Below are 212,416 nucleotides of genomic sequence, written 5' to 3' on the forward strand. Positions count from 1 at the left end.
GGAACATTAACATTCAGATGGATCTGGGTGTGCAGGTCCACAGTTCCCTAAAAGCGGCAACATAGGTAGCCAAAGTGATTAAGAAAGCATATGGCATGCTTGCCTTCCTCAGCTGGGGCACGGAGTATAAGAGTTGGCAAAACATGTTGTAGCTATGTAAAACCCCTTGTTAGGCTGCATTTGGAGTATGTTGTGCAGTTTTGGTCGCCACATTGCCGGAGGGACATGGAAAGTTTTGCAGAGAGTACAGAGAAGGTTCAGCAGGATGCTGCCTGGTCTCAAGGGCATTGACAATGAAGAAAAGGTTAAAAAGACTAGGATCATTTTCACTGGAAAGACAGCTGCTGAGAGGAAACCTGATAGAGGTCTACAAAATTATGAGAGGCACAGATAGGGTGGATAATCAAAGGCATTTTCCCAGGGTTGAAGTTTCAGTTACAAGGGGGCACAGGTTCAAGGTGAGAAAGCAGACGTTGAAGGGAGATGTGCGAGGAATGTTTCTCATGCAGGCAATGGTAGAAGCCTGGAATGCAGTGCCAGAGGAGGTGGTGAAGCAGGCACGTTGGCAACATGTCATGGGAAAACAAGGTGAGGTGGTGCCATTGGGCACAAATTGTAATGATAACAGACTTGATGCATTTGAGCGTCGGGAATTGAGAGATAGTGCACAAGTTCCCTATGTATGCTTGGAAGCAGCCAGTTGCTTAAACATTTAGTACAGTTCTCCCCTTGATGGCTGCTGGGATAGGATGGCCACTCACTCCATATTGCAGATTTGACTCCAACAGTTTCCGTCATTCTGTGCTGATGTACCAGGACATCCTCACTGTACCTTTTTCATTGGAGGAACAGCATCAACCATAATAAATTCTCGGATTGCTGTACCTCCCGCATGTCCTGTAGGGATCTTCATATGCTGGCTGTTAGCAGTTGCTAGAGCTTGCTGCTGGACTTAGACTTGCTGACACATTTTCTCCTCAATTTCTCTGTATCTTCACAGCACCACAGCTATAGTGATGCTAACCCCTTGCTGTGGCTGGATCCATTGGTCATCGTTTCAATGCACCTGTGTGGGGAATACCTGAAACAGAACAGCACCTCAGTAATGTGAGCAGTCAACATTCACAATGCTCACAAATAATGGTTTCACACAGTCCTCCATACATGGAGCCTGAAGGGCTCCGAAAAAGAGGTCCACAGAATGCCTCGACATGGCCCTTTGACAGAGAAGACTTTACTCCAATGCATGCAGCACAAGCCATGCCATGCAAATACAGTAGGAAGCTGTAAGTGCAGTAGAAATATTGATAGCTGTCCTCCCACTCCAACTCCATATTACACAAAGTAAAGGCAGCATTGCGTACAACAGCATGTTGGTGAATACTTACAATTCAGAAGAAATTAGCTCCATATCCTGTGCTGCCGGTTGAGATCTTGGATTTTTATGAACTCTGGCCCACAAGTACCACTCTAAGGTCACCTTTGATTACTTCTGTTTGACAGAGATGAATTTGCAATGTCAAGATTGCTTGTGACCAGGATGTGTATTACACACATATTGCATGCAAGGTACGATGATATCAGATGTATAAAAAGCTGTACAAGTGCCTGATTAATACTGTTACCCCTTGAAAGGTTTCATATTGCTCATGAATGGAGCCTATGTGCAAAACACAAAATACTCCTGTGCTGCGACCCTCCTGGTGTGGTTCCAGCTATTTCTAGTCCCATTGTACATTTACAGTTCAGAGGAGGACGGAAGTCAAAGCAGATTGTGCTTGGTAGAGTGGGCTACAGACTCGGTCATCAAAGTACCACACTTAACCTCACTGTTCCTTTCTTCCATGCACCCCATGTTGATCCCATCAGAACTGAGCTTCCTCAAGCTTCCCAACTCTTTCATTTATGTCATCATCTCCCAAAATTATACCTTAAGATCTGACTTACAACCATCTAATCATCATGGTAGGCTGTGTCCCCATCAAAGCCAGGGTGCTTGTGACTATCAGTGTTTCCAGCTCCCACAGTAACCCATGTGTTTCACTGCACTATCATGTCTCACCATTACATGTTGAATCACCACCTCCCCAACTCTGTTTGCAATTACTGTCCCCTTTGCATCCCATCATGCTGCCTCCAGTAACTGACTTCTCCAGTGCCCTTCAGACAGCGCCCACCCGTACAATATTCATTAAGCTGTGACAGCAGGACTGACCATGTCCCACACCCCTGACTGAATTTGACAGGCAATCTTGAATGGTCAGTGATTTGACTCCTGACTGATGTCTGCAGCTGACAGACTGACCAAATCCATGGATTGGTTGCACTGAACCTTTAGGACTGACTGTTGCCCACTCCCTGAACTGTGGTAATACAGAATCCCAGACCCTGACTGCTCAAGTGGCCAACAGGCCGTGTCCAAGCCCCTGGACAGAGAGCAGACACTGTCTTTGAGTAATTGTAGCGATGCCCACTGACTGACGAGACTTGAACAAGGACCTGAAGACATGGATATTTGGTTGAAACACCTGCAGTGCATTTGCTGTGTAAGCTACTGGCACATGGTGGAGGTGTGAGATTGATGTGGCACTCTGCCACACAGCAACATGTCCACCTCCTTGACTGATCACTGCTGCTAGCCTTTAGACTACACTAAACAGCAAGGCAGGGTAGACGTGCTGGGAGCCTTTAAGTTCTAAATGAGGTGGTATTTCAAAATGGCAGAGATGCTGTGAAGACCTAATCAGGCACAAAGTAATTGAATACTAAGAGACCAAGTGAAGAGCCCAGGATGTATTCTGGTCCGCTCCATGAGGTAGGTCCTTGTCCCTGAGCAAGAAGTGTTCCATTACAATGAGAGTCCTGGTGTGCTCCAAGGTGCAGCATTGAAGGGGAGAACTGTATTTTAAGTGGGTTGCGGATGTGCCATGAAGATGTGGTGAGGTTGATAAGTGTCTGACGCCCAACTCTGTGGCTAGGGTGCAGATAGTCACTATACATGGAGCCTAACCTGAGACACTGGGGACTGCTGTCCAAGACGGCAGCAAGAGATGTGGTAGAGCCACCAGGTACCAACCCTAACTGTCATGTCAGGAATTGCCAACATTTATCTGGGAGAATACAAAACTGCAAAACAATGAGGTGAGATTAGGTAATAATAGATGCAAATACATGCAAATAGGTTTTCTGCTCATTAGTGTGATTCTCATTCTGTACTTTAAACTTGGCTGTAGAATCAAACATCGTTTTCTCAAGTCAAGAATCTAATTTTTCCAATCTTGCCATGTTTTCACAACTGACTTACATCATACGCCAACATCGTTCAAGGGCAGCAAAGATTCCACCCAAGATCTCTGGTAGTCATTAACCTAACTGGAAGGGTAACTCAGCTGAACAAGAATTGAGAATCCTACCATTGTGTACAGTCACCTGCACAGATTCAGGATATACAGCTGCAAATGTGACGTTTCCCAACTGTAAATCTTTAAATTGGGGCTTAAGCCCCTGCATTCAATAACCTTCACACATGAAAAAACTTCACACACACGTGGCATCAGATGGCAAGTGTCCTCTCCTTTGAGGGACTGCTGATGAATAAATAAATCATATTGTTAAATAGAATATTTGTCAAGTGCAAATTCCATATCAGATAAATAGAAACTTTACTGAATTTCTGAAGAAGGGTTCCGACCTGAAACATCAACTTCCCTGCTCGTCTGATGCTGCCTGGCCTCCTGTGTTCTTCCAGCTCCACACTGTGCTGTCTCAGACTCCAGCATCAGCAGTTATTGCTACCTCTGAGAGATTTACTTTTAGATGTTTTTCTTGACCCTTGCTTTCAAGTCAGGAAGATTTTCGAGTCGGAGCAAGAGAATTGCAGATGCTGGAAGTTTAAATCCCCACCAGGATCCCTTTCAATAGTGAGATTTGAATGGTTGGATCTGATGTGTGGCCTTATTCTCTCTGAATGGTTGGGAGCCTGGAAAGGACAGGGCTGAGTTTAAAGTCCACAGCAAAGCCCTTTATACTCTCTTGGTTCCTGACCGGCTGGCAGTGTCCTCTGTTGCAAATGAGTCGAAAGGTTAAATTACTGCTCTCAAGTCTGAGGACATTTCTATTATCTCCTATATGCCAAATCTGGCCAAGAACTTCATAATCATAATATTCTGCCCTTTCACTTTAAATAACTTCCATTAGATTTTCATGCTTCATTTCTTTTAAATAAACGTAAGGTTTGTTGGTAAGACTGTTAGGTTGGATAGAACTTGATTGGATGTGGATCGCTTATGAAAAGCTTGGTTTCGAATGACTTGGAGCAGCTTGAAGAATCCAGTTAATCCTTAATATCAGCAAACAAAGAAAAAGAAGGATGAAAGCTCGAAGGAGGTAGTTTCGTTAGAAATGTGTAATTATTAATGAAGCTACTCTTGATGAGTCAAATAATGGAATTTTTGGTTCCACAGAAGGCAGTTCTTTAGTTTGCTGTTAGCAAATCATTAGGTTTGATTAATGACAAGGTTAATGATATATACAAGGAATGGTGTTCTATCCAAATTAATGCAGCTTTCAACAAGGACTCTATACATCTCCACTACACATCAGGCTGGTACCTAACTGACCCCAGGGTTTGTATCTTCATGTACTTCCCAAACTGTCACTCCATATATTCTTCCATTTTTTTGCATGACAAGTAATTAGTCATCTGTAATCAGTCCTTAATTTGTCTCTTCTTCATTTGGTCTTGTTTTCCTCCATTGTTCAATTCATATGAAATTGTATTATGGATCTACCTTTCAACTATTCATTAATAATTACAGCTTTCTAACAAAACTACCTCCTTCAAGCTTTCATCCTTCTTTTTCTTTTGTTTGCTGATATTAAGGATTAACTGGATTCTTTAAGCCGCTCCATGTCATTCGAAACCAAGCTTTTCATAATTGATCCACACCCCATAAAGTTCTATCCAACGTAACAGCCTTACCAACAAACCTTACATTTATTTGCTTGTCTCATGCATATTATAATAGATTTGTCACTTCCTTTCAAGGAAGTGGTGTAAAACATTTGCAAGTTTCCTCTCCTGACTAAATCTTCTCACTGTGAGGATCTTGTGTTGTGGCTCCATCCTGCATGGACTCCATGCTTAAATGCTTCATTTGTTTCTTCATATCCAGAATGGGGCATCATCACACCCAGGGCATGCTCTCACCTCAGCTAATTTCAGTTACGCACCCTTTTGTCCTACTGCTCGCTGTTCCACAGGGAGCAAACATATAAACATTGATTTGAGATAGTAGGAACTGCCAATACCCTGAGATAACAAGGTGCAGAGCTGGATGAACACAGCAGGCCAAGCAGGAGCAGAGGAGCAGGAAAGCTGGTGTTTCGGGTCTGGACCCTTCTTCAGAAATGGGGTAGGGGAAGGGGATTCTGACATAAATCATGGGAGGGGGGTGAATTGGATGGAAGATGGAGAAAGGAGCAGATAGGTTGACAGGAGATGGGAGGTCAAGGAGGCGGGGTTGGAGCCAGTAAAGGTGAGCGTAGGTGGGGAGTTAGGATGGGGGTTGGTCAGTCAAGGGAAGACAGACAGGTCAAGGAGGCGGGGATGAGGCTGGTAGGTACGAGGTGGGGGTGCGGGTTGAGGTGGGAGGACTGGATAGGTGGGAGAATGGGCAGACAGGTCAGGGAGGCAGGGACGAGCTGGGCTGGTTTTGTAATGCGGCTGGGTGAGGGGAGATTTTGAAGCTTGTGATGTCCACATTGATAGCACTGGGCTGCAGGGTTCCCAAGGAAGATATGAGACGCTGTTCCTGCAACCTTCAGGTGGCATCATTGTGGCACTGCAGGAGGCCCAGGATGGACATGTCGTAGGAGTGGAAGGGGAAGTTGAAATGGTTTGCGACTGGGAGGTGCAGTCATTTGGTGTGAACCAAGCGTAGGTGATCTACATAGCCATCTCCAAGCCTCTGCTTGGTTTCCCTGATACAGAGGAGGCCTCATCGGGAACAGCGGATACAGTATACCACATTAGCAGATGTGCAGATGAACATCGGTTTAATGTGGAAGGTTTTCTTGGGGCCTGAGATGGGGGTGAGGGGAGAGGTGTAGGGACAGGTGTAGCACTTCCTGCGGCTGCAGGGAAAAATGCTAGGGGTGGAGAATGTGGAGTGGAAAGGGAGTCACAGAGGCAGCGGTCCGTCCGGAAGGCAGATAAGGGTGGGGAGGGAAAAATGTCCTTGCTGGTGGGGTCAGATTGCAGGTGATGGAAATGCTAGAGGATGATGCATTAGATCCAGAGGTTGGTGGGGTGACATGTGAGGGTGAGGAGGATTCTGTTTCTGTTTTTGTGGGGATGGGGTGTGAGGGATGAGTTGATCTGACGTTATTTTACTCCATTACATTCCTCTTTATAAATAATACAAAAGACGAAGACTGCAGACTCTAGAGTTCTGAAATTAAACTTGACAATGCTAAAAAAACACTCAGCAAGTCAGGCAATATCGCAGGCAACGTTTATTGTGAGAGAAGCTGAATTCACTTTCCAGGTTGGTGACCTTTAATCAGATTGGATAATGTTACGGGATGTAGCAGTTTAATTGAGAAATAGGATAGTGGGGTAAAAGAGAATAGAACCAAGGTTATTGTCACATGTGAAAAGTTTACAAGTAGCCACATATGATGTTATAGGAGGGAATGTCTGAGAATTATGGCAGAAGATAGTTTTTTTTTAAGAAGTGTGAGACAAAACGAGGTGATAATGGGACAACAATCAAAGAAATGATAAGTCCAATAACAGAATCAAAACCAATAACTGTCACAAGAAAATAATGAGATACGATGTTACAGTCTGTCATGATAACAAATCATAACCCCAAATTACTTATAATTGTATTGAATCCGAAAGTAAGACATTTTCTTTTGTTAAAAGACAAAACAAAAGACATAAATACCAAAGTTGGCCGGGAGTGTAACTTCTCAGAACATAATTCAGCGATTGGAGCATCTCATCGTGAATTATACTCAGTCCCAATGGAGACCATGGAATATCACACTGAGAAGATGTCAAGAAACTTCAGAAAGAAATACTTCAAAAGTAGAGATGCAAAACAAAACATGAACAATAATCTCTGGCAGTTGCAATGATAATGGAGGTTGAAGTTATTTCCTGTGAGTTAGATCCCGGGCTGTGTTCATGTTGTGATGTAAAACAGTTCTGGGTAAAAGACATATTTGTGTCCTCCCCCTCCAGCAATGCCCAAAGTAAAGGGTCTGCAACCTGGGTCCTGGCGTGCTAGTCTGGTGTTCTACTTCAATAGTGCTGTGTATGCTTAAAAGATCAAAACAGTGAGACATCCACCAGGTACTTTCAGTTAAAAGAAAATCTCTCTCTCGCATTGATTGCTGACCGTGTGTTGCAAATCAGCAAAGCAACAGCCAAAAGAAAAATAGAACAATTTCCTTCAGATAACTTGCAGAATCAGGAATCAACAGACTAATTCCTCAGCTGCCAAGGTCAGTGAGACTGGAAACATCCAACTTAATGGTTGCAGCAATCTACCATCTATTCATAGACAAGCCAAGAGCGATTCATGCATCTTCTTCCTACCTGCTTATGTGTACCCTCAGTTCTAATTTCTATTCTGTGTGGATGCATGTTGCAGTTTATTATTTTCTGTACGATTTAGTAACTAATAAAGTCCCTCTTTCTTCACTAAAGGAAGCCTTGTTAAATTGGAGCCTGTTAAAACATAACAATAACTGGAATTGGGAAAGATATCCATGACAGAAAGGATCAGTTGTGTTAACTTAACTTTTTTTCAACCAACTGAGGAGAGGAGGCATTGAAGAAATAAGGGGAGCCAGTACCTTGCTTATCATCTGAGAGTACAATAATTTGGGTGAGTTCTGTCCAAAAGGATATGAATTAGGGATCCTCATTCGAGACCAGTTATGACAATTCTGAAATTGCCAAACTGAATGGTGACTCCAGAAAGGTGTCAAGTGCCTAAGTGAAAGTGAGGAAATTGGGACTGTCATTGGAATAGTGGGAGATGGAGGGGAGATTGGGGGTGAGGGAGCAGGGTGTTGGTTATGCTGAGTCCCTTGGTCCTGATGAGATCCAGTCCCTCGCTTGACTAAAGAAAATGGGAAATCCCATCCCAAGTTGTTAATGGAAAACAACAAACAATAGTGGTTCCCAATGCTATTCCCTCAGAAACCATTCTCTGCTCTTGATCCATACCAACATAACTTCTTTCATTTCTTTCTACCCTTTCATCATGGGAAGTAACATTAAAGATAAGTCAGGCCTGATCTTCCCTATTTAAATCCACGTTGGTTTCTGGTGAATAAGTTACTATTATAGAGATATTCCTTAACTTTACTCCTTAGAATTGACTTAATTTGTTTCCCCAACACTGAAGTAAGTCAAATGTACCTGTGGGTCATGATTCTCCACTCCCTGGAACTTGTGAGAGAAATGGGAAGAAAGGAAAATATTTGGGTAAGTTTTACCAGGAGAAAAATTCACTCCCTTTTCAACATCTCTGCAGCTAAGTGCCAAAAAGGTTCAGGGGTGTTGTTTCCAATTCGCCAGCAATTAAAGCCCTTCAGCGCTCAATTAATGGCTCAATATGGGCCTTAACTCACCACCTTTTCACCCGCCGCCTCTGTACTGGGCAAGAGATATAGATAGTTTCTCAACTTGGGCCAGGCAAACTACCTGCCAAGTTGATGAATGGCCTGCAATTGCCCCAATCTGTGAGCCAAAAGAAACACAGGTAGGTCTGCCCTCAACCCCACTATTCCCTTTCTCCACATGACACACATGTATATTAGTTTTAAGATAATAAGGTGTAGAGCTGGATGAACACGACAGGCCAAGCAGCATCATAGGAGCAGGAAAGCTGACGTTTTGGGCCTAGACTCTTTTTTCCTGCTTCTCTGATGCTGCTTGGCCCGCTGTGTTCATCCAGCTTTACACCTTGTTATCTCAGATTCTCCAGCATCTGCAGTTCCCACTATCTCTGTATATTAGTTTTAATGCTTCTGGCTTTTATTGTCTTTATGTCTGGAAATTTATAATTTGTTCCGGTTAAATTGATAATAGTTTATGTTTAGCCTTCTTTAAGAACAATGGTTTTTTTAAAAATTCCTAACGTCAGTAAACTTTTTGAACAGTATATCCATACGCTTTATTTTTCATTTTAGGTCATATTTTATCTTTGACACAAATGTAAACTTATATTACTCCATACTGAACTAATGCATCTCATAGTAATTCACAAAATGAATTACAAATCAAATACAATGATTATTTCAGTGTAATCCAAACGCTCTTTTTTTTTTAAGAGACCTTCAAGTGTGCAGCTTTGATTAATATTTCAGGAGAAGTCAAATTGTCTGTGCAGACAGATTCTCAGGAAATGAACACATGGGATCAACAAAGACAAGTCTCAGAGAAACCTGGTAATAAGATAGTTTCTATGGTAAATTCATAGTCTGACAAACTGTTGATAAATTAAGCTGACTGTTAGCTAAGGGTATTTACATCTTAAAACATGAGTGATCTTCAATTATGGTGACCTTTTTACTGTATACTATTCTCGTACCTTATGGCATATTGCTGCAGTGTGCCAAATTGTAAAGCAATACAACTACTCGGGTGTAAGTGGTCATGTCCTCGCCTTGACAGGTTACAGATTTGTGTCAACAGAAAGTTAAGTGTTTCAAGGTTAGGATTTCAGAAGTGAACATGTAATTGAATGAAAGAACAAGTATTTCTCATCAAATCTTTGGAAATAGTTACAAATGCCGCAATGTCTGCCTATATAAATACACGTACCATGTCACAATGAAACATGAACTTTGTTAGAGACTAATGCTGTGACACCACTTAAAGCACAAATATCTTATAATCTTCATACTCTACAAATACCTTGGAAATTTTTTTTAACATGCAAACATTCCACAACAAAAAGTATCTTGCATAAATCATTTTTGAATTTTAAAATATTTCAGCAGACAGACATTTTGTTCTGGGGCTGGAAAATTTATGTGAAATTCAGATGACCAAAGCTGGAACTTTTGAACCTTAACATAAATAAATTATTATTATTTTGTAGTAATAACTGAAGACATGTAAGAATCGTAAAGCCAATTGTTACAATGTTTTTAGTATAACAACTAGCATGTTGCAGCTTAAAGTCTGCACTTTGATTGGAAGCATGCCATAGATGTATGAGCTGCCAGTTCTCTGTGCTGATATATATTAACACTGACTTGGATGTACTTACATATTGTCATTGCTATATTTATTTGCATCTGTCAGGAAGAATCTTACATCAATAATGCTTCTAATCCCATGTGTCCTTGCTGTGTCTAGTATATTTATAAAATTCATCAACGGACATAAATATTTTCTTGGATTATTCCTGTTAAAATTGAATGTAGATCCACTCCAGTCTTGGCTTACAGTAAAATATAACAAATAATGTCAGTGTGCATTGCTGCATAACCACAACAGGTACACTGCAGGCACGAGGAACACTGCAGGCAGCACATTACACTACTTCTCAATTACAGGCAAAAAGTGTTTTGCAGGATTGTGGCATGAATAGCGAAAAAAATACCACTTTCATTTGATCACATTGACATTTACCAAACGTTATGAGACAAAGATTTTTTTGAAACACCTGTGTGCTAGCCAATAAGAACACAACCAATCCTACGTTCATTTTTTAAAAAAAACCAACAGAACTGCAGATGTTGTAAATCAGGAAACAAAACACAAGTTGCTGGAAAAGCTCAGCAGGTCTGGCAGGAACAAAACAGAATTAACGTTTTGGGTCCGGTGACCCTTCCCCAGATCATATTGGTTAGTCCATTTATGTCTTCCATTAAAATATTAAGTTCTTTGAGCTTTATCTAGGCATTTATTGAACTGTCTCCAAAGCCTTAGCATAAATTGGGTTTCTGCTGGGGAGCATCTGGGGGAATGTCTCTTTCTCATCAACTCCGTAACCAGCAAAAACTTTATTTCACAATGACCTTTCTCAACCATTATATTGCCCCATTATATTTCTAGATTTAGGCTGTCTGCACTAGAAGGAATTTTGGGTTTGGTTAATATCATGAAATGTGAAGACAACTAAAATACATTGAAATTCAACATTGAAACAAAACAAACCTCCAGATTAAACATGCAAATTCATAGTACTTTATCAATCCGAGACAATGACTGAAGAATGGGATTAGAAATTTCCAGAGAGGTTTGCACCTTTGTGCTAAATTTAATGCTGGTGGCGATGGCTCCTGCCAAGGCAGGAACAGGATACTGATTGTGGATGATCAGCCATGATCATAATGAATGGTGGTGCTGGCTTGAAGGGCTGAATGGCCTACTCCCGCACCTATTGTCTATTGCCTATTGTCTGTTTCCAGGATGACACACCTCCCACCCACCCTCGTAACCACCCCACCCCAGCCCACATGGTTTTAAACCCATCAGGCAATTTATTGCTAGGCATTGGGGCTCCAGTCCATTTAAGGCCCTAAAAACTTGCCAGTCAATCACAGGGCTAGCAGCTCTTCAGTCCCAGCAGGACCTATGAGAGCAGTGGCTGTTGCTGGGATTGCAACCAACCGAGGCCAATGAGATAGAACAGGCCCTGAGGATCAGACAAGGTTTATCAAGCTCTCAGGGACCTATTGGGCAACTCCAGTGAGGGCAAAATTTTGTTGGTGAAGAAGCTTTTCCAAGGAGCCCTCTTGCTGCCATGGGGTTCTCTCCATTAGCCCCAGGATACCTGAAAGGGGTCTCCATCAGCCAGGCCTACAGGTTGGCCATCACCTTTTATTGTGCTTTTTTGCCACATAGCCACCAGAACAGTCCATTAGATGGTCCCTAATTAGTTACTAAAGGGCCTAAATTGTCCACTGTGTGGAAAGGTAATTTTCAACCTTTGCAGCTCCAGAGTCAATCAGATGATTCAGGAAGTTATGGCTAGTTCTGCAGCACCTATCTTCAGTATTTTTGTCAGAGTGTTGTAAGGCCGTGTAGCCTTTTCAGTATCCAGTGGCAGCTGGAGTGAACCCAAATTCAATGTAGACTGACATGTGTGATGCTGGGGACGTGGAGAGAAAACTGAGGTGGTCTGCAGTCTCATAGTGCATTTGGATACTTTTGAGAATCTTATTAATTAGGACTTTCTAAAAAAAAAACTTCCTTCTACTAACAGAATGTGTTTACACAAATGGTGGGAGATGTTTGGAATTGTCTTCCACTAATGGCAGTGGATGCTGGATCAAGTTGTTAATTTTAACTCCGAGATAGATAAATTTTTGTTCAGCAAAGTTGTTAAGGAATACTGGCCAAAGGCAGATATATGGAGTTAGTCCACATTTCAGCCATGATCTCATTGAATGGAGGAACAGGTTCAAGGGGCTGAATGGCCTACTGCTTGTCCTCAGTCCTTATGTAATATCATAATTCAACATTTCCAGCTTTGATCTGCATCTGTCACCTATTTGTCCACATGGTTTTCCTTTCCCTGTCCTCCTGCACTCCCCTTCACAATCCACCATGTCCAGTCATAAACATAACTATCAGTTCTCCTCTGTCAATATCCACATCATTTATAGAAATGGAAACAAATGATCCCAACAACTTCCTGGTGCACAGTATTGATCATGTCACTGCAAGGTTATCAATTTGTTCTCTATTCAAAACAACATCTTACAGACACATTTTACCGCCTTGTGTTCTTATTTAGCACTTCACAATATTACTGTACAATATTAATTGTACAATGTTAAATGCATCCCTTTAATAATGCATATTTCCGTAAAAATCGCAATAATTTAATCAACATACAATCTTTTATAAATCCACGCAAATTAGCTCCACATTTTGAGCAATAATTTCATCACATCTTGCACATGCAAGAACAAAGCTTCCCATTTTGAGGCTAAAAAATTGTCATCGTGTCAGAATGTGAGTCAGTTAGGAGGTTAGAGCCGTAACAGTGGATTGCTATTTAAACTGCAGGGTTTTTAAGTAAAAATTACTTAATTTTTCAATAGCTCTGAAAGATCAGTCAGTTAGGTCACACCCACCATTGGAAAAAAACAAAGAACTCAAGGTTAACACTTGTCCAAGCTCCGTGGCAGCCATTATTATGTAATTCACAAGCCCAAAGTCTCACCTGGAGTCATGATCCAAAGTTTCAGATGCTCCGTGCTTGAATATTAATACACACAGTAGAAGTAACTGACCTATGATATCCTAGCTGGCTTGACCTTTATCCCGAACAAGGCTGTAAGATCGCCATCCTCCAATACTTGAGCACAATTTCCATTTCCAAAGGTTTCCTGGGGATTATAAATTTGTTACCTCTTCCTGCAACTTAGTCAGTATTCTGGGTTGAAATTGAAGCCTGTCTGTTGGTTTTTCTACTTCTGGTCTGATTTTTAAATATAGTTCCCGTTTATATATTTAGCTTCAGGATTAGCCTTTATACATTCTCATCGGTTGCTATAAAGTTCTGCTTCCTCTGTGTACACTGAGGTTAAATCTTCATTAGCGTCGCTGTCATTGCCTCACTCTGATGAAATTGGCAGCACCTTGCCGTTCTGTGGTCTCATGCCTTCTTTACCTTGCCTTCTGTGTCTCGTATATGAGTAGATGTGACTTAATGGTGATCCTGGCTGCTGATCAAGGCCAATAGGAGAAAAATGATCATTTTGGATTTATCCTCTTTTTTGGAGAGCAAAAAATTTCTACAGTCAAGTAAATACCAGTGTCACTGCTGCACTAGAGTGAGGAGGCAAAGCAAATGCTTAGAAAGTATGATATTTCCTGCCTAGCATATATACTGTGTGCCAGATTTTCATGGAGGGGTTAGGAAACTTGAGTTGGTAAACTTCCTGTCTGTCTCCATCAAAAAGTTCCGCCCACTATACTTCTGTGTCAGGACTGAAGGGGAATAGGAAAGCATCAAGTCCACTGCCTTCAGAGGCAGGCCTAAAGCAGCAAGACAAAAAGGCAGATATGCCCTCTCATCTTATGTCCACTCACATTCCCCAAGCGCTCAACATGCCCTTCTCCAAGCGTCACATTCTCCATGCCCTCTCCATATTGCCTCACATACTCATGTTCCCTCTTGCCTCATGTAGCCATTCACCAAGTACCTACAATTAGACTGGATCCATGACCAGGATTTTTAGTACACTGGGGTTTGCTTTCTTGCTACTCAAAGAGTCAGCAAGGAACACAACCTGGCTGCCAATTGCCTGGAAATGGGGTTAGTGACCCTCACTCACCAGGAAGTCCCATTGCAGACAGCAGCTGGCCACTTTGATTGGTTGACAGCTCTGTAGACCCAAAGTACCAGAGATACAGTGAACAGAGCTGGGGTGCAGACCCCAGAGCCTAAGTCCCAGAGACAAGAACCATTAAAATCTAGCGATCTCATGGTAGCCCAGGGAGGAATGACCCAAGATGAAACAGTAAGTGGAAGTGGAGCGGTGGGCTGTTGGTGAAGAGGATGGGGTTAGGATTAGGTTGGCGAAGTTCTCATCCTTTCTACCATAAATAGTGGTTAGGTTTTTGTGAGCAGGACTCAGTAGGTTGTGCAACTGTCAGATTTTATGGGCTCACCCACTTCCAATTCTGTCAGTGGGGGGCATGTAAAATTTTTCTCTACATTTTTGAAATGAAGATGATAAAACTCTCATGGAGATCAAACATTCTTCTCACTAAACAAAATGCATGAAATTTCATGCATAAAACCCAAAAGATGTAAACCCTTCAAGTGGTTAATTTATTGTAAAACCAAGTAGGTTTTGTTTATTAGCCACAGCAAAGGGCTTTAAATAGCCTCTTGAAGTTGTTAGTCAAAATGTGAACACATCTGCTGTTGCACTAAATGGCTTTGAATCTTTTAAACCCCTGTCAAGAATTCATATTGATGCCAGATATAATAACAAACCCTGGTGGGGCGGGGGAGAAATGTAATCAATGGATTCTACTGAAGCTGAGAGAAAAAAAAATTTCCTTTTCTAAGCTATACCAGGTTTTCAGTTGAGCAAAGCAACCCAGGAGTGGGTTTATTTTGTGAAGACTTCTCAAGGTCCTTTTTATCATTGTATAAAGTGACTCTAACATTTAAATCATTAGACACCTTAAGTAGTGCTTTCTTCATTTTGAATGTATGAAAGCACTTTCCCAAGTTCAACTAGGTCAATTCACTTTGACTGAGGGTAAAGATAGAAGGGCATTTACCTTAATCCAGGCTGTTAATGGAAATGATCAAGATGCTTGGGTTACAGATACAACTCGGACACATGGATTCGTAGTTTTTTATATGGGTGTCTTGCCCAACTTGGGCATGTACCTACAGCAAGATCATCCAGACTAAAATTGCCTGTCTCTTGTTCTATCACAATGTACAACGTATCTGAGTGGTCTATCCATTATGTTTTTTAATTATAGTGCCTTAGACTGAGCATTTAGATGTGAATGGTTCATTCAGCTACTTCAGGGGGGATTGTGGGGTCTCAATCTTTTAGGGTGGACCAGAATTTTGTTAATAGAAAACTTAGTGGGAAAGTTTCTTTCAAATATAACAGAACCAATTGAAACGTGTGACAACAAGGTGTGGAGCTGGATGAACACAGCAGGCAAGCTTGTTATCTCAGATTCTCCAGCATCTGCAGTTCCTACTATCTCTGAAACAATTGAAAAGTGTCCCGTGATAACCTCATGGTGGTCCTCGACAAGCTGCTACATCTATTCAAAGTTTCAAGGTGTTAAACAGCGGGATTACAAAAATCCGTAACCCTGTAGTATGTAGAGTGTTAAAACAGGCAGATTAGTTTTGAATAGATGAAAGTATCATTTAAAATAAATGCGATAAAGAACCAGCACTAGAAATACTCTGGGGGGGGGGGGGCAAAATAACTTAGGTTAATTCGTAATCTTTTGGATCGATGAGGTTCAAACGGATGGATACCGCAGGAGGAACAGCGCAGTTTTAGGCAGTGTGCAATAACTGGTGCACACTTGCAGGTTGGTCCGGGAGGCGGGGCCGGAACTGGGAGGAGGAGCCGGCAGCTGGGATGAGTCCAGACCGTCAGCTGAAAAGGCTCAGAGTGAAGTGGTCTCCTGGAGTAGAGTTGGGGGGCTGTCCGAGTGTCCGGCAATGGCCGTGGGGCTGGCGAGTTTGTTGCAGGGGATAGTAGCGATGTTGAGCAGCGTGTGGACAGTGTTGCCGTTGGCGTTGGCAGTCGCCTTCAGCACCTGGCTGTGGTTTCAGAGAGGCAAGAACCAGAAGCCATTGGAGAGCCCGGAGGGAGTTGGGCCAAAGAGCACTTCCCCGGAGGGCAGTGACCGCAGCCTGGGGGAGAGCAGCTCTGAGAACGGAGAGAGAGAGGGCTGTCAGCAGGACGCTGCTGGTAAAGATTAACTAGCTGTTTGCATTTGGAGCTGTGGGTTGGGGTGTGCGCGCGCGCGTGTGTGTGGTTCCTCTCTTGGAGGTCGCTACACGCAGACCAACCTGGGTTCAGTACGGGCGGCCTTTCCGGAGACTCGTACCTGGAGAATTGCCACACCCCCTTCTCTATAGACTGTGTGTGGGTGGGAGCGGCGTGTTTATTGCTGCGTTTTCTTCTGTAGTTCTGTCAGTGCAGGTTCATGCTGATGCTCCTTAGCTACACATGGTGTGTATGCAGTTGAATATATCCAACTAGCAGATGACAGCCACTCTGGGGGAATGTTGGGGGGGCGGGGATCATGCTGTGGAAGTGCCAATGTTGGACTGAGGTGGACAAAGTCATGAGTGACACGATACCCAGGTTTTCGTCCAACCGGCTTATATCAAATAGCCAGCGTTCTGAGCACCGTTCCTTTTATCAGGGATCCGGGTGGCGTTGGGGGTGTGAGAGAGATGATCAGGCGTACAAATCCATAACTGCGTATTTTCTAGTCACATCAAATAAAAGCCAAACACCGCGAATATGGGATATCTGAAACAGACGGGGGGGCGGAGAAACTCCTCAAAAACCAGCATTCTGTGTTTGTTTGCAAGTACTTCATCCTGATTATTATCGTAAGAAGTTCTCTTCCCCCTTCTCCCCCCCCCCCAAAAAAAAACTGAACCTGACGGGACGGTAACTTTATTTTGCTGGTAATGTGAAGTGAGGATTAAACCTGGTTCTGATATCGGGAATCCGCTGGAAAGACTGAACTGAACTCTGAGCCAGTCGGTGAAGTGGCCGGACAGTCCGGGGGTGGGGTTAGGTTCGTGGTTTGAGGGAGGTGTGGGCTGCGCTGGAGTTTGGCGGGAGGGAGGGCTGTCCTCCTGAGCAGGCCGGGGGGTCTGTGTTGCTTCGCGCTTGCACTGACGAGAGACGCGCGTTCTCTCTCTCCCCACACACACACACACTCTCTGCCCACCCCCCACCTTTCCCCGGCCCGCATTGCACCAAATGAACACTGCACCTTTTTGGACCAGTGAGTGTCCTTGCATTAACCGCCAGACCCCAAACTCTGACAGTACACTAACCTGTTGTCTGCAGCACGCACTGTTCGGTCTGAAACGGATTTTTGTGGTGACTTGTCTTTTTAAAACTGTCCAGCTGGTGCTAACTGCTGTGTTGGGCTGTGAATACAGTAGTTAATGACGGTTTAAACCGAACCCCCAACCACCTCTTTTTCTTGTAACATTTTTTTGGAAGAAGCATACCGAGGTTGGAGCAGACATTAGCAGTTTTGCAGTGAACGATTCCGACTTGTGAAACCCCAGTAATGGCACAGCATAGACGAGATGGTGGGTTCATAGATTCATGGCTGTGCTGCAACTCCTGGTGGAAGAAGTGGAAAGTTGGAGGGATGCTTTGTAGCTGCAGTTCCTCCTCCAGACCATCTTCAGACTGGGATACTGACCCCAGTTCCAGGAGTCAGGCCCCGAGGACTTGGATGTGTGAAACAGGGGAGGCTGTTACCCTGCGCCCTTTTCAAGGTCAGTGTAGGCCCCTGCAAATGTCCTACCATCCCTGCTGTTTAAATCACTTAAACCCCGCCGTCCTCCAAGAATTTGCACCAGTCAGTACTTGTGCCTGATGTTAATATACGTGACTGCATCCTGATGTACTTCTGCGATCAGAAATGATTAATCGTCATGTGCAACTCTTCCCTGCATCACTCTGAAAGTCTGTGGTCTTCTACCTGCCAAAGTGCGCTGCATCCGCACATCGGCCGACACAAAAATGATGGATTGTTCAATTTTTGCCTAGGAAAATCATTTGGTTTATAAATTTCCAGCTCCAAACATGCGTTGGGGTCACTTTAAATTTAGAGTAAATGGATAGTATGATCATGTAACAGGGAATGTTGGAAGTGAGACTGTAATTGGGGATGTATTAACGAGTTTTGAGAAGATTTGTAGCTCAGGTTGAGGTTCTGGATGTGAGTTTGCTCGCCGAGCTGGAAGGTTAGGATGTATTTATCTTAATTCAGATCTTGAACAATCTGGACAGAATTGTGTAGATTGCTGCCTTTTTTCCCTGCGCTGCTTCTGTGAGAGGGGTGTGGCGAGCTTCAGGCTCTCCATCATAGTGCCACGTGCTTCATGACTGCCAGACGAGTCCAGGCAGTAGACGCATTGTTTCAACGTACCAATGGCTTGAAGCTTGCAATTCACGTGGCAGATTTGCCTTCGTTCCTATGTATATATGCACAGGTTTTTTGAGGCTCCTGAGCAGCAGGTTAGTCCTTCTATTTTATAGCAATCACCCACTAGGTTTATTGTAATTTTATCAAACGTAGAGAGGACTTCTTGGAGTTTTGATCAAAAAGTAGGCACTGACCGTAATAGCCGAGCATGTAATGGATCTTTGATTAGCATGTACTCTGGGGCAGAGGATCACCTTCTATGATGTAATACACTGACAATGAGGGAGTGACATTCTGTATGCAGAATGTAGGATTTGACACTGGCTTCAAGCAGTGGCATCATGCCTACAAGGAAGTGTGAACACATAACCATGCTTGCATTCTAGTCACAGAAGCAATCTACTCGGCTCTCACTGAATAGTGTCAATGACTTACCACAACCATAGATTGCAAACTGAGAAATGTTGCCATAATCTCCAGCTTTATTCTGCAAGCAACCAGATATGAGGAAAAATCATGGCTATGATCACTTTTGTCACTGATTTTTATGGTCCAGCTATTCAAATTGCAGTTATAGCACATCATTTGCTAAATTTCAAAGGCATTTTTACTTCTTAAGGTAAGGATCTCTGTTCCTCTTGAAGTTCAGTTTGGAGAATTGCTTCTCTCATACATTAAGCAGCTTGTCCTACTCTGTGGCCTCTTTCTTTCATTCTCCAGGTCCATCCTATCTCGTGCATCTAGTTTCCTTGAGCATCTATCACACCAATTTTTGTTGAATTTAGCAGCCTTTTTTTTAAAAAAAAAAGTAACAGTCAGTAGAAATACCTAGCAACAAGCCTGCAAGTAATTCTCTTAAAATCTGCTGGATTCCCACTGCTGAAAGTCCTCCTTGACTTGAGGTGAAGACTGGAGTACTGAGCTCTTGAAATGGTGCCACAGGCTTCAGATTATACTGATTTGATGTCATGACTTGCATGCTTTCAGCATCAGTTTGTGTTCATCAATACCCTCCATGTAACATCCAGTGTGATCTGCCCTTGAAGTGTACTGCAGAAACTACTTTGGGCACCTGTCATATTCAAACTACTAATGTAAAAAGTTTGGGCCAACATATCACAGTTCAGGTCAGGATGACTTTTCTTGTTTACCAGAAATTGTTACAGGTCACTCCATGTACACGGTTAGAAACTTAGTAACTTGTGCTGTACTTCTAAAGCTTCCAACTGAAATTATTTGACAACTTTTAGTGGTACCATCTGAGAACTCCATGAATGGAGGAGGCCAAGCTTAAAAAAAAATTAGCATAGCATTTCTATCCCTGTTCCAGTTGATTTATCATGCTAGAAAACTTAAACTTGCTTGTTGGGGGGCAGAATATATTTCTCATATCATTGCATTCTCATACAAATGTTGGGCATGATTTCTTTTTATCTATTTAGAAAGAGCTTCTTAATTGATACTTGAGTCATGCAGGGGTTTGCCTGGAAAGTGACGTCATTGTATTTTCACATTCACTTCTTGACAAATTGAGAATTTTACCTGTGGTTGTATCATCAGCATGTTCACACCTGCTATGACCCACTTCCAGAGCATGTAACATCTGGGTTCAAAGCTATAGACAATATCACTCTCATAAAACCTTGTGACTGTACTGTTCTATTTTAAGATTAGTTGATTGTATACTTGAACATAACCTAATCCCTTTAGTTTTAAATGGAGTTTGGCAAACATACACCAGTCAACAAAATTTTTAACGTTGTTACTGTTTGGGCAAAAGGCTTCCCTAACACATCTATTTGTCACCTTTTTTTTGTTTTAACAGATAAAATTACAGTTTCTGAAAGTGACAATATGCCAGAGATAAAGACAACAACAGAATTGAAAGTTAGTATTCAGCAGTCTCCAGTTGAACAAAAAACTGTGGCTCAAGATATTCCTGATGCAGTGGTCAAGATTCAGGACCAAAATTTCTCAAATAACCAGGCAAAAAATAACTCAGTGGTTGGGCAAGTTATTGTTCATAATGCAAGCACGGCTGAAGACTGTAATTTCAGCAAAGAAGAGATATATGTTTGTGAATCTAAGTGCACAGACAAAATTGGAAACATGTATGAAGAATTTGACCATAAAGATGAAGCTTCTGATCAATTGTTGAAACCAGATAAAATCAATGGAACAGGCTATCTAAAAGAAGCACCTGATACTAATATCTGTGAAGATGACATTGAGTTGGAATGTCTTAAAACTGAAGAAGAAAAAGATAAGAAAAAATTCTTCCAAGAGCATGTTAATGCTGAGTCAGAAAGAATGAATGCAAGTTCGGAGCCTGAAAACATTGCTAGGAAAGTTGCTGCAGTATCTCCTTTGCCTCTCAACAATGTCTCTGTAAACTTTAATGTTCACTATATTACTTATTTAGATTCTCAGATCCTTGCAGTGACAGGAAACCATGAGTGTCTGGGGCAATGGGAAAGGTATGTACCGTTAAAACCAAACAAGGATGGATTCTGGTCCAGTTCCATTTTGCTCCCAGTGAATTCCAAGATTGAATGGAAATTTGTGGTAGTGGAAGATGGAAAGATCTGCAGGTGGGAGGAGTGTTTCAATAGGATGCTTGAGACTGGTCATGAAGACTTTGAAGTATATCAGTGCTGGGGTTACCATTAATTATGCAGATGTTGGAGTAATGTAATATTTGTGTGAGTGCGCTATTTAGTAATGTGGAATGATGGAGTTCCAGATTTTGAGTACATTTAACTGCTTCCAAAAAGGGAATTGAATGTCAGTGATTTATGTAACTTTTGTTTTCACTGGATGTTAATGACTTTTTTGCATTTTTTTTAACAAATGCTCTTTCTTCGTCTCCCTATTTTTGTGCTTTGACTTCAGCTGCCTGAATTTTTTTTGCTGTGCTGGTTTGTCTGTGCATAATAATTCATTTGCTGCTAAAATGTGCTTTACACAATAACCTTAAATATCATCTCCTCTTCCAGAGGACAGTAAATCAGTGACACAAGGCTAAAAATTCCAGCACTTACTGTAAATGTAATTATTCAAGAATTACTGCATGCATATAATCAGACTTGCTGTCATGTGGCACCTGTGGAAAAATGCTTAATATCAATATCTAATATTTTCAAACAAGAATACTAAATTTTTTTGCATGAAGATATTGAAGTGTAGCAATGCCCCTCCATCCCCAAACAACTTGTATGAGAGCATCACTATTTAAGTATATTTTAAAATCTAATGTTGCATTTCACAAGAATTAAAATCAGTAGTATTGAAATTCTTGCCATTACATTATAAACTATTCAAATTACTGTTCAGATGTTTTGCCTTTTTTCTAACAGGTAATTGTTTGGGGACAGATGGGTTTAAAGATACTGAAACTTTTTGGCTTAAGACTCTTTTTTTGTTTTGCTTTTACATGTTGTGAATCTGTTTGTTTGTTTAGCCTTAACTACTAAATTTTTAAATTTGTGGCATGTGAATGCTACCTTTTTTGGTAGGGTAATAAAAATGGTATTCATGTACTTTGGTAATCTGCTTGCTGAATTTAAATCCTGAAAAGGACAAAATGTGCTGCTGATTATAAAACCAATAGTCTACACTAAAATTGTTTTGAAATTAATTTTTGTCTTTAGGTCTTGCATGGAAATAATGTTGAACAGCCTCTTCTGATGCTAGTGCCTAAGTCTGACCTATAAGAGATTGGATTTCATCCAAACACTAAGTTTGTTTGAAATGGGAGTAGATTTACTTTAAACCTAAAAGTTATTTACAGTCTCGGATCCTGGAAACACAGAAATGATTCCCTATTTAGCACATGTTAAATGTTTGATTTTTAACTTAAACACTCAGCATGCTAATAAACTTGCTGTGATTGAACAAACCAATTTAATTTATTGTTTAATTTGAACTTGCCTTCATAAATCAGGCATTTAAATTGTGATTGCTACTTTTTTTAATCTGTCAAGAGGACTGAAGTTTGGGGGGTGGCGGGGGAGAAAAACCTGTGTTTACCGTAATTTTTGTAAACATTACAAGGCTGAAAGATTTCCTTTACTAAACCTTTTAAGAATTGTCCCTTCCATCCTGAATCTTAAGGCAAGTTCTCTGGTTTTCAAGTTCATAATGCCTTAATTTTTTTTTAAAGATCTTGATTATAGATTGCTAATATTTTTAGACAGTAAGCAACACCATTCTGCCACACTGAAGTTAGTTTAGATCATTTCAAACTTGACTTAAGCACATGTCTACAAACAGTAGGCCCTGAATATTATGATACTGAGTCTCTGCGTGCAGTTTTAAATTTCTAGGAGGTGCTGTTTCTAAGGCAACTTTTGGGAATCCTTGCCTTACTCTATTGATGCTGAAACCCTCAATTCAATTTCCACCTATCAAAGTGACTTATGAAACATAAACTAGAAGTTGCACAATTTTTTTTTTCCTCATTCCTTTTTTAAATACTTTGGGAAGCCATTCTAATCTTCTCGGATGTTGCTTATTACTGATACTCCTGTTTATATATCATTCTCTATTTTTATTTGGAAAGTACAAGTCAGAGTGGGCTAGAGAAACATATTCAATTTTGCCATAGGTTTTAAGACACTTTTTTTGTGTAGTACCATCTGGCCAAGAATTGAATTTGTAATATACTTTCAACCGAAGAAAAACTGACTTGTATTTTAAAACAATCTGAAGATTTTTAAAAAAAATCTGCCTTTCATGCAAGATGAAATCATAATCATGCTCCTTAAATGGGGGTGGTTGGGAGACTAAATACACAATTGGACAGTAGTAATGTAAAGACTACAACACAATTGTTTTGCATCTTGGAAATAATGAATCTGTTCATAGGTCAACAGTCTTGGTTTTTTTAATCATGGTAGACAAATTGCTTTCTGCAATTAATACTTCTGTGTAACAACACTTTAACTGCAGTGTGGAGAGAGGATCAATACCAGTAAGCTTACACAAATGCACGCTCTCCCTTATTTCATTGTACAAATGAGCATGAAGTAACACGAGTATTTTGGCTACAACAGATTCAAGAGTGAGTAATCGCCAGTATATATTTCAATTATCTTTAATTACATACGGATAGATTGAACAGAATGGGTTTCACAAGGTATTAAATAGCAGCAGATTTTTATTTTGTGTACTGCAGCAAGTCAAAAGAATAAAATGCAGAAACGTGGACTTCACTTTTTGAGCATTTTCTCTCTGTCTTTTACTCTTTTTATCCTCTTCTCTTGGTTTCTGATCATGGAGGACATTTCTGTAAATCAAATATTTTGGATTTAGTAAAAGTTCTGAAGTATTAATGAACAAAATTGTCAAACTAGGTTAAATTAAACATGTGATAATGGGAACTGCAGATGCTGGAGAATCCAAGATAATAAAATGAGAGGCTGGATGAACACAGCAGGCCCTGCAGCATCTCAGGAGCACAAAAGCTGACGTTTCAGGCCTGGACCCTTCATCAGAGAGGGGGATGGGGTGAGGGTTCTGGAATAAATAGGGAGAGAGGGGGAGGCGGACCAGAGGTGGAGAGGAGAGTATACGTAGGGAGGGGATAGGTCCTATCTCCTCCCTACCTATCTTCTCTCCATCTTTGGTCCACCTCCCCCTCTCTCCCTATTTATTCCAGAACCCTCCCCCCATCCCCCTCTCTGATGGGTCCAGGCCTGAAACGTCAGCTTTTGTGCTCCTGAGATGCTGCTGGGCCTGCTGTGTTCATCCAGCCTCTCATTTTATTATCTTAAATTAAACATTGGTTGTTTTTGTAATGTTATAAATGGAGGGGTGTAACAGAATAACTGTCAAGGTTTCACTCAAGCACTTGAAGTTTTATTTCTAACTAGCTTTCAAGTGTACACCAAAACCTAACAAATTTTATCTTTTTTAAAACTACAATACCGTGATTCTTCAGCTGAAGATCTTCCACTAAGTTTTGCAGACCATCCAGCTTGTTCTGCAGTTTCTTGCAGGCCTGCCCTGCGACATCTATCTGGTCAGTATCTGAGAGAGAAAATTGAAATGAGGTATGAAGGGAAACACCAGCTGCTATATCTCCTAACGTGTAACAGTTTTTTTCACAACTGTGAAGCAGTAGATATTGATGGGCAAAATAGAAGGGTGTCTCTTGTTTTTTGAAGATGCAAGTCTGATTGGGGATAGAGAAACAAAGGGAGTGCAGAGGTCACACTTTTTTTAATGAAATTTGAACCATAGGTTAGGAATGCAACTTTTTAAGTCAAGTATTGGGTGTTATTTCTAAATTGGGCTTCACTAATTCTTCAATTGTGCTAGGCACATACAAAATTCTTACACACATGTTGGTGCAGTTCTGTTCGTGTTATGAAAAGTTAGAGGCACTGGAAAGTTTGCAGAAATCAGCACAGTTAGAAATGAGTATACAAAACAGCAAAGATCAACACACTTAAATTTGGTTATCTTTGTTTTGAAAACAAAGGGTGACCTAACAGAGGCGTTTTTAAAAACTAGTCTAGATTTGACAGAGGGGACATAAGCTGTTTCACAAGGGACAAAAGATTCACTAACTAGAGGCAATCGATACAAATTATAGCTTTCTTGGTGATTAAGAGAATTTGGAATGCTAAAGCGAAGTGTTTTGTGAAACTTTGCTGCAGGGAATTGAAGTGAATTCATATACATTTAAAGAGAAATGAGGCCAGCTTATAAGGACTGGGAGGTTGGTGTTCAAGTCCCACCTGCTCCAGAGGGGTGTGATAACATTCTGAACAAACTGATTAGAAAAATTAATGTACAAGGATCAACTGAGATGACCAAAGTTGGGAGGAGGCTTGAATGCAGCATTAACATCTATTTGTTGGCTGAACAGTGTTTCAGTAACCCATATCTTACATAATTCTATGTACGTAGGGGAAAAATGATTTGACTAACTTGGTTCAGGTTGGGTTTTTAAATTATAACTTGAAGTTGCCATTTTTGTGGGTAATTATTTTTGGCAATTTGGGCACTGATTTCAAAACTTTTTTGAAATCTTGTGAACTATACTGATAGCTGATGTGATGTTTGAGCCAATAATCCAGCAAGATAACCAAGTAATATGCATGTCATATACTTTTCTCCATTTATTTAACTGCAAATGCTAGCATTGTTAAAACTGAATCCTTCAAAGCAAACCAAAAAGTCAAACACCCTGCCAAGTCAACAAAAAGACAACTCAATAAATGTTTAGTGGCTCCTGTTTCACTCAAGTTACAATCAGATCTTACTGTTATTTTGGAAGTGAAGTTCATTTTCCAAATATGGTGATGACATGTAGCTGGTCCTTGAAGAGCATAGGTCGTTAACAACCGAGTTTTCCCTTCTGTATTCGCACAGTGAACCAGTTAGCAAGGAAGATACTGGTGATCTTTCTGGACTCTGATGCTTGGGGGAGGAGGTGTGGCACAGACCACTCATCTGTAATGAATGGTTTGCTGTACAGGGGCGGGGAGGGGGGGGGGGGGGTGGAGAGAGAGAGAGAGAGAGAGGAACAAAAACATTATCTTTAGCCAAATATGACTAGGGAAATTGAAATATACAGTTGTTACATTAGCTGCATCACAGGTTGTTGTCATGAGATCAAAACAACTGATCCTGAATCAAATTAAGTCACGATTTGAATATCTGTCATGGGTTCAGGCCTGTTTGGTCTGAGTTGGTCAACAAGTTTTTTTTGCAGAGGTTTCGTTTTGAATATTACTTGGGTGTAAGCAAATGATGACAACAAGGCCTTCACAGTTGGGAAGCACTGTGGGACTAAAGTATAAATTAAAATAACAACTTGATCTTGTGAGAGATAATGGGAACTGCAGATGCTGGAGAATTTCAAGACAATAAAATGAGGCTGGATGAACACAGCAGGCCAAGCAGCATCTCGGGAGCACAAAAGCTGACGTTTCGGGCTTAGACCCTTCATCAGAGAGGGGGGAATGGGGAGAGTGAACTGGAATAAATAGGGAGAGAGGGGGAGGCGGACCGAAGATGGAGAGTAAAGAAGATAGGGAGGGATAGGTCAGTCCAGGGAAGACGGACAGGTCCAGGAGGTGGGATGTGGTTAGTAGGTAGATGGGGGTGCGGCTTGGGGAGGGAGGAAGGGATGGGTGAGAGGAAGAACCAGTTAGGGAGGCAGAGACAGGTTGGACTGGTTTTGGGATGCAGTGGGTGGCGGGGGAGGGGGGGAGAGCTGGGCTGGTTGTGTGGTGCAGTGGGGGGAGGGGACGAACTGGGCTGGTTTAGGGATGCAGTAGGAGAAGGGGAGATTTTGAAACTGGTGAAGTCCACCTTGATACCATTAGGCTGCAGGGTTCCCAGGCGGAATATGAGTTGCTGTTCCTGCAACCTTCGGGTGGCATCATTGTGGCAGTGCAGGAGGCCCATGATGGACATGTCATCTAGAGAATGGGAGGGGGAGTGGAAATGGTTTGCGACTAGGAGGTGCAGTTGTTTGTTGCGAACTGAGCGGAGGTGTTCTGCAAAGCGGTCTCCAAGCCTCCGCTTGGTTTCCCCAATGTAGAGGAAGCCGCACCGGGTACAGTGGATGCAGTATACCACATTGGCAGATGTGCAGGTGAACCTCTGCTTAATGTGGAATGTCATCTTGGGGCCTGGGATAGGGGCGAGGGAGGAGGTGTGGGGGCAAGTGTAGCATTTCCTGCGGTTGCAGGGGAAGGTGCCGGGTGTGGTGGGGTTGGAGGGCAGTGTGGAGCGAACAAGGGAGTCACGGAGAGAGTGGTCTCTCCGGAAAGCAGACAGGGGTGGGGATGGAAAAATGTCTTGGGTGGTGGGGTCGGATTGTAAATGGTGGAAGTGTCGGATGATGATGCGTTGTATCCGGAGGTTGGTAGGGTGGTGTGTGAGAACGAGGGGGATCCCCTTAGGGCGGTTGTGGCGGGGGCGGGGTGTGAGGGATGTGTTGCGGGAAATACGGGAGACGCGGTCAAGGGCGTTCTCGATCACTGTGGGGGGAAAAGTTGCGGTCCTTGAAGAACTTGGACATCTGGGATGTGCGGGAGTGGAATGTCTTATCGTGGGAGCAGATGCGGCGGAGGCGGAGGAATTGGGAATAGGGGATGGAATTTTTGCAGGAGGGTGGGTGGGAGGAGGTGTATTCTAGGTAGCTGTGGGAGTCGGTGGGCTTGAAATGGACATCAGTTACAAGCTGGTTGCCTGAGATGGAGACTGAGAGGTCCAGGAAGGCGAGGGATGTGCTGGAGATGGCCCAGGTGAACTGAAGGTGGGGGTGGAAGGATCTTGTGATATTTTTCTCGCTCTCGCAATCTTGTGCAAGTATGACAGACATTAACTATCCCTCCTGATGAGCTGCCTGCAGACTTTAGCATGTTGACCAAACCACCAGTCTCTTTCAGATTTTCATGAGGTGTATTTAAATTTTATTAGCTATCGTTCTGGAGTTTGATGTATTGAATACATGGGTCCAGTTTAGACCACTAGGCTAGCAATATTAGTTCTACCTCCACAACACACCATTACCCTCCAATTTACAGACTTTTTAAAAAAATGAATCTGTTTGTGGATGTTACTACACACCTATGGACCAGCTGTGACCTGGTCTCCTGGCTCAGAGGTAAGGACAACAGCATAACACTTGAAGTTCCATTCTCTACAATCTATTCATAATTGCAAAATCTACTTCAATTGCTTCTTTCTGCCCCAGTGCTGCTAACTGGTGTCTCCTAAGGATATGTCCATAGTCCCTGCTTTCTAATCCAGATAATGCCATGGAAATTGTCTTTTTTTTAAAAAAAAATTCAGTTTTTCTATGTCAACAAAGTGCTAGAGCAACCTGGCAGATCTGGCAGCAGAGGTTATGACAAAGGGTCACAACTTAGTGTTCACTCATGAAAGAGAATTAGTATTTCAAGTTCAGTCCCTAACTTCTACTGTCAGACTTGCTGCGTTTCTCCAGCACTTAACCTGTAGCTCCTGGCAAACTATTATCTGTTTCCACATGTATGCTTATTGCATCAATTTTTTTTACCTAATCTTTATTTCTCTCAACAATTTTAGTGTCTCGATTGTCAGACTGCTGGTCAAGCAATCCAGTAATGCACAAACAGAAATTCCCTCAAATTGAGGGAAAACTGATGCTATTGGTTTTGGCCTACATCACAAACTCCATTCTCTCAGCACTGGCACTGACTCTGTTTGGCAACTTTCTACTGCTGAGCTCTTGATTCTGAAATGGGCTTCCAACCAATCATCTGTGCTATTGGAAAGGCTATCTATTTCCACCACCGGTTCAATTCAGCTGTTGATGAAACTTTCTTCCATGCTTTTATAAACCTTGGGCGTGGCTATTGCAATGCACTCCTGTTTGGAGTCCTGGTTTTTTTTTTAAACTTCAGGCCTTTCAGAACTCTGCTAGCCAAGTCCTAACTCAAACCAATCTTGTGCACAATGAGAGATAATGGGAACTGCAGATGCTGGAGAATCCAAGATAACAGTGTGGAGCTGGATGAAGACAACACGCCCAGCAGCATCTTTAAGAGCAGAAAAGTTTTGTGCTCCTTGTGCACGATGACCTAATTTGCCTCATAGTTGAGTACAAGCTTGGTTTTAAGATTTCCTTCATTTTCTAATCCTTCCAAGGTTCAGTCAGAAATCGTACAACACCAGGTTATAGTCCGGGAGCCTCACTCACTCCTTCGGGTGTTAGCCATACAACCTATTGCTGAGGGTTGCCGTAGTGGAAATTGGAGGATTTAAGAACCTTTAAAGGCCAGCACAGTTTAAAAATGTAGCAACAAAGAGAAACCAACATGCTTTTTATCTCTTCTGGTTTCTTCATCTCTTTTTAATTGAACCACTGGCTGTGCTTGGAGATACTGATGTTTCAAGTGCAGAAGTTCCCTCCCTAATTTATCGTTTCCTTTTGAGATCCCCTGTAGGTTAAGTACATTATATGAACATCAAAGTATTTCTAACACATAATCTAATTCACAAAACAATCATTTAGTAATCAGCCTTACTATGTCCCTCTGTGATTTTGTTTCACCCTTTTGAAATGGTTGCAGGGTGGTTTCACTGCCAGCTTTTTGTAAAGCTAACACCTGTATTCAGGGTTGAATTTCCAGGGAAAAATCTACGGGAGTATTTAATCCACTTGCAAAGTGAATGGATGGTACAACAAACACTAGTAGGATAACTTATTTCCAAAGGAATTACAGTCCTTTGATTCATTGCTTGAGGAAAGGTAAGACTCGTTCTTGTTCTTCAGTGTGCTGAATATAGAAAATTACCATTTTCATCTTGCAAGAATCTGGCCTTGATTGCATTACACAATATTACACAACTACAGACATCTGTGGAACAGTTCATTGTAGTTAATTCACTAGAACTGACCCATATAAACTTCAAGGACAAGAGAATGCAAGACAGAGAATGCGGTTTGTAACACCTTTTTCTGGCATGAGAAGGTGGGGCTGGGTGAAGGAAAGGTGTTTTTAAAAAGCCCAACATGTGTATTGAATGTAGAATTTCAAATTGAGAGAACTTGGTTTTACTATGTTCCTAAATAGTTGCTGGAGTAGAATGGAGCTCATACTACTTCATACATAACAAAAGCTGAAGTAAACTGATTTTTCTCTCCTAGCAGGCAAGGTAGATAAGCTCTGTCATAAAGGTGCCTCAGTATGGTATTGAAAGCCAGAGCTGCTTTGTCCCGTTGTGCAAAATAAACTATTGGGGGCTATAGAGGACATTTTGATAAATACCTGATCAAAAACAAGAAAGGGAACAACAGAAAACAGTGAATGTGAACAAGCTAAAAGAGAGGAGTAAAACTTGACAGTGGCCATTCCTGGGAGGGAATGACAGAATTAAACACAAATACACTAAGATACTGTAGATCTGATTCAGTACTGAAAATATTCAGCTTAAGGTATTAGCAGAGATCTGTAGCTCAGCTCAGGTTGTGGATGAGGTTGTTGATTTATCTCGGTCTCTTGATTAACAGTCCAGCGAGAATAACACTAAGCCATTACTTCCCCAATTACATTACCATATCCTAGTTAAATATCAGGGCATGATTCATAAATTTGCAGATAATACAAAAAAGCATGATCATTGGGCACATGATCAACAGAAGGAAATAGTATTGGTGGTAAATGGCAGTGAATAGTGAGGGGGGGGGGGAAATGGAAATCTGTTGCTAAATATAAGGTTGAGGACTCGCTCGCCGAGCTGATTTTGATTTTGTTCAGATGTTTTGTCACCATGCTAGGTGACATCATTGGTGGAGACTCCGATTTGAAGCGGTTATTCTACTTATTCTACTCTGCTTGGAATTTATACTGTCCAGTCCATTAGGGTGAGTAGTGTCATTTCCAGTTTCACTCTGGGTTTGTAAATGGGTCCAATGCTATGTTTGATTGCATTATGGGTGGAGAACCATAGCTCTAAGAATTCCTGTGCATGTCTGTTTTGGTTACTTTTTGTCCCAGTTAAACTGATGGCCTTCACTGTCTGAAGGCACTGATATTAAGGAGAGTTTGTTGTCATTTTGCTGCTAGTTGTTGCTGTGTATTCTGATGGCTGGTTTCCTTCCTGTCTGTCCAATTTTGTAATGTTTTGTGGCAGTTGTTGCATGGTATTTTGTAAACCACGTTGGTTCTGCATGTTGTGGGAATGGGCTCTTTTTTTAATCCTTGAGTGTTTGTCGCAGAGTGGCTGTGGGCTACCATGATCCCTAGTTGTCTTAGGAGTCTTGTTGTCAGTTCCAGTATGTTCCTGATGTGTGGCCAGTGTGTTGGGGCGTACTGTGCCCTCCTGTTGCCTGTTTTAGTAGGCATCTGTGGATGAAGTTGCAGGGATATCTGTTTTTAGGGTGAGCATCTTTGTATAAGTGTTCTTCTTCCTGGTGTAATTCTGGAGAGTTGCAGTGTGTCCTAATGCAGCTTTGTTTGTGGACATTGGGGTGGTTGCTGTTGAAGTTGAGGATTTAATCAATATGGGTTCCTTTTTCTGTATACTAAGGTTCGGAATGCCCCATTTTACTTTTAACTTCCAGAAGCAGAAGTTGATTGGTTTCTTTTTCCCTTGTGAACTTAATCCCTATGAATACTGTCGATAAGGTGGGGGTCTTTCCTTTTATTTACATCAATTGACATCCCCACCAGTCAAAAACAGTGTCCACATTACTAGAGGAAACAGCAATGCAGACCAGCAACTCCATCAGCAGGGACAACATACTTCAATTACTAGACTTCTGCCTCACCACACACTTCGTCTTTTAATGGTCAAATATACAAACAGATCGACGGTACACCAACGGGGTCACCCATCTCTGGACTCCTCGCAAAAGCAGTCATACAAAGACTAGAACACGCCACCCTCCCCTGCATTCAACATGAACTATGGATCCGGTATGTAAACGACACATTCGTCATTATTGAATGCAACAAATTAGAAGAGACCCACCACCTCAATAGCACATTCAACAGTATCTGAGATTTCCTTTTATTTTTTCCACTGTTCACTGTCATTTACCACCATTACAAATTCCTTCTGTTGATCGTGTGCCTGATGATCGTGCAATTTTGTTATCAGCAAGTTTTTGAATCATGCCCCCTGATACTTAACAAGGATATGGTAATGTATTTGGGGAGGCTAGCCTAGTGGTGTTATTGCTGGACTGTTAATCCAGAGACCTGGATGATGTTCTGGGTACCCGGGTTTGAATCCTGCCATGGCAGATGGTGGAATCTGAATTCAACAAATATCTGAAGTTAAGAATCTAATGATGATCATGAATCCGGTGTCAATTGTTGGGAAAAACCCATCTGGTTCCCTAATGTCCTTTTTTAGGGAAGGAAACTACCATCGTTACCTGGTCTGGCCTACATGTGACACCAGATTTGTAGCAACATGGTTGACTCTGAACTGCCTTCTGGACAATAAATGCTGCCTAACCAGCAATGCCCTCGACCCGTTTAAAATTAAAAAACTTAAATAAAAGCATTCATTATTGGATGAGAAAACTACACACAGCTGGCCTATTGACCCTGTGACCTAATTTCAGGATTCATCACAACAGCTAGGGTGTTTAAATTCAGTTAATCGTGTAAAGAGAAATTGTGATAGTTTTTCCAGTTTTAACTAAGAGTCAGGATGGGTCAGTTGTCAGCTATTCCCACCAGAATAGAAAATCCAATAGCGGGATGCCTGTGATAAATGTAAGTTCCTGATGCCTCTGAATGAGAGGAAACTTGTACTGGGACCACAATAAGCAATCTGAGTTAGGTCACACACATTCCAGAATCCCAGGCAAGTCATGATTCAACACTGATCTCGCAAGACCTGTGACAAACCTGAAAGTGGTGCTGACTAGAGAAAGGCTGTAGGTGATAGGGCACAGGAAAACCTGTGATGCAAAGCAGAAAGTGGAAATTACTAAGGAGTGGAAGATTCACCGAGTTTGCCAGCTACTCCGAAGCATGAGGTGGATATCTTTCAACAATTCGATAGGATGAGAAAGGAAGATCTGGCGAGATGATGGTCCAAGACAACTCGGGCAGAGAATGTTCCCGTTTCCAGTTCAACCCTGCAGGTTAAGTGAGTTGCCCTGACAAAGACGTGGAATGAGAGCACGTTTACTTGCAGCAATGTGACCGCTAGACCGATTTAAGGTAAAGAACAGTCTTCTGCACGCTAAGCTGTGAAGGTGTAACAAATACAGCAGCAATGGCAGATGATTGGCTGAAAACGGTTTCAATTAGGTCCCAACAAATGTGGAAAGCGTTTTTAATGCATTTGAAGCAGAATTTACCGTTATTTGCCAGATGGGCTGTTTTAATGATGAAACATGTGCTGGTAGAAAGTGAAGTATGGAACATGTCATTGCTACAGTCTGTGCTAACATGGGAGATGGCACTGAAAGGATGCCACTTCTGGTGGGTAAATCCATGAAGCTACATTGCATCTTGACATTCACAAAACTGAGGTTAACAGACTGCCTGAGGTATTGATCAAGTAAGGGGGCTAAATGTATCAACAGCAGAAAAGGAAGATTATCATCTTTACAGACTATAACATCACTCAAATCACCACGCTGACCTTCTTGCTTCTCTACACCACAATCAAACTCCAGGCAATGGACTGGAGTGATTAGGAACCTAAAACCCAACTATTAATGGCAGTTGACCTGTCACAGTCTAGAGATTTGTTGATTTTTTTTTTTAAATGAAGCAGATGTACAACCCAAGTGACTGGAAGCCTTGTTCACAAAGGGTGAGGAAAATCTGACCAATGAGACTCTTTCCCTTGTTTTGTGGAAAGCCAGAGTGGAAATTCTAAAAGAGACAACCGTGGAAACAGATGCTAAGGTGAATAACATTGTACACTACAGAATAGAATGGAGAGATGGGGCAATTGTAAATATAGAACACTTTTCAACTGAGAATGAACTACACACTTGTTTCCCTAGCTGAAACCTTAAGGGCTGTAGAGGTGGCAACAAGTAGTGCACTGGCTGTGGTCCAGTGACCAATTACTAGTGGCAAAAGTGTTTTGGCCTGTAAGTGCTTTTATGTGATAGGTACTTTTAGGTATCTGGACTGTCTCTGAGGGTGAACAAGACAGAAGTGCCTTCAGACCACCAGTAACTCAGGTGCTCTATCTATTCTCTGCAGAAAAAGCCACTTTTAACTGTTAAAGAAAATCGGTTCATCTTTCTTTTTAGCAGTTGCTGTGAGCTGCAATTTCTGGTTGATAAGCCAGAGGCCTTTTTATAAGCGAACCAGCCACTCTGTGCCTCTTAGAAACCAAAGGAAGCATCTGGTGATGAATAAGAAGCAATGTGCTGAGCAGCACAGAATGTAGGAATCAATTCAACAACTCTTTGATTTAATAACTGAACTCCATTTAGGCATGTGTCCAGAAGACTAGTATCACAAGGACCTTTTGCATACTGTTTATGGAACAGAGAACAGGCCTTCAGCCTACAACCTTTTTCTGTTTCCCCCCTCCCCCACCGCGCCAACCAATGTTTATACCATCATTCATATGCCTGGCTAATAGCTGCTTAAATGCCCCTAATGAGGCAGACTCCACTATCCTCTCTAGGAATATATTCCACACCCCTACCACTCTGAGTAAAGAACCTACATCTGATATCTCCCCTATATCTACCTCCACTCACTTTTTAAAACTATGCCCCTCTCTTGTAATGGCTACCTCCACCCTAGAAAAAGTCTCTGGCTATCCACTCTATCTATACCTCTGATCATTTTGTACACCTCTCGTCCCTCGTCATTCCAAAGAGAAAAGCCCTAGCGCTCTCAGCCTTTCCGCATAAGACCTTCCTTCCATTCCAGGCAACATCCTGGTAAATCTCCTCTTCACCTTTTCTGACACTTCCACATCTTTTAACATCTGTGATGACTTCTGCTATAGGGGGGGATGGATTTCCAGCGTGCTACCCCAGTAACTACATGGATGTGCCGACTATAGTTGGAGAAGTGCTGGCAGCGTTGATAGTTAGTTGTTAGAATAGTTTGGGGATAGCGCTAGGAGTTTTGGATGGAGGTGGACTATGTAATGTTAGGTATAAATGCTGAGTGCTATGGTGCACTGTTGGTAGTGTGCATATGTTATACCATATGGATACTTTCACTCACTAGAACACTGAGGGCAGAAGGACGTGTACTGCACTGTAATGTTGTGCGAATCTGTGAAACCAATCTGAATCCCATCTAACCTACACTATTCCACTATCATTCATATGTTTATCAATATAACAATTTTAAGTGCTCTTTAAAGTTGGCGAGTCGACTACTGTTGTAGGCAGGGTATTCCATGCTCTCACTACTGAGTAAAGAACCTACCGCTGACATCTGTCCTGTATCTATCACCCGTCAATTTAAAGCTATGTCCCCTCATGTTAGCCATCACCATCCGATGAAAAAGGCTCCCACTGTCCACCCTATCTGATCATCTTTGTCTCTATTAAGTCACCTCTTAACCTTCTTCTCTCTAATGAAAACAGCCTCAAGTCCCTCAGCCTTTCCTCGTAAGACCTTCCCTCCATACCAGGCAACATCCTGGTAAATCTCCTCTACACCCTTTCTGATGTTTCCACATCCTTCCTATAAATGCAGCGACCAGAAGTACGCAATACTCCAAGTGCGGCCACACCAGAGTTTTGTACAGCTGCAACATGACCTCATGGCTCTGAAACTCAATCCCTTTACCAATAAAACTTAACACACCGTATGCCGCCTTAACAACCCTATCAACCTGGGTGGAAACTTTCAAAGATCTATGCACACGGACACAGATCTCTGCTCATCCATGCTCCCAAGAATCTTACCATTAGCTCAGTACTCTGTATTCCTGTTACTCCCTCCAAAGTGAATTACCTCACACTTTTCCTCATTAAACTCCATTTGCCACCTCTCAGCCCATCTCTGCAGCTTATCTATGTCCCTCTGAAACCTGCAACATCCTTCTGCACTATCCACAACTCCACCGACTTAAGTGTCACCTGCAAATTTACTAACCCATCCTTCTATGCCCTTATCCAGGTCACTTAAAAATGACAAACAGCAGTGGCCCCAAAACAGATCCTTGCGATACACCACTAGTAACTGAACTCCAGGATGAACATTTCCCATCAACTACCACCCTCCTGTCTTCTTACAGCTAGCTAATTTCTGATCCAAACCGTTAAATCACCCTCAATCCCATGCCTCTATCTTCTGCAATAGCCTACTGTGGGGAATCTTATCAAACGATTTACTAAAATCCATATACACCACATCAGCCACTTTACCCTCATCCATCTGTTTGGTCACCTTCTCAAAGAACTCAATAAGGTTTGTGAGGCACGACCTACCCTTCACAAAACCATGTTGACTATCCCTAATCAATTTTATTCCTTTCTAGGTGATTATAAATCCTATCTCTTTATAATCCTCTTCAACACTTTACCCACAACCAAAGTTAGGCTCACTGGTCTCTACTCCCCTTCTTGAACAAGAGGGCGACATTTGCTATCCTCCAGTCTTCGACATTATTCCTGTAGACAATGGTGGCATAAAGATCAAAGCCAAAGGCTCTGCAATCTCCTCCCTAGCTTCCCAGAGAATCTAAGGATAAATCCTATCCGGCCCAGGGGACTTACCTATTTTCACACTTTCCAGAATTGCTAACACCTCTTCCTTATGAACTTCAATCCCATCTAGTCTAATAGCCTGTATCTCAGTATTCTCCTCGACAACATTGTCTTTTTCCTGTGTGAATACTGACACAAAATATTCATTTAGTGCCTCTCCTATCAATTCAGACTCCACGCACAACCTCCCACCACTGTCCTTGACTGGCCCTAATCTTATTCTAGACATTCTTTTATTCCTGATATACCTATAGAAAGCTTTAGGGTTTTCCTTGATCCTACCTGCTGAAGATTTCTCATGTCCCCTCCTGGCTTTTTTTCCCGCTCTCTTTAGGTCCTTCTTGGCTAACTTGCAACTCTCAAGTGCCCTAACTGAACCTTCATGCCTCATCTTTACATAAGCGTCCTTCTTCCTCTTGACAAGAGATTCAACTTCTTTAGTAAACCACTGTTCCCTCGCTCGACCACTTCCTCCCTGCCTGACAAGTACATACTTATCAAGGACACACAGCTGTTCTTTCACAAGCTCCACATTTCAATTGTGCCCAGCCTCTGCAGTTTCCTTCCCCATCCTATACATCCTAAATCTTGCCTAATTGCCTTTCCCCAGCTATAACTCTTGCCCTGCGGTATATACCTATCCCTTTCCATTGCTAAAGTATACGTAAGTGAATTGTGGTCACTATCACCAAAGTGCTCACCTACCTCCAAATCTAACACCTGGCCTGGTTCATTACCCAGTACCAAATCCAATGTTGCCTTGCCTTTTGTGGACCTATCTACATACTGTGTCAGGAAATCCTCCTGCACACATTGAACAAAAACTGACCCATCTAAAGTACTCAAACTACAGTGTTCCAGATGATATTTGGAAAGTTAAAGTCCCCCATAACAACTACCCTGTTACTTTCGCTCCTATCCAGAATCATCTTCCCATCTCTGGAACTTTTCGGAGGCCTATAGGAAACTCCCAATGGGGTGACCTCCTTTCCTGTTTCTAACCTCAGTCCATATGATCTCAGTGGACGAGTCCTCATCAAACGTCCTTTCTGTCACCGTAATACTGTCCTTGGTTAACAATACCACACCCCACCCAATTTTACCACCTTCCCTGATCTTACTGAAATATCTAAACCCTGGAACCTGTAACAACCATTCCTGTCCCTGCTCCATCCATGTCTCCGAAATGGCCACAACATGGAAGTCCCAGAGACCAACCCATGCTGCAAGTTCACCACCTTATTCCAGATGCTCCTGGCGTTGAAGTAGACACACTTCAACCATCTTCCTGCCTGCCAGTACACAGTTTCAATGTTATTGTATTTTGTTTTCCTACATTGTTACTACTTCCATGGCATCAGACCCCAGGAATTCACCAGTCAAGCAAATATATTCATTTTCTCACTTCAGGCTGTTTATAGTGGGTTTCTTTCGCTCTCAGAATCTGAGTGACCACAGCACCTAATGTTGTATCACGTATCCAGACAGCTTCCTTTTACCTGCTGCAATATCCTTCCAATGCTTAACATGATTTCCCATTCAGCTATGATTACAGCCCTTTAACAGGCAGAGCATCCTTTAAAAAGAGCAGGCAGCCTGCAGCAATTGAACATGAAACAATGCTGCTGTGAAAGCCGGAAGAAGGTGAACCTTCAGCCTTCTCAGTACCAGAGCTACCCAAGCCGATGTCTTCCCGTAGCATTTGACAAACATTATGTTCAGTCCAAATAACAGTGTGGAGCTGGAGGATTACAGCAAGCCAGACAGCATCAGAGGAGCAGGAAAGCTGACTTTTTTTTTCCTGTAGAAGGGTCTCAACCCGAAACATCTGCTTTCCTGCTCCTCTGCTGCCCTGCCTGCTATGTTCATCCAGCTCCACACTTTGTTATCTCTGACTCTGGCGTTGGTAGTTCTCACTATCTCACTATGTTCAGTCAACCTTGGTTTGAACAAAGGCAAACGGGTCAGTCCCCACACCCAAAAAACAGCAGGCCGGATTCAAGCCTATAGTTTGCTACTACTGCACAATACAGTCATATATTCTGTCAAAATATGAAGAAATTCGAAGCAACTTCAGTCAGAAAAGATAATTTTTGAAGTACACACAAGGGCCAGGCTGATTTAAGTTAATGATTAGAAGTTCTGATGTGTGATTTTTTTTTTACAATCTAACTGCTGCCAGAACAGCTGTGCTGCATATTAAACGGTAAATTTTACTCCTTGGAAAACACAGAAGGAAATGTTTATATTAATTTTAAAATATTCCACTGGGGCCTTAGGGGAGCATGAGGTATTATGGTTTATACATAGCCCTTTTGATTCTGGCAACTGGTTTAAATCTAGCCAAACTAACGCGATCACTGCTAAAGAAAAACTGAAAGAACTGCGGGCACCGTAAATCACAAACAAAACCAAATGTCAGTTTGTATGCAGAAAAAAGGGGAGGGAGATGGCGTAGTGAGTAAACGATATGATACAGCCGAAAGAGAGAGAAGAGCAGTTGGACAGACAAAGGAGTTGCTAACGATCAGGCTGGGAGGGCAAATAGTTGTTAATGGGGACTGTTAGCCTGCCACGACACACCCCCTGTTGTTAGTGACTATGTGATAATGATAACAAGGCCAGGTGTGTGGGGTGGGGGACTGGGACATGAAAGAGTTTAGGCCCTAAAACTATTGAACTTTATATTGAGTCCAGGGGGCTGCAGGGTCCCCAAGTTCTTCCAGCTTGTGTTGAGCATCGCTAGAACACTGCAGCAAGCCAGGGAACAGGGTGGTGCATTAAAGTGTCTGGTAACAGGTAGTTCAGGGTCTCTTTTGCAAGCAGAATGATGTTTACGCTCTATCCTATCGTTTACTCACTACCCCATCTCCCACCCTATTTTCTGCAATATAAACTGACGTTTTCCCAGCCACTATCAGTTCTGAGGAAGGGTCGCCAGACCCAAAATATTAAAATGTGAGGCTGGATGAACACAGCAGGCCAAGCAGCATCTCAGGAGCACAAAAGCTGACGTTTCGGGCCTAGACCCTTCATCAGAGAGGGGGATGGGGAGAGGGAACTGGAATAAATAGGGAGAGAGGGGGAGGCGGACCGAAGATGGAGAGTAAAGAAGATAGGTGGAGAGGGTGTAGGTGGGGAGGTAGGGAGGGGATAGGTCAGTCCAGGGAAGACGGACAGGTCAAGGAGGTGGGATGAGGTTAGTAGGTAGCTGGGGGTGCGGCTTGGGGTGGGAGGAAGGGATGGGTGAGAGGAAGAACCGGTTAGGGAGGCAGAGACAGGTTGGACTGGTTTTGGGATGCAGTGGGTGGGGGGGAAGAGCTGGGCTGGTTGTGTGGTGCAGTGGGGGGAGGGGACGAACTGGGCTGGTTTAGGGATGCAGTAGGGGAAGGGGAGATTTTGAAACTGGTGAAGTCCACATTGATACCATATGGCTGCAGGGTTCCCAGGCGGAATATGAGTTGCTGTTCCTTCAACCTTCGGGTGGCATCATTGTGGCAGTGCAGGAGGCCCATGATGGACATGTCATCTAGAGAATGGGAGGGGGAGTGGAAATGGTTTGCGACTGGGAGGTGCAGTTGTTTGTTGCGAACTGAGCGGAGGTGTTCTGCAAAGCGGTCCCCAAACCTCCGCTTTGTTTCCCCAATGTAGAGGAAGCCACACTGGGTACAGTGGATGCAGTATACCACATTGGCAGATGTGCAGGTGAACCTCTGCTTAATGTGGAATGTCATCTTGGGGCCTGGGATGGGGGTGAGGGAGGAGGTGTGGGGACAGGTGTAGCATTTCCTGCGGTTGCAGGGGAAGGTGCCAGGTGTGGTGGGGTTGGAGGGCAGTGTGGAGCGAACAAGGGAGTCACGGAGAGTCTACAAACAACTGCACCTCCCAGTCGCAAACCATTTCCACTCCCCCCCCTCCCATTCTCTAGATGACATGTCCATCATGGGCCTCCTGCAGTGCCACAATGATGCCACCCGAAGGTTGCAGGAACAGCAACTCGTATTCCGCCTGGGAACCCTGCAGCCATATGGTATCAATGTGGACTTCACCAGTTTCAAAATCTCCCCTTCCCCTACTGCATTCCTAAACCAGCCCAGTTCGTCCCCTCCCCCCACTGCACCACTCAACCAGCCCAGCTCTTCCCCCCCCCACCCACTGCATCCCAAAACCAGTCCAACCTGTCTCTGCCTCCCTAACCGGTTCTTCCTCTCACCCATCCCTTCCTCCCACCCCAAGCCGCACCCCCAGCTACCTACTAACCTCATCCCACCTCCTTGACCTGTCCCTCTTCCCTGGACTGACCTATCCCCTCCCTACCTCCCCACCTACACTCTCTCCACCTATCTTCTTTACTCTCCATCTTCGGTCCGCCTCCCCCTCTCTCCCTATTTATTCCAGTTCCCTCTCCCCATCCCCCCCTCTCTGATGAAGGGTCTAGGCCCGAAACGTCAGCTTTTGTGCTCCTGAGATGCTGCTTGGCCTGCTGTGTTCATCCAGCCTCACATTTTATTATCTTGGAATTCTCCAGCATCTGCAGTTCCCATTATCTCCAAAATATTAACTCTTTTTCTTTCACAGATGCTACCAGACCTGCTGAGCTTTTCCAGCAACTTTGTTTTTTACGTGTGGTAATGCGATAACTCTTTTCTGTCTATCTCCGTGATGAGGTTCTATGCTTTTTAGTGTCCATCCAATTTCAAGGGAAAACAAGTTAAAACAAAGAACTAGCTCAGAATTAGCACAATTTATTAAACTTAGTTAAACTAAAATGTCACAGGATGCTTGAGAAATGGAAAAGCAACAGGTAGCATACTAGGATGTGCTTTTGAGGTTGAACTAAATTATGTGGTTGAAGTGAAGTGCAGCGAACTTCACCATCTGGCAGCTGATTACACTACACTGAATATGCAGAGTGGTGAGCTGTTATTTTCAGGATCTGCTCCCTCCCCAACCTTCTCCGCCATCACCACTAGCCCCACCTGTTAGATGACTGCACAGAAAAGCTCGAATTAAATAATAATGAGAGGCTTGAAGATGGTGAATTTATTTTTCTCAACACTGGTAAAATATTTTTGTTGCACTAACAAGATCATTCCTCCCATAGATTTTACTGTATGGATTCTCATACAAATTTCAGCTTGTTTTAGTATAACATTTTTCACAACAGCCTATATTGTTGATAAATTCAACAAAGGGATAGCAACTCTTAGCAACTCTGGCATGCTGTCGATGTTAAACTCACCAGTGCAAGCAAAATGGTCAGATTTGAAGGTTTCTTTTGCATCCTGAGTACACAATCGATCCCTGCAGGAAAAGACGTGCAGATAGCATTCCAAATTGCTAGCAACATGCACAGATTTAGTAACACAAAGCTTGAAGGTTAAATGCAGCAAGCATGCAAACCAAGCATTGTAAATGGGAGAACAAAGGCATCTCATGGGAGAACTGCCTGATCTAACAACAAACAGAACACAAAACATGCAAGCATATTAATCTAGTTGAATTCAAAAGCTGCTGTATAGAAAAAGAGGATTTAATTTTCATCTAAATGTTGTTTGGAAGTTTAATTTTCCAAAAACAGTAGTCGAATAAAGTAATCCAATAGAAAAAGTGAAAGCAGAAGTGACTCCTGTCAGGAAGTGTGCGCGTGTATATGGCAGATGAGGAAAATAGGATCATATTTGTGATGCTTCCCAAGATCCAAACATTTCACCATATTGTCTGAATTTAAGCACAGATGAGATATTGCAAGTAGCTTGCTTCTGTGAAACTATAATCAAGCAACGTAAGTTATTACTCTTTTTAAATAGGGAATGAGAACTGAGCTCGACTTCCTTGACATGAGTCAGTTAACACAAAATGAAGGCTAGTATAACCCAACACATTTAATGAGCTTTACATTAGTTGAACAGGTGAAAAAGGAGAAGGAATGAGAACACACTTATCCAAAAATGTACATTTATTGCATGCTCTGCTGTTAAACAGAAGTCTTAACTCCCCCTCACTCAGATAACTGGTTTGCAAACAAGCCAGTGTAATATTGTGTGAATTTCAGAACAATGTTTTATTATTCAAAATTCACTTAGTTAATAGTAAAAAGTTGTTTTTTTAAGTACAATTCATAAAAAGCGAAATTTGGTGAGTTTGACTTCATTTAATTTTGGTACCACTACTTACAGCAGAAAACAATGACCACTATTCTCAGTTAATGTTCTAACAATGTATAAAAGGAACTGCATTTGAAAGCAAACGTATTAAACCAAATTGAAAAACGCTCAAACCTGAAGCAGGCATCATGTGTTCCACTTTCCATACAAATGTCTGTATTCAAATCATCCCTAAAAATTAAACATGGTATAAAAGTAATGTACTTAAATTCATGTAACTTTCTATTACTTTTTTTTGCTGAAGCAAATTTGGAATTGATCATGAATAGATCATTTTCCTATTTTTAAGTTTTCTGAATTCTAAGTATGAAAAATAGGTTCACTACCCAGAGATCCAGTATTGTTTTCCAAACCTGCATTCCCTTCATTCAAATTTCCACTGGGTTCATGTTTGGTAAGCTTTCCATTTTGAGAACTCAGTGGTAGGACACCAGGCAAAAAGGAAACCAAAATTAAAGTAAAGGTTAACAAGGGGAATCAAGGTATACAGATCGGAAAAATAATAGAAAAGTTAATTGAGACCATTAATATATTTTATAGCTATAATGGAAATGAGAAGGCAATTGCTTCCATTTGTTTAAAGGAAAAATGCAATTCAAAAGAAGTGATACTGTTAATGATCGAACTAGATTTAGAGTAATTTGGGAAGGATGTTTTTGCTCAAACAAAAGAAAAAAAGGTGTCTCTCTGAAGGGTCTAGGCCCGAAACGTCAGCTTTTGTGCTCCTGAGATGCTGCTTGGCCTGCTGTATTTATCCAGCTCCACACTTTGTTATAAAGAAAAAAGGTGATTTTTTTTTCCAGTTCATGAGACCCCAAAATAGTGTCTAATGAACTGAAGTTACGAGGAAAGGAATGAGTAGATTGTTGAAAAAGAGCTTCACTGGTAATTTAATGGCAGACATTGTGATTTCAAAGGTTGTTCATAAGAAACAATCAAATTGTATATAATAAAAAACAGGGAAAATGATATTAAAAATCTGAAAACCTGAGATTAAAGTGATGGGTTTCTGTTTCCAGTATCATGGTGATGAATTTCCATCAATTGTGCCCACATATTGGGGCTCTTAAAATTGTTTGCCTTTTCTCAGCAGAAAGGCACAACTAAGGACCAAAAAGGAGTTGAATATTTTTCTTTAAAACTGCTGAAAAAAACAGACAACAATTAATCTAGTCAATGGTTCTTTATAACTTTTTAAACCTGTAAAGCTTTTTCAGCTGTAGAAATAAAAGTAATCAGGTTGCCAATCTTAAATATTTATCTTTAAATGTTTTCCAATGCAAAAAAAATGGTTTTGAACATTACATATTTAAATTCATAAAATTTTATGTTTAGCAATAGATAAATTAGATTATATTTGTTAGATCTCAGTAAAGTATTGTATACAGTTGTTGGCATCACATTATAGGAAAGTTGTGAATCCATTCTAAAGAGGGCAGAAGCAATTTACTGAGAAACTTCAGTTATGAAGACAAATCGAAGAAGGTAAGACTGTTCTCCCTACAGAAAAGAAAGTTGAGAAGTTTCTAGTGTCATGCAAGTGTTGTAAGCTCTCATGCAATTCAGTAAAATATTTGACTAGGACATGAGGAAAACCTAGAAACATTCTAATATGAGAGTAATGGGCAGTGGAAAAGATCAACTAATGTCAACAGTAAGGACAACAATAAGTAAATTAAACAACATGTAAAAGAGGGGTCTGAAAAGGCTACCACCAAACCAAATCTATTTGTAATACAATGTATGAGGAATATAATTTTGCTGATATTTAGGCAACTAGTGGAAGTAGCATTTGAACAACCTTAGCAACAGCGGACTGTTATATATAAATCCAGAATTTTTGAGATTCTCACAACTAGGATCCATAGACAAAGGAAGAAACAAACTAGAATTGTTACTTGACATCACTACATTTGAGAATATTATATAATCCTGTTTAAATTAAATAAAATTTGTACTTTCCAAAAAAAACTTGGTAAATTACATCTAGAAATAAAACATTAAAATGTTTACACTGAATTTTAAAAAAAAAATACTGATTTTTGAGTTATCTAAGCTGATGTTAATGAACATCTAAAAAGGCAGCTTGGTTACAAAGATTAAAATTTACAAAAATGAATGGATTAGTTATGTAAATAGTACAGGATTGACTATTTTCTTCCTTCAACGAGGGGGCAAAAAATAATTCCTCAGCATGTCATGGTACCCTTAAGAAGGTTCTTCCTCCTTTGATAAACAGGGTCACAGATACTGAATTAGATCTGCATGATTTGTACCTGTGATGTAATGTGAATTTATCCAATGTGATTGAATGATAATGCTCAACCCCAATAAGAATGCCTGTTTCTACAAATTATAAGAGATGACAATAAAGTCAACAGAAATCTGGAAAGCATGCTTTGATAATTATTCACTGCCCAGAAAAGTAAATATGAATTAGGTTTTTCCAAGCACACTTGAAATTGGAATTGTAGTAAACTTAAGCCACTTTAACACATTTAATGGTACTAGATCATGATCATACAGTGAACATAGCAAGTATCTGATTCTTACACCGCATGCATATTTCGTGATGTTCTTTCTCCTTCACATTCAGTGTAATTTATGCTATTTGATCTGTTACACCCATCACAGGCTGTACTCTTAAGATCCATTAGAAGATTTTTTAAATCAGGGTTCAACTCCTCTTGAAGACAACTGGTCTTGGACACAGCCTAGAATTTATAAATAGAAAAGACATTATACTTGGAATACATTTCTGGAATGAATTAAAAGGTTAAGATGATTATTAATATGAAGCTTGAATTTGCATTAGACTTTTGGAGGAGGGGGAGTGACAAAGGTAATTTTCATCTTCTTTTAGTAAATAGGTGGGATGGATTCACAGCCCGTTTAAGCAATCACTTGATTTTCATTTCCATTGATTCCAATAAAAATGAAAATCAATAAAGTTCTAGAATGGGCAAATAGTCCTGTCCTGAGTTTACCACTCAAGTGAAGAGATAAAATGACACCACATATCCTGAGAATTGTCAGCCTTTTCAAAAGCTCATCACACAGTTGTATTTGCTTGTAACACTTCAAAACTTGAAGTTATTACTTGATATTGTCTGAAATATCCTGTTTACAGTGACAATTTTTATGAATTGTTAATATAAGTTTAACTACAATGACTACAAAGCATCTATTCATCTATTGCCACAACACAGCACCTACTCCATGATTTGGTACACATCTCTGCAATAATAACATTAACATCTGCTTCTTGGACTCTTACAGTTCTCAGCTCTGAATGTTAGATATGTTTGGTCATTATTGATAATGAACAATTATTTCAATTTTCCTGTATGAATTTGTCAACAAGATGGAAACTCCTCACTCCTCAAGTGATTTACCTACCACATGATCTATGTTTGTCGACTGTTAATGTCCTCAAATAAATCAAGCCTGCAATGGAGTGAAATAGAAATATATACCCAAGAATTTTCTATGACTGACACATTTACATAGACAGCAGTAATTTGTCATTGTCATTCATACCTTTGAAAGGTAACCCGTGAAAACATTTGGGTATCTTTAGTAGCAGATTGGAAACTAACAATACTGGAAAAACACAAACATAAACATAAGTTGCATACTAAGAACATAAGAAACAGGAGCAGAAGACAGCCATACCATTCAATGATCTTGGTTCACCATTTCATAAGGTTATGACTGATCTTCTACAATAATTTCACTTTATGGTCCTATTGTCATAAACCCCAATTTACTCTGTGTTAATGCCCAATAAAAACACAGAAAAGTTACAACATAAGAGACTATTTGGCTCACTATACTTGCGTCAGCTTAAGAAGACTTTTCAAACTTACTTCCACTTTTAGATCTTGGTCTGCAGCCCCATGAATTATAGAACTTTGGAGTACACATCTGTTCTAAAGAAGACGCGGTATCTGCTTCCAATGTTCTTTCAGGCAATGAGCTTCACAGCCGTGCTGTTTTCTTTGTGAAAATTATCATCAATCCCCTTCTAATCTCTCCAGCCATTACTTTAAATTTATACCTCCTTGTTACTGGTCTCCCTGGTTACTGGCAGGTCCTTCCTTTCCAGACCATTCAGAATTGCATGCATCTGAACTAAATCTACCCTCAGTCTCCAAAATACCACAGAAAACAATCCCAGCTTATTTCCTCATAGATAAAATGTTCCCTGTCCTGAGAACATCCTCTTGGATCTGCTGTGCACCCATTCTAGTGTATTCAGATCAATCCACTTAATGTGGTGAACAGAATGGTACATTATGGCCTCAGTGGTGTTTTACACTAGTTCTAGAAGAAACTCCTTTACTCTTGTTTTCTATGCATTGGCTGATAAAGGAAGGTATCTTGTGTATGCTTTCCTAACTACCTTATTTACTTGTTCTCCTACCTCCAGGATTCTGTGGAAATGTATTCCAATGTTCCTCTGCTCTTTTGCCCTACCACTTTTAGTCTCCTCCCTTGTCTTGTTTGCCTTCCCTAAATGGATCATTTCATATTTCTTCAGACTGAATTCCATTCATGATTTATTTGCCCACCTAGGCAATCCATTGATATCTTCATGTGGTCTGCTGGCTTTGTTTTTCTTAATCTACTGCAGTCAATTTTTGCACAATCTGCAAATGTTATCAAATGTCCCCAATATTTAAATCTATATCAATCAAACATATCCCAAAAAGTCAGAAACCTATTGCTGATCACAGAAAAGAAAGCTCAAAATATCAGAAGCCATTTGTAAATACGGGAAGTGTCAGGGCAGGAGGGTCTTTTAAAAATAAATTAGGAAAGTGAAGAGGGGGCATGGCAACCACTGGTGGGCAAAAAGAAGGAAAATTCAAAAGTATTTGGTCAATATATGAGGGACTAAATGATAACCAGGGAAACAGGGAAACCTATTATGGGTCTAAGTGAAAACTGTGGGTGGAGACTGAATACGTGAGGCTTTAAGTCAGTACTTCACATCTGTATTCGGAGTGGGGAAGAAACACGTAGGAATGGAAATCAGGGAAGAGGCCTGTGATATGGTTTAACAAATTAAATAAAAACTGATAGAACTGTGGATGCCGTAAATCAGAAACAAAAACAGAACTTACTGGAAAAGCTCAATGGGTTTGGCAGTACCTGTGAACAGAAATCAGAGTTAATGTTTCAGGTCTGGTGACTCTTCCTCAGAACTGAACAAATTAAATTTGGGTAAGTACCCAGACTGAGATGAGATAAATCATGGGTACTGTGAGGGGAAAGGTAAGTGATGGTAGGGGCATTGACAGCAAAATTTTAATTCCTCCATGGACACAAAAGAGGGGCCAGAGCATTGGAGTATAGTTAATGTGGTACCATCATTCAAGAACGGTGGCTGGAATAAACCAAGGAAGTTTTAGGAAAATCCTGAGGGATAAGAATTAATCTCCACTTGCAGAGTGAAGAATTAATCAAAAATAGTCATCATGGCTTTCTCAGTAAGAGATCACATTTGACAGGTTTAATTGAGTTTTTTCTAGAAACAGAAGAAATAGCAAGAGCAGGCCTTTTGGCCCTTTGAGCCAGCTCCACCAATCAACATGACACAGATCATCATCCAGCTCAGTACCTTGATCCCACTTTCTTCCCATAGACTTTGATCCCTTTAGTCTTGAAATCTATATCAAACTCCTTTTTAAAAACTTTCAATACTTAGGCCTCAACTGCTTCTGCAGTAGAGAATTTCACAGGCTCTGGGTGAGGAAATTTCTCCTGAACCTAACACTGAGACTAATTCTAAACTCCCTACCCAGATGGAACAACCTCTCAACACTCATCATGGAAGGTCTCTAAGAATTTTGTACATTTGCATGAAATCTCCTGTCTCATAAAACAAGCCCTCTCATCCCAGGAATTTGTCTAGTAGACATAGTTTACATCCCCTCTAAGTCAAATGAGACCAAAACTATGCATAGTACAGGTACTCGGGTGTGTTCTCACCAAAGCCTATTTAATTGCAGCAAAACTTGCTTATTTTTATATACCAATGTACTTGTAATAAAGGGAATCAGGCCATTTCTTTCCCTAACTGCTTGTTGGACCCACATGTTAACTTTCTGTGGTTCACGTGCAAGGATTTCTAAATACGAACATTTATCAGCCCCTCGTCTTTTAAAAACATTGCACTTTTCCATTCTTCCTGAACATTTTTACACTTCCCTACGTTATAGTCATCTGCCACCTTCTTGTTCAATCACTTAGCCAATCCTTATCCCTTCACAGTCTATTTATGTCCTCTACGTAGTTTGTTTTTCTACTAGTTTCGTGTCATGAGCATATTTCGTTATTTCACATTTGGCCCATCATCCAAATCATTGAAACAGATTGTAAGTAGCTGAGGCCTGAGCACCAATGCTTCCATTAGATACACCTGAAATCAAAATCGGTCAGGACCTATTTCCTTCTTATTCTTCTTAAGTTAGGCAATACTACCATCAATACCTTGCTCTGAAAACTGCTGCAAGAATTAAACACTGATGAACAAACTAAGACCATAAGACATAGAAATAACCATTCAGTTCAGTGAGTCTGCTTTGCTATTCAACAAAATCATGGCTGCTCCATTCCACTATCCCGCCTTTGCTCAAAACCCTCGATTCCATTACAGATTAAAAATTTGTTGACATCAGCCTCAAGTATAGCTAATGATCCAGCCATGATGGCCATCTACAGTAAAGAATCCAACCGATTCACTACTCTGAGAAGAAATAATTCATTCTCATCTCGATCTTAAAATTTTATTCAGAGATTATGCCGTTTGGTCCTAGGTTCTCCCACATGGGGACATAATCATTCCTTAATTTGATATTTGAATTAACAAAGAAACAAGGAAACCTACAGCACAGGAACAGGCCCTTTGGCATTCCAAGCCTGCGCCAATCAAGATCCTCTGTTTAACCTGTCATCTATTTTCTAAGGGTCTGTGTCCATTTACTCCCCGCCCATCCATGTCCAAATATTTCTTAAAAGATGCTAACGTGTCTGCGTCTACCACCTCCGCTGGCCACGCGTTCCAGGCACCCACCACCCTCTGTGTAAAGAACTTTCCATGCATATCTCCCTTAAACTTTCTTCCTCTCACTTTGAACTCATGGCCCCTAGTAACTGAGTCCCCCACTCTGGGAAAAAGCTTTTTGCTATCCACCCTGTCTATACCCCTCACGATTTTGTAGATCTCAATCAGGTTCCCCCTCAATCTCAGTCTTTCTAATGAAAATAATCCTAATCTACTCAACCTCTCTTCATAGCTAGCACCCTCCATACCAGGCAACATCCTGGTAAACCTCCTCTGCACCCTCTCCAAAGCATCCACATCCTTTTGGTAATGTGGCAACCAGAACTGCACACAGTACTCCAAATGTGGCCGAACCAACGTACTATACAACTGCAACATGACCTGCCAACTCTTGTACTCAATACCCCATCCAATGAAGGAAAGCATGCCATATGCCTTTTTGACCACCCTATTGACCTGCGTTGTTACCTTCAGGGAACAATGGACCTGAACACCCAGATCTCTCTGTTCATCAATTTTCCCTAGGACTTTTCCATTTAACTGTATAGTTCGCCCTTGAATTTGATCTTCCAAAATGCATCACCTCGCATTTGCCCGGATTGAACTCCATCTGCCATTTATCTGCCCAACTCTCCAGTCTATCTATATTCTGCTGTAATCTCTGACAGTCCCCTTCACTATCAGCTACTCCACCAATCTTAGTGTCATCTGCAAACTTGCTGATCAGACCACCTACACCTTCCTCCCGATCATTTACATATATCACAAACAACAGTGGTCCCAGCACAGATCTTTGTGGAACACTACTGGTCACAGGTCCCCAATTTGAGAAACTCCCTTCTACTACTACCCTCTGTCTCCTGTTGCCTAGCCAGTTTTTTATCCATCTAGCTAGGACACCCTGGACCCATGTGACTTCACTTTCTCCGTCGGCCTGCCATGGGGAACCTTATCAAACGCCTTACTGAAGTCCATGTATATGACATCTATCGCCTTTCCCTCATCAATCAACATTGTCACGTCCTCAAATAATTCTATTAAGTTGGTAAGACATGACCTTCCCTGCACAAAACCATGTTGCCTATCACTGATAAGCCCATTTTCTTCCAAATGGGAATAGATCCTATTCCTCAGTATCTTCCCCACCGCTGACGTCAGGCTCACCGGTCGATAATTACCTGGATTATCCTTGCTGCCCTTCTTAAACAAGGGGACAACATTAGCAAGTCTACAGTCCTCTGGGACCTCACCCGCGTCTAAGGACGCTGCAAAGATATCTGTTAAGGCCCCGGCTATTTCCTCTCTTGCTTCCCTCACAAACCTGGGATAGATCCCATCCGGACCAGGGGACTTGTCCACCTTAATGTCTTTTAGGATACCTAACACTTCCTCCTTCCTTGTGTCAACTTGACCTAGAGTAAGCAAACATCTATCCCTAACCTCAACATCCATCATGTCCCTCTCCTTGGTAAATACCGATGCAAACTACTCGTTAAGAATGTCACCCATTTCCTCTGACTCAGCGCATAACTTTCCTTCTTTGTCTTTAAGTGGGCCAATCCTTTCTCTAGTTACCCTCTTGCTCTTTTTATATGAATAAAAGGCTTTGGGATTTTCCTTAACCATGTTTGCCAGCGATATCTCATGCCCTCTCTTAGCCCTCTTAATCCCTCGTTTCAGATTCACTCTACATTCCCGATATTCTTGCAAAGCTTCCTCTGTCTTCAGTCACCTAGACCTCATGTATGCTTCCTTTTTTCTCTTGGCTAGTCTCACAATTTCACCTGTCATCCATGGTTCCCTAATCTTGCCTTTTCTATTCCTCGTTTTCACAGGAACACGTCTCTCCTGCACGCTAATCAACCTCTCCTTAAAAGCCTCCCACATATCAAATGTGGATTTACCTTCAAACAGTTTCTCCCAATCTATATTCCTCAGATCCTGCCGAATCTTGGTATAGTCGGTCTTCCCCCAGTTTAGTACTCTTCCTTTAGGACCACTCCTATCCTTGTCCATGAGTATTGTAAAACTTAAGGAATTGTGGTCGGAATTAGTTACACTTCCTCATATATTGATACAGGATTTGCTGTGATGATTACATTGACAACAAACTCCATAAGTTGGCCTGTTGTGGACCTCAGCATCATCCTCCAGTGGTGTACTTACACAAACATTTGCCAAATAACTTATTAGTATAAATCATAGTGTACTCAGGCGTGAGCAAAAGCAAGGCAGTCATCAGCCAAAGTGAAAGTTCACAGAGGAGAAGATACTCAATTACCAAGGTACTTAAAACAGATAAAAGCAAAATAATACAGATGCTGGAAATCTGAACTAAAAACTGAAAATATTTGAGACACTTAACAGGTCTGGTAACATCTGCAGATAGAGAAACAGAGTTAATATTTTGAGTCCAAGATGGCACTTCTTCAGAACTCAGTCATGTCAGACTTGAGAAGTTAACTTTGTTTCTCACAAATGCTGCCAGAAACCCCTATAAATGTAAACTGAAAGATAATTTGCTTTTATTCTTGCTTTTATATCTAATAGTTTAATTCATTACATAAAGCTGTAATCCTACTTTCCCACTGTGATTGTATAAACAATACAGAAACATGAGGCCTGTAGTGTTCAGCTGTTTGAAAAACATGTAAACAATTTTTCCACTTTGATACTAGTGGACATTGGACACAGGCTTTTAAAACATCCTGCTCAGAAGAGACAGAACTCCTTGGAACACTTCCAGTTTAGGATACTATATACACAGCCCATGATACAGTTTCCTTTACAGCGGAGAGAGTGAACATAGATCATGTGACCACTTTGCAGATTGTCTCTGTTCAGTTCACAAGTGCAACCCTGAGCTTCTGGTTGTCGATTATTTTAACTCTGTCCAACTTGCTCTCTAACCCTTTATCCCAGTCTCCCACACATTGTTCCAGTGAAACTCAGTATAAGCTGGAGGAACAGAATTTTATTTTTTGTCCAGACATTTTACAACCTTTCATACTCAACAGATGTTTCAACAAATTCAGATCATAAAATCTGCCTTTCTTTTTTCGGACAATAATTGTTATTGATGTCCCTGCTGTTTCCGTCTGTGCCTTCACTGGACTGATGTGCCCCAGTACTATTTCCTTTGGTCTTGCGCCATCACCCTTTTCCTCCAGTCCCTCAGCTGAAACATCTATTCTGTATCTTTCTCCACAGATGCATCCAGATCTGCTGAGTATTTATAGCATTTTCTGATTTATTCCATTGCATTCTCACTTGACAGAAGATATGTTTTGACCAGGCCTGCTTGCACATAAATTTGGCCAAAATGGGCAAACTAAGATTTGGACAGTAATTGCTTTGTTTTGTTCAACTTTTAAGCGAAACAAATGCTGGCTTTTCAAGTATTCATATTTTAAGACACAGCAGGTAAGTAGGCTGTTAGTTTCTTGTCTGAATAGATAACTTGTTCATTCCAGTGGCCCTCAGACTGTGCGGAAGTTCCGTGAGGAAAATCACAGCTACAGAGTGCATTTCAAGTGTTGATGGTGAACGTTCAATATGATCCAATTTAATTGTTACATTGTTCATTGGTTTAAACCATCCAGTGTTTTAATCTACTTTTCACTTCGGTTTGGATTCCCTCAATGGTCAACTGCATCACTGTTGATCACTTTTCGGCCAAACTTTTCGGTCAACGTAATTGCATGGCAGAACAGGAATACATCATGAGAAAATGGTATTGTTCATGGCCTGCCATACTATCCTACTGCCACCACATGAACAAAAGAGAAAGGTGACAGATCTGCTGGGGAAAATCTGAGTTTCTCAACCCTTGAATTTTTAAGTTGCTACTCTGACAGGACCAGTACAGCATGAGCTCTAGGTAACCCTATAATGGATAAAATAAGTCATTTGCAGCAAAATTATGGTCCTGGAAAATAAAAATGCATTTAGTAAATGGATTATGAAAGATGAACGCTTACAGAAGAGAGGTATCCTGATGATGGCCGGGAAGATGTTGGATTAACACAAACTGGAGGGGAATAGACTCGTGTATTTGAACATTGACCAGTATTAAAACCTGGACCTTGTAGCTCCTTTAAAACAAAGATATTATACAAAAATTATAATAGATTAGCAGTATATACCTGTTAAAAAGTAAAAGTATATAGAAACATATTGCAAACAGTTAAAGTTTGACTCATCCGAAGAGCAATGCAAATGAATCTACCCCACATGAAATGCCCTTACTATCAGCCTCTCAAGGATAATTAGAGATTGACAATAACTGCCAGCAATGCCCAGATTTTATGAACAAATAAACCAAACAATATTTTACTACCTTAATTAAGGTTAGGTCAATTGCCAACTCAAATAGGTATTGTGAAACAGTGCTCTGGACTTAAAACACAACATTAGGAATTCAATTTAATTCAGTTCAGAATTGACAGCATAATCTGTATCAATTTGACAAGCAATATTAGTATTCTGTTTGGAGGATTATAGTCTTTTAACCTGTTGGTCCTTCAAAGCTCATCTACAAAAGAAGAGATAACAGTCACACTCCTCTGATTTGAAGCTACATCCTGGTTACATGGAGATATCTTCCAATTTCATAGCAGTTTAACTAGTTAATTTCAGTTCCATCATTAGCCAACCACCACCTCACACATACAACTTTGCTGTTTTCTAATTTCAAGCACTTTGAATGTACTTGCATTGTACAACTTTAACTGTCCCAACTGCTGCACTGTACTGCAACAATTTAAACTCATTCACAGACTTCTGCTCAAACTCCAAGCAAATTACAACACAGCTTTCTTTTTTAATTAAACCAGATTAAAATATTAATTTAGTAAATATGAAAAACATTATTCCACCTGTCAAAACTTCTAATAGATTACTTAGTTAAATTGCCATGGCAATTTTCTAGTTAAATGAATTACTTGAGGAACATCAATACACTCACTCCTTGTTATCCATTGACTTGCTGTCCATGGATCCATGGACTTTGGGGATTGATCCCAGACCCCATGTTTTTTCTTCATTGACTCATCATGTCTGATCGTGCAATACTTTGCAATAGGTAAGAAATTCACATATAAGCAGTATCCACACTTTTTGTTATTCACAGCAAGTCCATGACCCTATCCCCTCTGGATAATGAGGATTTGGTGTAATATGTAAAATTACAATGTACTAATTGAGCATGGCAAATCTATATTTTCCACCTGAACTCAGTGTATCTCAGTTATTTCAATGACCTTGGCAGGATTGGAATTACGATACTGTATGCAGTCTATGTCTATTTTTATCCTCATAGCTTTCAATCTCAATTCAGAAATTGTTCATCAACACAGATTAATTGCATTCAATACAAGATTATTCCCTCTCAACTCCATTGCAGCATTAGTAATATTCTCATGTGACTTGCGTAAAACCTTGCTTGCAATTGTAATTTAGGGATAAATAGATAAACAGCAAAGAAAACAATCGTTGTTTAATATTAATAACATGTGGATTGACTTCTTTTTAGTCAGTATGGTGCACAACCAAAATTGTGCATAAGAACACTTTTCCAATGCTATTACAACAACCAAATAGAGGAAAATTCCAGCCCACCGACTCCCACAGCTACCTAGAATACACCCCCTCCCACCCACCCTCCTGCAAAAATTCCATCCCCTATTCCCAATTCCTCCGCCTCCGCCGCATCTGCTCCCACGATAAGACATTCCACTCCCGCACATCCCAGATGTCCAAGTTCTTTAAGGACCGCAACTTTCCCCCCACGGTGATTGAGAACGCCCTTGACCGCGTCTCCCGCATTTCCCGCGACACATCCCTCACACCCCGCCCCCGCCACAACCGCCCCAAGAGGATCCCCCTCGTTCTCACACACCACCCTACCAACCTCCGGATACAACGCATTATCCTCCGACACTTCCGCCATTTACAATCCGACCCCACCACCCAAAACATTTTTCCATCCCCTCCCCTGTCTACTTTCCGGAGAGACCACTCTCTCCGTGACTCCCTTGTTCACTCCACACTGCCCTCCAACCCCACCACACCCGGCACCTTCCCCTGCAATCGCAGGAAATGCTACACTTGTCCCCACACCTCCTCCCTCACCCCCATCCCAGGCCCCAAGATGACATTCCACATTAAGCAGAGGTTCACCTGCACATCTGCCAATGTGGTATACTGCATCCACTGTACCCGGTGCGGCTTCCTCTACATTGGGGAAACCAAGCGGAGGCTTGGGGACCGCTTTGCAGAACACCTCCGCTCAGTTCGCAACAAACAACTGCACCTCCTAGTCGCAAACCATTTCCACTCCCCCTCCCATTCTCTAGATGACATGTCCATCATGGGCCTCCTGCAGTGCCACAATGATGCCACCTGAAGGTTGCAGGAACAGCAACTCATATTCCGCCTGGGAACCCTGCAGCCATATGGTATCAATGTGGACTTCACCAGTTTCAAAATCTCCCCTTCCCCTACTGCATCCCTAAACCAGCCCAGTTCATCCCCTCCCCCCACTGCACCACACAACCAGCCCAGCTCTTCCCCCCCACCCACTGCATCCCAAAACCAGTCCAACCTGTCTCTGCCTCCCTAACCGGTTCTTCCTCTCACCCATCCCTTCCTCCCACCCCAAGCCGCACCCCCAGCTACCTACCAACCTCATCCCACCTCCTTGACCTGTCCGTCTTCCCTGGACTGACCTATCCCCTCCCTACCTCCCCACCTACACCCTCTCCACCTATCTTCTTTACTCTCCATCTTCGGTCCGCCTCCCCCTCTCTCCCTATTTATTCCAGTTCCCTCCCCCCATCCCCCTCTCTGAAGAAGGGTCTAGGCCCGAAACGTCAGCTTTTGTGCTCCTGAGATGCTGCTTGGCCTGCTGTGTTCATCCAGCCTCACATTTTATTATTACAGAGGAAAATTCTTTTGTGTGTGGATTACCAGGCTTTTAGTATTGATGTTCTGTGTGAAATACTAACTTTAGAAGATGTCTTGGATTATTTAGTACTGGTTTACAGTTGATATTAAGATCATAAGAATAGGAATATGTCATTTAGTCTGTGGGCAATAAAAACACAAAGAATCGTCAATGGACCCGAAATGTTAAATCTGCTTTCTCTCACAGATGTTGCCAGTCCCCTGAATTTCTGTTTTTGATTTAGTCTCTGGGACTTATTCTGGCATTCAATTACAAAGTGGTTGATATGGTACTGTTATAAAGCAGAGGTTGATCCCCCTACCCTCCCGACAACTAAAACTGAAACACCCAGAGAGGCTCTCGCTGCTCTATGCTCTGTCAAAAGAAGTATACAAAGTGATTTTAACCTGACTCTTACCCTCAAGCTCTCCTAGTCTAGAAAAAGCGCATCATCTTATAAAGGGGATGGATACTTCCTCCTACCATTTTACAAGCAAATTCTAACATCCCACCTTCCAGTTCACAAGTACTGTACCCTACTTAGCAACAGTACCCAATTCCAATTTTGCCCCATATCACTCAACACCTTTGGTTAACAAAAACTAAAACTAACAATTTAAACAGTAACAGCAATCACTTGCAGATCTCAGTTTTTAAATTTCTACCATCCTTTCCATGTACTTTTTATGAAGTGTTTCTTAATTTCAGCATTTAAGGATCTGATCCTAATACTTAGGCAATGCTCCTTATTTTTGTTAATTTTCTGTTTTGATTCATTCATGGGATGTGAGCATCACGAGCTAGGTCAGCATTTATTGCCCATCTCTAATTGCCTGGAGGACATTTAAGGGTCAATTACATTGCCATGGGTCTGGAATCAGATTTAAAGCAGACCAGGTTAGGATGGCAGTTTCCATCATCTGACTAAAGGTACAGCGGCATTCTTAGCTGATATTCCTGACACCAACTAAGGACATCAGTGAGCAAAAGGGTTTTCTGATGATCTGCAATTGTTTCCTGGTCATCATTAGACTCTTAATTCCAGATATTTATTAAATTCACATTCCACTATCTGCCATGGCAGGGTTCAAACCAGAATCCCAGAAATTTACTTGGTCTCTAGATTAATTGTCTAGTGGTAATACCACTGAGCTATCACCTTCCCTTAATCTAAATTTCCAAATATTTAAAGGGAACTGATAGTTTCTGCCAGACTAACCTATTTCTGCCAGTTGGGGAATTTGGAATTGGGGAAGTGATGGCCTCGACTACTAATACAGTAATTTAGCTTATCTTCTGGGGACTGGGGTTCAATCCCACCACAGATAGTGGAACAGTTCTTTCTATGAAAATACAGTATGGAATTAAGAATCTAATGATGATCCATGAAACCACTGTCAGAAAAACCCATCTCCTTCACAGATGTTAGCAACTGGTTTGGCCTACATGTGACTCCAGACTAACAGCAATGTTGTTGACTCTCAACTGCCCTCTGGAATGACCTATTAGTTAATCACAATGAAACCTCAACAAAGAAATGAAACTGGATGGATCACCTGGCATCAACCCAGGCACCAGAATGACAGTGGCAGAAACAGCCCTGTTGTCTCTGAAAAGTCCTCCTTACTAACATCTGGAGTTGTGCCCAAAATTTTAAGCTGTATCACAAACTAGTCCACAGACTTACATAATCATATTCATGGAAACATACCTTACATTCAACGTAACCACCATCACCATCCCAGGATATGTCTTAACCCACCTGCAGGACATATTCAGAGGTGGCAGCACAGTGGCACATAATCAGGAGGGAGTTGCCCTGCGAGGCCAGAACATTGACTCTGCTCTGCGTGCAGTCTCATAGCATTGGGTCAAGCATGGGCAAGACAACCTCCTGTTGATTACCATGTACTGTCCACCCTCAGCTGATGAGTCAGTGCTCCTCCAATACTTGGAGGAAGCACTGAAGGTGGCAAGGGTGCCAAATGCATCCTAGGTTAGGGATTTCAATGTCCACCACTAAGACTGGCTCAGCAGCAGTACTGTTTGAGCTGGTCGGGTCCTAAAGGACAGAGCTGCTAGACTGGCTCTGCTGCAGGTGGTGAAGGAACCAACAAGGAGGAAAAACATTTCTTGACCTCATCCATACCAATCTGCTGGCTATAGATGCAGCTATCCTTTTGAAGACATAGTCCCACCTTCAGATTAGGAAAAGCTTCTACTGTGTTGTGTGGCTCTATTACCATGCTAAATAAGGCAGACTTTGAACAGATCTAGTAATTCAAGACTGGGCATCCGTGAGACATTGAGGGCCATCAACAGCAACAGAACTGTACTCCAGCACAATCTATAACCTCATGGCTCAGCATATTCCCCCACTCAACCATTACCATCAAGCCAGGAGTTCAAACCTGGTTCAATGGAATGTAGGAGGGCATTCCAGAAGCAGCACCAGGCTTACCTGAAAATAAGGTGTCGACCTGGTGAAGCTAGCAAACTGGACTACTGTCTAGCTAAACACCATAAGCAGCAAGCAATAGACAGAGCTAAGTAATCAACGGATCAAATCTAAGCTCAGCAATCCTGCCACAACTTCAGCTAATTTTATTCACACCACATGCTATCTGGAGACAATTGGAGGCTCTGGATACTGCAAAGGCTCTAACAATATACAGGCAATAGTACTGAAGACTTATGTTTCGGAACTTGCGCACTCCTAGCCATGTTTACCAGTACAGTTACTGCACTGACATCTACCTGACAATGTGCAAAATTACCCAGGTATGTCCCGTACACAAACAGCAGGACAAATCCAAACCAGCGAACTAGCTCCATCAGTCTACTCTCAACTATCAATAGTGCTGGAAGGTGTCATCAATGTTGCTATCAAGGTCAGCAATAACCCGCTCAGTGATGCTCAATTTGGGTTTTACCAGGGCCACTCAGCTCCTGACCTTATTACAACCTCAGTGCAAACATAGACAAAAGAGCTGAATTCCAGAGGTGAGGTGAGAGTGTCAGCCCTTGATATCGAAACTCCAACTGAATGTGGCATTAAAGAGCCCTGGAATCAATGGGTATTGGGGACAAACTCTCTGGTAGTTGGAATCACATCTGGCACAAAGGAAGATGGTTGTATTTGCTGAAGGTCAGTTATTTCAGCTCCAAGACATCTCTGCAAACATTCCTCAGGGTTGTGCCCTAGGACCAACCATCTTCAATTGCTTCATCAATGGCCTTCCTTCCATCATATAGTCTGAAACAGGGACGTTCACCAATGACTGCATAATGTTCAGCAGCATTCACAGACTGCTTCAGTATCTGAAGGGTTATGTTCAAATGCAACAAGACCTGAACAATTTCTAAGAGATAACACAGTGTGGAGTTGGAGGAACACAGCAGGCCAGGCAACATCAGAGGAGCAGGAAAGTTGATGTTTCGGGTCAGGATTCTTCTTCAGAAAATCTATCTCTGGACAATATCAAAACTTGGGCTGACAGGTAGCAGGTAGCAGGTAGCACGTGCACCCACAAATGGCAGGCAATGAACGTCTCCAATAAGAGACAATCTAATCATTGTCCTTTGATATTCATGGGTGTTACCATCACTGAATCCCCCATTATCAACATTCTGGGTTACCACTGACCAGAAACTCAACTGGACTCAGCACCATATGAATGCAATAGCTACAAGAGGAGGTCAAAAGCTAGAAATATTTCAGTGAGTAACTCACCACCTGATACACACATTCCCCCCACCCCTCCCTAAAGCCTTTCCACCATCTACAAAGCACACGTCAGGTATGTGAAGGAATCCTCCTCGCCTACCTGGATGAGTGCAGCTCCAACAACACTCAGGAAGCTTGATACCATCCAGGACAGAGCAGCCTGCTTGACTGGCACCATATCCACAAGCATCTGATCCCTCCACCACCGATGTCCAAAAGCAGCTTTGTGTAACTATCTACAAGACGCACTGCAGAAATCGCCCAAGATCCTTAAATAGCACCTTCCAAACCGACAATCACTTTCAGCTAGGAGAAGATCAGCAGATACATGGGATCACCACCAACTGCAAGTTCCCTTCCAAGTCATTCACTATACTGACTTGAAAATATATCACTATTCCATCACTGTCACCAAAACAAAATCATGGAATTCCCTCTCTAATGGCGTTATGGGTCTACTTGCAGAACATGGACTGCCACAGTTTCAGAATACAGCTCACCATCACCATCTCGACAGCTTCTAGGGACAGGCAATAATATAACCCACCACTAATATCCACATCCGATCAGCAAATTTTAAAAAACTATCCCACTTCTGGAATACAACCATGATTTGTGTAATTGCTCTCTGTGATTTCGCTTTTGGAGTCCAGATGCCATTCTAGTGAATCTACGTTTTGTCTCCTCAAAGATCAATGTATTTTCCCTAAGGCACAGTGTCCAGACTGAACAGAGTACTTTCTCCTGGTGTGGCCTATCCATAGCTTCATATATGCCTTTGTACTTTAGATCCTTAGATATAAAAGCCAGCACTGAATTAGCTTTTTTTAAACAGATCCAGTGCCAAAATGTTAACTTTGCTTTCTCCCTATAGATGCTGGAAGACCTGCTGAGTTTTTTCTACTAATTCTGTTTTTGTTTCTGATTTACATCATTGGCAATTCTATGGCGTTCTTTTGCCTTACACTGGAACCCATTTGCCAATTTTACTCTGTATTTATAAACATCACTTTGTAATTATATACACTCATCTACTCTACTTACTGTTTTTGTGTAGTTTTCAAATTTGGATACGTGGTTCTCCATCCTATCAACTAAGTTGTTAAAAAATGGCATAAATATCTGTACCCTAAAATCAGTGGTACCCTACTGGTCACATCCTGACAATTAGACTAACCGCCAAATAAAAACTAAAAGAACTGCAGATGCTGTAAATCAGGAACAAAAACGAAGTTGCTGGAAAAGCTCAGCAGGTCGGGCAGCATCTGCGGAGGAGAAAACAGAGTTAACGTTTCAGGTCCAGTAACCCTTCCTCAGTACAAATAACTGCCAATGTCGCCTACTATGAATTCATCAATAATTTGCTGTTGATTTATGAGCTTAAACTTTAACTGCTGATTTCTTTAGAGAGACTCTATTAAATGCTTCTAGAAGTTTACATCAATAATGTCGATCAGCATTTTAAAAGTCTTACATGCTCAAAATAGTTGTACTTGATTGAGCATTTGACTAAGCATGGCATCAAGGCGTGTTAGTAACGTTGAAGTCAATAGGAATCGGGGGGAAGTTCTCCACTGGGTGGGATCATGCCTTTTAGGAATATAGAGGGTTGTAGCTGTTAGCTGTCAATCATCTCAATGCAGGGTCTGGTTGAAGTTCCTCAAGGTATTGCAAAGCTCCAGTCAGTTACAGAACACTCCTCACTTGCCTGGATGACTGCAGCTTCAACGACATTCAAGAAGCTCAATGTCATCAAGCAGTCCCCAGGATCGGCACCATATCCACCAATTCACATTCATTGTTGCCATCACTGATACACAATCGCAGGAGTGTGTACTAACTAAAAAGTGCACTAGAGTCACCAAAGATCCTCCAACAGCACCTTCTAAACCCACAAACTCTACAACCAAGAAGGAAAAGAACTGTACACTCATGGAAACACCAACATTTGCAAGTTCCCATACCTTCACTTGGAGCTATATGGAAGTCCATTTCCTGATTTGAGATTGAAATCTTGGAACTTCCTTCCCAGCAAGACTGTATGTGTACCTGCAGCAAATGGACTACAGCAGTTGAAGAAGAAAGTTCATCACCTTCAAAGCATTTGGGAATGGCAACAAAAATTAGCCTTGCCAGTGCTGTATGCATCCTGTGATAGAGTTAATAAAGTTCTACTGTTTGTTACTTTAGTAACTGCTTCAAGAACATTTAATCAGTCTCAACAAACACAAGGTAATCCATGTGGGTCTCTTCCATGTCAGCTCAAACATTTCCATGTTGTTCAAATCAATCTTATTCTTAATTATAGACCCTAGTAATTTTATACAGCAGATTCCCTTTCAACTTTCTCAAACAGCGGAGTAATACGGTCAATTTTTTAACCTTGATGAACAGCTAAGCTACAGAACTTTTGGAAATTCAAAGTTAGAGCATTAACAATGATCTCATTTATTTCCTTTAAAAGTCTATGATGGATAACATTTGAGGTCTTGGTGTTTTGCCATTCTTTAGTGCCATTATTTCTTTCATTTGTTGAGTTTTGTTTATGTAAATTTGCTTATGTTTGGTGAGTCTCTGGCTCATCTGATACAATTTCAGTTCCCTTGTGATGATCGCCATATCATCCTCTTTTTATATTGCAAATAATGATGGAAAGCAATTATTTAATAAGTCTACCATTTCCTTATTTTCATTAACATCACTGCTATTAGTTTTCAAGGAGCACACATTGACCTTATCCACCCGTTTCCTCTTAATATTACAATAATTGTCTTAATTTTGACATTCTTTAGATATTTCATTTCATGCACCTTTTTGTATGCTCGATCTATTTTGTCATCTTTAATGTTCCTTGTAGCTTTTCTTTTTGCTGGAGTCTGTGCTACTTCTTGCATCCTTTCAGCTTTTTCTGTTAAACTTACCTTGTCCAAAGGCTTGTTCCCCATCACCACACTCCAATCCCACCCAAAATGTCCAGAACTCTCATTACATGGAAGCATAAACTGGTTCCATACCCTGTTAAATTCATTTTTGGAAATGTCCCACTGATATTATGTAATATTATCCCCATTAAGACTTGAGGAGTTTGCTGTGGACAGTCTCTGTCTTGGTCCATTGAGGCTGGCCTTTACTTAATCTAAATTTTTATAAGTTGATTCATATGAAGCGCGACAGTCAATACAATGATATTATGGTCACTAAATGTTCACATTCTATTAGGTTGTTACTAAATCAGACCCATTACTCATTATTAAATCTAATATGGCAAGTCGCCTTTATTCTAGGTCATACTGTCGCAGAAAACTGCAAAAAGTTTCTATCTTTCAAACATGAACTTACCTGCTTATCTCAATCTACGCAAAAACTAAAATTCTCTTTTGAAATCACAGTCTTTACTACATGCTCGTTTAGTTTTTGCATTCTGCAGTTTCACAACTACTAGCATGCAAGCTAATCACAAACCCCAAACAGTCTTAAGTCCTTTTCTCTTCCTTAATTCTACCCTTTGCCTCTCTCCTGCCTGTTTACCTTACATTATATCATTGCATATCATAGAAGTAGTTTAATTCATAAGTCAGCCTGTCTCTGAAATATTGCTGTTTCTTCAGTGTATCTGGGACAAAATACTGGAACTTTGTCCTAACAGCACAGTGGAGTACCTACTCCGAATGGATTACAGAAGTGCAAGCAGGCAGCTTACTCCATCTTCTCAAATGCCACACATTGTGATTCAGCCAGGAATGCCTATATTCCATAAACCAATAAACTAAAAAATTGCGGATAATGGTACTTCCCTCCCTAGATTAGATTTACTTTCTCTCCAGTAGGCTTTTTAAAACTGTATTCTCTCATGCAGTGCTGTATGTTGCGTTTGTTAGCAGACTTCACCGACGATTTGACTACGTGATGAGCGGATGTAAACAATCACCTGGTGATGTGTTTGGAGACAGGGAGACATTTATGTGTGTGGGATGGTGCATATTATGGAAGACGGTCTGAAACAATACCAAGGAAAACCAGGTTTCTAAACTAACAAGTAGGCATATTTTACATGGTACCTATAAGGCAATTTGCTGACGAACCAGAAGTGTGGCCATGGTGATGCCATTTTAGCCGTACCTGCTGACTTTAGTAGAAAGAATCTAACATGTAATGTGTACCTCATTTGCAGTGAGATATGTACAACTTTAGTTGTGAAACTCTGCCATGTTTGCCTTTTATCAAAGTTTGGAATTCTGACATGAATACATCAGATACAATGCTTTTTACTGCAGTCTCTGGCTTAATCTCTGTGACAATAAATAAAATCTAATCTTTTGTCTGTCATTTATGAGTGATAATTTGACTTTATCAGAGTGACTACAGAGAATGCCGCCTCACTGAGATGCATCAGACCCACCCCTGCTCTCCATCAACATAGATGAATACGTCTTGCCCTTGGCCATATTGTGCACTGTTGGAACTGTTTCTTTTTGTGGGTTTCAATCCTATTGTCCCAAATTGATTTTTCAAATTGGTTGAACAGATGATATGATTTCTCCCCTCTCTGTGTAACGCTGCAAGTGAGGTCACAGTGCCTCAGTTTTTAAAAAAATTGTGATACATGTCATATTAGAAAAAATAATACTTTACCAATAAATATGCACAAAGCTTTTACTACAAATGTATAACCATACAAATACATTTACTTTACTTATTGTATATACATATTGTTCAGATGTTAAAATCAATTATCCACCTAATGTATTTAGTGCATTAATGTGTGGTGTAATTAGGTACAAGCAGCTGGTGGCTAATATAGAAGGCAACACTGGTATATGTGAATGAACAGAATTAGGATAGAGGGGAAATTCAGTTGGGTGCGGAGTAAAAGGTGAGAAAAATTATGAGTATTATTGTAAAATGAAGAAAAACATGAGAAAAGAGAATTACAGAAAGACAGAAACTTAAAAATAAATATTTTTCTTAGTTCTCCACTATGGCTTCCTCGTTTATTGATGGGCATTCTGTTCACTTTCTTCACTAATGTACGTGTATCAGTTCTCCCCAGCCAATTTCCTTTGCACAGGAACAGTAATGGGCCATTGAAGCACTCTGGCCTTTTCTGCCATTAATGTGTAACCTAACTCAACGTACGTGCCATTGTGGCGTGTCCTTTAATCTCTCTGGCTAACAAAAAATATCAAGTGATGTCACAGTGCTTCAGCTTTAAAAACATGTGATACTCAGCATCTTACAGAAAAACAAAACGTTACCAAGAAATATGGACAAAGCATCAGTGCAGGAGGAACCAAGAACAATACAGCACAGGAACTGGCCTTTTGGTGCTGCAAATCTGGGCTGCCACATTTTGTCCTTCTTTTCAAAAACTGTCTTCATTGACAGGATCCGTATTTCTCTATTCCCTTCCTATTCGTAAATTCATCCAGGTGTTTCTTGAATGCTGCTATTGTGTCTGTTTCCACCACCTCCTCTGGCAGTGTGTTCCAGATACTCACCACTTTTGTGTGAAAAACTTGACTCGCACATCTCTTTCCAACTTCTCTTGCACCTTGAACCCGCATCCCAAAGTAATTGATGCTTCCAAACTGGGAAAAAGCCTTATACTTTCCGCTCTATCCATGCCGTTCATAATCTTATAAACCCCTATTGGGTCACCCCTCAACCTCCTGCATTCCAGTGAAGACAAACACAGTTTATCCAACCTTTCTTCATAGCTAAAAATCCCCCATACCAGGTAACATCCTGGTAAACGTTTTCTGTGCACTCTCCAGAACATCCACATCCTTCTGGTACTGTGGTGACCAGAACTGTACTCAATATTCCAAGTGTGACGTAACTCAAGTTCTATAAAGCGGCAACATAACTAGTATATCCTTATACTCAATGTAAGTTTTTGAACAGTAAAGGAATTAAGGGTGGGCAGGTACTTTGATCCTGCCTTATCTACTTACGCTGACACTTTCAGCAATCTGTTGACCTGCACATCCAGCTCTCTCTGCATATCAATACTCCAAAGGGTTCTGCCATTCACTGTATAATTTCCACCTGGGCTTGACATTCCAAAATGCATCACTACATGTTTGTATGGATTAAACTCCATCTGCCATTTTTCTGCTCATGCCCCCAACTGATCTGCATCCCGACAATCCTCTTCACTATCCACAGCTCCACCAATCTTTGTATCGTCTGCAAACTTACTAATTAGACCAACTAAGTTTTCTGCCAAATCATTTATGTCGATTATGAACAGCAGAGGTCTTAGCACCTGGTGGAATACCACTAGTCACAGCCCTCCACTCCAAAAAACGTCCTTTCACTGCTCCCCTCTGTCTCCTATGACTAAGCCAGTTCTGCATTCATCTTGCCAGCATCTCATTTTCTGCTCGTCAAGTACAACAGTTTTAGGGCTGGAGGTATGTTCTCTCATGTCCTTACCCCAACCCTTCACACACCAGGCCTTGTTATCACAGGGTCTGCTATTACACACAACCCATTGTTTGCCACTAACAGTCCCCACTGGCAACTATTCATTCTCCTAGGCTGCCAGTTATCCACCCTTTCCCTGTCAAACTGTTCTTCCTTGTCTTTGGGCTCTACCTCCACAGATTGTTTACTCCTTGCTCTTACCTCCCACCCTATCTTCTGCATATAAACTGACATTTTGCCAGCCACCATCAGTTCTGAGGAAGGGTCATTGGACCCGAAACTTTAACTCTATTTCTCTCCTCGGATGGTGTCAGGCCTGCTAAGCTTTTCCAGCCATTTCTGTTTTTGTTTCTGATTTCCTGCATCTGCAATTCTTTCATTTTTTAAAAAAAAGGTCAACCTCATTTGAAACTTAACTATTGATCCAGTAGCAACAGCTCTTTGCTGAAAAGCTTTCCAAACTTCACCAATCTTGCAACTCCTTGAAAGGCCTGGCTATAATTTTTTGGGTCTGCCTCAGTTCTAGACACCTCAAACAGTGGAAGCATTTTTCTCATGTATTCATAATATCCTGAAAACTTCCAACAAATCACCACTTCACCTTCTAGATTCCAGGGAACACAAACCTAATTTTTTTTTCTCTCTTCCTGGCTTAACTCTTGGAATTTAATTATTAGTCTAGTAAGCATGTCTTGTATTTCCTCCAAGACCAACAACTTCCCCCCAAGATGCAGTAGCAGAGTAAATCTTCGTACTCTGTGATCTTCAGGGCTGTATATAACTGAAGCATGACTTTTTAAAAATTATTTTCTGTCGCTGTTCGTGATATTTTCATGATCCATGAATCTCAACCATAAAGTATATTTGGTATAAAGTATTTCTGGTTTTGAACTTTTCACCCTTTAGAAAATACTTGATTTTGATCCAAAACGGGTGAACTCACATTTTGTCCACATTGAAATCCATTTGTCACAGTTTTGCCCATTCACTTTATAGAAGAACATACGAACTAGGTGCAAGAGTTGGCCATCCAACCCCGCAAGCCTGCCCCGCCATTCAATAAGAACATGGCTGATCTTACTGAGACTCAGCTCCACTTACCCGCCCACACACCATAACCCTTAATTCCCTTACTGTTCAAAAATGTATCTAGCCTTGCCTTAAACACACTCAGTGAGGAAGCTTCAATCGCTTCACTGGGCAGGGAATTCCACAGATTCACAACCCTTTGGGTGAAGAAGTTCCTCCTGACCTCAGTCCTACATCTGCTTCCCTTTATTTTGAGGCAACACCCCCTAGTCCTAGTTTCACCGGCTAGTGGGAACAACCTCCCTGCCTCCACCCTATCTATTCCCTTCATAATCTTATGTTTCTATAAAATCTCCCCTCATTCTTCTGAATTCCAATGAGTATAATCCCAGTCTACTCAGTGTCTCCTCATAATCCAACCCTCTCAATTTTGGAATCAACTGAGTGAATCTCCTCTGCACCCCCTCCAGTTTTAGTATATCCCTTCTCAAGTACGGAGGCCAAAACTGCACACAGTACTCCAGGTGTGGCCTCAGCAGGACCCTATACAGCTGCAGCATAACATCCCTGTTTTTTAAACTCCATCCCTCTAGCAATGACAGACAAAATTCCATTTGCCTTTTTAATTACCTGCTGTGCCTGCAACAATTCTTGCACTAGGACACCCAAGTCCCTCTGCACAGCAGCGTGCTGCGATTTTTTACCATTTAAAACATTGTCCATTTTGCTGTTATTCTGACCAAAATGGATGACCTCACACTTATCAACATTGTACTCCATCTGCCAGACCTTTGCCCATTCACTTAGATTATCTATATCCCTCCGTAGACTTTCAGTGTCTTCTGCACACTTTGCTCTACCACTCATCTTAGTGTCATCTTTATCAATCAATGTCTCTTTGTAATTATATGCTTCCATCTAAACTGCTTACAATACTGCCAACATTGTCTCATTAGCAAACTTAGGCAAGTAGTTAGCCATCCTGTTACCCAAGTTGTTAATAAATACTGTGAAAAGCTGAGGCCCCAACACAGGTCCCCGTGGGCATCACTGGCCATGTGATTAAGTGTCCATTGTCCTCACTCTGTGTCTCTTTTCACAGTGCCAATTTCCAAACCAGATGAATAATTCTCCTTCAATCCCAACATCTTCAAAACTAACAGTCTCTTGGACAGGATTTTATTAAATGCCTTCTGGAAGTCCACAGAAATAACAAATTTGCCCTGTCCACTACTTTTACCACTGAAGCTAATACAGAGAGTGCCTCATGAGCTGAGTCAGGCCACATCCATGAGACAGAGAATCAAACATGTTCCAATAACGGGGAGTGTTGATGTGGTGAGCTGGGGGGGAGGGGGAGGGAGGAACCAGCCTGCATGGGTGTCCTTGGCCAGCAGCAAGGCCGTCCATTGAACATGCACAGCCTGACTAAGGCCTGCATCCTAACTCTCGGCTACAATGGTTGGTTCAAACCACACAACCCCTGCATCAGTGTCAGCAAGGTGAGTTTCTTAATTGGCCTCTTAAAGACCTCAACAGACCTAGAAAGAGGAAAGTTAACCATGATCTATTCTATCTCTGGCTTAATTGACGGGGTGACATGGTGGTTGTAAAGGTGTCATTCACCCCTCCCTACCCTATGCCTGTAATCAACTGGGGAGTGGGACCATTAAATTCTACCCTGTATGCCTGGTTTTGCCCAGGCTTAAAACAGACACAATATATGGAAATGATTTTAAATAATTAGACAGTTGACAATTATTAGGATTTTAAAAAAACCCTGCCCATTCAACAAGATAAATAATAGGCAATATTTAGGGGTAGCGACAGCCTACTGGTATTATTGTTTGACTGTTAATCCAGAGACCCAGATAACGTTATGGGAATCCAGGTTTGAATCTTGCCATGGTAGTTGGTGGAATTTGAATTCAATAAATATCTGGAATTAAGAATTTAATGTTGACCATGAATCCATTGTCAATTGTCAGAAAAAACCATCTGATTCACTAATGTCCTTTAGGAAAGGAAACTGCCATTCTTATCTGGTCTGGATGACAAGTGACTCCAGGCCCACTGCAATGTGGTTGATTCTAACTTCCCTCTGGGCAATTAGGGATGGGCAATAAATGCTGACCAAACAGCAACGCCCTCGTCCCATGAAAGAATGAAAAAAAGACCATAATAAACATCAATGCCCAATATATAAAACTAAATAGTTTTTTAAGGGTCTTCCTGGAGGGTAATCTGGAAGACATTCAAATTTAAGTTCTAACTCATTGTAAACAATAAGTCAAAAATATTGAACCAGTGGAATCATTGCTTTGCAAACTGAATCCAGCCTTTAGACCTACACGTTCTTATGAATAAAAACAAATCCTTCCAGATTATATGGGTCTCAGTTCCAACATATTCTAGTTATCAAGGCAGGTGCAAAAGCACCCAAAACTGTTTATCCAGGCCAAAAAATCAAGCACCAATCACACAGATTGAAACTAAGATTTTAAAAGACACCATGAAATAACAAAGTATCAACAATGCTATGTAAAAACAATTGAGAAATTCATACCTTTACTTCCAAGGCATGCTGCAGCTTTAAGCGCATGAAGTCCTGTTCCTGACGCTGAATAACTGACTGACAATCAGAAAATCTAAGACAGGCCTGTTTCACATGGAAATTACAAACAAGGCAAACTCATCAGCCAAGGTAAAGTGCTCTCTTAGCAGTTTTTACTGAAAACATTACTATATCACTACACTTCTTACCAACATACATATACAATTAATGTTTGATGATTTTCAACTGGAAGACAATGCAACATTTCCATGTTTTGTAGGAGGGGTATCCACCCTGTAGCCCCAGAGTCAAGTGATTTAGTTACCTTTCAAACTTAACGTTTGATGTTTTTGTAACTCAGACCCATTTGTATTCAGGTTTCATTTGCTTATTTGTCAGTATAAACTCTGTAAATTTAGACATTTGAGAAGGATTGCTGCTAGCATTCATTCATTGATAATTGTTCGGACTTAAAAAAACCCTGTCCATTCATCACGATAAATAGGAGCTGGTTTTGTAACATAAGCTGAAACCTGTATAAATTGGCACACCAAGAGATATCTGCAAAAAATGGACATTTCCTGGCAGTCCTAAATAGCTTACACTGCAAACACTCGTTACCAAATAAAGTTACAGTGGATTAACAGGAAAGCCAAAACAATAGCCTAAGGATAGCCTTCAATGCACAGTTTTTCTATAACTTAAAATATTGGACACAATAAGTGCTCATTACAACAGGTAAAGAAACTATTTTTGTGAGCGTGTCCAATGTGCACAGTGGCACAGAACCAATTTGACCTCTCGGACTGAATACTTCCAAGGCTCTATGATAAGGTATGGGAATTTCTCCTATGCTATGGATGGTAAGGAAGTCTGGGGAAACCAGAAAATATAGCCTTAAGAGAATGAAGGTTGAAAACAATGGGAGTTGGGGGCTCAGGGAGGGGGCAGGGGAACTTAGTGGTGCTAGAGAGGGGCAGAATATTCTTTATTGCTTTGCCCCACCCTTGCTTTTGTTTTTTGCCCACTCTCAGGTGGCTTCCTGGTTCTTGAAAACCCCTCATAAAACATTTGGGTGCAAAACCATTGACAGAAATGATCAACTACAGGGGACCTTTGATCTCTTTAGTAAAGATCTTAGAGTGCTGATTCTTTGGAAGCATTTAAAAAGGGTTTACTTGACTGATTCATAGAATGAAGGGATTGTCTTCCGAGGAAATGTTCTGAAGGAGGGTCTAGGCCCGAAACATCAGCCTTCCTGCTCCTCTGATGCTGCTTGGCCAGCTGTGTTCATCCAGCCCCACGCCTTGACACCTCGTACAAGTCCCTTAGTTACTTCTAATTTACAGATATAAAACATCTGACTGCAAAATGTGGGAACAAAAATTTTGTTTCACAAAGCAAGTATCAAAAGACCAGGCAATGTTAACTGTTTGAAACACTGTCCATAAAAACAAAAAAAACTCGAAATATCAACAGCTGATGAAAGTACACTTTGAAGCAAAAAGCTCGTAAAATAGGCATGTTTGGAAAGGCCAACTAGTCTGATGGCAGAGCATTACTTAACAGAATTAATGAGAAATAATTCCACAGAGGCCAGTAGCCCATCACCAAGTCACCCTTTGTTTACAGTGATCTTGACAGTGATCTAGCTCCTTCAGAGGCAGCTCTTAGAGCGTCAGGATGTTTAACACTCTTCTTTTTATCTGTCAGCCAGGTCTCCCCGATTCGGGCAGATTAACTGCCCCAATCAGGGAACTCCTATTCTATGATATCCACCTGGCTGACCTCGTTAAAATCTCTACACGATGGGAACACCTTTAGGAAAAGAATAGTGATGACAACAGATCTTTTAGATAATGTGAAAGGAAGATCATCAGAAAAATCTCATAATGGGACAGATATTTCATTTATTTCCCCTCTCCAATTAATAGCTTGTGGCTTATCAAATAGTTTCCATTTCCATATACTTAACAGTGGAGCATAAAACAAGTGGTGCTGTGGGCTAGCACCCTAACATCACCTGGATTCAATTCCAGTCCAGTCTACACAGTAGCAAGGTGTGCTTTACCCGTCCACTCGTGTATGCTGAGTTGTCTCAACTCAAATCAGATGCAAGCATTAAAAGCAAAGTTTATTTAAGGTAAATTAATCCCCAGCACTGCCATTATCTGAGGTGATAAATACAAGAGATGTCTCAAATAATTAATGAAAAATTAAAATTAGTACAGCTACCTTCTCTAATGCTGACTCCAGTCTAACTAGTTTTTCCTTCAAACATTTTTCTTGAGATTTTAGGGTATCAAGCTCTCCAGCAATTTTATTTCTTTCCGATACTATACAGGCAAGTTCCTTAGTTAGGCGAACCTTCTCTTCTTTTAGGTAGCATTTCTCCTACAAAACATAAAAAGGATTAAACAACTGAATTTGTTAATTTCCGTTGGAGGACACAGAAGATGGAAGCAGTGAGGGGCAAGCTAATTGTGTAAATTGGATCAAAGGTTCGTCTTACTCCTTCCAATGTTCACGCTGATTGCTCAAAGACAGTAACAAGATTTCTAAAACCAGAACAATCAATTTTTTTTAGAAACAAGGTACACTGGATACAAGTTAGAAGAGCAAAATCTAAACTTTAATGAAATATCTTACTCGTTTATTTCTAGGATTATCCTCATCCTCAACGTGAATGAATTTCTGGAAGTACAAAGGGTAATGATGCGGCACAAGTACCTATTTATGAGTGAAAAATCTTAAGTGTTTAAAACACTTTTGGCAATTTAAAGTGTGCAGACACTGTGGTTTACAAATAAAAATGAAACATGGTATTTTGGTGGTTGGAATTTCTGCAAGGGGAGTAATTTATCCTCGTTCTTCAAATCTGTTCAGCTGAAAAGCAGGGAAACTGGTGAGCTATAGGACTCCCAACCAGGTTACAGGTTGAATACCTTTCCTTGTTATTTGTTCCTTCAAAATCCTTTACAGTTTTGAAGACCTCCATGAAGCCAACCTTTAACCTTCTCTGTACCTAGGAGAACAATTCCAGCGTTCCTTGTCTCTCCACAAAATTATCCTCTCATAGATCACAGAATCCCTACAGTGTGTAAACAGGCCCTTCGGCCTAACAAGTCCACACCAACCCTCAAAGCATCCCAGATCCATCCACCTAATCTATATATCTCTGAACACTACCGGCAATTTAGTATGACCAATCCACCTAGCCTGCACATCTTTGGAGTATGGGGGGAAACCAGAGCACATGGAGGAAACCCACACAGACACAGGGGGTATGTGCAAACTCCACACAGACAGTCGCCTGATGGTGGAATCGAAACCGGATTCCTGTTGTCGTGAGGCAGCAGTGCTAACCACTGAGCCACCGTGCTGCCTTGTAACATGGCAGACAACAATCTTTCCTAACATGTGCATTTTGATGCTCAATTTTATCTCATGCCTTTTTTTCTTAAAAAAAAGTTCACAATTAACATCATCCTTGCAAATCTCCTGTGCACTCTCACGAAGACCGTGATATATTTCCTGAAATGCAGTTCAGAGGATTGGCTGCAATACTTGGACCACAAGATGTAGGAGCAGGTGCATGAATCTTCTCTGCCCTTCCCTCAATGCCAGTATATTGTTCCTTAGATATGGGGCCCAGAACTATTCACAGCATCCCAACTGCAGTCTTAGCAAGATCACTTTATTTTAATACTCCCTTTGAAATAAAGCACCTCATATTCCATCTCAGGAGCCTCCAGCCCAATGGCCTAAACATGAGTTTTCCCAGTTTCAAATTTTGAAACTGGGCTTACCCACAGCCTCATCTCATGTTCAACCCTCCCTCTCATCCTTGCCTCCTTGACCTGACACAACCTGACCATCTTCTCTCCCAACTAGCCTCCTCACTGACCAATCCCCACTGTTCCCTACCTGCATTCACTGTCCACCATCCCACCTACCTTCCCTAGTCCCATGCTTTCTCTCTCTATATATTTCTGAACTCCCCTCCTCCTCCCCATTTCTGAAGAAGGGTCCCAACCCAAAATGTCAACTTTCCTGCTACTCTGAAGCTGTCTGGCCTGCTGTGTTCCTCCAGTTCAGAGTGTTATCTCTGACTCCAGCATCGGCAGTTCTTACTATTTCGAAGTGACTGAAGTTTCTGGGATTGGGGGTCATGGACGGGGTATATAGAAAGCAGCTGATCCCCTTATTTGAAGGGTCAGTAACAGCAGTGTATAATTTTATGGTGAAAGGCTTGAGGTTTAGACGAGATTTAAGGAAGAATATTTTCACCCAGCAGATGGTGGCATGTTGGAAAACATTGCATGGAGTGATAGTTCATGTCAGAAACCATATATTCTTTAAAAAGTACCATATATACTCAAGTAAAAAGTTGATCTCATGTAAAAATCGACCCCCTATTTTTAGCCAAAAAAATGAGGATTTTCCATATATCTCATGTAAAGGTTGACCGCAGTTCTTCAGACAACAGATCAACATTTGTGAGTAATTTTTCCTATACATAAATGTTACGCTGAGGAAATGAACTCTTTTTTGCGTTTTTATGTGTTTTGAAATTTCTTCATCATTTTGTGCAAAAATGCCCCCCAGAAAAAAACAAAAATATACAGCAGCATTTAAACTGAAAGTTATTGAAGTTGTAGAGAACAAAAATAACGGTGAAAATTTTATGTTTCAGAGAAAGTTGTGACAGACTGGGGAAAGATATTGAACCAACTTCAGACAATACCAAAACAAAATTGTGTCAGAGGTAGACATAGCAAGCGGCCACAATTGGAGATAAAAGTTGCTGAGTAGGTACTTGAAAATCATGAAAATGGAAAATGTGTTAGTCGTGTAGCCATCTAAATCCGCGCACAAAACAAAGAAAGATGGAATTTCGGATTTTAAGGCATGTGCTGGATGGTGCACAAGGTTCATGAGAAGGCATGACTTCACACTTTGGCACAGAACTAAGATTGTGCAAAACCGCCTGCTGAAGTAGAAGATAAGATATTACAGTAATTACCGTAATTCATTGTATTTTTTCTTTGTTCGTTTAGAAATCAATTGGGTTTCTGCTAACGATATTTTGGACTGTGGCATGAACTTCAGCCCCTCAAAAGTAGTATATATGTAACAGTCGACCCCATAAATTTCATCTTATAAAGCAGTTTAAAATAATCGATTTTTACACAAATATATATAGTACTTGGATGAGTACATGAAATGTCGTAATAGGGTGGTGAAGAAGGCATTTGACACACTTGCCTTCATTGGTTAGTGCATTGAATACAGGAGTTGAGATTTCATGTTGCAGCTATACAGGACAGTGATAAGACCACTTTTAGAATACTGCATTCACTCGTGGTCTCCCTGCTATAAGAAGGACGTTGTTAAACTTGAAAGGGTTCAGAAAAGATTTACAAGGATGTTGCCAAGGTTAGAGGGTCTGATCAGTAGGAAGAAGCTGAATAGGCTGGGGCTCTTGACTCTGGAGCATCAGACGTTGAGGAGTGACCTTATAGAGGTTTAAAAGATCATGAGAGGCCTGGATAGAGGGTGGCAAATGTTACTTCCTTGTTCAATAAGGGAATAGGGATAACCCTGGAATTACAAACCAGTCAGTGTTACTTCTGTGATGGGCAAATTATTGGAGGAGGATTCTGAGAGACAGTATGTATGATAATTTGGGAAAACAGAGTTTGATTAGAGATAGTCAGTATGGCTTTGTGAGGGACAGATCAGGCCTCATAAGGCTTATTGAATTCTTTGAGGATGTGACAAAACATATTGATGAAGGCAGACAAGTGGATATGATGTATATGGAGTTAAAGCAAGGCATTTGATAAGGTTTCCCACAGTAGGCTTATTCAGAAATTAAGGAGGCATGTGATTCATGGAAATTTGGCTGAAAGGATACAGAATTGGCTGCCTAATAGAAGACAAAGGGTGGTAGCAGATAGAAAGTATTCGGCCTGGAGGTTGGTAACCAGTCGTGTTCTGCAGGGATCTGTTCTGGGACCTCTGCTCTTTGTGATCTTTATAGATGACTTGGATGAGGAAGCAGAAGGGTGAGTTAGTAAGTCTGCCGATGACATGAAGGCTGGTGGAGTCGTGGATTGTGTGGAGGGCTGTTGTAGGTTGCAATGGGATATTGACAAAATGTGAAGATGGCCAAAGAAGGCAGATGGAATTCAACCCAGGAAAGTCTGAAGTGATTCATTTTGGAAGGTCGAATTTGAAAGCAGAATACAGGGTTAATGGTAGGATTCTTGGCAATGTGGAGGAACAGAGGGACCTTGGGGTCCACGTCCATAGATCCCTCAAAGTTGCCACCCAAGTTGATAGGGTTGTTAAGAAGGTGTATGGTGTGTTGGCTTTCATTGGCAGGGGGATTGAGTTTAAGAGCTGCGAGGTTATGCTGCAGCTCTATAAAACCCTAGTTAGGCCACACTTCGAATATTCTGTTCAGTTCTGGTTGCCTCATCATAGGAAAGATGTAGAAGCTTTAGAGACAATGCAGAGGAAATTTACCAGGATGTTGCCTAGACTGGAAGGCAGGTCTAATGAGGAAAGATTGAGGGAACTAGGGCTTTTCTCAGTGGAGCGAAGAAGGATGAGAGGTGACTTGATAGAGATGTACGAGATTATGAGAGGCATAGATAGAGTGGACAGCCAGAGACCTTTTCCCAGGGTGGAGATGGCTATCACAAGGCAGCATAATTTTAAAGTGAGTGGAGGAAGGTATAGGGGAGATGTCAGAGGTAGGTTCTTTACACAGAGAGTGGTGGGTGTGTGGAATGCACTGCCAGTGGTGGTAGTGGAGTCAGATACATTAGGGACATTTCAGCGACTCTTGGGTATGCACATGGATGAAAGTAAAATGTAGAGTATGCAGGTTAGTTTGATCTTAGAGTAGAATAATAAGTCGGCACAACATCGTGGGCCGAAGGGTCTGTACTGTGGTGTACTGTTCTATATTCCATGTTCTATGATAGGATGAATAGCTCAGGTCATTTTTCCCAGGGTAAGGGAGTCCAAAACTAGAGGGCATAGGTTTTAGGTGAGAGGGGAAAGATTTAAAAGGTACATAAGGGACAACATTTTCATACAGAGGATGGTACACGTATGGAATGAGCTGCAGAGGAAGTATTGGAATGGGTACAGTTACAACTTTAAAAAGCATCTGGATGAGTACATGAATAGGAAGGGTTTAGGGGAAATAAGGCCTAAAGGCTGACAAATAGGACTTGATCAGTTTAGGATATCTGGTTGGCCTGGACAACTTGGGCCAAAGGGTCTGTTTCTGTGCTGTGTCGCTCTATGACTGTTTGTAAATATGCAGAGCATAATGTGTAAGGTTGAGTAGTTAGACACAGATTGTAATGTGGAATTATGATATTGTAACAGTGACGAAGATCTGGTTCAAGGAAGGGCAAGACTGGGTGTCAAATATTCCTGCTATATAGGTTCTTGTTAGTACTTGGATGAGCACTTGAAATATCATACCAGTCAAGGCAATGGGCCAAGTGCTGGAAAGTGGGAATAATGTAGATTTAGAGTAGTTTTTGTCAGTCAGATTCAGGGCTGAAAAGCTTTTTCTGACTCATATGATTCTATGATTCTAGGATCTCAGATTTCTAATGTTCTTTCAGGAGTAGAAATGTTAAAGATGTGCCAGATTTCTCATTTTGTGCTGTATATCCATTGTAGTTAGTTAATTGCTCATGAAGCATTTTGACTATTCAGAAAAGTCTGAATTACGAATCTACAGTATAGAATAGTAAATATTAAAGTCTAATTGAAAGTAGAAATTATATCTTCAAGTTAGTACTTGATTTGTATAACAATCTCGGTGTGGCTGATTCAGATTCACTCCTTTTAGGGCTATTATGGGAGTCAGCTAAATTTAACTAAATTTGACGTTCTGCCAAAAGCAGCTGGCAGGAAGACTTAAAACTCTACAACAGTACACAGCTATAAACGTCTGTGAGAGAGGAATGAAAGATTTCACCAATGAGGCTGTTGACTTGCTCGCCGAGCTGGCTGTACCATACAGACGTTTCATCACCATGCGAGGTAACATCATCAGTGCAGCCTCCGATGAGGCAATGTTGTTCTACTCCACCTGGTATTTATATGATCCGCTCAGGTGAAGCTGGATTGTGTCATTTCTGGTTCTGTTCTGCGTGGGTTTCTATATATTGTGTAATTCCGCATGTTTGTTAAATGCATTACAGAAGGACCAGACCATTATTGACCAGAAGGAAACTAGCCATCAGGATACACAAACACTGGTGAGCAGCAAAACAACATTATGAACTTTCCCTCATCCAGTGCACCCAGCCAGTGAAGGCCATCAATTTAACTGGGACAATGAGACCATCCTAGCTCAAGCCAACCACTGACATGCGTGGAAATTCCTAGAGGCCTGGTTTTCAACGTGTAATGCAATTAACAAACATATGGAATTAGACCCCCATATACAAACCCATGCAGAACAGAACTGGAAATGACACAACCCAACTTAACAGACTGGATCATAAAAATTCCAGATGGAGTAGAACAACATCACTTCGTTGGAGGCGCACTGATGATATTACCTAGCATGGTGATGAAATGTTTGTACAATAACCATCCAGCTCAGTGAGCAAGCCAACAACTTCATCCACAACCTGAGCTACAAATCTTCACAGGAAACTTAAAGATTTTACCAATAATCTCCACGAGATAAAATGTAAAGTATGCCATCATATATTCATTCAATTAAGTCCTCAGAAAGCAATTTACACAACATAAAAATATAACAGGGACAGCAATTTTGGAAAGCTGTTCCTGCAGAACTTCCAAATGCTCATCTTGATATAGTCTGTGAGGAAAGGTAAAGAAAAACACACTTTCTCCATGTATGACACAGGATGGGGGAGTGTTCTACTAGTCATGGGGCTACACGATGGAGCTAAGAGAGTTAAGGATAAAATTACAGGCTCTGTTTTCGCACTTATTTAGCATTCAAAACAAACCTGATGAAGTGAGAGCACAAATGGAAATGAGCAAGTATGATCTGGAAGCCACTATCGAGACATAAATATAAGATGGTATACTTCGATACCTGAATCTTGAAAGTACAAGGCACTTAAGAATGACATAAAAATTGAAAAGGTAGAATAGAGGTTGTGTTAGTTAATGATGATATTAGCACAATACAACTACTTCTCACATCCATGTTGTGCTCCTCTTGCTCAATGTGGGAGCTCACGGACAGGTCTGATACCCCTGACTCCTTCCCGTGCAGGAAGTGTGTCCAGCTGCAGCTCTTGTTAGACCGCATGATGGCTCTGGAGCCGTGGATGGACTCACTTTGGAGCATACGCAATGCTGAGGGGGTCGTGGATAGTACGTTTAGCAAGTTGGTCACACCGCAGATTAGGATTGCTGAGGGAGATAGCGAATGGGTGACCAAAAGCAGAGGAAGAGCAGGAAGGCAGTGCAGGTGTCCCCTGCAGTCATCTCCCTCCAAAACAGGTATTCCGTTTTGGATACTGTTGGGGTAGATGGCTCACCAGGGGAAGGCAGCAGTAGCCAGGTTCATGGCACCGTGGCTGGCTCTGCTGTACAGAAGGGCGGGAAAAAGAGTGGAAGGGCAATAGTCATTGGGGATTCAATTGTAAGGGGAGTAGATAGGCGGTTCTGCGGTCGAAAACAGGACTCCTGAATGGTATGTTGCCTCCCAGGTGCACGGGTCAGGGATGTCTCCGATCAGCTGCAGAACATTCTGAAGGGGGACGGTGAACAGCCAGTTGTCGTGGTGCATATAGGCACCAATGATATAGGCAGAAAATGGGATGAGGTCCTACAAGCAGAATTTAGGGAGTTAGGAGCCAAGTTAAAAAGTAGGACCTCAGAGGTAGTTATCTCAGCATTGCTACCAGTGCCACGTGCTGGTCAGTGCAGAAATGAAAGAATAGCCAGGATGAATGTGTGGCTTGAGAGATGGTGTAGGAGGGAGGGGTTCAGATTTTTGGGACATTGGAACCGGTCTGGGGAAGGTGGGACTATTACAAATTGGACGGTCTACACCTGAGCCGGACAGGAACCAATGTCCTTGGGGGTGCTTTTGCTAATGCTGTGGGGGAGGGTTTAAACTAATGTGGCAGGGCGATGGGAACCAAATATTGGACAAAAAAGAGGTCGTAACAAAAGCCTGTAGGGAACTAGATAATGGAGTCAGTGTGACTAAAGGGAATAGTAGTCGGGGAGCAGATGATGAACACAAAGGGACAGGTGGTCTGAGATGCATTTGTTTTAATGTGAGAAGTGTAGTAGATAAGGCAGATGAGCTTAGGGCTTGGATCAGTACCTGGAAGTATGATGTTATTGCTATTACTGAGACTTGTTTGAGGGAAGGGCATGATTGGCAACTAGTTGTCCCAGGATATCGATGCTTCAGGCGGGATAGAGAGGGAAGTAAAAGGGGTGGAGGAGTTGCAGTAATGGTCAAAGACGATATCACAGCCGTACTGAAGGAGGGCCCCATGGAGCACTCAAGCAAAGAGACAATATGGGCAGAACTCAGAAATAGGAAGGATGCAGTAACAATGTTGGGGCTGTACTACAGGCCTCCCAACAGCAAGTGTGAGATAGAGGTACAAATATGTAAACAGATAATGGAAAGGTGTAGGAGAAACAGGGTGGTGGTGATGGGAGATTTTAATTCTCCCAACATTGACGGGGGTCAAGACGGAGCAGAATTTGTAAGGTGGGTCCAGGAGGGTTTTCTAGAGCAGTATGTATGTAGTCCAACTCAGGAAAGAGCCATACTGGACCTGGTGCTGGGGAATGAACCCAGCCAGATGGGTGATATGACAGCACGGAACTACTTTGGAAATAGCGACCACAATTCCGTACGTTTCACAATATTCATGGACAAGGATGGGAGTGGTCCTAAAGGAAGAGTACTAAACTGGGGGAAGGCTGACTATACCAAGATTCAGCAGGATCTGAGGAATGTAGATTGGGGGAAACTGTTTGAGGGTAAATCCACATTTGATATGTGGGAGGCTTTTAAGGAGGTTGATTAGCGTGCAGGAGAGACGTGTTCCTGTGAAAACGAGGAATAGAAATGGCAAGATTAAGGAACCATGGAAGACAGGTGAAATTGTGAGACTAGCCAAGAGAAAAAAGGAAGCATACATGGGGTCTAGGTGACTGAAGACAGATGAAGCTTTGCAAGAATATCGGGAATGTAGAGTAAATCTGAAACGAGGGATTAAGAGGGCTAAGAGAGGGCACGAGATATTGCTGGGAAACATGGTTAAGGAAAATCCCAAAGCCTTTTATTCATATAAAAAGAGCAAGAGGGTAACTAGAGAAAGGATTGGCCCACTTAAGGACAAAGAAGGAAAGTTATGCGCTGAGTCAGAGAAAATGGGTGACATTCTTAATGAGTACTTTGCATCGGTATTCGCCAAGGAGAGGGACATGACAGATATTGAGGTTAGGGATAGATGTTTGCTTACTCTAGGTCAAGTTGACATAAGGAAGGAGGAAGTGTTGGGTATCCTAAAAGACATTAAGGTGGACAAGTCCCCAGGTCCAGATGGTTACTGAGGGAAGCGAGAGAGGAAATAGCCGGGGCCTTAACAGATATCTTTGCAGCATCCTTAGACACGGGTGAGGTCCTGGAGGACTGGAGACTTGCTAATGTTGTCCCCTTGTTTAAGAAGGGCAGCAAGGATAATCCAGGTAATTATCGACCGGTGAGCCTGACGTCAGTGGTAGGGAAGCTACTGGAGAAGATACTGAGGAATAGGATCTATTTCCATTTGGAAGAAAATGGGCTTATCAGGGATAGGCAACATGGTTTTGTGCAGGGAAGGTCGTGTCTTACCAACTTAATAGAATTCATTGAGGACATGACGAAGTTGATTGATGAGGGAAAGGCTATATATGTCATATACATGGGCTTCAGTAAGGCGTTTGATAAGGTTCCACATGGCAGGCTCATGGAGAAAGTCAAGTCACATGGGGTCCAGGGTGTGGTAGCTAGATGGATAAAAAAACTGGCTAGGCAACAGGAGACAGAGAGTAGTAGTAGAAGGGAGTTTCTCAAATTGGAGACCTATGACCAGTGGTGTTCCACAGGGATCTGTGCTGGGACCACTGTTGTTTGTGATATATGTAAATGATCTGGAGGATGGTGTAGGTGGTCTGATCAGCAAGTTTGCAGATGACACTAAGATTGGTGGAGTAGCAGATAGTGAAGGGGACTGTCAGTGATTATAGCAGAATATAGATAGACTGGAGAGTTGGGCAGATAAATGGCAGATGGAGTTCAATCCGGGCAAATGCGAGGTGATGCATTTTGGAAGATCAAATTCAAGTGCGAACTATACAGTAAATGGAAAAGTCCTAGGGAAAATTGATGAACAGAGAGAGCTGGGTGTTCAGGTCCATTGTTCCCTGAAGATGACAACGCAGGTCAATAGGGTGGTCAAAAAGGCATATGGCATGCTTTCCTTCATTGGATGGGGTATTGAGTACAAGAGTTGGCAGGTCATGTTGCAGTTGTATAGGACTTTGGTTCGGCCACATTTGGAGTACGGTGTACAGTTCTGGTCGCCACATTACCAAAAGGAAGTGGATGCTTTGGAGAGGGTGCAGAGGAGGTTCACCAGGATGTTGCCTGGTATGGAGGGTGCTAGCTATGAAGAGAGGTTGAGTAGATTAGGATTATTTTCATTAGAAAGACGGAGATTGAGGGGGAACCTGATTGAGGTCTACAAAATCATGAGGGATATAGACAGGGTGGATAGCAAAAAGCTTTCTCCCCCCCGAGTGGAGGACTCAGTTACTAGGGGTCATGAGTTCAAAGTGAGAGGAGGAAAGTTTAAGGGAGATATGCATGGAAAGTTCTTTACACAGAGGGTGGTGGCTGCCTGGAATGCATTGCCAGTGAAGGTCTTAAACGCAGACACGTTAGTGTCTTTTAAGATATATTTGGACAGGTACATGGATGGGCGGGGATCAAATGGACACAGGCCATTAGAAAATAGATGACAGGTTAGACAGAGGATCTTGATCGGCGCAGGCTTGGAGGGCCAAAGGGCCTGTTCTTGTGCTGTAATTTTCTTTGTTCTTTGTTCATCCACAGGTGCCTACTAGATAGGGAACGCCAAGAGGACACAGTAAGCCCCAAAACACTGGCCATACTACCCTATATCAGGAGCATATCAGAACTGGCAATGAGCCTCCTACGATCACAAGGAATCATGGTAGGATATGAACCCACAGCCACAATATGACAAACACTCGCATAATTTCATAAGTTCAGGAAACCAAGAAGTGGAAACAATTTGGGTAGAAATGAGAAATGATAAAGGCAAGAAGTCACTTGTCGGTGCCATTTACAGGCCCCCTAACAGTAACCACATTGTAGGGCCAATAATTAAGTAAGAAACAATAGATTGTCAGAAAAGCTCAGCGATAATCATGGAAGATTTCATCTACATTTCAACTGTAAAAGTCAGGCAGGGAAAAAAATTTAGATGAGGATTTCATTGAATGTTTTCTGGAAAGTTTCTTAGAGCAGCATATTCTGGAACTGACCAGAGAGCAAACTTTACCTGGTATTATGCAATAAGATAAGATTTTAAAAATAATGATCCCATAGCAAAGGTGCCCAGTAACAGCGACCACAATATGATTAAAATTTATATTTAGTTTGAGGCAGAGAGGCCTGAGACATTTTCTTAAAATTTAAAGAATAACATGAGAACAGAGCTGGCTAAAGTGAATTGGCAAATTAAGTTAAAGGATCGGTCTATATGGATGCAGTGGCAGACACTTAAAGAGATGTTTCAGAATGTGTAGAATAGATACATTCCAACGAGAATGCGTGGAATGAACTGTCAGATAAAGTGGTGGATGCAGGCACAGTTACAACATTTAAAAGACATTTTTAAATAAGAAAGGTTTGGAGGAACATGGGCCAAGCACAGGCTAGTTGGACTAGTTTAGTTTGGGAACATGGTCGGCGTGGACCTATTGGACTGAAGGGTCTGATTCCGTGCTGTGTGACTCTATGGCTCTATAACGAAAATTCTAAAGAAAGGACACATCATCAATGGACAACTAAAAAGTTTAAAGGAAGTATCAAGAGAGAAGTTAAAGCATGGATTCGTGGCTTGTACTAAAATTGGGTGTGAACATATAAAACAGTAAAGATTGATCAAAAAGTTAATAAACAGATAAACCTAGAGTACGAGAGAACACCAGCAAAAATATAAAACACTTGATATGAGTTTCTATGAATACTGAAACATGTAAACAGTTAACAAAGTGAGCACTGGTCCTATAAAAGTTGAGAATGGAGAACTAACAATAGAAGCTAAGGAAATAACAGCTGAATTGAACAGGTATTTTGTATCAGTCTAAATGAAAGAGAATTAAAGTAAGCAGTGTTATATCAGGAAACAGAAGTAAGGGAGGAACTCAGGAAAATGGCAATCCCGAGAGAAGTGGTACTGAGTAAATTGTTGGACCTTCAGGCTGACATGGGCCTAGGTCCTGACAGACTTCATCCCAGAGTCTTAAAAGTAGTGACTAGTGAGAGCATCTGCAGTTCTTATTATCTCTGAGATAATTGACATATTGGTTTTAATTTTCCAAAACTCCCCTGATTTGGGGGTGGTCTCATTGGACACAAAGATAGCAATACTTTCATTCAAAAAGGGAGACAGAAAGGAAAATACAGCCCAGTTAGCTCAATAATTAGCACAGGGAAAAAGTTCAAAGTAATCAGGCAGAGTCAACAAGATTTGTGAAAGAGAAATCTATTGGAGTTTGGCCAATCTAATGGAATTATTTGAAGACGTAACATACACTGCAGATAAAGGGGAACTAGTGGATGCATTGTACTTGATTTCCATAAGGCTTTTGATACATTGCCACAACAAAGCTCATTTAGGAAAATAAAGGCTTTTGGTATATGGGCAACATACTGGCTGACAGGAAAGCAAAGAGTAGGCTTAAATCTCTTTTTCAAGTTGGAAATATGTAATAAGTGGCATGCCATAGGGATTGGCACAGGGGCTTTAACTGCTTACAAGTTATTGAAATTATTTAGATGAAGGGACAGAAGTTATGGTTACCAAAATTGCTGTTGAAGACAAATAGGTAGGGAAGTAATTTGTGAAGATATAGGAAAGTTACAAAAATATACAGATAGATCAAGTGAGTGGGCAAATATGTGGCAAATGGTATTTTACATGGGAAAATATGAAATTGTCCAATGTGGCAGGAAGAATAATAAAGAAACTTATTATGTAAATGGTGACAGATTGCAGACCTTTGAGATGCAGAGGGAACTGGATGCCCTGATGCATGATTTGCAAAGGATTACCTTGCAGGTACAGCAAGTAATTAGAAATTCTAACGAAATGTTATCACTCTAGTGGGGAACTGAATACACAAGTAGGGAGGCAATGCTTCAGTCATATAGGGCACTGGTGAGGCTACAATTGAAGTAGTCTGCACAACATTGATCATTTTATTTGAGGACGGATGTAAAAGCATTGGAGGCAGTTCAAAAAAGGTTTACTACACTAATACCTGGAACTGGAGATTGTTCTACAAGGCAGCACAGTGGTTAGTTAGCACTGCTACCTCACAGCGCCAGGGACGTGGGTTCAATTCCAACCTCGGGCAACTGTTCGTGTGGAGTTTGCGCATTCTCCCCGTGCCTGCGTGAGTTTCCTCCAGGTGCTCCGGTTTCCTCTCAATGTACAAAGACGTGCAGGCTGGTGGATTGGTCAAGTTAAATTGCTGAGGGCTCCAATAGGCTAAACTGATGTGTAGGTTAGGCGCATTAGCAATGGGAAACATAGGGTTATAGAGATAGGGAAGGGGGATGGGTCTGAGTGGGATTCTTTTCAGAGGGTCAGTATGAACTTGTTTGGCTGAATGGCCTGTTTCCATACTGTAGGGATTTTATGAAAGATTGGGTAAGCTAGCCTTGTATCTAGTGGAATTTAGAAGAGGTGGAGATTTAATTGAAGAACGAAAGGCTCTGAGGAGTCCTGACAAGGTAAATGTAGGGAATATACTTTCTTTTTTGGGAGATTCTAGAACTAGGGTTCACGTTGCCCATGTAAAATGGGAATAAGGCAATTTATTTTATTTTAAATGGTCATGAATATTTGGAACCCTCTTCCTGAAAAGTGTGGCGGAAGTACAGTTCTTAAGTATTTTTCAGGCAGAGGTGGATATGTTCTTATTAAGCAAGGGGGTGAGAGATTATCAGGGGAGAAAGAAATGTGGTTTTGAGATTTTACAATCAGATCTGGCATGATCTTATTAAATGATGAAGCAGATTTGAGGGGCTAAATGGCTTACTCGTGCTCCAAATTCGTATGGTTGTAAGGTAACAAATGAAAAATAAAGTGAATAAGATATAGGGGAGAACAAACAATATGTAAATAAACTGTGGTTGCTTTCACAGGTTCCAAAAATGTTACTCTATGGAGCTTGACTCCTTAGCAATGTTTCAAATGTGCATTAGAATGAAGGACAGAATGGAAGTTACAAATAAGACAGTATGTCAATAATAAAGAAAATACACAGAGTTGTAGGTCCAAACACAAACTGGGATTTCTTCAACTCCTGCAAGTTCAAAAATCTGAATTCTGCTCTGGGCTTTTTCTCAAAATGAAATATCATAAGTTGATCTACATCTCTGTTTCCTTCCACCTATCCATCAACCATTTGAAGAATTTTGTTACATGTTCAGAAAGCCATCATCCTTCCAGTAGATGAAGAGGTGCTACATTTCTTGGCTTCAGCCAAGAACTTGTTTGAGGACTTCAGCTTCAGCCATGCAATGAGTCAGGAGTATTTGAGGGCCTGTAAGGATCAGAAACAGAAATTGCTGGAAAAATTGCAGATCTGGCAGCATTTGTGGAGAGAAATCAGAGTTAACATTTCAGGTTGAGTGACCCAACATGTTAACCTCTGATTTCCCTCCACAGACGCTGCCAAACCTTCTAAGCTTTTCCAGGAATTTATGTTTTTGTTTCTGATTTACAGCATCTGCAGTTTTCACTGTGAGAATCAGTGTTGAGGGCTCCAATAGGCTGAAGCTTATAGCAAGCTTTTCATTCGTGGAAATCTTGAGAAATTAGCCACAACGTATGGGTGTGTTACCCAAAGAATACATGATGTTCAATGTAAGTCTGAAATTCAGAATACCGCATCAACTGGAACTGAAGCAATTCCACGATAGATCACTCTGCTTGAAGCTGGAGTCAATTTAAGTAACATACTAGAAAAAACAAGCATTGGTGACTATGGACAATGGAACTTAACAAGTAAAATTTTAAAATTGGCTACAAGTCTGTAGAAAATTATAATAATTACTTCACTTATAACACTAAATTGGCATGGATATATTTTTGTTCTGTTTGCACAATGAAAGCCATCAAAAAATGCCAACATTTGATAGTAGACAAACTAGAGTGTAGTTTGAAACAAAATCTCCAGCTAAAAGAGATTAGGGGAATTAGGAAGCATAAGGTAATGATGACTCAATACAGTACAAAGTACTAAAAGAAAAATGTATGTTGGAGTGTGTTCCCCACCATCATTGGATGAAGAGATATCATTATTAATTAGGTGATCAATGAAATAAATTGTTTCTAATCAACAGTTTGAGTAAGATAAAAAAAATGAAGTACTGCATACCCTTTCAGAATTCTGTAAGGCTTCTTCTAGATACTGGATCTTGCTCTGAAGTGCGTCTATCTGTCCACGCTTCGCTGTGATCTGCTTTTGCATTCCTACAGCAACTTTCATCGCTGTAGGGCACAGAATTTAACATTTAAAATTGCATTAGGGCAATACATCAATAACAAGGCAGCAAAGGTATAACTATAAAGCCATAAATTCCTCTGGTAAACAAACAAATACGGCAGAAGAGTAGAGGTAACAAGGTGCTGGGGTGGATGAACACAGCAGGCCAAGCAGCATCAGAGGAGCAGGAAGGCTGACATTCCAAGAAGGGTCTAGGCCCAAAACGTCAGCATTCCTGGTCCTCTGACGCTGCTTGGCCTGCTGTGTTCATCCACCTCCGCACCTTGTTATCTCTTATGGCAGAAGAGTAGAGGTGTACCAACAAAGTTTCACTGGTGTTCAATAGAATGCTTTTCTACAGATTCTTCAAAGTATAACAGAAATCAATTCCTTGCCATATCTTCTGTGTAAAATTATGGGACTTTCTTAGTGTAAATGAGCCTTTTCAATCATGTCTTTTAGGGTGACTGCTATTTTCCACCAACGTTATTGCGACAATTACATTTAAAAAACCTTACTCTATTCATAAAAATTTAGAAGCATAAAATATCAAAATTAAAAATTTGAAATGAAATTAGAAAACACTAGAAACAAGAGATCATATCAAGCAATGTCTGGCTGCGACCTGTCATCTGAAGCCTTCTAGGTGCAAACTGACCATTATGAATTCCAGAATTTTCTGTAATTCACTGTTCCCACTGAGCTTTTCCTCTCAGAGATACATAAAGGTTTGTAATTATATCTCTGTAGTGCTGTATATTGCATGAGCATTAAAATTTAAAGGGATGTGGAACACTTGATGAATATGGTCAGAGTAATGCCACATGTCTCTTGCTACTGTGAATTTCACAAAGACAAAACTACTAAAAAGTTTTTTCAAGATGTCTCTGGTAATTTTGCTTATTTGATTAACTAATTGCCTGAAGGAAAATTACTTTAATATACGTGATCTTCAACAGTCAAAAGGTCAAATGTTTAATCATGTCTAAATTGACTATTCCTGAAAATCCCTGTTGAAGTTTTCATTTTTGCAAGCATTGGGGCAGAATGAATTCAATGGCAATGCCATGACAAATCAAAATCACCTTATAAACCAATCAGCAGCCTTTTCTCATGCATAATAACTTGTTGTGGCTTGTGAAATTTGACATTCTTGCATCTGTCTTAATGAGTGCAAAAGCTTTGATAAGCATGTCTCTGCTGACAGCAATACTGAAGTTCTGTACTATCACGTGACCATTCATACAGAATTTTTAAAATCCAGTACAGACACACTATACAATTAAAAGTAAATTTCAGGGAAAATAGGCATAGGACAAAGCAGCTTGCATATACAATAGTCTGGTAAATACAGACTGAAAATAAGTACCGTGGGTATCTGCTCCTTCGAGTATTTTCATCGCCTCCCTGGTTTGCTCAAGATCATTTTGGGTTGATTTCAGCTGAGTTTTAAGTTTGTTTGTAGCCCAATCATATTCTTCAGTTTTGCATGTGTACGTCCTCTGCAAATTTTCATACTCCTCTATGATCAACAAGTAAAGAGCTAAACCATAATCTCAGGCAAATGGATAAAATAACAACACTAAGAATTCAAACATAATTATTTAACATATCTAACATTTATACAAGCACAGAATCAAAACGTCTTAAAACAATAACAGATCATTTGGCCTAGCTGGTACATTTTTCATATTTCTCTCCTGATGCCACCTGCTTCAAGTATCTTTCACTATTTTTCCTATAAACAAACTGATTACCTTCTCAGACAATCTATGGATAGTGCATTTTCAGTGGCTTGTTGTAGAAAATTCTATATTTCCAATTAGTCTCTGTGGAAATATGATTTCTCTAATCTCTGCCTTTTTAAAAAAATTATTTCAAATTATGCCAACTGCCAAGCAGTGGAAGCAGTCAATCACTAGCATAATTCTGTTATCTTTCCTATGGTGTAAAAAAAACCAACTCAATTATCTCACCTATGCTCTACATTTCCTGTTGTTCTATATCATTCCTTCAGCAAGACATCTCAGAAATGGGATTCAACGATCACCGTAGATCTTGTGAAAGTTCAACAATAATGCCTTGGGCAGACCTTGTCAGATGGTGTTTTTTCACATGCCACCACCTAAAGAGTTGGTGAGGGAACGCATCCCAGCAGATACCAGCTGCCAATTCCTGACATGAAAGTTAGAGCTGCTACCCAGTGGCTGCAGCTCTCTGGTAACTTCACTGGGCGCTCACCTTGGGCAGCAATCCCCAACATTTTAGGGCACATTCCATGGGGAGTGATTCCTTACATCATCCACCCACATAGGCTACACCAGCAAAACATGAACCTCACCACGTCACTATACATCTCCAACACTATACACCTTCCAGCTGTTTTGTATGCAGAGACAGGCACTATTTCATGAATCAGAACAGAGTGCATCTCAGTCTCTTCACACTCTCTTAGCATTCATTTACTTTATGCTCACTTGGACCACCACAGAATCTCTGCCTTGCCTTGCCATTTTGCTTTCATTTGGAATTTGCAGGTTCACAGCAGTTCTGTCTTGCCATGCTTTTTATCACAGACACAGATCCAGGCAGCTTTTCCTGTTTCCCAGCAATGATCCAATTTTATCTACAACACCCACAATCTCCTACTGAATGTGTGACACATGGTTTGTGCAGCATATCTCTAAATCATGTCTATTATGTAACAAGTTCAATGTAGAGGCATCTCAGTGCCCTGTTTGTCAGGGGCTTCCACTCCCCAATATTTGCAAGCCAATGGTTAAATTTCGTTTTTGCGTGCTGTAACCAGTAACTGATCATATCACTGAGGGGCTGCTTCATTTCTGATTTTCCTTACATATGCTCAGTGGAACAGTCAACGACGGATCTTTCATTAAATAATAATTTCCACTCAGTAATCTGTGTTTTCCTCTAGAAGCTGTAACTTCAATATTCATAATTTTCCTTGCGGTAAAGCACTTATTTACCATCTCACCATCCCTTTATTCTCTACAAATTCGTCTATTTCATCTCGTTGTGGTCCTAATCCTAGTTATTACTACAAGTATCTCCATAGAAAACCTTTTCATTACACATTTTAGGAGGGTGCTTTCTCTCATACTTTCCTTAATTTCTATAATTTCTATAATTTCATTTTATGGCTTTCCTTTATTCCTTATTGCCTTAGCTTTAGATTTTATTCATTGCCTTGAGGGCAATAAATCACCTCCTTAGTATCAAATTTGCTCGAAAATCCCTATTTATTCATAGCGTTTACTTAATTTTATATATTTTTTAATTTCCTGTTCATGTTTCCTGCTCCTGTTCTCTTGGTTTGTTCACATTTTATCCCATCCATCTAACCTGGAGAAAGCTCCTTTTTAAAATCTCATCATACTATGTTTCTTTATTCCAGTCCTTTTCTTCAGTCAATCCTAACTGCACTGTAGTTATTATTTCCTAAACTTTTCCCCATTTGCTTGGTTAATCAAGAAATACAAGCTTCTTTGGGGCAGCAGGAGGTGAGGAAATAGATGCATACACATGGCAATGGAAGTTCTCCCTTCTGGTTGCAAACATTTTTCTCATTTCAAGATATATTTTTGGGTAATAAAAATCCTCTGAAATTGTTAGAGTGTTAATAAATATTTAACTAAATCACCTAAGGGCTTCATTCTTAATTTGCTTTCCATTAATTAGCAGTCTACAATATGCTATCAAATTAGTCCTCAGCTCAGTCTGAAAGCAGTTGACTTGTGCTAAGTATCTATTTAGATATTTGCAAGCTGCAGTGCATTGGTAGAAGCTGTAATCAATGCAGTTACCCCATCTCTCTTACCATTCTTTAAAGCTTTATATCAGAAATATTTAACAAACAGTTCTCAATATGCTCTAATCCTAATGATGATTCAGATGGAGAATAATGACATGATAAAAGTAAATAAAGTACCATAATTTTACAATGTGTGACTCTTGCTCCATAATTCTGGTTCTTACACTCACTACATGGGCACCTGTACAATTTAGTTTGAACTGCTTTGGATTCACAATTTTTCTTTATATTACCATCCGGATTTTTCACTTGGTGTGTTAATCTGCTTAAAATCTTTTAATGGCTCTACCTCATTCTCTACACCACAAATTTCCTTTCCGTTCCAAGGTCCCGATTCTTCCCACATATCTTCTTTCTTGTATTTCCTTCCCTACTCAGTTCTCTCACCCAAACTCCAGTTCATTTCAGTGCAAGAATCTTGGTATCAGCTCTACTCAAATGTACACTATCTTAAATAACTTAGTCTCTCGAACAGTCCAAGCAGATTGGAAATCAGCAATATAACTCTCCTATTTATGAAAAGATAGCCAGTGAAAACAGAGATTTAAAGGCTAGTCTGTAACCAGTACAGACACCAGAATTTGCTGGAATTAAAGAAGTCTTAACAATGCATTTAAAATGCAAATATGATCAAAGTCAATAGTGTTTTGTGAAAAGGGGATTTCATGTTTGACATTAGAGCTTTGTGAGGATGTAATCTATAGGATAGGTAAAGGAAACCAAGTCTACATCCAAAAGGAATAATGGCATACAGATGGTTAACACAAGATGAGAGCTCATGATGTTGAGGATAAGTGATATACCAGCATGATACAGAATTGGTTAAAAAAAACACAAAGAAAGGGACAAATGGTGGATTTTAAAGTTAGTAGGCTGAGACTAATGAGGTGCCATAAGGATCAGTTTTGGGCCTCATCTATTCAAAACTGTTATTAGAGACAATGAATAATCTATGCACTAATAATACAAAGCTAGGTGAGAATGTAAGCTGTGAAATGAATAGTAAGAGGCCACAGAAAGATATAGGTTGATTAAATAAGTGAGCAAGAAGGAGAAGATAAAGTAAAATCTGGGGAAATTAGAGGTTAAACACTTGGATAAAAGAAATAGAAAAACGCATTTTTAAAAAGGTATGAAACATATTGAAGGAACAATATACTTGCATTTTAGTACAGTGATAGTTCACTAGATTGATTTTTGGGGTGACAGGTTTGTCCTATGAGTAAAGGCTGAGCAAATTGGGCCTGTGCACTCTGCAGTTTCAGGTGATTTCATTGAAACATTCAAGATGAAGGAATTGCTCTGTTGATCTGAGGGGGACAATTTGATATTATAGACAGCAAGGGGTTGTTTCCTTTGCTGGGAAACCTACAACACCAACATCCAATCTCAGAAAAAGATGAGAAAGAAGGTGAGAATGAGCTCAGCCAGACAGAGGGGGTCGCGGTGGTGGGTATGGTTCAGGCTTTTTTTCCAGGAAGAAACAGAGAGCCCTGAGACCATCCTGCTGGGGAAAGAACATGTAAAGGGACTGCATGTCCCTGTTAAAGATGAGGCAGCTGGAGCCCACAAACTGGAAATTCTGAAATTGACTTAAAACACCAGAGGAATCGCAGATATATGTGGAAACAGACCAGACAAGGGAGAAAAAAATCAGGTGAGGTAGGATGAGATGAATTCTATGGGGCAGGATCAGTCCTGTTTGTAGATTCTGGAAAGTGAGCTATGCAGGGTTGTGGGTCTATCAGCTTGGAGGCAATGGTGGGGGGGGGGGGGGGGGGGGGGGGTGGTAGAGATCACCAGGTGAGCAAATCTAATATAGCCTACTTCTGGTTGGTTCCAAAATGTGCCATGCCAAGAAACTATCTCAAAAACAGACTAAGAATTCCTCATCCATGACACTACTGACAATCTGAGTTTTTTCAATTTATATGTAGATTAAACTGATCGTTGGTGCCCCTTTATCCTGAGCTCCCAATATTTCTTCATGTATGCTTGGTTTCACATTGTGGTCACTGATAATGGGCCTTTAGACCACTCTCATGAGTGACATCTTTCCCCTACATTTCCTCATCTCCAGCTAAATAATTCAGTATCTGATCTCTAACTATTGCACAAATGCCATCCTTGATCAACAGAGCAATTCCTTCATCTTTATCTGGTTTCTATTTTTTTAAAATGTCACACCGGCCTCAATATTCACTCCTTGTCATCCTGAAGCCAATTCCCTGAAATGGCTATCAGATAGAATTTATTTACTTCATTGTGCACGATTGATTTTTTTACCATGTGATGAATGCTACATGTATTCAAACATAGAGCCTCTTCTTTAGTGTTTTTATTATCTTCATAAAACCTACTCTTGGCCTGCTGTACTGCTAGCTTATTTTTCTCTGTTGCATCTTGTAATTTTCTGGGCTTCTTCATTTCTCACATAACTATTTTTCTCTCTGAGCTTTTCTCCATTTTTCTCTTCATCATTTTTCACAGTGGAACACAGTTGACCCTAGTATTTCATCTAACACTTCCTGCACTTCCCTAGGTGATTATTAAAAAGCGTAATTCATGACACTTGGGAATTGTTGGCAGGTCAGCATTTATTGTCCATCCCTAGTTGACTATCAAAAGGTGTTGATCAGCTGCCTTTCAGAACTGTTGTAGCCTACTTGGTGTCAGTGAATCCACAATGCTACTAAGGAGGGAGCTCTAGGGATTTGACCCGGTGATGCATAAATCATTTCTAATATCCATCACTGCAAGATTTGGACAACAGCAACTCCTACCACTTAACCTTTTGAAAGTTCTACCTTCCTTTTGCAATACATTATGAAATTCTTAAGGAGGAGTTCTTATCACTTTAAAAATATGATTGAATTCCGTTGTGTTAATTCTCCAACACTTTTATTTTGACAAGTATACAACAGTTAACACAACATCCAATTATGCAGGGATAGTAGGAACTGCTGATGCTGGAATCTGAGAATACAAGGTGTAGAGCTGGATGAACACAGCAGGCCAGGCAGCATCAGAGGAGCAAAAGAAGGGTCTAGGCCCGAAACATCAGGTTTCTTGCTCCTCTGATGCTGCCTGGCCTGCTGTGTTCATCCAGCTCTACACCTTGTTATCCAATGATGCATTTTCTGTTCCACTGGTAGCAATTAGCTAGCATGATCAAATAACTCACCAACAGAACTATTTTGCAAATAAATATTGAGGCTTCACATTAAATTAACATAGAGTTTTGTTTACAGGGTTGGGAAGGTGAACAGTTCATAATAATACTGGGAAAACAGAAAGAGCACAATCAACACCCCAAAACTTTGTTGGCAGACTATCTCATACCTTTCAGTTCAGCCATTTGACTCTGGATAACATTTAATTCATTTGCAAGCACTTCCTTTTCCTGTAACAAGTCTCTCAATTCAGACATTTGCTGAGTTGCAGAATTTACCAATTTAATTTTCTCCTTTTCCACCTCAGAGAGATGTGCCTTTAGTTCTTGCATCTGAGTATCTTTGTGTTCCAATTCAATCTAACAGAAAACAATGTTATTAGCACCAGATTCAATTATTACAAGGTGACAAATCATAAAAGTGCAAATGTATAAACAGATTTGTACCTATAGTCCACTACAGTAAAAACAGCACATCAGCATTTATACCATACCTCCAATAACTGACTGCTTTTATCAACCTTGCTTGTGAGCTAATCACAGCAGTTCCTGCAATTGACTCAAATGCTGATTTCTTTCATCCAATCACTCAGAAGCAAATTGTTGTAATAATAACTGTTTCACTAACGTTACAATTTTAGTGGTCTGCACAGGGTTGTCTCAGAACAGGTGCATCAGAATCAGAATGCAAAGATTTAGTGGAAATGGAAACCCCTGTTAAGCAGTGGAGGGTATGTGCAGCTGAACTAAAATTTAAGTTAACTTTTTGCATCTGACTTGGAACTTTAAATACTCTAGTTCTTCCAAGTCTTTTGCAACATGCTTGCTGCTGTATTACCTCTGACTCTTTCCACTGCCCCCACCACTGTCACTAGCCATTGCCCAGTTACCTTCTCCACTGCTTCACTTGATGATCCCTACCCTGGATTTTGCCCTGGTGCTCTGTCCACACTTTTTGCCTCCCAACTCCCTCCACCATTTTGCAACCTAACTAAATTTCTGCAAGAGATGAAAATATTCTCTCACAACTTCTCATTATCTCTAAATTTAACTTCCAGCTCTGCTAATTGACTGTAATGACTTTCTACTTGATCCTCCCTCAGCTGATCTGTTCAATTTCCAATTGTGACAGCAAGTTCAATTTTTTTTTCCTCTCCTTTTCATTTTCTCCCCAGCTTTATCTATTCCTCTCCATATTTTTATTTCAATAATTGCATATTTGATACCATCCCCATTTATTTCTAAACAATTCAAACTTCACTTGTGGGATGTGGGCATTTATTGTCCATTCCTGGTTGCCCTTGAAAAGTTGGTGATGAGCTGCCTTCTTAAACTGCTTCAATCCACTTGCTGTAGGTTGACGTCAAGTGCCCTTAGGTAGGGGATTCCAGGATTTTGACCCAGTGACAGTGAAGAAATGGCAAATATGTCCTAGTCAAATTGGTGAGTGCCTTGGAGGGGAATTGCAGAGGGTGATATTCCCATGTATCTGTTGCCGTTATCCTTCTAGATAGCAGTGGTCGTTAGTCTGAAATGTGTTGTCTAAGGTTCTGTGGAGGGAGTGGATGCTTGTGGTTGTGGTGCCAATCAAGCCGGCTGTTTTGCACTGGATGGTTGCAGGCTTCTTGAGTGTAGAGGTTGCAGCATCAATTCAGGCATGTGGGGAGTATTCCATCACACTCCTGACTTGTGTTTGTAAGTAGTGGAAAGGATTTGGGGAGTTCGGAGAGGAGGTATTTGTCAAAGTGTTTATGTGATGAGTTCAGTTGAATCTCTGGTCAATGGTAACCCCAAGGATGTAGATATTGGGGGATCCAGTGATGGTAACACTCCTGAATGTCAAGTAGGACTAGCTAGATTGTCTCCTATTGCAGAAGGCCATTGTCTGGTATTTGTGTGGTGTGAACGTTGCTTGCCATTTATAGTGCAAAACTTGTTACTATCCAGATCTTGTTGCATTTGAACATGGAGTACTTCAGTATCTGAGAAGTCGCCAATGGTGTGAACATTTTGCTAACATCGGTGAACATCACCACATCTGAGCTCATGAAGGACAGATGGTCATTGATGAAGCTGCTTAAGATGGTTCGACCTACAACACTACCCTGAGGAGCTCCTGTACAGATGTCCTGGAACCAAGATGACTGACCTCCAACAACCATAACAACCTTCCAATGTGCCAGGTATAACTCCAACCAGAGGAGTATTTGTCCCTGAAACCCATTGATGCCACACTCTGTCAAATGCAGCTTTGATGTCAAGGGTTGTCACTCTCACTGCATCTCTGGAATTCAGCTCTTTTGTCTGTATTTGAACCAAGGCTGTAATGAGGTCAGGAGCTGATGGCCCTGGCAGAACCCAAACTGGGCATCACTGAGCAGATTATTGTTGAGCAGGTGCTGCTTGATAGCACTGTTGATGATACTTCCATCACTTTACTGCTGATAGAGAATAGACTGATGGGGTGGTAATTGGCCAGGTTGGATTTGTCCTATTTTTTTGTGACCAGGACATACCTGGGCAGTTTTCCACATTGTTAAGTGGATGCCAGTGGTGTAACTGTACTTGAAGAACTTGGCTATGGGAGTTCTGCAGTACACGTCTTCAGTACTATTGCTGGAATGTTATCAGGCCCCAGAGCCTTTGCAGTATCCAGTGCCTCCAATCATTTCTCGATCTCACGCGGAGTGAATAACATTGGTTAAAGACTGTTATTTGTAACTTATCTTTATTGAATCAATTTTTTGCACTTAATAATTCTAAAGGGCAAAATTTACCTCATTTATTGGTACAATGTTCCCAGGCACTTGCCAGCTGTCTTTAGATCCACCATATAACTGTATATTTTCCTCAAGGTTGCTGTTTCAGCTTCCATGCAATTTCCCTTCTAGTCCATGACTGACTCAACAATCACCTGGCTATGCTGTTACAATTTGTACTTTGGGATCTGGCTTATTTTATCTCATCTATTCTCAAATTTTCTCTCTCTGCCTTTCTTATTTCTTTTTTCAGTTCTGTCTTGTTTGCAGGCAGCTTGAGAACTATGAACCTGCCATTTTCTAAATTTCTGTTTCCTGTTTAATTTTAATCTTCATATCTTCATTCATCCATTAATTTCCTGTTTTGGATGTTCTTTTTCTCCCCACTGTATTGCGAGAATGTGTCTAATCTCTACCCAAAGAATCTCCTAGTTTGCAGCTTTCTTTTGCTCATTGCTATTTTACCTGCCAATCTTTGATAACAAACTACTTGGGCCAAATCTGTTTTCGACTTAGAAATCTATCCCTCCTTCAGCTCAGTATTTTTGTAATTCAAGTTTCGTTGTCCATTTCTATAACTACCCAAAAGCCAATGACACTAAGATCACTATTTCCCAACTATTCTCCCACTGAAATATATCCTTTTTCATTACCAAACCTAGGTCTAGATTTACTTCCTTGATAATGGGAACTGCAGACGCGGTCAAGGGCGTTCTCGACCACTGTGGGGGGGAAGTTGCGGTCCTTGAAGAACTTGGACATCCCACCCACAGCCTCCCACCTCATTGTTCCCCAACCCCGCAAGGCCCGTTTTTATCTCCTTCCCAAAATCCACAAACCTGCCTGCCCTGGTCGACCCATTGTCTCAGCCTGTTCCTGCCCCACCCAACTCATCTCCATCTATCTGGACTCCATTTTCTCCCCTTTGGTCCAGGAACTCCCTACCTACGTCTGTGACACCACCCATGCCCTCCACCTCCTCCAGGACTTCCTATTCCCTGGCCCCCAACACCTCATTTTCACCATGGACGTCCAGTCCCTATACACCTGTATTCCGCATGCAGATGGCCCCAAGGCCCTCCGCTTCTTCCTGTCCCGCAGGCCCGACCAGTCCCCCTCCACCGACACCCTCATCCGCCTAGACGAACCCATCCTCACCCTCAACAACTTCTCTTTCGATTCCGCCCACTTCCTACAGACAAAGGGGGTGGCCATGGGCACCCGCGTGGGTCCCAGCTATGCCTGCCTCTTTGTAGGTTACGTGGAACAGTCCCTCTTCCACACCTACACAGGCCTCAAACCCCACCTCTTCCTCCGTTACATTGATGACAGTATCAGCACCGCATCTTGCTCCCCAGAGGAGCTCGAACAGTTCATCCACTTCACCAACACCTTCCACCCCAGCCTTGAGTTCACCTGGGCCATCTCCAGCACATCCCTCACCTTCCTGGACCTCTCAGTCTCCATCTCAGGCAACCAGCTTGAAACTTTCAAGCCCACCGACTCCCACAGCTACCTAGAATACACCTCCTCCCACCCACACTCCTGCAAAAATTCCATCCCCTATTCCCAATTTCTCCGCCTCCGCCGCATCTGCTCCCACGATGAGGCATTCCACTCCCGCACATCCCAGATGTCCAAGTTCTTCAAGGACCGCAACGTTCCCCCCAGTGGTCGAGAACGCCCTTGACCGCGTCTCCTGCATTTCCCGCAACACATCCCTCATACACCGCCCCCGTCACAACCGCCCAAAGAGGATCCCCCTCGTTCTCACACACCACCCCACCAACCTCCGGATACGACACATCATCCTCCGACACTTCCGCCATCTACAATCCGACCCCACCACCCAAGACATTTTTCCATCCCCACCCTTGTCTGCTTTCCGGAGAGACCACTCTCTCCGTGACTCCCTTGTTCGCTCCACACAGCCCTCCAACCCCACCACACCCGGCACCTTCCCCTGCAACCGCAGGAAATGCTACACTTGCCCCCACACCGCCTCCCTCACCCCTATCCCAGGCCCCAAGATGACTTTCCATATTAAGCAGAGTTTCACCTGCACATCTGCCAATGTGGTATACTGCATCCATTGTACACGGTGTGGCTTCCTCTACATTGGGGAAACCAAGCGGAGGCTTGGGGACTGCTTTGCAGAACACCTCCGCTCGGTTCGCAATAAACAACTGCACCTCCCAGTCGCAAACCATTTCCACTCCCCCTCCCATTCTTTAGATGACATGTCCATCATGGGCCTCCTGCAGTGCCACAATGATGCCACCCGAAGGTTGCAGGAACAGCAACTCATATTCCGCTTGGGAACCCTGCAGCCCAATGGTATCAATGTGGACTTCACCAGCTTCAAAATCTCCCCTTCCCCCACCGCATCCCAATACCAGCCCAGTTCGTCCCCTCCCCCCACTGCACCATACAACCAGCCCAGCTCTTCCCCTCCACCCACTGCATCCCAAAACCAGTCCAACCTGTCTCTGCCTCCCTAACCTGTTCTTCCTCTCACCCATCCCTTCCTCCCACCCCAAGCCGCACCTCCGTCTCCTACCTACTAACCTCATCCCACCTCCTTGACCTGTCCGTCTTCCCTGGACTGACCTATCCCCTCCCTACCTCCCCACCTGTACTCTCCTCTCCACCTATCTTCTTTTCTCTCCATCTTTGGTCCGCCTCCCCCTCTCTCCCTATTTATTCCAGAACCCTCACCCCATCCCCCTCTCTGATGAAGGGTCCAGGCCCGAAACGTCAGCTTTTGTGCTCCTGAGATGCTGCTTGGCCTGCTGTGTTCATCCAGCCTCACAGATTTACTTTCTTCCTTGCTGGGCTGGGAAGATACTTCTTCAGAAAATTCTCCTGTATTCCATGTACATTTCAAAAATTCCTCAACCTCTTGCTTTAATACATTATTACTATCCCAGTCTACATCAGGACAATCAAAGACGTCATTGACAATATTCTACTGTTCTTGTAGCTTTGTGCAGTTGGTGTCAAAATGTGCTCCTCTATCTCCTCCCTGCATTTGACGGCCAATAATCTGGGTCAGAATTTTTAACTTTTCAGAATTGTCTTTACAGGCCAGGGCAGGGAGGGGTTTATAGGGAAAGGGTGGTGGTGGTCCTGTAAAATTTTCACCTGCCCTCAACCTGTCTGAAATTTTATAAAGGGCAGTAATTGGCTACTTCAGAGTTATTGGTACCTGGCGTCTATTTTAAAGCTTATGGAGGAATTCAAGGACAAGGATAAAGGCAGATCACCCTGTTTGGGCAGCAGAGAGTGGGGGAGCCGGAAGGGGGGGGGCAATAATTATACTGCACTTGTGGTGTTATGCACGGTTCTGGTTGCCATACTACCAAAAAGATATACAGATATTGGAGATGGTGCAAACTTATTCATAAGAAACTAATCCCTATCAAAATATATGAAGAGGCTTGACTTCTTTTATTGACAATAGCAAAGACTGAGAGATGACCTGATATAGAGACTGAATCATTGTGAAAGGTTTTAAGGCAGATGTAGAGAAAATATTTCCAACTGTGGAATGTCAAACTTAGAGACAAAAATTTTTAAAACTAACAGACCAATTAAGGAAGTCAGGAGGAACATTTTAACACAGAGGGAAATTGGGATATAGAGCCCACTACACCCGGACACGTTGTGATAAATTGCATTGACGTACTTAAAAAGAAGCTTATATAAATGAGGGAGAAAAAGAATAGGAAGTTATGGTGAGAAGATTTGATAAAGGGAAGTAGGATAAATCTTGTCTGATGCATAAACAATTCTACTGTAGTGACTTATTTCTGACCATTTATTCATTATCTGACCTTTAACTCTTGAATCTTCTGGTTTTGACAATCTACTTCGGACTGAAGTTGTTTTCTTTCTCGCTCTAGTGCCTCAGATGCGCAACTCTGTTGTGATGTCATTTCAGAAATGCTTTCCATTTCTTGTCGCAAAGTAGCAAGCATCTTGTTTTTCTCATTCAACTCCATTTTCAGTGAATCATTATCACACTGCATTTTCTTTAAGTGGGTAACTGCTTCTTCAAACTGATCACAAATGGTCTCTTCTGCTATTTTCATCCTATGAATTTTTTGACACTTTTCATCAATTTCATGTTGCAGTTTACCTTTTTCTGCAATTTCATTTTCCAGACATCTGTCTTTTTCTTTTATTTTCTCCCCCAACTGACAGATGGTTATTTCTGTTTTTTCAAGTTGCTGTTTCTTCTTATTAAGCTCCTCTCCAGTTTTACAAAGCTGTTCTTTACAGTTCTCGTACTGTTTGACTAAGTTCTTGATTTTTTCTTGGTCATCATTTCTTTGTTCCTCTAATGATGCCTTAGTTTGAACAAAGAAAATACACGTTACAAGTATCTAAGAGAATGTTTTATTCTAAAAGTATCTAATATGATTTGTATCTTATATTACAGTCTTTTCCTAATTTGTCAATATCCTGGCACTATTCAACAACATTACAATACATTCCATCTTTGACAATATTGGTGGCAAAGCTAAAAAACAACATTACAATACATTCCATCTTTGACAATATTGGTGGCAAAGCTAAAAAACAACTGCCGTGCTGTGGAAGAGACTGGTCACTGGTAAAGAGATTCAAAATTCTGCCCAATCACAAAATTGATCCTTTGTATGTATTACTCTCTGCAATGTTTCTGCTTTGAGATTTAGACTTCCAATCCTACACTTTCAGAATATCTTGCAATTAGAGGAAATACTTTTCAACTTTTAAGTCTTTCATCAAAACAATCTTGGGAATAACAGAGGGGGAAAAAAAATTACACTCTTCTATTTTTGAAGGAACAAATAAAGGAACATTCAAAGAAAAACAGAATGCATAAAATTTCAACAAGGACATGTAGTTGACTACTTAATTAAAGCGAAACAACAATAAAACACTTTCAGGCTTCTGCTGTGGTTCGATTGGCAAGACAGGCTGACATCTGTATTTCACTAAAATTTCTTGGTGATGAAATTGGAAATAATGCAATGACAATCTGATAATATGTGCTTTTCTGTAAAGTTTGATTGAGGATAGATATTGGCCAGGACACTGGGAACATCTCCCCTGTTCTTTTTTGTATTCTTTGAATTTGGGAATGGCATGGTAGCTAAGTTGCTGGCACCACTGCCCCACAGTCCCAGAGACCCAGGTTCAATTCCACCCTTGGGCAACTGTTTGTGTGGAGTTTGAACCTTCTCCCCATGTCTGCATGGGTTTCCTCCCACAGTCCAAAGATATGCAGGTTAGATGGATTGGCAATGCTGAATTGCCTGTGGTGTTCAGGGTGAGAAATGCAGGAATAGGGTAGATCTAGGTCTAGGTCGGATGCTCTTCGGAGGGTTGGTGTGGACTCAATGGGCCGAATGCCTGCTTCTATGTATTCATATAATGGAAAGTTTTTATATCTCATCACAATGATATTAGGCAAGAAATTGTACAAGTGACTGCAGTAAATTCAATTTCTTGGCTTGGTCCTTTGCCATATATTACCAAAAAAACCTGATACAAACTCAACTGGCTGCTTCACAAATGATTTTCTCTCTGTTATAAGGTCAGAAATGGGGGTATTCACAGACGATGACACAGCATTCAGTTCGATTCATAATGCATCAGGTATGAAGTAGTCTGCCTATTCACAGCAAAAGTTGGATAACATTCAAACTTGGGTTGACAGGACAAAAGAAAATTCATGTTGTACAAGTGCTCAGCAATGACCATCTCTGTTAATTGTTTCATGACAGTCAACAGTATTACCATTACTAAACCCACCATCTTCGATAATTTGGCAATCACTGCTAACCTAACAAGCTACATAATAAAAGCAGGTCAGTGTCACCATCTACAAGGCACAGGTCAGAGTTCTGCTGGGATATTCTGCACTTGCCTGTATAAGTGCAGCTCCAACAATACTCAAAAAACTTGACACCATCCCCAGTAAAGAAGTCTGCTTGATTCGCACCAATCCGCTACTTTAATAATGTAGTTCACTACTGGATCAGCATGTCAGCAGTGTGTACTATCTACAAGATACACCGCAGCAGTTTGAAAAGGCTCCTTCAATAACATATTCCAAATTCCTTACAGTCTAGAAGGATAAGGGCAGCAGGGAAATTCTAAGGTTGGCTGTCTCACTTTGAAGGGGAGTGGCATGGAAAAACACTGAGATCGGCAGATATACCTGCTTTTACCAAGGCTTTGTAAGGTTAACTCAGCCTTGAATAAGAAAAGGGATTTTTTTTAATATTACACTCAAAAAAAGTGTGACAAAATACAGTACAATTTTGTCTGAGAATTCTGAGTATTTTACAGTACCATCATTTAGCTGAGGTGGGAAGTCTGTAATTACTATTCACTCGAAAAGAGCTGTCTCACTCAAAAAACTAACCTGACACTGCAACTGATGCTGGTACTGCTCCTTCAGAGAGTTTATCACACCGTCAAGCCGCAGAATTTCTTGATTTTTGCATTCCAATTCCTGCTCCAAGTTTTCAACAGACAGACTATTACTTGTGCCACGTTCCCACAGCTTTTGGTTTTGTTCTTTTGCCACTTTGAGATCCTCTTCCATTTTACAATAGTCAGCCTGAAAATCAAACACATGAAACTAACTTGAAATTGAAAAACTTATGTCTGCCAACACCGAAGAACTGGCTGGTTTATTGGAGTTTGGGAAATAGAAGGGGCTAAGAGCATCTATAGTTTATCGTGCATGAAATATCAGTCAGCAGGATCTCATGAACATGTGACAGATACATGAATGCCATACCTTTTTTTTCATCTCCCCTCCCATTTACTCGCCTTGCCTGAGAGATCAAGCTTGTCAGTCAGACCCTGTTCCCGTTTGTCTAATAGAAGTTAAAATTGATGCAAGGGGTGAGTTTTGCAGAATTGGAAAGGCACATCAAAAAATAGACACAAAGACTATCTCCCTAGATCTCTAGAGGCTGATATGATGAGAGAGAAGAGTAGCACTGGTTATGGGGTGGGCGGGGCAAAAAGTACACCAGGAAAGCAATAATCGCTCTTATTTTCTGTTCAAATTGGTTTACTTGGAAATAAGCTAAAGAACATTTTCTACAGTAGACCTCAATTATCCACCAATATATGGCTTATTATAAACCATTCAAGTTTATGTATAAGTGCTGCAAGCAGCAACGAAGAGGCAGTGCAGGTGTTTAGCTGCTGTTTTGCCCAAGCTGCGCTTGTCAATTACCTATTCAGCCATTCAATTTTCACAAGTACTCAATCTCCACAGGTTGGTGACATGATTATTTTGACAAGGAGACTAGGGAGGCCTGGGTAACATCTCCCTTCTTTGCATCCATTGCTTCAGTTCTACTTCCCTGAATCACTGACAATAGCCTGTCTACTCTGTTCTACCCTTCATCACTCAAACACCTCAATCAAGTCACTCATTAGTAATCTGATTTTCAGTGAAACCTGCCCTAATTTTTCCAAGATAACAAGGTGTAGAGCTGGATGAACACAGCATGCCATGCAGCATCAGAAGAGCAGGAAGGCTGACGTTTCGGGCACAGACCCTTCTTCAGAAAATTTCTGAAGAAGGATCTAGGCCCGAAACGTCAGTCTTCCTGCTCCTCTGATGCTGCATGGCCTGCTGTGCTCATCCAGTTCTACACCTTGTTATCTCAGATTCTCCAGCATCTGCATTCTCTGAACTAATTTTTCTAAGGTTTTTCTGTATTCATGTATCAACATATCAGAACACATCCTAGGAAATCAAATCCCTTTATTGCTTTCCTGTAGGGTGAAGCCCAAAGCTGCAAATGGCTTTCCAGCTATGGTCTTGCTAAAGTTTCATATCAAGTCACAAGTACTTCTCAATGCTTATATTTTGTACCTGTATTGTATCAGCTGCTTCATTCCCTTATCCACTTGATGTAGTGCTCATAATGTTTGTAAAGCTAAACGCCCAAACCTTGTTGCCCTTTTATAGCATCCAGTATTCTTCCAAAAGTGGAATTTTAAAAATTTCATATTTTCAATTGAAATACAGCTTTTCACAATTTACTGATACTGAATTTCATTTGTCATTTTCTTATGCCTAATGCAAAACTCTTCACAGCTTTACTTTGTCCTCAAATTGATTTTCTATGACTTCCATTTTAATTGTGTAAAATTAAATGTTTAATTGTGTGTAAATTCAAATCGTTAATGTACACAGCAAACAAATGTGAATGAGAACTGACTTTCCAGCCAACAGGCAAGGCTCTTCTCACCTTCAATAGCTTCCACACTCTGTACATCCATTTCTAATCAATTTTTCATTAAATTTCTTAACCCTCCTTATAATTTCATACCACTTCAATTCCTCCAATAGTCTGCACTATGCTACCTTGTTGAAAGCCTTGTGAAAATCCTTGTGCGCTTCCACTTCATTTTCCTCAGCCATCATATCTGTTATTGCAAAATAATCCTATGAGGTTTGTCCTCTGCAATCATTCTTTCTGAATCCAATTTGGCTACATCTACATTCTTTCCGCCTCAGTATTATAGTTTTTCAGACTTTCAATCATGCCTTTGTCACCGTCTAGATTTGATGTTCAATTATCTTACTGAGTTTCAATTTAAAATAGTCACAAAGACCTGTAATTCAGAAATTCAGGAACTCAGAAGATTCCTAAAGAGTGGGAAGACTCACCACTAAAGGGAGTGGTTGCAGCAAATAGTGTAGAAGCTCTTAGAGGGAAGTTGGACAAAATATGAAAGAAAACTTTGATGGTTATGCTGATAAATGGGAAGAACCGTGAGTGGAGGACCAACAGTGTCATGTAAAGGTTGTGTCAAATGGCCTATTTCTGCACTTTTCTATTCTCTGTAACTTTGTATCCAATTCACCAGAGCAGAAGATCTGTGATCTTATCGTAGCCCTCAGCGTCCTATTCACCCAACACTCCCTGCAGGTAAACCTATATTGGTTCCTAATCCAGCTATGCTAGAAACTTAAAATTCTCTGCCTTGCGTTCAACCACTTCAAGGCTTTGTCCTTTCCTTGGGAAGGCTGTAACCTCTCCCAGCCTTCCACCTCACTGAGATGTCTGTCTTCTAATTTTGAGGTCTTGTATGTTTCCAGTTTCCATCATCTTATCATTAGCAACCATTGCTTTTAGCTGCTTACGGCTAAACCGTGTAATTCCCTCCCTCCACCTCTCTTTCTCAATAGTTATCTCTGCCATTTTGAACACGTTCATCAAATTCTAGCTTTTGGTCACTTTTGAGGATGGAAATGGCTTGATGGAAGATGTTCATACCAGGCAACTAGGCAAGCAAGCTATATGTTTATCCCTCATAATCCCTTATTACTACTGTTTGAAAAATGCTGAGTGCAGGCTATTTGGATAAAGCAACTGAGATGTAATTCACGCTTTGTGTTTATTCACTCACTAGCAAATTGTGGTAAGTGAAATTTCAAGCAAGCTTGAAATTCTCTGATGAAATAGAGGTGTGAGTTGAGTTGTGAAACTCTGCACTTTACTGGATAACACATTTGCCTTGCGCTTTCCCAAACCCATTTCATTTTTTCTTGTGGTCTTTTCACAGATCAGGAAGTCTTTTGAGTGCAAACAGGCACATACCTCTTCCAAAGTCAAGGTTGGACTCCTGTTGTGAAGGTCAGACAAAATCTGTATTTCCTCCTGCACAGTATTTTTGTGTGCTGATGTAGGTTTTGTAAGTACTAAGAGATAAAAGATAAAGTTGCCAGAGTCTTACCAGACCTTAGGGCTGCCCTCTCATTAAAGAGAGAGAGGATCAGTGGTGGTTTAACCTGAGGATCACCATGCCTCAGACGAGGGGAGAGGTTGAAAAGGGGAGTCCTTCATAGTAACCTCAGCTGGTTTAAGAAGGAGATAATGGCCACTGGAAGGAGTCCTGCCAAGAAAGTGGGAACATTCTGAGAGGTAAATGTAAAATGGTAGGATTAGGTGCTGTACTGTAATGTAGATGTGCCTTTAATGCAAAAATGCATTTGAAGTGTCTGTGCACTTGAAGCTAATCCAAACCTTGACTGACAGCTCTGAGTTTTTTAAAAAAAGCTCTGCTTTAGAAAGTTGAAAAAAATCTCTGCACCTGCTTCCCTCCACTGACAGATAAGAAGTTTGCTTTGAAATGCAATTGGTGCATCAGTTACCTCAGTTTAAGGCAACATAACTGGAAGCTACTGTCAACATTCTGAATGCTTAGCTGCAATTGGCTTCAGCTCATCAGGTTCCAAGAATGTTTGAAAACTTTAAGAAGCTGTAATGACAGAATATGATTTTGATATGGTGTCTTATTTAAAAACCTAATAAATACTTAAAGGATTACAATTTTTTTATATGGACTTTTTTTTCTAGTATCATGCTGATGTGTTTGAATTCATAGCTTTCTTACATTATTAGATGCTTGTTTTGATTCCTGTGAATTTTGAAAGAAAAATTCCATTCCTATTGCATGACTCCTGAGGACTGTACAAAGCATATTCTGGGTGATTGTTTATGCCGGATGCATGAGAAAAATGGAAAAAGCATAGGGCATCAGGCAGGACATGGAGTTGGCATTAATGAACTGAGGGACATGGTGGTGTGGGTGTCTGGTGAGCAGGTCAAAGGCTAAGAAATGTAGTGGGAGTAGGGGGTCATTATCATGAGATTGACACTGTCCACTCTCTTTGTGGACGAGTCCAAATGGCCGTGTTACTGCCCGCTGGGAGGGTTTGGAATATCTCCCGTGGGCTGGCGAAGAACTTATGCTGGGAAGGGGAGGTGTCAATGACATAAGTAGAATGGAAAGGCGTTCTGCTAAGAATACAAGAAGTTAGGTGCTAAATTGAAAAGCAGAACATCAAAGATAATAATTTCTGGATTACTGCCCAAGCCATATTGAAACTGGCATTGGATGAATAAGATTAGAGACACGAATTGATGGCTCCAAGTCTGGCATTGGAGAAATGGGGCATTGGCATCAATACTAGAGATAATGAGGCCTGTATCATTAGGATTGGTCTTCATCTGAACTAGCATTTTCAAGAATCACATAAATCAGATAAATAGAGAGAGCTTTAAACTAAACAAGGGGGTAAGGGATTAAGTTTGCGTACTTGCAAGAGAACAAGAGATAGAGTTGAAATGGACAGCAAATTATTAATGTAAAAAATAAAATAGAGAATGATAGAAATTTGAAAGCATTCGTAACAAAATCAATGAATTTATAGAGCACTGAAATGAATAAATATGATCTAATAAACATTACAGAGACATGGCTGCAGAATGACAAGGATTAGGTTCTGAATTTGTGGGGTATAAGGCATTCAAGAAAGATAGGTAAAGCCGAACGATAGCACTCCTAATCAAAGACAGTCTAGGTGCAATAATTAGAGATGAGCTTGGCTCAGGAGACCAGGTTGTAGAATCATTTTTGGGTGAAGATGTGGATAGTAGGAAAACAAAAGTCACTTGTGGGAGTGATCTTCAGGCCCGTAATTAACCACAATGTAGCATCCTAATGATTATACATTAAACATTGGGTGCTTGTGACAGAAGGACAGCAATAACAATGGATGAGTTTAATCTACAGATAAATTGAAAGGAAAATCAAAACGGCAATGGTAGCCTAAATAAAGACATCATAGAATGCTTTTGAGATGGGTTCTTACAGCAATACTTTCTAGAACTGACCACAAAGCAGGCTGTACTAGAGTTAGTAGTAGTGATTAAGTAGTAGTGATCATAATACGATTGAATACTGCATCCGTTATGAAAGGGAGAAGACTCCAAGACTAGCAATTGAAAAAGGGCAACTATGTCAGCAGAAAAAGCAGACCTAGCTGAAGTGATATTAGGCGAACAGGCAGGTCAGTACAGATGCAGTGTCAGACATTCAAAATGGCATTTCAGCGCACTTAGAATATACCCACTTTCAGTAAAAACAATTTCCAAGGGCTACACTGCCGTCTGCTGTTAACTAAAGAAGTTAGGGAGAACAATAAACTGAAGGAAAAAGCATACTTCTACCTAAAGGTGATTGGCAGCTCAGACATCTGGTCAGAAACTAAAGAACCTCACATAAAGAATTATTCTGGAAAAATAAATCAGAGCTTGGCAGAAAGCTAGCTAAAAATGCAAAACAGTGAGAGTTTCCATAAGTATCTAGGAAGGAAAAGAACAAGTGAAGTGAGTATTGGTCCTCTGCAGAGTGAGAATGGGAGTCATAACAGATAAATTAAAGTGAATATGATGAATAAATCTTTTGTTTCTGTCTTCGCTATACAGAATATAAGAAGCATCCCAGTAGTAGCTGCAAACCTGAATGCTGAACAAAGAGAAACTTGGTGAAATTACCATAGTTTGGGAAGTTGTACTAAGAAAAATGATGAGAGCTGCAGCTGATAAATCTCCAAGTCCTGATTTGAATTCATTATAGGGTTTTAAAAGAGGTGGATAATGAGACAAAAGATGTGTTGGTGTTAACTTTCTAAAATTTGTTAGATGCCAGGAAGGGTCCACTTAGACTTTAAACTGGCAAATACAACTCCTTTATACAAGAGGGAAGAGAGACAGATGACAATAACTTATAAGCCAGTTACCTTGAAATCAATAATGGGGATACTGTGGATTCAAAAAACTGAGGTTTTAACTACATTTTTGGAAAAAAACTCAAGGTAATTGGGAACAGTCAGCTTGTTTTGTGTAAAGGCAATCCTATTTAGTTCATTTGAATTCTTTGAAGGAGTAACATGTTCTGGATGTAAGTTTGAAGGAGTAACATGTGGATAAAAGGGAGCCCATTGATATACTTACTATACTAGGATTTCTAAAGGCATTGACAACACTCCACATAAAAGGCAAAGTAGGAGTTCACGATATAGGGAATAAGTTGTAGGAAGGATATTATTAACTGGAGAGGGGTCAGAAAAGATTTACTAGGATGTTGCTAGGAATGGAGGTTTGAGTTATAAAGAGAGGCTGGATAGGCTAGGACTTTGTGTTCACTGGAGCGTAGGAGGTTGAGAGGTGACCATATAGAAGTTTATAGATAAGGTGAATGGCAGGTATCTTTTCCCTAGGATGTAGGATTTCAAGACTAGGGGGCACTTTTAAAGGCGAGAGGAGAAAGATTTTCAAAAGACTTGAGGGCAACTTTTTATGCAGTCATGTTCATGTGTGGAATGAGCTTCCAGAGAAGTGGTGGATGTGAGTACAATTATAACTTTTAAAAGACATTCGGATCAGTACATGAATAAGAAATTATTGAAGGGATATGGGCCAAGGGCAGGCAGGTGGGACTAGTTTTATTTGGGATTATCTTCAGTATTGTCTGTTGGACTGAAGGGTCTGCTTCCATGCCATAAGACTCCATAGCATACTAGCACAGACGGAAGATTGGTTGGTTGAATGCACAAATAGCCTTTTTTCAGATTGACAGGATCACTGGTTTGTTCCAGGTAGATAATGTTTTACTATTTATATCATTGGCTGAGATGAAGGATCAAAGGTATGATTGCTAAATTTGCAGATAGCACAAAGATAAGTGAACAAAGCATAACCTAAATAGAAAACAACTGCAGAATTCTGAGATGCAGGGATCTAGGTGTTCTAATGCTTGAATCACAAAACATTACTTTACAGCTATCAAAGTACAATCAGACAATCAGTCAACCTAATGGAATGCTAGCCTTTTCAATCATAGAAATTGAACAGCAGCTCAGGATTTTCTTTAGTTATACAGCCTTGATTAGACCACACCTTGAATACTGTTTACAGTTACTGCCTCCCAATTTATAGAATGAGATAAATGCATTGAAGACAGTTCAGAGGAGGTTTACTAGATTGATACCTGGAATTAGTGAGTTATCTTATTAGGAAACCTCTGACAGACGGGGCTTTATTCATTAGAGTTCAGGAGAGTGAGGAGTGATTAGATTGGGTTTATATGAACGTGAATGTTCTTGCCAATGTGGATTATGGGTAAGCCCAGAATTAGGGAACATGTTTTCTCTAAGGGTTGGGTGACTTTGGAATTCTGCCTCAGAAGATTTTGAAGGCAGTCATTGAATCTTTTTAAGATTGCAGTAATTAGATTCTTGTTAGGCAAGGGAATCAGAGGTTATCAAGGATAGAAGGAATGTGGAGATTAGGGCATCCACAGATTGTCTATAAATTTATAGATTGCTGGAGGAGGCTGTAAGGGTTGAATGGCCTATTTCTGATCCAAGTTTTTTTTCGGGTAAAGGCAAAGGAAATCGTGCACAAAGTCACATATGGATCGGATGTGTATTTCAGAAGAAGAAAAGCATGCAGGTCTAGTTTTCCCAAATACACATGAAAGTCCAATCCTTAATCTTTCACAAAGATTATACAAACCAGAGCTGCCATCAATTGAGTCCAAGTTGTGATTAACTGGTACCTAGCCTACTTAACAGAGATCTGCTTTACTGGATGTGAGTTTGCTCGCTGAGCTGGAAGGTTAGTTTTCAGACGTTTCGTCACCATTCTAGGTAACATCATCAGTGAGCCTCCGGCGAAGCGCTGGTGTTATGTCCCGCTTTCTATTTATCTGGTTAGGTTTCCTTGGGTTGGTGATGTCATTTCCTGTGCTTTTTCTCAGGGGATGGTAGATTGGCTCCAAATCAATGTGTTTGTTGATGGAGTTCCGGTTGGAATGCCATGCTTCTAGGAATTCTCGTGCATGTCTCTGTTTGGCTTGTCCTAGGATGGATGTGTTGTCCCAATCAAAGTGGTGTCCTTCCTTATCTGTATGTAAGGATACGAGTGATAGTGGGTCATGTCGTTTTGTGGCTAGTTGATGTTCATGTATCCTGGTGGCTAGCTTCCTGCCAGTTTGTCCAATGTAGTGTTTGTCACAGTTCTTGCAAGGTATTTTGTAGATGACGTTTGTTTTATTTGTTGTCTGTATAGGGTCTTTTTTGCTCAGCGAGCAAACTCACATCCAGAACCTCAACCTGAGCTACAAATCTTCTCAAAATGTGCTTTACTTTTCAATACACACCCAAGGTAGCATTAGTACTTTGCTCCATTATAATTTCCAAAATGAATTTTACTGGGAGGCTTTATTATAGAATAATATCATTTGGGGAAAACGTCATAGGCTAACTTAAGATATAAAAATAATGTGGCAGAATTAAATGTTAAAGAGTTAAGAGACATGGTGCTCATGGTGAGACAAAGAGCCAAGGAGGTGACCTGAGCAAGGCATTATAATGGATGGCTATTCTTCTATTCATACAGAATGTGATTTTCTTATAGACTGTGAGAAATAGGAACAGGAGTAAGCCATTCAGCTCTGACATTCCTCACGTCCACTGTCTTGTCTTTTACCCACAACTCTTCATTCCCCTATCCATCTACCTGTCTCAGCCTTAAATTTGCACAAGGACTTTGCTCCCACAATTCTCCGTCGAAAGAATTCCAAAGACTCTCAACCCCCTGACACAAGAAATCCCTCCTCATCTTAATTTTAAATTATGCCTCTTAACTCTGAGACTATGACGTATGGTCCCAGACTCTCCTGGATGTTCAGCAAGTGAAGATTTGTGCAAATGAAAGTTTGTGGAACCAGTTAAAAGCATCTAACAATTATAATTAAATACAAAACTCTATCCTGTTCAACATATTAAATACAAATGATTACAGGTAAGAAATTAACCAGCAACTAAACTTACCATTAAAAGTTGGAGTCGGCCATTTGTGCTTTCTACCTGCTGCCTGAATTCATCTCTTTCTCTCTTGCAATTATAAATCTCGCAATGAGATTTTTCTACTTGCTTTTCCAAGTTCTCTATCTGATGAAACAGCACAAAATTGCTATGAAGCTACACATCAGTTTAAACTAAGCTGTTTGCTTGTGGCACAACACTGGGGGAAGCACTTCCTGCACATAGCAGTTGCAGTCTCAGTGTCAGCATCAGAGTACCAGATGCAATAATTAAAATGAACTCACTGGCTTGACACAGGCTAACTATAAAGTTCAAGTTACCCATTTTAAATATTACATTCCTTAACCAAGTTAACCAATCAACTAATTTTGTTTTTGCATCAAGTCCACTTATCATTTCTTAACAGTGTCTTCTGTAAAACATCCCAAATAATCAGGAAAATTCAGTAAATGGGATTCTCAACGTTCAGTGTACAGAATTGATTCTAATATTTAAGGACATGTTTGATTAAAGTTAATAAGCAAGTATTTTGACCAAAATACTTAAGAGGAAAGTCATTATCAAATGTTGGACTCAAAATCACGATCCCAGAATTAAAAGCCACATTACTTATCAAATGAGCAACCAAGGCTATGTAAAAACTCACCACATAAAGCCTTATCACACTGGATTTAATTTAGGGAGTCAGCATTTGTAGCCTCATTGAGATTGAGATTTCATCAAAGGTTGGGAGCTATGATGCAAGTTTTGCTTTGCTACGTGCTAAACTGAAAGGAGGCAGTGGAAGGGTCTCCAGACCCGAAATATTAACTCTGTTCTTCCCTTCACAGATGCTGCCAGATCTGCTGAGCTTTTCCAGCAACTTCTGTTTTTGTCCCTGATTTACACCATCTGCAGTTTTTTCAGTTTTTAATCTATTATAACGCTGATTGGTGGTACAATAGGTAATATATACACATGTAAATGATGAATTTTAATATTAAAGAATTTCCACAGGAGATGCTCACAATGCAAATTCCTGCAGCATGAGAGTAACTTGCTGTTTCTTTTTCATAGGTAGTACTGTTATTGCTGGACTGTTAATCCAGAGACTCAGGTAACATTCTGGGGACTCAAGTTCAAATTCCACCATAGCAGATGGTGGAATTTGAATTCAAAATATATCTGGAATTAAGAGTCTAATGATGACTGTGAATCTGATTGTTGGGGAAAACCCCATCTGGTTCACTAATGTGGGGAAGAAAACCTGTCATCCTTACCTGGCTTGGCCTACACGTGGCTTCAGACCAATGGCAATGAGATGGATTCTTGACTGCCCTCTGGGCAATTAGGGATTGGCAATAAGTGCTGCCTAGCCAGAAATGCCCTCAACCCGTGAATTAACAAAATCAATATCCTGCCTCTGACTGGAAACATTTTATGAGCAGTTTATGCATCTGGCAAGCAGCAGTGTGAGCTGAATGTACATGCACCACTATACCTGGTGCCCTTCCATTATAGTGTCAAAGGTCTTAAATACCTTTTAACATGCACCACCCTGTTCCAAACTGTCAATGAAATTTCTTATTAATGTGCTATAACTAAAATAGTCATTTTAATTTGTCCCATTGGTAAACATTGTATAGTTGGAGTTACAATACACTATTATGTTAAAACCTGAAAATCAGCATTTTTACAGGGGACTTGTTCATTGACACAGCAGCTGCAGTTAACCTTTCCCAAGTTTACTTGTTTAATGATGACATGTGCCATTTTCAGATATTGTTACTGGAACAAAGATTGTTTAACCAACTTATTTCCCTTTGCAGGGCATATCTTTCTCATAGCGTGGCAGTGAACGAAAGAGTTTCTGACATTAAATGACTCCTAATATATTTGTGTATCAGTACATGTGATTTTTTTATTAAGTTGAAAACAATCAAAAGAAGTGATTGTATAAACAGATGTACACCAGACCTTGTCTTCATACATCTTTTTTGCTTCTTGTAATTCAGTTCGCAGATGGCAGACTGTGCTCTCCAATTCTGTAAGCTGTCGCGAGTACATTGTGCTCTGATTCTTTGCCTGCTCTCTGGAAGTAGTAAAAATGCTGACTCAATATTTTCATTACATAATAACATAAAAATATGTACAAAACTTTAAATGTATATTCAGTAATTATGAATACAGCTGAACACCAAACACCCCGAGGAAACAAACAGAATGGAAGATTTGTAAATGTGTCATAACCATAAAATATTTGTTGCCCAAATTAAGTTCCTTCTTGTTTACAGAATATACTTCAGTTACCACAATTAAACACTCCCAAAACCAACACAGCTCAATTAAGTGAATAGATGTATATAAGCTATAGAAGGAAAAATAAGTCTACATACATTTTGTACAGTTAGATGAATATGAGAAAATGCAGGAAACTACTGAAGTTTAATCTGTAGGGCAAAGAGAAACACAACCTTGGCTGCTATGTTGTTATCCAAGAAAACAATAAAAGGTACTTTAGGTATGAAAACAGTAAAAGGTCTGTCAGAAGGATGAAAACCAAACTGTTGCAAAAAAATGTGTAATTTAAGAAGGCCTGAAAAACTTGCCCACCACAAAGAAGAATACCTCATGTAAAAGTAAAGGAGAAAGTTAAAATATTCTCCATCAGTACAGAAAGAATACTGGGGAAAAAACAGAACTAGAAGCCTGATGAGATCCCTGGATATGGTGGCCTGCATCCTAGGATTTTAAAGGATGTGGATATTGTTGTATAAAATGTTAGGTTTTGAACAGGCTATTGCAGAGGAGCTCATTAAGCTCAGCCCAGTACAATGAGGTGATAAGGATACTGACGGAGGAAAATGAGCTGTTCAATCTTACTAGCTGCGCAACTCGTCTTAAAACTGGGTCAGAAAATTTCTTCAATGTTCTGCTCATCACGTTGTATGATGGATCCTAAGCACTATTGCTTTAGTGAAAGATAAATCAGGGAGACTTGCTGACATCCTCCTCCTTTAGATTGAAGATCCATAGGGATTAACTGGTCTACTGTAGAAAGGAAAATCATTTGGTATGCTAATGACAAGAGGTTCTTATCTAAAATACAATGTATTTCGCTACACAATGACAATGAAGCACAAATTATGTTGGTCTAATATAAGGCTCAAAGTAATTTTTTTTACTTTGCATGACTACTTTTTGATTTTCAGGAGTTACTTTTTGTTATTTAAGGGCTCCTCTTTGCAGCCCATTTTCCTATTGCAGTTGCTTTCAAACCTTTACACAACCACTCACTGCCATTTGTAGTTCTCTTCCTGCATTGCAGATTCACAACCTCCCTGGGTAGCTCTCCCCTCACCTGGTCCACTGCAGCTCCTCTCCCCCTACTTTTCAGTCTCACTGTCATCCCAGCCATGATTTTGTTTCCAGGGCCTAGCTTTGTTACACAACTTCACACCCAAGGCTCTTGGTAACACTCCTGGCTTTCCCTGCCTCCATCTCTAGTGTTACTGACCTTGCTTCCCAGTCTCAGTTGCCTGCCCAGCTACCCCTAGTCTAGCTGACTACTACCAGCCACATTGCTTGTCTAGTCACAAGCTGGTTCTCCCACATTTGTTGCTGATTGTTTCCTGATGAAATTATCAGTGAGAAACATGGGACAGAATGAGCCTTTGACTGGAGGAGAAGCTCCTCACCATTTCCTTCTATTTAATTATTGAGTGACGTTGATCTGTCATGACCTCATTGAATGAGGGAGCAGACTTGATGGGCTGAATGGTCTACTCCTGCTCCTATGTCTTATGATCTTCTCTGACTGGTCATTCCCATGAGTGGATTTTCCAGGGTGATTTGGAGAATTTGGGGCAATAATTCACTCCCATGTATTTTGACCTGTGGTATGACAGTTACTATGAGGGAGATGAGGATAGTAGGACTATCTTCTTCAGGATCCGGAGCTTTTCTCCCATTCAAGTCCATATGCCACCATGGTAATGGGCTGTGCAACTCAGCATTAAGCCTTTCAAAGCCTAACACCCTAAACAACAGCAACCACCTCTTTTAAGACTTACCAATTTTTCAAATCCAAAGACAGCACAATCTGGCAGAATATGGAACAGAGTATTACTGCCTAAATTAGTAAAGTCAAAGACTGGGTGGGGGTGGTCGTGATGGTGGTGATAAATGTAATTAGTTACACAAATATGTACATATTAAAACGCAAATAAGCTTGGAGAAGATGTTGTATAAAGTGCTTGACACTGAAAGGATTGATGTGGATGAGTGCAATAAACACTACTCTATATGCTGATGCCCCACAGATTGGCTACAGGCCAACCCAACATGGTCTTTTGGAAGATCTTCCCCATATAACGAGTTTCCTACCTACTGGTGAGTGAAAATGTTAAGTACCGCTTAAAGGTTTCAAGTGCCATCTGGGTGGGTATGCCTCCCACAAACTTTACTGACCCAGACAAAAACAGGAAGCCTGATGAAATCTCCATTCTGCACCATCCCAACCAATACTATAGGGGCTCACTCCACCTTTAGTGGAACCTCAATGTCAGCTGGAAATATACACAAAACTGAACTTCATTGCTTCAACAATTGGTGCTCAGTGCCACTGCCAAGCTAACAGTGGACAAGGGACTGCGATCTCACTCTAGGTGCCCTTTCTTCACAAGGAGACAGGACAATCGCAGTAGACATCCAGCTACAGGGTGAACCGTTTACAGGCCCCTTTAGATGTCTCCTCTCAGATCACTCCAGAGATAGCTGGGTCTTCCACTTTCATCCTCCTTGTCACCCTCAGCCCCGAAGGAGCTCACGTCAAGGCATTCAGGGTACACCTCCCTTTGGGCAAAGTACACTCAGCACATCTGAGTCCTCTGATCACAAACAGCCCAGGGTTTACCAAGCAAAATTCACAGGCCATGGACTCCATTGTGGGGTAGGGTTCTGCCACTGCAACTACAGAATGCAGGAATGCAATGAGATGTAGTGGGAGGAAAAGGAAGATGATGATCTTCTGAGGGCACAAAGACGGCGCAGATGACACGTTATTGTAAATACATTCACACATTTATAAATACATGGTTTACATTTGTTCAGATGTGTGAGAAAATATCTGTCTAGCCACAACTACAGGATTTAGGACAGGGTTGTTAGAGAAAAATTGATTCTGGTTTAAAGTGATCTACGAAAGAACCAAAGGTGATTTGATAAAACTTTCTTTTCACACAGTGAGTAGATAACTGATAAAATGCATTGCCTGGAAATGTGGCGGGTGCAAGTTCAATTGAGACATTCAAGAGGGTATTGGATGATTATTTGGACAGAAGTAGAGTGCAAGGTTAAGGGAAAAAGCAGGAGATCGCACACGGCAAGGATGCGTATTTGAAGAGCAGTGCAGGCAAGCTGGTAAGTCAAATGGCCTCCTTTTGCACCATAATACTTCTGTGATTCCGATTGAATGTGCAGAGCTTTGACATGCTTCGAGATACATGAGGTTTTATGCTCCAATGCGTGAAGTGAGCATCTCCTGCATCATCTGCAGGCAATAGAAACTTGGAAGGTATTTATTACTTTGGCACCAAGGGTGAATCTTTCAAGACTACAATTCACTGCTTGTGCATTATAGCCATCAGTGGGATTGATTCCTGATGATGTGGTTAAAAGTGCTTACCCTGGACTATGTACAGTGGCTTAATGCCCTACTGTTCACATCACACATATATCTTTCACTAGTATTCTATTGGTGTCTGTGTAACATGGACACACAGACCTCACATTGCTTTAAAGTGAACCCCAAGCCTCACAGACTAAAGCATTACCCTGCCCATTCCAGGTGTAATCACATTAATTTCCTGTTCCATTGTGCACTTGTTTATACCATGATGTAAGGAAACAGCAGTGACTTCTCATGCATAGAATCCCTACAATCTGGAAGCAAGCCGTTCAGCCCATCGAGTCCAGATCGAGCCTTCAAAGAGCATCCCACCCAGACCCACACCCCCACCCTATCCCTGTAACCCTACATTTCCCATGGCCAATTCACCTAACCCATGCATTGAGTCTTTACAACTGGTGAAACCCCCAATTTTAACATTCCTTGAGGTTGTTGGCTTGCTCACCAAGCTAGCGGGTTATCATACAGACGTTTTGTCACCATGCTAGGTAACATCATCAGTGCGGCCTCCGATGAAGTGATGTTGTCCTACTCCGCTTGGTATTCATATGATCCGATCTGTTAAATTGAGTTGTGTCATTTCCAGTTCTGTTCTGCATGGGTTTGTATATTGGGTCTATTTCCAAATGTCTTTTAATTGCATTACAGGTTGAAAACCAGGCCTCTAGGAATTTCTGTGCAAGTCTGTGGTTGGCTCAAGCTAGGCTAGTCACAATGTCCCAGTTAAATTATGGCCTTCATTGGTCGAGTGCACTGAGATGAGGGAAAGTTTGTGGTGTCGTTTTGGTGCTAACTGGAGTTAATGAATCCTGATGGCTAAAGTTTCCTTCCGGTCTGGCTGATATAATGTCTGTGGCAGACATTGCAAGGTATTTTGTAAACTACATTGGTCCTGCATGTCATGGGTCCTCGTGAGTGTTTGTTGTAGTGTGGCTGTGGGTTTATGGGCTACCATGATTCCTAGTGGTCGCAGGAGTCTCCACCCAAGAATTCCTGAACACCAAAGACACCAAGATAGAAGAGGATGAAATTATGGTCTCCTTCGACGTAACAGCCCTGTTCACATCCATCAACATCAACCTGGCCAAAGAAACACTGACTACACTATTAGAAGAACCGAAGACACATACACCAGACACCACCAGCCTCATCAGCAAGGACAACATCATCAAGCTAGTGGACCTATGCCTTACCACCCACTTCACTTTCAATAACAAAACCTACAGACAAACCAACGGTACACCCATGGGATCTCCGATATCAGGGTTCGTAGCAGAGGCAGTAATGCAGAGACTCGAACAAACAGCTCTGCCAATCATCCAACCCAAACTTTGGGTCCGCTGTGTGGATGACACCTTTGTCATCACTAAACAAAACAAATTAGAGGAAACCGTCAAGACCATCAATAATACCCTTACTGGCGTAACATTCACAAAAGAGGAGGAAAACAACAACAAACTGCCATTCCTAGATGTCACAGTAGAGCGAACAGTCAATGGGGAACTTCAAACCAGCGTCTACAGGAAAACAACACATACGGACCAAATACTGAAGTACAGGAGCAACCATCCCAACACCCACAAACGAAGCTGCATTAGAACATTATTCCGATGAGCCACCACACACTGCAGCACAGAGGAACTACACAGAGCATAAGAAAATCACCTATACAGCGTGTTCAAAAAGAACGTGTATCCAACGAACACAGTCCGCCGATTTCTCAGCAACAAACCCAAACAAACAGACAAAACGGGCCCAGAAACCGTAACCACTCTCCCCTACATCAAAGACATTTCCAAAATGACTGCCAGACTACTCGGACCTCTTGGCATCAGGGTAGCCCACAAACCCACCAACACACTAAAATAGCAGCTAATGAACTTAAAAGACCCTATACAGACAACAAGCAAAACAAACATCATCTACAAAATACCTTGCAAGAACTGTGACAAACACTACACTGGACAAACAGGCAGAAAGCTAGCCACCAGGATACATGAACATCAGTTAGCCACGAAACGACAAGACCCACTATCACTAGTATCCTTACATACAGATGAGGACGGACACCACTTTGATTGGGACAACACATCCATCTTAGGACAAGCCAAACAGACACGCACGAGAATTCCTAGAAGCATGGCATTCCAACCGGAACTCCATCAACAAACACATTGGCTCCAAATCAATCTACTATCCTCTGAGAATAAGAACAGGAAATGACATCACCAATGCAGGAAATGACATCACCAACCCAAGGAAACCTAAACAGATAAATAGAAGGCGGGACATAACACCAGTGCTTCGTCGGAGGCTCACTGATGATGTTACCTAGAATGGTGATGAAACGTCTGAAAACTAACCTTCCAGCTCAGCGAGCAAACTCACATTCAGAACCTCAACCTGAGCTACAAATCTTCTCAAAACTCGCCAGGAGCCTCATTGTCAGTTCTGACATGTCCCTGATATAGGGTAGTGTGGCCAGTGTATTGGCGCATACTGTGTCCTCTTGGCATTGTCTATCTTGCAGGCACCTGCGGATGAAGTTGCTGGGATATCCGTTGTTAGCAAAGACCTTGCATAGGTAGATGCTCTTCTTCCTTCTTGCGTAGTTCTGATGTGTTGCAGTGAGTTGTGGCCTGTTTGAATAGTGTCCTAACACAGCTTTGTTTGTAGATGTTGGGGGGGGCGGATTGCTGTGGAAATTGAGAATTTGGTCAGTGTGGGTTGCCTTTCCATATACTGTGGTTTGGAATTCCCATTGGTCATTCGTTCCACTCTGATATCTGGAAACAAGACACCTGCAACTATTAGTAATCATGATAGCACATAAACCCAAAGCCACAATATGACAAACACTGTCAAAGACCAAAGACCCCATACCCATGACATACAGGACCAACGTAGTTTACAAAATGCCTTGCAATAACTGCAATTAATATTACATTGGCCAGACCAGAACGAAACTAGCCGTCAGGATACACGAACACCGGCTAGCACCAAAACGACATAACAAACTTTCTCTCATCTCAGTGCACTCAGCCAATGAAGGCCATCAATTTAATGGGGACAACATGACCAATCACCAACATGCACAGAAATTCCTAGAGGCCTGGTTTTCAACCTGTAATGCAATTAACAAACATGTGAAATCAGAACCCATATACAAAATCACGCAGAACAGAACCGGAAATGACACAACGCAAATTAACAGATCAGATCATTTAAATACCAAGCGGAGCAGAACGACATTGCTTCATCAGAGGCTACACTGATGATGTTCCTAGTATGGTGACAATACATCTGCATGATAACCAGCCATCACGGCGAGGAAGCCAACAACCTCCTCCACGTGAGCTACAAATCTTCCCAAGACCCTAAACATTCCTTTCCTGATAACCCTGTCACCTCCCCAGCTCACTCCCACAGCCCCAGGAATATCAGGATAATGTGCCAGACATAACAGTCTATTGTTCCCCAGCATAGTCCTGGTGCTGTTTTTGATAAGACTTCCACATCCTACATTACTATTTTTCTTTCAGAGCTTACCAGTTGGATTTGCATCAGTTGACACTTTTCCTGAAAAGCTAGTCCATTGCATCTCTTACCCTTATGAGCAGACAATAAACAATTTTCAATTTCTGATAAAATCTCCAAGGTACTTGGGGCATCTATGCTTTTTCAACTCTAGCGCTCTAAAGAATTTCCTATATAATGACAGTAATGTGTGATCGATTTGACAGACCAATTAGAAAGATGCAATGATAGAGTTTGCTGAAAATCATTCTGTGCCTTTTTGGGGACAGTCTCTACTTACTGTATTGCCTCCACTTGGCTCTGGAAATTTGTGGCAAAGCTGCAAGAACGGTTTACTTTTCCAGTTAGTGCTGACAATTCTTCCTCATGTTCATGATTCAGCTGCTCTATTCTATGGAAAGGTGACCACTGGTTATCTTATAATTCATCACGTAGTGTCTTTATCTTTATCTAATCTTATAAACCCAAAAAATAAGTTTGGAAAGTTATTATCTGATGATTCTTTACAAGTGGGTCTCAATATCGCTGCCCTTCCAAAAAAAAGGAATATCAATTAAAAATTATGAACTGTATTCGTTATCATTTGTATAACTGAAAAGTCAATAAGATGGTCTCCTACGACACCTCTCCAATAGGCTTAGATTTCATATTTTTGAGTAGCATGGGGAGAGAGCGACGGAGTAGGAATGAAGTAAACTTTCCTTCTCAATATAAGAAGTTATAGCTAACTTGTGCTGGAAAAGGAGACAGATAGAAGGAGGATCAGTAATGTCAGTCTAACATTGTAGAAGTCATGTAAAAGATTGTGCACTAAAGCCTGGATTTAGTTGAAGTGTCAAGGAAGGGTAGGCATTGATACTTGGCTATCCAGCAATCTTTTTCTCCTGCATCACAGTAAAATAGGCTATTGCATATCTAACCAACATTTAAATGCTAATCCTTATCCCTCCTTTGCCTTTACTTACTCCAGTTACAATTTTCATCGTAAACTGGTACAAGTTTTTTCAAGTTGGTGTTGTCAGACAGTACTCTCATTATTTCCTTCAATTATTACATTAAATTATCACAACCTCAGGTTCACTCAATTAGTCAGAGATATTGCAATAAACAGAACATGGTAGCTTTCACACTGTTACAACCAACAACACTGCCTATAAGTGGGACAAGTGCTGCAGTTCAAGGCTGATTCTTCTAAAATAGGACATTCCATTGGTGAAGCCTTAGGTTAGAGGTTTTTGATCACATTTTCAATAAAATTAAATGTTTTTTTCTACTCACTCATAGGTTGTGCACATCACTAGCTGGGTCAGCATTTATTGCCCATCTCCAGCTGTGTCGTCAAACATTTTTAATACACAACAGAAATTATTTTCCAAGGATTCAAAGCATCAGAAAACTGGCTTGAAGAGACTGAACCAGTTAAAATGAAAAATCATTCATGATGAAGGGTCTAGGCCCGAAACGTCAGCTTTTGCGCTCCCGAGATGCTGCTGGGCCTGCTGTGTTCATCCAGCCTCACATTTCTTAATCATTCATCTACCCAGTGTTTTATTATTCCTCAGAAACAACAGAGTGTTTAATTTGTAACAAATTTCTTTGAAAGTCAAAATTTGAATATGTGGTCACCGTTTTGCATAAATTAGGATCTCGCCCAAAAAAAAGTCACTTAATCTGGTGATTAAAAGAGGAATGTCAGCCAAGACTATGAGGAAATTACTGGCTCTTCTCTGAGGTCAATATGTCTAAATTCACCTTGTCATTAATGCAACACTCAGTCAGTATTATACTGAAATGGATATTATTGTTCTGTTATTTATCAAATTAAGTACGCTAAACCTTTAAAGAATACTGAGGAGGTCCCCCATTAGGGTGGATGTCGAGGTCTGACAGAAGATGCAAGAGACATTTAGGAGAATGATATCATAAATAAGAAACTTCAGTTATGAGCAGAGACTATAAGAAACTGAAGCTGTTTTTCTCAAATAGAGAAGGTTAAAAGGAAAGTTGAGAGAAGTGTTCAAAGTCATCAACTGTTTTGATAGAGTAAATAAGAATAAACAGTTTCGAATGACAGGGTGTTGGTAATTAGAGCACACCAATTCAAAATGATTAGCAAAAGAATAAGCAGGAACATATGAAAATATTTAAGAAGCTGTTATGAGCTAGAAGGCATTACCTAAAAGGGTGGCAGAAGCAGTTCTAATGGCAACTTTAAAATGGAATTAAATAAATACTTGAAGATAAAATACTTACAGATCTACATGGAGAGAGCAGGACAATGGGACTAACTGGCTCTACCAGAGCTGGCACAGGCACAACGGCCTGGCAGCTGCTTCCTATATTGCGTCATTTTGCACAGAAACATAAAAAGTAAAAGGAGTAAGCCATTCAGCCCTTGAGTCTGCTCTGCCATCCAATATGATCATGATCCAGCTCAGTACCCTTTTCCCACTTTCTCTCCAAACTCTCTGATACCCAAATCCTAATTGTATGACTCTACAAAAATGTAACGGCAAAAGTAAAATCACAATTCTTTCGAACTGTTCAGCTGTGGTCAGCACTTTACGTGCACAAGTACGACCTGGTCTCATAAATGTTTAGACTCAGCAAAAATATTGTGAAGAAATTCCTGAGTAAAGGTAGCTGCCTTTTAACAGGGAGTAGGAAACTGGATGAAGAATAAGTACTGGACTTTTGTGTAGAGTCCCCAAGCAGCTTACATTCATATCAATTGTAAAGAGTGCCAGGGCATAATCCTCCTGCAGCAACATATCCCAAGAAAGTACTGAAGTGAATACACACTTGAATTCAACACTGCGTAATCCTCTTTATTAGATAACAGGGAATGATACTAAATATAAGTCATCATCCTTTCATGAATAATGCACTAACAGCTCCCTGGAATAAATGTCCACTCCAAGAAGAACATTGAATACACAGATTTCTGGTTTGAAACAGCAGCTCCTTCCTGCCCTTTAAGGTGTGAGCATATTATGCACATCTGGTAGACTGAGAAAACAGGAGCAATGAGTTTCTGATCACCTCATTTAAGCACAACAAGAAAATGCAAATCTGACTGGGATTCAGTATCATATGTTGGTAACACTGTCAGGCCAGAGGTTTGTCAGTAAACAACTGATCCCCCAAAATCGAAGAAGAGCAAATATACAATTGAAATTGCACATCCTTAAAGTGGCAAGCTGATGCACTTGGACACAAACATTTGAAAGATGTTAATTCCAGCCAATGAGGAAACACCAATCACTGGAAAAGTGGATAATTGAACCTATAGTGACAAAATGTATCAGTGACAATGGGAACTGCAGGTGCTGTTGAATCCAAGACAACAAAGTGTGGGGCTGGATGAACACAGCAGACCAAGCAGCATCTCAGGAGCACAAAAGCTGATATTTCGGGCCTAAACCCTTCATCAGAGAGGGGGATGGGGAGACGGAACTGGAATAAATAGGGAGAGAGGGGGAGGCGGACCTAAGATGGAGAGAAAAGAAGATAGGTGGAGAGAGTGTAGGTGGGGAGGTAGGGAGCGGATAGGTCAGTCCAGGGAAGATGGACAGGTCAAGGTGGCGGGATGAGGTGGTAGGTAGGAAATGGAGGTGCGGCTTGAGGTGGGAGGAAGGGATGGGTGAGAGGAAGAACAGATTAGGGAAGCGGAGACAGGCTGGGCTGGTTTTGAGATGCAGTCAAGGGTACAATGAGTACAATGGATACAATATACCACATTGGCAGATGTGCAGGTGAACATCTGCTTGATATGGAAAATCATCTTGGGGCCTGGAATAACCTCACCATCAAACCCGCAGACAAGGGAGGCGCAGTGACCTCTACATAGCCGAGGCCAAACGCCAACTCTCCGACACCTCCTCCTACCGCCCCCTTGATCATGACTCCACCCCTGAGCACCAAACCATCATCTCCAACACCATCCATGACCTCATCACCTCAGGGGACTTCCCACCCACAGCCTCCAACCTCATTGTTACCCAACCCCGCACGGCCCGTTTCTATCTCCTTCCCAAAATCCACAAACCTGCCTGCCCTGGTCGACCCATTGTCTCAGCCTGTTCCTGCCCCACACAACTCATCTCCACCTATCTGGACTCCATTTTCTCCCCTTTGGTCCAGGAACTCCCTACCTACATCCGTGACACCACCCACACCCTCCACCTCCTCCAGGACTTCCAATTCCCTGGCCCCCAAAACCTCATTTTCACCATGGACGTCCAGTCCCTATACACCTGTATTCCTCATGCAGATGGCCTCAAGGCCCTCCGCTTCTTCCTGTCCCACAGGCCTGACCAATCCCCCTCCAACGACATCCTCATCCGCCTAGCCGAACTCATCGTCACCCTGAACAACTTCTCTTTCGATTCCTCCCACTTCATACAGACAAAGAGGGTGGCCATGGGTACCCGCATGGGCCCATGCTATGCCTGCCTCTTTGTAGGTTATGTGGAACAGTCCCTCTTCCGCACCTACATAGGCCCCAAACCCCACCTCTTCCTCCGTTACATTGATAACTGTATCGGCGCCGCCTCTTGCTCCCCAGAGGAGCTCGAACAGTTCATCCACTTCACCAACACCTTCCACCCCAACCTCAAGTTCACCTGGGCCATCTCCAGCACATCCCTCACCTTCCTGGACCTCTCAGTCTCCATCTCAGGTAACTAGCTAGAAACTGATGTCCATTTCAAGCCCACTGACTCCCACAGCTACCTAGAATACACCTCCTCCCATCCACCCTCCCGCAAAAATTCCATCCCCTATTCCCAATTCCTCCGCCTCTACCGCCTCTGCTCCCAGGATGAGGCATTCCACTCCCGCACATCCCAGATGTCCACGTTCTTCCAGGACCGGAACTTTCCCCCCGCAGTGGTCGAGAACGACCTTGACCGCGTCACCCGCATTTCCCGCAACACATCCCTCACACCCCGCCCCCGCCACAACTGCCCCCAGAGGATCCCCCTCGTTCTCACATACCACCCCACCAACTTCCGGATACAACGCATCATCCTCCGACACTTCCGCCATCTACAATCCGACCCCACCACCCAAGCCATTTTTCCATCCCCACCCTTGTCTGCCTTCCGGAGACACCACTCTCTCCGCGACTCCCTTGTCCGCTCTACACTCCCCTCCAGCCCCACCACACCTGGCATCTTCCCCTGCACCCACAGGAAGTGCTACACTTGCCCCCACATCTCCTCCCTCACCTCTATCCCAGGCCCCAAGATGATTTTCCATATCAAGCAGATGTTCACCTGCACATCTGCCAATGTGGTATATTGTATCCATTGTACCCGGTGTGGCTTCCTCTACATTGGGGAAACCAAGCGGAGGCTTGGGGACCGCTTTGCAGAACACCTCCGCTCGGTTCGCAACAAACAACTGCCCCTCCCAGTCGCAAACCATTTCCACTCCCCCTCCCATTCCTCAGACGATATGTCCATCACGGGCCTCCTGCAGTGCCACAATGATGCCACCCGAAGGTTTCAAGAACAGCAACTCATATTCCGCTTGGGAACCCTGCAGCCCAATGGTATCAATGTGGACTTCACAAGCTTCAAAATCTCCCCTTCCCCCACTGCATCACAAAACCAGCCTAGCTCGACCCCCTCCCCCGACTGCATCCCAAAACCAGCCCAGCCTGTCTCCGCTTCCCTAATCTGTTCTTCCTCTCACCCATCCCTTCCTCCCACCTCAAGCCGCACCTCCATTTCCTACCTACCACCTCATCCTGCCTCCTTGACCTGTCCGTCTTCCCTGGACTGATCTATCCCCTCCCTACCTCCTCACCTATACTCTCTTATCTACCAATCTTCTTTTCTCTCCATCTTCGGTCCGTCTCCCCTTCTCTCCCTATTTATTCCAGTTCCCTCTCTCCATTCCCCACTCTGATGAAGGGTAATGGGCCCAAAACGTCAGATTTTGTGCTCCTGAGATGCTGCTTGGCCTGCTGTGTTCATCCACCTCCACACTTTTGTTATCTACTGTGACAAAATGTTTGCCTTGTCATATTTGCCTGTCCCAAAATAATGATTAAAGTAGCAGTCATCTACTTGCTTGTTTACACTTCCTGAAGCAATGTAGATGTTTAAGTGTATGCCACAAGTATTCCTTTTGTGGCTGCACAATAGACTGTCTATTCACAGGGTCTACTCGCAGTTTTCTACTCAAATCATGCTTTCTGCTTCATGGTGTACAAAACAATATGAAAAACAAAACAGCACAGAAACAGGCCCTTCGGCCCTCCAAGCCTGGGCCGACACATTTTGCCCATCCATTCAAAAACTGTTTTCACTTACAGGATCCATATCCCTCTATTCCCTTCTTATTTATGTATTCACCCAGGTATTTCTTGAATGCTGCTCTTGTAGCTGCTTCCACCACCTCCTCTCGCAGCACGTTCCGGGCACTCACCACCCTTTGTGTGAAAAACCTGCCTCGCATGTCTCTTTTAAACTTCCCCCCTCGTACCTTGATACCATGTCCCCTCGTAATTGACCCATCCAACCTGGATACTTTCCACCCTATCCATACCATTCACAATCTTATAAACTTCTATCAGGTCACCCTGTCAACCTTCTGCATTCCAGTGAAAACAAATCCAGTCAATCCAAACTTTCTTCAAAGATAAAATCAACCATACCAGGCATCGTCCTGGTAAACCTTTTCTGTACCGTCTCCAAAGTATTCAAGTCCTTCTGACACTGTGGTGACCAGAACTGTATGCAATATCCCAACTGCAGCATAACTACTCTATCCTTATACTCAAAGCACCTTCCAATGAAATAAGCATGCCATAGGCCCTTTTTTACTACCTTATCTACTTAAGCTGCCACCTTCAGTCATCTGTGGATCCATTAACACAGATCCCTCTGCATATCAATACACCTAATGATTCTGCCATTCACTGTATAATTTCCACCTGTACTTGACATTCCAAAATACATCACCTCACATTTGTCCCAATTAAATTCCATCTGCCATTTTTCTACTCATGCCTCCAACTGATCTGACATTCCTCCTCACTATCTACAGCTCTACCAATCTCTACCAATCTATCGTCCGCAAAATTACTAATTAGACAAGGTAAGATTTTCTCCAAATCATTTATATAGACCATGAACAGCAGAGGTCCTAGCACTAATCCCTGTGGAACACCACTAGTCACAATCCTCCATTCCAAAAAAACATCCTTCCACCACAACTCTCTGTCTCCTATGATGAAGACAGTTCTGTATCCTTCCTGCCAGCTCAGCCCTGATACCAAGTGACTTCACCTTTTGTACCAGTCTGCTATGAGGGAGCTTCTCAAAGGCTTTGCTGAAGTCCATGTAGACAACATCAACTGCTTTTCCCTCGTCAATCATCTTCGTCACCTCCTCAAAAAGCTCGATCAAGTTAGTCAGAGCCGGGGATTTAAATTTCCCTAACATAGGCTGGGAATTCCACAGTGTCAGATGGGGTGGAATTTGGTTAAGTATGTTCAGGAATGTTTCCTTAATAGAGGGTCCTACTCAGGAAAGGGCAAAACTTGAACTACAATCGGAAACTAGGGCAGGACAGATAACTGAAGTGGCAGTGGGGAACACTTTGGGGCCAGTGACCGTGGTTGTATTAATTTTAGAATAGTTATGAAAAAGGACAAAACTGCTCCACAGATTCAAGTTCTAAATTGGGGCAAGATGAATGCTGATGGAATTAGACTAGAGCTTGCAGGGGCTGATTGGAGTAGTTTGTTTGCAGTCAAAGTGACCTCTGACAAGCGGGAGGCCTTTAAAAATGTGATAGCTAGAGTTCGAGGTCTATGTGTTCCTGTGGGGGTGAAGGGCAAGGGGCAGGTGTAGGGAACCCTGGATGATGAGAGATATTGAGACTTTAAAAAAGGAGGCATGGCTCAGGAGCAGGCAGCTGGGATCAAGGGAATCCCTGGAGGTATATAGGGGATACAGAAGTTTACTGAAGAAGGAAATCAGGAAGGTAAAAAGGGGACATGAGATAGTTTTAGCTGAGAATATTAGGGTGAATCCAAAGAGATTCTTTAAGTCCGTTAAAGGAAAAAGAATAACGAGAGAGGGAATAGGACCCCTCAAAGGCCAAAGTGGACATGTATGTGTGGAACCACAAGAAATGGGCAAGGTCCTCAATGACTACTTCTCCTCTTATGTTTACCAGGGAGAAAGACATAAAGACTTGGGAACTTGGGCAAGTTAATGGCGATATCCTGGGGACAGTATCACAGTACAGGAGGTGTTGGAAGTATTAGATAAATCTCTTGATCCTCACTAGACATATCCAAGAACCCTGGAAGAGGCTAGAGAAGAAATTGCGGGGCTGCTGGCTGATATATTTGCATCATCGTTAGCTAAGGGTGAAGTCCCAAGAGTCTGGAGGGCAGCAAATGTTGTGCCCTTATTCAAGAAGGGCTGCAAAGAAGAATCTAGGAATTATCAACCAATAAGTTCAACATCTGTGGTAGGTAAGATGCTTGAAAAGATTCTGAGGGATAAGATACACATGCATTTGGAAAGACAGGGTTTGATTAGGAGTAGTGAGGATGGTTTTCAGTGAGGGGGATCATGCCTCACAAATTTGATAGAGTTCTTTGATGAAGTGGCCAGGAAGGTTGATGAGGGCAAGGCAGTAGACATAGTCTATATGGATTTCAGTAAGGTTCCATATGGTAGATTTCTCTGGAAGGTTAGATCACATGGAATCCAGGGAGGGCTGGCAAACTGGATGCACAGTTGTCTTGATGGTAGGAAGCAGAGGGTAATACTAAGGTTTTGGAGTAGATCTGTAGCTTGGGTTGTGGGTGTTGAGGTTGGTTAGCTCGCCGAGCTGGTTTGTTGCTTTGCAGACATTTTATTACCATGCTTGGTAACATCCTCAGTGCAGCCTCTGATGAAGCATCGGTGTGTTTTCCCACCTGGTTTTTAAACTCTGGGGTCCGGTGTGATGGATTGCCTCACTTCCAGGTTTCCTCCGTAGTGGAATGTATACGGGGTCGAGTTCAATGTGTTTATTAATAGCATGCTTCGTGGGGAGCCATGCTTTCAGGAATTCTCGTGCTTGTCTCTGCCTAGCCTGTCCCAGGATCTTGGTGTTGTCCCAGTCGAAGGCATGGTTCTCCTTGTCCATGTGGATTGAGATGAGTAAGTATGACCCAATACTCATTCACATTGAACTCGACTCCATATACATTCCACTATGGAGGAAACCTGGAAGTGAGAAAATCCATCACAATGGACCCTAGAGTTTAAAAACCAGGTGGGAAAACACCGACGCTTCATCAGAGGCTGCACTGAGGGTGTTACCAAGCACGTAATGAATTGTCTATGGAACAACAAACCAGCTCGGCGAACCAACCAACCTCAATAGAGGCTAATAATGAACTGGAGGCCTGTGATGACTGGTGTGCCTCAGGGGTTGGTGCTGGGCCCATTGCTGTTTGTTATCTATATCAATGATTTGGATGAGAATGTACAAGGCATGATTAATAAGTTTGCAGAAGACACTAAAACAGGCAGTAGCGTGGACAGTGAGGAAGATCTTGATCAGGTAGGGAAGTGGGCCAAAAAATGGCAAATGGAGCTTAATATAGATAAGCGTGAAGTGTTGTATTTTGGGAAGTGAAATTCAGGCAGGAGTTTCATGGTGAATGGTGGGGCCTTAAGGACTGTAGTGGAACAGAGGGACCTTACAGTTCAGGTGCACAGTTCTCTGAAAGTGGAGTGACAGGTAGACAGGGCAGTGAAGGCGGCTTTTGGCACGCTGGCCTTTATCAGTCAGGGGACTGAGTATAGAAGTTGGGAAGTTATGATGCAGTTGTACATGACGTTGGTGACGCTGCACTTGGTTTTGGTCCCCTCACTGTAAGAAGGATGTTATTACACCGAAAAGACTGCAAAAGAAATGTTGCCAGGACTCAAGGGACTGAGTTATAGGGAGAGGTTGGACAAGCTCGGACTTTTTCTTCACAGCCTAGGAAATTGAGGATGGATGTTATTGAAGTATATTAGATCATGAAAGGTATAGGTAGAGTGAATGCACTCAGTGTGTGAATGCACCCTTTTTCACAGGGTTGGGGAAATGAGGACAAGAAGGCATCAGTTTAAGGTAAGAGGGGAAGAATACATGGGAACCTGAGAGACAACTTTTTTACATATATGTAATGAGCTGCCAGCAGAAGTGGTTGAGGCAGGTATGTTAACAACATTGAAAAGGCATTCGGACAAATACATGGATAGGAAATATTCAGAAGAATATGGGCCAAGTGCAGGGAAATGGGCATAGACTGGATGGATATTTTGGTTGGCACAGACCAGTTTGGGCCAGAGGGCCTGTCTCTGTGCTGCAGGACTCTATGACGATTAAACACTACAGATTTCATAGAATCCCTACAGTGTGAAACAGGTCCTTCCGCCCAACAAGTCCACACCAACCCTCAGAGCATCCTACCCAGATCCATCCCCCTATAACCCACCTAATCTACACATCCCTGAGCACTATGGTCAATTTAGCATGGCCAATCCACCTAGCCTGCACATCTTTGGGAGGAAACCAGATCACCAGAGGAAACCCACACAGACAGGATTGAACCCAGGTCCCTGGTGCTGTGAGGCATCAGTGCTAAACCACTGAGCCACCGTGCCATCCCAATTGGGATTGGAAGAATATCATAGTGTAAGTTTGCTTTGAGACTTAAATGCTGTACTTACTTTGATTAAGTATGGATCTTAAAGTTATTAGACGACAAGAGTCTACTCCCTAAATAATCTTAAGTTGCATTATTAATGTGAACATCTCAAGGATAAAATTATGTAAGATCCTCAGAGCAAACACATTTTAGAGTATGTTAATTTCTTTATGATGACAACTAACAAGAGTAAATTCAATAGTTTTCTGGTACTAAAAAAGACATCGCTTTACCTGAAAACAGATGAGCACTGATAGAGCAGGAAGAGCAAAGGAGGAGGTCATTCAGCCCATAATGCTTGCACCAACTCCTAGAAATAGCTAATTAATTAGTCCCAAGCTCCTGCAATTTCCAATAGTCCTCCACACTTTTCCTCTAATTATTTATTCAATGCCCTGTTGAAAATTATTTTTGAATTTGCGAACAATACCGTTTCACACAGTGAATACAACTTGCTTTGTAAAATCTTTTTTTCCTCACATCATCACTGGTTCTTTTACCTTAAATCTGCAGGCAATGGCTCTCTGCCATGGTAAATAGTTTCTTCACACTTAGCCTATTAAAACCCTTCAGGATTTTGAACTCCTTTTTCAAATCTCCTAATCTTCTCTGCTCTTACAAGTACAAACCCAGTTTAATCTAGACATAAATGAAGTACTTCACACTGGTGCCATTCTCATCAAATTCTCTCTACTATGCTTAAGACATTGATATCCGTCCTAATTAGCCACAGCACTCCGGATGGGGGTCCAGTAGTTTGGTTGGATTAATGACTGTTTTGTGATGCAGAGTAACACCAACAGTGAGTATTCAATTCCTACACCTGCTGAGATTACCATGAAGGACTCTCCTCCTCAACCTCTCCCCTTGCCTGATGGCTCAGAATAAACTACCACCAGTTGAATCTCTCTAACGAGACAGCAACACTATGGACTGACAGGACTATGGCGACTATGGTGACCTGAATAATGTTTAGGAAAGGTTCAGCACCATATTGTTGTTTCTGTAAACTAATTTCTTTTATAAAAAAAAATTACAGTGCAGTACAGGCCCTTCGGCCCTCGATGTTGTGCTGACCTGTGAAACCAGTCTGAACCCCATCTAACCTACTATTCCATTATCATCCATATGTTTAACCAATGACCACTTAAATGCCCTTAAAGTTGGTGAGCCTACTATTATTGCAGGCAGGGCATTCCATGCCCTTACTACTCTCTGAGTAAAGAACCTACCTCCGACATCTGTCCTATATCTATCACCCCTCAATTTAAAGCTATGTTCCCTCGTGCTAGCCATCACCATTGGACAAAAAAGGCCCTCACTGTCCATCCTATCTAATCATCTGATCATCTTGTATGTCTCTATTAAGTCACCTCTTAGCCCTATTCTCTCAAATGAAAACAGCCTCAAGTCCCTCAGCCTTTCCTCGTAAGACCTTCTCTCCATACCGGCAACATCCTGGTAAATCTCCTCTGCACCCTTTCCTATGCTTCCACATTCTTCTTATAATGCGGTGATCAGAACTATATCCAACATTCCAAGTGTGGCCGCACCAGAGTTTTGTACAGCTGCAACATGACCTCATGGCTCCGAAATTCAATCCCTCTACCAATAAAATCTAACACACTGTAAGCCTTCTTAACAACCCTATCAACCTGGGTGGCAACTTCCAGGGATCTATGCACATGGACACCAAGATCTCTCTGCTCATCCACACTACCAAGAATCTTACCATTAGCCCAGTACTCTGTATTCCTGCTACTCCTTCCAAAGTGAATCACCTCATACTTTTCCGCATTAAACTCCATTTGCCATCTCTCAGCTCAGCTCTGCAGTTTATCTATGTCCCTCTGTCACCCGCAACATCCTTCCGCAATTTCTGATCCAAACTGTTAAATCACCCTCAATCCCATGCCTCTATTTTCTGCTATAGCCTACCGTGAGGAACCTTGTCAACCGCTTTACTGAAATCCATATACACCACATCAACCGCTTTACCCTCATCCACCTGTTTGGTCACCCTCTCAAAGACCTCAATAAGGTTTGTGAGGTACAACCTACCGTTCACAAAACCATGTTGATTTGCCCTAATCAAATTATTCCCTTCTATAAATCCTATCTCTTATAATCCTCTTCAACGCTTTACCCACAACCAAAGTAAGGCTCACTGGTCTATAATTATCAGGGTTGTCTCTACTCCCCTTCTTGAACAAGAGGGAAACGTTTGCTATCCACCAGTCTTCTGGCACTATTCATGTAGACAATGATGACATTAAGATCAAAGCCAAAGGCTCTGCAATCTCCTCCTAGCCTCCCAGAGAATCCTCGGATAAATGCCATCCGGCCCAGGGGACTTATCTATTTTCACACTTTCCAGATTTGCTAACACCTCCTCCTTATGAACCTCAATCCCATCTAGTCTAATAGTCTGTATCTCAGTATTCTCCTCGACAACATTGTCTTTTTCCTGTGTGAATACTGACGAAAAATATTCAGGTAGTGCCTCTCCTATCTCTTCAGACTCCACGCACACTAATTTCTCTATTTGAGAAGCTAAGGGTCCGCATGCATGTTAAAATAGCATTCTTAATTTGGTCAATCACTCCACCTGAAGATCTCTCTGTCCCTGTTCCTTCTTTGAATTATACCCTGAGTTTATTATGCCTCTCCTGTACCAATACTCCCTCAGGGACTGGGCAATTAATGCTGGTCCAGCAGCATTGTCTATTTCCCTTGAATGAATACTTAAAAATCTTTTTTTTCCCCCTAGATTCAATCACTTTCTTCATATTTGCATTAAATTTCACCTGTCATTTGTTTACCCATTAGATTACTTCCTACATCTTCTTGCCACTTGTTAATATTCTGCTCACTGTTTATCATACTACTACATTTTGTGTCATCTACAGACTTTGAAATGATGTCATGTATGCCTAAATGCAGGTTATTATTACATATCTAAGAAAACAGTGGTCTCAATATCAAACCCTGTGCAACGTCATTGCACATTTCACCACAGTTTGAAAAGCAACTCAACTGTACCTCTGAAGCCAAAACTTCCATGGTAATAGATTCACTGTCTGAACTTAGACCCGAATTCTGAGGATTTCTTTAAAAGGATGTGGGAAAGAAGAAATCATTTAAAAACTGGAGTGCCTTTTCTAAAACTATACGTGCCCATTTCACTTGTAAAATGAGATAAATATATTTACCAAGTGGCTCAAACTAATGACATTAACTAACCTCATGTCATTGTCAGGGACAGTTGGTTTCCTATGTTGTTTTGCAAACTGCTAAGCTACTGCAACAATCCACAATTGATGACCTCATTGCTGGTGGTGGTGGTGGATGATGCAGCTCAGGATGTCTTTGTTTCACGGTTAGGCATCTTCATAAATTTCAGGTTTCTCTGTCTTTCAGTCTCTCTCGACAAAAGAATTTCTCTTGTGAGAAGTTGAAGTTACTGAATGATTTCACCAAATGTAATTCTAGGTACAACTTGACTGGCTGACTTTGCAACCCCACATCTATCTTCGATCTGAACGAAACAAAGTCGTCTTCAATGCGTAGGAGGTTTAAGGTTACCAAATAAGGTTCATCAGCAACCATCCAAACAAGATGGATTTACCAGCCTGTACTCTCACTACTATACCCCTTGAGTGACTTTGTCATTGCACCTCCCTCTATATCTAAGACATGCTATTGGGAGTAACATTAAATATTTTGTGCATAAATTAAAATACATTATATTGATTCTGTAAGCAAGGCAGATTGTCTGGGGGCCTTGCTTCACTTTTCAATAAGAGAATTGGTCATTAACAGGTAAACAGTGGTATAACAGGCAGACTCATTCATTATTTATTAATTGCTGAGCAAAGTGGACGTATTATCTTAATTACATTATTTTAGTGGAATTCAGCATGGAAAAGGTGAAACAGAAAAGTCTAAATTCTATTTTAGTGTGATATATCTGTTCTTCACTTGCTGTCGTTAGTATTCACAATGTGAATAGGTCACAGCAAGTATGATTGTTGTGAGGGAATAATACACCTCAACCATATGTTATATTCAATTTGTATATTCCCAAATGCAATGGCTATCTAAATTATAATTTATCCTAAAATAAATCATTAAATTCTTGGGTATATCCAAAAAGCAATAAAATCTTCACTGTCTCATGTTGGGCCATGTGTCAAGTTAAACAGACAAGCAAGTATCAATCAGTGCTGTTGATATAGTGGCAAGTGAACAACTCACTATTGGAAGCAATTTCCTCCTTTCCACTCTAATTACTCTATCATATAATTCAGGGCCATGGGCAAAGACCAACAAAGTAGACAGTTGCTAACTTATTTGATAAAATGCTTTGAGAGGGAAGCTTCCATCACAACCATCACAAACTTTCTCTGAGGTTCGAGTTTGCTTTTTTGGGCTCTATTAAAAGCAACTCCAGTACAGAAAACCTCAGCTAGAACGGGTAAAGGAGTATACAGAATCCCCAACATTCTTATACGTTTTAGGATCACTTTACACCACTTTAACCCTGCCCAACAAGTCCTTTAGAAGTCTTAAAACAAGCTTAGTACTAAATGCACTGCTCAACATACAAGAGCAATCTACACAACGTTTGGGGCTGTAATTATTTTTAAAAAGTGATCTCCAAGGTTATCAGCAACTTTGATGTAGTCACAATGGTCAGCAGATGTCACACTAATGATACATACCTTGACTTAAGAATGTAGTCATTGTTCTCCAGAATAAAGGGTGGAATTTAATGAGTGCAGTGGGGGTCTCTCCCTCTCGTTGGAGAACCAGCAAGAGTTTTGCATCAGTTCTCTCCAGGAAATCTGACACAATTAGTGGATAATCAGGCGCTTCCCTAGACAACATCAGGCCTCACATTTGATTAAGCCTTCAGTAGAGTAGAAATCTCTCCATGAGGGCTGCCTTCCAGTCAAAGGTCAGGAGCTCTCCAATACTGGCAGAACCATCGGGTTCATTTGCCATCGCTGACATAACACCGCTGCCTGCAAGAAGAAATATTGATGGATCCCTGGATAGAGGTGAGTGTGGGCAGTTGGGGTCTTGGAAGAACAGAGTTGAGAACAATGTAAATGGTTTACTAAGGATCTCAACTGTCTTCTAGTGAGATGGCTACCCTCAGTCCTTGTGTTTGATCAAGAGGCAAAAAGAAGGCAGGGTTCCCACCTACAACTCTCATCCAAACAGTGACCCATCCCTCCAAACTGGCCTTGAGGAGAATTATATCTCACCAAATTATCAATAACATGTATGAAGCTAAACAAAACCATTTTCAAGCATTTATTTAAATGCACTTGCTCAAACTAATTAAATTGTTGAAACTGTAAGAAATAACCAAGTTATCAAAAGGCTTTTCTTTATAGTATCGAGAAATATGATTTGTGGAAAAGATGACAGGAGCTTAAACTGATTTGTTAAGAATAGTCCTCAGGTGAAAGTATTAAATTGGGGAGAAATTAACTACCACAATATTTGACAAGAACTGGGAAACGTGGATTGGGGGCAGCTGTTTGAGGGTAAATCTATATCTGCTTTGTGGGAATCTTTTAAAGGCCAGATCATTAGAGTTCAGAATCAGCTTGTTCCTGTGAAAATGAAAGATACAATGGAAAGATTCAGGAACCTTGGTTGGCAAGAGAAATTGTGAGCTTAGTCAAAGAGAAAAAGGAGGCAATTGCAAGGTTTAGAAAAGTGAAGACAGATAGAGGCCTCAAAAATATAAAGAAAGCAGGAAGAACCTAAACATGGAGTTAGGAGTGTAGTGACTGTAACAAGGTCAGACAGGTCGACGTCATAGAATATAATTTCCTTGATTGAGGCTGTTAATGTGGTTCATTCAGAGAGTCCTGGTTGACAGATATAAACAGGTGTCTCAGAAGTTCTGTTGACTCTGACAGCTGGCTCTGAGGAAGCCGGACCAGTGTCAAGCACTATGGACGTGTAAATAAAGGATGACTTGGTAACGGGATACCGGCCTCTGTGGAGTTATTTCAAGGAGGGCTAAAGGACCCCATTAAATGTCCTTGGCAAACAAGTGTTTTACATATATAAAGAGCAAGAGAAAAGCTAGGGAAAGTGTAGATCTACTCAAAGACAAAGGAGGGAATTTATGAATGGACCCAGAGAAAGTGGGTGAGAACCTGAATGAATAGGGAGTGGTATGTTGATATTTTGGGGCATGTCAATATAAAAAAAGGGGGGATAGAATCCCTATAGCCTGGCAGCAAGTGATTCAGCCTGAGACCACATCAACCCTCAAAAGAGCATCCCACCTGGATCCACCATACCTCTGTATTTCCCATGGCCAAACCATCTAACCTGCACATCTTTGGACTGTGGGAAGAAACTGGAGGAAATCCATGCAGTCTCGGGGATAATGCATAAACTCTGCACAGAAAGTTGGCTGAAGGTAGAATTGAAACTAGGTCCTAGTACTGTGTGACAACAGTGCGATACACTGAGCTACCATGTCACCTGTTAACGTGAGGAGTGTTTTGAAAATCTTTAAGGTAGACAAGTTGCTGGGGTCTTATACAACATCTTTGTATCCTTTCTAGTTATTGGAGAGGTCCCTGAGGACCAGAAATGAGCTAAAATTGTTCCTTTGTTTAAAAATGGTAATAGTGATAATCCAGGAAACTACAGGCTGGTGAGCCTTATGTCTGTGGTAGGGAAATTATTGGAGAAGATTCTTAGGGATAAGATTTCCTCAAATTTGGAAAAATACGCACTTACTTTAGGCAGCATGGCTTTGTGTGGAGAAGGTCATGCATCACAAACTTGATTGAGATTTTTGAGGAAGTGACAAAGATGATTAAGGACAAGTTGGTTAATGTTGTCAACATGGGCTTTAGCAAGGCCTTTGATAAGATCTCTCAAGCCGAGCTGATACATAAAGTGACATTATGTGGGATCCACAGTGAACTAGTAAAATGGATACAGAACTGGCTTTGTTATAGAAGACAGAGACCAGAGATGGAGGGTGATTTTCTACTGGGCACCTGTGGCCAGTAGTGTTCTGCAGGGACTCCTGTTGCTTGTAACATATATATTTTAATTATTTTATGGAGAATGAAAGTGGGCTAATTAATTGTTTAGCAGATGATATAACATTGGAGGAACCGCAGACAGTGAGGAGGATTGCCAGAGGATAAAGGAAGATAAAGGTAACTAGAGACTTGGGTGGAGAATTGGCAGCTACAGCTTAATCTAGACAAATGCAAGGTGATGCATTTTGGTAGACCTAATACAGGGGGGAAATACACAGTCAATGGCAGAACCTTTAGCAGCATCAAGAAACACAGGGATCTAGGCATACAGGTCCTCAGTTCCCCGAAGATGGCAACACAAGTGGATAAGGTTGTAAAGAGGACATATGGCATGCTTTCCTTCACCAGTCAAGGCATTGAGTATAAACATGGGTAAGTCATATTGCAACTGTACAGAAGTTTAGTTCGGCCACATTTCGAGTATTGCATACAGTTCTGGTCACCACACAGGATGTGGAGACTTTGAACAAGGCACAGAGAAGGTTAACCAGGATGTTGCCTGGTTTGGAGGGCATTAGCTATGAGGAGACATTAGACAAGCTTGGTTTGTTTTTGCTTGAACATTGAAGGATGAGGGGGTGACTTGGTAGAAGTTTACAAAATTACGAGAAGCATGGATAGAAAAGATAGTCAGAGCATTTCTTCCAGGGTAGAAATATCAATTGCTCAGGGAAATAGGTTTAAGTTGAAAGGGGAAAGTTTAAAAGAAATATGAGAGGCAGGAACTTTTTTTCAAGGAAGGTGGTAAGTGCTTGGAATACATTGCCAGAGGAGGTGGTTGAGGCAGATATAATAGCAACAATCAAGAGGTATGTTGGTAGATATATGAATTGTCAGGGATACGGGCTGCATAGAGGCAAGAGGTTTTTAAGTTTAGAAAAGCATCATGTATCGATGCAGTCTTGGTTAGTCAAACAACCTGTTGCTGTGCTGTACTATTGTTTGTCCATTACAAATTCAACTTATACGGAAATGTTGCTGATGTAAGGAAGGATACATTCTTTACATCATATTACTGCAGGAATACAGATTCTTAAATCACAAGATCAGAGAGAAATAATTTGCAGTATTCTCAGTATGCTTGGCATTAGTTTGGGGAAAATGCTGTAAATCTATTATTTTTCTTCTCCAGGTAGCATCCTGAATTATTAAAGATTTGGTGAATCACAGCTTATGTTGTAATTTTACCGCAAGGCAGGGTGAGGATGGAAGCCTCAAGTCTAACTCAGACAGAACGGGAATTAAAACCTATAATCTTCATGCCATATGAATACATGGGCTATTTAGATAATATTCTTCTCACACACGCGCACACACACAGAAAGATATACAAATGACAAATTAGTTTATGTCTTTTGAAATAGTGAAATGGAGTCAGTAGCTGTTGTATACTTGGGTTTTTAACGGACCCCTTCAGAAATGCTGTATTTCCCTTCTGTCTGTTCCTTTGTCGTGCATCCTATTAGAGGAAGGCAAAACATGGTATCTTTCCAGAGCAGTCAGTCACTGTATTTTGAAATTTAAAGGTCGTGGCAGCCACTTTCAGAGGTGCTATCAAAGGGTATGCATGTAAGGCAAGTGTGATTTTAGGGTCCTGGGAAGGCACAACGCCAGATGGGGAGATCGTCTTGTACCAGCTTAGTTGGGAAAAGTGAAAGGTAGCAAGGACAGGTAAGTGTTGAAGGTAGGTTGGAACAATTGGGTCCAGTGGAGGATAGATTAAGGGTTGGATGGTGTGTGTGTGTGTGTGTGTGTGTGTGTGTGTGTGTGTGTGTGTGTGTGTGTGTGTGTGTGTGTGTGTGTGTGTGTGTGTGTGTGTGTGTGTGTGTGTGTGAGAGAGAGAGAGAGAGAGTGTGAGTGAGTGAGTGAGACAGAGAGAGAGAGTGAGTGAGAGAGAGAGAGACAGGTCAGTGGGTGTAGTGACCTGGGAGGGTGGCATCGTTGGATGTGTATGAGGTAAGTATGGGCTTCTTTAATAGTTACTCAGGAGCTAGACTATTTAATAGCCCAGTCTTTGCTGAGTAACTACTTCACTTACTTTGATTGGAACCATACAAAATTTCAGATATTTAAGAAGATTTTCAGAGGGTTTCAGGTGTAGAAGAATTGCCAAGAGCAAAGTTTCCTGAGCAATTCCTTCAGAATCTGCTACAATAGGGATTCCACAGGGTCTGCGTGCATGACTCCCATCTACACTGGCATTATGACTATCTGGCCAGCAGAAAATCTGCCCTATTTGTCTAAGTTTGTGGGTGATACAATGCTAACTGAGAAAGTAAGCTATGAGGACACAAAGCGGGAGCAAAGAGAGTGTGGACAAGAGCACCAAGGAGGCAGATGAAGTATAATGTGTGAAAGTGCAAGTTTGGTCACTCTGGTAAGAATAGAAAAGCAAAAATTATTTTTTAAAAGGTATAAAGATTTTAAATACTCATCAGCAGGGAGACCTGTCTGTCTTCATACAGGAGGGTAGTAAATTAGTATGTAGGTAAGCAAGAAATTAGGAAAGTGGTTGGCATGTTGGCCTTTATCCAAAAAAAATTGGAGTAAAGAACATGAACAAGGAAATGTTCAATTCACACAACATTCTGACTTAGAATTACATTGCCATTCATTTATTGTCACTGGATCAAAACACTGGAACTCCCTTCCTAACCTCATGCTGGGTGTGACAACATGACTCGGACTACAGTAGTTAAGGAGGCACTTTCACCAGGTCAATAAATCATGACTTTGCCTGCACTTACCATGCAGTGGATGGCATCAGATGGAGTCTGATGTGAGCAGCCAAGGACCTCGGGTCCCTTGATTCTGACGACAGCACTGATAAAACATGTAGAACATTGTCCACACTACAGTTGAAGCTCACACACCAGCCAGCAGACGCTCCATGGAGATGCCCACCGCTTCCATGTTGCAAATTATCAGTTCCAAACACTGTGGGATGTCCTGAGTCAAATTAGAGCAGACCCCCTCCACACTCATTGACAGGAGGCTCTCTGGCAGAATTACCAATGCATCAAGAATCTCTTCAAATATGTTGATCAATGTTATCTACAGTCTGCTCCAAGGAGGTCCTCCTTCAAGACATCTACAGCAGAATTGGTGTGACACTCTGTCCTCTAAAAAGTCTAAAGCTGCAAGTGACTGCAGCCTATTTAGTCTTATGACTCAACACCTGCAGAATCTGGTTCTAACCTACCCACTAAAGTACGTGCCCTGCCAGAACCTGAGTTGGAAGCTACAAGTATTACATCAAGTGAGGCCACATCTTGGGTGGCACGATGGCTCAGTGGTTAGTTAGCACTGCTGCCTCACAGCACCAGGGACCTGGGTTCAATTCTAGCCGTGGGTGACTGTTGGTGTGGAGTTTGCGCATTCTCCCTGTTTCTGCTGGGTGCTCCGGTTTCGTCCTGCAGATTAGGTGGATTGGCCATGCTAAATTGCCTGTAGTGCCCGGGGTGTGTGAATTAGCCATGGGAAATGCAGGGTTACAGGGGAATGGGTTTGGGTGGGATGCTCTGCAGAGGGATGGTGTAGACTTGTAGGGCCATTTGGCCTGTTTCAATACTGTAGGCATTCTATGATTCTTTTTCAGGCTATCTTCCTCTACATTCCTCTCAACCTGCTTCTGGAGGGTCTTAGCAGCTTGTAGTTCCACATTATCTGAATGCACTATTACATAATGGTTGAAATCAGCGTTTTCATTGTCACTTCAAATGTAATTGCTGTTTCATGGCACCTTTCATGATAAGGGTTAGTAGTTAATGAAAAAAAATTTCTAGTGTGAGAAGTGCGGTATATTGAGCAGTGGGTGAGGTGTACGTTGTAGTCCATGAGAAATGTGGGCTGGATTTTATGGGGCATCATATTCCCTGACACCCTTAAGGAAAAAGTTGTTTGTCAGCTCGCCCACTTGAAACCTGCTACCGTGATGTCACATTGGGAGCAGCTTAAATTGTTTCACAGAGGAACTGAAGGTAGGCCTGCCCTGGAGAGCTCCCCACCAATCTCCTTAGCACCAGCTGGAGAGAGGTTTCCTCCGACAGGATGTTTTACGTGATGCAGTAATAATTATGTACTGTCCCGTAACATAAAACTGGGCACGGATACCATGGTGTAGAAAAATCCAACAGATATTTATTTTCTAAAGAAGGGCCTAGACCCGAAACGTCAGCTTTCCTGCTCCTCTGACGCTGCTTGGCCTGTTGTGTTCATCCAGCTCTACACCTTGTTGTCTCAGATATTTATTACAATTACGTTTTGCATACAAACAATAATTTCTGAGGCAGAAAAGTATCTGTGTTAATATTAAGCTGTTAAATTACAACAGAGGAGCATACTTCAAGTGATATAAGATGGAGTATGAGATCTTTTTACCCTCAGGTCACATACTATGAAACAGTGATGATATCATGAACATGTCTCTTAAAAGAATACTGACATAATGATCATGGGACATAACATGGCTGACACACCCCAGTCACAGAGGGAGTGGAGCAGCAGGGGGAGAGCATTAAACTTGCCCCACGATCTTGTGGGAAAAGGGTATTAATAGTCACAAGACTCCACAAAAGTTATTTACCACTTAGCCCCCACCCTACTCATTGCAAGCTCCACAAAATCCTCATGCTAAAAGCTGTTGAGTTATTGCCTTGCCTCTGCTTTCTCTTGCTCTACATAATATAGTACTGGAGTAGAATGAGGCCCTTGACCCATTACTAATTCATCACTCAGTATTAATGGACCCAATTGGCTGAAGGGTACCAGGGAAGGCTACTAACGCTTATTCCATAATATGGGAGACAGATCAGGAGAACACTGGATAGCGATAGGAGGCTACTTACCTCATTTTGAACACAGTCCAACCCTATGATCTTTAAAAGCTTCTACAGGGGGCTGTAAATTCCAGCTGACAGTGGAATGGAGCATTCACTCATCTTGGCCACCCAAGAATGGCAGGTAATCTTCATCTGCCACGGTCATGTCATCATTTTCTGGACACTCAAAGCCATCAGTACCTGTTCCTATCCTCTTCTCATGTCAGTCGGCCAGGCTTCTTTCCCCACTGTTCTCCACTCTCCTTATCTGCCGGTAACAGGGGCTCCATTCCTAACTCCTGAAATAGCATATTCAGGATGACATGGGTGATTCTTGGTGTCCCTTTTCCATTGCTTCAAAATGACTTTGAGAGTGGCCAGAACTATTACCAGCACTCTGTCACGTTTGACAGTCCACTGCAACATCCTTCTTATTGAAGAAGGGAGTCATATTGGGCTCAAAACATTAACTCTGTTTCTCTCCTCACAGATGATGCCAGATGATGCTGAGTTCTGTTTTTATTCTTTTTATAGGAACTGCACCTTAAGAAGATACTGCCTGGCACACAAACTTTCTACTGAATGTTACTGAACTAGAAGTTGTAGAGCATCATTGTACTTAAATGGTGCTTCGAAGAGGGCATGCCCCATCATGAAAATAAAGTGAGTAGATTAACCTTCTGAGTCACTTATCCTGTTCATAACAGATGCAGACAAGTTATGAATTGTAGCTCATACGAGTACTTCTTTTGTGCGGTCCTACGCCTATGAACTGCACTAAATATTTAAATGAACTGAGTACATAATGAAAGCATGAAATTAAAGCTGTATACTGAATCTCAGTCATTACATTCCTTTATCATTAGTGTAATCATTGTATATAATAAGGAAGTAATACTAAAGAGAAGTTGAGATTTTTAACTATTGTTAATATATATTTGTTATAACAGAGCAGCACTCATATATAGTGCATTCCAATGCACTATATATGATTGCATCTGAGGTTTCCAACCTGTCTTATAGGGAAAACTGCTTATGCAAGGTTAGTCTATTCCCCAAAGAAAGAAAGAAAGAGGGAGTGTTTAAAAAAGTGACTCAGTTAATGCCCAGTTAAACAGAAAAATGTGTACAATTTGGGAGAATACTACTTCAGCAAAGTATGAGGAACTTAAAAAGGGAAAACAGATAAAATTTGTGGTTTTAAAATATACAAATGTTTGTATTCACAATGTAAACTGTATGGAGAAATTTCAGACAGCAATTAATTTCTCCCCACTCAGGAAACCAAGATAACAATACAGTTTAATTCATAGGACACTATTAAATAGAATTACCGGTCTTCTTGTTGCTTAAGCAAAGCTTCAGTTTGGTTTTGAGATTCAGTTTTCAGGTTTTCCAGCTGTTCTTCCATCTAAACCCAAATAACAGATTTCAAGATGTTATTCTTGCAAATCTAATTCCACTAAAAAACAGAAAGTTGTGAAGTAATATTGAACTATTTCTCAGTGATAATAATCTCTTTGTTAATGTAGAAATATGTTTTATAGAAATTGGAATTTTTATGATTATTGAATCTAGATATAAAAAGCGTCATTTCCTTTCTGTAATTGTCCTTGCTCATCCATCACTCCATAATTCTGATTTTGTTCATTTTCTACTCTCTCTGGCTCCAAGATTTTCTTTCTGCTGTCTCTACTTTGATTCCTTGTCTACAATTTTGTCCTTTTATAGATTTCTCATTCTCTTTGAGCTTCTACTTCATTTTAATCCTTTACACTTACTCTAACCTTCAGTTTTAAAATAAATGTATGATTTATACACATTAAAAACTATTTATCCAAGGTGCAAAAATAGATGCTGGGGGAGAGATCACTGCCTGTTCTTTGTATATGAACAATATCTCCAAATTCAATATCTGATGTGCATGGACTGAATTGCAATCATGTACAAATGTACTTCCTGGACTGTCATAATCATGCATCCATACCATGAGGTCCACACACAATGAAGGTAGCCATTTCATATGCCCTTCAGCGTAGACCAGACTGCTGCCTCATGAGCACAGAACACAGAACACAGTATCAAAAACATAGTTGAGTGTTGAAGAGTTCTGAAAAGATAGAGCTACTGATAGGAATGTTCACAACTAGGAAAGTTGCTACACAACAGCTGAAAGAAACAAAGAACGAGGTCACAGCTGAAACACTGGATAAGGCACAATGGTTGAAACTTCTCTCCTAGCTCCAGTCAAAATGAAAGGTGAAATTAATCAAAACTGACAGCTATTCCATACACCGCGGCTAAACTGCAAAATAGTGACAAACTGTTTAACAAGCCAGAGTAGCTAAGAGTAGCTACACTCCTCTCACTGTTCAGAAGAGACTGTTTCTTTCATGGTGTATTCCATGCTAAATTTCTCTGAAAAACGTAAGAAACAAACTGCAGGAATTTTGATTGTCTTGAAAGCACACTTTTACTTTGAAGCCTAAGTGAGCATAATTTATGAACAGTACATGTTCAATATTAAAGCCCAGGCGAAAAGAAAACAGCCCATTGAGCAATGTGTGACTTACTCAGCTCAGCCAACAGAACACTGTGACTTTGTGAAAGAGAAAGACAATCTAAGACAGGATTATATTAGGATCAGACAATCATAGAATTCCTACAGTGTGGAAGCAGGCCATTCAGCCCATCAGGTCATAACTGACCATCTGAAGAATATCCCACCTCGACCCACCCCCCGACCCTATCTCTGCAGGTCTGCATTTCCCATGGCTAATCCACCTAACGTGCACGTCTCTGGACTGTGGGAGGAAACTGGGGCACCCAGAAAAAAACTCATGCAGACACATGCAAACTCCACACTGACAATCACCTGAGGGTGGAATTGAACCAGGGTCCCTGGCACTGTGAAGCAGCAGAGCTACCACAGAGCCACCATGCCCCGTTAGATTAGATTCCCTACAGTGTGGGAGCAGGCCCTTCGGCCCAACGGGTCCACACCGCCCCAATGCAGCATCCCACCCAGACCCATCTCCCTGAGATCCACACACCCCTGAACACTACAGGCAATTTAACATGGCCAATCCACCTAGCCTGCACATCTTCAGACTGTGGGAGGAAACCAGAGCACCCAGAGGAAACCCACGCAGACACAGGGAGAATGTGCAAACTCCGCACAGACAGTCGCCTAAGGCTGGAATCGAACCCGGGACCCTGGCGCTATGAGGCTGCAGTGCTAACCACTGAGCCACCGTGCCACCAATATTAGTTATAAGAAATCCCACAGTGAGATCACGTTTCATGACAGAAGAGAAGCTAACTCTCAGGAAAGCAAGTGACACATGCAGATGTGCTCAGATTGTAAGGTAGCAGCTACAGCATATTCATGTTAGAACAGACCAGGCCTTGGAATATGCAGATAGACAGTCCAGGCTCAAAGAAATGAACTACCATGGACAAACAGCAAGAAGTAATACAGTGGAGGATATGCATGAAGGAGAAGGCAGCATCTCTAATTAGGGGAATGCAGTGTTCTTACTGTAAGAAGTGGAATTATTTTGCAAACAACTGGATAGCAAGAAGAAGCATAAATGGCTGTTGGGGAGCTAGCAGCTGAAGATTCTGACTAATTGCTCTGTACCATACCACAGGTTGTTTCATATGGATTGATAAGTTATAAAATTGTTTCTGGCTGTTGGAATGACGACTACAGATGACGACGATCAGGTCAACGTAAAGAGTCAGACAGACACTGGGGAGACATAAAACATCATTACTGTCACAAATTTATGTAAAGCATATTAATCCAAATTGAAACCCTTGAAATAAGGTGGAGGCTTTGTGATGGCACCATACATATACTGAGAAGACAGATTACAAGTCCCATGCAATGGCATAAACAAAGCTCTACAGTTCCACATCATAGTAATCAAGCAAATGCCACTCTCTCAGCCAAAATAAGTCTATAGCTTGGACTGGTTATCCTCACATGCCAAAATAAAGAAAAAAAATGTTTACAGCACACTAAACCATTACACTAAACTGTGTAACAGATCCTGGAGGAATACAATGATGCATTTACAGGATCAGGAAGTCTTCTGGAGAATATCATTTGAAGTAGATAAGAATGCAAGACTGATTCAGCTTCTCCCAAGATATGTTCCAGCTACCCTCAAGGCCAGTCTATAAGACAAGATGATGTGGAGCTGTTGGTGTTGGACTGGAGTGGACAAAGTCAGAAGTCACACGACACCAGGTTATCGTCCAACAGGTTTATTTGAAATCACAAGCTTTTGGAGTGCTGCTCCTTCATCAGGTGGTGAAGAGAAGCACACAGGCACAGAATTTATAGGCCGAGAGATCAAAAGATCGTACAAATGGAGTGAGTGGAGAGTGGACAGGTTGAATAACAAGCCTCTGCGGGTGATTAAAAGTGTCAGACAGTGTGAGTAAAGTGTCAACAGCTGAATAGCAAGGGATGACCAATGGCCCGATTAATTAAGACAGAGGGATAATTACAAATAATTAAAGGTAAGATAGTGCTGGGGACAAGCCAAATGTCTGGAATAACAAGTATGAGTCACAAGCCAAGGGTCTAATCAAAGTAACAAGAAATCCAAAACTGTACAAATAATTAAGGTAGAGAGATCATATCAAGTTATCAAGGTGATGGTGTCAAAACAGAACAGTAAGGAAGATTTTACAAACATAGAACAGTATGGTGGGGTTACATGTAGTGCTACATGAACCCAACATCATGGCTGAGGCCACCTTCATTGAGTACAAAACTTAGCACTGTTGTGTATCTCAAAGGCCACCTTGGACGATGCTTACCTGAAGATTGGAGGCTGAATTTCCTCGACTGCGGAAGTGCCCCCCAATTGGGAGGGAACATTCCTATCTGGCAATTGTTGCACAGAGTCCATTCATCTGTTGTAGCGGTTGCATGGTCTCACCAATATACCATGCCTCTGGGCATTTCTGCCTGCAGCATACGAGGTAGACAACATTGGCCAAGTCACATTAGTACCTGCCATGTATGTGGTGGGTACTGTTCCATATGTGATGGTAGCGAACATCGGGTCGATGATCTGACCATGTACAGCAGAGGTTGCTGTGGCAAAGTTGTGTGGTGTTGTGGTCGCTGTTGTCCTGAAGACTAGGTTGTTTGTTGCAAAGGATGGCCTATTTAAGGTTTCACAGATGTCTGTGAGTGAGAAATGGAGGCGTAGGGAAGACCTTGGAGAGATGTTTGTTATCATTGATGACATGTTGAAGGCTGTGAAGAACATGGCATTGTTTCTCTGCTGTGGGCAAGTACTGGATGACAAAAGGTACTCTATTGGTCATGTCCTGTGACTGTTTTCTGAGGAGGTCATTGCAGTTTTTCACTGTAGCACATTGAAACTGGCAATCGATGAGTTGAACATTGTATCCCATTCTTATAAGGGCATCTTTCAGCATATTCAGGTGTTTGTCACTTTCTTCCTTAGCTGAGAAAATCCTGTCTATGCGTAGGGCTTATCCATAGGGATGACTTCTTTAATATGTTTAGGGTGGAAACTAGAGGTGTATAGTATCTTGAGGTTATCCATGGGCTTATGGTAGAGTGAAGTACTGAGGTGTCTGTCCTTGATGGACATGCACCTATCCAAGAACGAGACTAATTCTGAAGAGTAATCCATGGTAATTTTGATGGTGGGATGAAACTTGTTGATGTCGTTGTGTAGTCATTTCAGTGATTCCTCGCCATGAGTCCAAAGGAAGAAAACGTCGCCATATCTGGTGTATAGCATTGGTTGGTGGTCCTGTGAAGCAAACTTGTGCATTAAAATGTTGGCATATTGGGATGTAAATTTGGTCCCTATCGTGGTTCCATGTGTCTGGATGAAGAGCTCGTTGTCGAGGGTGAAGATGTTGTGGTCGAGGATGTAGAAATGCATCAGGACATTGGGAGTTGGTGGTATTGAGTACTGAGCAATACCATCATCATGGGGATGCTGTTCCTGGCATGTTCCTGGTTCAACTGGTCCGTGGGTTTATGTAAGAAATCTGTCGTGTTGCAACAGAAGCTGGGGGTTCCTCGTACAATGGGTTTCAAGAAGCCCTCGACATAATCAGAGACGTTCTTCCACAGGGTTCTAATGCCTGATACAATAGGACATCCAAGTATGTTGGCTTTGTGTATCTTCGGAAGGTAGTAGAATTCTCCTATGCAAGAAGTACATGGGATGAGAAGGTCTGGATCAAAGGTCTTGATCAGTCTGTTGAGTTGACGAGTGTGTTTTTTTGGTCGTATTGTCAAGTAGTTGTCTGTAGCGTTCCTGGTTGTTCAGTTGTCGGTAAGCTTCTTTGCAGCAGTCCGTTCTATTCTGTCTGAAGATATCTCCTCTTTAATAAGGTAAAAAAGTGTGAAGCTGGATGAACACAGCAGGCCAAGCAGCATCTCAGGAGCACCTCTTTTGTCTGGTTTGATGATGATGTTGCAGTTTGTCTTAGGAGCATGGTTGGCATTGCATTGTACTTGGATGACATTCTGTGCACCTGATGAATCTGGCAGTAATGCATCTCCTGACTGCTTGAGCACACATGTCAAGCTTACAGCAGCGACCTTCCAGAGGCATCCAATTCGACTCTTTATTCGTTGATGGCTGCAGTGCAGATCTCTGTCGATTGTTCTGGTTTGTTCGTTATCTCATTGGGCTCATGCTGACACTTTGGGGTTTGTGGAAGAACTCCAGAGCGTCACTCACCTCATGAATTCCTCTGTGTCTGCCACGAGACCAATGGAGTCCATTTTGGTAGTGGGGCAGAAATTAAGCCCGTGGCTGAAAACTTTGATTTCATCTGGTTGAAGAATGTGGTCAGACAAGTTTTTTTAAAATTAATTCATAGAAAGAGGCCGTCGCTGACAGGCAGCATTTATTAACAATCCCTAATTGCCCAGAGGGCAATCCAGAGTCAACCACATTGCTGTAGGTCCGGAGTCATGTGTAGGCCAGACCAGGTAAGGATGACAGTTTCCTTCCCTAAAGGACACTAGTGAACCCAAACAATCAGCAATAGATAGAAGATTGGCTATCTGGCAGAAAGCAGAGACTGGGGTTAAAACAGTCTTTCTCAAGATGGCTGCCGATGATAAGTGGTGTTCCACAAGGCTCAGTGTTGGGACCACAATGTTTCACTTTATACATTAATGATCTCGATGAAGGAACTGAGGGCATTCTGGCCAAGTTTGCAGACAATACAAAGATAGGTAGAGGGACAGGTAGTATTGAGAAGGTGGGGAGACTGCAGGAGGATTTGGACAGGTTAGGGGAGTGGGCAAAGAAGTGGCAGATGGAGCACTGAAAGTGTGAGGTCATGCACTTTGGTAGAAAGAATAAAAGCACGGACTATTTTCTAAATGGGGAGACAATTCAGAAGTTTGAAGTGCAAAGAGAGTTGGGGTTCCAGTCCGGGATTCGCTCAAGGTAAACTTGCAGGTTGAGTCAGTAGTTATGGAGGCATATGCGTGGAATGGCAATTATTTTGAGAGAATTTGAATATAAAAGCAGGGATGTACTACTGAGGCTCAATGACGCACTGGTCAGACCACATTTAGAGTATTGTGCACAGTTTTGGGCCCCATATCTCAGGAAAGACGTACTGGCCCTGGAGTGGGTTCAGCGGAGGTTCACAAGAATGGTACCAGGAATGAAAAGCTTAATATATGAGGAATGTTTGCGGACTCTGGGTCTATACTCAATGAACTTTAGAAGAGTGAGGGGGGATATGATTGAAACTTACAGAATACTGAATGGACTGGACAGAGTGGATGTTGGGAAGATGTTTTCATTGGTAGGAGAGACCAGGACCCGAGGGCACAGCCTTAGAGTAAAGAGAAGACCTTTTAGAATGGAGATAAGGGGAAAATTCTTCAGCCAGAGAGTGGTGAATCTATGGAATTCACTGCCACAGGAGGATGTGGGGAGGCCAGGTCATTGAGTATATTTAAGACGGAGATAGATAGGTTTTTGATTTTCAAGGGGATCAAGGGTTGGTGGGGGGGGAGAAAGCAGGAGAATGGGGTTGAGAAACTTATCAGCCATGATGAATGACAAGCAGCTTTGGTGGGCTGAATGGCCTAATTTCTGCTCCTATGTCTTATGGTTCATGGTTATCATTAGATTCTTAACTCCAGATATTTTATTGAACTCAAATTCCCCATAATGTTCCTGGGTCTCAGGATTAACAGTCTAGCGATAATACCAGTAGGCCATTGCCTCCCCTTCATAGATTGATGATAGTTGACAATAGATTTCCCTGTGGTGGTACCAGTTTCAACCATGGTATCAGGGGAGGCTTGGGCATGCTGGTGGTGACGCCAAGTTTCTCTTGGGATCATGTCGCATGACATGTATCCCCACCATACTGCTCCACATTTGTAAAATCTTCCTCACTATTCTGTTTCGACACCATCACCTCGTTAACTTGTTACGATCTCTCTACCTTAATTAATCTGTACAGTTTTGGATTACTTGTTATCTTGGTTAGACCCCTTATCATGTAACTCTTATGCCCATCATGTCATTCCAGCACCATCTTTTTGTAATTATGTGTTTGCCTTTATTAATCGGTCATCCCTTCACTTGTTATTCAGCTGTTGACACTTTACTCACACAGTCTGACACTTTTGATCACCCACAGAGACTTGTTATTCAGCCTGTCCACTCTCCACTCACACCATTTGTACAATCTTTTGATCTCTTGGCCTATAAATTCTGTGCCTGCATGTTTCACTTCATATCTTCTCTTCATATCTTCAGTTATATCTCCTCTTCATTTTACCTGAAGGAGCAACACTCCGAAAGCTTGAGATTTCAAATAAATCTGTTGGATTATAACTTGGTGTCTTATAAAATGAGATAGGAGACCTAGAAAAGAAGGGAATAATTTCGGAAATGACAACAGTGAATTATCAGCAAGGGAAGCAGTGATATAACTTTGAAAGCCGAGACTTGACCGAAGGAATCTAAATAAAGATCTGAAAAGAACAATGTCCACTACCTATTGTCGGATTGCGGCTTTTTAAAAACACTCCCGTATCAATAATGTTACAGAGATTGTAGGAACTGCTGATGTTGGAGAATCTGAGATAACACAGTGTGAAGGTGGATGAACACAGCGGGCCAAGCAGCATCAGAGAATCAGCAAAGTTGACATTTTGGGTTGAGACCCCATATCAATAATGCTTGGTCTTTGAATAAACTTGCCAATTTCCAAACACCAGTAAGGTTTGCAGTGTTAACTAAAGCCTATTTTGGATTGAGACCATTTAAAGAAATTTTACCGAGGATTCTCAAAACTAGTAAATGAAGGCTATTTCCATTCCACCAGGTTTGGCTGAATTTAAAGCTCATAAAAATGCACAAGGAGAAAACTCAATGCTAACTGTCTTCTGTGTCTCTCACAGATTGTGGCTAGGCCAACAATTTTACATTTTTAATTGCCCTTGAGAAGATTGTTGTTAGCTGCCTTCTTGAACTGTTACAGTCCATGTTGTGTAGGTATACTCAGAGTGTTATTAAGGAGGGAGATCCAAGATTTTGACTGATGTTGTTTCAAGTGAGAATGATAGATAACTTAAGGTGAACTTGCAAGTGGTGTTCTCATATATCGGCTACCCTTGCTCTTCTAGATCTTAGAGATTGTGAATTTGGAAGATGCTGTCAAAGGCAGCTTGGTTAGTTGCTGCAGTGTTTCTGTCACTGCAGTGGAGGAGGGAGGAAATATTTAAGGTGATAGATGGGATGCCTAACCAGTTTTCTTATTGCTAGATTGTGTCAAGTTTCTTGAATGCTATTGGAGCTGCATATATCCTAACAAGTGGATAATATTCCAATATACTTCTTGTTTCTTGTGGATGGTGCACGGGCCTTGGAAATCATGAACTGAAGTATTCACCATGAATTTTCAGTCTCTGATCTGCCTTTGTAGTCATATTATTTATACGACTGCTGGTGTTTCTGGTAACTGTATAACCTCACCACCCCCCAACCCGGATGTTGACAGTAGCTAATTTAGCTGTGGTTATGTCATTGAATGACAAACGGGAATTGATAATGTGCTTTCATGTGGGAGATGGTCATTGCCTGGCACCATATTGGGCAACTTACATGCTCAGTTCCACACACTTAACATGTTGCTGCCAAGCAAGTGCAGCTCATCTTATCCAGAAATTCACATTTAAATCCCTTCAATGGGATATGATGGAATCTGCAATATGTGGGACCAGCAAGAAGTATGTGGGAGTTGTTCTCAACAAGTGACTCAAAAAGTAAAGTTACATCATTGCTTCAGTTATTTTAAAGGATCCACTTGAATACTGTGCCCATGGGATTCCAATTGGTTGGGGGGAGACTGTCAGAGGGGAATCAGTAGCAAGTTCATGGATGTTGAAAGGAACTGGACCTCCATCTGAGAGTTTTGAAGAACCTTGTGCTATATATGCAGGTGGGCTACCTAGTAAATCCATGAGAACAATGCTTGTTGTGTCTGTTATTTAAGTGCAATTTATTATTTATATTGACCACAATTTGCCTGTTCATTTACATGTCACTTATGTTGATTTTGATTGTTAAGGTAAAAGATTAAGGAGTGAAATCTTATCCATTGGTTTTTCCATTTAAATTGTTTAGTAAACTTGATGGTTTTGATATGTTGGTCTCTGTAGGGATCATAACACAGGTTTTCTCTTCTCCAGTAACTGAAATATTTCTAACCATGAATGGCATCCTACGCGATTGCAACAAAAAAGTAAATTATTCCTCCTCATCCTCATTGGCGTGATTAAAGAGGTAGCTCTTAATGAGCACCTTAGAGAATGGAGGAAAGTTAGACAGGCAGAGGGTTGAGGAAGGGAATGCTAAAACCATAGGCAGCTTACAGGTACACATTTGTAAAAGTGGGCTGCCTGAGAGGCCAGATGGATAAGAACACAAAGATCTCAGAGTTCTGTGCTGGAGGGGTGAGCTATGGAAGTATTCAAAGGCAAGGATTAAAGTTTTAAAATTGATTTGTTGGAGGACTAGAACAAATCTAAGTCAGCAAATGCAGCAAGTTGAGGGCCTGAGCTAGAGTGTATTTAGCTCCAGGTTGGATTGTCTTCTAAACACCTCTACAATGGATCTGAAGCTGCAACCTAAAATGGCATATAGCAGAAAAAATTCCCTAAAGAGAACACAGAGGCCACCTACTGTGGGAAGTGGGGCAATGCCTGGAAAAAACAGGGAGTCAGGCCAAAGACTCAAAATTAGGACAAAGTTTAGCTGAGGCCTGTAATCTGTCAGTCAACCAGTGGTAAAATGACAATATCATTTTAAAAAAAGTCAGATCCTAGTTATTACTTGATAAATTACCTGTTGGCATTTAATTATTCCTCGCCAAAGATACATTAACAGTCATGTAGTTGGCAGAGAGCAACTGGAAATCAACACCAAGACATACAGAAGCAGACATAAGTGTATGCATATCACTTCTTGTTAAAATAAGCCTGTATAAAGAAATAGAATTACTTCTAAATTGTAAACTGATATTAATATGAGGATTATATAGAAATATGCCAGTCAGTTCAGGAGTGTCACAAACTCAGTGCATGGAACACACTGGAGTAAATGATGTCAGCTGAGTCTGCTGTGGGAAACTATATTTAACTGATACTATATTTGCTTCAGTGTCCTGAGGCAGGGTTCATGAAAAGTCAGCTAGGGTGCTCAGACCCACTTAACATGTTGCCAGAGACAGCTTGCAAAACATCAGACTATTATTTGAACGGAAAATACAAAAGCAGCTTTTCCTGTGTCAGAATCGCGGATAATATCACATACAGGTTAAAACAATACACATTGTGATAAAATAATTAATTCTGCAGATTACTCTGACTTTAAATTTAATAACTGATAGCAAAAACATAGTTTCCCAGGAAAGTGATTAGAAGTGAAACTTATTACCTTACCAGTTAGTAGAAGATGCCTTTCTTTTTTGGAATTGGTTCTTATATATTCGTTCAGAGATGATAATACTGACTGCAAACTTAATACTTGTTTGTTATCTCATGTTTCACTTGGATAGTTTACAGTTAACAAGTACGATGGTTTCCACAACTTGCATTTAAATGAGATCTAAAGAATCTCACATAGATACAAGAAAACCATAAACATCAAATGAGAAGATGCAGGATATTTATTGGGTGTGAAGCACAAGGATTTAAGAGCCTTAGGGCGATATGTGGAGTGGCTACAGATGATTTTCACAGCTGACAATGCCCTCGAAGGTCCTGCTAATCCTGTTAATCGGGCAATGGGAAAGCAAAAGGATGATATTTCTGACAGAAGTAGGCCCAGATGAAGTGCTCAAGAATTTGTTCATCCCTGCTAAATGCAAAGACATGCTCCTTTTTGGCATTTTGTGTAAACTTGAGCAGTGCTAAAGTCCCAAGCCATTGGAGATTGCAGAACAAGGAATCAGTTACCCAGAGAAGATATTGAAGAGTCTATTGTGGCATTGAAAAAGAGATTCATACATTGCAATTTTGGAAGATTTCAAGAAAGCACTGCAGGACGGGTTTGTGTGCGATGTAAAAAGTGAAAACATTCATAGTGCATTGCTGACATTACCAAAGTCAACTACTGACATGGCCTGTCAAACAACACTATCGTTGGGCATAACAGAACGTGATAAGAGATGTTACAGTTGACGACTACCTGTCACCTGTTGCAGTAAATAACCTGCAACATAGTGAGCAGAAGGTCCTAGTGTTGGGAGTTATTAATAGCAGAGGTACAAAAAAGTTGCAATATCAATCTGTGGATCAATACTGGACACAGAATTGTGCATCTGGAAAGGGAGAGTGCAAGAGCAGCAAGAAAATGTGTCATCCTGCCAAGATATGTCAAACCAATGTAAACAGAGAAAATGGAAGAAGATTACAAAAATGGGAAGCATGCTCGTTCCAGCTGCAATATAACAGGTGATGTACAAAATTGTACACTACTGTGGCAAAGGGGGATAAAAACAGCCTCATAAGGAAAAAACATAACAGCACTTAGTACCTAAGGCTAAGGGAGTGGTGTGGGAAAGAGGGGTTCCATTTCATGGGGTATCGGCATCAGTTTTGGAATGGGGGGGATCTGTACCGATGGGACGGTCTCCACCTGAACCGATCTGCAACCAGTGTTCTCGCAAAAAGGATAAACAGGGTGGTCACTAGAACTTTAAACTAGTGAGTCGGTGGGAAGGGAACGGGAAAATGACAGGGAGTGTGATGGTAAATAAAAAGGTAAGCAGCAGGTTAGCACGTGTGCAGGAGGGTTTAAGCTCAAGGCAGACTGTGAGTGAAGCAAAAAGGAAGGATAACTCAGGAGATATTATTAGAGATGCTGGAAATCATGAGGGTAAGAAAGCTAGCATAAAGGCACTTTACCAGAATGCTCGTAGCATTCGCAACAAGGTTGATGAGTTAACGGCACAAATCATCGCGAATGAATATGATTTGGTGGCCATTATGGAGACATGGTTACAGGATGGTCACGACTGGGAGTTAAATATCCATGGGTACAAACTATTTGGAAGGACAGACAGGAAGGTAAGGGAGGTGGTGTAGCTCTGATATTCAAGGACGGCATCAGGGCAGTGCTGGAAGATGATATAGGTTCTGTGGAGAATGAGGTTGAATCCATTTGGGCGGAAATTAGAAATTCTAAGACGAAGAAGTCACCGATAGGCGTAGTTTATAGGCCCCCAAATAATAACATCACATTGGGGCAGGCAATAAACAAAGAAATAACTAATGCCTGTAAAAATGGTACCGCAATTATCATGGGGGATTTTAATCTACATGTAGATTGGTCGAACCAGCTCGGTCAGGGTAGCCTTGAGGAGGGGTTCGTTGAGTGTATCCGTGATAGTTTTCTGGAACAGTATGTAATGGAACCAACAAGGGAGCAAGCTATCCTAGATCTGGTCCTGTGTAATGAGACAGGAATAATTAATGACCTCATAGTTAGGGATCCTCTTGGAAGGAGTAATCACAGTATGATTGAACTTAGAATTCAGATGGAGAGTGTGAAGACAAAATCCAATACCAGGGTCCTATGCTTGAACAAGGGGGGGCTACAATAGAATGAGGGAGGATTCGGCTAAAGTAGATTGGAAACAAAGATTTTATGGTGGGAAAGTTGACGAGCAGTGGAGGACTTTGAAAACAATTTTTCAAAGTGTTCAGCGAAAGTATATTTCAACGAAAAGGAAGGACTGTAAGAAAAAGGGGTAATCTGGCATGGGTGTTTAAGGAAATAAGGGAGTCTATCAAATTGAAAGAGAAAGCATAAATGTAGCCAAAAACAGCATGAAACCAGAAGATTGGGAAAACTTTAAAGGCCAACAGAAAGCCACAAAAAGAGCTATAAAGAAAAGCAAGATAGAACATGAGGAAAAAACTAGCACAGAATATAAAGACAGATAGCAAAAGTTTCTATAAATATATAAAATGAAAAAGTGTGGCTAAAGTAAACGCTGGCCCTTTAGAGGATGAGAAGGGGAATTTAGTTATGGGATATGATAAATTGGCATTGAACAGGTATTTTGTATAGGTCTTCGCAGTGGAGGACACTAATAACCTGTCAGTAATAGACAAAGAGACGAAGGTAGGTGAGGACCTGGAAACAAACATTTTTACGGAAGTGGTAGTGTTGGGCAAGCTAATGGAACTAAGGATTGATAAGTCTTCTGGCCCTGATGGAATGCATCTAAGGGTACTAAAAGAGATGGCAGGAGAAAGAGCAGATGAACTGGTGGTAATTTTCCAAAATTCGCTGTACTCTGGGGTAGTCCCAGCAGACTGGAAAACAGCAAATGTGACGCCACTGTTTAAAAAGGGAGGTGGACAAAAGATGGGGAATTATAGACCGGTTAGCTTAACCAGTGTAGTGCGGCAGATGCTTGAGTCTGTTATCAAGGAAGAAATAGCAGGGCATTGTGATACAAATTGTCCCATTGGGCGGACACAGCATGGGTTCATGAAGGGCAGGTCATGCTTGACAAATTGTTTGGAATTCTATGAAGACATTAGGAGCCAGGTGGACAATGGGGACCTAGTGGATGTGGTGTACCGAGATTTCCAAAAGGCCTTCAACAAGATGCCGTACAGGAGGCTGCTGCATAAGATAAGAATGCATGGCGTTAGGGGTAAAGTATTAGCATGGATAGAGGATTGGTTGACTAACAGGAAGCAAAGAGTGGGGATAAATGAGTGCTATTCAGGCTGGCAATTAGTGACTAGTGGTATGTCTCAGGGATCAGTGTTGGGACCACAATTATTTACCGTTTATATAAATGATTTGGAGTTGGGGACCATGTGTAAGGCGTCAAAGTTTGCAGATGACACTAAGATGAGTGGCAGAGCAAAGTGTGCAGAGGACTGTGAAACTTTGCAGAGGAACATAGATACATTGAGAGAGTGGGCAAAGGTCTGGCAGATGGAAGACAATGTAAATAAATGTGAAGTCATACATTTTCGTACGAGTAATAGTAAAAAGGATTATTACTTGAATGGTAAAAAGTTGCAGCATGCTGCTATGCAGAGGGACCAGGGTGTCCTTGTGCAGGAATCACAGAAGGTTGGTCTGCGGGTACAGCAAGTAATTAGGAAGGCAAATGAAATTTTGTCCTTCATTGCTAAAGGGATTGAGTTTAAAAGCAGAGAGGTTATGTTGCAGCTGTACAAGGTGCTGGTGAGGCCACACCTGGAATACTGTGCGCAGTTTTGGCATCCTTACTTGAGAAAGGATGTACTGGCACTGGAGGAGGTGCAAAGGAGGTTCACTAGGTTGTTTCCCGGAGTTGAGGGGGTTGGCTAACGAGGAGAGATTGAGTAGATTGGGGTTATATTCATTGGAATTCAGAAGATTGAGGGGGGTTCTTATAGAAATATATAAAATTATTAACGGAATAGATAAGAAAGAAGTAGAAAGGATGTTCCCACTGGCAGGTGAAACTAGGACAAGAGGGCATAGCCTTAAGATCAGAGGGAGCAGATTTAGGACAGCATTGCGAAGAAATTTCTTCACCCAGAGGGTTGTTAATCTATGGAATTCCTTACCTAGTGAAGTAGTTGACACAACTTTGTTAAACGTTTTTAAAGATAAGGTAGATTTTTTTTAACAATAAAGGAATTAAGAGATACAGTGAGAACGAGAGCAAATAGATCTGAGTCCACGAAAAGGTCAGCCATGATCTTACGGAATGGCGGAGCAGACTCAAAGGGCCAAATGGCCTACTCCTGCTCCTAGTTCTTATGTTCTTAATTGAACAAGGCTTTTTGCACCAAAGTGAAATTCACAACGCAAGATAACATGATTACCAAGTGATTCTTCTCCAATGTTAGTGAACAGCAAATCGACTGAAGGAGAAAGGACCAACATACAAAGTATTGCAAGACCAATAATTGCAGGCCTTGTCCAGTGACTTACATACCTAAGGAGAATGCAGGGAATGAAGGGAAAACTGAAAAGACTTGGGACTGAGAACATAATTACTTAAAACAAACAGAATAATTGGGTTATTCCCTTAGAGTTAGCACCAAAGGCAGTCAGTAGTGCAAGCTTTTTGGCCATAAATCAGGTACTAGAATGTAATCCACCTGATACTTTGCGAAATGTGGAGGATTCACAATGTCATCAGGAGGCCAGATTTTTTTTTCAAAGTTATATCCGACAAATACTTATCTGCGACTTAAGTTAGACGATGAGTCAAAATCCTATTTAACTATTAATATACACATGGGTCTATTTCAGTTTCATAGATTACCACTGAGTGTTTCCTCTGCCCCTGGAATTTTCTAATGGGTAACAAACTTAATTCTGCAAGGAATTCAGGGTGTGGTATGTTATTTAAGTGCCCTATTTATTTCAGCTCCAAAGAGACAGACCTATGACGTCAGGCTAAATAACATGCTCCAACATCCAAACCACAGAGTTCAAATGAAGGCACACAAATGTGAAATATTTCAAAACTCCGCATGAGTATTAGGATTATAGAACAGATATCCTACCAAGGCAAGGTTCAAATAATAAAAATTACACCACACTCTCTGAGCTCAGATTTATTTGAGAGCGGCCAAGGTAACTACTATGGTAAATTCATGCCAAATTTAGCAATCTCACTGTGCCCATTCAATTAACTCTGAAGGAAGAATGTTCTAAGGGACTGGACAGGGAGTGTGGCAAAGCATTCCAGCTGTGTATAAGTCACTACAATGTCTGAGGATAGTGAAGAAGACTTTTGGTACATTTGCATTTATTGGCGTCAGTGCATTGAGTATAGGAGTTGGGAGGTCATGTACAGGACGTTGGTTAGGCCACTTATGAAATACTGCTTTGAATTCTGGCTTCCCTGCAGCAGGAAAGATGTTTTGAAACTTCAAAGCACTCAGAAAGAATTTACAAGGATGTTGCTAGAATTGGAGGGCTTGAGTTATAGGAAGAAGCTGTATAGACTGGGGGTAATTTCCCTGGAGCATTGGAGGCTGAGGATTATAGAATCATAGGATTATAGAATGGAACGTGGAAGTCAGCACAGCAGTGAGAAAATCACAGGTAACTTAGTAAATTAGAAAGTTACTGTCTCTTGGCTAAGGCAATGAAAAGAATAGAAACATAGAATTCCTACAGTTCAAATAAGAGATTTTCTGCCCATCGATTCTGCAAAAACCCTCTGAAGAGCATCCCATCCAGACCAAGGCCCCTACTCTATCCCAGTAGCCCAACATGGCTAACCCACTTAGCCTGCACATCCCTGGACACAATGATGAGCGTGGCCAATCCACCTAACCTGCTTATCTTTGGATTGTGGGAGGAAACCAGGGCATCCAGAGGAGGCATGGTGGTTCAGTGGTCAGCATTGCTGCCTCACAGTGCCAGGGTCCCAGGTCTGAGCTCAGCTCAGGTGACCGTTTTTGTGGAGTTTGCACATTCTCCCTGTATCCGCATGAGTTTCCTCTGGGTGCTCTGGTTTCCTCCCACAGTCCACAGATGTGCAGGTTAGGTAGATTGGCCTTGGGAACTATAGGGGTAGGGGGCTGGGATGCTCTTCAAAGGGTCAGTGTTGTCTTGATGGTCTGAGTGGCTTGCTTCTGCACTGTAGGGATTCTTTGAAGCCCATGCAGACACGGGGAAAACGTACAAACTCCACACTGACAGCCACCCACGGCTGGAATCAAACCAGGGTCCCTATCACTGTCAGGTAACAGTGCCAACCACTGAGTCGCCCATTGACTCACAAGATTCCAAAGCTTTCAGCAAACAAGCTTTTCTACACGAAGTCAAAATAGTATAAGAATATTTTATATACATACATACCTTGCACTATAACATCCTGAACGATCATGTGGTAAAGTCAATAAATGTGGAGCTAGAAAAGCACAGCAGGTCAGACAGCATCTGAGCAGCAATGAAGTCTATGTTTTGGACTGAAATCTTTCGTCAGGCCTGGGGAGGCCGAGGGGAGCCCAGAAATATATAGAGAGAGGGGGTGGGGCTGAGTGAGGTAGGTGGGATAGAGATAGGTGGATTCAGATAACCAAGGGGTTGCAGTGGGAGAGAGACTCACTGAGCTTTCTTCAAAGGGAAGAGGAAAACTTCTTCAAGGTGGGCATCCTTAGAAAAGACTTTGCAATTCTTCCTTACTCCTCAGATGCTGTCTAACCTGCTGCGCATTTCTATCTCCACATTTATTGACTCTAGCTTTCAACATCTGCAGTCCTTACTGTCTCCAGGACCATGTGGCAAATATGCGTTACAGACAAACTGTGGTTGAACACTCCACAGAACACACTGAATAGTAAATGCCGTCAAGACGGATCCCAAGGATTTCATAGCAATTCTTCCCTGAGTGGCTCCAAGACACTTTGGGTCACCAAATCTCATTAAAACTTTGTCACCTTTATAAGGCATTCCAATTGGTCATTTTTAAGGATGTAACCTTGGAATGTCCTTGGAAGCAGGTTTGCCAAGGGTTGCCTCAACAACTTCTCAAGGTCAAACTTACAGGTCAATTTCTGTCCACCACGACTGTGTTCCATTGGATACCCGAGACTACCCTCCAGTATGTACCCAAGGGCACAATTCCAGCTGTTTTACTGACTGCTAGCACTCATCCAAGGTTTGCTCAATCCCCAGTATTTCTCAACTGCAAGCAAATTCTGCTTGGGCTTCCTTCATCCCCTACTCCCACTGCACAGATTTAATAACAACTTCCAGGGCTTCTGCCAAGCTCCCACCTGTTCTGGCAGCTCCCAAAGCTTTTCCTGAGGCCTAACCCCAACTTTTACTTGCATCTACCCATTCTTGGGGCTGTGTCTGAGGCCCAACTTCATGAAGCCTGTTACACAGCACCTCTGCAGCATGAAGCATCTTCCTGGCTCCTAAATCTGCCTGACCACCAGTGGTGGCAATCTTCTGTTTCAAATGCCTCTGATCAACTGACTAAACAACAACTGTTCAGTGAATATCGAATGGTTTTGAGTGATAAAAAAAATTTGTTGATAAAAAAATCTATTAAAAACTAGCTGACCTTGTTTCTAGGCAACATAGAATGCAGCAATGAACCTTGAATGTCCTGTCCACTGAATGTTAGAATATTTAGAGGTTGCTGGCTTACACGGCGTATTGGATAAAAAAGTTATTTATGTGTATATTTCACAATATGTCTAAAAATGGAATTGCTTGGAGAATGTAGGGGGACGAGGTTCCAGCTGAGAGAGGTAAGGCGACAGGTGGGTGGGCAGATCCACCCTATGGGTGAAGTGGGTTAGTTAGCAGATAGGTCACTAGAGCAGATTGTGGAGTTAGCTCCAGGAATTGGAAAGATCAGGTCTGGCAGAGGGAGACGATGTTGGGCAACAGTGGCAGAAGGGATTGCAGTGGGGAATCAGAGAGGACCAATTCAGGGCTGTCTGAATCCTAAAGTGTCACTGAAGGGATTCAGTGGTGATTCAGGGATTCAGATTAATAGTTACCCAGGAGCTAGAACAGGTTTTTAAATCCTCTGACACTTCCTGGGTATTGACTGAGTCACAAGCCTCCAAATTGTCCAACCACAATGGACATTTACAGAAGATTCAGGCTTAGGGAAGCTGTCCATCAGAATTTTCAATTTCTCAAGTAATTGTCTCAGAATCAGGTGTCTCAGGCGTCCCAGAATTTCTGCAGGATCCTGACATGCATTCCCAATCTTTGCCACAGTTACTCTCTTACAAGTTGTGCCCGAACCTAATATAGATCCAGATTAGTCAGGCAGACATATCTGACTAAATGGAAATTTCAAATGAAAGTCAAAGCCAAGAGCAATCCTTGTTGGAGAAACCTTTTTCTCAGATGCAGGCCATACAGGTCAAAGCTCTAAAAGTTTTGCTCAACAGTGGAGGTGTCCTCTTTGAAACAAGAAATGAGTGGTTCGATTAGATTTGTGAATAAATGATAAAGAAGAAATGTTTCGGAGATAGCAAGATGCTGGAGTCAGAAACAACACAGTGTGGAGCTGGAGGAACACAGCAAGCAGGCAGCATCAGAGGAGCAGGAAAGTTGATGTTTTGAGTCGGGACCCTTCTGCAGAAATGGGGAGGGTGAGGGGAGCTCTAAAATATATAGAGAGAGGAGGGGCAGGGCTGGGGAAAGGTAGGTGGGATGGTGATAGGTGAGTGCAGGTAGGGAGTGGTGGGGATTGGTCAGTGTTATGGTGGGGTGGATAGGTGGCAGAGAAGATGGACACGTTATGTCAGGTCAAGGAGACGGAGATGAGAAGGAGGTTTGGACGTGGGATGAGGCTGGGCATGGGGAGATTTTAGAACTGGTGAATTCTATGTTAAGACCATTGGGCTGTTGGCTCCTGAGGCAGAATATGAGGTGTTGCTCCTCCAGTTTGCAAGTGATGTCATTGTGACACTGGAGGAGGCCCAGGATGGGCATGTCATCAAGGGAGTTAGAGGGATTGTTAAAATGGTTAGCAACCAGAAGGTGTTGTCAACTATCGCATACAGAATGCAGATGCTCCACGAAACAGTCCCCAAGTCTGTACTTAGCCACATTGATGTAGAGGAGGCCATTATCAGGAGCAACAGACACTAAAGACCAAGTTGGAGGATGTAAAGGTGAATCCCTGCCAGATGTGAAAAGTTTGCTTTGGGCCTCGGATGGAGGTGAGGTGGGAGGTGTAGGGGCAGGTGTAGCACTTCCTGTGGCTATAGGGAAAGGTACCAGGTGTGGTGGGATTAGCACGGACAGTGGAGTGGACAATGGAGTCGCAGAGTGAGTAGTCCTTACGAAAGGCAGATAGGGGTGTGGAGAGAACTATCTCTTTGGTAGTAGGATGGATTGTAGGTGACGTAAGTGGACGAGAATAATGTGCTAGATGTGGAGGTTGATGGGGTGGTATGTGAGGACCAGGGAGATTCTGTTTTTATTTTTATTGGAGGGAGTGGGATTGAGGACAGAAGTGCGGGAAATGCAAGAAATGCAGTTGAGAGCATTTTTGATCACCAGAGGGGGGACATTGCAGTCCTTGAAATAGGAGGACATCTGGGATGTCTGGGAATGGAATGCTCAATCTTGGGAATTGATGTTCCCAAGATGTTCCCAAGAAATGCATACAAGCTGTACACAGCATAACAGTTTCATTAAGGATGGATGAGTGAAAACGAATCCTCTTGTGGCCATTTGTCTATACATGTATATGAGCCAAACTGAAAGAAACTAGTTCAGCTGGATACTTGAACTCAATATGCATGCATCAATTTTTCTGTGCTGCAACAAAAGTTTGACCTGGGAAAAGGTGGTTTTCTGAGCAGGTGATGGTGTGGGTGGAGAGGGCATGGCAAAGTGTTGGTAAAGAGAAGCAGAAGGCAGGGGTAACATTCGCTCCCTCAAGTAATGGGTAGTTTCAGCAGAAGCCGATCCAGTAGGGCATGCTGTGTTCCAGCCAGATCTGATGATAGATGGGCAAACTAGAATCATATTTTGTCAAGATGTTTAATAAAGTGCCACAGAAAAGGTTATTGCAGAAACTAAAATTTCATGTGGGTGTCGGGTTACAATATTGATATGGTAAGACAACTAGCTGGCTAACAAGAAGATAACATCAATAAATGAGTCTTTTTCAAGCTGGCATGATCTCATGCATGGTGCATCACAGGCACCAAGTATCTGGATCTGAACTGTTTACAATTTATACAAATGACTTGAATGAAGGGATGGAAAGTATGGTTACCAAATTTGCTGGGGACACAAAGGCAGAAAATTAAATTTCAAAGAGGACCATTAGGTGATTACCGAAAGGTATAGATAAGGTTCAGTGAGTGTGCAAAGATGTGGCAAATTGAGTATAATTTTGGAAAATGTGAAACTGACAATTTTGGCATGAAAAATTAAAAAGTAGCATATGATCTATTGGTTACAGAATGCAGAACTCTGCAGTACAGAGTGACTTCGATTAGATTGATGTATCATCACATATATTACAAATACAGTGAAAAGTGTTGTTTAATGGTGCCACTCTCGTCATCTTGTAACACAGAAAACAAAGCAAGACTCAGAACATAATGCCAGAAAATACAGCGAGAGAGTTCATTGTCACATTATTTTGTCGTTATGGGTTCTAGGGTCTTTGGGTATAATCACCTCCTCCAATGCCTGCCCCTGCGCTTAGCAGCTCCTCTACCCTGCCATGGGCCTGAGACAAACAGCTGCTGTTGCCACTGTCATGAGTCCCACCCTGGGCCTATCTCTGCTGCTGTCTTCCTCCGCCAATACCACCTTCCACTTCCGCTTTGCTTTGCCAACACCATCACCGCCATGGCGCACTAATGCCACCACCCCTGCCACCGTGATCGTGTGCTGGGCCCACCTCACCACTGCCACTCATGCCACTTGCTGATGTCACTGGGATCTTTAAGAAGGTGGTAAAAGAGAAAAAAAAGAGGCAAAATAAAAGGTTTCAGAAGAGGCAAAAAAAAATAGAAATGTGAACAGAAGAAAGAAAATAAAGAAATGTGGACAAGAGAAAGGAGCGGATGAGCCCGAGACTCAGGAGCCTGAAAGTTGCCTACATTGCCAGCATCATCCCAGTGCCTGAATTGCAAATGGCATGCAGGTACAGCAAGTAATTAGACAAGTAATGTGATATAATTTATTACAAAGGGAATTAAATACAAAAGTAGGCAGATTGTATGTCACTTATATAGGATACTGGTGAGAGCATATCTGGAAGTTTGGAGGTTTTTTTTAGGTGGAGGACGCAGAGGAACAAAAGTAAAGGCTACGATATTTGTTAGGCCTCCCTAACGACAGGACAGCATCAGCAAACTGTACATATTGCAACTGGTAATTTTTTTCAGAAGCATCCCGTACCAGAGCCCCTAACAACAATCCAGCAGACAGGAAGCTAATGTCTAATGAAATCTGACAATCACTTACTGGGCCAAGTCTACCTTTGAGGTAGGAAATGTCAGCATTTGCATCTCTCAGGATTTTATCCACTGCTGTACCCATATTCTGGACATTAAGGCAAGACAGATTTTCATGTTCATATATTTTCTTGCCAGTCTGCTCCTCATAATGCAACAGTGCTTGATGGATGTTATTTAGCACTGTATCGTAGATATGTATCTTTTTCCTCAGTTGCTCAATTTGAGTGTTTGCATCTCGAACTGTATCATCTTGCATACGATTAACTGTTTCAAGGTCTTGCACTGTGTTGTGTAGCTTGCATATCAGTTCTCCCTGGTCCTGACTTTCTTTAAATCTGAAATACACACACATTCACTGATTTCAGCAGTTGATATTGGATGTTTCTGTTTGTTTTTATGTTTTATATACACGTTCCTACAATGTTTGTCTCTTTGAATGAAATACACAATCTGGTTTGCACACAGAAGGAATTTTCCAGCTGTAATCCCTGGTTAACTAATTGATTTACAGCTAGCTTGCTTCAGTGTTCCGTCACTGGCCTCAGTTGATTTGCAAAAAAAGAATAAATTAAGGGGTTTAGTTAAAAAATGAAAACGAGCCACCTTCCTACACCTAATGACCCTTGCGGTGTACATATGCAAAATTCAGTGGAAAATGCCATTCTCTGTTGGTCCTGGCTGATTGGACAAGACACTAGAGGGGCAGATAAGGCAGATGAAGGTAAAGCTTGACAGGTTGTCATAGTCTTCATGAGTAATGGATGAAAACAGACAGATTCCTTTGAAAATAGAAACAACAGTTTGTTTAAGCCAGAAATCACTGTATGTTACTTCAAGTTCAGCAAGCTCAACAAACAGCGAGCTTGTTCATTCCATAAGTAAAAGGCACCTCTTAAAAAAATGACAAAGTACTGATCTTTAGGAATGTGAAGCTAGTATCCAATAAAATTGGTCACGTTTGACACCATGATTATTGTATCAAATGAAAATACTGGATTCACCAAATTTCCTGACGATAATTCACATACCTGAGATTCATCAGGCTATCTCTTTCTGCTTGTAATTCCTGTAATTTACATTGCAAATCTACCACAGATCGTCTAATATTACACCTTGGCTGTTCATGATGTTGAAGATTCTGACAAGAGGAAGGAAAATGGATAGGATATTGCCTTACAAAATTATTTACAGTTTTTACAGTTTAGCACAATTAAATTTTCAATTCACTCTCTACATTTTATTGTCCATATGGAAGTTCATTTTGGTACATTGTTTGTTTACATGAAAATTGTATACAAAGTGAAGTCGCCACAGTCCTACCAGACCATAGGGCTGCTCCCTCGTTAGAGAAAGACAACTGGTGGTGGTTTAACCTGAGGGTCACCATGCCTCAGGTGAGGGGAGAGGATGAGGACAGTCCTTCATAGTATCCTCGGCTGGTGTAGGAATTGAACCCATGCTGTTGGCACCACCCTGTACTACAAACTAGCTGTCCAGCCACATGCGATAACCAAACACCAATTGTATACAAATCATATCACAGAGTTATTACGGTACAGCAGGAGGTCAGTTAGCAGGTCATGTCTGCATTAGCTCTCCAAACAAGCAATTCGCCCAATGCCATTCTCCTCCCTTCTCCCCACAACTCTGCAAATTCATTCTTTTCGAATAACCATTTAATCTCCTTTTCAATATTTCAAAAGAACCACACCAAATGGTCAAGGAGTGCATTCCAGTCCTCTCACAGAATGAGAAAAGCGGTTTCTCATATCAAATTTCCTCCTTTACTAATTACTTTAAATTTGTGCCTTCTCCTTCTTGATCCTGTTAGGAATGGGGCCTGTTTCTCCCAACTTATTCCTTGCAGACCTTGCACAATTTTTAGTACTTCAGTCACACCTTCACTCAGCTTTCCTATCTCCAATGATAACCAATCGTTCTAAATCCATCTTCATAAATGAAACTCCTTATGCCTAAAACTAACCTTGTAAATCTCTTCTGCACTCTCTCCAAAGTGGTCACATTCTTCCTTAAGTGTGGTATCAGGGAAAACGACCGCTTCAGCCAACTAGTGGATTATATAACTTCAACATTCCCTTGTTCTTATACTCTCTGCTTTATCGATAAAGTCTAATGTGCTGTATACTTTATTAACTACTCCCACAAAATGCCAACTATGATTTATGTATATATGGTCTGAAAAGTGAAAAGTCACATATGCAGCTTTATTCCAAAGTGAAATATTTTTATTCCGTTAAAGCTGTTGGTGAAAAAATAATCAAGAGCAATAAAGAAATTCATTTGGCTGTAAGTGTTTGCAGATCTCTGCCTTAATAATCTGTACACCTTCACTCATCCCTATGGCCCTTTCTCGTGTTGCGACAAATCACGCCCTGCACCCATCATCCTTTGTCTCTCACCTTCCATGAAAGTCCACCTTTTACCCACATTGGGAAGGCCTAAGACCTAGGCTGCGATAAAATTTGATCAACTTTTTAAGTGTCCATTGACAAGTTGCTATTTAAAAATGGATAATCTCATTGATTACAAATTAATACATTTAATTCCCTCCATCTACTTGACCCCTCATAAAATCAAACATTTATATTCATAGCCCCACTTCAAGTGATTGTATAAGCAGTTGAAGCAGTCAAACTGTGAACTGTCAGGCAGCTGATAGTTTTAATGGTAGATTGTGAAATCAATCATGCAGCATAAATCCTTTAAAGATAGCCCTCATGTTAATATCAACAGACAGAGTGAAACAACAAGCACTGATTGATTTTATTAAACTGCATGCAGTTTTCTCAACAATTTTGAAGTCCATGAGATTGAAGCCATCTGACACTTTGACTGCTCAAAAGTTCTCTTGACAGTTCAATTGAATTTAATCATTTTTACACATACTTGTGTCTACTTTTAACAATATCAAAAAGTACCTCAACCTTCCAAAGTTGCATTTTATCTCTTTCAAAAATGTTACTGGGCCTACACAAAAACATACTCTACCTCTCTGAAAGGATACTCTACTTCTCCAAAGAACACAAAGACCTTTAGACTTTGGCTTGAAAAGTAAAATACCTCACATTGTATTTTGGAGATTCCACAAGTAAAAATTGGATCCGATCTTAATATAGACATTGCACATCCATGGGTCAGAGGCAAAGTGCCACCTGATCCTGTTTCCAACCCCAACTCCAACCGCAGAAATCCCCCCCTTTCCACCCCCCAATCTGGCAAAAATAGAAGAAGCTGGTTTTGGGGCAAGATATCCAGAGTCATGGTTTCAGCACAATTTTTGCTAAGCCAAGAGTTTCACTCCATTTTAGGGAATATGAGGGCCTCTGGCTATCTGACCAATTCAGAGATTTGAATTCTGTGCTAAACAACTTACCCCCTGACTTTTCATAAGCCTTTCACCATCTACAAGACAGAGCTAGGAATGAAATGGAATACTCCCTACTCGCCTGGATGAATGCAGCTCTGAAAAATTTAAGAAGCAAAAACTATCAAGGATGAGAAGGCCCAGCTGATTGACACCAAGTAAAATGTAACTGCCTCTACAACCGGTGCAAGATGTTAATGGAGCACATCATTCAAAACTGCTTTGCAGCAATTCTCCAAGGCTTCTTCATTGACACCTTCAAAACTATTATTCTACCAACAGGACAGGAACGGGAACTGCAGCAATGGCCCGGTTCTTTCCAAATTACAGAGCATACTGACTTGGAAATTTGTTACAATTTTATAACCATCAGAGGTTCAAACTCCTGGTATATCCCACTTAATAAACTATCTCCACTACAGGGACTATAACATTTCAAAAAAAGTGAATCATCACCACATTCTCAAGGATAATTAGAGACGGCTCACGGAAGCAGGCCTTGCTGGTGATGCCCACATTCCATGAGTGAATAAAAATAACCAGTTTCCGAACGTGGGTGATGTTGCTAAGACTACATTTTATTGCATGTTCATAGTTTGTAATTCCTAAGGTTATGGGGATGAGCATTGTTAACACACTGAAATATTTGATTTAATGTTGCTTCCACAATGGCACATAATAGGTAATTCCAGGATATTGATATTGCAGAAATGAAACAGGACTGAAATATGCTGCGGTACTGAACTACCAATAACACAATGGAGTTATTCGCTTAGATTGGTTACTGTAACCAACTGCTCAGGAAATAATTACAAATAAAAGTTGAAATAATTATCCAAATACTACAGAAAGAAGGTGATTTAGTTTCCATAATTGCAATTTCTCTTGAAAGGAGATCATAATTTTGACCAAGAAAAGGGATGTACATATTTTTTATAGATCTCTGACAGGCTTTCTATCAGCCGTCTCAACAGAAAGACCAATTCCAGAGCATTACTTTGAACTGGCGAGTAAACTGAGGTGAGGTATGTTTTCAAATTGCTAATTTACTAACCAATTTATTAATGTCCGAAATATGAACAATCATACCTACTTGTCCTATAATATTTATTTTAAAGATCCAATACAGGAACATTTCCTTATTCTTATGAATGATTATTTTATATTATCTTGCATTGTGTTCTGACTTAAGTATAAATCAACTTGCAAATGATGTTTAGAACAGAACTGCCTGTGAATTGTTTTTCAGAAGGCATTTTATTTCACTTGACCACTAATACAAATTATTTACCTCATGTGCACAGTCATCCATTGACTTCTCCACACATGGCAGTCCAGAGGATGGGATGTTCTTTCTGGATACAACCAAATCCAAGTCATATTTAGTAGTCTGCGGTGATTTGTTACGATGGGCTTTTGAAATAGAAGCCTGAAGTACTGAACTACGAAAAGGAGATTTCATATTTGTGAAGGTAGTTGTAAAAGAACCTGAAACAACAATTTAAAATGTTTGAATAAAAGTAATAAAAGAGGTCATATTACTTATTATTGAATAACTGAATTCTTTAAAATTGATCACAATAGCAAAGCACAGTCTCATGCTTAGATCGCAAGAAGAACCATACAATGTAAAGTGAAGTTAGAGAACTGCCAAGTCCACACTCCAGTTATATCTGTCCATACTACCGAAAGACCTGTATCTTTCGGAAAGAAAACTTTATTTTATGTTGGAGTGTTGGTTCCTTTAAGAAGTTGAAGTTGAGTTTGGGTCAAGGACTTGGCTTCTAGTTAATGATGATCTGATCAAATTGCATGGACATAAACAATAGACTTAGAGGATTAAGAATGAGTTTATTTTGGGGATGAATAGTTTGAGAGTGTGGTCCCAAGCAGAATTTTTAGTTTCTAGCAAAGTTCATTCGAAATTTGATATGCTGGCTAAACAAAATTAAACTCCTTGTTAACTGAAGGATTCCTAGCAGACAGTTAGGCTTGTGGGATAGCCAAGCTGAGAAGCAAGAGATGGAGAGGGTGAGAGAGCACAACAGAGAGCATGAGCAAGTATGCGCAAATAAGAGAACGAACAAGAATGAGGCAAAAATAGTGAAGAAAGCAAGAAGATGAGGGGAACAGAGACAGTGAGAGACAGCAGAAGAGAAAGTAAGATAGAATATGAGAACCTATGAAAAGAGATCAGGGAGACTGGGCTTGTATCCTCTTGTGTTTTGAAGAATGAAAAATGATCTCACTGAAACCTACAAAACACTTAAAGGTATAGACAGTGTAAATGCTGGTAAGATGTTTCCCCCTGCTTAAAGAATCTTGAACTAAAACCACAATTAAAAAATAAGGAGAAAGCCACTTAGAACCAATATGAAAACTTTTACTCAGCATTTTGTCAAATTCTCCTTACTTAGGATGCTCAGTCATTGCGTGCATTGAAAATTGAATTTGACAGATTTCTAAGAGTCAATAACATAAAGGGATAAGGGGAGTTGTGGATCATCAGCCATGTTTGTATTCAAGGTGGAAAAAGGTAATGGGATGACTAGCCTGCTCTTATATTCCTGGGAGACTGAGGGAGAACAAGAGAACAAGACAGGGCAAAAGACCATCACAGAAAGAGAACGATAGCATGAAACAACCAACAGAAAGACAAAAAACAAGGGAGAGGAAAGTTTTGGATTAATTCTGACATCTATTCCCTCTGAATTATCTTTGTGTGTTTCGACACAAGTCTCATTAGTGATTAAATACTTGAGATTTGTGGTGATACAGGATGCTTTCATCAGTCAAGCAAACAACATTACCCTCTTTGGATCAACATGTTTTCCAGCAAACAAGCCAAAGAACAGTTATTTTAATTCAATTTAAGGATATTGGCTATCTTCATAAAATAGTCGAGTGATTTCACAAGAAGTATGCTTCAGCATAGTCTTTGCATCTCATTTCGCATTCTCCACATCAGTGCTTCCCAAAGATTTTCCCTTTGTGAATGCATTTTCATGGTTGACAATAACCAATATGTGGACCAGTAGGAACGGGAAAGGAGAGACACGCAAGAGCCAGTTGGAGTTGGAAAGGGACCTATGAGTATGGGCAAGGGGTGGGGTGAGACATATGTGGATGAGGGCAGTGAAAAGACACGCGAGAGCGTGAAATGGAAAGACCTCAGACCAAGAGTGAGGATACTAAAACAGCACCTACTTATCCACAGATTTTCTCAAAGCAGCTTTCAGCTGGTTAGGACATACTCTTGTCAACAAAAAATAAAATGGACAATTTATGGTTGACTTGGTGTTTGTGGCCCAAAAGTTTCAAATTTTGGGAAGCCCTACTCTGCATTGCCCAACAGTGTGTATAGTGGATTGCTTGAAGCCGTAATCATGTTACCCTCAATAAATAGAAGGGAAGATAAACTGCAAAAACAAGTCTGAGGTAGCAAGACTGAGAACAGACAGCAATGTCACTTAAATCTATCCTCCCATCCCCATTTCAAATGTGAATGTAATATTCCCAAGAGCTCATTCCACTCAAAACATTGGCAACTTAGTGATAACAGTAGAATATTGATCATAATAAATTATTAACCCAACCATATAATGCCCCAACCAGATTGTAACTTTGGTAGAATGTCAAGTTCTTCTGGCCAAGAAACAAGGGCATTTGACTGAAATGTGAAGGTGAACACAAATCACTAGTGGTGGTTGGAAGTACTTTTATCTTTGTTATTCTCAACGGTCAAGTCATGGGGCTTGGAAGTGCTGTTAGAAAGTAACGGTTGCAGCGCCGAACCTGTAAGTTGTATGTACTAGAACCACAGTATGTCAATGATGAGATAAGTGGATCGCCAAGTCCTGTGGCAGGACACTAAACAAACACATTCTACTGTCCTTAACCATGATGAACGTTGACTGTCCTTGCAGTTGCCCTCATCCTCACAGGTGATAAATTTTGAATTGTGCATTGTAGATGTTTAAAAGCTTTGGGGACTCAGGAGGTAATCCTTCGTTAGGGCAACAGCCTTTGCTCAGCTGTAATATTAATATGGCTGGTCCAGTTAACCATCTGTTCATAATGAAGTTAATAAGCAGCCATTAGCGCAAACCACCGGATTTGTGTGTGGAGCTTGTAGGGTTACAGCAGATTAACTGCCAGACCGGGTCACTACACATACAGCACTTGGAATTCTTAAAGGAACTCTCTTAAAGGCAAGGTGTACCAACAACATCGCGTTACATTATGAAAGGAAGTTGTTGTTGTAAATAGGTACACTGAGTCTATGAATTTGAGTCTCTAAGATGTTCAGGTTATTTGCTGATACATCCAAATCCCAACGATAACTTTGCCTGGACATGTCATTGATTAACTGTCAAAAATCAGTGATACTGTCCATTACTGCTGTTTGCATTTGGGTGCTTGTACATGATGTAAAAGGATTGGAAGGCCATGAGAAATTGAAACTAACTTGATTAGTTCCAGATTTTGTCACCAGTTACACTGCCATGCATATGGACTCAAAGGATCTCAACTGACTTGTTGACTCACGGTAATTTTACTAATTCTGTACTCTCCTATTTATCACATTGGTCATTTCCTCTTGCAGGTTTACATGATGTTCTTGAGTTTCAAAGAGAGAATTTCAGGTTTGGGTCAACAAATTGGTACACATTGGTCTGCCAAATGTGAGCTCCAGCAGTGATGGAATGACTACATTCAGAGTGTTGCTCTCAGATGTAATATTAGAATGTCTTGCTTGGCTCATCTACATTTGAGGATTAAATTTTTGACTCTGTGTATCATGCATTCAGCTAGAACATTGAACCTGGTATAATCTAGAGTAGCAGCAATAGTAGTAGTAGTATGATCAATAGTCCATTTCTCACGCATGTCCGAGAATGTGCTCAATGTTCTCAGTGTAAGTGTCAAATATACAAAAAATGGAGCTTAGAGTGTGCATAACAGTTATGTTTAACATATTGTGCAATTAACAAATGCTGGTGTATTTGGTAAAATAGTCAATGATAATGTAGTCATTTCCATAGACACGACATATATTGAAAACAATGTAAGACCAAGGAGAAGCAGGGACCTCGTGGTATCAATAGTTCTGTGCTTTGACTTCCATATGCTCTTCACATAGCTCACAGTTCTTAACAAAGTGACAATGTTACTGTTGACATCTGGTCAATAGATTGACTCTCCTGAGTCTTCTTATTTGATCTATGTCCATATGTACATGGTGAAGTCGTTGAAGAATATCAAGTTACTAAGGATCTGGCATGTTGACCTACTGTCCTTTAAAAATGACCCTGTAGAAAAATTTAGCTCATACCAGAAAGATCAATATTGTCACATAAGTGCACGGATGTGCTGATTTGACTCAAAACACCTATAACAATGTTTTTCTCATAGCCGTGGAATCCTTTTCTGTTTCATCTTGGAGCTGATGTTGTATACCAGATCAATTTGGACAACACCTTCAAGTTTGATGTTATAAACTAAGGCCACAGCTTAAGTTTTGACCGAGTTACGTAACCAAAGTGTATTCAGTATGAGCATTAGATTACTAGCTTGGATTTAATCTCACTAACATAACCTTGGATCTTTAGCTGGAAATGGGTGCAATCTTGGCAGTCAAGGGTGTTGGGCAAATCTTTTCTTTCATTCCTAGGAATGTGGATGTCATTGGCTAGGCCAGCATTTATTGCCAATTCTGAAATGCCAAGGAGATGATGCTGATAAGCTATCATGGTGAACGGCTGTAATTCTTTGGATGTCGGGATACTGACATTCCTGTTAAGAAGGGAGTTCTAGGATTTTAGCAAAGCAGCACTGAAGGAAAGGCAATATAGTTCCAAGTCAGGATAGTCAGAGGCTTGGAGAGGAACCTGCTGACAGTGGTGTACCCATGCATCTGCTGTCTTTGCTCTTCAAGGTGACGCAGTTATCGGTTTGCATGATACTAACAAAAATACCTTAATGAGTTACGCAGTGCATCTTTGTCAGTGGTTCACACTGTTACTACTGTATGTTAACAGAGAATTTTGAAGGTGGCTCAGTGTCGTCTAACAGTCTACCTTGTTGTGGATGGTGTTTAGATTCTAGAGTGCTGTTGAGGCTGCACCCATCAACGCAAGTGGAGAGTATTCTATCACAATGTCAACTAGTGCCTTGCAGATAGTGAACAGGCCCTGGGGAGACAGGAGCTGAGTTAGTTGCAGTAAAATTCCTAGCCTCTAAGCTACTCTGACGGCCACTGTATTTGTATGGTTGGCCCAGTTTAGTTTCTGGTCAACAGCAACCAAAGAATGGTGGTAGTGGGAGATTCAGCAATTTATTCACATGTCTGAAAACCAAAAAAAAACCAAAGGAGGACTCAAAGACAGGTTGAGTTTGGGCCCTTGGGAAAAGACTTTGCTTGACCCAAGCAGATCTAATATGTCTTTCCAAAGGCCTCAAAAATATCCTTTATCCAAAAACCAGTTGGTCCTGAGATTTTCAGATAAAGGATTCTCAGCCTGTAATGTCATTGAGTGTCAAGGGCAATGGTTACATAGTCATTGACTAGTGCATGGGCATTGACTATTGCATAGGCATTGACTAGTGCATGACTGTTACTCATCAGTTCACATCTGGATGCTCATCAGATCTTACTGCATTTAGCTGCAGACTTCTTCAGTTGCTGAGTCATCACAAATGGTGCTAAACCTTGTACAATCATCAGCAAATATCCCTACTTCTGACAGTATAATAGGGGGAAAATAATTGATGAAGCAGCTGAAAATGATTTAGCCTGGGACATCACCCCACAAACTAAGGGGCTATTGTGGCAAAGTGGTAGCATCCGGACCTCTGAAGAGGGAGAACCCAGGCTCAAGTCGCACCTACTCCAGAGATGTCCAAGAAAATCTCTGAATAGACTGATTAATAATACCTACCCCAGAGAAACTTGGAATCTTGAGTGCTTTTGAACCAGGAGGTCTGGGTTCAAGTCCCACTTGCTCTAGAGGCATGTCACAACATCTCTAAACAGGTTGGTTAGAAAATATATACCTCAAGTAGTTTAAACAGTGATATCCTGGAATTGAAGATAATAAAGTGTGAAGCTGGATGAACACAGCAGGCCCAGCAGCATCTCAGGAGCACAAAAGCTGACGTTTCGGGCCTAGACCCTTCATCAGAGAGGGGGATGGGGAGAGGGAACTGGAATAAATAGGGAGAGAGGGGGAGGCAGACGAAGATGGAGAGAAAAGAAGATAGGTGGAGAGTAGAGTATAGGTGGGGAGTTAGGGAGGGGATAGGTCAGTCCAGGGAAGACGGACAGGTCAAGGAGGTGGGATGAGGTTAGTAGGTAGGAAATGGAGGTACGGCTTGGGGTGGGAGGAAGGGATGGGTGAGAGGAAGAACAGGTTAGAGAAACAGAGACAGAGACAGGCTGGGCTGGTTTTGGGATGCAGTGGGGGGAGGGGAAGATCTGGGCTGGTTGTGTGGTGCAGTGGGGGGAAGAGACGAACTGGGCTGGTTTTGGGATGCGGTGGAGGAAGGGGAGATTTTGAAGCTGGTGAAGTCCACATTGATACCATTGGGCTGCAGGGTTCCCAAGCGGAAGAGGAGTTGCTGTTCCTGCAACCTTCGGGTGGCTTCATTGTGGCACTGCAGGAGGCCCATGATTGACATGTCATCTAAAGAATGGGAGGGCGAGTTGAAATGGTTCGCGACTGGGAGGTGCAGTTGTTTATTGCGAACCGAGCGGAGGTGTTCTGCAAAGCGATCCCCAAGCCTCCGCTTGGTTTCCCCAATGTAGAGGAAGCCACACCAGGTGCAATGGATACAGTATACCACATTGGCAGATGTGCAGGTGAACCTCTGCTTAATATGGAAAGTCATCTTGGGGCCTAGGATAGGGGTGAGGGAGGAGGTGTCGGGGCAAGTGTAGCACTTCGTGCGGTTGCAGGGGAAGGTGCCGGGTGTGGTGGGGTTGGAGGGCAGTGTGGAGCGAACAAGGGACTCACGGAGAGAGTGGTCTCTCCGGAAAGCAGACAAGGGTGGGGATGGGAAAATGTCTTGGGTGGTGGGGTTGGATTGTAGATGGCGGAAGTGTCGGAGGATGATGCGTTGTATCTGGAGGTTGGTGGGGTGGTGTGTGAGAACGAGGGGGATCCTCTTTGGGCGGTTGTGGCGGGGGCGGGATGTGAGGGATGTGTAGCGGGAAATGCGGGAGGCACGGTCAAGGGCGTTCTCGACCACTGTGGGGGGAAAGTTGCGGTCCTTGAAGAACTTGGACATCTGGGATGTGCGGGAGGGGAATGTCTCATTGTGGGAGCAGATGCGGCGGAGGCGGAGGAATTGGGAATAGGGGATGGAATTTTTGCAGGAGGGTGGATGGGAGGAGGTGTATTCTAGGTAGCTGTAGGAGTCGATGATGAATTGAGATGATTGACCTCTAACAACCACATCCATCTCCATTTGCATTGAGTATAACTCCAACCAGTCGAGAGTTTTCCCCAATTCCCATTGATCCCACTTTTGCTAACATTTCTTAATGTCATGCTTGATCGAATGCCAACCTGTTGTCAAGGACATTCACTCTCCCCTCACTTCTGAAGTTTAGCTCTTTTGTCCAAGTTTGTTCCAAAGCTGTAATAAGATCAAGAGCTGTGTGGCATAGGCAGAACACAAACTGAATATCAGTGTGAAGGGTTTCATAGACAGTAGGAACTGCAGATGCTGGAGAATCTGAGATAACAGGGTAGAGCTGGATGAACACAGGTCAAGCAGCATCAGAGGAGCAGGAAGGTTGACGTTTCAGGCCTAGGAGGAGGGTCTAGGCCCGAAACGTCAGCCTCCCTGCTCATACGATGCTGCGTGGCCTGCTGTGTTCATCCAGCTCTACACGTTGTTATATCAGGGTGAAGGGTACTTCTTTGCAAGTCCAATTTGATAATCCTGTTGATGACTAATGGGGCAGTAATTGATCAAGGTAAGTTTGTCATTTTTGTATGTACAGGACATCCTAGGTAACTTTCCACACTGTCAATTAGATGCTATTGATATTGGTGCACAGGAGCAGATGGTGAGGGATGCAGCGAGTTCTGGGGCAAAACTTTTCTGTAATATGGCTGGAAGTTGTCAGGGTCCAAAGCCTTTGCAGTGTCCAGAGAATTCAGCAGTTTTTTGGTATAACGTTTCTTGAAATTCTTGAATCATCATAGTCACACTCTGTGCTCTATGACTCTTTGGCCCATTGAGTGCATGCTATTTTATCTACACTATTATACTATCCTCATCTATACACCCAAGTATCTCCTTAAAAAAATACACAATCAAATATGTTAAGCATTACCTCCCACTGACATAGCCATGCTGATTATCCAGATGAAACCTTGCCTTTCCAAGTGGAGATTAATTCTCTCCTTTAGAATTGTCTCCAATAGTTTCCCCGTCTGTGATATGAGACTCACTGGTCTGTAATTCCCTGGTTTGTGTTTGCTATGCTTCTTTAGAAGTGGAACCATATAAATGGTCCTCCAGACCCCTAGCATCTAAATGACCAGAGACAAGATAAAAGTTTGGATCAGAACCGTGTAATTTCCTCTCTTACCTCCCAAAGCAGCTTGGGGTATAACTTATCCGGACCTGGGATCAGTCCACTTTTAAGCCTGCTATAAACTACAGTACCTCCTCACTCCCTATGGCAAACAGCTGAAGAACCTATTCAAGGTTCCACCTCCTAAAATTCTGTTCCTGTCTCGTGGTCCTCCTAAGTGAAGACAGAAGTCAAGCACCTGTTTAACACAGTACTGTTTTTTTTCTGCTCAATACGCAGGAGCACTGATTCAATGCCAAGAGGTTTCCTTGCCGTATTTGACCTGATGCCATGGGGCTTCATAGAGTACATATCAATCTTGATGACTCCCATGGCAACTCCTTCCAAACTGTATAGCACGGTGGCGGTTATGGTGGAGGTGATGATGATATCTGGGAAACAGTATCTATTCCTTGGGAATCATGACATCAGACTGTCGCTTGTAGTGTCACAGGGCTGTCTTTACCATTAATCATTGCTTACAGTGCCTGGGTTCATGCTGGGTAGTCTGTCTGGTTTCATGACGTTTAAGTTTTGAAGGGGTTTGATACAACTGAATGACATGCTCAGGCATTTCAGACAGCAGTTAAGAGTCAACAACAGTGCATTTGGTCTGGAGTCATGCCTAGACTATACTGTGATATGGAGGTGCCAGCGTGGGACTCAGATTGACAAATTCAAAACTCAAATGACACCAGGTTATAGTCCAACAGGTTCATTTGAAATCACAAGCTTTTGGGGACTTTGTCAGATGAAGTCACCTGCCAAAGGGGCTATGCTCCGACAGCCTGCGACTTTAAATAAACCTGTCGGACTATTAACTGGTATCACGCGACTTTTGACTTAGACTATACTAGGAAAGGAAATTAGTGAACCAGATGGGTTTTAACATGATGAGAGTGGTCACATGGTTATCATTAGGCCAGCCTTTAATTCCAGATATTTTTATTCCACTGTCTAACACAGGGACATTCATACACAAGTCGTCAGAACATTAACCTGAGCTCTGCATTACATGTCCAGTGACTTCTTAATCTTGAAAATACACAGTTCCAACACCTAAAGCAGACTTTTCCTGCTAAACATTTGAGTCATTGGGCTGTACTATCGACAGAACATTTGAAACAAAAGTAAATTTGGTTTGCAATTTTGTAGCGTGCATGCTCTGAGGCCTTTCTGCGAGGTATCTATCTCCAGGTTAGTTGTTGCCCGATGACTATAAAATTGCAAATGTGATACTTCTAATTGTGACTGTCTTCCTCAAGCGATTGGAATAGCACATCCCTACAATAATTCATTGAGAAGAATTTTCAGCAAAATTCGAAATGTATGGTGACATGAACCTAAACAGACCTAGACATCTTTGAACATAAGCTTCACCTTTAGGAATCTGCATGGCTTTCAAGCACACTGTCGACATGGAATACAAAGAACTGAACAAGTTGATCAGTGGCATGCTGATGTGACATTTCTGACTGTTAAACACCAATTCTCTATTGCATGGCACACTTCAGTAAAAGAAAATTATGATAAAGGTCTTGCTTTGTTTTTCCTGTCATAGAAACATCATCGGCTGGCTAGATAAATCGTGGTAGAGTGAATGTAATGCAATATACATGAGCATGCAGAAATCCTAGCTTGCAGGTGAGTTTTGAAAACAGTATTGTCCAAATATGGTCCAGAAAGTAGCAAGTGCTTGTGGCTCCTTGACAAGATATATTGACTCGCAACCATGCTTGGTAGGAATCAAGAAGAGTTTCACATTTGCAAATTTTCAATTTAGCTCTAAGCTAGGTATTTTGTAAGGGCACTATTTCATAGTTGCATTTAGACATCACGGATCACAACTTTGTCTCAAAGATTCATCCTTTTCTGACACATGTTGATCTACAACAGTTTGTGCTTGTGTAGAGTTTTAATGAATCCATGCCATTCCATTTTGTCTCATTCGATCCTCAATCGTTTTTTTAGTGAATACCGCAATTGAATGAGGGGCCAATGGACCATCTCACATCCTCCTTCACATACATCGCTACAGATTTCTTCAAACTGGCAATTTTATCAACACATTCTGGATATTTCCATGTTAAGCCATGAATTAAATTCATAGGTAATTTTCTGAACGTAGTTTGTAATCTGATGTCTGACTAATGCCATGAATTGTTATTAGTGTTACTTCATGGTGTGCCATTAGACCTGCAATTGCTGGTACAGCAGCATCTATGATGCAGACCATCTGCGATGTCTAGTAGGATTATCGTACTTGTACACCAGCTTTATTGATCCTGTATGTGGAATCGGTGAATTATTGCATGCAGAAAGAATTTCTGTAGCTTGTATTAAGACTTGACACTATTTTACATGAGGTACCGGTTTTTGTGAAACTCAGGTTAGTACATTAGCACTTTTCCCTGTGTCAATCTTCACCACTAATGAATAATCACCAATTTTCTGAAGATAGATAATTTGAGATATTGCAAACATTCAGATAAACCAATCACATGAAAATTTTCCACGCAACTGACAGTATGAAACATCTTTGCTACTTTTCACACCCAGTCGCACAATCAGATTCTGACTTATCACTTCATATTTGGTGGAATACCAAGTGTATATGGTCCATTTAGGTCAGGACATGGCTCTTTTAGCTGCATTAGCCATTGCTGCAGTGCACTTTCTCTGCTAACGGCCTTTTCCGTAATATAGCTTTCACAACTGATTGAAACCTGGCAATGTCCTTGATGCAAGCAGATGGCCACACGTTCTATCTGTCTTGCTAGGTTTGGGTGTTCTTGTGATTGTGTCAATGGTCACATTTATACTTGGGATCTGTAAAGATTACTTTGTACTTTCATCTATTCTTAAGTAGCTCTTTGTCACTATAAGTCTTAGATTTGTTAGGAAGACTGTTTTAGAAAGCTGCTTGGGTGGATGAGATCACCAACTCAGCAATTCTGTTTGCTTGTTCCCCATCTGAAAAGATGTCACATATTCAGCCCTTTACTTTGCGTCTGTTCAGAGTAGTCTATTGATTCTGTGTGCTTTTGTTGAAATGAAATAAATTTCAGTCAATAAATCAGAAACTTCAGAAGACTAATTCAGAATGAGACTAGAATCTCCATCTCTTTTTGGGGATCTTTCAGCTCTTCACCTGTTAATCCTGATGTGTCAAGTTGGTATTGATCTTTATGCTTTGTTTTTCTGCATCAGATACACACAAGTTTAAACTATAGAACTGAACTCTGTTTCAACATTTTAAGTACTGTCAGGGCTGCTGTGTCCCAATTTAAACAAGGGAATTTTGTAGTCACTCTGGCAATAGGCCTTTGAGCTTCCCTTGCTTGCTATCAACTTGGCCCACACCTTGTAATCACCACCAAGCGACATTACTCCTGACAGCATAAAAGAAGGGAATACCATCAGTGAAGTGACTTAAGGTAGCACCCAAGGAACCCAGACAGCAACAAGTCTCCTTCAACAACTGCAACACTTTCTCATGGGTAAGTGGCAGCTCCTTCATAAATATCGCTTCCCTTTTTTTTCCCCAGGATGATAAACTGAAACGGAAGCTGGGCTGCTGTATAATTGAAATATCAAATGATTGCTACTGTTTGAAAATCTAGTGCTACATATTTTTGAGTTGTGCAATACAATGTCACTCTTTGAAACAGTGAAGCAGAGAAATCAAAACTATGACACACTGAGTCATACAAAATAAGGAAATTCTGCCTGAAGACATCTGTTTGATTGGTTGAAATATAGGGCATTAAAAGCCAAGGGCAACAGAGAGAAAAAGCATCTAGATTTTGCAAACTGAAGCATTACATCCCTTGTCAACATCCCTACCACCCATCACTTTCTTCTTCCCCGTCTTTTTTTTTTAAAAAATGGATGTCTGTTATAATAGATTGAATTTCTTTTTAATTTAATGAACTTGTTTGAACTACTTTCGTCTTGAAGAGCAGTCTATCAGCCAAATTGGTCATTTTAGTGATCTAATTGGGATTGCATACATTTTATGAAGACTTGTGGAACAGTGATGAATGATTATTGGCACATCCTTCCCAGTTAAGTAGTCCAGGATTTCCAATTTTGTACCATTCTCCAGTGAATGTTGTAATAAACAGTTGCACTCCTCTCTCCTCCAACTTCTGGCATCTTGCGTTTGTATCTATATGTAATAAACGTCACCACAGTTCCAGAGGAACAGGAGGCTGCTCTTTCTTTAGAGACAGATGATTGGTGGTGACTTTAACTGGAGGGTCACTATGTCTCATGTGAGATTTAGAAGGCAGGACATTCACAGTAACCTCAGCCAGTGCATAAATTGAACCCACGTTGTTGGCGTCACTCCACTTCGTGAACCAGCTGTGCAGCCAACTGAGCTAACCAACTACTAAAAAGGCAGTGAAGAAGTCAGAAGCCAAACAGTTTGGACGGCACAGTGGCTCAGTGGTTAGCACTGCCGCCTCACAGTGCCAGGGACCCGGGTGCAATTTCAGCTCGGGCAGCTGTCTGTATGGAGTTTGCATATTCTCTCTGCATCTGTGTGGGTTTCCTCCGAGTGCTCTAGGTTCCTCTCACAGTCCAAAGATGTGCAGGGTAGGTGGATTGGCAATGCTATAGTGCCCAGGGATTACTCGGTTAGGTGAGTTAGACATGGGAAATCAGGGGTATGGGAATGAGTCTGGGTGGGATGCTCTTCGGAGGGATGATGTGGACTTGTTGGATCGAATGGCCTGTTTCCACACTGTGGAGAATCTATGATAAGTTTGGTGGAATGCCATATTAGCAATTAATGAGTAGGTGACCATGAATGCACAGTGACTCTTGGCACTTTTAACAGATTCTTAAAATCATATTTTTTCTTTACGCAGCCAAGACATAAGATTAGACCATTTGGTTGATTCCGTCAGCTCTGCCTTTGGTCATGTTTCTCAACCCCATTCTCCTGCTTTCTTCCTATAACCCTTTATGCCCTTACTAACCAAGGGCGTCTCACTTTCTCAAATACATTCAATGACTTGTTCCAAATGGGTTAACCCTTCACTATGAGGCTATGCCCTCAAGTTTCTCTCTGGCTGGTAATAACACCTTCTCAAAGTCCATGCTACCCAGGCCTCTCAGAATTACAGAAAGTTTCAAGGAGACCCCCCCCCCACCTCACCCTTCTAAAGTACGAGTATAGACATGGAGTCCTCAACCACTCCTCACATAACAAATCCTTTATCCCCAGTTTCACTCTTGTAAACTTCCTCTGGCCCCCCTCCAACACTAACACGTTCTTCCTTAAGTAGAGGACCCAAAACTGCTAACAATATTCCAAATGCAGTCCAATCAGAGCTTTATACAGCGTCAGCAGTACATCTCTGCTCTTATATTCTAGCCCCTTTGAAATGAATACTAACATTGCATTTGCCTTCCTAAATGCCAATTGAACCTGCATGTTAACCTTAAGAGGATTCTGAGCGAGGACTCCCAAGTCCCTTTGTTTCAGAGATCCAAGCCTTTCTATTTAGAAAATAGTCTATACCTCTGTTCTTCCTACCAAAATGCATAATTTCACTTTCTCACACATACATTCCATTTGCCACCTCTTTGCCCACTTTGCTAGTCTCCCCAGGTTCTTGTGCAGCTTCCCTGCTTCCTCAACACTACTTGTCCCTCCATCTATCTTTGTGCAAACTTAGCAACAATCCCCACAATTCCTTCATCTAGATTGTTGATGTATAACAATGAATAATTATGGCCCCAACACTGACCCCTGCAGAACTCTACCAGTCACCAACTGTCATCTTGAAAAAAGATCACCTTTATCCCCACTCCCTGCCTTCTGCCAATCAGCTAATCTTTTATCCATGCCACTACCCTGCCCCGAAAATCATGGTCTCATCTTATTTATAAGCCTCCTGTGCGGCACCTCATCAGAGTCCTTCTGCAAATCCAACAGATTACATTCACTATCTCTCCTTTGTCTAACATATTTGTTACCCCCTCAAAGAATTTTTAATAAATTTTTCAAACATGGCATCTCCTCAATGAAGCTGTGCTGATTTGGCTCTACTTTACCATGCACCTCCAAGTACTCTGCAATCTTACACTTATTAATGGATTCTATAATCTGACCAATGACCAAGGTCAGGCAAACCAGGTATACACTTTCCTGCTTTCTGTCTTCCTCCCTTCTTGAACTGGCAAGTTACATTAGCTATTTCCCAGTCATCAGCCCCGATTCCAGTAATTAGTGAAAGATTACCACCAATACCTCCACTATCTCCTCAGCTATTTCCTTCAGAAACCTGGGGAATAGTCCAACTGGTCTGGGTGATTTATCTCCCTTCAAAACTTTCAGATTCCTCAAAACCTTCTCTTTAGTGCAAATCAGAAGATTGCTTTCTTTGCTGGTTACATTTAACTAGAAGGACCTGTGATTGGAGAACTTTACACTTTGCACTAATTACAGAGTGAGCATCATTACCGGTACAATGGGCAACGGAGCTGTTTTTGCACTGCAATCCATCTCCAGGTCTAAAATTTAAATCTTCAGTCAATTCCCATCTTATTCTGTTCTACCTTGGATAGTAGCTGAAGCACCTACTTTGGTCCTACTATAGAATTCCTTATCTAAACCATCCTAACAATTTGTCCATTGTAAGAAAGCAGCTGCAAATTCTTTATAGGACCAAGGTTTCAGTCATGACTCATAGATGGACATCCACAGAGTTGCAGAATGCTTAAAGGAAGAAAGGGGTAATTTTCTTGAAGACACAGAATTTAATCCAACCTATAGAGATGTACTTTAATTTTTTAAAAATTAAAATGTGTTATTATATTAAGGATTATAAATGCTTTAGATGTGCGAGAACGAAAAGATTGGTTAAGTCGCATGTGAGCCATAACAGGTGGGAACAGAATTTATTGTATAGTACAGGGAAATGGTAGAGAAACTGAAGTTACTTGATATCTATCTTCACTGATCAAGCCACAGAAAATCTCCCAGAAATATTATAGGCAATCAAGAAACCTGTAAAACTGAGGAACAAAATGATATTAGTACTAACAAACAGGAAGCTAATTTGATTGTTAAGATTGCAAATCCACTGGACCAGCTTTGCTTTATTTCCAAGTTTTGAAGGTGGTAGCTCGAGAGTGGATTCATTGGTGGCTATCTTCTGTAATTCTACAGATGCTAGAAAGGTTCCTGCCAACTGGAAATTGGAAAATGGAACCCTACTATGTGGATGGAGGAAGAATGTAGAACATTCAGACATGTAGGTGCAGCAAATCAATATACAGGCTAGCTGATAGTAATACTGGGTAAGTCTAATCTGGTCAAAATAAAACCTGGCTTTATAAATCGTACTCTCATTTTTTTCAGTTGGTTACTGTAATGGTTAGTCACTTAAAAAGATATACAAGGCTACAAATGTTTGTTAACAATAGAATACTAGTTTATTACTCAAAAAAGATAAAGCAAAGCTAAAAATAGATTTCTATGAATGACAGTATAAATACGTGAACACAGCATGAAAACAAAATTTCAATGTTTCCTAACACTATCTTTTCACATATAGTCAATTCCAGATTTACTTCACAGATTCATAGAGTTGTACAGCGTGGAAACAGACCCTTTGGTCTAACTTGTCTACACCAACCAGATATCTTGAATAAATCTCGTCCCATTTGCCAATATTTGGCCCATCTCCCCTTTAACCCTTCCTATTCAACCAAGTGCTTTTTAAATGTTGCAATTGTACCAGCTTCCACCACTTCCTTTGGCAGTTCAATCCATACATGCAACACCCTCTGCATGAAAATGTTGCCCTCAGGTCCCTTTTAAATCTCTCCCCTCTCACCATAAACCTACGCCCTCTTGTCTTGGGCTCGCTCCCCTACTCTGGGATAAAGGCCTTGGCTATTCACTCTATCCATGTCCCTCATGATTTTATAGACCTCTTTTGGGTCACTCCTCAGCCTCCAATGCACCTGGGAAAATAGCCCCAGCCTATTCAGCCCCTCCCGATAGCTCAAACCCTCCAACTCCAGCAACACCTTCGTAAATCTTACCTATAGCAGGGAGACCAAAACTGAACGCAGTACTTCAAGCCCATCTCAACTCCATTTTTAATATGACTGACTCCTCTCGGTTTCTTTTCTTAAACTGTGAAGGCAGTTTTAATGACTCCTTTGTCAGCATGCTCACATAACTTGTCTCCATTCTGATGGCCCAAATATTTTCAGTTCAACAACCTGAAGAGTTCAAGAAATACCCTCCTGATTTGGAAGCTCCATAAAATGAACGAACACTTTGGCGAGGGTACAGTACTCCCTTTAAGCTGTGCTACCACTCACATTTCATACATGGCAGCTGGCAATGCCAATATCGGTCACTGCCAAAAGTCACAATTCACGAAGTCGCCAATTCATGAAGACCTTGGAGTTCCATGCATATGTAGCCAAGATATTTCTACTGGCTGCTGAGTCAGGTCAAAATCTCAGGATAATGGCTAGGCTATTTCAGACTGGCATGAAGAGGAATTCTTTCAATGGGAGGATGGCGAATATTTTGAAAAACCTGACCACATAGGGTTGTGGAAGTTCAATCACTGAGCATGTTCTCGGCAGAAATTGCTACGTTTCTGCACATTAATAACATCAAGGTACATGGAGACAGTGCAGGAAGAGGAGGAGGTTGAGGTAAATAGTCAGTCATGACTGCACTGAAAGGCATTGCAGATTCAACATGCTACATAGCCTACTATTGTCCTACATTCCTCACGTTAAGGGAGACAAATGAACATTAGGGCATAATGTAATTGAATGGTGCAACAGGATGAAGAGACTGATATAATTGTTACTATCTCTAAAGTATGTAAATGAACAAGTGAAAAATATCACTCCATGTTGAAGAAACAAACTCTACCCATATGGAATTCTCAACTTGACTTCACTATCTCTTAAGCATAATGTTTATCAGTAGGCTGTCAAAACAAACTTTGTAACACATTGTGATCACCACTCATAAAAGTGCTTTCTATGCTAACTAGAAAAGCTTAAATGAACAAATCAGTCAAAAAAAATTTTGGTTTTACACAACTCACAAGCAGAGTTATCATGGCCAAGTGTTGTTGAACAAGCCATTTAGAACAGGAGTTATTGGTAATGTTGAGAGAATCTGAGGGAAAAAAAATGTCACTTTACGCTAGGACATGAACTGGTGCAGTCATGGATTATTGGAGAAAACAGCAACAGTAAAAATTTTGAATAAATTTAAGATTTTAGTTAAACAATATCTAGTTTAACAAGATTGTAACAAATGCTGTTAATTACACCTTGATGGCACCAAAGTGGACACTGTGGTAAAATTGTATTTTTCAATGGAAAAATGAATTCAAATATTTTCTATATATTTACAATGAACTCCTGGCATCCTTTAAGACCAATCTTATCCATCAGAAAACAATGAGTCAAGGACCACATGGATAAAAACATATATAAATTTTATGACAATTGTACTATGCATCAAGAATTCATCTCCAGAACATAGTACATGGGCTAATACTTACGGTCTGGTTCTGACTGGTCATTGGAGCTAGCTGAGAATTCATTGTGATCACAACTTCTACCCTCATTGAAATCCCAATTGAATTTGTCCATCGTTAACTTGGTAGCAAGCTCTACTTCTTCCTGAAGTGTCTTGGTTTCTTTTGTCTGTCTTTCTAGTTCTTTCCTGTAGGCAGAAACAGAAATAAATATTTTTTAAAATTGTTTTTTGCTGCTAGAAAGCATTCTACAATGCCAATATTATCAACATCAATCACATCAACAATTTTAAAGAAAACAGCCACTGATAAATTGGAGCACATATAACAGATGAATCAGGAACACTTTTACTGAATATTATCTTGTGCCTAACTGATGAGCATTGATAATCAGATCTTTACTGCATTTGAATTTCTCCATACACCATAAAGAGCAGGCAGAAATCAAAAATCCAATGTTTCTCCAAAATATTTTTTCCTCTTTTTAGTAACAAAATGAATATTTTTAAGATTTTGTCCATACTTCCAGAAATGGTCCAAAAAAATTGGAACAGCATAACACACTGCATTGTCATTAATGTTTAAATTGACTAGCAAGGAAGAAATATTCTATGAACTAGACAGGGGAATTGAGTTTAAGAGCCACAAGGTTATGCTGCAGCTCTAAAAAATTCTGCTTAGACCACACTTGGAATATTGCATTCAGTTGTGGTCACCTCATTATAGGAAAGATGTGGAAGCTTTAGAGAGGGTGCAGAGGAGATTTATCAGGATGCTGCCTGGACTGGAGAGCAAGTCTTATGAGGAAAGGTTGAGGGAGCTAGGGCTACTTTCACTGGAGTGAAGAGGGACGAGAGGTGGCTCGACAGAGGTGTACAAGATGATGAGAGGCATGGGTACAGCGGCTGGCCAGAGACTTTTTCCCAGGGTGGAAATGACTATTACAAGGGGACATAATTTTAAAGGGGATTGGAGGTAGGTATGAGGAGATGTCAGAGATAGGCCCTTTACACAAAGAGTGGTGGGCACATGGAATGCGCTGCCAGTAGTGGTAGTCGGATACTTTAGAGGCTTTAAGATAGGCACATGGAGGATAGTAAGCGTAGGGTATGCAAGGTAGTTTGGCCTTTATAGGATAATAGGTCAGTACAATATCGTGGACCGAAGGGCCTGTACTGTGCTCTACTGTTCTATGTTCTACGTTCTTGAACTGCAACTCTCCACAAGTTGGTGATCAACTTGCAAAGGTCTGTGGTTTGTTGTGGGACAGGAATCTCATAGTGAACGTTCCTGCAAGTGTCATGAAGTAGCTGCATTTGCTACTTTAATTGTACATCCTTCATTAAATAAGAAGTATAAAGTGCATAGAGTATTTGAAAAATAGCCTCACCAATGTCTTGTAAAATCAAAGCATAATGTCCCATTGAGGATATAAGGCTATGGGCCAGTTACCAGAAGGTGCTGTTAAAATAGATAGATGCTCGATGACCAGCACAATGCGCCAATGGGCTTCTGTATTGTAGAAACTCTGACTCTATGATCTATGTTCTATGTTGAATTCCCTTCAAAGAGTATTGCACTAGCCTTCTTGATTCCATGCTGTAGCTACATACTAACTTTGTGACTCATGCATTGGAACACTGTTTTAATCTTTACTTTTAACTATTAAAATCAGAAATTATGCCCATTGTTTCTGACTTTCTTAATTACCCAACCTCACCTTTATCCTTCTGACCAGTGAGCAGGGATAGGGAAAAGCTACAACATGCAGTAGCTTCAAAATCAGTGTTAAACGCATCAGAAAATCCCTTCCATCGAATCCAAAATGCAAACTTATGCAAAGACTTGGCATGTGATTTTTGCATTCAGTGTTCCAGTTGGAAAGTGAATCTTAGAAAATTACAAAATGTAACCTGTGATTTATGTTCATTTTTTTAAAAACAGATTTAAATTCACAGACAGTTCACACACAATATCCCACTCTACAAGTGCATGGTGGATCATTGTGGTTTATATTCTAGTTTATGGTGGGGTTGTTAAATATACAAGAACATCTAACTTTTTCACCTTAGTTTCATCCTAAGTAATCACTGTCTAAAGCACATTTAGTTCAGTATCATGCTATGAAATAAGAATCAGCCATATGTACACTTCAGTGACTCAATCTGAAACTAACCTCAATTTCTCTAAGTTTTTGCTTGGTCTTCTGCTATCAGAAATATCTGAAAAAGAAAACCGTGTAATTCTCAAAGTTTTGTAAAGATGATAAAATTCAATACATTTAACTTAATGAAACGTTTGAAAATTTCAGCATTCCTTTAACCTTGAAGAATATCTGCGTGCCACTGCTAAAGACACTCTTGTTCTATGCATAGAACAAATTACATTGATTGGTCTGTTGAGTTTGATTTATATCTGTGTCAAAGTCCTTTGAGAAAAGGGACAGCACTATTGATTGATTGTAATTTTCTTTACAAATTGCTCAATAGCTGGAGTCACAATGATACATTAATTGGGCACCACATTATACATTGGCCAAAATCAACATCAATAGAACAATCCATTTAACCATTTAATCCATTTAAATTGTCACACACAGGTTTAACAAATCATACTGAATGAACAGTCAATAGCCAACAGCCACACTGGAAAATTGAATGCTACCTATTTTGCCCCCTTTAAATACTTTACTAAACAAAACTACAAAGATACGTACAATAAGTTGTTTGAGAAAGTTGATCTCAACAACTTTCAAATGCTGGTGTTCACGATTGACTGCATCTAATTCCATCTAACCCCATCTACCTTGGATATACCCTTGATCTTTTAGCGTGAAGAAATGGGTTAATGCTTGCAACTAAATTCAGCTCCACTCAGTCTGTTGATATCATTTGGATTTCATTGGGGTGAAGGCAGAACATCATAGGATATCAAAATGTCTATCTTACTGTCAGGCAACAAGCTACATCTTGTTTGAGCCTCTACTTTTCCAACTACCACTTTTCACCAATTCTGCTCGGTGAGAAAATGTGGATGGTGGCAGCTATTTAACCAACCACAAGTTGGCTACAATTGGCACCACAAATTCATGAAGACAGTGAATGGTGAAGGTATTGGATAGTTATTCAATAATCAAGCAGGTTCTTTAGTCCTGAATAGTTCAATCTTAGATTGTTATCACATCTGCATTCTTTCAAGCCAGAGGATTATTCCAGCAGCATGGAAACAGATCCTTCAGCCCAAATAGCCCAGGCCAACCATAATCCCAAAGTAAACTACACTCACCTGCCTGCACTTGTCCCATTTCCCTCTAAACATTTCTTACTCATACTTATCTAAACATCTTTTTAAATTCATAACTGTACCCACATCCACCGCTTCCTCTGGAAGTTAATTTCACACACAAACCACTATGTAAAAATAATTGCCCCCCTCATGTATATTTTTTAAATCTTTCTCCTTTTACCTTGAAAATATGCACCCTAGTCTTGAAGATCTCCACCCTAATGAAAAAAAAATCACCTGCCAGTCACCTTATCTATACCCCTCATGATTTTATAAACCTCTAAAGGTTACCCCTCAACCTCCTTATGCTATGGTGAAAAAAGTCCCAGTGTATCCAGTTTCTCCTTATAACTCAAAATCCCCATTCTTGACAACATTCTGGTAAATCTCTTCTGAACCTTCCCCAACTTATTAATATCCTTCCTATTATAGGGTGATCAGAACTGGACACAGTACTCCAGAAGAAGCCTCACCAACATGCAGTCCAGCCTGAACATGATATCCCAACCGCCTTCTTAAAATCAGAGCAGTGAAGACCATCATGCTAAATGCCTTCTTACCTACCCTGTCTACATGTGACACACACTTCAACAAATTATATACCTGCACCCTTAGGTCTCTGTTATATAATACCACTCAATGCCCTACTTTTAATTGTAAATGTCCTGCCTTGCTTGCTTTACCAAAATGCAATACCTCACATTTATCAAAATTAAACTTGATCTGACACGCTTCAGCACATTGGCCCAATTGATCAAGATCCTTACGTAATCTCAGATAACTTTCTTCCCTGTCCACTATATCACCAATTTCGGTGCCTTACAGATGGCAAACAGGCTTTGGATAGTTAAAAGATGAGTTACTTGCATAGAATTCCTAGCCACTGACTATGCTTACAGCCATGGTACTCATGTGCTGGTCCAGTTCAGTTTCCGGTCAGTGGTAAACACAAGGACACTGACAGTTAGGAATTGAGGAACATTGATGCCAAATATCAAGTAGAATAGTTAGATTGTCTCCTTTTGAGATGGTAATTTCTTGGCAATTCAATAGCACAAGTGTTACTTGCCACTTATCAGCCCAAGCCTGGAATTTGTCCAGTTATTGCTATATTTTGACACTGGTTGCTTCAGTGTCTGAAGAGTCACAGATGTTGTTGATTACTGTGAAATCAGCAAGCCTCCTCATTTCTGACTCAACAATGGAGGGAAGGCCAATGATGGTCGGCACAACATTGTGGGCTGAAGGGCCTGTTCTGTGCTGTACTGTTCTATGTTCTATGAAGCAACTGAAGAACTTGTGCAGATGTCCTGTGACTGAGATGATTGACCTCCAACATCCATAACTGTCTGCCTTTCAGTTAGGAATGAATCCAATCAGCACTGAGTTTTCCTAACAATTCCCAATGGTTCCAGTTTTCCACCACCCAAGTACTCCTTGATGCATCTGGAAAGCAGTCAGGTTTAAGTTGCAGAAAGCAAGATTTAAGCAGTCATTCAGGAAAAAAAAGGCCCGAAATTGTTCATTAGGCCACTAAAGTGAGGGCAGGGAATTGTCTATTTTATTTAAATAAGTGGGAAGCCTACACCATGGCTGCAAATCTCTCCAGTCCAGATTTTGCAGCAATGTTATACTGTGCAAAAGATTAAGGACAACAAACAGCTATACATTGCTGTAACGCAGATTTAAATATGTTTCAAACAACAAAATAAAGCAACATTGACATACTGCATGGTTAAAAGTCTTTGAAGCAACAGGAATAAAGCAGCAATGAGACACTGTAAAAATAAAAAGATTTTTAAAAATAATGATAAATAATAATACTCAGAAGAAAAAGCTGGAGAAACGATATTGCAAGGAAGATTTAATTGCAGAGATCGGCCAATTAAAGTGCAGAATTGGATACCTTGGAGGAAACTAATTGTTAAGATGCAGAATTGCTTCCAAGCCCAGTGCTACAAAGAAGCTGAACAATTAAACAGAATTGCATTCATTTGGGATTATAATTAACTATGTTATTGTGTGCCAAGACATAAATATTGCCACAGATATTTTTGATTACCTTCTACAAGCTTTTGACAATTAATTTTAATCAAAGAACAAATAAAATTCTTCCAAGAGCAAAATTTAACAGATCAGCATATAACTGGCAGCGCAGTGGCTTAGTGGTTAGCACTGCTGCCTCACAGTACCAGGGACCTGAGTTCAATTCCATGCTCAAGTGACTATGTGGAATTTGCACATTCTTCCTGCCTCTGTGGGTTTCCTCTAGGTACTCCAGTTTCTTCCCACAGTCCAAAAATGTGCAGGTTAGGTGAATTGGCAATGCTAAATTGCCCGTAATGTCCAGGGATGTGTAGGCTAGGTGGATTAGCCATGAGAAGTGTAGGGTTGCAGGGATAGGGATCTTTGGAGGGTCAGTGTGGGCTTGGTGGACTGAATGGCCTGCTTCCACACTGTAGAATCTATGTAAGGAATGTATCTTTTTTTCACTAATCTGTAGACGTTGGTAATGAAACTATGTGCATGGAGCTTTGAAATCGGAATTCACGAGAGACAATTGTTGTTCAAATTGCTAATGAATCTTTGGACTGAAATAAATATTACAAAGATGATGTGACTTCGGACAGAACCATTCGGGTAAGACAGAGATTCAATGACAATACTGTGATGCAAACACGGCCCAGTTACTTTCTATCTTAAAAGAAAGGCGGCTTCATCTGCAAAACAACAGATAACTTCCAGAAGAGTGCAGAAGTAAAATATAGTTATAGATCAGCAAAAAAAAATCAAATAACTACTCACATAAATGCTAATGAGCCAGAACAAAGAGCAATACACAAATATTTAACATATCTCCAAGAGGAAACTGGTCATCCAAACAATTCATTTTGAGAAAAGACATTTAATGGCAATGGACATCGCATTAATTGCAAGTTTGAAACTCCAAGTTTGAACAGACCCATGTACGTTTAGCAGGTGCCTGTATTTTTTGCTGCCCACCGTTTTTCCACAGTGGATAAAGGTGAAAGTGTTACTCATCATGACCAATGATGGAGTTCTCAGGGTCTCGCTTAAAATATTCACTGCGTATTTGTTCTTTGATGTGCTACGCTAACCAGCAAGCAAATGCTTAAGTATGAAAAGGATGAAGGAAGGATTGAAAATTATTTCCTGTTTTTTGCTATTGTGACAAAGGCTGTCCAGAGGAAAAGCTCAATTGGTTGGCCATGAAGACCTGTGTTCAGCAACACAGCACTTCAAACATCAGTAAGTTACCAAAACATGTGATGAAATACTGGCTGTTCCAACTTTCCTGTGAAAAGGTATCCGTGGAAAGATACACCATGGACACAGGCAAAGAGGGCCGTGCAAGGGCTCAATTGTCAAGTGCTGGCTAGAGATCTCAAAAGAGATTGAGGATCTTATAGCTGACTGTGAAATTTGAGCTATTCATAGGCCTGTGCAGCAAACACCTGATTCCCACTTTTCCTACCATCATCTGTGGAATTCCATGCCCAGTGAAGCGTTGAATGTTTTTAAGGCAAAGATAGTAAAGATTTGAACAGTAAAGGCATTAAGGATAATGGTGAGCAAGCAGGTGAGTGGAGCTGGATCCACAAAAAGATCGGCCATGATGTTATTGAATGGCACAATAGGCTCAATGGGCCAGATAGCCTACTCCTGCTCCTATTTCTTATCTTCCTAAAAGAAATTTGAACAGACCTTTGTATGTTTGACTGATGCCCTTACTTCATTGCTGTCCAGTGTTTTTCCACAGTGGATAAAGGTGGAAGTGTTACATACCACGACCAAAGATGGCATTCTCAGGGTCGCGATGAAAATATTCACTGATATGGAATCCCTGATGTAGTTGTGTCAGACAGTGGACCACAGTTTAGTAACAAATTAATCAACCAATCTGCAGCCACTTCTAGATTTGAACTATTATTCAAATGTGCCAAAATGTCCACAATTGAATGGAGAAACCAAGTGTGAAATCCAGATAGTCAAGTCATCTTTGAAGAAAAATGGCAAGTTTTATACTGGCCCACCTCATTCCAGTTTCGCTTACTGCCATCAGAATTGCTGAAAGCCAGATAACTGAGGACTCAACTCCTTATCTTACCAAAGACATCGACTTTGCAATCGAGTCCACAGGGCTCTAAAAATGTATGCAAGAAGGAACAACCATGCTGGAAAAAAACAAGCTGCCCACTGTCAGACATTACTGAGCAACAACAACAACTGGACCATAAGGTACAGTTGTTTGAGAGACAGTGCACCAGCAGCAAACATATATTGATTATATAGATGAGGAAGCTGAACAAAAGAACCGCAGTAATCTCGTCCCATTGTGGACCATTCACCAATAGTTGATCAGGGTGAACCCAACATGACAAAATCTTAAGGATCATTCACAGTCATTAACAGAATCAAGGGCAAAATGTCCTCAAGCTGAAGACTTATCAATCTTCCAACTTGGAAGGAAATATCCCGAAAGAATCCTGAAACCTCCGGAATACCTGAATTTGTTCAGTCAGAGACTTGTGCGAAAGTAACGATAATTATACACATGAATTTATAAAGGCTAATTATGGGGGGAAGCTTGGGGGAAAGATGGTGTACAAGACATTATTTTTTAAAAGAATGAGTGTGAAAGACATCATTAAGCTCCATCAAAACTGATGACAAAACAAGTCGAGTGGAGAAAGACAGATCCTATTTGGATTGCAAAAAGGACAGATCAGTTCAGTATCAATGTCTGACTTACTAATGTAACTTGCATCTGTTGACTTGTTTTAGTTTATTCTTTTACAGGGTGAGGGCATTGGTGGCTAGGCCAGCTTTTACTGCCCATCCCAGGGTGCAGTTAAGAGCCAACCACATTGCTGTGGGTGTGGAGTCACATGTAGTCCAGACGAGGTAAGGATGACATGCAATAAGCTACACCTTATTCAATATATCTTTTCTCATTAGAATATGTTGTGGTTTTTCTCTAACACTAGAAACCAAATAGGTACCGTAGACCCAATTAGAAAAGGAGGATGGTGACGGCTATCTAACTAACCACATGTTGGCATATGCTCATCCAGCATTCTTAAATGAAAATATTTCCACACAAGATTGAGATTCCAGACACACACGACTGTGTCAGCAACTGTGCTAAGTTACAACAATATAATTTGTGTAGTAATAGACCAGATTTATACAGAGAAGTAGTTTATGTTTCCGGTGTTGGTGGAGCTGCACTTAACATGCAAATTGAGAACATTCTATCATAATTCTGACTTGTGCCATATTGATGGGGGAGGACCTTTGGGAAGTCAGGTCTTAGTTGTGGCAGAATATCTGTGCTAGCAGGGATTCAGTGATGGCAATTTTATTCAACACCAGTCAGACTCTCTCTTGCAACCTCAGTGTTCAAGTGGCATGTATATTATGGCTCATTTACCACCCCCAGCTTATATGCATCAAGACCTCGGCAGCAGAGACATGAACTGTTTCACTTTCCAAGGAGTTGAGAGCGATATTGAATTCTGTATAGTCAACATCCCCACCAGTGGCATTAAGAGGGAGAGAAGTTATTAATGCAACAGCTGAAGATGGTTTGGTCTTGGACATTAGGCTCCAACATCTGTGAACATGTCCCAACATGCCAAGTTGGATTCCAGCCGGTGGAAAGTTATTGCCAAGTCCCTCATTCTGATTTTCACTGACTTGAGTTTTATTGGGGATTCTTGGTGCCAGACTTAGTGAAGTGCTGCCTTGACATCAAGAATAGACTTTTACCTCATTCCTGGAATTTTGTTTTATTTTGTCCATTTTTGACCAAGACTATGAGACCTGGAGTCAAGTGGTCCCTAAATTGTGCATCTTGTTGTATGGTGCAAGTGTCACTTGAGAGCACAGCCTTTGACATCAGCCATCACTTTGCCTGTGATCAAGAGTAAACTGATCAGGTAATAACTGGCCAGATTGGGTTAATTCTCAAACAAAAACACAGAGGTTTCCAGAAAAGCTCAGCAGGTCTAGCAGCATCTTTGAAGAAAAAATCAGAGTTAACTTTTTGGGTCCGGTGACCCTTCCTCAGCCAAGGCACCAGCCCTGGTTCAATGAAAAGCACAGCTGTATGTCAGGAGCAGCACGAGACATACCTAAAGATGAGGTGCCAACGTGATGAAAATGTAACACAGGCTGATATACACAGGATAAGATTACAACCTGATCACTTTACTCCGAGGAAGGGTCACTGACCCAAAATGTTAACTCTGATTTCTCTTCACAGATACTGCCAGACCTGCTGAGCTTTTCCAGCAACTTCTGTTTTTGTTTCTGACTTAAAACATGCACAGTTCTTTCAGTTTTTATTTCGATTCATTCTACTTCAGGTGAGCTGAACAATTCCCATGTAACATTTTACATTGCAGACAGTTGCTAGTTTTGTTGTTGTATCAGGGAAGCTTGGCTAGAGGCATAGCTTACATTGGAACACAAGTCCTCAGGTAATACAGCCAGAAAACTGTTGAGAGATCAGAAGTTGTCTCAGATCCAGTGTCTTCAGCAGTTTCTTGATCACACAGAGTGAATTAAATTGGGTGCGACGTTGGAAATGACAGGATGAGGCAAAGACGGATCATCTGTTCTGTACCTCAGCCTGAAGATGGTTGCAAATGTCTTACTTTTTAAACTCGCATGCTGTGCTCCATTATTTCTAAATATTAAAAGCCTTCCCCCTACTAGATACTGCATTGTCTGCCACCATTCATGACTACATATGACAGGACTGTAGAGTTTTGATATAAATCATTGGCTGTAGAATTATTTAGCTGTCTATAGAATGCTGCTGTGCTGTTTAGCATGCATATCATCCTGTTTTGCACTTTCTTCAAATTGGTAACTCACTTTAGGCATGACTGGTGCTGGTCCTGACATGCACCTGTGCTTATCATTGAACCAGAGCTAGTGCCTTGGCTGTATGGTAATGATAGAATGTAGGATTTGCCAGGGCATGAGATTAAAATTGTGGCCGAATACAACTGCAATACATACTGGATGCCTGGGTTTTGAGTCACTCGCTCGCTTCTGAATCCATTCCTTCAGTAATAGTGCCACACAACACGGCAGAAGGTGTCAAGCTGGGCCTTCATTGCATCACAACTTCTGCAGTGGTCAATTCTATCAGAAAGATCATTGACAAATGAATCTGTGACCGGTTGTTTGGAAAGGACATGATTATGTATGTTTTTCGCTCATGCAGGTTCCCTTACCACCTGCCGGTGGCCACATCTGGCAAATATATCCTTCAGGACTCAGGCAGCTGTCAGTAGTGGCTCAACTGGACAAGTCTTGGTGATAGCCATTGAAATTGTTGATCACCATATTTCTGTGGGTCTGAAATCACATGTAAGCCAACAGAGATATGGCCAGCAAATTTCCTTCCTTGGAAAAACATTAGTGAACTAGGCAGGTTCATCATTGATGACAGTTACATTACCACTACTAAAACTAGATTTTTCATTTCATTAATTAAATCTAGGATAAATTTGAATTTATTATGGCACTGATTGAACTCTCTCCATCCACATGAAAATTAATTTTACTATAAAATGGCATGCCATATAAATATATACATTATCAATTGTAGATAAGAACATCACTATTACAATAATACTAACTGATCAAATCTAATAATCCTTTTTCTTCACATTCAGTCCACTACCAAGTGTGACAAGAACACAGGATTCAGGAGTAAGAGTAGACTGTACTGACTCTGCAATTCAATACAACAATGACTGATTAATGCTTCAACTCCACTTTCCTAGTCATTCTTCATAATCCCTTTTTCTCAAGAATCCAAAAATCTGTACATCTAAGCCTAAAATATATTCATTGATGGAAAAACAACCATCCCCCAGGGAAAAGAATTCTTGATTCACAACATTTTGAGGGAAAACATTGTTCATCTCTTGCCTAAATGAATGACTTTATATCCTGAGCTTGTGTCCCAAACCGAACCCAGGCTCCCAAGCCAGCAGAAGCAACCTTGAAAATTCAGCCATTGTCGCATTAATGTGTTCAATCAAGAAATAAAAGAGGATTACAAATAATCCAACCACTTACATTTACACAATGTAAATTGATCTTTTCCAGCTTCTGAGGCATGCAGACTTGACTGACAAGACCGACAGTCAGTAGATGAAAAATGTCCACGAGCCCCTAGTGACCAAATAACATAAGTCATTTTGGAACGGAATTCAGTTATGTTCACTTTTTCTTGTTGCCCTTTAGTATGTGAGCACGCTTTTGCTCTTTTTAAACATTTCGGTCACCAGCTTTCCTTACAGTCTCGCAATAGCAAGCTACATTAATTCTTTCATTCCAAAGACAACTTCACATTCATGAAACATAATTGAAATGTTTCAATCATACAATAATGGCAAAAATGCTCCTTTTCTGTATGTGATTTAAATTAACAACAGCACAGCAATCAAATTTGGGAATATATTCATTGTATTAAATCAATTGCAAGTTCACAAAAACACAGGTTAATAGCGATGTTGACGAATAAATTTCCCCACAATTTTAGTTTGAATATTTGAGAATCTGACCTGAAAAGAACAGTTTAAAAGTCATTGTACAGGTTATGGAGGCCAAGTCAAGGTGTATTTAAGACAGAGATAGGTAGTTTCTTGATTAGTAAGATCAAAAGTTATAGGGGGAAGGCAGGAGAATGGGGTAGAGAAACATATCAGCCATGATCCAACAGTGAAGTGAACTTAATGGGCTGAATGGCCGAATTCCTCTCCTGTATCTTATGGTCTTACAGGAATAAGAAATTGTTACAATGTTCATCTTTGAACTCTGCCACAAAATTGCTTGTTCCCCTCATGACAGAAACTAGGAACTACAATCATAAAAGATTACTAAGAAGAAACAAACATTTTGATTAAATTATGATCCATGAGAATCAAAAACTTAAACATGATGTTGCTCCACCACCAAATCTTCTAAATAGTCATCCACAGTTTCATAGACATCAATCCAGGCCATTATTAGGTGCATCAGAGTGACCTATTTGTTGACTTATGTGCCATAATACAGATATGCTCACGCAATATTCATTTTGTAAATCAACTTCAATATTTAGTACTATGCTACTTAAACTAATATTAAAATTAAGGGTATTTTGATAATAAAGTACATCCAAACCAAATGTGTCTGCAGAATCAGCAGCAATGGGATAACTTTAAAAGTCAAGAGCTTCAAGTGATATAAATTAGTAAAAACAAAGCTGAAGTCTACTGTCTTCATTACATAACATACATTGATATATATTTGGAAACAAAATTAAAAATTCAAGAGAAATATTACCACCACAGCTGGACAACAGTGGAAAAAGCTTCAGGAGATGCTGCAGTGACAGTGTTGTGATAGGGTATTGTGACATAGTTAACAAAGAATAATTAGTTTGGTGATTCACAGCAACATATAACAAGAAAATTATTTCGCACTTGGGAATTTATGGTTTATCACATTTAAGAAAAATCAGAATAAATGATCTTGCTGATGAATTTTATTTAACTGTTTCCTTCTTACATATATGGCACACACTTTCCTCCAAACATTGTGGCAAGTTGAAGCACCTAGCGGCTGTTATTTGGCCACTTTAGGGAGGGAACAACCTAGTGGTATTATAACTATGCTACTAATCTGGAGACCTAGGTTATGATCTGGGGACCTGGGCTCAAATCTCACCACAGCAGATAGTGGAATTGGAATTCAATAAAAATCTGGAATTAAGAACCTAATTGTTTGGAAAACCCAGCTGGTTCACTACTGTCCTTTGGGAAAGGCACCTCCCATTCTTCCTTGGTCTTACCTACCTGTGACTTCAGACCCAATGCAATGTGGTTGACTCTCAAACGCCTTGAGCAATAAATACTTGCTGAGCCAATGAAGCTCTCATCACGTGAACAAATGAGGGGAAAAGAAACAACTCTGGGGGCCTTAATTCCTGTTGAGAAGCTGCCCAGTTGCTGAGGTGGCAAGAAAGGACTGAGCATCACTCCAGGGCAAAGTTGGCCAATTATCTGACAGTCTCACTACCTCCAAGGAGAGAAAATTAAATGTTTCCATCAGGGAACTGCACTAATAATACAGAAAGTGACATAATGTACTGAGCAAACTGGGCTGTATCCAGTCATAGCAGATGATGGAATTTGAATTTTTTTTAAAAAGTAATGACTATGAAACGGGATGGGGTGGGGTGGGGGTGGTGGAGGCAGATAGAGTATGCATTGAGAAAGCATGGAACCAGGGACAATGAGAGGGTTTGGAGGCAGTGTGAAAGGTAGTGGCTGTAGTCCTCCTCCCCTCATCATACCTCTTTAACCTCTCTTTACATCGAGGGGGCCCTCCACTGTGCTGTGTGGCACTACCATTGTGATTTAATAGATTTTAAAACAAATCAAACTGGGCATCTGCCTCAGATATCAATGCTTCATTTGACCAACGATGGTTACAAGGAGCCCAAACAAAACTGGATGTATTGGGAATCGGAGGAAGCTTTTCCCTAGTTGGAGTCATACCTTGTGCAAAGAAAGATGATTGCAGTTGTTGGAAGCCAATCTTAATCACAGGACATCACTGCAGGACTTCCTCAGGCCCAAACATTTTAGGATGTTTCATCACTTGTGACAAAGGTTTTAATGCATTACTGTTTTTATTATTATTTTAAAACTCAGACCCTAAAGTAGAGGTAAATGGGATTGGGTTTTCAATTCTGTGAGGGTGACACATTTCTTTTTAAAAAAAAAGGTCAAAAACATTTTCTTTCAAGCAGTGAGTCAAAAATATTCCAAGAAATTACATGATTTAGCAGAACAATAAGAAAGGCTATCCACTGACATAATTGAAGCTTTTCATGAACCACTTAAAGAGGAGCCAGGGGTCAAAAACAATTCAGAAGACCCAGACCAGTAGACGTGCTGCTTAGCTGACTCAAAGTAGTTACAGTCTCCACTTTTTAAACTTGAAGCTCAGTCAGCAATGTCCAGAAGTTTGCCTGTCTCTCAGGGAAAGACAGTAATAGAAAGAATCACATCTGAACAATGAAAGTTGCCGAAAGAAAATTCTTACTCACTGGCAAGGTTACAAGGTAGTAGTGAAATAAAATGAGAATGATACTTCACAGGAATTGAGTCTGTAAGAGGATCTTTTTGGGGTAAAAAGGTGCAGTTCATGATGAGATCTATCTAAATTGTCATTGATAAAGCTTCGTTTTCCCCCTTTGCGTGTAATAAACTTGTGTTCTTTTATTAAAAGCACATTAGCAGTCTCGTGACTATTTCAGTGACTGACCACCACAGTAAACAAATTGCAAAACAAAAAACTTACGTTCTAATAAGCCACGATTCACTCTAGAATCTGACTTTTCTAGTATTACCATCAGCTGGATACAAAGTAGGAGCTCTGGGAGAGAAAACCACTGAAGATCTGTAAAGAATCGAGTGCATGACGATACTGTGCACAAAAGCAGGACTTGTTGGGAAGTATAGTACAAAGATTGGAATTTCAAAATAAATTTGACTGTTCCAAAGATTTTTCTTGCGGTAGAAAATTTAGGACCATAAGACCATAAGACATAGGAGTGGAAGTAAGGCCATTCGGCCCATCAAGTCCACTCCGCCATTTAAATCATTTAACAATGAATTAATTGAAATCTTTGACGAAAGCTAAACTGAGAGAAATAATGAATTAAGAAAAACAGGATCTCGATAAATGCGATAAATGTCTGAATTATTAATTTACAAGCAAAGGAGGTAAATCTGAATTTCATCACTAGTAGCAGCTAGGATTCAGTTTAAAACTAATCAAACTCCAGTTTATGTATCAGGAAAATGTAGGCTAAAATACTAAAAGATTGATTGACCAGGATTACATTAACATAGTCAAGTTTTACCAGGCAGATTCAGAATCATAGAATACCTACAGTGTGGAACCAGGCCATGAGAGAATGTAGACACAGAGAGAATGTGCAAACTCCATACAGACAGTCTCCTGAGGATGGAATCGAAACCAGATCCCTAGCGCTGTGAGGCTGCCGTGATAACCAATGCACCACCATGCCACCCATTTGTTTTGTTGTGGGGGAAATATTAGCCAACTAAACTTATGCGTTTAAATCTAACATAAGCTTTTGAAAACCTATTTAGCAAATCTTACTAATTTGTGAAGGACCCCAATCTAAAAATAGAATTGGGCATCAGTATCTTTTAACATTTCAACAGACTTTCTGAGGCAGTGGCTTTTGCAAAAGAAACAGCAAAAATGGTGTTGGAAACCTTTTTTTAGGAACGCGATGTGAATTACTCAAAAATAACAATTGTACCAAGGATTAAATTTAATGTCACAAATGGTCAAAGGAATAATATTTTGGGAATAAACTTATTTATATCTTTAGTTAATCAACCACAATCTCAAGGAACATTGCAAACCTGGCATCAACCATTAAAGCATGATTACAGATCATGACTGGGATAAGGGAATTCCATTGTTACGGTTTGCCATTAGGGATGTACCTATTGTGTCTACAGGATTCATTCATTTTGAAAAAAAATGTGGAAGAGGTGTGAGTTCACCTTTAAATTAGTGCTTTCTTTCAGTTAACCAATGAAAGTCTTTAACAATCTGTTTTCCTTCTCTCTTACTAGTGTATTTTCATATCCCATTCTTACTTTCCTTATTCATCTCAAATATCCTTTGTAGCTATAAAATAAGGAAAACTGAATCCTAGACTTACAAGTCTTCCTGGCAACATTATAAATCTCTGGTGAGTGAAAAGTTAAAGTAGTAGGTTTGTCATTGGTTGAATCCCCACCCCTCCATGAGGTTTTAAATTGTTCAGGCAATCTAAGTTTTCTGCAACAACTAATTTTATTTACATTTTTGCCAACGGTCATCTAGCTTTTAATCATATTTCTCAACCTGATTTAGCCCAATTGCTCCTTAAGTTTGCTTTGCTCAGTTTGAAGAACAGAGTTTCAATCAAAACTAAATCACTCAAACTCACCATTGAGCTCTCATGTTGTAATCACTCTTCCTCAAATTGGTTTACTGCAAGTTACCGATTTTTTTTGGTTGCATAATACCAGAAGTAAATAATTCTCTGTCCAAATCGATTGCTCAAAAAAAATTGATCATGAAAACTACCTTATATGCATTCCATTAACTTGTCCTCCATACTATAATTTAAAATTTGATTTATCTATTCTAAATAAAGATTAAAATTCATGCTTAATATTTTACCCTTGTTGCATTACTTTGAATACTTTTCAGAACATAACACATGGAATTAATGGCACAAAGACAGATTAATGGTTACGATCTCATAACCATTACAGAGCTATGGTTTAAAAGGAAACCCAAGTTGAGAATTGAACATTCAAGGGTATGCGACCTTTCGAGAAAACAGACAGGAAGGGAAGAGAATGGAGGGGTGGGGGTGGGATGGCTTTATTAGTACGAGATGAAATTGCTACATTGGTAAGAAATTACCTTGAATCAGAAGATATTGAATTCAGATTGGAGGAGGTAAGAAATAGAACGGGAATAAGTAAGACACTGGTAGGAGTTGTCTATATGCCGCCTAACAGTAATTGTTCTATAGGTCAGAGGATAAATCAGAAGGTAAAAAGGCACTGTACTAACCATAGGAGACCTTAATCTACACATAGACTGGAGAAAAATCAAATTGGCAGAGTGGCTGAGAGGAAAAATTCAAAGTGCATTTGGGACAGTTTTCTAGAACAATAAAAAAAGACTGTGGCCCAATAAGACTGTGCTGGCACAGGGTACTTTTCGCTGCTATGCGGTCGATATCTCTCATTTGCTGGCCTTTTCATCTATCTGTCATGACGACTCTTAAATGTTGTATCTGCCTCCACTACTTCCTCTGGCAAAACATTCCAGAAAGGTACCACCATCTGCATGAAGAAATTTGCCTCTCATTTCCTTTAGACTTATTCCCTTTTACCTTAAACCTACATCCCCAATTAATACTTCTACCCCTGGGAGGAAAAAAAAAGGCTCTGACTATCCATTTTACCCACGCCTCTACCAAGTTTGTAAACTCCTGTCAGACCACCTCTCATCCTTTGGCATTTAAGTCAAAACAAACCACATTTTCCCAATCTCTCCTCATAGCTAATACCCTCCAAACCATCCTGGTAAACCATTTCTGTATCCTCCACAAAATCTCCACATCGTTCTGCGAATGTGAGTATCAGAACTGTGCACAATATTCTGAATGTGGCCTAAAGTTCTGTGTGTTATGGATCCAAACAGGGATCAGTCTCTTTTGTATCTAATAATGAGTAATGAGGCCACTTTAACAAATGATCTGAGGACAACACATCCCTGGCAATCGTGACTGTACCAAGGTAGAGTGTCGCATTTAGTTTGAGAAATGGAAGCTTGGGCCAGAAACAACTGTGCTAAACTTCAATAAGAGTAATTCTGTGAGATTGAGAACAAAGTTGGTTGCTGTGGACTGGAAGAGGAATTGAACTGAAAAAGGCAGTTGATGAACAAGGGAAAACATTTTTAAAAATAAGTTCATGACTCTCAGCAAAGATAATCCCGGTGAGGAAAGTTGATACTAGGAAAGGAATACACCGATAATGATTAACCAAGGAAGTTAAAGACTGTATTTTTTTTATTTCAATTTGAAACAGTACACCAAAAGATTTGTGGTAAATCAGAAGACTGGCATTCAAAATGTTCCCAACAGAAGATGATTAAAAAAGTGCAGAAAATAAACTGAGGGCAACTAGCAAGTAACATAAAAACAAAAATGTGACTAACGGAATAGAGGGGCTCAGTGAATATAGGCCCTTTACAGAGCAAGTCTGGGGAAATGTTAATGGGGTGCCAGGAAACGGCAGAGGAGTTGAGAAAATATATTGCATCCGTCTTCAATGTAGAGAGTGCTAATAGCATAGCAAAAAAAAAGCAGGGAGTGAGGGTTTGGACTGGATAAACACAATAAATATCACTACGGAAAATGGATTACACAAATTAATGGGACTAAAGACTGATATGTTCTTGAAGCTGCTGGGTTGTATCCCGGGATTTTAAAAAAACACAACTTTAGAGAGCAGATACACTTAGAATAAATCTTTCAAATCACCACAAGCACATTCATACCATAGTCCTTTCAAAATAAATCCATTACATGCTACCTTTTCATAATTATTTTTAGAATGGCCAAACATATTTGCACATCTATTGCACAACCTTCTTCAAACCTTTCTGCTACTTTCAAAAATATAATCAAATCAGTCAGTTGCGATTTGCTTTAAAACTGTACTGGTTGCCCTTTATTAAACCTGCCTCAGAGGTCCAGGTGAATTAACGACTCATTCAAAAGACAGACACGGCCTCTTGGTGAAAGGAAAACCTTGGTTTCTTTTTTAAAAAATGAGTAGTAAGAAACAAAAGCTTGGAGTGAAGGTACACTCACTAGAATTCGGAAACCTGCAGCGCTCCAACACTAGCTTTTCCTTACAGCCTTCCATAGGATCACAAGAGTTTTTCTAGAAAAAAAATCAATCAGGGGATTTGGGCCAGCATTTATCACCTAATCCTAACTGGCGTTGAGAAGCTTTGTAGAATTGCGGCCTGGTTTCAGACAGAAAGTGTGATCAGAGATAATGGGAACTGCAGATGCTGGAGAATCCGAGATAACAGTGTGGAGCTGGAGGAACAGAGCAGGACAAGCAGCATCTGATGAAGGGTCTAGGTCCGAAACGTCAGCTTTTGTGCTCCTAACTTGCTGCTTGGCCTGCTGTGTTCATCCAGCCCCACACTTTGTTACCTCAGACAGAAAGTGCTTCTCTTTTGCTCCTCCTACCCGAACAATATCCAAATAGCCAGCACTCATGCACATGGATATTTACATGTCGCAGCGCCCTCTCTGATTAGACAGGCCCACAGCTCACCCTCGGTTTACAAAGCGCCGCGTGAATTAAAACAAGTGAAAGAAAATGTCCTCACAGGGAGTTCATCACGAAATACTCACTTGCGAACGATCTGGAGACTGCTGACAAATCGAGGGACGATCTGCCGGTCAGTGCCGCAATATCGCCACAGGGCGCTGGGTTCTCCTCCGCTTCAGTTTCACAAACGGACATTTTTTTGTTTAAAAATAAACTTTAGGCGATTTTATATAAAAAAAACTTTTGAGGCATTAACGTTGGCTGACTTAGAAAAATACGCATTTACAGTAAATAAATATAGGAATCTATGTGATTATTTATTTAAAACAAGCAAGTTCAGCTAAAAAATATATATTTAGGATAAGACTGTGACTTTAAGATAATACAAAAAAATAAGCTGTTGACTAATTGTGCGCGCACACGGAGGTTTCGGAGGGCTTCGGTTAAAACGCCACCTGTCGCCCCTGGTTACAGTAGAAGCCTTTCTTGCCTCTAGCTCTATCCGAGCGGTCACCGGGGACCTCCCCCGCCTGCTGCGTCAGTCACCGCCGCTTGGCCTGATCGCTCCAAAGTCCCCGGGAACCGGCTGCCGCGGGAGAACAAGCGGCAGAACGCCAACGGGCTTCCAACGCTTCGTATCTTAGCAACCGCCGTTCCTACGCCCAGCAGCTCTGTGAAGTGACAATAGACCCCCCAAAAATAAACCACAACCGCTGTGACGTCACAAAAAGACGGCCGCTGCAGGGATTCCCAGCTCAAGCAGGTGGCAGTGCCACTTAACCTGCCCTTGCGGAAGTGTTGTATACATCCACAAAACACTAACGTGGCCCCCAGCTGAACACTTTAAAACATGAAGATTTGACGTAGGAAATCCCTTGAGGTTTGAGGAACGTATTTGGACTATTAACTATCATGATCACGGGCAATAAGAATTGAAACTGGTGCCTCTTAATGTTTGGATGCTGGTGAATCTCTGGCGCTCTTGATGGCGTTACGTTTTAGAAAGCGAAATGTAGAGGCAAGTGGTCAACACCCCATTGACTCTTAGCATTTTTATTTGCTCCATGATCCTGCCTGAACTCTGACATTTGTTTGCCGAATTATTGTGATTGGTCGATAATTAGCAAAACAATGGAAGGCTTAATGCATGTGCCATTACTGGAGTGTAAATTGTACAGCAATTG

At 41.2% G+C, this 212,416-nt stretch overlaps 2 protein-coding genes across 4 annotated transcripts; one reads left to right on the plus strand and one right to left on the minus strand.

Moving 5' to 3' along the window:
* Positions 1–16,100: 16,100 nt before the first annotated feature.
* Positions 16,101–23,894, plus strand: stbd1 (starch binding domain 1). Of its 2 annotated transcripts, none has more exons than XM_048535694.2 (2): positions 16,101–16,458; positions 20,502–23,892. In XM_048535694.2, the coding sequence occupies exons 1-2, from the start codon at positions 16,206–16,208 to the stop codon at positions 21,344–21,346; spliced, it is 1,098 nt and encodes a 365-aa protein (XP_048391651.1). In that variant the 5' UTR covers positions 16,101–16,205; the 3' UTR covers positions 21,347–23,892. The 2 variants fall into 2 exon arrangements, with proteins under 2 accessions (XP_048391651.1, XP_048391661.1); XM_048535704.2 differs by lacking the exon at positions 16,101–16,458 and adding an exon at positions 17,489–18,023 and having other exon boundaries at positions 20,502–23,894.
* LOC125454639 (coiled-coil domain-containing protein 158-like) lies at positions 23,554–212,028 on the minus strand. 2 transcript variants are annotated; one of them, XM_059646391.1, is made up of 24 exons: positions 211,316–212,028; positions 203,356–203,451; positions 194,123–194,168; positions 191,971–192,134; positions 174,107–174,303; positions 170,459–170,568; positions 169,438–169,765; positions 147,265–147,341; positions 116,051–116,165; positions 114,101–114,220; positions 104,807–105,004; positions 102,222–102,737; positions 95,797–95,986; positions 89,992–90,144; positions 88,515–88,627; positions 73,011–73,169; positions 70,788–70,880; positions 54,071–54,184; positions 45,572–45,732; positions 43,133–43,189; positions 42,094–42,155; positions 25,948–26,154; positions 24,605–24,706; positions 23,554–23,963 (listed from the first exon to the last, which is right to left on the minus strand). In XM_059646391.1, the coding sequence occupies exons 1-24, from the start codon at positions 211,425–211,427 to the stop codon at positions 23,887–23,889; spliced, it is 3,567 nt and encodes a 1,188-aa protein (XP_059502374.1). In that variant the 5' UTR covers positions 211,428–212,028; the 3' UTR covers positions 23,554–23,886. The 2 variants fall into 2 exon arrangements, with proteins under 2 accessions (XP_059502374.1, XP_048391576.2); XM_048535619.2 differs by lacking the exon at positions 54,071–54,184.
* Positions 212,029–212,416: the final 388 nt, after the last annotated feature.

Source organism: Stegostoma tigrinum, chromosome 1, assembly GCF_030684315.1.
Source record: "Stegostoma tigrinum isolate sSteTig4 chromosome 1, sSteTig4.hap1, whole genome shotgun sequence".
NCBI lineage: Eukaryota > Metazoa > Chordata > Chondrichthyes > Orectolobiformes > Stegostomatidae > Stegostoma > Stegostoma tigrinum.

Excerpts from the sequence above, each read along its gene's own strand:
- stbd1 (XM_048535694.2), top strand. The coding sequence starts at position 16,206 with ATGGCCGTGGGGCTGGCGAGTTTGTTGCAGGGGATAGTAGCGATGTTG. Across the intron at positions 16,459-20,501 it reads CTGTCAGCAGGACGCTGCTG|ATAAAATTACAGTTTCTGAA; the intron begins GTAAAGATTAAC and ends TTGTTTTAACAG.
- LOC125454639 (XM_059646391.1), bottom strand. The coding sequence starts at position 211,427 with ATGTCCGTTTGTGAAACTGAAGCGGAGGAGAACCCAGCGCCCTGTGGC. Across the intron at positions 116,166-147,264 it reads CTTAAGCAACAAGAAGACCG|AGAGCAGGCAAAGAATCAGA; the intron begins GTAATTCTATTT and ends TACTACTTCCAG. Across the intron at positions 42,156-43,132 it reads ACACATGATGCCTGCTTCAG|GGATCGATTGTGTACTCAGG; the intron begins GTTTGAGCGTTT and ends CTTTTCCTGCAG.